This window comes from Pseudochaenichthys georgianus, chromosome 22 (assembly GCF_902827115.2).
Source record: "Pseudochaenichthys georgianus chromosome 22, fPseGeo1.2, whole genome shotgun sequence".
Classification (NCBI taxonomy): Eukaryota; Metazoa; Chordata; class Actinopteri; order Perciformes; family Channichthyidae; genus Pseudochaenichthys; species Pseudochaenichthys georgianus.
The window spans coordinates 5,744,907-6,033,264 of NC_047524.1; the positions used below are offsets into that span (position 1 = coordinate 5,744,907).

Below are 288,358 nucleotides of genomic sequence, written 5' to 3' on the forward strand. Positions count from 1 at the left end.
GTAATATGGTAACTGCTTTATTCCTATCTGTTTTATAGTCCTTTATCCAATGTACCATGGTCTTGTTTGTCACGGCTAGGCAAACCAGTATGAACCCAAAAGCACGACTCGACAAACAAAGTACAAAAGAAAGTCTTTACTGAAAAAAGTGGCACTGTGAGCTCTCCGTAGAGGTAACAGGTTAAGGTAACAAAAAACACTCCTACGAGGAAAAGGTTAACATAGTATCAAAAATGCAAAGGATAAAGTAAATTCCAAAACTCGGTTCTTAGTAGTGATGTTACGTATTGCGCCGAGGCTTCGGAGCGTGTGTCGAGTAATCCCCGAAGCTTTTTGTGAAGCTTGTATCGAGGCTTGTATCGTTTTGGGCCAGTGACGTCATCGATGACAAACGAAGCCTGGCTGCCTGTCGACACCACGTGACTGCTTCAGGAAGCGATTCAGATCGGTTGAACCGTTGAACCACAACGCTCATAATACCTATGGATGTATAATAAGAACCATATTACCGCTCCTACCCGGGCCCGGCGACACGATGGAATCAAGAGAGCTCAGACCCTCACTTATAGAGGTCGAAACATGTCATAAGTATAAATGGATACAAGCATAAATAAATGTAGGAATAAAAACATGAATAAATAAATGAATAAAAACATGAACAAATAAATACAGGAATAAATATGTTGCAGTGTTTTCAGGGAGCTTTAGTGTGTGTGCTGTGGCTCAGCTGGAAAGCAGTTGACTTATGACCGCAGGGTCCCTGGTTCAACGACTGAACAATACGTCTTTGTTGTTGTTTATATAAGCAGCTAAATGAGATAATGTAGTTAATACATGTATTCTTTGATATGGTTTAGCCTTTCTCAGGCTACAACGTGGTTAAGTTTACGAATATTATTAAGGAATACAAATCCCTCTTTGCAATGTTTACCAGCCTCCTTAGGCTTTTCAATCACAATCATTCAACTGGAATAAATACAATATTGTTAACATGAAAATATGATTTAATGTTCGTTGTTTAGAGTTATTATAAGGCTTTACTCATTGGGAACTCGGTATGAGATGGAGCACACTGTTGAGATGTCCAACCTGCCTGTTTTACACACTTTCACCAACAGGGGGTTTGTGTTCAAATGAAGCCCATGATGAAGCCTCGTGAGATGAACCCTTTTGCGAACCAATTGGCTGAAAAAAACATGGACTTCACGCTGGCAGTCAGACACATGGGACGAAACAAACTGGCAACAAGACAAGGGAGACAGAATCTATATACAGACAGGCTAAGGGGGAACAGGTGCAGACAATTAGGGCGGAGTCGACAATCACAGTGGAGGGAAAACACACAAAGGGAGGAAGTGAGGTCATCTGCAACAAGAAGGAAAGGTTACTACAAAATAAAACAGGATACAAGACTGAACTAAAAACATTAACTTAACAGATTTTACGAGACATAACATTGCTGCTGCATTGCATTTCCCCCCCACACATGCTAGAACAGAAGCCTTAGTTTACTGTTGTAATTTTTCAATGTGTAAATATTTTCATACAGTTTTAGTAGGCCGTTAAAACCTTCCGTTAATGAATATTTTAAGACTATTTTGCGAGCCATTTTCATCCGGCACTTCACAATGCACTCAACTGCAGTAACCCCTAAAACTTGTTAGGAATAATTTCTGATGCATAATTCTGTACTCACACACTTTTTAAAGAGCATGGAGGCAAGGCGGCGTTTCCTCTCATACAACATGTAGTGTTTATATTGGAAGACAGCACGACACACAGAAACTCTGCAGAGGTCAGCACTAAGTTAGATTGATAATTAAAGGTTTTTATTATTTTTTTAGTTAGTGATATTGCAATGTGTACTACTAACCAGCATGGCCCCTAGTATATCCCCCCCCCCACACACACACACACACACACACACACACACACACACACACACACACACACACACACACACACACACACACACACACACACACACACACACACACACACACACACACACACCACACTAGGGGTGTAACGGTTCACAGAAGTCACGGTTCGGTTCGTACCTCGGTTTGGGGGTCACGGTTCGGTACAACAAGAAAAAGCAAAAAAAAGTCCCAAATGCATAATTCCAGGTTTGTTGTTATTTATTTTTAACAGTAGTGCAAGTTTCAGTCTCAAAATAAGGAACTCTGACATTTTGAATAATTAACTGTATTAAACAGTTAAAAACAAACCATAAACAGTACCACACACACTCAGATGGCCATATTATCTATAATGGCTGATGTCAAACAAAAAGGTTTCATCAAGCTGTAAAACTAAAAAGAATGTCTTACATCATAAATAATAAGAAAGTGTTTCCAGAGCGCAAAGTCGTTGAAAAACATATGCCAAAAGCTTCCGTTATTTTGGTTTCATGGCTCTCATGTCTATTGGCTTCTTAAAAGCAGCGGGGATCAGCTGTTGAACTGCTGTTGTCTTTTGCTGGGCTCTGGTGATTGGCAAATCTGGGTGATCCCTTCTGATATGATTTAGCATGTTTGGCGTGTGTTTCTATTAGCATACCGCACCGCTATCGAACAACGCTGACACACCGTCCTCGTCCGATCCACCACTCGCACACCTCATCGTTATTGTAGTCCACAGGGAACCCGAAATGTTCCCACACAGCTGATTTAAAAGAAGCAGGTGGGTTCTAGCTCCTGTGTGTTATCTGAAATCGCCATACTAACTTTTCTTCTTCTTGTATTTAGTTCGTTTTGTTGTTGTGTTTCTTCTTGTTCTTCATTTGTTGTTTAAGGGCGGCTGGCAAACAGCTTTTAGGCGCAATACCGCCCCCTGGATTATAAATAGTGTAGTGGATGCTGCCCTGAAGGACAGACTTTTTTCCCACTCGTAAAAAAAAGGCGTATTCGCCGTGTGACTGCATGTGCCGAACCGTGACGTCCGAACCGTGACGGTACGGGACGAATACGGATACCGTTACACCCCTAACACACACACAACAACACAGACTATAACACCCCTTGCTGTTAAATACCAACCAACGTGTGCAATATGTGCTATTTGTGCAATATATATGCCGTTAATAACTGTGCAATATATACCTGGCTGCTGAATCTGAACTGTTACAGGATGTGTATTTTGTAAATTGTGTAACTTTTTATTTTATTCTAACTTTTTTTTAACTTTAATACTTTTTTTATGCATGTAACATATTTAACATTAAAGAGATTTTGAAAGTTTCAGGAACAAAGATTCTCTCTCTTTTTGTCCTGATCCATTTATATAAAAACCTGTCTGAAAATGAGCTGATCAGATTTTGGCCACTTTATGATGTCATAACAATTTTTTGGCTTGTGTCACCATTAGCCAATCACCAACCAAGGTAACCCCCCCTCCCCCCACCTTATCACCTGAATCTCCTCCTAGAGCACCATTGCAACAAGTCCTCCAACTCATACGACCATATAGGCAGATTGTTCATGCCCTTATTACGACCCAGAGACACGTTTTAAAGTGGTGCACTAGAGGTGCTCTAGTGGTCGTGTAAGAAACAACATGCTACCGGCACGTTCATTCACAAATAACCCTCTCTGTAAAATCCTAAATTGTAGGATAGTTTGACCATTAAAACGCTTTTTGATTAGATTTCTGGTGAGAAGTGTATATTGTACTTTTAGAATCCACGTCCAGTCGATATGTAGGATCTATAGTTTGATAGATATTACGAAGATGATTTGAGGTTTCGACAGGAGAACGTGTATATGCGCCAGACTCCATGTAAAGTTACTGGTTGAAAACAGTATTTCCGGTCTCAACGTTTTCATAATAAAACCAATGATCACATGATTTAACAGTGATATCTATAGGTTACTTACGTAACCCCAGCCTTAAGAGTAACATGAAGTGAGATGTCTCACTATGGGATGCGCCTCAACGCGTATGCAAACAGAAGCATCAATCTCATTACGCCAATCCTGATTGGCTGGTGATCTTGACGTCTACGTCAGGGAATCCACCCACCCTTTAAGTAGCTTGCGCTACGTCGCAGCGTCATTCAAAATAAGCACCTCTTTTCGCTTCGCCTTAGCAAGAAGGGCCGTCTGGTGAGACATCTCACTTCATGTTACTCTGAGAACTGGGGTTACGTAAGTAACCTATAGTTCTCATTCATAACACTCCGTTTGATGTCTCACTATGGGAGATTGAAACTCCCGTATTGCTAGACATGCTTATCTCGAAAATCACCAAAACAACCAGAACTTAACAGGTAGAGCTCTGACTCAACACGGGGCCCAGCACTGCGCGGGCCACACTTGGAGCAGAGACAGCTAGCCTGTAAAAGCCGACACTTAAACGAGCACCGGAGCTTGCTGTCGTTGATGTTAAGTGCATTTCCCTCATGGCGCGAACTTGAGGATGACGTTCTGACATCACTCGAGGCGGCGGGAAGATGGGGGCATGGTTGCACCCCGGAAACACATGAGCATCTAACACTGGAACGTGTTCTGGAGCTGGAGAACAGGGAACTTCCAGCTTCTTTATCGAGGAGAGGAGAGGAGGCTGTCAGGCCGCCCTCTTCTTCTTCTTCGCCTGGTGGCTGAAAGTCTGGGCCGGCTGTGCCTGAGCGGCTGCTGCCGGAACCGGAGACTTTCTTGGCCAGCCCGTCTTCGCCTCGTGTCTGGGCTGGAGACCCGGGGGCAGGACGTGAGGCAGCCTGAGCGAAGGACTGCCACCAGCGACTCCATGCGGCATGCGGAGCAGGCCGAACTTCTCCATGCCGCCACAGTCCAAAGAGGAGGCACCCTGGATTGGGGACTTGTTGCTGAAAGGGCGGTCTCTCCACGAGACCGACACCTCGTCCATGTAACATCCCGTCCTGTTTGCTAAATTGTTCATGTCATGTTAATCAGGTTCATGTTATTGTTTCACGTTTAGTTCATAGCCCAGGTTAGATTCTGTGGGTATTGTCCACAGTATCTGACCATTGCATGTATGATATATGTGTAATGTGTGTATATGTAAAAGCGCTTTGAGTCATTGAAAAAGCGCTATAATAAATGTAAGGAATTATTATTATTATTTATGTTTAGTCAAGTCTTTTTGTTCACCTGTCTAGTCCTGTCATTGCACTTCCTGTTTTATTTTGTACTTACCTCTGGTCTCATTTCAGGTCCCCTTACTTCCTCCCTTTGTGTGTTTTCCCGCCATCGTCAGTGATTGTTTTCACCTGTTCCCCCTTACCTCATGTATAAATAGTCCTGTCTCCCTTTGTCCTGTGCCAGTTCGTCTTGTGCCTTGTGCCATTTAGAGAGCCAGCTTGTCTCGCCAAGAGATTATTGTATTTTGTGACCATAGTCAAGTTTATTTAGTTTGTAATTTGCTTTGCTACGTGTTGCCTCTTAGGAGTGATGTTTTGTTTGAACTTTATACTTTTCCAAAGTAAAGACTTTTTTGAACAAACTTTCTTTTGAGTCGTGCATTTGAGTCCAAGTGTCTGTAAGGTTCCTAACAGTCCAGCATCTCTGGAAAGACTGGGAGAAGCTGCTTCCTCATCCTCGCTGCTTGGGGCAAGTTCTTCCCCTCATTGCGAGATCTGGAGGTCTCCATGGCCACTTCAGGCCAGGGGATGTCCAGCCTGGACGCAGCGCGTTGGCACACGGCCTGCAAGTCCATACTGAGGCAGGGCGAAGCTGGTGTGCTTTCGCCCGGGGGAGCGGACATCGCCTCCGGCTTGGCTGCCTGGGCAGATGAAACGAAGATGTTATCTTCGTGCTCATCCGAGTCGGATAAGAGGAACTCAGAGGCATCCTCTTCATCCTCCTCCATATAATCCAGCTGTAGGACATCCTCCGTGGGTGGAACCACGGTGAGGTCCAGTTGGGAGCCCCAGCTTGACACAGCGCGGGGCTCCGCTCTCGCGGCGGTCGCCACCATGTCCCGATTGCCGGCCGGTGAATCAACGGACATGAAGGGGTCTCGGTGCTCGAGATCTTAAACCCGCAGAGCCGAGCCTCCGAGCCTCCGACTCCTCTGGTGTGAGGGAGAGAAGGGTCCATCCTCGTTTGCCGGGGTGTCGGCGCGGAGGAACAAGCTAGTAACAGGTATGTTACAGAGAAAAGAAATCCAACCTTATCGTTATTCCGAAAGGAAAAAACGACGGGGTAGATTTTTCTCCAAAAAATATTAACCGGTGTGTTAATATCTTTCTTATCTCCGTCTCCTCTGGTGTGAGGGAGAGAAGAGTCCGTCCTCGCTCGCCGTGGTGTCGGCGCGGAGGGTAAACTAGCAACAGGTATGTTACTGTTTGAAGAAAAAATCAAACCTTACCTTTATTTCGAAAGAAAAACCGGCGGGGCAGATTACAATATTAACTGGTGTGTTAATATTTGTTCAATTCTTCTTTAAAGCAAAAAAGTAACCGGCAAGCGCCCGGCTGATATTCGAGATGTGCTCTGAAGCGAGAAGAGGTGTTTGAATGACGCTGCGACGTAGCGCAAGCTACTTAAAGGGTGGGTGGATTCCCTGACGTAGACGTCAAGATCACCAGCCAATCAGGATTGGCGTAATGAGATTGATGCTTCTGTTTGCATACGCGTTGAGGCGCATCCCATAGTGAGACATCGAACGGAGTGTTATCAATGAGAACTGCAGTCCACTAAAAAACATCAGTTTATCCCTGAGGTTTCTCCCATTTTTCCCTTTAAACTGGGTTTTCTTTGGAAGTTTTTCCTTGTGCGATGTGAGGGTCTAAGGACAGAGGGTGTCGTATTGTCATACTGATATTCTGTACACACTGTGAAGACCACTGAGACAAATGTAACATTTGTGATATTGGGCTATATAAATAAACATTGATTGATTGATTGATTGATTTATCCTTGTTAATTATACGACATTTATTGGTTTAAATTGTGTACAATGCTTTTGTGTTTTTCTCATAGATTCTTCTCTTTCGATTCTGAGAGACACCTTTCTTTTTTCAGAGGTTTTCATAGGCTAAAACATCGCCGCAATGCATGTCGGGATATGGTGTTTATATGATATGAAATTGGAAAAAAAAAAAATTTAAATAGGATAATACTTTATTCCGAGTGTTCTTGCTTTTCTCTTTGAAAGTCATCACATAACGGCATTGTAATACACGGTTCGGCTGCATTAAATATTACACATCTGCCGTAGATATTTATTTAGAGAGCCCTGATCAGAAGACCTTTTGACAAACTGTAAGAAATGCCGCCAAAACTGAATACGTGACGTGGATCATAAATATATTAGCAATTAAACCACATCTTCCATTTATTTTCACACAATACGTCTCCTTGCAGTATCAACACTAATTCGGCTGACTTTTATATTTGATCCAATTAGTAGATAGTCTGTATTTACACCATAACGGTGCACAGCTGATAGAAAGGGACTTTTTTGTAGTTTTTAAAGATATTACTTACTGAACTACCTTTCCAACTCCTCATGCAGTTGACTGTTACAGGTCTATACAGGTTCATGGTACAATGCATAAGCTTCAAATCGAGAGACTGAAACTGTATTTTCCTTTAACGTTCTGTTTTAAACTCACAATAAAGTGAATAGTCATATTATGTTTGATATTATTATGTTTTATTAACTACACCAGTGTTTTTTTAACCCGCACCGCCTAGTGGTAAAAGCACGTTATTGAATGTTGTTGTCGAATACGTTTTATTTGATGAAAACATTTAAATATTAAGAGTAGCCTACATACAAAATTGGGGGAAAGTAGAAGGCATGATAGAAATATAGAATAGAAAATATCAAGAAGATACTGTAGTGATCTCTACAATAAAACAGTTTAGTGCAGGACGTCCAAAGATATTAATAGGAGGATGTGCAAAACAGACAAACTGATAAGGCTGAATTTAAACATTAAAGAATACTTTAAGTTAAGGTCTTCTTTTGAATAAGAAAAAAACGTTGGGGTTATCCACAGATAAATATGAAGTCTGACAAAGTACTTAACCTCTAATATATTGCATAGTTTATTTTGGCACTTGACAATCACCTTCCCTACATTTGAGTCAGGTGTAACTAAAGTCTGATTTAAGGGTTGTTTATATTTCACATCATTAATCAGAATCTGAAGAGTTACTAAAGTAAATGTAGTGGAGTAAAAATACCAGGTTAACCTCTGAATTGTAGTGGAGTAGAACAAAGTAGTACATGCTGCTGTAACAAAAACATTTCCCAACTTGGGATCAATAAAGTATCTTATCTTATCTTACCTTAAGATGATCGATGGCTACTGCCATATTTGCAAAATCTGCCTCTGAACCTTGACAAGTGCATGTTTCAGGCTTATCAATTAACAACAGGAGGGGTCACAGACATACAGTAAGACCAGCTGTTAAATAAAGCTCATCTGACCTTAGGTGTCATGTGGGTATATTAATTCACCCATTTATTAATTATATGTTTTACATTTGATAACACCACTGTGTTTCGTATCCCCTAAACCTCCAGGGTGTACACAGTTTAATACTGGCAACTTCTAATTGTGGGAGGGAGGGGGGGGGGGGGTTCGACCCGTCCAATTCCAGTTTTGGATAGTCTGGCGTGGCTCCATTCCATTTCAAAGAACTGTTTGACACGCAGCGTAACCTTGTCGCACTGCCACTCCAACATCCAATCACAGAGCTTTATGACTAATCACGGGGTTTGTAAAGCAAGACGGATGTTGTAGTCCCAAACGATAGCTGGGGATTCTGGGTGTAGTGCCTTCGGAAACTGTAGTGTCTAAAACTGTTTGTTTCTCTGAATCGAAGGTTAACAACACAAAAGCATTGTACACAAGTTAAACCAATCAATATTGTGTAATTAACAAGGATAAACTGATGTTTATTTATGGATGAGTAATGGAGATATCACTGTGTAATCATTTGACAGTGTGGGGAATATATCCGGTTTTATTATGAAAACTTCAAGACCGGAAAAACTGTTTTCACCCACGCTAACTTTACATGGAAGCTGCCCCATATACACGTTCTCCTGACGAGACCTCAAATCATCTTCGTAATATCTATCAAACTATAGGTCCTACACATCGACTGACGTGGATTTTAAGAGAACAATATATACTTCTCGCCAGAAATCGAATCAAAAAGCATTTTTATGGCCAAACTATTCCACATTTTAGGATTTTCCAGAGAGGGTTATTAGTGAATAAACGTCCCTCCGGAGCGTTTGCAATGAACGGGCCGGGAGCATGTTGTTTCTTACACGACCACTAGAGCACCTCTAGTGGTCGTGTAAGAAACAACATACACTTTAAAACGTGTCTCTGGGTCGTAATAAGGGCATGAACAATCGGCCTATATGGTCGTTTTTTGTAGGAGGACAGGCTGCACCATTGTGTTCTTTTTAACCAAATATCTCTCAGAGGGGCGTGGGGAGGGGCTCCTTATTTTCATCTAAAGTAACAGACAGAGAATCAGCACTTTGGAAACAGGGCTGAAACAGAGGGGATTATGGGTAATGCTGCAATGATCTGTTTGGTGTTTGGAGCCAAACACTTCAGAGACATGTTTTGTACATATCTGAGAGCTGTAATATATTGATGAAGAACAGTATAATAGGGGACCTCTAAGCTTTCTTTGGCTCTTTTATGCTGTAACAACAATTTCCCCTCTGTGGGACGAATAAAGGTATCCTGATTCTGATTCTGAATAAGAACTTTGAGGAGCGTTTTCAGAAACAGAGAATCGTGACCAGAGAGTGGATGTTTAGAAAGTCTTGCAGCAGCAGGGAACGTGGATATGGGGAGGGAATTGAACGTCTGATTTAACACTAACGTGGACATGCCTCGACCCCACAGTGCTCCTCTGCAGCTGCTCAGCGCCCACCAGTGACTGGTTATACTGGGAGGCTCCCAGCTGTGCATGTGATTGTGTGCATGTGAAGCAGAGAGCTCAATCAACTCTCCTTGGATAAATGCTCGGAGAGAGATTAGTGCCCGCAGAGATTTATTTGGAGTGCATATATTTGAATTTGTCAAACTCACATTAAAGGTGGGGTAGGTCATTTTGGAGAAACCAGCTCGAGTGCGCTAGAATTTGAAAATACACAACCGGAAAAAAACTGCCACTTCCTTACAGAGCCCCTCCTCCAACACACATGAACGCGCACATGACCAATGAGGGCACGAGATAAGTTTGTGCACAGATGGAAGGCTGACAGGCAGGTAGGCCATCCAATAAAATGATTGGTCGTGCTTTTTACAGTACTACGGCTTCCACAGATGCATTTTTTTTATGGATTTTTTGTCAAAGCACTCAAGATATTCATTGCTATCGGATGTTTAAGCTATTTATTTAAAGAATCATGTCGAATAGATAAAAGCAGACATTTAGTTTGAAGAAAAAATCTAATGGTTTTGTCTTAAATCAATATTTATTCTGGGATTTGATTAATATTTGTCTGTACTTGCATTGTAATATTTCAAAATAAATGGAAGAATCTTTTTTTTGTGTTTAAAAAAAATCACTCTTGCATTAAAATAGCGTGTAGAATTGTTATTATATTAAATTCTCATTAGCATAAAGTAAGTCTGAAAATGACACAAGCAGCAAAACTCCATCTGCAAAATTACATTTAGTCAAGTATTATACTTTCGTACAATTTTCAGGCATTTTCCTCTTATTTCTACATATACATATTTTTCACTAAACTGTATTAAATATAAAAGGGCCATTTTGTACTTTTAACCCCACTGTATGTATCTGACAGATCAAGTTGCTAAACTAGTTGGTTTTCAAATCAAGAATCTGTATTAAAATACGAAATTTTTACAGATTTAGAGTGTTTTCCAACCATTTTGACACAAAATCTTACAATAAAGTGTCTGATTGGAACCCCTTGGCATGTTTCAGATGTCACAATATTTATTTTGCTCAAAAAAGCAGATTTACTGTGTAACAACATACTGAAACTGCATTTGGTTTAAAACAATACACAAAACAACATACATTTATGACGGCTTTCCAATACACAAGCCACAAGCCAGCTATTCACTACTTTTTGAAATGAAGGCAAGATACATGCACAATAAAGTTAATGACCATACTGATATCTACCACATTCTTAAATGGTGCTTCACTTCTTGCTCTTCTGTTGAAAAAATAAAGTTGCTTGTATAGGAAAAACTATGTTGCTTAGCGCCTGAACTCACTTCAGACTCTACTTCTTGGCTGCTGTGTCTTCGTGGGCAGAGAGCAAACACGGAAAGCAATAATTGCATTTGGAGGAAACATCAGAGCTTTCTATTGCACCACATCTGCCTCTTTCAGCACTTTAGTCTGCTCTGGGGATATACAGTGCTCCTTTGCATAGCTTAATAAAAATGAGGCCTGGTTTATTCAAACAAGTTCATTTAGAGCCAACTGCTTTTCTTACTTTTGATGTTGGCCATTAGTAATTATTGATATCGGGAGCAGGAGAAGAAAGCTCCACGTCCCCTGGCAGTGTGTTTACTGTTGACTGCTCCTGATGGTTTTAGAGGTGTGGTTTTAAAAATGTTTGTGGTTTGAGGTAAATACTTTGGTGGAACTGTTAGTTTAGCTTGTTCAAATCAAGATTTGTACTTTTTCAGCCTTGTATTATAAAATCAGAACAAGCTAATATATATAGGGGGTAAATACTGTATACTTACCTGAGAGGAACAAGCTAACAGAGTGAGATATCTTTGATTGCAAAACATAGTAGTATATATATATTTAATTTTTTGATCCCAAACTAATAAACTTTAGTTGTCGTATCTTTTTTAAAGTTATAATTTCTTCTCCAGCACTGTCATAAGAAATCAACCTATTGGTTTGTGAGCGAAAAACCCAAGTCCTCGAACAGATTGTCCAAAATTAATATATATATATATATTAATTTCGTATGACAGTGCTGGAGAAGATATTATAACTTTGAAAGAGATACTACAACTAAAGTTTATTAGTTTGGGAGAAAATGATTTGTATTGATTTGTGTTGCATTGATGCATTCCTATTGTGTTATGTGAGACAGAAGATGTGTGTGTGTGTGTGTGTGTGTGTGTGTGTGTGTGTGTGTGTGTGTGTGTGTGTGTGGTGTGTGTGTGTGTGTGTGTGTGTGTGTGTGTGTGTGTGTGTGTGTGTGTGTGTGTGTGTGTGTGTGTGTGTGTGTGTGTGTGTGTGTGTGTGTGTGTGTGTGTGTGTGTGTGTGTGTGGCCTAGCATTACTATACTTGTGGGGACCTAAATCTGTCTACACAGTCACTTGTGGGGACTCGCCTCCCTTATGGGGACAAAATGGAGGTCCCCATAAGGGGAATAATTCATTTTAGGGTGAAGACTTGGTTAGGTTTAGGGTTAGCGTAAGGGTAAGGGTAAGGGTTAGGGTTAGGGTTAGGGTTAGGCATGTGTTGGTTATGGTTAAGGTTAGGATAAGTCTCCAGGAAATGCATGTAAGTCAATGTAATGTCCCCTGAAGTGATGTATACATGGTATGTGTGTGTGTGTGTGTGTGTGTGTGTGTGTGTGTGTGTGTGTGTATGTGTGTGTGTGTGTGTGTGTGTGTGTGTGTGTGTGTGTGTGTGTGTGTGTGTGTGTGTGTATGTGTGTGTGTGTATATGTGTGTGTGTGTGTGTGTGTGTGTGTGTGTGTGTGTGTGTGTGTGTGTGTGTGTGTGTGTGTGTGTGTGTGTGTGTGTGTGTGTGTGTGTGTGTGTGTGTGTGTGTGTGTGTGTGTGTTTGTGTGTGTGTGTGCAAACTGACTCAGCTGGAGAGGACAGACAATGACAATGATGATATTCAGTAATACTCATGGCACCAGAGGCCTTAATTTAGACATGCTGAAGTCACAGAGTACACGGCTATTCAGTTTCACACATTGGCAGTCCGCACTTAACGTTTGTGAAGTTTGCATGAGACTCTCATTTACTTTAACATAAGACATTACCAATATTATTTTTTTATCAAAAAAACTCATCATATTTCAAACAAAACACAAATATGTCAGAAAGGTCTTTGTTGATTGCTCTTTAAGCGGTGGCAAAAAGCACACTTCGTCAAATACTGTATGACCTATAACTTCCTTAAAGACAAATTAAATGTGATGCGTGTCATGAGAATAATAAGGCTCTCTTTTTTGCACCTCCATAATGAATGGAATAATTAGGTCTGTGAGGCAACTGTCGAACGAATGTCAACATTAAACCATTTCTCATCTCGACTTCCTCTCCCCAGATGGCCTCATTGATTTATCCATTTCCACGCATCCTTGCTGTGCATCTGAAATATGCCACTGACAACACATCATGAAAAAAAGCCACGCATTGCCAAGGGCATATGGGTCTTTTCGTTTTTTATTGCTCGCGCTTCTTTCTATCCACATCCGTCTCATCACCTGCCCACTGTGATGGCCATGTTTTATTATAATTACACCAAAGCCCTGTCTTAAAAAAGCCCGACATAGCCTCATTTGGCAGCCTGTCTTATACTCTTTTTTTTTCTTATCTGAAAGTGTCTGGTTACAGCTCGCGCCTGCAATAAGAGCAGGAGCTGATGCTGCAGTACATTGGTACCACTGCAGGGAAGGCTTCTCATATTTATTTCTTCTTCAAACGCTTTTCATTGTTGTGAGAAAGGCGGGATGACAAGCTTCGTGGTGAAATACGCTGCCTGTTGTGATCTCTAATCATTGTTTTTGCCAGCGGTCTCGAGCTCACACAAAAACCATATGCAAGGATGAAGTGGACTACATGTTGACATGCAATGACATGTAAAAGACTTTTGCAGGTATAAGTGCACAGCAAATTGTGCAAAACAAAGTGTGCTGTAGCTGTGCAGGTTTTGCTAAACCTAACCCTGCTTTCAAGCCAAACTCAGCCACATTGTGCCGAGCAAGGCCGTTACTCTCAATGGCGAGTGCAGCTGCTCCAGGCAGCTTTACGAGTCATCATAGCAACACACATTTCTCTGAATTTCTGACTGGCTTAGCAGTGGCAGGTAAACTGAAATAAACTCTGACCAGCGCCTGCACCAGTTTAGGATAAAGTCCTTTCAATGGTCTTGCCAAATAAACAACTCCATCCTTGTTATTCTTTTGTACATACAATACATTCAATTTGTGACTCAATATCAGTATAGTGATGCTTTAAAAATCCTCTAACTACTGGAGGTAGAGGAAGTGAATCATTTAAAGTGTTTGTCTCAAGTCGTACCATTTTAAAAACACTTATTCTGAAATACCATGATCAGCCTTAAAGCTATACTCTTCAAACAAAGGTTATGGTAATAATGGAAAAGTATAAAACCATGTCGTTTATTATGTCTTTTGTCGTACTTAAGTGTTTTGTCTGATCGTTAATGGCTTTCATAACGGCTCTTCACAAGCGATGCAAAACACTTCAAATATCAATGTGTTTTGTCCAAGATTACTGAAATCTTAATAACTTTTAAAAACATATATTTAAAAGCTTTTGGTTCTCCAAAATTATACCTCAGCATATAGGTTGGTGAATTGATAAGAAATGAGTTTTGAGATCTTTGGACGACCACTTAAAGGTCAATATGATGTACTGGACTTTGGATCCCTGGAAGACTATCTGGTGCCATTGGATTCCCTTAAATATATTATAACAAGATGCAAACTGTTAAAATGGTTGTGCAGTGAATATTTACAGTCAGGCCACCTTGTCAGTACACATTTCATTGTTTTGCATCAAATTCCATCAGCTGAGAATCGGGCATCTAATGAGACATGCTGAGTTCCTCTCTGCTCAGATCCCACATCCCTGCTGACAGGCTGCTTCCCAGGCTTTAAGGGTTGTAAGACATGGAGAATGTTTTGTAGCAGTGTGGCTCGGTAATATTTCCCACAGCAGGAACAGAATTTACAAATGGGACAAAATCAGTGTGACGGCCAAGAAAGTGCCATCAGTCCGGGCTTTCAGTGCCGCTCCACAGGCTTTTATTTCTGCTTTAATTCTACCGAAGGGGGGCAAGTTTTTAAAGCGTTATGAATTTAACAGAAGACCACATTGAGCTAATGAAAAGAATACTTAGCTATAGTCCAACACCACCAACATGAAATGCTAGTTGAGTAACAATTAGAGGAGCGGTAAAGCTGGTGTTATTCGTTAAGGGGTTCTGGTGTAGCATTGGACCGTGCACACATAGTTGCCTCAGGCTATTTAGACAATGGACCTCAACAACTGGCCAGCTGTGCCTGGTTGTGTTTTACATACGTGTCAGATACCAATGGATATTGTTGAGATAGAAAAAGGTGATTTCAACATTACAGTAAGACACAGCTCACTGCCATTGGACTTAACTGTCCTTGAGTATTTGTACTGCTACTTATTTCTTTCACCCTACCAAGGGGGTTTTGGACTTTTGACTCCTTTGTTGTACAGCTTTGACAATTTAAATTATCATTACAAAATATAAATCCAAAAGATAAATCACGATTATTTATTTTAGGTTGCCCAGCAGTACATAAGATATAATTAAAACAAACACATCTTTACCAAGTACAACATAGAAATGACGAACACAACAATGCATAGATCATTATAATACAATATTCATTAATAATAAATATATATGATTCTAAAATTGGCCATTCTGCATAATGAGTATATTTATTTGTGGTACTTTAATTGTGATGCTTATACTTTTGTTGTTTTTATTTTTGAATGCAGGAATTGTACTTGTAACAGAATATTCCTACACTGTAGTATTGCTACTTTTGCTTAAGCATATGATTTGAATACTTCTTCTAGCACTTCTGCCTGCACATCTCCATTCCCTCTCTTTCACACGGAATAACCTAAACATGCTGATTTCAGGATGTTAGTTTTATTCAGTAGTTAATGGATTCTCCATGTATCTTCTTGTCAGTATTATACTATAGTGATGTAGTTTAAACGCATGCATCTTCATCGCTTCTGACCTACGACACTGCTTTTATTGGGATGACCACCTCAGCTGAAGTGGTCTGCATTGCATTAAATGTTAGCCTTAATGGTCAAACAGGATACGTATGAAAGGGATATTATACCGCTGTCCTGCCGGTACACTGTGCTGTAACCAGGTCATGAATCATATAATGTTACCTTATTCCAAGAACGTTGCATTGATGAAAAGCATCCGCATTGATGAAATGGCCAAGAGGAGACACACAGGGGTGAAAGAGACAGGTTGAAGATATGCGAAGCACAGAGCTGAGTGATGTACTGCAGCTGGCCTTCTGACATTACCATGTAACCGTACCTCCATTTCCCAGAAGGTCTTTATGTGCCGCAGCCTTGAGAAACGTTTGATTCAGTTCCATTGCCAGTCAATATTGTCTCCTTCTCTCTCCATCTTTTCCTCACTGACTCCCCGTCTGATTTCTCTTGAAGTGTGTTTCAGAGAGACTGCATCAGCAGGCAGACACACAGCAAAAAACAACAGCTCAGGCATTAATTTGAATTCATTAACAGCTCTTAATCAGCCCGTGGTAAGAATGTTCCACCGCTTCATGACCAACGCAGCAGGAGCCTGTCCCACATTCGCTCCTGCATTATGCTGTCACATCGTCAACATGTTAAGGGCAATGCTTTTGTATTGAGAGGGAAGCAGAGCGGAGGCGGACACACAGGAAAAAAGCTCTGGAGGAATTCGATCCAAAACAAGCAGTAGGACATTTGATTCAAAGGAAAGGGTTCAGGAATCAATATGTAATCTTTTCTGGCACACTTCAAGGGTGTTTGGAGAGGGGTAACTAGGTTGTGCTTTCATAACCTTATAGCTAAACATTTTTTGGAGACCTGAATAAAGATTTTTCTGCCTTCCCACTGCAACGGAAGGCAGTTTGCCCTTGAGCAAGGCAGTTAACCACCAGCTGCTGCTGCTGTGGAGCTGCTCTGTGGAGGCGCTGCTGGATCACCGCCAGGGTACACATCCAAACCTCAGACTTATACTCCCCCTCTGGTATCTCTGAGAAAAGAAGATTCTCTCTGCTCTTCTTGTTAAATCTGCACTTGGACAAGAGTGCTATGAATATCTTTGCTTAAACACAACATGAAATATAAAGATATCTGGCTCATTCTTTCTGACAATAACATTATTGACAGTAAGTGTTTTGAATTTAGGAGAGGTTTCTTAACTGTCAGCTAAACATTGCATCTATGCTTTTGTTGATTTTAGGCAGAAAAGGTTAGGCGGCTTGCGTAATATTATAGTTTGCACTTGGTCGTCATAGCTACAATAATAACCAGGGTTAAGGAAAACGTGGGTTCATGGTGGTAAAAAACATCATTGTTTGTTGGTCTCAAACGTGTTTCCAGTGGAGATTAAGATAAAATGGACTTTTATAAATCCCTCGTGGGGAAATTGTTTCTCTGCATTTGACCCATCATCGTGTTAGGAGCAGTGTGCTGCCATTTTGAACGGTGCCCAGGGAGCAGTGTGGGGAACGGTGCCTTGCTCAGGGACACCTCGGTGGCACCCGGGACTTGAACTGGTGACCTTCCAGTTGCCAAGCCAAGTCTCTATCGACTTCGCCACCACCGCCCAATTCTCATTCATGTTTCTCACATGACATCACTCAAAATGCAAAAACAAGTTAATTATGTTAACACACAAAACACAAGTATATTGCATATTTGATCAATCCTATAAACTATTAGATTAAGGTATTGTGTAAACATTTTCGACTCAGTAATGCAATTCACCTGTGGTAAACATTTAGTTGACCAATCCATTGAATCTACTGTAACCTCGTCACTATGCAAACTTTGTGGCTCATGATAACTTCACCAAACTTCCTCCTTTGCTCCTCCTCCAAGTGAGTTATCACTTGAACGTTGTTATTTTAAGCATTTTACTTAACAACTGTTGCTGTCCTTTCTTAGGTGACAACAGACTGGCATGCAGAGAAAATGTCAATATGTGACCAACATTCAGGGTTGGGTTGTAACGGAATACATGTAACGGCGTTACGTAATCAGAATACAAAAATCAAGTAACTGTATTCAGCTCGCGTTACATTTGAAAAACGAGTAATCTGATTACAGTTACTTTCGTAAACCTGAAGTGAATACATTTTGGATTACTTATTGGAATTATTGGTGGAAAGATTTCCTCTCAACATTTAATATTCATTACTAAAGGTACAGCCGAATTATCACAGCCCACAAAACCTATTACCCGCCGCAGATGGACCAAAAAAAGCGTTTGAAAAAAAATCGCGGCTCCGCTCGCGTCAGTGAAACAATAACAACGAAACATGGAGGAACAAAAGTCTGCGTTTAAATCGCGCGTGTGTGTGTATAGGTGTGTGTGTGGTTAAAACACATCAGCCTGCGGGTCGCTCTTTAGCCTTACTAATGATTATTTCTGAAGGTAAACACAGTGAAGGCGGTGCGTGAAAGGCACTGCGCGGCACGCTCGTCTTCTCAGAGGCTGAGTTAACCCTCCCGCTGCCTCCTGGCGCTGCAGAGATCTCATGAAGTAAAGGAGGTTTTCCTTCTAAAACAGCTGTGGGCAGCAAATACTGTGAGTGTCACGGACATGAATTCATAGATCAAGGCAGACTGGTGCACACTCTCCTGTTTTGCCAATCCGGTGCTTAAACAAATATAGCTCTACACCCCTGGCCGAAATGTCCTTAAAATGAAGTCCGAGTTCGACATTTTAATGCATGTCCTGCCAACACTGGCAGGACAGAAGGCGACACGCCCATTCTAAACCGTGTCCCTCACTCACTCCTCACATCCCAAGCTGCATCCCCAAAACGTGTATTATGTTGTTACATCGTTTCAGATGTGATGTTTCAGTGTGCTCTTGATAAGCCATTAAAACAGTAAAAACACGTTCAGTTTCCTTTTGCTTTTTGTGTCTCCTGTTCACCAAAACATACCCAGGAAAAAGAAAGTAATCCAAAAGTAATCTAAAAGTAATCTGATTACGTTACTTTTTTAAGGCACGTAACTGTAACTGTATTCGGATTACTTTCAGAGCCATGTAATCAGTAATCAGTAACTGATTACATTTACAAAGTAACCCTCCCAACCCTGCCAACATTTCAAATCTTTTATTATTTACTCAAATCATTAAAGGTGGGGTAGGTACGTTTCAGAAACCGGCTCAAGATACACTTTTTGTTATATTCCATGGAATGCTCTTAACATCCCGATAGCAATGATATCTGAAGTGCTTTGACAAAAAATCCATAAAAAAATGTCATCTGTAGAAGCCGTAATACTGTAAAAAGTACAAACCAATGCCTACCTGCCTGTCAGCCTTCCATCGGGGCACAAACTTATCTCGTGCCCTCATTGGTCATGTGCGGCGTTCGTGTGTGTTTGGAGGAGGGGCTCTATAAGGAAGTGGCAGATTTTCTCCGGTTGTGTATTTTCAATTCTAGCGATCTCGCCGGTTTCTCAAATGTACCTACCCCACCTTTAAGTTTTAGCAAAGTGAATCACACTTAAAATGCATGGTTCACTGTATTTAGATATTGTGCAATCTCTGGATAGAACATCTAATTATGATACTGTTAGTGTATGTCTCGCCATCAGAGTAATTAATGGGCTTCAGGCTAAAGACGAGTGCCAATATGATAGAAGTTTACAGAAGAGTTAGAACAATGCTGGCAGCTTTTTTACTCTCAACCTTCCACTGCCTTAGTATAAGCAAATCCTGAGAGGAACACACTGCCCACTCTTTCTCTCAGAAAAAAAATAAAAACACTGCAGAGAAGTTTGTAAGTGTTTAAGGTTATTCTTTAGAAACGACTATGATCCTTCCCACGTTTCTGCGTTTCTGTGTCAGCCTTTTTTACATACTGCGCAAACAAGGTTTCGGATGAAAGTGTCCACCCGAGATGCTGTAAAAAATAAATTAAAAAAGCTTGAGGAGGCAAAACAACTCCCAACAGAGATACTGCTCAAACATTAATTCTCATCAAGACTGTGAGTGAAACAACGCTAACATATTTCAGGCTTTGACCCCAAAAAAAAAGCACCCATAACAGCTGTTGGTATGAAGAATGTAAATATTCTCCATGATTTATGGAGCGCTGCTTCTGCAGGCTAAATCCAATTATTTCCTGGTATATGGCAAACACAATTCATACAGATGAAAAGTAGGGTATATGTCTGAAAATAATACAAGTACAGTTTGTGTTGAACGCCAATCAGGCCCGCTCTTCCCAAAACCCAGAAATAGATGATAAGCCTACTTTGTTCCTCTGAAAGGAGACCAGCGTGAACACATTAGACATCAGGGAGCCTCAACACATCATGCTGGCTGCAAGATGGTTTCTTCATTTCTACCATTAAGAGGCAACAGACACTGCGAGTCAGTCTGGCTCTGTCTCATCTCTGCTCGTCATGTGCTGGGCCCCCAAAATATGTTCTCAACTTCCACCAAATCAATGATTCTCATGCAACTCGACTGTGGTGGTTTCTCTTTTTAGGAGGGAATAACCTACTTCCAGAGAAGTGTGGATACCCTACTCTGCACCATTCTGTGCAGTTTTATTGTTTCCCATTTTTATGGCAGTATGAAATAGGCTATCGATTTAACTTGTCCTATTTCAACTTTGGCCAAGATTGGATTTTTAAACGAGCTGGGACCCGCCTGGGAGCATAGGATCAGGGACGCTGTGACTCGCAGGTCGGAGTGCGCAAAGCAACGCGCCCCTGTGATTCATCCGCAGTTTCCAGACGGTGCGCAGGTGGAGGCGAAGTGGAGAGGGAAGCAGCCGCTCAGGACGGAACGATCTCACGGCCAGGGATGTTCAATACGCGCAAGATTTATTCCTCCTAAGGAACAAACTGTTTTCTCTCCACCCCTTGGTGTTGCATTGATTTGGAACCACTGGCTGATTCGGCGCAGCTGTAACCCATTTTTCCTCCATGACAAAAGTTTGACTGTTGAAAAAGGATGCTCTGCTCCACTGCTGCTTTTTCATGCAATGCTTTGGATTCCGATGTAAGTGACCAGTCAGCACTTGAGAAATAGCTGCGATTCTTTCGGTTCTTGATTTCGGTGCCATTTCAACAAACAGAGGGTTTTTATTCTCGCACATCATCGCTGGCCAGGGATTGCATCCATTTGAATTAATGTCGCACTCCATAATGGACTTCCTCGGACTGTACTTCTTGCAGCTGGCTCTTATTGGTAAGTTGAACAACAATTGGAATATAATTCAGTGTAGATGAACTTGTGCAGAATGAATGCGTTGTTCTGCGGGTGGTCGCTGCAACTCCTGTTAGAGCTCGTATCAATGCTCATGGACTGCCACTGTTCCCTGACGAGTCCTTATTCGCTTGATTTGTGTCAAAGTTGCATGATGAGATATTTATTTTCCTGCAAGATAAGCCAGTTCTGTTGATGTGAAGGATACATTACAGAGTCCCGGACAGAGCGGGCAGGCTGCTGCTTTGAAAAGGACCACACAGAAAGACCGCATATGATCTGATGGGGGGCTGAAGGTAATCAAGCGGTGGTGCTCGCCGGATTTTCTCCACTCTGGAGATGCTTCTTTTCTCAGCCTGAAAGAGCAGTTTTGCGGCAGGCAGCAGCCCGTACATTCATCCAGAAGTAGACGGATTTAGGAACAGGTTACGGAGTGTTTTGCCTCCAAAGCTGCTGCTGGTTCCCTTTGTAACTGCGAAAATGCCAATGCAGACAAGTGTGGCATGTCAAAGTGTCTGTGTGCGCGCGTACAAGCCCGTGTCGTTAGTTTTACGCGTGCGTGCAATGTGTGCGCTTGGGCACCTGTCTCTGCAGGTGGATGTTGTGTGTGTGTGTGTGTGTGTGTGTGTGTGTGTGTGTGTGTGTGTGTGTGTGTGTGTGTGTGTGTGTGTGTGTGTGTGTGTGTGTGTGTGTGTGTGTGTGTGTGTGTGTGTGTGTGTGTGTGTGTGTGTGTGTGTGTGTGTTTGTGCATAAGAATCATAAAACTACCCGAAGTGCTGTGCTGGATTGAATCAAACAATGAATTCATGAACAGTGACCACCAACACTGCAAACACACACACACACACACACACGCACACACACACGCGCACAGACACACACAGACAGACACAAACGTATTCTACCCAAATCTATTAATCATTTTACCTGTGCTTTTTATTGTGCCAGCTGCGGTGCAAGTCATTTCTAATGTCAGAGCTGTGTACTGCTGTTCTAATTTAAAATGCCTTTCTGGTACAAACGGTATAGTTTTTTTTTCTATATCTGCTGCACACTCTTCTGCAACATTCCCCCACCATGGAGAGAGAAAAGCCTTCCTACAGAGTGAGTGCAGCCTGGAAAACAGGACGTACTGGCTGTATTTGTGAGATTTATGGCCTCGATGATGACAGCTTCACATCTCAGGCTCAATTTCCCTTTGCTGCAGCTGTGTTTGCAGCCACTCACCAGGCACACTGGGAGCAGTCTTGCATGCTGGAATTACGTTGGCAATTCTTGGGTTCCCAGACGAGAAGTCCCACCACCCTGAACCCTGAACACACACTTGCACACTTCTGTCCGCCACACTTCCCCTGAAGGAGGTTATGCTATATGTCACCCTGACTTTCCTCACATTTCACATTATATGTAAAACGTGTGTCACTGTGACTTGCTGTCACTCAAGACATGAGCTGGGTGAGTAAGTGGAAGCAGGATGTGTAGAGGGGAAGGTGTGGGTGGGCAATCACTCCTAGTCTTTTCTCAGCATATTCTCACCTTGTCAAAGAAATGTGTCAAAACGCCAGAGAGTCTCTCACCCAGGGCTTCATGATCCCGTCCATCAGCCACACAGGGAGGCTACACGGGGAGGGTGGAGGGGGGGGGGGGGGGGGGAATCAAAGGAACTATAGCTCTAGCCTGAAGATTAGAGAGGGGAAGAGGGACATAGTTGGTTTGAATCCACGGGGGGGAATCAAAGTGGGAGGGGCCAAGTACTCTTAAAGGGTTTTTAGCAATGTTTGGACTTGAGTGCACCTGAGAATATGTTTCCGGGGGGAGACACCGGTTAATACAGATGGCATGTGTGACAGGTTAATTAACATAAGAGAGTCATAATTATTTTATGTTTGTGTTTTGCTTGTTTATTACCTATTTAGACATTTCCTTTGCGATGCATTTTCTGCATTGTCTCTTTTTTCTGCAAAGCAGCACCATTAAAAAGTAAAACATTAAACACCATACAGAAACACTTTGAATAATTAGTTGAATACTGTTATCATGTCCCACTAGGAGCACTTGCATGTGTGAACATTCATATTTACAGCTCAGCAATTGGCGCTCTCATGTATCACTTGAGGGCAGCTTCAGTTCCTTCAGCAACTTATGCCAAAGTGCCCTTAATCACATTTCCTAACTGCACCTACTCCCAGGTGTTTGTGTGTACTTGTTTAGCTATGCATGTGAGGACCAACGATTGTCAGCCCACTGTCTTTATGAGGACCTTTCATTATAAGAGGACGCATAGGCTGTTCTGTGTGTGTGTTACATGCAGCTCTCTTCCCCAAGCTCCTGCTGCATATAAAAACGTGCTATTCTACATCTTGCCCGGCCAAACAAGGCTTTAAAATGCCCTTGATGTCTTGGGCTGGAATAAAATCTGTCCAGTCTAATGAATGTCTCTTTCTGATGAAGCGAGGAGTATTAAGTCGATGTACGCTAGATTAGCATGCAGTGTTTTTTGCATTTAGTTAACTGGCATGGAAAACAGTAGGGGAATACAAATAAGCCTCCATTTACTTCAGATTGGAATTAGCATATTTACTGCTCAGTCTTGTGATGCTTCAATGATTATCTGCCCGCACCGCTCTGAACATTTTGAAATCATTACTGTAATTAGTTGACCAGGTTTATCTGCATATTATTCTTCTCTAAGTGGTAGCAGCAAGTGAACCCAGCGTACCTCACAATGTGCGACATGGTGGAGGGTTTGTACTGTTTTAATATTGTGAATAGTGTTATTTCCACGGTGGTAATTGGCTGATGAGAAGCAATGATCATAAACATAAACGACCAGCTACTTGAGGGTGGTATGCATATTTCCCCCAGCTTGACTTTGTGTTGATTGGTTCGTCACAGGGGCTGTGGATACAAGGCAAGGTGTGAGCACTTTCAGGATGCGTTAAACTGCAGGGTTCCTTAAACAAAGGCAAACTGGTGCAGCTGCAGATTAGATTAATCTGGGTGGGGAGCAGGAAGTATGACCTATAAGAGGCCCAGCCAACTGAAAAGGGCATCACTGTTGATTTTTATATCAGCCTGTTTCGGCACGCAGATGATTATGTGTAATTTGTTTCAAAATGTCCTCAGTTACATTCAGTGAGGAAAAAGAACACGATGAACAAATTGTAGATCCCAAAATGAACTACTTGTTGAATTTAAAAAAGACGGTATGAAATAATTGGATGTGATTAGTTAAAGGTGGGGTAGGTAAGTTTGAGAAAACCGGCTCGAGATACACTTTTTGTTATATTCCATGGAATGCTCTTAGCATCCCGATAGCAATGAATATCTGAAGTGCTTTGACAAAAAATCCATAACAAAATTTCATCTGTGGAAGCTGTAATACTGTAAAAAGCACGACCAATCATCTGAGCCGGCCCGGCTAAAGTAACTGGATGGCCTACCTGCCTGTCAGCCTTCCATCTGTGCACAAACTTCTCTCGTTGCCCTCATTGGTCATGTGCGCGTTCGTGTGTTGTTGGAGGAGGGGCTCTGTAAGGAAGTGGCAGATTGTTTCCGGTTGTGTATGTTCAAATTCTAGCGCACTCGAGCTGTTTTTTCCAAAATTACCTACCCCATCTTTTAATGAGTTTCAAGTTAAACTAATAATGTGATGCAAATATCTTGATTATTCCTTCAAAACAAACACAATTTGTTAAAGAAATATACTATTATTGTTATTATTTAGCTGTTACACCATCAGTCATTTGGTCATGGTTTGGATGTTGATTATGTCAGGAAAGCGTTTCGATTTCATTCTTCACTAGGTAATTATTTACCGATTTACTTTCCAGTCCAGTTGAATTGATTTTTTTTTTTTTTTAAAGTCCTTCATACTCTGCTTTATTTAATATGAAAACAAATACATTTCCATCCCGGTTTCTCTCTTGAACACAAAGATATTCACTCAAATAATACAGAATAAAAGCAGTAAAACTGCATATTTGAGGGCATTTTTCTATTTTTAGATGTAAAAATGTCATTAAACGCTTAATAGATTCTCAAAATGGTTGGCAATTGGTTTTTAGTCATACAACTTATCAAACGTTTTTGTGATGGGGGGATGTTGCATGTTTTCTTTCAAGTATACCATACCACAACTTTGTTGCATTGAGAAGTATAATCAAAATGAAGGATTTTTATTTAAGTAAAAGTTCTCGAAGTCCAATATGTGGCTTCATTGCAATCTGGGGAATTCAAGCATTTATCAGTGTAAATAAACTGGTCTGCCTGCCTCCGCTGAGTTGGGTGTTCTGTCTGTATGGTTATTAAACATCAGTCGAGGCTCTGGACTTAAGAATTCAAGCTTTATTCTGATGCCGGGGGACTGGAACTGTTGATTGAAGGGATCCACCCAAATCCTTGTGCCAATACCAACCTGTTTCCAGCAGACCGGTTAACATCCGTTACGTGATTGTCAGTGTTCTTTTAAAGTGCAGTGTTTCACTATAAGAAACAGTCGTTCAGTCAGTAAATTCACAGTCATCCCTCGATGATTCCGATGAGTTAACACACATCAGATAGGTACTTGGTATTGGGATATACCATATTGGAATTGGTATCAGGAAATAAAATGAGATCAAAATTATCTTTTGCAGGTCTTTTGATATTTGTAAAACATTAATTTGACTACTTATGCACAGGAATAGAACAAATACCCAACTATAAAATACAAATGGACACAGTTATACAGGATACTTGCAGGACATTTTTTAAACAAGCTGTAAGAAAACAGCTTTGACACATTATTACCTGGTAAATCCATTGTGGGTCAGGGTTAGCTTGTTTGCTATTAGGCGCGTTCACACCGCAGTACTTTTCCCACTTTAGTTCCGATATAGTTCCGAAATATTGCGTTCACACCAAAAAGAGCCGGAACTAAAATGTGTTTATGAGAACCTTTTCACCCCCTTTTCCGTCCCTGCTAGAGAGCAGGGACTTTCGTGGGAGAAAAAGGTTCCTATGTCTGATTGGCTGGGCGGATTGCAAACCACGCCCCGTAAAACTCCCAAAAAGTTTTGTGAAGCCGCCATTTTATTATCCTCGCATTAGCATTAGCATTAGCCCAGCGCAGAAACGCAGAGAGACTAACTTATGGGAACACACAATAAAACACGGGAGCGGTGGAGATGAGGAGGTGTCGGCGTTCTGGCGATTTACTCGGAAGGCGTCAGTCCCCAACTCCGGGGACTTCCGGCCAGGGACTTCAGGTGGCAGTATACGCTGTGAAGTGGTTTGCGGCCTGCCAGTAAACCCAAAGCAGAAGAAGAAGAAGTGACGTCAGCGGCTTTATTTGGCTAATCCTCCCTCAGGGACTTATTCCGGTGTGAACGCGATCTGTACTTAGTTCATGAGAACTAACGAGTTCTCATGAACTAAGTTCTCATGAACCTTTGTGGGAAAAGTACTGCGGTGTGAATGCGCCTAATATCTTGGTAAATAATTGCACCCTGTAGACACAAAGACAAATTATATTAAATGTATATTAAATTATTGTATGTTTGTGTCCTGGAAAACATGTTCTATATTCATTGTCCTTTTTAGATCTGTTTTGGTTTTCACCATCTCCTTAAACTATCTGCATCTTAGCTGCTATAAGCTCTGGCTTTAAGTTTGCCTGCTTTTTGGCTTCGGACAGATAGCAGTAGATACTGTTGAGATTATCAGGTGTTTGCCAAAAACGTCCCCCTGTGCTGCCGAGAGCTTGTTTTATTATAACACTATGACTTAACTGTACAATAAATCTGCTGGGAAACAAAAATTGAGCTAAGAGAGGCTTAGAAGTTCTGCAGAAAAAAGTTGTGGCTGTTTTCTACTGTAACTTGTCAAAGTAACAGTATTATTATTGTCTTTAAAGTATAGTTTTTAATGTTTGGCGTAGGACATGTATAATTATATATTTGAGAGTTTCACAGATAGTACAGTGCAGAGGCACGGTGACAGACTCTACAGATCATTAGATGAAATGTTCTCTCCACAAAGATAGCTTCCTAATTAACAATCACACACATACACAGAGAGAGGTCTCCCGAGTGTCCAAACCAAACTCCTTCTGTCGCTCTCAGCAATTATTCAGCCTCTTTGCTTTGTATTGGAATGGATAATTATCTCTTTATATGTTTGGTAACCTTGAATTGAGACAGATAATATTATGACAAATCTAAAGCCCAACCCCTTAACACTACATGTATAATTCATACTCACCCTTCTCTCTTACTGGGTCCCCATAGCTTGTGCAATGTTTTATAGTTTCTTCATTTCTCTTATAGTCTCTGTGCCTTTTAAGTTCCTCTGACAGATTGAAGGGAGAGGGTTGTGTCGGAGAATTACAGGAGCAGGAAGAGGAGGATGTGAATGTGAATAAGCCGTGTGTGACAGCGAGAGATGGGATTTATTTTCCATATGGCTGGAGCTGTCGTTTGGGAACCTAACAGAGAGGAGATATGTATCCTCCGTCGAGCGACTCACCAGAACTGAGTTGCTCTTTAGATCCCCGGTGCATCGTCTCAGTTTGAGTCTCACATTTACTCTGCTCTCCTTTTTTTATTTCATTCATGTTTTATTATTTGAACGTAAATGCATCTCTCCTGTTGCATCCCAAAAGGAGAGATGCTAAAGATGGCGTGCCCCAATCTGCACCCAGGATCTTCACATTTTCCATTTTTGACAATCAATCCATCTTGTGTGATATATTTATTGATTTTATTTCTCAACTATTTATTCACTGAGATACTTCTCTTGCTAATTTGTTTTACGAAACACTGCCTTCCTCACTGTCATTATGACTGAACAAAAGACTAATTGTTGTGGGAGTGTTTCATCGGTGACTCGTTGACATTTTTAACCGGCTGGTCTCTGCTGTGGTACCGGTTTTCTCAACGCATTGTCTTTTCCAGGACAAAGAGCAGATGGAAACAATTAGAGCTTGTAGGTAGTGAAGACAAGAGTGCACTGGAGGCCCTAAGATGGAGATACACATGGAAAAGTGGCAATCTAACTGCAGCACCGATGCTGGTGGGAGGATTTTGTTGTGTGAACCCAATATGACAGTGCTCCTCATTATGTTAAAACCCTTGTCATTTCAACTGTCTTTTGTTGAGGATGAATTATACCACGGAGACAATTACCCTGCCCTTGCCTTTCTGAAAGGATATGGCATTTACTGCCACTGTATTCCATAGCCAGACGTTTTACTTTGTAATGAAAAGGCTGCAAAATGCTCCGAGCTGATTTGATGTGAGAAAGTCTAAAATGATGCAATTAATCAAAATAAAAAGTTTTGTGAGTGGGAAGGGAAAGGGTAGCATTGAGTTGGCTTGGCAGTTAGAATGATAAGTGGTAATGAAACAAGCTAGCAAGGCTTCAAGGCCCTTCATCAAGTGTTCACAGTACTTAAAGCCTCTAAGTGTGTCTGTCAGCGCATATTTAAGTGTAAGGAACTTTCAGTGGCGCAAAGCATTATCCCGAACCTTACAATAAAGGCTCTTATTACACCACCATTTTATTCAGAGAGGTGATGGAGGTGACAATCATATTATCATCTCTTCCGGCATGTAGATGAAGCTGATAACCACGAGGCCCTGCTTCAATTCTCATGATCCCATGTGTTAATAATGATGTCCCTGCAAGCTCACACTCAGCCATCTGACTGTCACTGACTGTCTGAGCCACAGTTTGTGCCTCTCCTGTAAGTTGTTTTCATATTTACGACTTTAGCTGGAAGGATTATTTTTTACTCAAAGATCTAACACCGTTTTTATCACAAGTCTTTGAGTAACGCAGTGTATTGTTTAACAAGTGAGACTAATGTCTGTAGTCCCTAATGGCTTTTCTGTCCTTTTGCTATGAGATGTGCCTTCAGGTGTACATTGAAGTGATTTTTTTACAATAATATGTAAGCTTGTTTAAAGTGGCATGTCTTTTTTATAGAGCATACAATATTAAGGTATTAAAATAATAATTAACATACACAAAATATTGCTTTTCTTCTGTAATTTTCTCATGTTTTCTTTGGGAGATTTCACCACCATCTATGATCATTTATTCAGTTGTGCAGCTTTTAGCAGCTCCTACATCTTGTCTATGCATTACAATAATAATAAACTGACTCTTTTAAGTGAACTGAACTTAATTGTGTCCCTTTTCCAGAGTAAATATAGATTCAGAGTATAACTTTGAATTGGGACACACTGCATGTGTTTAGCCTGAACCAGATGGTAACTGGACAGATACAGTATGCGGCTATCATTTGACATCTGCCATCTTCGTTTTCTTAACATAGATTGCGGAAATTGGCATGAGGATATTACATTACATTACGTTGCATTTAGCCGACGCTTTTATCCAAAGCGACTGACAATAAGTGCGTTCGACCAAGAAGATAAGAACTTGAAGAAAACAGAATCATATACAGTAAGTACATTAGGTTTCATAGAGCTAAAACATTTCAAGTGCTACTCAACTGGCTTTAGATTAGCCAGTCCTTTATTAGTATATAAGTGCTTTGATCGTATATAAGTGCTTTTTATTTAGTTTTTTGTTTTGTTTTTTCATTTTATCGCTCGAAGTGGAGTCAAAAGAGATGCGTTTTCAGTCTGCGCCGGAAGGTGTGTAAGCTATCTGCTGTCCTGATGTCAATGGGGAGCTCATTCCACCATTTTGGAGCCAGGATAGCAAACCCACGTGTTTTTGCTGATGGGAACTTCATATGTTCTTGGGAATATAATTCAAGACCTAGAATTGTAGGTAAGTGACAGCAGAGATAAATAAGAATGCAGGATGAGTTACTTTAAAGAATAATGTAACATGCTTATTGTTGCTTGTCTTTTATTGTATTTGTCTACAGTGTGTCTGCTAAAGTTAGTCACCCTTAAGTGTACAGTAAGACAATTTTAACCGGAGTTTTCTGATGGAATATGTTCCATTTTTGTTGGTATAGGGGGCACACATTCATAATGTGGGAAGCTTCTCTCAATGTAATTATTATTCCTTGAATGGTTGGAATCACCTGTCAATTAGCAAAACAGATAGTCAAGGTTTCTCAAATAAAAAAATGGTGAGGCTAAAATATTAATGAAGAGTAGACAAAAAAAAAAGAACTGTCATGAACATTTCCCGTGGAACTGAAACGGACTGCTTCTTAGAACTTGACGGAGAAGCATCTTTGTTTGGGCTCTAAAGCGGCCTTGAAATAAAAAAAGAAAATGCATTTCTCTGTCTTCAAGGATTATAAATGTGTTCATGAACGCTTCGTGTTGTAAACAACTTGTTCTCAAAGTTACTGTTTATTCCGTTGACTCAAAGGAAATCATCAATGCTAAAACCAAATAATAAAAGATAATTACATGAGGGACACAATCTGGGACCAAGGGTTATTCATCACTGCCTCACATTTAGGTCAGGTCCTATTAAAGTAGTACCTCCTCCATATGCCAGCATTCTTTCCCCTGATCTTTCCCAACAATTGGGAACAGACGGTGAGCAGATTCAGGCATTGCCCCCCCTAGTGGCTGAAATATGTTACAGCGTTACCACGTCTAAAGCTGTTCCAATACAAATATTTCGTATGTTAATAGATGTAATATAATGATTGTTACAATACAAATCTGAATAATATCATGTTTTGTTTGAAATAATTTCCTTTTTGAGCAGTCGCATGTTGTGACTGCTCAAAAATGTGTGACGTATGAGGTTAAGGACACAAGTTCCCTCGCTTTTTTTTGCATTCAAGTGATTCAGCTATTGTATTACAATAATTAGCAGTAATGGTTATGCGGCGATTTTTAAAACGTTTAAGGCGTCTACTTCTGCACTAAGTAGCACACTGGTTCATAATATTGTAGCGTGTTCAAGTAACCAAGGGATATAGTAGTTATCACATAAGTATAAGATGTGCACAGTTATAAGTTTTACAGATGTAATGCACTGTTGTTGGAGGGAGAGACCGCCCCTTCCATATGAGTGTGTGTGTGTGTACGGCGGGCATGAGGCGTGCATAACGGTACGAGTTGTGTTCGTATGTGGAAAAGTCATACTCAGTGCGGTGAACGCTGGCTTTATTGCTACTGTATCCGTAGCACCCCACGCAATAGTTGGGACAGTGTACTGTCATCAGTAAAAAAGGTTTGCCCCCCCAAGCGCAAATGTCAAACTCTGCCTATGAGCAAGAGTGTGAAAGCACTATTCAGGAATCAGGTTCAGCGCCAGGCTGTCGACTGACGAAGCCAAAGGGTGGTGGAGGAAAGGGATGGCGTAGAGTGGGCCAAATCGCAGCAGGCGATCCACTAAGCCTGTCTCAGAAATGTGCCAGATATCGTTTATAAAGGCTAATGAAAGAGTTTGCGGCTCAACACACTTACATGGTTTCCAGTCTCTATTCTGGAGTCGTGGGCCGATCAGCTGATTATCTCTTTGTGTCTTGTTCCACGGCGTCTCCCAGCCAGATGGAAAAACAGGCCAACAAGAAAGATTTCATAAAAATAGAGGATGCACAACAAAACCACACTGTTCATTGGCAGTAATGATCTGACAGTTTGTGTCTTGTCTCGTTTCCCAGAATGTTTATCTCACAGTCTGTTTTAACTACTAAGCTACAGTATGCAGTGTTTTGCTTACAAATATTCTAATCAAGTGCCATATGTTGTATGAAATCAGTTTATATTTTCTATGACCTTGTGTTTACTCAAATAAATTGTCATCCTGGTGAAAAAAGCCGCTGAGTGATAGTCGGAACATTTTAAACTATACGGACTCATCTCATGGCATAAGAGTCATGATCTGTAACTGGTTCCATTATTTTAATAATTAACAATTCAAGTCAATGTTTCAGTCATGTCTCCCTACCTTTAAAAATAATAATCCTTCAATCCTTCAATCACTTCCAAGAAATTGGGTTTACAGCTTTTTGATTAAACATTGGCAATGGGTTGGTACTCGGTATTGAACAATTCCCAGAACCCAGGTGTCGGGACAAAACAAGTTGGATTGATGCATCCCTAAATAATTCCAGATATAAAAGTTTTGAAGGTTGTTGGAGTTTTTGCAATATCAGGAAAAGGATTAGAAACTGCAATGAAAATAATTCATGTTCTCTGGTAAAGCCTTAGCACATTAAAACTTAAGTAGCTAAGTAAACTCAGGTCAAGGACTTGCAAGGTATGGTAGAAATGTCCAATTAGCGAAGTGAACATTCAGTTGAACCTCAACCTAAAGCTAGACACTTTGGAGGAACTTCATTTCAAACCGGAGAGACGTGATGTAAGAATTACATATTTATTGTTTACACGTCATATGAATGAAATTATTGCCATGATAATACAACAGGAGAATGTAATGGTGTTTGGCGATTAGGCCCCGTTTTGCAGGATAATCATTCAGGAGGGAAAGCACCGCTCCGATGAAATCCCCAAAATCAGTGAAGTATGAAATACTGAGATGAACTGAGTTGCTTACCTTGTGGGGTGACTGGTGATCTGGGAAGGAAAGATAATAGATTAACACGTATATGAGCGACATAGTGCCGGAATCACTTCCGGAGCTTACGGGTCATGCTGAGACTCTGACTGCCGAAATCAGTGCCGGTCTTACCTGAAAACGACCTGCGGGTCGCATTCCTGGCCAGCAGGGCTTGACTACGCCGAGGAGCGAGCGGTTTCGTTTTGTAACGGTGGCCCAACGTCCACGCCTGACTTCGCAGGCTATATATATGTGTATATATATCTTTTTCTTTACTCTTTTCTCTTTCTTTCGTAACTGACACCGAAGTGTACGGTGGCCTTCCGCCACGCCTGACTTCGCAGGCTATATAATATATTATATATATATATATATCTTTTCTTTTCTTTACTCTTTTCTGTTTTCTTTCCTTTGTTTTGTAACTGCCACGGGGGTGTACGGTGGCCCGAATCCACGCCTGACTGCAGGAAATACATTTTACACTGATACGTTTGAGCAAGGCCTGGGAATGAAATACCTGTGTGCCGGAGATGAAGCCCGTTACATGTAGTTGCAGCGTGAGACGAGACATTATTCCCTATGGGCGGGGCCCGCGGAATTAGGACAGGAATGCAGTTTGAATATCAGGTACCTTAGTGAGACATGTATACTTGTGAATGTGTTTATGAGCCACCACCAGTTATATGCATAGATACCATAGTCAGGGTCTGAGAGATCTTTGGGAAGCCAGTACGGCGCTGATGTCCGGGCGAATGTAGGTTGTGAAGGCGGAGGAGGACCACCGTCCTAGTTGTTATAGGGATGAGGTAGAGAGACCTTGATTAGCAGCAGAGGTGGCTGCACCTATCCTGAAGGAATGTCCCGGGTATGATATAGGTGATAGGCCGGATTTAATGAGAACTTGCTTGAGGTAGAAATTGACAGGGGCCATGACCCTGATAACCACTCTCCCTGGAAGAAACCCCCAAAACCCACGGATGGGGCGGCATCCGTGGAGAACCTCATTGAGTCAGAGGAACGCACGAGGTCATCGTAAAAGAAAGTAACTCCGTTCCAATGGGCGAGCAGGAGGGACCAGAAACGTAGGTCTGAGCGGCAGCCTTCGTCTAAGAAAACGCAGTCATGGAGTTTGTCGACCGCTGATGCTGCGTCCAGGAGGCGGGAGATGAACGAGCGCCCCTGGGGGATGACATGCATGGCGAAGTTGAGGTGTCCGAGAAGGGAGAGCAACTGTTGTTTTGTGATAACGTGTTGCTCGCAGTATGACTTGGTGATGTCCCGGATGCGCTGCAATTTGTCGGAGGGGAGAGACGCCTTCATGTCTATGGAGTCGAGGATGATGCCTAAGAACTCTAAGCGTGTGTCGGGACCTAACATTTTCTCTTTGGAGAGAGGGACACCTAACTCCTGAAGCAGTGTTTAAGCTTGGCCAGTGAGATCCCTGAGCTGTCCTGTGGCGGGACTATGGGGAGGAGTCGTCCGGTAGGTGAAGGACGGAGGGATATTCTGAAATACCATGATCAGCCTTAAAGCTATACTCTTCAAACAAAGGTTATGTAATAATGGAAAAGTATAAAACCATGTCGTTTATTATGTCTTTTGTCGTACTTAAGTGTTTTGTCTGATCGTTAATGGCTTTCATAACGGCTCTTCACAAGCGATGCAAAACACTTCAAATATCAATGTGTTTTGTCCAAGATTACTGAAATCTTAATAACTTTTAAAAACATATATTTAAAAGCTTTTGGTTCTCCAAAATTATACCTCAGCATATAGGTTGGTGAATTGATAAGAAATGAGTTTTGAGATCTTTGGACGACCACTTAAAGGTCAATATGATGTACTGGACTTTGGATCCCTGGAAGACTATCTGGTGCCATTGGATTCCCTTAAATATATTATAACAAGATGCAAACTGTTAAAATGGTTGTGCAGTGAATATTTACAGTCAGGCCACCTTGTCAGTACACATTTCATTGTTTTGCATCAAATTCCATCAGCTGAGAATCGGGCATCTAATGAGACATGCTGAGTTCCTCTCTGCTCAGATCCCACATCCCTGCTGACAGGCTGCTTCCCAGGCTTTAAGGGTTGTAAGACATGGAGAATGTTTTGTAGCAGTGTGGCTCGGTAATATTTCCCACAGCAGGAACAGAATTTACAAATGGGACAAATCAGTGTGACGGCCAAGAAAGTGCCATCAGTCCGGGCTTTCAGTGCCGCTCCACAGGCTTTTATTTCTGCTTTAATTCTACCGAAGGGGGGCAAGTTTTTAAAGCGTTATGAATTTAACAGAAGACCACATTGAGCTAATGAAAAGAATACTTAGCTATAGTCCAACACCACCAACATGAAATGCTAGTTGAGTAACAATTAGAGGAGCGGTAAAGCTGGTGTTATTCGTTAAGGGGTTCTGGTGTAGCATTGGACCGTGCACACATAGTTGCCTCAGGCTATTTAGACAATGGACCTCAACAACTGGCCAGCTGTGCCTGGTTGTGTTTTACATACGTGTCAGATACCAATGGATATTGTTGAGATAGAAAAAGGTGATTTCAACATTACAGTAAGACACAGCTCACTGCCATTGGACTTAACTGTCCTTGAGTATTTGTACTGCTACTTATTTCTTTCACCCTACCAAGGGGGTTTTGGACTTTTGACTCCTTTGTTGTACAGCTTTGACAATTTAAATTATCATTACAAAATATAAATCCAAAAGATAAATCACGATTATTTATTTTAGGTTGCCCAGCAGTACATAAGATATAATTAAAACAAACACATCTTTACCAAGTACAACATAGAAATGACGAACACAACAATGCATAGATCATTATAATACAATATTCATTAATAATAAATATATATGATTCTAAAATTGGCCATTCTGCATAATGAGTATATTTATTTGTGGTACTTTAATTGTGATGCTTATACTTTTGTTGTTTTTATTTTTGAATGCAGGAATTGTACTTGTAACAGAATATTCCTACACTGTAGTATTGCTACTTTTGCTTAAGCATATGATTTGAATACTTCTTCTAGCACTTCTGCCTGCACATCTCCATTCCCTCTCTTTCACACGGAATAACCTAAACATGCTGATTTCAGGATGTTAGTTTTATTCAGTAGTTAATGGATTCTCCATGTATCTTCTTGTCAGTATTATACTATAGTGATGTAGTTTAAACGCATGCATCTTCATCGCTTCTGACCTACGACACTGCTTTTATTGGGATGACCACCTCAGCTGAAGTGGTCTGCATTGCATTAAATGTTAGCCTTAATGGTCAAACAGGATACGTATGAAAGGGATATTATACCGCTGTCCTGCCGGTACACTGTGCTGTAACCAGGTCATGAATCATATAATGTTACCTTATTCCAAGAACGTTGCATTGATGAAAAGCATCCGCATTGATGAAATGGCCAAGAGGAGACACACAGGGGTGAAAGAGACAGGTTGAAGATATGCGAAGCACAGAGCTGAGTGATGTACTGCAGCTGGCCTTCTGACATTACCATGTAACCGTACCTCCATTTCCCAGAAGGTCTTTATGTGCCGCAGCCTTGAGAAACGTTTGATTCAGTTCCATTGCCAGTCAATATTGTCTCCTTCTCTCTCCATCTTTTCCTCACTGACTCCCCGTCTGATTTCTCTTGAAGTGTGTTTCAGAGAGACTGCATCAGCAGGCAGACACACAGCAAAAAACAACAGCTCAGGCATTAATTTGAATTCATTAACAGCTCTTAATCAGCCCGTGGTAAGAATGTTCCACCGCTTCATGACCAACGCAGCAGGAGCCTGTCCCACATTCGCTCCTGCATTATGCTGTCACATCGTCAACATGTTAAGGGCAATGCTTTTGTATTGAGAGGGAAGCAGAGCGGAGGCGGACACACAGGAAAAAAGCTCTGGAGGAATTCGATCCAAAACAAGCAGTAGGACATTTGATTCAAAGGAAAGGGTTCAGGAATCAATATGTAATCTTTTCTGGCACACTTCAAGGGTGTTTGGAGAGGGGTAACTAGGTTGTGCTTTCATAACCTTATAGCTAAACATTTTTTGGAGACCTGAATAAAGATTTTTCTGCCTTCCCACTGCAACGGAAGGCAGTTTGCCCTTGAGCAAGGCAGTTAACCACCAGCTGCTGCTGCTGTGGAGCTGCTCTGTGGAGGCGCTGCTGGATCACCGCCAGGGTACACATCCAAACCTCAGACTTATACTCCCCCTCTGGTATCTCTGAGAAAAGAAGATTCTCTCTGCTCTTCTTGTTAAATCTGCACTTGGACAAGAGTGCTATGAATATCTTTGCTTAAACACAACATGAAATATAAAGATATCTGGCTCATTCTTTCTGACAATAACATTATTGACAGTAAGTGTTTTGAATTAGGAGAGGTTTCTTAACTGTCAGCTAAACATTGCATCTATGCTTTTGTTGATTTTAGGCAGAAAAGGTTAGGCGGCTTGCGTAATATTATAGTTTGCACTTGGTCGTCATAGCTACAATAATAACCAGGGTTAAGGAAAACGTGGGTTCATGGTGGTAAAAAACATCATTGTTTGTTGGTCTCAAACGTGTTTCCAGTGGAGATTAAGATAAAATGGACTTTTATAAATCCCTCGTGGGGAAATTGTTTCTCTGCATTTGACCCATCATCGTGTTAGGAGCAGTGTGCTGCCATTTTGAACGGCGCCCAGGGAGCAGTGTGGGGAACGGTGCCTTGCTCAGGGACACCTCGGTGGCACCCGGGACTTGAACTGGTGACCTTCCAGTTGCCAAGCCAAGTCTCTATCGACTTCGCCACCACCGCCCAATTCTCATTCATGTTTCTCACATGACATCACTCAAAATGCAAAAACAAGTTAATTATGTTAACACACAAAACACAAGTATATTGCATATTTGATCAATCCTATAAACTATTAGATTAAGGTATTGTGTAAACATTTTCGACTCAGTAATGCAATTCACCTGTGGTAAACATTTAGTTGACCAATCCATTGAATCTACTGTAACCTCGTCACTATGCAAACTTTGTGGCTCATGATAACTTCACCAAACTTCCTCCTTTGCTCCTCCTCCAAGTGAGTTATCACTTGAACGTTGTTATTTTAAGCATTTTACTTAACAACTGTTGCTGTCCTTTCTTAGGTGACAACAGACTGGCATGCAGAGAAAAATGTCAATATGTGACCAACATTCAGGGTTGGGTTGTAACGGAATACATGTAACGGCGTTACGTAATCAGAATACAAAAATCAAGTAACTGTATTCAGCTCGCGTTACATTTGAAAAACGAGTAATCTGATTACAGTTACTTTCGTAAACCTGAAGTGAATACATTTTGGATTACTTATTGGAATTATTGGTGGAAAGATTTCCTCTCAACATTTAATATTCATTACTAAAGGTACAGCCGAATTATCACAGCCCACAAAACCTATTACCGCCGCAGATGGACCAAAAAAGCGTTTGAAAAAAAATCGCGGCTCCGCTCGCTCAGTGAAACAATAACAACGAAACATGGAGGAACAAAAGTCTGCGTTTAAATCGCGCGTGTGTGTGTATAGGTGTGTGTGTGGTTAAAACACATCAGCCTGCGGTCGCTCTTTAGCCTTACTAATGATTATTTCTGAAGGTAAACACAGTGAAGGCGGTGCGTGAAAGGCACTGCGCGGCACGCTCGTCTTCTCAGAGGCTGAGTTAACCCTCCCGCTGCCTCCTGGCGCTGCAGAGATCTCATGAAGTAAAGGAGGTTTTCCTTCTAAAACAGCTGTGGGCAGCAAATACTGTGAGTGTCACGGACATGAATTCATAGATCAAGGCAGACTGGTGCACACTCTCCTGTTTTGCCAATCCGGTGCTTAAACAAATATAGCTCTACACCCCTGGCCGAAATGTCCTTAAAATGAAGTCCGAGTTCGACATTTTAATGCATGTCCTGCCAACACTGGCAGGACAGAAGGCGACACGCCCATTCTAAACCGTGTCCCTCACTCACTCCTCACATCCCAAGCTGCATCCCCAAACGTGTATTATGTTGTTACATCGTTTCAGATGTGATGTTTCAGTGTGCTCTTGATAAGCCATTAAAACAGTAAAAACACGTTCAGTTTCCTTTTGCTTTTTGTGTCTCCTGTTCACCAAAACATACCCAGGAAAAAGAAAGTAATCCAAAAGTAATCTAAAAGTAATCTGATTACGTTACTTTTTTAAGGCACGTAACTGTAACTGTATTCGGATTACTTTCAGAGCCATGTAATCAGTAATCAGTAACTGATTACATTTACAAAGTAACCCTCCCAACCCTGCCAACATTTCAAATCTTTTATTATTTACTCAAATCATTAAAGGTGGGGTAGGTACGTTTCAGAAACCGGCTCAAGATACACTTTTTGTTATATTCCATGGAATGCTCTTAACATCCCGATAGCAATGAATATCTGAAGTGCTTTGACAAAAAATCCATAAAAAAATGTCATCTGTAGAAGCCGTAATACTGTAAAAAGTACAACCAATGCCTACCTGCCTGTCAGCCTTCCATCGGGGCACAAACTTATCTCGTGCCCTCATTGGTCATGTGCGCGTTCGTGTGTGTTGGAGGAGGGGCTCTATAAGGAAGTGGCAGATTTTCTCCGGTTGTGTATTTTCAAATTCTAGCGATCTCGCCGGTTTCTCAAATGTACCTACCCCACCTTTAAGTTTTAGCAAAGTGAATCACACTTAAAATGCATGTTTCACTGTATTTAGATATTGTGCAATCTCTGGATAGAACATCTAATTATGATACTGTTAGTGTATGTCTCGCCATCAGAGTAATTAATGGGCTTCAGGCTAAAGACGAGTGCCAATATGATAGAAGTTTACAGAAGAGTTAGAACAATGCTGCAGCTTTTTTACTCTCAACCTTCCCACTGCCTTAGTATAAGCAAATCCTGAGAGGAACACACTGCCCACTCTTTCTCTCAGAAAAAAAATAAAAACACTGCAGAGAAGTTTGTAAGTGTTTAAGGTTATTCTTTAGAAACGACTATGATCCTTCCCACGTTTCTGCGTTTCTGTGTCAGCCTTTTTTTACATACTGCGCAAACAAGGTTTCGGATGAAAGTGTCACCCGAGATGCTGTAAAAAATAAATTAAAAAAAGCTTGAGGAGGCAAAACAACTCCCAACAGAGATACTGCTCAAACATTAATTTCTCATCAAGACTGTGAGTGAAACAACGCTAACATATTTCAGGCTTTGACCCCAAAAAAAGCACCCATAACAGCTGTTGGTATGAAGAATGTAAATATTCTCCATGATTTATGGAGCGCTGCTTCTGCAGGCTAAATCCAATTATTTCCTGGTATATGGCAAACACAATTCATACAGATGAAAAGTAGGGTATATGTCTGAAAATAATACAAGTACAGTTTGTGTTGAACGCCAATCAGGCCCGCTCTTCCCAAAACCCAGAAATAGATGATAAGCCTACTTTGTTCCTCTGAAAGGAGACCAGCGTGAACACATTAGACATCAGGGAGCCTCAAACACATCATGCTGGCTGCAAGATGGTTTCTTCATTTCTACCATTAAGAGGCACAGACACTGCGAGTCAGTCTGGCTCTGTCTCATCTCTGCTCGTCATGTGCTGGGCCCCCAAAATATGTTCTCAACTTCCACCAAATCAATGATTCTCATGCAACTCGACTGTGGTGGTTTCTCTTTTTAGGAGGGAATAACCTACTTCCAGAGAAGTGTGGATACCCTACTCTGCACCATTCTGTGCAGTTTTATTGTTTCCATTTTTATGGCAGTATGAAATAGGCTATCGATTTAACTTGTCCTATTTCAACTTTGGCCAAGATTGGATTTTTAAACGAGCTGGGACCCGCCTGGGAGCAGAGGATCAGGGACGCTGTGACTCGCAGGTCGGAGTGCGCAAAGCAACGCGCCCCTGTGATTCATCCGCAGTTTCCAGACGGTGCGCAGGTGGAGGCGAAGTGGAGAGGGAAGCAGCCGCTCAGGACGGAACGATCTCACGGCCAGGGATGTTCAATACGCGCAAGATTTATTCCTCCTAAGGAACAAACTGTTTTCTCTCCACCCCTTGGTGTTGCATTGATTTGGAACCACTGGCTGATTCGGCGCAGCTGTAACCCATTTTTCCTCCATGACAAAAGTTTGACTGTTGAAAAAGGATGCTCTGCTCCACTGCTGCTTTTTCATGCAATGCTTTGGATTCCGATGTAAGTGACCAGTCAGCACTTGAGAAATAGCTGCGATTCTTTCGGTTCTTGATTTCGGTGCCATTTCAACAAACAGAGGGTTTTTATTCTCGCACATCATCGCTGGCCAGGGATTGCATCCATTTGAATTAATGTCGCACTCCATAATGGACTTCCTCGGACTGTACTTCTTGCAGCTGGCTCTTATTGGTAAGTTGAACAACAATTGGAATATAATTCAGTGTAGATGAACTTGTGCAGAATGAATGCGTTGTTCTGCGGGTGGTCGCTGCAACTCCTGTTAGAGCTCGTATCAATGCTCATGGACTGCCACTGTTCCCTGACGAGTCCTTATTCGCTTGATTTGTGTCAAAGTTGCATGATGAGATATTTATTTTCCTGCAAGATAAGCCAGTTCTGTTGATGTGAAGGATACATTACAGAGTCCCGGACAGAGCGGGCAGGCTGCTGCTTTGAAAAGGACCACACAGAAAGACCGCATATGATCTGATGGGGGGCTGAAGGTAATCAAGCGGTGGTGCTCGCCGGATTTTCTCCACTCTGGAGATGCTTCTTTTCTCAGCCTGAAAGAGCAGTTTTGCGGCAGGCAGCAGCCCGTACATTCATCCAGAAGTAGACGGATTTAGGAACAGGTTACGGAGTGTTTTGCCTCCAAAGCTGCTGCTGGTTCCCTTTGTAACTGCGAAAATGCCAATGCAGACAAGTGTGGCATGTCAAAGTGTCTGTGTGCGCGCGTACAAGCCCGTGTCGTTAGTTTTACGCGTGCGTGCAATGTGTGCGCTTGGGCACCTGTCTCTGCAGGTGGATGTTGTGTGTGTGTGTGTGTGTGTGTGTGTGTGTGTGTGTGTGTGTGTGTGTGTGTGTGTGTGTGTGTGTGTGTGTGTGTGTGTGTGTGTGTGTGTGTGTGTGTGTGTGTGTGTGTGTGTGTGTGTGTGTGTGTGTGTGTTTGTGCATAAGAATCATAAAACTACCCGAAGTGCTGTGCTGGATTGAATCAAACAATGAATTCATGAACAGTGACCACCAACACTGCAAACACACACACACACACACACACACGCACACACACACGCGCACAGACACACACAGACAGACACAAACGTATTCTACCCAAATCTATTAATCATTTTACCTGTGCTTTTTATTGTGCCAGCTGCGGTGCAAGTCATTTCTAATGTCAGAGCTGTGTACTGCTGTTCTAATTTAAAATGCCTTTCTGGTACAAACGGTATAGTTTTTTTTCTATATCTGCTGCACACTCTTCTGCAACATTCCCCCACCATGGAGAGAGAAAAGCCTTCCTACAGAGTGAGTGCAGCCTGGAAACAGGACGTACTGGCTGTATTTGTGAGATTTATGGCCTCGATGATGACAGCTTCACATCTCAGGCTCAATTTCCCTTTGCTGCAGCTGTGTTTGCAGCCACTCACCAGGCACACTGGGAGCAGTCTTGCATGCTGGAATTACGTTGGCAATTCTTGGGTTCCCAGACGAGAAGTCCCACCACCCTGAACCCTGAACACACACTTGCACACTTCTGTCCGCCACACTTCCCCTGAAGGAGGTTATGCTATATGTCACCCTGACTTTCCTCACATTTCACATTATATGTAAAACGTGTGTCACTGTGACTTGCTGTCACTCAAGACATGAGCTGGGTGAGTAAGTGGAAGCAGGATGTGTAGAGGGGAAGGTGTGGGTGGGCAATCACTCCTAGTCTTTTCTCAGCATATTCTCACCTTGTCAAAGAAATGTGTCAAAACGCCAGAGAGTCTCTCACCCAGGGCTTCATGATCCCGTCCATCAGCCACACAGGGAGGCTACACGGGGAGGGTGGAGGGGGGGGGGGGGGGGGGGAATCAAAGGAACTATAGCTCTAGCCTGAAGATTAGAGAGGGGAAGAGGGACATAGTTGGTTTGAATCCACGGGGGGGAATCAAAGTGGGAGGGGCCAAGTACTCTTAAAGGGTTTTTAGCAATGTTTGGACTTGAGTGCACCTGAGAATATGTTTCCGGGGGGAGACACCGGTTAATACAGATGGCATGTGTGACAGGTTAATTAACATAAGAGAGTCATAATTATTTTATGTTTGTGTTTTGCTTGTTTATTACCTATTTAGACATTTCCTTTGCGATGCATTTTCTGCATTGTCTCTTTTTTCTGCAAAGCAGCACCATTAAAAAGTAAAACATTAAACACCATACAGAAACACTTTGAATAATTAGTTGAATACTGTTATCATGTCCCACTAGGAGCACTTGCATGTGTGAAACATTCATATTTACAGCTCAGCAATTGGCGCTCTCATGTATCACTTGAGGGCAGCTTCAGTTCCTTCAGCAACTATGCCAAAGTGCCCTTAATCACATTCCTAACTGCACCTACTCCCAGGTGTTTGTGTGTACTTGTTTAGCTATGCATGTGAGGACCAACGATTGTCAGCCCACTGTCTTTATGAGGACCTTTCATTATAAGAGGACGCATAGGCTGTTCTGTGTGTGTGTTACATGCAGCTCTCTTCCCCAAGCTCCTGCTGCATATAAAAACGTGCTATTCTACATCTTGCCCGGCCAAACAAGGCTTTAAAATGCCCTTGATGTCTTGGGCTGGAATAAAATCTGTCCAGTCTAATGAATGTCTCTTTCTGATGAAGCGAGGAGTATTAAGTCGATGTACGCTAGATTAGCATGCAGTGTTTTTTGCATTTAGTTAACTGGCATGGAAAACAGTAGGGGAATACAAATAAGCCTCCATTTACTTCAGATTGGAATTAGCATATTACTGCTCAGTCTTGTGATGCTTCAATGATTATCTGCCCGCACCGCTCTGAACATTTTGAAATCATTACTGTAATTAGTTGACCAGGTTTATCTGCATATTATTCTCTCTAAGTGGTAGCAGCAAGTGAACCCAGCGTACCTCACCATGTGCGACATGGTGGAGGGTTTGTACTGTTTTAATATTGTGAATAGTGTATTTCCACGGTGGTAATTGGCTGATGAGAAGCAATGATCATAAACATAAACGACCAGCTACTTGAGGGTGGTATGCATATTTCCCCCACGCTTGACTTTGTGTTGATTGGTTCGTCACAGGGGCTGTGGATACAAGGCAAGGTGTGAGCACTTTCAGGATGCGTTAAACTGCAGGGTTCCTTAAACAAAGGCAAACTGGTGCAGCTGCAGATTAGATTAATCTGGGTGGGGAGCAGGAAGTATGACCTATAAGAGGCCCAGCCAACTGAAAAGGGCATCACTGTTGATTTTTATATCAGCCTGTTTCGGCACGCAGATGATTATGTGTAATTTGTTTCAAAATGTCCTCAGTTACATTCAGTGAGGAAAAAGAACACGATGAACAAATTGTAGATCCCAAAATGAACTACTTGTTGAATTTAAAAAAGACGGTATGAAATAATTGGATGTGATTAGTTAAAGGTGGGGTAGGTAAGTTTGAGAAACCGGCTCGAGATACACTTTTTGTTATATTCCATGGAATGCTCTTAGCATCCCGATAGCAATGAATATCTGAAGTGCTTTGACAAAAAATCCATAACAAAATTTCATCTGTGGAAGCTGTAATACTGTAAAAAGCACGACCAATCATCTGAGCCGGCCCGGCTAAAGTAACTGGATGGCCTACCTGCCTGTCAGCCTTCCATCTGTGCACAAACTTCTCTCGTGCCCTCATTGGTCATGTGCGCGTTCGTGTGTGTTGGAGGAGGGGCTCTGTAAGGAAGTGGCAGATTTTTTCCGGTTGTGTATGTTCAAATTCTAGCGCACTCGAGCTGTTTTTTCCAAAATTACCTACCCCATCTTTTAATGAGTTTCAAGTTAAACTAATAATGTGATGCAAATATCTTGATTATTCCTTCAAAACAAACACAATTTGTTAAAGAAATATACTATTATTGTTATTATTTAGCTGTTACACCATCAGTCATTTGGTCATGGTTTGGATGTTGATTATGTCAGGAAAGCGTTTCGATTTCATTCTTCACTAGGTAATTATTTACCGATTTACTTTCCAGTCCAGTTGAATTGATTTTTTTTTTTTTTTAAAGTCCTTCATACTCTGCTTTATTTAATATGAAAACAAATACATTTCCATCCCGGTTTCTCTCTTGAACACAAAGATATTCACTCAAATAATACAGAATAAAAGCAGTAAAACTGCATATTTGAGGGCATTTTTCTATTTTTAGATGTAAAAATGTCATTAAACGCTTAATAGATTCTCAAAATGGTTGGCAATTGGTTTTTAGTCATACAACTTATCAAACGTTTTTGTGATGGGGGGATGTTGCATGTTTTCTTTCAAGTATACCATACCACAACTTTGTTGCATTGAGAAGTATAATCAAAATGAAGGATTTTTATTTAAGGAAGAGTTCTCGAAGTCCAATATGTGGCTTCATTGCAATCTGGGGAATTCAAGCATTTATCAGTGTAAATAAACTGGTCTGCCTGCCTCCGCTGAGTTGGGTGTTCTGTCTGTATGGTTATTAAACATCAGTCGAGGCTCTGGACTTAAGAATTCAAGCTTTATTCTGATGCCGGGGGACTGGAACTGTTGATTGAAGGGATCCACCCAAATCCTTGTGCCAATACCAACCTGTTTCCAGCAGACCGGTTAACATCCGTTACGTGATTGTCAGTGTTCTTTTAAAGTGCAGTGTTTCACTATAAGAAACAGTCGTTCAGTCAGTAAATTCACAGTCATCCCTCGATGATTCCGATGAGTTAACACACATCAGATAGGTACTTGGTATTGGGATATACCATATTGGAATTGGTATCAGGAAATAAAATGAGATCAAAATTATCTTTTGCAGGTCTTTTGATATTTGTAAAACATTAATTTGACTACTTATGCACAGGAATAGAACAAATACCCAACTATAAAATACAAATGGACACAGTTATACAGGATACTTGCAGGACATTTTTTAAACAAGCTGTAAGAAAACAGCTTTGACACATTATTACCTGGTAAATCCATTGTGGGTCAGGGTTAGCTTGTTTGCTATTAGGCGCGTTCACACCGCAGTACTTTTCCCACTTTAGTTCCTATATAGTTCCGAAATATGCGTTCACACACAAAAAGAGCCGGAACTAAAAGTGTTTATGAGAACCTTTTCACCCCCTTTTCCGTCCCTGCTAGAGAGCAGGGACTTTAGTGGGAGAAAAAGGTTCCTATGTCTGATTGGCTGGGCGGATTGCAAACCACGCCCCGTAAAACTCCCAAAAGTTTTGTAAAACCGCCATTTTATTATCCTCGCATTAGCATTAGCATTAGCCCAGCGCAGAAACGCAGAGAGACTAACTTATGGGAAACACACAATAAAACACGGGAGCGGTGGAGATGAGGAGGTGTCGGCGTTCTGGCGATTTACTCGGAAGGCGTCAGTCCCCCAACTCCGGGGACTTCCGGCCAGGGACTTCAGGTGGCAGTATACGCCTGTGAAGTGGTTTGCGGCCTGCCAGTAACCCAAAGCAGAAGAAGAAGAAGTGACGTCAGCGGCTTTATTTGGCTAATCCTCCCTCAGGGACTTATTCCGGTGTGAACGCGATCTGTACTTAGTTCATGAGAACTAACGAGTTCTCATGAACTAAGTTCTCATGAACCTTTGTGGGAAAAGTACTGCGGTGTGAATGCGCCTAATATCTTGGTAAATAATTGCACCCTGTAGACACAAAGACAAATTATATTAAATGTATATTAAATTATTGTATGTTTGTGTCCTGGAAAACATGTTCTATATTCATTGTCCTTTTTAGATCTGTTTGGTTTTCACCATCTCCTTAAACTATCTGCATCTTAGCTGCTATAAGCTCTGGCTTTAAGTTTGCCTGCTTTTTGGCTTCGGACAGATAGCAGTAGATACTGTTGAGATTATCAGGTGTTTGCCAAAAACGTCCCCCTGTGCTGCCGAGAGCTTGTTTTATTATAACACTATGACTTAACTGTACAATAAATCTGCTGGGAAACAAAAATTGAGCTAAGAGAGGCTTAGAAGTTCTGCAGAAAAAAGTTGTGGCTGTTTTCTACTGTAACTTGTCAAAGTAACAGTATTATTATTGTCTTTAAAGTATAGTTTTTAATGTTTGGCGTAGGACATGTATAATTATATATTTGAGAGTTTCACAGATAGTACAGTGCAGAGGCACGGTGACAGACTCTACAGATCATTAGATGAAATGTTCTCTCCACAAAGATAGCTTCCTAATTAACAATCACACACATACACAGAGAGAGGTCTCCCGAGTGTCCAAACCAAACTCCTTCTGTCGCTCTCAGCAGTTATTCAGCCTCTTTGCTTTGTATTGGAATGGATAATTATCTCTTTATATGTTTGGTAACCTTGAATTGAGACAGATAATATTATGACAAATCTAAAGCCCAACCCCTTAACACTACATGTATAATTCATACTCACCCTTCTCTCTTACTGGGTCCCCATAGCTTGTGCAATGTTTTATAGTTTCTTCATTTCTCTTATAGTCTCTGTGCCTTTAAGTTCTCTGACAGATTGAAGGGAGAGGGTTGTGTCGGAGAATTACAGGAGCAGGAAGAGGAGGATGTGAATGTGAATAAGCCGTGTGTGACAGCGAGAGATGGGATTTATTTCCATATGGCTGGAGCTGTCGTTTGGGAACCTAACAGAGAGGAGATATGTATCCTCCGTCGAGCGACTCACCAGAACTGAGTTGCTCTTTAGATCCCCGGTGCATCGTCTCAGTTTGAGTCTCACATTTACTCTGCTCTCCTTTTTTTATTTCATTCATGTTTTATTATTTGAACGTAAATGCATCTCTCCTGTTGCATCCCAAAAGGAGAGATGCTAAAGATGGCGTCCCCCAATCTGCACCCAGGATCTTCACATTTTCCATTTTTGACAATCAATCCATCTTGTGTGATATATTTATTGATTTTATTTCTCAACTATTTATTCACTGAGATACTTCTCTTGCTAATTTGTTTTACGAAACACTGCCTTCCTCACTGTCATTATGACTGAACAAAAGACTAATTGTTGTGGGAGTGTTTCATCGGTGACTCGTTGACATTTTTAACCGGCTGGTCTCTGCTGTGGTACCGGTTTTCTCAACGCATTGTCTTTTCCAGGACAAAGAGCAGATGGAAACAATTAGAGCTTGTAGGTAGTGAAGACAAGAGTGCACTGGAGGCCCTAAGATGGAGATACACATGGAAAAGTGGCAATCTAACTGCAGCACCGATGCTGGTGGGAGGATTTTGTTGTGTGAACCCAATATGACAGTGCTCCTCATTATGTTAAAACCCTTGTCATTTCAACTGTCTTTTGTTGAGGATGAATTATACCACGGAGACAATTACCCTGCCCTTGCCTTTCTGAAAGGATATGGCATTTACTGCCACTGTATTCCATAGCCAGACGTTTTACTTTGTAATGAAAAGGCTGCAAAATGCTCCGAGCTGATTTGATGTGAGAAAGTCTAAAATGATGCAATTAATCAAAATAAAAAGTTTTGTGAGTGGGAAGGGAAAGGGTAGCATTGAGTTGGCTTGGCAGTTAGAATGATAAGTGGTAATGAAACAAGCTAGCAAGGCTTCAAGGCCCTTCATCAAGTGTTCACAGTACTTAAAGCCTCTAAGTGTGTCTGTCAGCGCATATTTAAGTGTAAGGAACTTTCAGTGGCGCAAAGCATTATCCCGAACCTTACAATAAAGGCTCTTATTACACCACCATTTTATTCAGAGAGGTGATGGAGGTGACAATCATATTATCATCTCTTCCGGCATGTAGATGAAGCTGATAACCACGAGGCCCTGCTTCAATTCTCATGATCCCATGTGTTAATAATGATGTCCCTGCAAGCTCACACTCAGCCATCTGACTGTCACTGACTGTCTGAGCCACAGTTTGTGCCTCTCCTGTAATAGTTGTTTTCATATTTACGACTTTAGCTGGAAGGATTATATTTTTACTCAAAGATCTAACACCGTTTTTATCACAAGTCTTTGAGTAACGCAGTGTATTGTTTAACAAGTGAGACTAATGTCTGTAGTCCCTAATGGCTTTTCTGTCCTTTTGCTATGAGATGTGCCTTCAGGTGTACATTGAAGTGATTTTTTTACAATAATATGTAAGCTTGTTTAAAGTGGCATGTCTTTTTTATAGAGCATACAATATTAAGGTATTAAAATAATAATTAACATACACAAAATATTGCTTTTCTTCTGTAATTTTCTCATGTTTTCTTTGGGAGATTTCACCACCATCTATGATCATTTATTCAGTTGTGCAGCTTTTAGCAGCTCCTACATCTTGTCTATGCATTACAATAATAATAAACTGACTCTTTTAAGTGAACTGAACTTAATTGTGTCCCTTTTCCAGAGTAAATATAGATTCAGAGTATAACTTTGAATTGGGACACACTGCATGTGTTTAGCCTGAACCAGATGGCAACTGGACAGATACAGTATGCGGCTATCATTTGACATCTGCCATCTTCGTTTTCTTAACATAGATTGCGGAAATTGGCATGAGGATATTACATTACATTACGTTGCATTTAGCCGACGCTTTTATCCAAAGCGACTGACAATAAGTGCGTTCGACCAAGAAGATAAGAACTTGAAGAAAACAGAATCATATACAGTAAGTACATTAGGTTTCATAGAGCTAAAACATTTCAAGTGCTACTCAACTGGCTTTAGATTAGCCAGTCCTTTATTAGTATATAAGTGCTTTGATCGTATATAAGTGCTTTTTATTTAGTTTTTTGTTTTGTTTTTTCATTTTATCGCTCGAAGTGGAGTCAAAAGAGATGCGTTTTCAGTCTGCGCCGGAAGGTGTGTAAGCTATCTGCTGTCCTGATGTCAATGGGGAGCTCATTCCACCATTTTGGAGCCAGGATAGCAAACCCACGTGTTTTTGCTGATGGGAACTTCATATGTTCTTGGGAATATAAATTCAAGACCTAGAATTGTAGGTAAGTGACAGCAGAGATAAATAAGAATGCAGGATGAGTTACTTTAAAGAATAATGTAACATGCTTATTGTTGCTTGTCTTTTATTGTATTTGTCTACAGTGTGTCTGCTAAAGTTAGTCACCCTTAAGTGTACAGTAAGACAATTTTAACCGGAGTTTTCTGATGGAATATGTTCCATTTTTGTTGGTATAGGGGGCACACATTCATAATGTGGGAAGCTTCTCTCAATGTAATTATTATTCCTTGAATGGTTGGAATCACCTGTCAATTAGCAAAACAGATAGTCAAGGTTTCTCAAATAAAAAAATGGTGAGGCTAAAATATTAATGAAGAGTAGACAAAAAAAAAAGAACTGTCATGAACATTTCCCGTGGAACTGAAACGGACTGCTTCTTAGAACTTGACGGAGAAGCATCTTTGTTTGGGCTCTAAAGCGGCCTTGAAATAAAAAAAGAAAATGCATTTCTCTGTCTTCAAGGATTATAAATGTGTTCATGAACGCTTCGTGTTGTAAACAACTTGTTCTCAAAGTTACTGTTTATTCCGTTGACTCAAAGGAAATCATCAATGCTAAAACCAAATAATAAAAGATAATTACATGAGGGACACAATCTGGGACCAAGGGTTATTCATCACTGCCTCACATTTAGGTCAGGTCCTATTAAAGTAGTACCTCCTCCATATGCCAGCATTCTTTCCCCTGATCTTTCCCAACAATTGGGAACAGACGGTGAGCAGATTCAGGCATTGCCCCCCCTAGTGGCTGAAATATGTTACAGCGTTACCACGTCTAAAGCTGTTCCAATACAAATATTTCGTATGTTAATAGATGTAATATAATGATTGTTACAATACAAATCTGAATAATATCATGTTTTGTTTGAAATAATTTCCTTTTTGAGCAGTCGCATGTTGTGACTGCTCAAAAATGTGTGACGTATGAGGTTAAGGACACAAGTTCCCTCGCTTTTTTTTGCATTCAAGTGATTCAGCTATTGTATTACAATAATTAGCAGTAATGGTTATGCGGCGATTTTTAAAACGTTTAAGGCGTCTACTTCTGCACTAAGTAGCACACTGGTTCATAATATTGTAGCGTGTTCAAGTAACCAAGGGATATAGTAGTTATCACATAAGTATAAGATGTGCACAGTTATAAGTTTTACAGATGTAATGCACTGTTGTTGGAGGGAGAGACCGCCCCTTCCATATGAGTGTGTGTGTGTGTACGGCGGGCATGAGGCGTGCATAACGGTACGAGTTGTGTTCGTATGTGGAAAAGTCATACTCAGTGCGGTGAACGCTGGCTTTATTGCTACTGTATCCGTAGCACCCCACGCAATAGTTGGGACAGTGTACTGTCATCAGTAAAAAAGGTTTGCCCCCCCAAGCGCAAATGTCAAACTCTGCCTATGAGCAAGAGTGTGAAAGCACTATTCAGGAATCAGGTTCAGCGCCAGGCTGTCGACTGACGAAGCCAAAGGGTGGTGGAGGAAAGGGATGGCGTAGAGTGGGCCAAATCGCAGCAGGCGATCCACTAAGCCTGTCTCAGAAATGTGCCAGATATCGTTTATAAAGGCTAATGAAAGAGTTTGCGGCTCAACACACTTACATGGTTTCCAGTCTCTATTCTGGAGTCGTGGGCCGATCAGCTGATTATCTCTTTGTGTCTTGTTCCACGGCGTCTCCCAGCCAGATGGAAAAACAGGCCAACAAGAAAGATTTCATAAAAATAGAGGATGCACAACAAAACCACACTGTTCATTGGCAGTAATGATCTGACAGTTTGTGTCTTGTCTCGTTTCCCAGAATGTTTATCTCACAGTCTGTTTTAACTACTAAGCTACAGTATGCAGTGTTTTGCTTACAAATATTCTAATCAAGTGCCATATGTTGTATGAAATCAGTTTATATTTTCTATGACCTTGTGTTTACTCAAATAAATTGTCATCCTGGTGAAAAAAGCCGCTGAGTGATAGTCGGAACATTTTAAACTATACGGACTCATCTCATGGCATAAGAGTCATGATCTGTAACTGGTTCCATTATTTTAATAATTAACAATTCAAGTCAATGTTTCAGTCATGTCTCCCTACCTTTAAAAATAATAATCCTTCAATCCTTCAATCACTTCCAAGAAATTGGGTTTACAGCTTTTTGATTAAACATTGGCAATGGATTGGTACTCGGTATTGAACAATTCCCAGAACCCAGGTGTCGGGACAAAACAAGTTGGATTGATGCATCCCTAAATAATTCCAGATATAAAAGTTTTGAAGGTTGTTGGAGTTTTTGCAATATCAGGAAAAGGATTAGAAACTGCAATGAAAATAATTCATGTTCTCTGGTAAAGCCTTAGCACATTAAAACTTAAGTAGCTAAGTAAACTCAGGTCAAGGACTTGCAAGGTATGGTAGAAATGTCCAATTAGCGAAGTGAACATTCAGTTGAACCTCAACCTAAAGCTAGACACTTTGGAGGAACTTCATTTCAAACCGGAGAGACGTGATGTAAGAATTACATATTTATTGTTTACACGTCATATGAATGAAATGATTGCCATGATAATACAACAGGAGAATGTAATGGTGTTTGGCGATTAGGCCCCGTTTTGCAGGATAATCATTCAGGAGGGAAAGCACCGCTCCGATGAAATCCCCAAAATCAGTGAAGTATGAAATACTGAGATGAACTGAGTTGCTTACCTTGTGGGGTGACTGGTGATCTGGGAAGGAAAGATAATAGATTAACACGTATATGAGCGACATAGTGCCGGAATCACTTCCGGAGCTTACGGGTCATGCTGAGACTCTGACTGCCGAAATCAGTGCCGGTCTTACCTGAAAACGACCTGCGGGTCGCATTCCTGGCCAGCAGGGCTTGACTACGCCGAGGAGCGAGCGGTTTCGTTTTGTAACGGTGGCCCAACGTCCACGCCTGACTTCGCAGGCTATATATATGTGTATATATATCTTTTTCTTTACTCTTTTCTCTTTCTTTCGTAACTGACACCGAAGTGTACGGTGGCCTTCCGCCACGCCTGACTTCGCAGGCTATATATATATATATATATATATATATATATATATATATATATCTTTTTCTTTACTCTTTTCTGTTTCTTTCTTTCCTTTGTTTTGTAACTGCCACGGGGGTGTACGGTGGCCCGAATCCACGCCTGACTGCAGGAAATACATTTTACACTGATACGTTTGAGCAAGGCCTGGGAATGAAATACCTGTGTGCCGGAGATGAAGCCCGTTACATGTAGTTGCAGCGTGAGACGAGACATTATTCCCTATGGGCGGGGCCCGCGGAATTAGGACAGGAATGCAGTTTGAATATCAGGTACCTTAGTGAGACATGTATACTTGTGAATGTGTTTATGAGCCACCACCAGTTATATGCATAGATACCATAGTCAGGGTCTGAGAGATCTTTGGGAAGCCAGTACGGCGCTGATGTCCGGGCGAATGTAGGTTGTGAAGGCGGAGGAGGACCACCGTCCTAGTTGTTATAGGGATGAGGTAGAGAGACCTTGATTAGCAGCAGAGGTGGCTGCACCTATCCTGAAGGAATGTCCCGGGTATGATATAGGTGATAGGCCGGATTTAATGAGAACTTGCTTGAGGTAGAAATTGACAGGGGCCATGACCCTGCGAACCACTCTCCCTGGAAGAAACCCCCAAAACCCACGGATGGGGCGGCATCCGTGGAGAACCTCATTGAGTCAGAGGAACGCACGAGGTCATCGTAAAAGAAAGTAACTCCGTTCCAATGGGCGAGCAGGAGGGACCAGAAACGTAGGTCTGAGCGGCAGCCTTCGTCTAAGAAAACGCAGTCATGGAGTTTGTCGACCGCTGATGCTGCGTCCAGGAGGCGGGAGATGAACGAGCGCCCCTGGGGGATGACATGCATGGCGAAGTTGAGGTGTCCGAGAAGGGAGAGCAACTGTTGTTTTGTGATAACGTGTTGCTCGCAGTATGACTTGGTGATGTCCCGGATGCGCTGCAATTTGTCGGAGGGGAGAGACGCCTTCATGTCTATGGAGTCGAGGATGATGCCTAAGAACTCTAAGCGTGTGTCGGGACCTAACATTTTCTCTTTGGAGAGAGGGACACCTAACTCCTGAAGCAGTGTTTAAGCTTGGCCAGTGAGATCCCTGAGCTGTCCTGTGGCGGGACTATGGGGAGGAGTCGTCCGGTAGGTGAAGGACGGAGGGGATTCTGACGATGTTCAGCGGGATTCAGCAGGATCCAGCAGAGCGCTTCCGAGAAGGAATTGAAGATGCAGGGGCTGCTTCTGCGAAAATAGAGTTTGAACTCCCACTTAATACCGAACGAATTCCACTGAGACAGATGAATGGGGATGATGTTGAAGGCATCGGTAATGTCCGCTTTGGAGAGCCGAGCTCCGTGCCCTGTGAACTTGATCATCTTTATTGCATTATCCACTGAGGCATGGTGAAGGGAGAACTGATCTGGAGGGATGATGCTATTGACGCTGCTGAATGGCCGGAGCGGGGAGCGGACAGATCGAAAATCAGCCTTTTATTTACGTGTGGCTTATTCCGATGGGATTTGAACGGAACACTGAGAAGGGGGAGGAGCTAAAAGGGCAGATTATATATCCCTGTGAGAAGTTCTTTGTCGATGAGCTGGGAAACTATGTTGGGTTCTTTAGCGGCTGACTGTAAGTTTCTTGCTACGAAAGTCACTGTGGGAGATGGGAGGACACCTACCCTGAAGCCTTGGGAGAGCCCTGACAGAGATAGTCAACGAACACGGAATCTGGGTGAGTAGATAGCGCAGCTGCTAGCTGAGGGATGATAATGGGAGTGGAGGGGTGATATTCCAATTATTATTATTTATTTATTTTATTTATTTTTTCTTCCTCCACAAGGTTTCTGGCGCAGAGCTACTGTGACGGCCCGTCCACACGGTGGCGCGCGTTAAAGCTTCCAACGCTTCTGCCCATTCACTTTGAATAGGGTGACGTCACTTTTAGCAGGACTGTATTTTGGGAAGCGACGTGGAGCGTTGCTGGCGTTGCTCGCTTCAAAAGTTGAGCAATGTTCAATTTTGTTGGCGCCTCGGCAGAAGCGTCAGCCAATGAAATCCCGTTTATGCAAATCTGCCAGTACAAGCGCTAGCCAGTCGAACCGCGTGTATGCTGGGAGAGACTACGCAGGTCATTACCTCATATTCCGAAAAATGGAGGGAAAATTCATTATAGCGGTAGTGAATCAACCGGTGCTGAATGATCGGTCTCTGTTCATCTACCGGGATACAAACCAGAGGAGCGAGGCATGGAGGGAGATGGCAGGGACAGTGGGTGAAACTGGTAGGTTTTCGCCTGTTGGAGTTTTTTTTTTTTTTCCAGTTTACTTCGTTTTAACATTGCTATTGCTTTGTATCTCGGGGGCAAGAGATTCATGTGATTGGTTGTTGGTCACGTTACTCGCAAAAAAAACAGTAGCGTAGGCAGAAATGTACTTTAGGGTGGGCCTGTAAAAATATAGGGTGGGCCAGATTTTTGGCAGATTACTTTTAGAATACTTCCAAGTTCCTTTCCTCTTCTTTCTTCTTTTCTTTCCTTCTTCTTCTTTTCTTTCCTTCTTCTTCTTCTTCTTCTTCTTCTTCTTCTTCTTCTTCTTCTTCTTCTTCTTCTTCTTCTTCTTCTTCTTCTTCTTCTTCTTCTTCTTCTTCTTCTTTTGGAATACTTTCTTTTCCATAACAGATGGGTATGTTTTGGTGAACGGGAGACAAGTATTTTACTGTTTTATCAAGAGCACAACACGACATCTTGGTGTCATTCTGGACAGCTCTCATCTGCACCACACGTAAAACTCACCCATGCTGCATTCTTGTACAGTCTTAAAACCTTTCCTTGGAATATGTTATGCATTGTAAGGTGTCCTTGGGTGCTTTGAAAGGCGCCCCTAAATAGAATGAATTATCATTATTATTTATTATCTGAAACGATGTAATAACTTTTTATTTTCTTTTTCAGTCACTTGCCCTATACATTCGCAGGCCATTCACTTTGATTTGATCCCGTTATAAATGTCATCATTTCGACAATAAATAAATGCTACATAAACGTTATCTTCCACGTTTTATCTAACCATCTCCGTTTCTACCTTTCAATATATTTTGAAAGAGAACTCTCTCTCTCTCTCTCATCTGCGTGCGGGGGCGGGGCCTCACGGACACGCTGCATCTCTCGCTTACAGACGCGCTGCGGCGCTGTGCAGTGTGCACACGGTTCTGCTGGTAATGAATATTACATTTTGTGAGGAAACTTCTCAACCAATAGTTCCAATAAGTATTCACTTCAGGTTTACGAAAGTAACTGACTCAGATTACTCGTTTTTCAAATGTAACGCCCGCTGAATATACATGATTTTTTGTATTTCTGATTACGTAACGCCGTTACATCTATTCCGTTACAACCCGACCCTGTGTGGGTGAGTGCAAACATTTTCGTTAACACTAGTACCTGACCTGAGTGCCACGGAAGTCGAAGCTCCTGTGACGAGTCTTCCAGGGCCTGGAGGCGAGCATCGATAGCTATCATGGAGCTAGTCAGGAATTGCAGGGAGCCGGCCACGCTACTCTCCATGAGGGGTGTGTTAGTGACGCTCCCGGACTGGCGAGCCTGGGAAGGGGTGGATTTTGGAGGTGGACGGGATCCTGGCTGGAGGGCTCGACTTCCTGCCCTTTTTTTTATTACCTCCGCGGCTGCGGCAGCGTCCTCGCCCTGCTTTCTGGGGAGCTGACTGGAGCTGCTGCCCCGGACTGGGGAGCTGTGCTGGAGACCTGATCCGAGAGCTCTCGGAGCTGCGAGAGAGTGAGGCCTGGGGCTGTGGGGATGTCCTGCTGCAGGAGCCGGGCGATGAGGAAGTCTGCCTCTGGTGATAGGCCGCTGTGGGGAGCCAAACCGGGCTCGAATAATTCCATACCAGGTTCGTGATCTGAATTGTCCGAGTTGGACATCTTGAGCTAGTTTTTCTTGTGCTTTTTTTCTTTTCTTTTTTCTCACGAGGAGGAGTATTGTGGTACTGCTACTGTTTGCGGTCATCTGCAAATGACAACTGACAGGGAGGAAGAGCAGGCATTTAAGGAATTTAGCATGTGCAGCTATTGGCTGCTGAAGGGTGACACCCTCATATTTAATGAGGGGGGAAGGGAGCCATCGAGTGACGTGTAAGTGACTCGTGTTAGGTCTTCCTTATTGAACTTGCGCTAAGCTTCATAAAACATTTACCAGTTTTGATCAATTTATTTTTGTATTCTTGGTCCATTTTGTTGGAATGATAGTTGAGTAGTTCTGATTCATACCATTGCCATGGTGTTTTAAATATGGTGCCGGCCACTGATGCTCGTAAGTATTGACGTTGTAAAGTCATTGTCATACCAAATCAACATTGATAAAACTTCTCAGAACTGAACATCTCTTGCACTCAAGATCACACTCCATATATGTTGTGTTCATAATCTGTGCCTGCTTTCATTCCCATATATTGGAGAAAGAAAATATATCTGGGCTGGGGTATAGTTGGTCTATCAAAGCCTTTTCAATATACATGTAGACCTGATCTCTTATTGAAAAGTCCATTATTCTTTATTGGTTCTCAAATATTAGCAACGACTTTTAAATTGCACTTACTCATTTGATCAACCGTTAATATGAAAATATTGATTGACAGCCTTAAGCTTTACGAAATATATGTTTTCTCCTCGTGGATTTACTGTCACCTCAACAGTCGGACCACAAAGATGGGAGTTGAGTCGTTAGGACTGGTGACAGGTGCCTTCACACAAACTCTGATGAGTGACAGGAGTACAACTTTGTATCTTTAAATAGATAGGTAGTGGAGAGTGTTAATAGCTAAACCTGGCAATGACTTTAACCGTGAATGAGTTGTGTGAGGGTTCAACTGGTGTTATTAAAATATCAAAACATTTCTGTCCTACCGGCCCTAGAATGGATTTGATGTGACTATCATACACAGCTCTTTGCATGTCTTAATTTAAGCTCAATATAAGACGGGGCAACCCCTTCCTATCTCCGCTTGGTGGATCATCTCCTTTAACTAAGCAGATCAATCCTGCCTTCAAGGTAGGGCTGCTCGATTATGGCAAAAATCATAATCTCGATTATTTGGGTCAATAATTGTAATTGCGATTATTAAATGCGATTATTCATTGACTTTGAAAACATCCATTTATTGGAGAAGAACTATTTGAACAGTATGTTTTTAACAGTTGATTACCCTGAACTTTAAGTATAACTCAACTGAAAAACCAAAAAAAATATATATATAAAAAAACAAACAAGAAAAAAGTAATAATAATAATAAAAACATAATCGTTTTATTCCGATTACGTTGTTTTCGTAATCGTTGCAAGCCATAATCGTAATCGCGATTAAAATACGATTAATTGAGCAGCCTTACTTCAAGGTCTTCTTTTTTGTTCAGCACATCTAAATAACATTTTTTTTTAAAGAATGTATCTCATAGGGCAGGGGTGTCAAACTCAATTTCATCCCGGGCCACATCAGCATTATGGTTGTTCTCAAAGGGCCGGTTGTGACTTTAAGAATATATAAATATATAATATATATAAAATAATGTATTATAATACATAATTTCCTCTGCATTGGACTATTATCGGATAGGGTAAAAACTTCATAATTAACTACGTCTGAAAGCAGAAGTCGAGGGCAAATAATTGCAAGTCTCTTCAGTGCGCATGTCACAAAACAAGATGCATTGTGGGACATGTAGTTTATGGGCAACGTGCCTCTGTAAAGTGGCATGTAACCATATAATACACGTATTATATTCTTTGCATGCTCTTGCGGGGCCACATTAAATGAAGTTGCGGGCCGGATTTGGCCCCCGGGCCTTGAGTTTGACACCCCTGTCATAGGGGATTCTGGAGGGTCATGATTGACATGCTACACACAATGCATAAGAAATAAGGTATTTTGATTGCTGTTTCATCTGGCTGGTATGTTAGCGTTTCGCCAGTGGGATCACAGATTTTTGTTGCAATATCTCTCTTAGCGGAACAGACATAAAAGATGTCGATGGGGTTTGAAATTCTGACTCTTGCATTTCTTTTTTATGTTATCCATTAAGTCATCCACCCTGCTGCTTTCTATACAATGCATGATGTTAAATTAAACCCTTCTTCAAAACTGACCAATTAAAAAGATAAATCCCTGATCTCATTGATCTGAACATGTCGTATGCAGCCACCGAAGATTAGTGGAGGCAATAAAACCAAGGTAAGGGAGCTTAGTGACACAGGAATGAATGTAAATAGGATTCAGCTGCAATGAAAGGTACAATGTTGTCTAATGAAATCTCTCTCGATGTAAATTCAATTTCCCCAGGCCTCATGGCATCCTGTCAGTGACCACGAGAGCTGCCTTTCTTTGTCTTCTTATGAACAATTCCAATTAGGCAGTGGGTGTTGGTGTGCCAGTCAGTGACAGTCAAAGGCCTGTGTTTAATAGATGATGGCAGTAGCAATATATTGATCACAGCCCTGTCGGGGCTTTTTGTTTGGAACAATAGACAGTTAACTGAGATATTGATTTTCTTTAAATGCTCGTTTAGTAAGAGTGCAGGTTCATTTAGAATCTAGCCACTTGCAAACATACAGCGTTAATTGCACAGAAGGTTTCATGAATGTATTGATAACACTCAAGCAGCCCTTTGTACTGTAGCTGCTTCTCCCGCTAATTAATACTGGCATCCACTGCTAAAGTGATTTTGAACTCTTTTCAAATGCAAACAAATCTCTCCCCCTGGTGTTATGTTTTAGAGATCACTGTGGTATTACAGTCTGCCTGTCCAGAGCATTTTCTCTTTCGTTAGGCATTGTAGAGATGATAAAAGGGAGAAGCAACACTAGTGCGGAGGAGGACATTCAACTCCTACACCTGCCTTAATCCGAATAGGCCTTTGGATCAGAAGTAAGAGAAAGATAGACTGCAGTTACCCACTTGCACCATCTCAAACCACACACACACACACACACACACACACACACACACACACACACACACACACACACACACACACACACACACACACACACACACACACACACACACACACACACTTAGATATTTTTTGGGGAAATCGAATGACTGATGCTGGCTGCGATGGCCAGAGTCGGCAGGACCCCCGTCATCGCCTGCCTTCAGAGAGCCTCGTTTATTTTGAGATGAGTTTTTTCTAAGACACGCTCTCTCATGTGGAACAGTGAATATAAAATACAACACCCGTCTGCCTCGTGACTTTTGGCCACGGCGAGATTAAACGATGTGAGTGAGGGGGAAAGGAACTGAAAGATTGAAGCGAGAAGGGAAAGAAACCAAAGTAGTGAGTGAGTGGACATTTTGGAAGTGTTTCCCGGACGACTGCTGGTCACGCCACTTCTCATCTTTAGGTTTAATTTGCTGCTTTTAACTCCATCCATCTCCCTTTCCATGTGATCCTGGATCCTTGCCCTCCATTGCTTCAGGCGTCCCTACTGAAATGGGAATCAACCCACTGCCATTGATCTAAGGTCACTCACCATCGCGTCGCTGACCTTTAACAGATTACAATTATTTGATAATCCACCGCATCTACCCCCCAGATGGTCAGGTAATACATTTCACACCAGCGCTTGAGTAGCCACATGAAACACTGCTTTTAGGGTTTTCTTGGCATCATACTCTATCAAAGCTATTTTTGAGACATTTTCACTGGTTCTTAATAGCAGTGCTGTTGAGGACATGAAGGATTATGGGTAGATAGCCACTGGAGTCAGAGCAACTTGATACTTCTCGATGGTATCTGAGTAAGATAATGGACATGGTCTCTCAAAAGACAGGAGAGGCAGTAAAGCAGAACTCGTATGTAGTTCTCAAGCGGATTCATCGGCCCATCCTACCAGGCAGCAGATAAAGACAAATCCCCTCCTTCATGTCAGCTGCAGTGACCTCTTATCTGATCAGCAACCTGAAGTAACTCAGGATTACATGTCCATGGCGCGGAACAAGACACCATCCGATCTTGATAACCACTAGATTGGATGAAAGACATTGAAAGACTTGAATGTACCCCAGCCTTCAAGGGGTTCACGAGCTTTCAGCCCCCATCAATATCGTTTAAAGACTTACACAGTGTACCAGTACTCTGGGAGCTGTGTTGTAGTACACTCCCGAGCGGAGGGGGGGTAAGAGCCCAAAACGCATTACACGACCTAAAGGTTGGCCCAGACAGTAAGCCAAGAATCTGCCAGGGCCAGAGCCATGATAGATGATGAGGAGCGGCCAAGGTTTTATTGAAGCTGTAGCGCGGCTTGTCGTGACAACCAGAATGAATGAGATCCTTGGCATCTGTGGGCACCGTCAACCCTCAGGTCTGATTCCCATTATTGCTTAATCACATACAGCAATAATGTCGGTTCAATTTCATCCATAATCAATTTGCAAACTTGGCTGTTAAACAGTGAGTTATGCAACACTCGGACAAGAAAAAGGAAAAAGGGATGGCAGGTAATCAACACGACTATGCCGAGGAGATTTATAACCTTCCCTGGCTCCCTGGAAGACTTTGACACTTGTGGAGGGAGCCTTTGAAAATGTGTGAACACACATCTCGACTGTAGCCTTTCTCAGCTGGTCTTCTTGATTAGCTAATTAACAAAAAAAAAACATCCTTCTTCTATTTACAGTTTTATGATATTTGCATGTAGTGATTAGAGGGTCTTCATTCATTTTGGCGGCTCATTAAAAAAAAAAAAACTGGTTTCAAGATTTGAAAATTGCGTGGCAGAGAATATTTCATTTTGGTGTGGTCTGTTTATGAAAATTAGATGGGAATGGGATTCCTAAGTTTCTATCCATACTACTATACTATTTATACACTACTGCTAATTTACTGTTTCTACTAAGATAAATATGCAAACATGGATCTAATATGCATCACATTAACTACACAGTTTATGTTTTCAAATGGTTTTGTGTGGAACTGTCCACACACACTGAGATGTTGTTGATGTATTGCCCTGTATCTAATGGAGGCAGAGGCTTTCTGCCAGGGCAGGGATAGACAGCAGGAATCAGCTGCTTGACGCTGGGTGTTTAAAACAGCGAATGGAAACACTTTACTGGACTCTCTATCAGCTAAATGTTCTGCCAGTTAGTGATGGCAAAACTTCTCTGACCGATGTAGTTCTCCTTTATTCAGGCACTGCTATGGTTTCTGTGTCCATGTGTGTTCATGCATGTGCAGGTGGACCTTTAGGTGTGAGAGATGTCCTTGTTCATGTCTGACATTTCTATTTTGAAGCCCCAGTGATGCGGCTCAGCGTTCCTCTGTGATCCCCATCGCCCCGCCACATATCCTGAACCATTCCCTTCCTGCTAAATCCTCCAACCCCAGTCATATCACACTAATCCCCAGACCAGTCATTAGGACCCATTGAGATGGGCTCACATGTTCAGCTATGCTTGAATGAATGATTCCCATTTATCCTTAGCCCTCCCTCCCTCGCCGCGCTCTTGGGAGACGGGAGCTGCCAGGTTCATCTGTTTGCCTGTCTCCCGACTTGTTAGAAGCCTCTGTCAGCCTTGTTACGGAGCCTGCTGATCCGTGGCCATAAACCTGTGAAAAGGTGGAGAGGTATTAGCCAACCCTGGCTTTACACAGCTGTCCGACCAGTGGCTGAAAGCCCGACATCTCCCTCAAAACATGGACACATTCATTACTGATGCTGTTAGCAAAAGCTCAGCTGCTATCAGCCTGGAATACATCAGCAAATCCTCACTGTTTGAGTGTGCGGTTTGAATTTCAAAAGCTGACTCCCATATGCAGACAGATGCTCAGTCTATTTAATTGACAACATTGGGTTGTATCTGAATAGTTTTGTGTAATGGCCTATGTCTGCATAGCTCAGTAAACAGCTACCATTTGTCAACCCTCTAATCTCCCACTGTCCTCTATTACCACTTCATTGCACTGTGGTCTGCTGGCTTTAATATCCTGGTTTGTTAAATCAGTGCATTTCCCTGCTGGCTGCGCTGATTTGTTTCCTGCGTTTACTGTAATTACCCCTCATGGAATCAGTTTTGTTGCTGATGTTTACTAGGAAAAAAACATAAAACAATCCACCCGAGGAGATGGAGATGTATCTGACCCTCTGGGAAATCTTTGCAATATCAACACCATGCATTTCTAATGGAGTTGTTCTCATTTGATAGCCAGTGCATGCTAAGCATGTTCTGCACATGTGATTTGATATCTAATGAACCTTTAAAAATGAGGAAAAAACAGGTTTACTCCAATATATTTAGTATGGTATGAGCTTTCCGTTTTGATATTTTGTATTTGTTTCCCCTTTGATGAGGGTGTTGCACTTTTCTTCTCCTTATACATGTTTTGTTTCTTTCCGTTAACCGTCAAGTGGGAAATAAGTATTTTTGTGTGTGTGTTTCTCTTTGTATCCTAAGATACTGTTATGTTTGGCTGTGAAAAAAAAAAAAAAAAAAAAAATTATTATTATGAAGGGCAGACCATCTATTTGTATTTATTTGTTTTTTTAGAAAGGGGCAGGTCACATAAGATGTTATTCTTCTCCCTGCTCCTTTTCGCTCAATGGTGGAGTCATGTTTTATGGCAATTGTTGTACATTTGGTTTTGCGTACCATGAGCAAATAAAAATGAAATGAAATGAAATGATAAACCAGCGTGGTTGTTTCTTTACAACAAACCACGTGTGTGATTTAGTTGCTTCTGCCCACTGCACACTTCATCAAATAGATGTTCCCTGTAGCTTGCAGTGTTTTGTCTCTTTGTTTAGGGACTTTCATTAACAGCAAGCAATGTTTGAGAACACAGCAGCACCTTCCTGTGTCAAGTCCCTTGTCTTGTAAAGCTCTCGCGAATGGAAAGCACACCCCTCGCGACACCTGGTGTGAAAATAGCTGGTGTCAAAACCTCCAGTCCTAAGTCAAGAGACACAGCAGCGGCGGCAGCAGCAGCGGCGGCGGCGGCGGCAGCAGCAGCAGCGGGATTGTTTGGAAACACTGAGAATGTTGGATGGGAAACTGTGAAGAAAGCAGAAAAAATGAAGATGTGTGAGCACCGTGTTGTGTTTCTCGTCTCGCGGCCCCTTGAGGAATTGCCCTGCTGTCCCTCATCCTTAATGTTCTTCTCTGAGACATACGGAGACACAGAAATAGACATGAGGCGACATGAGAGGGAAGGTCTAGCATGGGAGAAGAATGGAGGAAATGAAAGGGTTGACAGTGAGAGGGATTATAAGGTGACCTCGGGGGTGAACAAGAGAGAAGATGAAGAAATGGAGAGTTGAGAGAAAATAGACAAGATGAATGAACTTATTTCCAACAACAGACCCCATTAAAGTTGCTGTCAGCACCACTGAATCACTGACTGACTCACGGGAACCTTAACTGAATACTTTATGGCCTTTGTTTTTAGACTGGGCCGGATGTATACATATATACTGTACATACATTGTATGCTCAAACTCAGCTTTTATGGTTTTCCCTGCAGCAGCCACGGTTCAGATATCTGTTGCTATGCTGTTACAGATAGTAAAATGGCAGGTGGGTCTGTAAACACAGCATCTGAGTGATTCAGTGGAGCAGGCATTTCTCCGGGTCTATAATGGCAAAGAGCAGAGACGGGAGATGGATATGGAGAAGGAAGGTGGGCGGGGGGGGGGGTGAGAGGCTGTCTGCAGGGACGGCGATGGAAGATTGATCAAGGAGTCCAATGCCTTTTCAAGGTGAGATCTCGCTTCTGAGGGAGGGAGGGAACTCATCCTGACCTTCTCACCTCCTCACGTCAGCCTTCGACTTTTTCAACCTTTTTTTTGCGTGCTCTGGGAGGGAGAAAGGATCTCTGAGAAGCTGAGGCAGCAGGAAGTCTCAGATTAGGAGAGAGAACCATTGTCCGTTTGCCCTCCCTGGTGGACAGCACTCACGCTCCAATGCTTCCCCTCTGCAGTTTCTCAAACATTTTGCTCCCTGCGGAATATTTTTGTGAGTAGTTATTCCCCACTTCTTTTCCCCTCGCCTTTTTTTCCGCTCAGAGCGTAGCCGTAGCCCCACTGAGGCTTTTTAAACATTTGTAGAACTCTATTATGTCTGTCAGCAGCATCACACACAACAGAAATAGTGCCTCTGGGCGTTAATCTATTCTACACCTTCTCTCATATTTACCGCAGCTGCATTTGATCTTTTCCATCTTCCTTTATTCCCCACCACGCGGCAGCTCAGTTAAGAACCATGTGAGGTTTAATCCCGCTATGACAACGCCTTTCTGGCACTTAAAAAGGCATTTCCCCACTGGTCTGCTCTCACATGCAGTCTTAACAGTGAGCAGGGTAGTTAGCAGAAGTGCTAATTTCACGTAATTGATTCGTCTCTCAGTTCCATTTAACAGAATGTAAAGTCCTTAATTGGAGCAGTGTTTCAATCTGCACCGTGTTTTCCACTTCCCATTATATCTTCTATAGGCTTTCAAGGGGGGGGGGAAGGATGTGAAACGTAGCAGCAGTATCCTAATGGGTTATAGAAATAGGTTTTCTCCGATTATAAGTTTGCAGGTTCCACTGCATGGGCAGCTCTGGAGGTAGAGCATCAATTAAGAACTCTCTACCTCCCACTTAAGGGCTGTCAAAGTGCCCTTGATCAAATAACTTGTGGAAAATTACCCCCCGACACAATTCATCAGCGATTTTCGGGGATTCCAGGAATTCATTTCTGATAAGCTGTTCCACTTTTTTAGGAATTATTTTGATTTGCCGCATCCACTTTTTCTTAACCTCTAATCTTTTTCCTTCTCTGATTCAAACATGTTCAACATCCTCCATTGAGCTACTCAATTTTCTTTCCAGATGTGCAGTTGGAGATATTGCAGGTAAGTTCCTCCAGGAAGAATTTAAAGTTATACCATTACATTATCATAACATACACTTTGATCTTTGGGATTTTTATTATTGAGGCCACGTTCACAAAGGTATTTCTGTAAACACACACACACACACACACACACACACACACACACACACACACACACACACACACACACACACACACACACACACACACACACACACACACACATACACAGTGGAGGTTGGCTGCGGGGTCTATAGCGTGGGTGTGTTAGATAAAGCAGCCGTGCCCTTCAAAGCGCTTTCTTCCATTACTGTGGAAGAGTAACTATACATTAATGTGAAAACTCTTGGTAGCAAGGCTATTTGGTCCGTTTGTACATGCATGTATTAATCAAATGGATGATACCTGTAACTACCTACTGTATTACTTCAACGAAAAGGTACACGGTTAACCATTTCCCTTGAGAAAGAGCATCTTGTTGACCTGTTCTGAGGCTATGGCTGATACAGGAAATTGCGTAGCATCAAGAAAAAACAGACCTCCCATAACTTCAGTGGGAAAAAAAATATATATCTTTCCCCTACAGCTGTGACATTTGCAGCGATACATTTACATGCTATGTGTGCAGTGAAGATTGGTTATTGTATTGCTTATTTCATGCTACACGCGTTGGTCACACAAGATCATATATAGAGTAAAATTAATTCCAGCAAGCAAACATACATGTACCTGAGTGTGGACATACTAACTCCCCAAAGCTACACACACATTCATAATTACACACAGTTGGACCCACACACACTTGAATATGTGTCCGAGAAACACGAAATACACAGTCACACAGAAACAGCATCCAAAGAGGAACAAGGCTGTGACACTGGCATTCACACCTTAACAGACGCCACATCCACCATGGTGCATAATGTTCACTGGTTGGCTGCATTGTTGATTTTTGTATTTGTGTCACATGAATGGAAAGTTTGCATTGAGACTAATGTGTTGGATGAGCCATTGTGGAAGACGTATTTTGATCCTTAAAGTATTCAAATTGCTAAAACCACACTGTAAATGTATCTATTAGTCCTGCATTGAAGATCGTCCTAAAGTAAAAGGCGCTAAGAATTATAAGCTAAATGTACTGAAAGTATTAACAGTTAAAAGGTTTATTAATGCCAATTATTAAATCTCAATCGACTAGTTGATCATTTAACTAACCTGTTCTTGAATAAATGGTTGGCTAGTTCAATTTAAACAAAGCATTATCCGGACATCTTAATTTGTATAGCAACTACACTTTAAAGCTTTAAGATGAATGTAGTACAGTTAGAAGTAGTAGTGGAGAATAAGTACTACTATAAGTATAAGAAGAGTACAAGTACCTCAAATTTGCACACACAAGTATAGTACCTGAGTAAATGTACTTACATTTCAACAACCAGCTGAGCTATATGCCTCCTTCTACTTTCGGTTGTAAACGAAGGCTTTGCACAGATCCATGTTTTCTTTCTGGTACACAATATTACACATAATGACACATTGTGAAGAATCTGGTTCAGTGCCACATGTACCTTCAGCACATACAATTCAGAACTACAGTTAGGTCTAGCATCCTTAGTGATTACGGTTCCTCTTTGTGCTGCAAAGTGTGGATCCTTTCCAGGGTAGAGAAAGTGTTGTGGTGCTACAGTACCTAAGGAAACATTTCTGTTCCTCTGGAAGACCTCTTTAATCTGAGCATGTTGTTGTGCGAGCGGCACTGTGGGTGGTTGCAGCTACACGCAGGGACAGTGGGGGGTAAACCCTACTCAACTGACTTTACTCGTGTTTGTATCTGATATACATATAAAGATAATAAAGATGCTGGATACACTCACAGGAGAAGATAACATGTATTCTGCAGAGGACACACTGTCATCCTTTCCACATGGAATACATCTAGGCCTCGAGATCAGCTGAAGTCAACATGAAACAGTTCCTCCTTGATTGTCATTCATTGTTTTGCAAGTGTTATTTCATAATTTCTGCAAATAAAATTAATACTTTATAAATGAACAAAGCATGTTCTAGTCAGAGCAATAAGCAAGAGTCAAACTGAATATACTCATTTATGATCATTTGGAATTTTGTAAAAAATAGCCTGAGGCTTTGAGAAATGTTTAATTAAATTATGAACTTCTAATGTAAGATTCACAAATGAACTTTTAAAACATGGTAATTATTTATCAAGTACAATTACTTTCCACCCTGAATGGCAAGGTCTTTCTAGAAGCAAGAAAACAACTCTAAAATACTTCAATGTTATCATTATGCACACGGCAGATTTAATATGGATGCAGTCTGAAAGAAACTCCCAGAAATATGTTCTCCTTTTATTCCCCGATGCAACTGGAGTGCACATTTGATATAATGAATGAAAGTAGAAAAGAGGACACAACAAGCAAAACAAGACAGCCATTGTTCTTTTTAAAACTCATCCTCTTAATCATTTTTGACAAATACTAATTGCGGACGTCAGAGTTAGAGGTTATCAAACTGATTAATGCTGGAATTCAATTCTTAAATATCAGCGTGGTAATGGCCGGCCTGACAGTCAGTCACGGGGGGAAATGTGTAGTTTGGCTTTGTGGAAGACAAACAATACACTCCCACAGCATCCTGGCAACAGTTTATTTTGCTTTCTTTTACCCAGTTTGACAACTTCAGCTGTCAAGTGGAACAACTCCATCCCTGAAAATCACCAATTTACAGGAAGATGTGAAAGACAGGAAGGTGTGATTGGTTGTCCATCCCAAAAGAGGATGGACAACATCTATGACTCAATGATCGCTCAATCTGACACAATAAAACATTTAAAAGGCAAAAATATCATGCAGTCCGATCCCTGCACAAGTAAAACACGATCTGTCTTACGATGGCAATCTCAGCCTTCAGAGTCAAAACCACTTAGTAGGCTACGTGTAGTATCGTGAAAAAGTGACTCAGTCGTCACACGATGTATCATGGAGCCTTTGACGCTTTGTGCTCGTTAGAGGGCTGTGAGTTGAGTCATCTATTCTAAAGGACGAGTGATGATGGCTTTGTGAAACTCAAAGCATGACAGAGGGAGTGTGTAGTATGCAGAGTGTGCTTCATGGTGCGGATTAGGGATGGTATGATATAGCATTTTATAAATAACTATTGAACATAACGAATTTCACACTGAATGTACGCAAAATATCCTCACATAAGCGACACCACTAAGCTGGTTTCTATCTCTTCACTCTCTCTCAATGCTAGTTCCGAGCAAGTCTAACTTCATTGTAAAACAGTTGGAAGTAAACTCTTCTATTGTTGGCGACAAATAACAAATAAAAAAACGTCAATTTATGTGAGTGTGTCTGCAAGTCTGACTGCTTTGTCTCCCTCCTAACAATAGTCTTTAGTGTGTGTTCAAGCTCCTTTAACAAGATCAGCATTGTTGTGTTCATTGTAGACTGATGAAAGCAATACATACCAGATCTTTCAAAGACAACTTGCACTTCCAAGTTTATTGTTACTTAATAACAAGACATCGTTTAGAGTTTTCAGGTTCTGAAAGCTAATATCTTTTTTAGATAAATCCCTTTTCCATTGCGACTTCTTTCTCTGAAAAAGCAGACATCTTTATGTAAGAAAAGATTTCCCCAATGTTGTTTTTGTTAATGTCATATTCCTTTTATTATGCATGGGCCCCAAATATAAGATTTGTGATTACCTTTTTTATTATAGTTTGATTGTTTTTACCATAAAGGAAGTTTACAGAAAAGTATAGTCTATTTCTCCGGTACATTATCGGAATAGAATCATGAGCCGCAGTTATTTTTGTCAGGACAATCTTGACTTGAACGTTTTCTAAAACGTATTACGGTGTACGTTTTATCTATTCTTCTCATGTCTGTTACTCACTCTCTCTTTATGCAGCTGGGTACACAAACCGCATGTATTCATCAGCTTGAAGTTACATCAGTAAATATGAATCAACGCAGACAAAGTGTGCTTATGTCAGGTTCGAGCATAGTTCAAGGTGTTCTTCACTTCGCGTATCTCTCCGGTCTTATATCAAAGATGTGAGCGTGTCAGAGGTAATGTGTTGCACTCATCCTCCATCTCTGTCCCTGAGGTTGTGCTAGCTCACTCTTTTTCTTCCTAGGCTACATTACATGATGTGTCGCTGTCTCTCTTTCCCTGAAGTTATACTATCTCACACTTTCCCCCCTTCTCATACTCTTATACTAATGATCTGTTTCTCTTCAACTTGGATGTAGCATATCCTCCCTCTCTCCCAATACAAGGCTACCAGATATTAGAAGTATTTTTGTCCACCTTTTTCCAAACAATATATTACTCTTATAGTAAAAACAAAAGAACACTAGAATGGATATTAAACTCTTTGCTGCGGTCATTTAAGTTCAAAAGGAAATGGCAATTGTTGTTAGGTGTTCTGACGACACACAATGGGGCAATAAACTGGGTCATTCTCATTTAAGAACTTCTTTATGGCCTACCCTTCAAATTAAGCGTTGTCTTTTGCTCTGTCTCTTGTTGATGCTCATCCTGTGGCCTGGGCCTATAGTAAGTGAATTGACTGCATTTACAAAGAGTTTTTCAAGTCCTTGTCACCTCAAACACCATTCATACAGCGGCAAAGGCTACATTCACACACTGACACTTATGGGCATTGGGAGCAATTGTAGGTTTAGTATCATGCCCATTGGCACTTCGACATGTTGAATGCAGACCCTTTGATTGGTGTAATAAGTCGAGTTAAGGGAAGTTGGTCTGCAATGCAATTACCATCGTAACAGTACACGTACACCTGGCCACAGTGCTGTGCTTCATGCTGTGTTGATTTCCTTAGAAAATGTCCGTCTTTATGCCACTCGATTTCTATGGCTTCCATTTGCAGCCGGGTTAATGTTAAATACAGCCTCTCATGTTGCCTTGAATCTACCAATTAGAGAAGCAACACCTCTCTCAGCCTTCTGTTGGAACGGTGCGTTCAGAATAGCATGTTCTCAGGATTATTATGAAGAAGGAAGAGGAAAGACGCAGTGTTGGTCACAGAGCCTGTGATGTGGAGAGGGTTTTAGAGGTTTTCCAAATGGCACCGTTTTTCTCACCTGGAGGACATGTTTGAAGTTAAGCAAAACAGCATAGCATCAACACATGTCTGAAGGCACCAGAATCTTTTCATATTTTGTTTGTAAAGTAGTTCCTATCAAGCCAGAGACTTCTTGATGAATATGCTTTGCAGTTAAAGCCTAAAATGTGAAGCTCTTCTGAATAAACCAGGCTACTCAGAGAAACCCCACGATGAAGCTTATCTAAGAATGCATGTAATGTACGTGATCTATATAAAACTAGTAACTTTAATTTGAGTACAAATGCAGCAGGTAGTTAATCAGATTTCTACTCTATCCCAACCTTTTTTAGAAGCATAGTTTTGTCATCTAAGGCTGCGGCCACACGAGGACGAAAACGGTCGTTTGCGTTACTGTTTAGTGTCATATAGACCGTTCGGCCACACGAGGACGACCGAATACGGCACTAAACGACTGAGGAAACGATAACGGGTCCCAAGGTGGATAGAACGGCATACGCAACGCTCTGGGGGGTCCAACGGCTCCGTGTGTACGCCCTATACGATCATTTTCTGATAATGATGAGGCAATAGCCCCGCCTCTCCCCACCTCTGCTGCTCACCCCCGCGTCAAAGTAAACTGCACACTGAATTCAGATTATTTATCTTTCTCTCGATATGGACCTACACGCGAGAGAGAGGCTCCATGTATTTTATCATTATATTATATAGAGTCGTTATTCATTTGTTTTAAAGCTCAATAAATAACAAAGAAGACCTTTGACCGGCACTTTTATAATTTTGTCCGGAAGATTTAAACTTTAATACACGTTGACTGGCGAAAAACTCTGCCCGGTTCCCTCGGCCCCCACCGCGGAGAATAAACAGAAGGGCAACCATGACAACCATGCTTCTTCGCTGCTTTTGTGGAGGAAGTTACAGCGCCACGTACAGGCTCCTGCATATGTACTGCAGCTTCTCCAGAGCTGGAGCTAAACGGAGCGGTCTCGTGTGGGCAGACACTATCCGGATGACTATTGCGTGTGGACGGAAGGTTTTTTGCGATTGCGTTTGCGTTAATCCTATGCGTTTAGCCGTTTTCGTCCTCGTGTGGCCGCAGCCTTAGTGACAGAAATCGCTGTCGTAAAGAGTTGATAAGAAACCCAGTAATGCGTATATCTGGTGTATTCCTCAACCAAATTTTGTTGGGGTCATTATCTAATCCCATTCCCCTATCATGAAAAACTGTTTCCACTTTTAAGAAATCTGAAGAGGCCTTGAATAACCGGTTACTTACTGTGCATGTAAGTAGATGTAAGGCTGATATCTAGTTTGAAGCGGAACAGAAGTCCAAACGCTTAAGTCACATAAACTACTGGCTGCAAAAAATCCAGAAAATATTGGCCGCATCACCATTTAGCTGAAATAGTGAAGGGGAAGATGGAGGCTATCATGGCAGGAGGAGACTCTACATGACCCCCTGCTGTGATCAAACCTCAGCTATATGGATGCTCCGGAGAAGGGACTTTTATAACTAATCGAAAATAAAAAAAAAAGTCAGACTCTGGGAAACAGTTATACCCTCTATATCATTTTCTTTCTCTCTGCTTGTAGACATTTTCATTTCTGTTGACCTATGTCTTTTTCTCTCTCCTGCCCTTTCTGTCACTGACCGCTCTCTCCATTTTTATTCCTCCCACCTCTCTCTTCTTTTTTTCAAACCGTCTCTCCATCTGTCCCTCCGCAACTAGGATATTATTTACAGTTTGAGTCCATGTCTTTGACCCTCCTACCAGTGATAAGGTTATGGACTTTCCGTGCAGCTGGCGGCCGCTTGCCCACCCTCTTAACACACACACACACACACACACACACACACACACACACACACACACACACACACACACACACACACACACACACACACACACACACACACACACACACACACACACACACGATTGGCTGTGAATCATGATCTGGCCTGTAATTAAGCCTTAGCACTATCATTCCTTCTCTCACCTTTACTCTCCTCCACCTTAAACTTCTTTCCCACTTTTTCACTTTCTCACTCTCAATGACCTTTCTTTTCGCAACCGCCCTCATTTATTTTCCGATAATTTTCTCTCCTCTCCTTAGTTTCTTCCTAATCCTCTCCTAGATTGGTACAGTATATGAGATGTTTGGATTGTATTGGGCTTGTAACATTGCATTATGTAATAACTGGATTAAATGAGTTACAATCATGTTTATTAAATTAAGGTGATTTTGTCGGATTAAACCACAGTTTAAAAAAGGCTACCTCCTATACCTTGTTGTTTTAATCAGACACAAATATGAGATCCAATCATTAAAAGGAGTGTGATGGTATATGATAATGTACAGCTAGCTTGTCATTATTGCAAAATGAACCCAGACTGCTGAAGCAGGACTTGAGTCCCCCAGAATATTATCCCATTCATTACACAGATACTTCATATTTAAAACTATAATTTGACATAATTTATTGATTTTAAAAATATTGTTTTCTTGAAATTTATTGAAATTGTACTGCTTCAAAACTGTTGTAAATGCTGCATTGTAACTCTGTAGTCTTCTTAAGTTTAGCAGACTACTGCTATACTGAAATAGAAGGCCATACAATAGACCAATCAGAAGCGAGTGTTCAGCTAAACAGTGTGTATTTTTCCATTGTAATCCATGTTTTATAATCACCTGATTGTCAGAATTGTTGTGTTTCTTTTAGCTTAGAATGAATCCTTTATATCTGTAAAAGGAGAGGGTCTTCCTTATCTAGCCCGCCATGTTGCACCACCATGTTTGTGCAGTAGTACAGAGCGGGCAAACCAATGACTGGCTCTAGATAGGGCCTTGTCTATTTTTACATTGAAATGGCAGTTTGGATTATATGGCACGAGTTCACTTGAAGGCCATCGTAGTTTCTTCACGCTTAGGGAGGCAATCTGCAACATCCCCGCTAGAGGCCTCTAAATCCTGCAGACTGCTCGTTTAAAGTCGAGTTGTAATGTTATATGATGTGTTACAGTGTCGCCTGGACCATGTACCTCTCTCCATTGTTCCCTGAAGTTATATCCACTCCCTCCGTGTCAGCGGCCGGTAGATCACAGGACCATGTCAAGGTCCCTCTGACCTCACCTGCCTCACAACCAATCAATACTCACACACTGCCTGCTCCGTTCGTCGCAATCTGAGGCGGTGTGGAGATCAGCAGCGAGTTTTACACCGTGTCTGCTAAGTCTGTTAACAAGACTTACTGCAGTAAAAAGACATTTCAATATAACACAATTGTTCTAACATCGTCTAAATAAGGAGTAAATTAAAGTGGAGAATGGGATCGCGTTAAGTGGTATTGGCTCTTTTGTTCTTTTTGTCTTAAGTGTAGACTTTAATGGGGAAATGCAGAAAACCAATAATGAATGTTTAATACAATTCTGGAGTCTGTATTTCCTCCTTTGCACAGCTCTTGTGTAGCTCCATCTACAAGCAACGGCATAATCTCCACTCTTCATTATTTAAAAAAAAAAAAAAGTGACAGAATTTACATATCAGAATGTCAACAGCGTATTTGCATATTTTTCACGAACACTGCACAATTAATGACTTCTTTGCAAGGCTGTAATGGGAAAGAGCCCCTGCTTAATATTGATAAGTATTAGCCCATTATTCTGCCCAGCACAAGGAGTCAGTCATGCTTTATCATCGAGTCAATTCAAATGTTTACGTTTGCAGGCTGATGATAGGGCAGAGGGCACGCCGAATACTTTCTCAATACGGTTCACTGTGACTGATAGGGCTTTGCATTGGCGACTGTGTGCTGATGGAGAATATTCAACACGTATCAAAGTTGGCAGAGATCAACAGGAAAGGTTCGCATAAGCTTTTCCCCACGGCCCCTGGTGCCGCGCGTCTTAGGTGTGATTTAGACCGAAGGCAGGTTCACGGGTGCCTGCTTTCTTTTTATAGATGGACGGCTTGTGCGGGAGATGGTGTGTGTCTGGGCGGACGGGCCGTCATTAGCATATTCACTTCAAAAATGTAGAACGAAAGCAGGCACCCGTGAACCTGCCTTCGGTCTAAATCACACCTAAGACGCGCGTACACCGATGGGCATGCCAACACAAAGAACACACTCACACATTCACATCTCACATTACAGTCCTCCAGTGTGCTGTTTGATCAATCTTCCCCTTAAGTCTATTATCCATGGAATACTCTGGTGATACAAAAAAGCGGCTTTGAAGTCTTCCCCCCTCTTCCTGCTTTTTCTTCAGCATGAAAACACAGACGACACTCTGCAACTCAGCTGCCTTCTCGCTTCCGGAGCGGAATATCCTGCTGGCAGAGTTCCTTTCCAAATTGCCAGATACGCATTTTGGAAACTGTTCTAAAGCATGTTTTGCATCGTTGTGTGCAAACATTTTTTTTGCCAACAGTCATTTATATGGGTGGGTGTAGGAGCCAAAACGTTGATTTATTATTTTTGATGATTTAATCATTTAACGTATGTAATGGAGTATAATTGATTGGTGTCAGTTGATCGTGGTCCACAGCCACGGTTGGGCAGAGCGGCTGATTGGTGCTGCGATTGCCTCAGCTGGTTAAAAGAGTCCTGCTGATTATACTCTGTGTTCTATTTTGGTTGTGAAGCCACACGTTTTTTTGAACGCTGCATTGCACTATATTTAATTATATAAATACAATTTAATAAAATGTATATAAAATGAATAAATGAGAATCGTATCTGTGTTGTTGATCTGTAATATTACAGTGTTAGGTTGATTTGTTTGTCCTTCTCGGACCATGCACTACGCATTTCAGTGGTTTTGTGTTAGAAGAGAAAGCAACCAATCAGATCTTGTTCTGGGTCTCTGCGTAGAATATCCTTTAACCAAGATATTCTACATCCTTGATCGAATGCCCTGGCCGTTGCACTGAATGAAAGCGTACGTTTGGACTGACAGTTTGATCAACCAATCATATATTGATTTGTAGCAAATGGGCGTATTCTTTCAGAGTTTCCCTCGGTTCCAGGGTATTCTAGAACAGTGGTTCTCAAATACGGTACGCGGACCCCTAGGGGTACGTTGGAGTACTGCAGGGGGTACGTGAGATTTATTTTATGTTAATGAAAAACCAATTTTAGGAAAAGTAACGAAGTTTAAGCAGTGTGGGTTTTATATTAACAGTTACTAGGGGTGTAACGGTATCCGTATTCGTCACGTACCGTCACGGTTCGGACGTCACGGTTCGGCACATGCAGTCACACGGCGAATACGCCTTTTTTTTAACGAGTGGGAAAATAGTCTGTAATTCAGGGCAGTATCCACTACACTATATATAATCCAGGGGGCGGTATTGCGCCTAAAAGCTGTTTTCCAGACGCCCTTAAACAACAAATGAAGAACAAGAAGAAACAACAACAAAACGAACAAAATACAAGAAGAAGAAAAGTTAGTATGGCGATTTCAGATAACACACAGGAGCTAGAACCCACCTGCTTCTTTTAAATCAGCTGTGTGGGAACATTTCGGGTTCCCTGTGGACTACAATAACGATGAAGTGTGCGAGTGGTGGATCGGAAGAGGACGGTGTGTCGGCATTGTTCGATAGCGGTGCGGTATGCTAATGGAGACACACGCCGAACATGCTAAATCATATCAGAAGGCATCACCCAGATTTGCCCTATCACCGGAGCCCGGCAAAAGACAACAGCAGTTCAACAGCTGATCCCCGCTGCTTTTAAGAAGCCAATAGACATGAGCGCCATGAAACCAAAATAAATAACGGAAGCTTTTGGCATAATGTTTTTCAACGACTTTGCGCTCTGGAAACACTTTCTTATTATTTATGATGTAATATTTTCAAGACATTCTTTTTAGTTTTACAGCTTGATGAAACCTTTTAGTTTGACATCAGCCATTATAGATAATCTGGCCATCTGATTGTGTGGTGCTGTTTGTGGTTTGTTTTTAACTGTTTAATACAGTTAATTATTCAAAATGATAGAGTTCCTTATTTTGAAACTGAAACTTGCACTACTGTTCAAAAATAAATAACAACAAACCTGGAATTACGCATTTGGGACTTTTTTTTGCTTTTTCTTGTTGTACCAAACCGAGGTATGAACCGAACCGTGACTTCTGTGAACCGTTACACCCCTAACAGTTACACATATTTCAAAACACGAAGTGTAATAACTGCAGTTGCCTCCCTGTCAGAATGATAAAGCTCCTCAGTGAAGCACAAGCCCATGTTTCACTAAATTGTAAGTACAACTTATTAAAAAGATCAGATCAATGCACTAATGTCGTCTCTGTGTTATTGCATGATACTAAAATTGGTTTGCCATGAATTTAGTGATGGATTGTAAACATTTGAAATGTAGCATTTAAGTGTTTCTCAGTTACAAGGTTATTGTTTTAATAAATCAGACACTGATGGTGCAGCGCTGTGCTGTTCCTCTTTTTATAGGCATTTTGTCCCTAACAAATAGTGTTTGCACTGATCAGGGGGTACTTGGCTGAATCTTTTTTTCAAAGGGGGTACATTATTGCTCTAGAAGGCCCGCTAGTTAACTGGCTCGAGACAGAGGATCTAGAACGAATGCGACGAAGCAATTCCTGCCATTTTATTGTTGTTAACGTTGAAAGGACAAGTGCAACAGGTGAAGATGAAGTTGTTGCGGAATTGTTGTGAGTACTCTTTTCAAGACGACAATTCTGTGAAAAGACGGACATTATAATGCCGCGGGGGGGGGGGGGGGGCGTCGGCGGGGGGTGTTGTCCAGTTGTGATAGACATGGTTCGCCACTGTCTCTGAGTGATGTGTGAGCGTGTCGGCCAGGCGCTAAAACCAAACAACAGAAAAGAGCTTAAGAAAGGTGGAAAGATGGCTCTTTTAGTGGGTGATATATTCTTTGTTTATTTGACTATAAACCTTATTTTGGTCTGTAAGAAAACAGTTCAAGTGACAACAAGAAAGCTTAAAAGGAGCAAAATACTATATTGATATAGTAGTGAAGCTCATTATGGACAACAACGTTTTTGTTATCATTAAGCCTTTACAGAGCAAAGTGACCAACTTTCTAGTTATGACTCCAAATTAGGGGTGGGCGATATGACGATATATATCGTCGTGACGATATTAGGTCTCCACAATATGCTTTTTCAGAGATATCGTATTTATCGTGATAAAATAAATAAATAAATAAACTATAAATGTGAAAGACATGCTCTAAAGCTGTCTAGTCAGGATTCAGACAGTATTGCACTTTATTGTCTTGGTTGATTCTGTTGGCTTATATTTTTATTTTATTTGCGTGCATATGAAACGCTAACCATTCCCATTGAGATCATTAAAACGGCGATCAAGCCTGAAGCCACAGAGACGGACACGATCCCCTGTCCGGCTAGGGTTAGGGTTAGCCAACACACTCTCACTCCCTAAGCGTCCAGGAGCGACGTTTGGCCAGGGTCCGTGGCGTGCAGTTGTGACGCTCCTAGGCTCCTTCAGCGTCATAAAGGGACGCACATAGCTTTCAACTGATTGCAATGTATTCCCATCTGAGGCGGGATTTGACGCTCATGGAAGCACGGCATTCGTTTGTGTCGGCTGCCCTTAAAGGCAACGTGAGCGTCCATTCCCATTGGATAACGGAGAATTGTACACCCGGAAGTAAGTATTCCCCTTACTGTCGATTGATTTTACAGTGATATCTGCACTACTCATCGACTAAAAAACACCAGACTATCCTTGTTAATTACACAACATTGATTGGTTTAAATTGTGTGCAATGCTTTTTTTGATGTTTATTGATGTTCACTGCTAGTGCTACCTAAAGTTATTTTTATACTGAGAAACTGTGCCTGAAGCCATATCAAAATGTTGAATTGTTCATTCAGGGATTCATTTCAGAAATAAAACCAGCTTGAAATGCTATTCTGGTCTGTTACTCCTTTTTGTTTTAGTTTCTGTTACCTTGTAGGTGCTTGTACTGTTAAGTAACTTGAAAAATAACCATAATAACCGACATGAAAAAATATCGTGATATATATCGTCTATCGTGATACTGCTTGAAAAATATCGTGATAATATATTTTTCAATATCGCCCACCCCTACTCCAAATATGATCATCTTATCGCTCAGCAATAAAATGACTTTCTGTTGAGCTTAAACACAAAGTTGTAAGTGATGCCTTCACTCGCTGTAGAGTTGCACAGCGGACAGAGAACAACACACAAATAGAAACCCATTTCACTCTCTTTTGTTAGAAGCCAGCATGATCCCTGGCTCCTCTGTTTAATGGAGGCTAACAGACTCTTGGACGGAAACAGAGACACTGATATGATGAAAGGTTGTATGACACCCGGCACAGCACGATTTTAAATCTAACAGTTTAATGATATCTTCCTGATGTCTTTTGTGCAGAATGCAGAGATGGTGGGCACCAACGAATACTTATTTGTCATTTTCTGAAAATCTAAAGACACCCTCTTGTTAGGAAAAGCTTTTGTTGTCTTGTAACTGAATCTGAATCAATCGAAGGCACCAGACCTCTCTGAGTGCATTTCACTGTTGAAATTAAGCAAGTCACTCAAGCATGTTGATGCCTTCATGCATAATTGGATGCGTTATCCTATGGAGCAGAATGGTAAAAAATAAAACACTTACCTGGAACAAAACCATTTGGAAAGCCCGTAAGTCTCAAATGGAGTGAAATCTTTCTATTGTTTGTTTTTCCTCCCTGACATTTAGACGACCCTGAAAGTTAGTAAAGCTGGTGCGTGCTGCGTATGAATTGGTATTGTTACAACACGCCAGACACTTAGTATTTATCTTCATTAACGTTCATACTGACAATGTGTTCAATAGCACAGTTCAATGCTACTGTTGGCTGAGCAGAATCTCTCAACTAAGTGTTTTTTGCTAAAGGTTGGGGTACTTTTTAAACAAGCTATTTTGTCTGAGGTATCAACGCAACTAACGGAAAACGTTTTAATCTGTTCCCGATAGCCACAACTGAAGGTGGGGTACAGTTGCTGTTTTCCCGAAAGGCAAGATCTCCAAATATTAAGTACAATGACTGATGCGTTTTTTACACCTCTGATTTGTCCTCGATTAATTTAATAAGCAAATGGGAAACCTATTTTGCTTAACTTTACTGGCATACAGCCAATAGATGGTATCTCTAATTTAAACTGATGGAAGTATTTCAATAATTAAAAAGTAGCTGAGATTACTCCATCACCCACTGCCTTTTCAGGAAGAACATAATCGGTGAAATGTGCTCAAGTTTCAAAAGTGAAGATTTTTGAGGAATTACCTGTTCCTGAGTACATTACTTTATTTAATTTGCTGAGTTACTGTCTACCTCCACCATGACACAAATGAGAGAAGTGGAACATTTGTGGTATAATTTGTTCAGTTAGTTTAAAGGGGACCTATCATGCAAAATGCACTTTTTATGTCTTTTATCGTCAGAAAATGAAGCCCTCTCTCTTTTCCTCCGTACCCAAATCTCTAAAAACGGGGGTGCAACGGAGCTGATCCAGATTTGCGTCCGATATGAAGTACTATCGGAAATGTGGCCCCACGGCACTATCAGAAAGTTGCTATCAGAAATAATGCCCGACTGTTTTGGACGTAATATGGTCAGTGTTTACATTAGCATCGCTAACCTGTACTGGAGAGCATGTGTGTGAAGAAGCAGGAAATACAAAGGAACTCAGCTTGTGGTGTAACCGGCAAGAGAGAAAGCCTTTGAGCTCCAGACTGTTTCAGAAAGAATCCTTGATAATCTATGATATGGCGTTTCATCACGGCAGTATTTAGTTTATACAGTAACTGCATGAGCTCAGCCCCCTCCTTCTTTTTAAATATTTTTAATCATTTTTTTAAAGCTTTATACCCAAAATCAGCACTTTTGAAACAGGAAGTGAAATAGAGGGATATGAGGCATGGCTAGAATGGGTGATCTGTTTGGTATTTTGAGCAAAACACTTCATAGACATGTTTTTTATATATTTTTATATATCCGAGGCCTATGCTATTGCCTAAAAATAGCATGATAGGTGCACTTTAAACTTTCTAACAGATTTCTAGAGAGTTGTTTTAGATCAGACATTACTGGTGCATTTTTTTGAAGATGCTTAACCATTGGCTCAAAACTTCAGCTATGGTTTCCCCCATAAGCTGAGACATTTTCTCAAAAGGGCTTTGAATATTCTGCACTATTTATAGTTTAATAGGAGGTAAAAGAAGAACACTGATTGGATTTCTCCACTTGTCTTTGTTCTGACACAGCACCCTGCAGCGTCCCCATCAACCTTATTAACCCCCTGCAGATAATATACAGTAGCTCCATATAGTAGAGACATTTTGGTCTATGAGGCAGTACAAATAGTACCCAATATTCCTTTAAAAAGACTTGGAGTCACATTTCATAACTGTCAGTGATCTCTTTTTGCAGTAAAACTGGTCGAGTGAAACCCAGTTAACTGGAGATACTTTGGAAACCTAATCTGTTCTGTTCAGCCAGGGCTGCTTGATCACCTTTTGCCTCACCCACAGCGTCAACCCCACCCCCCCCCCCCCCCAACCTTCCCAAGTGCTGCTTTTGTGGTACATTTCCTCCTTGAGCCCCCAGTACATCAAGATCAGGAGTGTGAGGACGGGTTGGTACCACCGCTCCATCCGAGGACTTAGTCTGAGCCCTGGAAATCATGCAACTTTGAATAGAAGTCACTATCAAAGCTCAGGCTCCCTGTCACATTGAGATAGTGCACACCAGATGAATGTAAGGATTTACAGTAAGAGCATTGAAGGTCACTCGCACCCAGAGGCATCAACTCGCAGGAACACTGTCCCCGGGCTGCTGCATTTCCTGCCTTGTCATGCCAATGCTCAATGATGAGATGTGCATGATGTGGAGCTAATTCTCTGGGGTAAACCTGGGGGAAAGTATTTTGTCCCCCTGCAGATTTGAGCACTGTCTGCCTTGGCTTCTTTTCCCAAAACTATGCCACACACAGAGAGATGACATGCTGGCAAGTAAACAAATAAGAAACTCATCGACATTGTATTGACAGACTATGCAAACAGATGAACTAGCAGGGAGATGATAGGAAGTCAAGTAGAGGACACGTCAGAGATGTTTCAGTTGACAGTTTTATCTTCAATGACTTTGGTGAGTTTATAAGGATATCCTTAAATTCCTCAGATCAACGACATGAAAACCCATCAAAAGTATGGACCTCAAGGGTCAGAGCAACAGTGCAGAGAATATGGATGTCATAAATATTCCCGTGTCCCTCAAAAAGTGCTGCGTAATAAAGTGGGAGAGAAGTGAGGGCAAAGTTATCAGAGGGACTTTTCCTTTTTCTCTCTCTCCACCGCACAAAGGAAATCAGATATGCAGATAACATGGCAGTTATTCAAATATACATATCAATGAGGCTGGACAAATATATGGGACGCGTGCTCATAGTGTATTCAGATAGACATCTAGACAGGCAGATAAACCTCGGGGCAGAGAAGGGAAAAAACAGGTTGGCAGCTTTATGGACATGCAAACAGACAGACTGGGAGATGGACATGCAGGAAGACAGGCAGAGGGGACAGACGGATGGACAGAGGAGTACAAAGACGAGATACACAACCAACTGAAAGACAGAGAGTGACAGGGCTCTGAGACACACACACGCACAAAAAGACAGAGACGAGCTGGTCTTTTCATGGCTCATTCTGCAGGGGAACAGGGAGGGAAACAGCCTCTCAGCAGATGGAATATTTATCACGTCTGGCTCTGGATTCGCTACCCAGTCACAGCTGAGAAGCAGTGAGACGGCTGGGACAGATTTAGGCTGCTCAACACACGGAGCGCACTGGGACGTGCTGCGACTCGTATGCCCACGATGGTGATGAAGGCCCTGTCACCAACCTGTCAGCCGCCAGCAGGCCGTCCCCCAGCCAGAGAATACACCAAAACCATCCACTAATGAATACAAGACAGCGCTTAGTGGTTTACTGGCTGCTGGGGACAAGTCTCAGGCATAGCTAGTGGCGTTTTTTTCAGATATACATGGCCCATCCAGGAACCTGTGGACATTGTTGCCTGTCAGCTATTTGAATTTCCCTGTGTATTCTGTTGACAGCCAAAATATCCGCGTCTGGATGTTTGATATCAAAACTTCAAAATTGACCCACTAAAGTGAATCAACACAAACAAAACATCCCACTTACGGCACGTCAAGAAAGTTTTAAAGTGTATTTAACAAGTGCATACTCAGTACTGCCTGCCAGCCACAGCTCAGGGAAAAAATTTTTGCAAAGCATTGAAAAACATATTCAACTATGTTTTTAGTGATTTGTTGACTCGGTAGCCATTGAAGAGCCTGAGGAAGATGGACGTTTTGTAGCCTCATGGCCAGCCCACGCTGACATTGCTCTCTGAAGCATTAGTCGTCTTTCTCGTAAAATTGACAAGGCTTCATTTGAATAAATGTGTCTTGCACACTCACTCTCAGAGACATCTGTTATATGCAGCCCTCTATTTTACAACCTAAAATATGAATATGTCATGTTTCAACCCTGGAATCACACAAATCCCCTTCTCTCTGTAAATGATGTGCAACTCAAGACTTATGTTTAACCATGAGTGTGTAAAGCTTTGATAGTGGGATTTATAGAACAAAGGATTGTTCACTGATGTCATATATCTACTTATAAACTTCTCTAAACTGTTTTTGTACAAACAACTTTGCAATTTAGCTGATTTCTTTTGTCAGGAAGACTTCACCTTTCTTTGTGGTCCCCTGATTTTGTTGTTGGGCTCCACAATGACATATAAATATCTCACAACCATTGGATGGTTTTCAATGCTCTGACAACCAGACAATGTATCCTAATGAGGCGGTGATTAGACCCTGAAAATGTTCAGTTGCACAATTTCCCAAATAAATAATCTATTTAATTCGAAACCCGCTCTCGCCCCACTGCGTCAGGCCGTTGTGTCCTTGGGCAAGACACTTCACCCGAATTTGCTCCTGTGGGTATTGTCCACAGTATGACCATTACATGTATGTATGATCTGTATGTGTAATGTGTATTTGTAAAGCGCTTTGAGAGTCATTGATAAAGCGTTATAATAAATATAAGGATTATTATTATTATTTAATTCCTGTATTTTAAATGCTGTATATGTTGTTGAAACTGATTCAGCACGACAATAATGACTACAACTGCGAGGCTGATCCACATTTCAGGCATGTTTCTGTGCTGGAAGCGATCCAGAGTAAACTTTGTTGAACAAACTCGGTGCTTCGGTTTTTAACGAGGCTTGCATTGCTTCAGGAGCCATTTGCATGAAGTCGAGTCTTTCTCAACTCTTCCTTAGCTCAGTCGGTTCCTCTGGGATGCATCTCTACATCCCATTCAGACCACCAGTGTGTTGTTTACTTACTGCATCGTATCACTTTCCCTGTAATCTGAACGTTTGTTACCGAGACCAATGCATATTTGCGTGGTTTTCTGACAGCCTGGTGTCAATTCAAGGCAGATTTGCTGTGCATAATGCTCATCCAGAGATGTGTCGGCCTCTGAGTAACAATGTAGTGTCTGCTGATGTCTGGCAGTTCTACACTTATTAGTTATTTTCATTTTACCATCTGCTGGCAGGAGAGAATGCAGGAATATAAAACTTGACTCAGCTACAATCTCAATGGAATAACAAAAATACAAAATGTGCTCAGAATCAAACTGAGAATGAATATTAAACTATTCAAAATCATTGCTTCGGACAAAATGTACTAAAAGTATTGATAAAAATAGGTTAATTGAAACATCACTGTGCTGTTTGATGCTAATGACTCAGACTTTGACTATTGCCACAATGAAACAAGATGCAATATCTCTCATCAAAACTGAATATTTATCTTTTTACACCTTGGCCCCCTCAATATGAACTTTTACCTTTGCTAAAAATGTAAATGTATTGTTAAGAAAGCTGTACCAAAGAGTCACAAATCGATCTTTCTCTTCCCATGCCGCTCAGCTATTCGATGTAAGAAAACAGTACGTTTGCAGATAAATTCCACACCATGTTAGGACTTAAGTATAGAGCAGAAGCCTTCTTGAGACCCATTTGTCATGTAACGATTTCCTCCTCCACAATCCGATTCAAACAAAGGACTTCAGTGATCCATTTCCTAGTGTTAAGATAAGAAGAGCAGTTTAACTGGGTGGCTAACAGCTCTTGTAACTACAGATCATCTGCAGCCAGACAGCATCTCCTGCAGCCACCTCCCTCCATGTTCTGCACCTCCTACTTCCTTTTCTGCCTTAATTCCTCTCCTCTCATTCCTCCAGGCTGGCAGAGGCTGCGCTGGTCAGCCAATAAGCCCAATTAGAGGGGCTCATTTGGGGATGTTGCAGGGGCTCAGGTGCTCCACTGGGATGGTAAATCTCTGTCAAAACCCAGAGCTTACTGTTCTCCTTTTTACATTAATATCCCACACTGTTATCGCGGTGATAACATCCAAGGCTTTCCTTTTTGTGTTTCTCTCTCCTCCTCATTTCCAACAGAAATAGGGCATCCTTGTGCTGGCAGTCTCCTAATTCAGAGCAGTGCATACGCCTTTAAGGGGACTTGACCTGAATAAGTTGTTGTTTGTATTTTGATGTAAAGGTTAGTCCATGTACTAATGATGCATTGAGGATCTATGATTGGTGCTAGCCTTGTTGTCCCGGGGTTCAGAGGGCAGGGGCTCCAGCAGGGCGCCCTGCTCTCAGACGGCCGGGTTTATCCAAACAGAGCAGTGACCTGAGAACATGTGTATCTGTTTGGTGTAGAGACCACAGGGGCCTGAGAGCAACTCCCCACAGCTACTACAACAGTTCAAAATCCATACTTTAATCGAAACAAAAGATCCAGCAGCTGTTCTGACCACTAGTTGAAAAATAATGAGCAAAATACAATACCTTAAAGTGTGTCTGCTATACGGAGCTACTCTATTGGGTCTATGGTGCATCCCATAGTGGGAACAAAGTATTAAAATCCTTCCAAGTTCAAAGAACGTCCAAGTTCTGTATTGAAAATATTACTGTTTGTAAATGTCAGGAACGTATTGCATGTACACATTTTTAATTAATAAAAAAAAGAACAAAAAGTCTCAAAATACTTACAAATATATACTTACAAATCTTTCAAAAAGTTGTTTTTGTTTTAACTGTTGGCTACTTCAATATGACATATAATCATATATCATACAATCTTATGTTTCTTTCATACAAAAAGGTTCATTTGTAAAGTAAACGGTAACTAAAGCTTTAAAACCTCCTATCCATCCCCACCCGCATCAATCACCGGACCTGGGGGGACAGAGCCTTCTCCGTCGCTGCCCCCTCCCTCTGGAACTCACTCCCACAACCCATCAGAGACTGCACTGACCTCACCACCTTCAAAACACTCACAAAAACTCACCTCTTCAATCTGGCTTTTAATGTGTGATTGTTTTTGTATTATTTGACTTTAACTTTAACTATATATTTATTTGTTGTTCCTTCCTTTTCTTTTCCCTTCACTATATCTGTAAAGCGTCTTTGAGCACCTGTAAAAACGCTAACAAATTAAATATTTTATTATTATTATTCAAATGAATGTAGTGAATTAAAGATTATAATATTTCACCTTGTAGTAGCAATAAAGAAAGTACTCAAGTAAGGTACAAACACCATAACATCGCACTTAACTACATTATTTGAGTAAACCTTGTTATTTCCACCACTGGTGCATCCCTATGCTTGATGCATATTATATGCGTGTGTTAATTGAGTGTTTGATGTTGCTTGTGCAGTACGCATACAATTTGCAGCATTGGAGAGATCTTATATGCTTGGCTCGTCACATACAGAAATATTTTATTGAATATTTTATTGAATATTTTATCCAATATGTTTGATCATATATGAAGATGCAATGATTCCTATTGTCTCACCGTGTAATCACAGACGAGATGAGCTGATCTGATGTGAGGGGTCGGGGGGGTACAATAGAGGCGCAGAGGCATCAGGCAGCTAAGACTAGCGCTGCCAGCCACACAGAGCAGCAGCTCGCCCCCCGCAGGGAAACAGCCTCGCCACAAGACAACAACCGCAGCAGCAAACAGTCCATTATATCAGTGACAGACATCTATCAGCAGCTCACATGGCTGTATGTAGCTCAGGACTCAGTGTAATGCCAACATTAGGGATTGCAAGGTGCTCTGGTTGCACCATGAATATTAAATAGGTGGATTTATGTTTTGTACAAGCAAGTCTCATTATTTTTTATTTTGAACCTTTTTCACTGAATGATTTTCTTTTAAATTGAGAAATTGATATGCACAACTTGAGATCTCACTAAGATGAACCGTCTGAGCTGAAGATAGTAATTATACAGACTTTCCCCTGAAACCTTCCATTTCTTTCTATTGCTTCATTTGATTTTGAACTATTCAATGTCACTACTGATAGAACCATGCATGTTACCCAGGCTAGCTCTATAGGATGGCAATTTTGGTCAGGCAGTACACCACTTTGGTTCATTCTTGCACTTCTGATAACATACAAATGCTTCCCTTAAATGGGAGTGAGAAAAGAGAAACAAAAGTGCCTAAAATATAGCCAGAAACATTGATTTATTTGTTGGTATATTTAGAAAAATATTGAACAGTTTTTCTGTACATTGTTTTATCTCCAAGATCTATACAGAATTCTCATGTTTTCCACTCAGTAGGTTCATTCACATTCACCAGAGTGGCCTTGACCAATCCAACCACAGGCTGAAATCTCTTCAGTCTTATCTCAACACCTTCTGTACACTCCAAGATACATACTGTAAATATCAGATGCTCAGCCCTCTGAGAAATCTTTATCAAATGGGAATCTAAATGTATTCTATCTCTGATATCTTCTGGGTAGACATGTCGTTCTGGTACAGGAACATGCAGGGTACAGAAAAGTAAAGATGGCCAGGGTTGTATCCTGTAGGAAACTATACTGAATATATATATGTCCTATTACAGTTTAAGGCAGGGCCGGACTGGGACAATAAGTCAGGCCGGCAATTATACACCCAGCCAGGCCACTACCAGTTTTTTGTGCCCTTTTGCTGGATTTATTTGTCAATATTTACAGCGTTGCTGCCCATAGTGATAGCCCTCTAGTTTAAATCTACTACCCAAAAATAAACATATGGAGATGGGTTACTATTTAAAAAAATGTGCAAATCTATTTAGGAACCTATGTGAACATATTTTAATTGGGGGTGGACCTCAAATCCTATACGGGGACCGGGGGCATGCTCTCCCGGTAAGATTTTTTTTTAAATGTTGGACTTAAATGCATCAATCTGTTGCACTTTGAAGGGGGAAAGAGACTACACCCATATGAAACAGAACTGTACTTTAAATAATCATAAGAACATGGCCATAACCAATAACATACCATATCCAATATGAAAAAACATTGAAACTTGTATATTTATTTGTTTTTGGTTCATTTATATGTGTGAGTGTGTCCGGGCTCCTGAATCAGCCTCTCCTGTCTCCCTCCTCTCCCCCTGCTCCTCTTTGAGGCAGCAGCAAAGACTAGTTTTAGCTCTCAACACGTTTTAAATGTGTATCTTACCTTTTTTCACCTATTAACATTTTATTTGTTTTATTCATGCAGATTTTACTAATCACTCCCCCCTCAAATGGAAATATGTGTTTACATAATGGTGACCAAACCGTTTGAGACACACTGAGATAACTTAGACTAAGTTAACTATCTAAACACTCAGAGTCCTTTACCTCACCTGAGCTGTAGTCATCAGCCTCTCAGTCTGACAGGAGAGGACTCTCCCCCCACCTTGTTGTTGAAACAGCTCCTTATATCCGTTAGCGCAGCGAGCTAGCATCAGATGCTAACAACAACAATACACAACCGGTGCGCACGCTTTCTCTCTTGCTCGCTCGCTCGCGCCACACATACACACACACCCTCCCGAGCTTGAATGACACACAGAGGCCAATCGAGGGAATTAGTGTATGATCTGTATGAAAGTGGCCATGTCGGCAGGCCACATCATACACAGCCAGTCACCCTCTGTGAGGCAGAGTCAGACCCACATTTGCGCAGCGTTGCATTCACAATACCTACATACAAAAAAAAAAACTCCCGGTCCTCCCGATGGCCAGTCCGGGCCTGGTTTAAGGCTACGGGAGATAGGATCTCTCACTAAAACACCCTGACAATGCATCACTGTGTCAATGCTAAAATCAACCTTTTGGAAGCAGAAATGTGAAGCAGGACACAGGAAACATAGGGAGGATGTACCAAATGCTCTTGTGAAAACATAACATACCACAAAACTCTTACACCTGCTTCTGTCAAGCCTTTATTTCCATGTGATGAGTACAACTCACTAATCCATGTTGAGCAAAGCTAGCTCGGAGAAATGAAACTGTTCTTGTTGGTGAACATAATGTTGAAGATTTCCCTTTGGTCCTTCTAAAGTTTTCCCAAAATGTTGTTAATATATTCTGGTCTTCTCAGTGCAATTTATAATAAATCAATAAAAAGAAGCAACATTGGGTTCTGCTTTACTTGGCAAGCATCGCTGCAAGAAGACATGTATTCACAACTGCATTTGAAACAGCTCACAGCAATTGAAAACAACGTATTATTTTCCAAGCACAGCCCTATTGACAGCATTGATTGACATGCTGTGAGAAAAACTGAAAACACAAACTCTCACGTCAAAAATAGGCTCACAACTTCCTTTAAGTGGAGCATATGCTTGTCAATTATAGTTGACGACCCCAGCAATCATGCATACTACAATCAACAACATATCTGTCTCTGTCTGCATACAGTACATGGATGACTCAGAATGAAAAACACATAAATGGAGCACAGTTTTATTGATGGAATGTTGGAACATTAAGATTGCAGCTTTCATGCTGACAAGAAGCCCCAGTTTGAGGTAATTATTGCTTCTGTAGCACAAGAGCCAATCAACTGACTACTGCTATTTATGTTTGAAAGCTTAAGTAGCTGTAGGAAAGGGACCATATTTTGTATTATATATTCTAGCTGCATGGTATCAGGGATGGTTATTTTCTCAGTCAGTCTACGATTTTAACAGACATTGATATTTTCTACTGACATTCATGGTACCCAGAAGCTTAATCCCCTGAGTTTAGGACGACGATTTTAGTTTTTGTTTTGTTGTATTGAAAATGTTTGGGTGTATATCAATGGTATTTGGTGCAGATTGCCAAGATCAAGAATTATAATGACCTCACTGATAAACTGACTTTTCATTTACTGCCAGCAACTACTACAATAGCTCAAGATCTATCTAGTACAAAATAGTTTTAGACAAAGTTCCCAGACAATGAATCCCTTTCCAATGTATACTTTATCCTTTACCTACAGTATAGGGTTAGGGTTATGGTTAGGATAGTTGTTCCTGTAGCACCCACTATAAGGTTGACATTCATGTTTTTAAGTGAAATATCTTGACAATTATTAGCATTGCCATGACCTTTGTTACATAGCTTAATGTCCCCCCTCAGAATGAATAGGAATCACTTTGTTAATGCCAATACTTTTTTATCCGATATTATCAAAGTAAGATAATGAGCATTGTAAACAGTGTGCCCTTGTGAGCATGTTGGCATGGAGATTCTAGAACTTAGCTTTAAGCACTGCTGTGTCCTTGAACTGGCTCATAGAATCATCGCATGGCTGTACTCGTATGGAAAAGAAAAAAACATGACATGAATTTAATGTAGTGGATTTGTATTTTAGATTAGGTCACTTGTGAATTATGGCTGTATTTTGTAGATAATACAGTGTTTTGTAATTCCATGAACTCCTTCTAAGAGGTATGAGTGTATACTGCTCTAGAAACATACTCTACACTGTAAGAAAGTGTTCATGGTCCAACATTCAGAAAATCAATTACAAGCTTTTGGCCTCTTATGGCCAAGCATCGGTCTCTGCGGGGTAAATCCATGTTTTTATGGGTTTTTTTTATGCAATTCCAGTTTATTTGGGATTATCATGATACTGTTGAAATAGCAAGGTCAATTAATACGGTCATAAAAAAAGGATGAGTGATTCAATGTGTTTTTATTTTTTCATCCCACCGCAGCACTTAGGCACACTGGAGAGGATTAGCGCACTGCAAGCCTTATTTTACATTTTCAAGGGCGAAAATCGCATTATGAGAAGTGACTCAGGGAAAAGCCTCGTCCCCGAAGTACGAGGAAAGGGTGCAACGTAACTCTTTGAATATTTCTGAGGGCTTTGGCTGTGTTGAGATTTGTAAAGTTGTGTCAGGAAAGTGTTTATCGACAACGAAACACCCGGGCGATCACACATCTCCTTGCCCGCTGGAATTGTGTTTTTACCTCTTCCTGAAATCCTGCAGTGTAAATCCTCTGTTATGTAAAGTGCAACCGCCCAAATATATCCGTGCCCACACACCATCCATCTAGTGTCCACACACCTACCCAGCCAGACCCATTAATCTATCCATCTATCCATCCATTTGACTTTCTTCTCGCTCCTCTGATCTGCTGCCCAGTCATAATCAGCCAGCCCTCAAAGCGAGGCAGACTCTTTTATCTAAATCAACCATTCCCCACTTCACTATCACCAATACCATCTCCGCTCCTCTTTGGTGAAATAGGATCCCATTTATTTTTCTGCACCCGGCGACCCGCGCTCAGACCCATGGGCTTTGGACCGCAGTGCTTTGATGGTGAGAGATACCTGTCTTTGAAAACAACGTGTCATTTCCTGCTTAGTCAAGGCAGAAGATGTTTCTGAGCGACTTGCTGTGTGAGTATTTATGAACAATCAGTTCAAGACAAATTCCCGAATTCCCGAAGTGGGAGGAAACAGTTCAGGTTAAATAAGTACCTGTTTGGTTTTTCTTGCTCTGTCTGCGTCTTTCTCGCAAGTTACTTATCAAATCAAATCAAGTTTTATTTATATAGCACATTTATAAACGATTTTTGGTCGAGCCAAAGTGCTGTACATATAATAAAAATAGCCTACAGTACGACTATGGTGATACCATTTATAGATTTGCCTGTCCCACTGTTTTGGCCAAACTTGACCCACTCTACCATGCTGCACTGCGTTATATATCAAATGCACCCTATAGGACTCATCATTGCAAACTGTAAAGCCAAACTGGATGGTCCTCACTTACTATGCGTAGGATGCAGCATTGGTTTTTATTAATGTATAAAGCCATTTTAGGAAAGCTTCCACTGTACATATGTGCCAGATTTGCTCCAGTTTGTGACTCTTACAACCTCAGATCCAGTGCCTGGATACGGTTCCAGGTTCCTTCCTGACTGAGGCTGGGAAAAGGAGTCTTTTTTATTATGGTCCTTGGTCTTGGAATGACCTTCAATCACGCCTCAAACTGAGGGCACTTGTCTCAATAGCATGTTTTAGATTGAAGTTGTCTGAAGTCCTTGCAGTAATAAGTACCTTTCTTACCGTCCTTGTGTGCACAATGTAGTGACTGCTTTTTTGTCTTTTGTTTTCTTAGTTATGTTCTCTGTATTTTATATGTTTGTGTTATGTGTAACGTTGCTGCCTTCTTGGCCAGGTCAGCATTGCAAATGAGATTCTATCTCAATGCTTTTATCTGGTTAAATAAAGGTTAAATAAAAAAATAAAAAAACCGTAGAGACACTTTACAGCAAATACAACAGCACAGATTGTTCAGAATATCAGTATGAGAAAAACGACACCCTCTGTCCTTAGACCCTCACATCGTACAAGGAAAAACATCTGGAGAAAACCCAGTTTAAAGGGAAAAATGGGAGAAACCTCAGGGAGAGCAACAGAGGAGGGATCCCTCTCCCAGGACGGACAGACGTGCAATAGATGCCGTGTGTAAATCGAAGAGATAATACATTTTACAGCATACAGACCGAATGTTAGGAAATGCATGTGTCTGTAATAAGAAGATGAATCCATGAGGATGTCAGCTACAATCCTGTGGAAGCCATCAGGGAAGCAGCATGACGAGACCCAAGGCAGGACCGCAGAGACAGGTTCAGCCACGACCCGAAGTCCACGACTTAATCCAGAACTCAGGATAGAGGATCCAAGACACAGGACTACAGCAAGAGGATCAGCCTCGACTCCGGATCCCGGCGTAGATATAGATACAAAACAAGAAAAAAGATTTGGCTGGGTTAATCGGAACAAGAGAAGACACAGACACAGACAGAGAGGGACAAGGTCATTGGATAAAAGTTATTCTTGATAACCCTCTAGAAGGATCTCATGAACTTCCCCACTCAATCTATCAAGACCCGAGCAGTTCTATTAGACTTAGTAGGTTTAGGGTAAGGTAATTGTATACATGTAGCGTTTCCTCAGTGGATGTGTCTGAATTTCTCAGCGGGCATGCATGTTTTTCTGTGTGTACTCTTCTTTGACCATCTTGTGAAATGAGGCATGTCTAAAACCTTCCAAATGAGTTCATACATCTTTAGTTGGAGATTTCTTTTTAACCTAGGTCTCTTCAAATTGTTTCAATGTACATTGCAAAGTAAAAACACTGATGAGAAAAAACATGCGCCTACATTTTGAAATTCCCATGGCAAGTACACTTTAAAAATAAAGGCTTTGAGGTCATTAAAAGCGTTATACATCACTTTTTGCAACAGGTGTTACATATGAAGCTAAGTGAAAATAAAACAACATCTTAAACCTGTGAGTTTCTTTATAAGGCAGCATCTGATTTCAGGCTTCTGATTTCACCTCACAGAGAGTGATTTGCAGCCGTCTAGCAGAGTAAAATGTCATGAAGATGGTTACTTGAATGCAAATATGCAATTTTATAGATACTCGGCTTGGAAAGGACAAACCTCAAACCGAAATACATCAAATGACTTAGACAGAGAGAATTCAGGAATGAATTAATAGAAAATGTAGGAGTCTGGGAATGATGAGTCGATGTCATTTTAGCATTGTGTGAAGGTGCTACATATATAAAGTATGTAAGTGTCTGCGCCTGGCTGCATCTGTGTGTCTGTGTCTAATCCCAGTATGGCAGAGCGACGGGGACACTGTACCTCTGAGAATTTCAGGGAGATAATTGGGACCTTTTCCCAGGTGATTACCATTCAGAGGGAGTTAGGATCAAAGCGAGGGCGCCCTGGCAGCCGAGCAGAGAAGCAACGGCTGCCTTCAGTAATCTCTCCAGATAACACCGCTCCCCCTGCCCGCCTCCCCGGAGGCCCCCACCGCCCCATTCTCTACCTGACTGTTCCTGGATGTCGCACTTGGCTATTCGATCTTCGAATTTCATGATTTGGGAAGAAATGTAGGCTTGCATCAGAATCAATGAATTTATTGACCAACTGCTGCAGGAAAGACAAAACATCGACTGATTACATGCACACAAATTGCACTTTTATTCCAAATAAAACAATATCGTGGATTTCATACAGGTCATGTAAACGGCATATATCCCCCTTTCGGACATTCCAAATTAGACTGTATTGTAAATTCAGCAATTGAGATGCATATCCAAAAGTAATGCCCATATTTACGGTTTGAAGGAGAGACACACCTACTTATCGAGGATTTGGATATCAACAGGTATTTAAAAATGCTCGAAAATTGCAACACCAACCTTTTAAAAAAAGGGGTTAAAGAGTCGAAATAAGGACAATGTGTTCACATGGTCCAACATATCTCCCCAAGGTTGATACACTTTGAAAACAAAGTCATGTATGCATGGCTACCTATACATGAGAATATTAGCCATGGACAAAGTTGAGCTGGAATATTGTCTTTTTTTTTTTAAACAACTGAATATCTTGTGCATGTCAATGTAGCCACCCTCATGAAATAAGGACTGTAACTCAAGTACTGTGCAACATAAATAATGTTTGTTTTCTCAGTTCTTCCAACTCGCTCACAATTCATGTAGGACTCCAAATATATTCACATCTGTGGAAAGGCGGAGTAACACACTCAAGTGTATCACTTCCCTGTAGGTGAGATCCAGTTGTGAACGTGTTGCTGATGACTGAGAGGAAGCGTGAACCTGCTAACCTGCTAAGTTAACCTGCTAAGAAGTTAATATTATTAGAAGTGTTTTCATAGGATAACCTAAGTGCTAAACCAACTCATCATAATACAGAAATGTGATTTTATTTTTAATAATTGACCTTTCTGAATAACAGAACCGGGAAGTAAAGGCGAGAAAGTGCAAGGAGATGTTGTAGGATGTCCAACAGTAGCTTGTTGTTATATTTCTAGATGCTGCAGTGTTTTAAACAGGAATGCCTGGCCGATGGATTTTTACAGAAAGCCACTGCTGTTTTAAAGAGGGCCAATGCACGATTCTGTGAAAAACCTACATTCATTTGGTCTTAAAATATAGAATGTATATGATATAGTGCAGTAAATATGTTTTAGATAATCATGACAAAGTACATTATAATATATATGTTTATATCTTCAATTTGGGTGAGAAAGCTGAAAGCTGGCACAAATGAATGACTAAAACGTACCCAACAGACAGATATATTGATTATATTATTATATTCATAGCAATGACCCAGAATGTAATCACAACTTTAACTTCAACAAGGACGAGCATTTTCCAGCCTTTGCATTGATGCTGAATAATAGAATTAACAGAAAAATGCAAAGCCTCAAAGGCATTTTCCCTTTTAAATTAAAATGACGAGTTATGAGTGTTTTTTTGATGGTTACACATAAGATAACAAAGAAGCAGAAACATATCACCACTCGGAGGCCACCGGGACACTTCCAGCCTTCCTGTCTTTGTCATTCTTATACTCCTGCAGCGCGTCTGATCACGTACAATAAGCAGGCGGCGGTTTGAATGTAAATATCTGTAGACCCTACATCTCAAGGCTCCTTCCATGGACCTCAGGCAGAACAAGGGAACCAGGCTGCATTATTCACACCCGCAAACCAAACTGTGCCCCCGAGACAGAGGCAACCCCAGAAGAGAACACACATATTTGACCTGGCCTTCTGTTCATGCTGTTTCTGCCCCCTATAAATCCCCACTTACTGAGGTGCATACTGAACAACTTGCCACATCCCCATGGAACGGCTCCAATCAGCTCAGATTAGCATTGAGAACAGTTAGCACGAGCAGTTCCTTAAATGTGTCCTTGACGTGTTATACAAGCAGATAGTGTGGCAGAACACACATTCCCCTCTATAGATCCTATCTAGAGCCTCATCCCAATACCCCTCCTCGACTCCTCTCTTCCCCTCCTCCGGGACTTGACCCGGAAATCGATCAAGACACGCCATTTTGAAGGACGTCCCAATAGCTGAAATGCACACGGAGGAGACGTTTTTCTTCGAGGCGCTGTTGAGCTTTCCAAACACATGTTTACATACTTTAATTCACTTCTATTAATATTGGCAGATGTTTTTACTTTGGGAAAATAAAATGCACCATTTAAAATGGAACCTAGCCGATAACATGCTTATATCTCTGCTGGGGCACATTGCCAGTTCAAGCAGGTCCGGTAGTGAGCATGCCACCAAGTGACGTCCTGAATGTGGGTTTATGGGTTTAAGTGACCAAAAAAGTAAGTGAGCAAGTCTGTGAGTAAGGGAATGAATCCGAAAGTGTGTACATAACCGTCAGTCAGCAAGCGTCTGAATGGGGGAGAAAATGATCAAGCAGAACAAATATCTACAGGGTTGTAATAAAAGTTTCCTCTTCATTGCTACCAACACGGAGCCTCCAGGTTCTCGCCCTGCTGCAGCACTGCATTCTGGGAGCAGCAGCTTGATATGAATGCAGAGCCAGAGCTTTAGTCAATAAATCACCGGCCGTGACTGATGTCCTTGAACATTGGACCTAAGTGTTTGAAAACGTGGCACATTTTCTATAGTCCCATTCAGACAGTTCTGTCAGCGCTGATGGACTCAGAGGCACACAGAGGCTGGGATAAGACAGACTGCACACTCTGCTCAATCAGACTCACTCTTTCCGATTCTCATTGAACCTCTCCCTTACAGACGTGTTCCCTGTGGCAAATATATGGACATATATAGTATAGAAACATTGTAAAGTGATTATATGTGCTGCCACGTTGGGTTAGATCTATCAATTGGACAGTACATTGGTTCCAGCTGAAAGTCACTAGAAATGTCACTTTCCAATCTGTAAAATCTATACAATATCCTATTTTAGGGGGAAATGTCCATCCTACTTTCTCAGAGCGCGAGAGCATTTCTTAAATATCTTAATTTTGTTGTCCTAAATCCAAGATCTTCACTTTCAAAAGAACACAAAGAAAAAGGAATTGACCGTGTTTGAAAGGCGAACAAACAAAATAATCTGCAATTTCTCATGGAAATGTTCCTTTTTCAATCATTTTCAAGTCAACTATTAATTAAGAACTTGGTTGTTGTAGTGGCCTTAGTATAATACATGTATAATACATGTCAAGGGCAGGGTAGGTTCTGCTCATTCAAGGAATTGCTACTATGCTGTAAAATAGTTTCTTGGTGTCAAAGGAGATGTTGTGTGCTGTGCTGTTTTTCCATCCCCTCATCTTGAAAAATATTTATTTCGCATAAATATCTGCTCATAATATAACTCGATATGTTTGGAAGAGTCACTAATGTAATACTACAGTTCCATATGTGTCTGCAATCTTTCTGTGTAACATGTGAATCTCCTTATGTGTCCATGTATGAGTATCAACTCCACACCACACCAAATATGATCACTCCAACTGAAGAATATTAAATGTGGAATGTCATATTTAGGGGAGAATTTGAATTGCAAAGAGGCTGGGATTATGTTAGCGACAGTGGAACGGACTGGGACTGGCCTGCATGTTGAAGCATTTGGATTTGTAATTAAATCCTCTTTCTCTTGCACAGTCTGTGACTTTGTGCAACCTTTTCAGCGCGGAGACCCATTCATGTCTGTTTCTGGACTGTTTCTTTGGGCTGTTTGCACCAGCTTGAGTCCTGATGGGTGAAGTTGTATATTCTTCAACACTTTGAAGCCAGGCTGAGAAAGTAATGATTAAAAAACGACTAGCAACACATTGAAACAGACTTAGCACTTAGAAGTAATGATGTTTTTAAATATTATGATGAACAATTTTTAGCACATTATTTTGGACCAAAAATTTAACATTTCGACTTAATTAGTCTGAATAAAGGCTTTGTGCTGCCTACAGTACAACACAAACACTGAATGAATAGTTGAGATTCAATTAAAGCACCTATCATGCTTAACACCAGATTATTTTTGATTGTCGGAGCTTTACAAAGCTCTTAAAGGTCGTTGTTCTGGTTTTATCTCAGCCGCTCTGTTTCCAGTTGCAGCAGGCAGTTTAAGCAACACAAGAAGAGAGTTAAACTGCCTTAACTTCGCCAGTCGGCAGACCCACACCATTAGCATCTAGGTGGTGAACAACGTGGAGCATTCAGCTGCTTAAGAGTTATACTGTTCACCAAGGGGGTTAGTGGAGGCCAAAAGAGAGCAAAATGAAAGCAAATGTAGCCAAGCAAGCACAATTCCAAATGAAGGCTAACGTTGCTTCCTGTCTGATGTATGTCTCAACAGATAAGAGTGTGCTATCCCATAACTATACAGTATGTTAATAATATATCAGAATTGTGTTTAAAGCACGTTATCTTTTAAGCCCCAGAGTGTCATACCAACATTGATAAATGGGGCGAAGCCTGCGAGCTAGTTCAGGCAGTCAACTCGAGCACTTATGCTGCATTCATACATAACGCCCCTTGCCACTCTACAACCAACCAAACAGAGTCTCCTTAATATGCCGCTCTATTTAACCTGCCAGATCTCTCTCCATGCATTGCTTGCTGCTGCTATCGCTGCAGCTACCTCTACGTCGCTGCTGCTTGCCTGCCCCACCACCACCCCAGCTTCCACCTGTAGGCTCGGGGGTTAGTTATTTAATCATCACTCATCGTGCTATGTATATACAGTATATGGAGTGATGATGCCCGAGCCTAGTCGCCAAATTCAACTATATGCTGCTTCTAATAAACATGTTAAAGGAACACGTGAGTTGTCTCGCTGACTGAAATGCTGCTTTAAAGCATGAAAAGCTGGAAAAAAACCTTTTTAAAATTAGATAATTTAGTCTTCTAAATGCTCGGAACGCTAAGAAATGCTAATCAATATTAAATGGACAGAGTATCTGTCTGTCTTTTCTATTTGTATGTCTTTTGATTTTCTCGATAGCCCTTGATCAGAGTGATGCAACCTCAGGAAGTTTCTCATGGGAGAACTGCTCAGGGACCAAGGTGTCGGCGAGAGGTTCTCCAGAAAGCTTCGAGCAGCAAATACCAGATTACAAAAAGGCATGTTTTAAATGGGCAACGCACTATTGCTGCTCAATTATGAACTGCTTTGAAAGCCGAGATGTGCTCAGAAAATCTGCTTGTGTAAAATGAATGAGCTGTGCCCTCAATCAAAGGGAGTTGCTCCCTGTTGCAGGCGTTGGGATGTGCTGAGCACAGGCTGCAGCTGTGTAAACATGCAGCAGGCAGTTGTTGCAAATTAACGCTCAGAAAACTCGCCCTGGAAGAAAAAACATTGTTTTTAGGAAAAACAAATGGTTTACCCAGTTTCAGACAGAAACTGAGGATAATGTACGAGGGCTCATGATAGCATTTATCATTGTTTACAAGACATGTCCTCCCTCCAAATCAAGATCTGATAAGTCGGTCCTGACCTGCAGGATACTTAATCACCGCCACTCGGGCTGCTTGATGTTTATGATGATACATGCCTGTGGGTATTTCTTATCCCTCATCATTACACTGGCCCTACAGGCCATCATTTATGAGGCATTACCCTATTTAAGCTGTAGGAAGCTGCCTGTACGTTATGAGCTGGTGAAAACTAACTTCCTGTGCATGCAGTTAGATAACGCTCACACAGGCAGGACACTATTCAGGGGACAGCTTAATAAATGTCTTTATTGATCACCCAATTCAACAATTTTAATGATGACTTAATAGTTCACCTTCACTCTTAGTTGGACAAATAATGCAATTTGCCATCACTTTACGCATCTGGAAATGTGAATACATTTTTTAACATTTCATTTAGCTGACGCTTTTATCCAAAGCGACTTACAATTACAGGGACATTCTCCCTAGAGTAACTAAGGGCAAAGTGCCTTACTCAAGGGCACACTAGAGGTGGTGTTCCTGGCGGGGTTTGAAGTCACATCCTTCTGATCTTCAGCCCACCTCACTATCCATTAGACCACCACTACCCTTTATATAGGTATACCGTTTCCTAACATTGTAGAACAAATAAATTATGGTCAAGGTCAAATAAATCATGGTCAAGGTCAAATAAACCATGGTCAAGGTCAAATAAATCATGGTCATGAAAAGTATTGTATACTAATTATCAGCACAATTTACTCCAGTATCCAAAATAAAAGTACGGATAATATCAACAATAGTTTCTATGTCGGTAGAAAATGTTTTTTTTAAAGTATGGTGAACTTTGATGCTTTCTAGTTTTTGGAAGATTACTAAAACACATTTTGAAGCAAAGGGGAAGAGACTGAAAAAAATGAAGAAAGAAACGGAACTAATACATTTATGTTTTAACTTTGAGGAATTCATAAAGGAATACAGGTAAGAAGTCCCTCAGTAGTAGCAGCAGCAGCGTGTATGGTATTGCAGCACTTGGTGTTTGTTATTCTCCACCTTGGACAGAAATGCATACCCACATAAACAAAATCAACAAAAACACATGATTTCCTCCTACAGACATTCCCCTTCCCCATTATCATTATAACACAGTCATCGCTGCGGTCCATGACAGGCCGCTCGGCTGCATGATGTAAATCCTGCATTAGCACACGTCCTCACGCTGTGTCACTCCTCATCAGATCCTCTGAACCGACAGCTCACGGCTTTTCCTCATCCCACTGCCCATCACCGACCCCTGGCTGCTCCACTCTGACCTCCCTGTGTCAGAGTGCGAGGATACTGGGGAGTAACTCGCTGTAATAACTCCACTGGCATCACTTGTGTTAACTCCCTACAAATCGCCAGTCTCTTCTCTCTTTCGCTCCGTCTAGTGATATTGGATTAACACCTTGGCATTGCTTGTGAGTGAGTATTCACACCCATCAGAGTCGATTCAATACTCTTAGATCATTTAGAACATGTACCCCTAGCACATCTCTCCAATCAACACCTGTCTAAACAGTTCTTCTTGCTAATACAGGAAAGTTTGCTCTTTATCAGTGATACACTTTAGGCACTGACTGCAAGTAATGATACACGACAACAAGCTGTATTGTGATACATTAGAAAACATGTCACTCCTGTTTTTTAAAGCTTCGAGATATATTCTTTATACTCTTTACGGAAATAATGTGATGAGATTGGACAGCTGTTTTTGAGGCGTGGATAAAGGGATGGCAAATCAGTGACCAACAGCTTTTGGAAAGATTACCATGCATGTTTTTAAAGATAACAATATCGCCCACAGCATGAAGCCATACACACAGTTCCCATTCCCTGTATCCAGATCACTTCCCATTACTTTCTTCAGGGTGGAATTTGGGATTTTTTAATAAATATCTCAACAACTACTACATGGATTGTCATCAAATTTGGATCAGAGATTCATGTCGCATTCAGAATGATTTGTATTGACTTTGATTTCCCGTTGAGTTAGCTTTTCTTTATCAACTTCTATGGTGGCAAAGTGATACAAGGTTGTGGGTTTAAGCCCCTGGCTAGCTGTGGTCTTTCTGTGAAGCATGTTGCATGAGCTCCACACACTAATATAGAAGGATAAACCATCATTCTGTTGACATGTCATGTTAGCATGCTGACACAGCATTTAGCTCAAAACATGACTGTCTGTCAAAGGCTTTTAGCCCTCGGCTTGTTGTTCTTTCATATCTCAAATGTTGTCGTGTTTCCTTGTAGCAGTAGTGATTCCGTTTACCATAGTTGTTTTTTTTTATTCTTGAAATGGAAAATTGTATCATTTACATTTGACTGCAGGTTGTTATTTTGTTGTTTTTCACAGTTAAGGAAATAAGAGTCAGGAAAATCCAGAGATATTTGATCCAAGAACGATTTTATTAGACCTGAATGCAAAACTAATATCCACAATTGGCAACTATAGTCAGTGTTGGGAAAGTTCACTTTCTACATGAACTAGTTCAGTTCACAGTTCACACATTTTAAAATGAACTAGTTCAGTTCATAGTTCATAATTCAAAATGTTGAACTAAAGTTCATGGTTTCAAAAATGAACTAATTTATAGTTCATAGTTATTTTTTCAATACGTTGCTGCGAGCTATTATTTGTCTCCTGGATGTTAATGGGCCATTTCAATTTTTACAATATCCTCAGAGGGACGTACAAGTTATTAACCTCTGCTTAAAAAAACTAAAATCACAGCCCATTCATTTCATTCTGTGCAAAGAAAAAGCAACCTCTTAATCCAGATATCTCACCATGACTCGCGTATGCATGCACGTGCAGGGTGTGGCGTGACCACCAAAACAGAAAGATAATTTATGGACACAAGATGTGTGGACATGTATTTAGTTTCCTATCCATGTGATGTGAACATGATTTAAGTGGGGGGGACCTAACCTCCTCTAGAGGGGTCCGGGGGGCATGCTCCCCTGGCAAGATTTGTTGCACTTTGAGAGCAACATTAGGAGATCTATGGACACATCTCTCAACACCCAAACACAACTGTAAGCAGATTTTCTTTTAATGTATGGATATTTGACAAATCACTCCCCTTTGAAACTGTATTCTTCTTTATTAATAACTGTCATATAGTATTTTATACCCGTTTACTTTATTCTCTTATTTTTTTTATAACTATAATGATCATATAAAGATGTGCCTTTACCTCATTGGTTGTAGACAAAGCTTCTTATATTCGTTAGCATAGCTAGCTAACCAGATGCTAATGATAACAACACAGTTATTGACTGTCTGATCAGTATGACAGATGAGCAGATCGCCACTGGGCTTTCAACTAAAGACACAGACACGCAGAAACTGCGGCATGTGTATGGACTTATCGGTACTGCAATTTCTGAAGTGCTGGAGTGGCGTTCTGGTGCTCTCCGTCAGAACTGCACCCCTGTCAGTCGAGACATATACCACGTGATGACACGTTAGTCTCGTGTTGTGTTCAAGGACCCTGACCTTGGCCAGGAAAAACAGGTACTCGCTTGTTTAATTTTGTTGCGGTCTAGATTTCTTTCATTTTTTTATTTTTTGCGTGTGTTTATAAATTACCTCGAGGGCCGTACCAAATTGTCTCGCGGGCCGTATACGGCCGGAGGCCGGACTCGGAGGTTCCCCACCCCTGCCGTAGAGTCTCACTCTGAGCGAGTGCTGCTGCAGCTGCTCTCGGCTTCGTCCATACTAATTCATTCATTCATTCAATGCTCGCCGGTTCCGCGGTTCCACATTGTTTGTTGTGAGAAGTCTGATATATTTAGTATATTTATATTTTAGTGCGACAGCCAGGGGTGACAGGCGCGTACGCGTCACAGGCAGCTTGCTGTTGCCAGATTGGGTGGTTTTCCGCATTATTTTGAAGCCTGTTTACGGTGTGTTTTAACTGGGTTTTCGGCTGAAAGGCATATGAAATCTGGCACACGTTTGAACGCCGTTATAATACAGTGCTGAGAATGAACGCACTTTTGAACGCCGTTATACAGCGCTGAGAATGAACGCGTTCTCAATTACGTTCAATGAGCGGAAATACAGTACGTTCAGTTCACGTTCGCCCAAAATATGAACGCGTTCATGAACGATCGTTCATTGAACGCGTTCAGGTACATCACTGACTATAGTATGTTTATCTTATCTTCAATGCTCTTTTTGTTTACTTGTACTTCTGTCTGAGTACCTTCCCAGCTTCTTTGGTGCTTTGAATTTTCCAAAGAGTCTGTGACTATTGAGGCATCAATACTGAGATGTTTAATGGAAACCAGGTTGCTGAGTTCTCTTTGGAACAAGCATAGTTGGGTTGAGTCTGATTTAGTGGAAAACCATGGAGCACATATTTTTAGTTGAGGTCAGTTATTGGCACCTAATCTGGAGTGGTAGTGCCGAGGAGCCGCTGCCATATCTGACTGTACAGAAGGATTCCTTCATCATCATCATTTCAAACAGCTTTCAAAAGGTAAACAATAAGAAACCATCTGTTACTGATCACTGGGGTCAGTGGTAATAGACTGTAACCCACTTTTACGAGGTTTGTAATCTCAAATCAAACACAAATAAACTATAAAAGGTATTAACCACGTTTACATTGAGTTTTTAGTCACAGTTTCCCTGTGCGTGAATGTCACATTACCTACCCTTTATGACATATGGTTTTCTTAGGAGCGATATGTGACTTCACTTTTTAAGGATGCCATTATGTTTACAGCCACATGCAGTATTGATTGCGCATGTGGTGACACTTTGGCCACTGTACAGTATGTGTATGATGATTATATAAGTTACCACAGCTCAGGTGTGATCGTCTGAAAGTCGGATAGTGTGTCATGTGGTCGAGGGACCTACACGATTCGGGTGTGTTTCAGTCCAAAATCTTCGACGTCTCTGTGTTTTTTTAAATGTATCCTCTGTTTTAGTTTTTTATCCAAATTGGGGCCTTTTTGTGTGTGTTATGTCCTTCCTCTGTGTGTGGGCTTCCTGCTGGTGCTCCATGTTCCTCCCAAATCCCAAACTAATGTAGGTCAGATGCAGAGGAAGCTGCACATTACCCTTAGGCAACAGTGGTTGTGTGCTTGCTGAGTTTTTATACTCTCGGCATGTGTGTCGATAATCCATCCATGCGGAAATATTAATGGGATATTTTGCCAATTTTCAACCAGCTCCGTATCACTGCATTGTGTGGGATGAACGTCCCCCCCCCCCACTGTAGTAAACAGCTGGAGCTCGTAGTCATTTGCCTGTGACAGGTGTCACAAGTTGCCCTTAACCCTTTTACAATAAAGGTTGTAGACAGGGGTTCAATGGACAAAACTGTAATGTTGGCTAGAATACAATACAATTTAACAGGAGACACATCAACAACAAAATAGTTTTTGAGTGTGTGTTGTCAAAGATGACCAAAAAGATCTTTAGAACTAGGACCCTCTGCACCTGAGAGCAAAGAGTAATTGAGTAATTACCTTTGATCAATGGCCCTCTCAGCTGCTCGAAGATATATTATAGTCGTTTTTTAGTACCATTAAAGTTAGCATAAGAAACTCCTCTTTCATTTACCCTCCAAGGTAATATTCTCTCTTAAGGCAACTAATGATGGGGCCCTCACATGCTGGAATAAGCAGTTAATCATCTAGGGAGGAAATGTCATTAAGAAAATGTGCTGTTAATGGAAGAATAACTCTTATCACATTACATGTAATTCTGCCATTTCATTTGATCCTTTACCCTCGAACCACACAACACAAGCAGCACATTTCACCGGCTCCTTATCACCCCATTGACCCACCTCTTTTAAATGCTAAATCCCATTGATATGTACAAGGAAGCATTGATTACATTTTCCTTTTAATCCCGCCGAGTACATGAGGCGTTAATGCTTAAATCAAAATCAATACATAACTTAATCATTCAAACTCGTCTCTAATTTGTTTGTCACAATCGATTGCCGAGGCCTGAGCGTGCTGTCTGCATCTCTTTCCCTCACTTAGGGTGTGATGTGAGCAGACTGTAGCTGCCAGAGGAGAGGGCGGTAGGGCGCTTATGACCAGCCCTACTGACATTACGATCCATCAAATGTTATGACCTTCGGGATATTAAGTAGAACTAATATGGAGGCAATCGTTGAAATGAAAGGACAGGAAGGATTTCTCGTTCCACACACATGTTCAAAGGAATGTAATTATGATGTGGATATGTCTCATTCACACCGTTACATCTATATACCCAGAGAGTTTTAACATATTATTCCACAGGCGGCACCGGCGCTGCTATGAAATCAGAATCTCATAGTACATCCATTCTGAATGAAGCTGTGAATAGTCTAATCTGGGTGAACGTAAAACGTGAGTGCCAATTGCTGAAGCCCTTGAAAGCGATGTAGGTGTGATATCAGAGAAATTGTTCAATAGCTCTGCAGAGAGTGTGAGTCAGATTCTAGTCAACATCGTTTACATTAAGTGTTATTTCGTAGTAACATTGAAATATGTAGTTGAAGAACTTGTTTTCCAGCTTTTAAGTCACCCGTAAATAGAAAGCAGCTTACAGCTCACATAGTTACAGTAAGCATCAATTCTTGGATCAGCTCTTAAAGCAGCATATGTTAAAACTCATCGCCATGGCAATTCATCAAAAGATGAAACAAATATTATACAATAACGGCACAACTCCCTATACAATAGTCCATCTTTATGTAGTCAGCCTATATCCTTTTATCTTTGCCGTTCCCACATGAACATCCTGTGTCAGCAGTGTGGAGGCGATGATACCCTCAGGCGGTAATTATGGTTCATATAAAGCTATGCTATGTAGCATGTAAACTGTATACATTGTCGAAATGCTGCACTGAGAACTCAGCCGAAGATGATCTCATGCAGCACACTTGTCAAATCTAGGAAAGGTCCTCCCTCGAGCCCCAACTCATTTCATGTTCATCTCTTATTAGTCTCTTTGAATCAAATTAAATGGAAACCTTTCTATTCCAAGTAACAAGGCACTCTTTGAACAGAATGTGTATTAAGAAGCCAAATGCAGTGTCAATGTTTTAAATGCTTTCTTCGATTTGAGTGGTTCTTGGACGCAGTGGCAGAAACAAAGGGCCATTTGTCAATGAGTGTTTACTATGGCTATATGTTTCCAATATGATAAGCTGTCATGCTAAACAGCGTCACTTTGCAACTCCAATGTTTTTTTAAGTGTTTCATTGATGTATTACATATTCTGCCATTTAAGGAGGACATATTATGTTAATCTTCAGGTTCATATGGAGAACAAATGGAGACCAATGGATGCTCTACATTCTCAAAAACCTATATAACCCACCACAGGAAAACAACCCCCCCCCAAAAGGCATAATAGGGTCTCTTAAGGTAAAGTCTACCAACCATTAGGGTTGATTCCATGTCAAATCACAGCGGATGAACATAATGCATACATTGCATTGGAGTTAACCTGAAAACAACGTTAATAAGATTCAAGGATATCACCCGACAGTGATGACATACACTACCCACTGAACTCTGACCCCATAGCCCCCAACTGTATTCACCCTTCTACCAAAATTCAAAGGCATGTAAAGGTCCTTCAAACAACATGACTGGAAGTCATTTGCTTGAAATGTGGTCTTAAATCCAGCCAAGTGCTGAAGCTTTGCAAGGTTTTTAGGTTTCATTGTCAAAGTCAGGAGTGATCTCTGTCTGCTATGTAAACTTCGTCCAGACACACACTGCACTGTGATGAGGCGCACTGTGTACTCACGGCAGGTATAGGAGTGATAAAGGCAGCATCAGTGTGAAACCAGTGAGGAAGTACTTACCCACATTTCTACCCACTGAGATCTGAGTGAGCCCATGTGAACTTTTAGGCCCCACACTTTATTTAACCTGATTAAAATGCATGTTCCTTAAGCGTCTTTGATATATCTGTCTCTACAGTATTAGGTAGGAAGGAGACACATCTTCTTACAGTACTGTATCAACTCCACACTTTGGCAGTAAAAGTACGTTTGGGTGTATACAATCCTGAGAATCATGTTCTATGCCAAATAGTTTTCTCCAAGCCCACATGAAGAGTCTGTTTCCAACTTGTAATATCGTTTCGTAGTATATGTTTGAGTTTCCTAAAAAGCAGAGATAAAACTTTCCTGCCTCTATAGTCCGCCATCTCCACAATCTAATCTCAATGTCAATCTCAATTTCTTTACATGTTGCATCCACTTTGAAAAGATTTTGATGGACAAAAGTCACACAGTAAGTCAAGGTAAAAGGGACTTGACAAAACACAATTTTAACTCGCAAATTCAATCCCTAATCAATCTCCCACAGATAAATGACTACATTATTACACCTGGAAACGTATAATGTTTGGATTCCAAATGTGGTTCTTGTACCATCTCGGTGACATTGAGTCTTTGGTACCCAATAAAGAGCCATTTGTGACCTAATATTAAATAGCTGCGTTCAAGATTTGATTCTGTGTTTTTACTACTTATAAGGCAGAAACAAAGATGTTTTATACATTTAAAAAGAGGCCTAGTTTTAAATATGTAAGTGTAGGAAGGTCATTTTGCTCATTGGTTATGCATTCAACGATGCTCTGACATCTGAATATCAATTGTATGATTCCATTGCTCATTACATTTCTTAGTGTTAAATCTATACACTATTTGGGTGACTTTCGTTGTTTCTTGTTATAGAAAGGTTGCTGTATAGCTGTGCAATTCAACTATCAAGTGTCCTTGAATGCACCTCCACACAAATCAGCAGTTTCCAAAAACAATCCCAACTTGCAACTGCATTACCGAGCAGCGGCTCACTATAGGTCAGCATTAATGACGTGCAGTTAATGGACTGAAACTGGTAGCCAACAGTTTGGCCTTTTAATGTATTTATAGTGCATCAGCTCTTCTTTATGATGCAGAACTCAAACGGTTGAATCTAACAAAAAGAAATCGACTCACAAGGCGACATCTCTTGCGGCATGTTTCTTAATTGTAGACAAAACTTCTCGGGGGCTTGCACTGTGTTCCTGGAACCTTCACAGATAAAACATTTCGTCTCTCTCCTTCCACTTCTAACAATCCCCAAAACCCATCTGCATTCAGAAGGAGATGGAGAGATATGGCGAGTGAAGTTAGGTGCGGGCTGGGAGTGGGAATGAGCCGCAGCCTTCGTCTTTGAGTGGTATCGATTGCTTGTACAAGTCGAGGGAAATGAGAGAGATCTGACCACCCTCTGATAGGCTGGAATCAGTCACGGACAGAATCATAACAAGGGAGAGCTTACGGCTTGGGTGTGTGATTGATTGGTAGAGGAGCGGGTGTACGTGCATAATGGGAATAGTTTGATAGTCTTTTTTTAATATGTTTACAGAGATGGTGTTTGAGCATCAAAGCCCTTTTCCAAACTTTCTCATAGAGGTGAAAATGACAGAGCACTTTGCTGATTTCGATGAACTTATTTGAAGAGGTTTAGCCTGTGCAGTTTAAGATGAATATTTCTTGCACCACTCAAACTCCAATCAGCAAACGATTGCATCCCCATTTCTTATGCCGTGACATCAAAGAATATATTTGAACCGAAGCTCCTTTGGTGAGAAACCTATTGAAGAGCAGGTCAATTGATTGGCGAACAAAACGTTCTGGCTTTGGCAGATTATAGCTTTCATTATTCGGTCACCAAGAGTCAGTGTTAGTTTCTTTTAGCCACGACCGAGATATCATAACCAAGTTGTTTTAGTTGGCTGAACTGAACCAAACTTAAAACCGGCCAAGTGAGTTGGCCGATCAATAATCACTTTATACTGTGTATATATATATATCGTTTTTCTAACAATCAAATGAGCCATTTTGGACGCCTTTACATTTGGTTTACTGGTTCACTGTTTGATGGCCATGATCTTTTCCTATACTAAACATTTTAGTACCTCAACTGAACCAATCTTATTACTCATCAACAGTCATATCCTTTTGGAAAACAAAGATGAAGGAGGACTTCTCGGACTTTCTTCATCTTTGATTCAGTCCATTACAGTGCAGTCTATATCTTAAACTGCACTGTAACTTTTATCCATGTATTTTTCCTTTTAATGTTTATTTTATTAGCTTTTCTTTTTTAATGCTTAATGTCTTTCATTTTTTGTAAAGCACTTTGAATTGCTTTGCGTTGAAAAGTGCTATATAAATAAACTTGCCTTGATCCTAAGTGTAGTTTGATGCTGCTTTGAACTGTTTGCTCAGTTATTGACCAAGCCTATATGCATTGTTCAAAGATGAAATCCTCAGCAGCCAGGTCTCTCTACCATGTTCCCTCTTGATAGCGGTTATCACATTATGATGGTTGCTATGGCTTTTACGGACTTTCAGTACCCTTTAATCAGTGAGTAACTTGCAGTCCGTCGTAATTAAACTCTTGAAGGCCAAGGACTTTGTGTAAAAGACGGCTTTGTTCATGCTCTACACTTTATTTCAATCTTGCATGTACAAACCATTGTATATTGTGGATGAATAGATGGGCACAGCTCTGTGGAAGAGGTTTGAAAACATCTCTATTATTCGACATGATCAAAGATGGAAAGGGAGCTGTGAATGCCAGCTAAAATAAAGTATAATCTTCACCGAGGGCAAAGCAATCGACTTGCGCCTCTCCAGGTATTAAATCACTACCTGTAAAAGTGCTATTTACTTTATAAAAATACATTTTTGCTTTCTCATTTTCAATTACAAGAGTGGAAAACTTCGCACTGATAGTATGTACCATTCAAACACAGCTGATGCTTGAGGAGCTCAATTTAAGGAACTATTCGAGCCGAAAGGACTTCCATCCCTGACCGGGTTAGTAAAGGGGCATAGATTAAACAGGAGGAGACGGAGGGGGGGCCGGAGGTGGCTCCTCTGGAAATGAAGGCCATAGATCTGTTTGTTTGGGGATTAGGCCGGGATTAGGCCTCTAATTCCCTTCTCTCATGTGCATAATTGAAAAATGTGTCTGCCCATCGCAGTAGGATAAGAGGCCGGGCGCCTGAGCCCCTCGCAGCACTTGATTTTTTTAGGCTGACAAGCTCCGAGGTAGAGAGAAGAGTAGGAACTTTTAACAATGAGTTTCAGTCGAACTACAGTCCACAATTGGATTCCAGAGATGCTCTGTCGCTCCGTCTATAAAGCATGGTCTCTCTCACTGCAGCAACAAAGTGACAGACAGCTGCATTCAACTTATTTTTTGTTTCTCTGCGGTGAGGATAGAGTCTGCGTCTCTTTGGACTCTTTTTTTTTTTTTTACCTTCAATCCTGTGTCCTCCACGCCCCGCTGGCCAGTGCTGCAACATATCCTATATGTTTTTCGAAGCACGACACCATGGTATTACTGTGTGATTGTATGGCTATAGCACAGATCAACCCGAATCCGAGAACCTGAGTCCAATCGGGATGTCGAAAATCAATTGTAATTGTGTTTTATTTCCCTCAGCTCTTTGGATACATCTGTTACTGAATGATGGCATAGCAGGGTGGATGATGGAGCGACCAGAGATCTATAACGATAAATCACATCAGATGCCGTTGAGCTGCATGAGATTTGAGCAAAAAGGGTATATTTTATTTGTCTTATTAACGCACATGTGAAGAGCCTACTAGATGGGGGTAATATGTTTGAAATGTGCCCATAAATCTTACCAGGCTGTCGAGGTTTTTGTGAAAAATTGTGGGTTTATCCACAAATCTCTCTTTTATGTCGGTCTGAGTCAAATTCATCCTGGAATAATTTCTGTCTTTTGTCTCGACTCTTGACAAGACACTCTCTCTGATGAGGGCGCTGGTGTCGGGCTCAGATTGAGTCGTCGCTGTAGTCTGACACGATTACACTCTGACATTCAGATGCGTCTCCTCTTAGGGCCAAATAGACTCACTCATCTCTCGTCTGAGAACTGAGGACGAGCAATAACCCACAAATGATTTCTTGACAAATCGCTAGTTTTAAGAGTTATATTCATGAAATCAGACTTCATGGGGAAAATGGGTTTTATTTTGAAAACAGCGAAGTTGAATGATCAGCATTATTTAAAACACCAAAACAAGACACTTTCCTCCAACAACTGTTCTCATTGTGCCTGTGAGCCAATAGCAAGGCAAGGCAAGTGTATATAGCACCTTTCAACACAAGGCAATTCAAAGTGCTTTACAAAAAATGAAAGACATTAAGAAAATGGCATTAAAAAGCAAAGATAATAAAATAAACATTAAAAGAAATACATGGATAAAAGTTACAGTGCAGTTTAAGATGTGAATAGTTCAATTAAAAGCAGCGGCAAAAAGAAAAGTCTTCAGCCTAGTAAAAACCTCTCTCTGTTACGAATGTATGGCAAGTTACTGTATGGATATAAAGTAGTTTTTTGTGATTAAGAGTAAGTCTGTCTAGTGAAATCTCCCATGATGATAAAGGTTAAAAAACACTCTTAAACTGAATTAAAATGATCCTTTATACTTTTGGGAATCCCAGACAAGAAGCCGTATCGATCCTATCGGTCCTCTAGCTGAGATAAGGGAGGTATCGGGAAGACATTTGATCCCTTCTACAGTTAATTATGCGTGAGGCCATTAAATGCTGCGTTTATATTCGCTTGGCCCTAATTCATTAAATGCATTTTTCCACTGAACCGCGGACGTTTAGTTTGCAATGCTGATTTTAGTGAGTTAGTCAGAATGGCAGCGAGGTTTTCACCTTTTGAAAGAGCCTGAAAGGCGTGAGATTAGATGAGAGCGAGTGATGACCTTTTTGAGTTTCCCTGTGCACATTAATTAAAATTCATCCTCCGAGGCCAAAAGACTGCTCTCATTTGGGTGATCACTGATGAATTCCCTTAAATGGGAAACAGATTAAATGTGACTATTCGGCATTAAGCAAATGAACATTCAATGCTGTTTTACTGGTCTGGGACTGACGGAAAGTAGCAGTGTTAGTCAGTAGAGAGTTATCAGTGGTCCTTGATATAAACTCAAACTGCTGAGATCAGCCAACAAGAAAAAAACTGAGCTGAGAGGCTTTTCGAGGTTAGTGCAAATTAAGTATTTAGTATTATCATTTGAAAGGATAACTTGCACCTGCCATAACACTATCTATACTTGACTTACTTGTGTATAACCACAAAACAGCAGGTTTAATCATGTCATTTCATACAAATAGGGAACGATCAAAGATATGTATACATACAAGGTAAAACAAATCAAATAAAGCTAACTAGAACAAACCTCAAACAACATGAAGCCAAGATGCTTTTTCATATGTAGACAGGTATTAATTGATTAGCCACTTGGGTTTTATAGAGTGTTTTACAGAGACGTTGTCAACTTTCTACCAGCATTGTATCATTGCAGTGTGGGAGGTATTTGCAAACAATGATGATTATGCACCGACAGCAGATGAGTATTCATTTTGAGTAAACCGTATGCCCACTTTGCCTATGTGTACGTGCATTATTGACTCTACGTTTTGGTCTGTTTTGGTCTCCACCGCCTTCTTTTCAATAGCCACTTGCTAACGTTGTGTGTTGTGTGCTGGCCTGTTGGCATATCGTTCGTTTGAAACGTTTTCACTAAAAACAGCTGTTTGCATGCATGTGTAAAGTGTCACCAAGTGTTGGCCTGGCCACATTAAAGGAACAAAATAACAAAAACCTGTAGACTCAGAAATGTATAATATTTCTTGTACACCTACCCTGGTGAATTTAAACACCTGTAATGATTCAAGCACCTGATCATTTAACATTTAAACTCCTGCTGACTACATAATCCCCATATAAAACGTTTTAATGATTCAAAATCTTCTCCTATTGGCTGTTTTTTGTTGTGTAACATGTGTCGTCATCATCTTATGTTGTATAAACCTTAAGTGAGGTTGAAGTCTATTTCCAACCTTATTTAAATGTCTTAGCAGTATGTGAAGGATCACCTGTAGATGTGTAAGACGTTTTCCTGCAGTCTGCCTGCTGTTAATAAAATTGTATATAAGCGTTCCTAAGAACAGTGGGTTCTCTGATCAATTGTAGCACCTTAAACCATAAAAAAGGCAATTAACCCAGACTTCCTGCAGTGTACTCCGGCTCGGGGCTTCGTCCATCATTACTGCCATTCCCTCCGGCCCGCTATACCTCTTGGTTGCCGCCATGATAGTGAGATAGATAGTGTGACAGAGAGATTTTCTCCAGCTTCAACTGTTCTGGTCCTTAATGTTGTTTGAACAACATGTTGTTGAAGGGCTTCAATTCTACAGTTATTTACACATGTTTTAGGCTTTTTTAATTTGGAAAGGAGAACGTAGAGATTGCACATTGTAGATTTGATCTCTTAACATTGAAACCTTGGCCACAAACATGCCCAGTTTCCAAAAATGTTGAGAACATGCACAAACAATTTTGACTGTCTTTTCTCCATTTGGGTCATTTTCGGTTTTTACCTCAACGGGTAAACAAGGACAAATCTTCCTTAGCACAGACATTTTGATTTCTCTACGCACATAAGTACATTTTTTAAACACAGTACTCAAACTGATTTACATTCATGGATAACTCTAACTAATGTAATGTAAATCTTCAACTGACCTCAGCATATTTAATTAACTGGAATGAATAATATTCTCATGTTTTTTGAGAATAACAAATGTAATCCACTGAATTGAAAAACCCTTAGGGCCTTAAGTGCCAAATGTAGTTCTCCTTCTTAAGAAGCAGCTTCTCTAAATCCCTCCTCTTTGAGAGACACCATTTCATTTCCTATACAGCATGCTTAAGACAATATACTAAATGATTCATTTCTATACAAAAGAAAACAAAGTGACGTGCATTGTGCAGTATAGATGTGTGTTTGACTGTCTGACCACCCTGCAGGTTTACACTGGGCACTTTATTGTGCTATCAGGCCAATGACAATGGACACGATGCATGATTGTTGCTGCAGGGCTGCTGTAATTGGACTGGACAAGGTCAAGTGCACCACTCCCAGTTTTGAAGAGAGCAGAGTGTGCTTTTTTCTCCAAGCCTAACTATGATTCATACACAATCTGACATCTGTTGATAAAACACTGCGGCCATGCTGCAAGGCAAGTATCGGCGTTAACGGGGCGGTGTGTATCCATCTTCCCTCACCCATAACTGAACCCAACGTAGCCGGGGAACTGAGAACTGTGAAGTGTCTTAGGTGAGAAAACATGTTTACCAGTAGTGGGAAATTGGGCTAGCATATTTCATCAGAGATAACAACTTTGTAAACATGTTTACTCGACAGAAGTGTTTGTTCTAGACTGATAAGGGGTTTGTCCTCAAACGTAATGGAAGGCATCAGGGACCCTTGGCAACCTGGCACATTGGCATTGTGGGCCCTTTAGAGCAGCATTTTGTTACGCTATGGGTGCTGTAAAATTCTCATAAACAGCTACTTTGTGTTTACAGGAGTATGGTGTGCTGGGGTTAAGATAAGAGTTCACACGAGGTACACAAGGATCAAATATGTGGCTGTCAGGGTGATTACTATTCAAAGAAAAGGTGGTGTGACGCATGGGCTTAATGAATTTGCATTATTCATCAGGTTTCTGCAAACTTGCTGTGAGAAGCTCCTCTGTTTGTTTGGAGCCATGGGAGAGGCTTCTCGAGGAGTTCCTGTTGAGTAGAAACTTTTTTGCTTGCAACTCCAAAAAAAACGAAAGTGCTGTCTCTTCAAAAACGCCCAAAATGAAGGCTCTTGTCTAAAATTGTGGATTGAGGTGACGGCCGGTAGATCAAAGAGACTGTCACATTGTGGAAAGGTCAAAGACTTTCTTAAGCCAAATACCCAGGACAGGACAGTATGGGTTATAGCCTCACCTGAAATGAATTTCAATGTACCCCTTCAAGCTATTTCACTATAAATTACAGCAGGATAATATCATACAGTGTTTAAAGTACCAAAGGAGGAGCTTTTATTTTTAAACCGCTGGCACCAATTTGTTATCATTATTTAAATTCATTAAGAATATTAGGATTGCAGTTTTTGTTTCCTGTTAACATATTTCTGCAAAGATGATGGAGTATGAGTTTTTGGCAACTGAGTAAAAATACCGCAGCAACCCAGATTGGTATTTCTCGTGAGCGGGAGACTGGACAAAACCGATTATGACTTTCAATTGTGATGACTAATACAAATAGTTGAGTCATATTTTATTTGCAGTTGGCAAATTAACCGTAGGGACCAAAAGGATTTGGTCAATAAATACATTGGTTTGAACTCCCCACTGTGGGAGGAAAGTAGCTTTTGGGATTCAGTCATAATTAATTGTGTGTGTGCATAGTAACATGGAGGAACATGTCAGTGGCTTTTCTTTGGATTCTATGACATTATATTACATTACATTACATTGCATTTAGCTGACGCTTTTATCCAAAGCGACTTACAGTAAGTGCGTTCGACCAACAAAATACAAACTTATATATTTTGTTGTTGTTGTTATTGGTACAATGCCAGTAGAAGTAGCCATTTGTTGTTTGCCTTTTTGCTGCATTTATTGACATTGAAAAAGTAAATTGTTAGCTTTATCCTTACATTTTTGGTATTGACAGATTTTCGCTTTAAAACATTGCTAACAATGCTGACTTCAGCCCTTGGGGTCTTATCCTAAGGCAGACAAACACAGTGAAACAATTGTTCAGATAAAAACACCCCAGTGGTTGGTATACACAACATGAACATTAAACAGATAACACAAGGGTTTCATTTTTATTAATTTAACCAGAAACAGACAATCAAAGGGTACAAATCATACTTTTTCAACACATGTCTGCCAACCTCCCCAGCCACTATGGTGTTTGTGGTGCAGTGAATCTTTAATGTTACTCTATCTCCAGCAAGTAACAAAACTATTCCCCCTAATCACAAAACCCCTCTGCTGTGTGTCTGCTGATGCATTAAATCTGTACTTTTCTGGAGGGTAAGATTTGGACTGTTTTTGTCAGATTCTCCTGGATTGAGACTCAGTGGAGCATGATGTGTCGAATACGATGGCTGAACAAAGTCGGCCTTATTGTCATATTGTAAACAGATGGAAAGAGGGGAATGAAACATGACAAAGCATCAATAAGCACAAAACAGCCTATTTTAGTCTCGTGTCTCAGGCTCTCAACATGGTTGCTGCATTTTTGGACGGCATTGTGATACAGATGGGAAGCAATAAACAAGCAGGACCACAGCTTTTCTCTCAGGAGATTATAAATGGAGACTCTGCTGTGATGTTAAGAAAAGCTTTTATGTTTCGGAAGTGGATTTTTTCGCATTTATTTCCTTTTTTTAACCAAAAGGTATTAAATATAATTATACCAGCCAGAAAAAAACATAATAAGCACAGCATGAAACACCATTCAATTTCCTGAGAATGTTCTGCAATTCATTATCTTGATATGTTTCAACAGTTTGTTGACTTGTATTCAATAAGGATGCATGCCCTTGTGGTTAATGTCTATGTACAGTATCTATTTAAAATAAGTAGATAAATATCTACTCGAAGGAGGTTCAACTTGATCATTTATTCATCAGTGTGCATCGAAGTTTACCAAAAGTGACAGACTCTTTGGCCCTGAATCTTTGCCTTAATTTCCTTTTCTGCGGTGACCCTGGCTGCTGCAGGGATTCAAAGTAGCAGCGCACTTGAAAATGTTTTGTTCCTGCCTCTTAGACTTTGCACACTTGCTGAAAGTACGTGGCTGGTTTCCAAACTTTGCTCTCTGGCTCCTAGTAGTGGGTAGTGACAGCCAACTGTGTTCCTGCATGTCGGTGACTCCCTTAGAGTCAAGTCGAGTCAAATCTATTTATAAAGTGCTTTTAACAACCAGGTTTGTCACAAAGTGCATCACAGAGGGAGGAATAAATGACAAGATAGAAGAAAAAGTGCGTCACAAAGAGGATGATGGGAAGGGGGAGATGGTGGGACTTTGAGGGCGGTGCGTTGGATCAACAAGCTTTATAAGGGTGTGTATCTGTGTGTGTTTGTGTATGTGGTAGAGTTCAAGTTAGAGTGTTGCATGCAGAGTGTTTTCAGGTATGTCACAAACCGTTGTTACATTGGTAAACAAATCGACATTTCCCTCACCTGCAGCTCTGGTTGACTCCTGTTTTTTTCATCTTTTATTTATTTAATGCAAGCTGTAAACTGCATGATTTATACGTGCATTATTCTTATTGTGAAGATGCCATACATCACAATGACAAGTCTGTTGTATCTCAGCCGCATTAAACACAATTGATTAGAATGTGGATAAAACATATTTACTAAAACCATACTGCAGTATAGCACAACCGTAGAGACATGTTATCGTTTTTTTTATAGCTTTTATAAGTTATGTTAGCTTATATTGTTGACAGTGGGATAAAAGAGATTCAACACTTTACTATGAAAACACTTGTTATGTTAATAATTTTCCCTCAATATCACCATTTTAATTTTAGTAGTATAAATTGATATCAGAAAAAAATTGATTCATCGGATCTTTTCAATTAGTCTGGGGAATCAAACCAGCAACCAGTCCAAATACTTGAGACATATCATTTTCGGGGCTTTTTTTTTACAAGATCTGCTTTTGGTTACACTACACGTCACAATATTGTGTTATTTAGTAACACATAGTGTCTTTGTAATGATGACTAAGCTAATGCGTCTCCATGGACTTCAGTAGCAGACTCGGTTTTAAAAATGTGATGTTGGGCAGGAGAATGGAGCACTGCAGCATGAAGACTAGACGTTTTAGCTAAATTTAGTCCACTTTTCTGGACATCCCTAAACAGCAGCTTTCCCCCTTACTATAAACTGCATCTGCTGCACCCAAATCTCAAGTGTGAAAAAAGATGAGAGAAGATTAAAAAAGCTGCTTTATTTGCCTTTTTCAAATGTTAAAAAACTGTGCAGGCTGTCAAAAGCTCATGGTCCTAGCAAAAGCTGAAAACTCTGTGCATCAGGGTTTTGTGAATAGCCTCTGACGAAAATAAATGTGCTGAGGGACTCTGGAGAATGAGCAGCGGGGGAACCAGGAGGGAACGATAGAAGGGGGTGGGCAGGAGTTGTGCAGTATGCCAAATGCTGGCGTCACCCACTTCGTCATTCCTTGAGAGTTTAGACAGGGGTAAAGAAGAAGAAAAGGTGTTGGTAGTGGCATCCCGGTGCTGCGGTGCTGCCTCAGCGCCCCGTCAGTATGAGGTTCAGCTTGATTAATGAGCCCCCCCCCTCCCATGAGTCCCTCTCACAGGGACAACACAGATCAATACACAATGAGGGATCGCTCAGGAGAAGCCTGTCCATGACCGCTGCCGGCTCGTTGGAGGCGCCAGGTGATTGAAACGTTCAAACCATGTGTGTTATTACACCGCCTCAAACCTACTGTACGCATCCTGAAACTAAAGATGAAACATCGAGATTCTGAAGCTCAGAACACAGAGGGCTTAATGCTGTTTGATATGAAACACGGTACACTGCCTTTTAAACTGAAGAGCCCTACGGCACAATGTTGGCAAATTTTGAAGAAACAATAGTGAGCCGAAGCATATCAGGGTGTGATTTAGCCGCTTTACTCTCACTGACTCGGTGTGTCTTTTAAATTAACATTTTCACTCTCTGCTGTTTGTATTGATACCCTTCGCTGTGAAGACAAACCATAAAAGGCCTCGTCTGAGTTTTAATTGCTTTGGCAGGGGCACAAGTCTGTCTCCTTCTGAGATTTGGGACCAGTCGGGGTCGATAGCTCACGGTCGATATTTTTTTGAGTCAAGGAGAGGATGGGGGGGGGACCGTCGGTATTTACGAACCCGTAGTGGAAAAGGATTTTAAACGGAAGAATGATTGTTGATATTGAACATCCGCGCATTCATAATGGGGACATTTTATTCCAGCTCTTTCAGGGACATAAAGTGATGCCGGCTGACTTCCTGTTTCGCTGCAGGCTACGGTCAATGACATCTCCTCGCATCACATCTCACTAAAAGCCCACAGGGGTGGAACCGATCACATTTTCTGCACTGAGTAACGCTCACTGTGCCATGTTCACACAAATTCAGGTGGATTTACTTCTCCCCCCTGAAATTTGCAAAAACGACATGAATGATTTAAGTTCCTGAACTGTGACACTCAGGTGTTTGAAATCATTATGAAACTCAAGCAGGCTGAAAATGTTTGTGCTCAAAACATCCCCCTCGTATTAGTTATTGCCTTGAACAAATCCATAGCTCATATTTTGATTTCTTCCCCCAGCTTTTCTCTCTTTAGAGGATCATTCTCTGCTTGGAACTTTTTTTGAAGTTGTTTTTTCCTCAACAGTGTTATATCAGCCAGGCAACAGCTATATATTCCAGCCTGTCCTCCGACAAAAAACGACCAAATAGGTCGATTGTTCAGCAGCTAAATACGACCCAGAGTCACGTTTTAAAGTGTAGCACCTCTAGTGGTCGTGTAAGAAACAACATGCTCCTGTCGATTGCAAAGGCTCCGGAGGGTCGTTTATTCACAAATAACCCTCTGTGGAAAATCCCAAATTGTGGAATAGTTTGGCCATTAAAATGCTTTTTTATTAGATTTCTAGCGAGAAGTGTATATTGTACTTTTATAATCTACGTCCAGTGGATGTGTAGGATCAACAGTTTGATAGATACACGAAGATGATTTGAGGTCTCGCCAGGAGAACGTGTACTGTATATGGGGCAGCTTCCATGTAAAGTTAGCGTGGGTGAAAACAGTATTTCCGGTCTCGAAGTTTTCATAATAAAACCGGAAGTATTCCCCACACTGTCAAATGATTACACAGTGATATCTCCATTACTCATCCACTAAAAAACATCAGTGTATCCTTGTTAATTACACAATATTGATTGGTTTAAATTGTGTACAATGCTTTTGTGTTTTTAACCTTCGATTCGGAGAAACAAATTGTTTTTTCGGAGTTTAGACACTACAGAGTTTCCGAAGACACTACCCAGAATCCCCAGCTATCGTTTGGGACTACAACATCCGCCTTGCTTTACAAACCCCGTGATTAGCCCTCATGCTCTGTGATTGGATGTTGGAGTGGCAGTGCGACAAGGTTATGCCGAGTGTCAAACAGCTCTTTGAAATGGAATGGAACCACGCCAGACTATCCAAAACTGGACTTGGCCGGGTCCAGCCCAGCCCTCCCCCCCCCCCCCCCCCCCCCCCCAGAATTACACATGCTGGCTATTGTGTGTTTCGCAACATGTTCTATGGCACGTCTCTACTGGGAATTGTAGTTTTAAAAAGATGTTTTCGTATTTCCCACAATTAAAAGTTGCCAGTATTAAACTGTATACATCCCTGGAGGTTTAGGGGATACGAAACACATTGGTGTTATCACATTTAAAACATATAATTAATACATGGGTGAAAATTGCTTGCGTCCATAATGGGCAGCATTAATATACCCACATGACAGCTAAGGTCAGAAGAGCTTTATTTAACAGCTGGTCTTATGTCTGTGACCCCTCCTGTTGTTAATTGATAAGCCTGAAACATGCACTTGTCAAGGTTCAGATGCACATTTAGCAAATATGGCAGTAGCCATCGATCATCTTAAGATAAGATACTTTATTGATCCCAAGTTGGGAAATGTTTTTGTTACAGCAGCATGTACTTTGTTCTACTCCACTACAATTCAGAGGTTAACCTGGTATTTTTACTCTACTACATTTATTTTTGTTACTTTGCAGATTCTGATTAATGATGTGAAATATAAACAACCCTTAAATCAGACTTTAGTTACACCTGAGTAAAATTCAGCCTTATCAGTTTGTCTGTTTTGCACATCCTCCTGTTAATATCTTTGGACGTCCTGCACTAAACTGTTTTATTGTAGAGATCACTACAGTATCTTCTTGATATTTTATATTTTATATTTCTATCATTGACCACTATTTTGTATGTAGGCTACTCTTAATATTTAAATGTTTTCATCAAATATAACTTATTCAACAACTAAATTCAATAACGTGCTTTAACCACTAGGAGGTGCGGTTTAGACCAGTGGTCTAGTTAATAAAACATAATAATATCAAACATAATATGACTATTCACTTTATTATGAAATTAAAACGGAACGGTAAAGGAAAATACAGTTTCAGTCTCTCGATGTGAAGCTTATGCATTGTACCATGAACTTGTATAGACCTGTAACAGTCAACTGCATGAGGAGTTGGAAAGGTAGTTCAGAAAATCAGTAATATCTTTAAAAACTACAAAAAAGTCCCTTTCTATCAGCTGTGCACCGTTATGGTGTAAATACAGACTATCTACTAATTGGATCAAATATAAAAGTCAGCCGAATTAGTGTTGATACTGCAAGGAGACGTATTGTGTGAAAAGAAATGGAAGATGTTGTTTAATTGTTGATATATTTATGGTCCACGTCACGTATTCAGTTTTGGCGGCATCTCTTCCAGTTTGTCAAAAGGTCTTCTGATCAGGGCTCTATAAATACATATCTAGGGCAGATATGTAATATTGAATGCAGCCGAACCGTGTATTACAATGCCGTTATGTGATTACTTTCAAAGAGAAAAGCAAGAACACTCGGAATAAAGTTTTTTTTTTAAAAATGTTTTCCGATTTCATATCACATAAACACCATATCCCGACGTGCATTGCGGCGTGATTTTAGCCTATCAAAACCTCTGAAAAAAGAAATGTGTCTCTCAGAATCGAAAGAGAAAAACCTATGGGAAAAACACAAAAGCATTGTACACAATTTAAACCAATTAATGTCGTATAATTAACTAGGATAAACTGATGTTTTTTAGTGGATGAGTACTGCAGATATCACTGTTAAATCATTTGATCATTGGTTTTATTATGAAAACGTCGAGACCGGAAATACTGTTTTCAACCCGTAACTTTACATGGAAGCTTGCCGCATATACACTTTCTCCTGACGAAACCTCAAATCATCTTCGTAATATCTATCAAATTATAGATCCTACATATCGACTGGACATGGATTCTAAAAGTACAATATATACTTCTCGCTAGAAATCTAATCATAAAGCGTTTTAATGGCTAAACTATCCTATAATTTAGGATTTTACAGAGAGGGTTATCTGTGAATAAACAACGCTCTGTAACGTTTGCATTCAACGGGAGCACTAGAGGCCGACAATTTTAAAACGTAATTATAGGTCGTATTAAGCGCTTGAACAAACGACATATTTGGTCGTAATAAGGGCTTAAACAATCGACCCATTTGGTCGTATGAGTTGGAGGACTTGTTGATATATTCACAGTCCTTAATGAAGAGAAAAGATGTATGAGACTATTTTCAGCAATGCCACAGGATGTATAATTTATTAACACGACTACAGTGACATGTTGACATGTGCCACATTAGCTCAAAAGTGCAGGCTTTATTTCTTCATTATTCATTCCTTTTTAATTGCAGTTACCAGGGATTGAAGTGTGCTACATTATATTGAGACAGGCTGCCTCTTCTGATGGATTTACATAGAAAGACCTGAAACTAATGATGAATACAGGTTAGTTGCAAAGGGTCAGAACTATTGGTTGTTTTTTATAAATAAAACGGTTTATGGTCATGAAACATTCAAGGTTCAATTTTTTTTTTTTTTTGTCATACGAACATAGCTACAGTTTGGTTATGAACGATGAAAATCTTAGGTCACTTGAATATATATGCTTTAAGTACACAAAATACTTAATGCTATCTATCTATTACATTACATTTCATTTAGCTGATGCTTTTATCCAAAGCGACTTACAATAAGTGCATTCGACCAAGAAGATACAAACTTGAAGAAAACAGAATCATATAAGTACATTAGGTTTCATAGAGCCGAACCATTTTAAGTGCTACTCAACTGGCTTTAGATAAGCCAGTCCTTTGTTAGTATATAAGTGCTTTGATAGTATGTAAGTACTTAGTTAGTATATAAGTGCTTTTTATTTTGTTTTGTTTTTTTTGTTTTGTTTTATTGCTCGACGTGGAGTCGAAAGAGATGAGTTTTTAGTCTGCGCAGGATGATGTGTAAGCTATCTGCTGTCCTGATGTCAATGGGGAGCTCATTCTACCATTTTGGAGCCAGGATAGCAAACCGACGTGTTTTTGCTGATGGGAACTTGGGTCCCCCTCGCAGTGAGGGTGCAGCGAGCCATTTGGCTGATGCAGAGCGGAGCGCACGTGCTGGGGTATATGGTTTAACCATGTCCTGGATGTAGGAAGGGCCAGATCCATTCGCAGCATGGTACGCAAGTACCAGTGTCTTGAAGTGGATTCTAGTAGTTACTGGAAACCAGTGAAGGGAGCGGAGGAGCGGTGTGGTGTGCGAACATTTATGAAGGTTGAAGACCAGACGAGCCGCTGCATTCTGGATGAGCTGCAGAGGTCGGATGGCACATGCAGGTAGACCAGCCAGGAGGGAGTTGCAGTAGTCTACGTGTGAGATGACGAGAGCCTGGACCAGAAGCTGCTTCGCTTTCTGGGTCAGGAGGGGATGTATCCTCCTGATGTTGTAAAGAGTGTATCTGCAGCAGCGGGTTGTTGCAGCGGTGTTTGCAGTGAAGGACAGTTCGTTATCTAGGATCACTCCCAGATTTCTTGCAGTCTGAGTCGGGGAAACAACAGAGGGGCCGATGTTGATTTTTAGGTCAAGAGTGGGACAATCTTTTCCCGGAAGAAAAAGCAGTTCAGTCTTGTCAAGGTTGAGCTTGAAGTGGTGAGCAGACATCCACTGAGAGATGTCTGCTAGAGAAGCAGAGATGCGTGCGACGACCTGGGTCTCTGAGCGGGGAAAGACTAAATTAATTGAGTGTCGTCACCGTAACAGTGGTATGAAAAATTATGCGGGCTAAAGACAGATTCAGTTTGTGTATAGAGAGAAGAGGAGGGGACCGAGGAGAGAGCCCTGAGGGACCCCTGTAGATAGTAGGTCTTTGAGGTATGAGGTGAGGAGGGAAAGTTCAGAGCTTGAAACTCCAAGTTCTTAGAGAGTGTGAAGGAGGATCTGATGGTTCACCGTATCGAATGCAGCAGACAGGTCCAGAAGGATGATGACAGAGGAGAGAGAGGCTGCTTTAGCAGTTCCTCAGAGACAGCGAGGAGAGCAGTTTCTGTAGAGGGACCTGCCTTGAAACCAGACTGGTGCGGATCAAGAAGGTTGTTCTGATGGAGATAACAGGTGAGTTGTTTAAAGACAGCGCGTTCAAGTGTTTAAACAGGAATGGGAGGAGAGAAACAGGCCTGTAGGTTATAACATCGGACTGGTTGAGAGTGGGTTTCTTTAGGAGAGGGTTTACTCTTGCCTCCTTGAAACTGTTTGGAAAGTGACCAGAAGTTAGAGAAGTGTTGATGAGATGGACGAGAAATGGTACAATATCAGGAGAGATAGTCTGAAGGAGGTTTGAGGGGATAGGGTCCAGAGCAGTGGCGGCGCTAGGGGGCGGCTACTTGGGCTCAAGCCCCGGATGTTTTCTGAAAAGCCCCGGATGTTTTACTTAAAAAAATAAAATATATATATTTTTTTTAAACGTCTCGGGAGTAATGTGCAGTACCGGAGTCCACCAGAGAGGCATCCGCTGCGGGACATTAGCCTGCGTACTGCGTAGCCTGCCCTGAAGTAGAAGTGATCCTTCCTAGTGCCTGACAAGTTTTAAGCTAATAGCCTATACAGTTATGGATATTAGAAAGTTATTGTCATCGAAGCAGGCGCCACAAGCTGCAGCAGCAGCAGTATCAGCAGCTGACAACAATGTCATCACCAGCAGTGAAGAAATGGATGATGTTTCAGGTTTGTGAATCTAATGGTGATATCTGCCCTCTGGCTGACTGAGTAAGAAGTGAAAAAGAGTGATGTGACGTTCAGAGTTGGGTGTAACGCGTTACAAAGTAACACGTTACTGTAATTATATTACTTTGTCGGTAACGGAGTAGTGTAACGCGCTACTTTTATAATTCAGTAATCACACTACAGTTACTAACATTGCCCCGACACTTCGTTACTTTCTAAAATCAGTCATAATCAAACCTCAACAAACACCTGCAAAGAACACATGCTAAGGTGAAGCTAACGCACATAGCTGTTGTTTATTTATTACACACACGTAGTCTGTTCTTCTTCTCTGTTTTCCGGTTGTTGCCTGTTTTGAATGATGAATACACACTACCGCCGCCTGCTGGTAAGGAGAGTTATTGCCACTCACGCATGCGCAGTTCGTACGTGCTCGGCTGAAGTCTTTGCGGTGTCTGGCTCCAGTGCAACACATGGCCAACACGCAGGAGAACACGCTGATGCAACAGCGTGAGCAGAGATAGACTGCGCAAAATATACAGATAGCAGGAGACAGAGGACAGCCATGGTCAGATAGGAAAACATTCAGGAGCTATCTGGATCAGTCTTATGCGACAATGGAAACTGAACTAAAGAGAACATTTGAAACTTTAGCAGTCTGCGTGATCTGCATGCAGGGAGGGGCGGGCCAGCCCTGCGAGTAAAGTAACGAGTAAAGTAACGAGTCAAGTAACGAATTACTTTATGTAGAGAGTAACGAAGTAGTGTAATATATTACTTTTTTTTTTAAAGTAATATGTAATATATTACTTTTTTTTAGTAACGACCCCATCTCTGGTGACGTTAATGTTATAGCTAGTAAATGGAGTAACCACACTAAGTATACCCTTATATGTTAGTATGTATACAGAACATGACTAAAAATTATCCTAAGATGTAACTTCATACCTCAGTCTACTTTTAAGACACTAAAATAACGTATTCCATTTTTTATTTTGTTTTCGTGCGTGGAATCATACCGGCTCTCGTTTCAGTACACATACCAACGGAACTGACAGGCAACCCTCTGAATCAGACTCCGATTGGCTGTGACTGCATCCACTCAGTGTCCGATTCAGAAACGTGACTCTTACACATTTTTTACGTCACAAACAAAGATGGTGGATGAGAATAGATCTATAAAACGATAAGCAATGCACCAGAATCAAGGTGAGACTATCCGCATCCTTTAAAACTCTACGCACATTTGTTTCACCTTAATAAGTAAACGACTGTTTGAGTGAGTTAAGGCATTAGTTTGCTTCATTAAAGGGTGTTAATGAGTCTTCTCCAGTGCCTTTTGTCCGCTTTAAGGTGTTATTAAGGTAGGGTTAATGTTGCTCTCAAAGTGCACCAGATTGATGCTTTCAACTTCAATATTGAAAAACAAATCTTCCCGGGGGAGCATGCCCCCGGACCCCCCTAGAGTAGGCTACGACCCCCCCTAAAGGATGTTCGGTCCACCCCCCTACAATCCTAAATCCGCCACTGGTCCAGAGGACAGGTGGTAGGACGGGCAGAGGTAATGAGAACCTCACTTGGAGAGAGAGAGAGGAAAAGGAGGTGTGTGTGGGTGAACGGTGGGACTGGTGACCCAGTGGTGACTAATGGTGAGTCGGAAAATGAAGAGCGAATATCATCAACCTTTTTTTCGATGTAGTTAACAAAGTTGCTTGGAAGAAGGGAGGAGGGGGGAGGGGCTCGAGGAGCATCTATATTAAAATAGATTTTTAAATAAATGCACAGAGCTTAGGGAAACTGCAATTGGATGAACTGCAGTTTCCCTAAGCTCTGTGCATTTATTTAAAAATATTTCAGTGTATTGTTTTTGCTTTACATCCCCAAATGTTATTGTTATTTGTCAATCCAAGCAATATCATTGACATCCTTTAATTATGCGAGGGGACCATATGCTTTATGTTAACTTTATTTAAGATTGTTCAGTTTTTAGCAAAAAAGGATGTTCACTAAACAAAGAGTGTGAATATATGCAGTGAAATTAATAGTTTATGAACAGAATGTGAGTTAAAGTGATTCCAGTATGTTCTGGTGCCATTCTATGAGTTTGAATCATATTTAGATCATGAATCAGAATTGTATTTACTAGGATCATTCTGACGTTTTTGTTTAATGCCATGCCTATTCCCAGTTACAACAATTACGTTTTTCAACTATCTGCACAGCACAACATGGCAAACAGACCATGTTGTTGAACATTTAGTAGTTTAGCATTACCAGATATTTCCCTTAAGAGTTGTTGGAGACCAAAAAGAAGCTATAAGGGCGGTGAATATGGGACTTATAAGCACACCAGAAAAACAGCTCCAAATAAACGCATATGTGGCATTGTGTCTCCTAGATCTGTAAAAGGTTGGATGTCTACTAACATGGCAGCCATAACAACTTTACAGGGGTATTGAGACTAGTATAGTGGAAGCACAAAATAACTTTAATTTGGAACAATCCAATACAGACAAACAAAGACAAATTAACCGAGAGCATTGCGTTTTGCATATAAACAGGAGACGAGTTGACGGTTAGGACAATCAGTGGGAAAAAAATTAGGGGAAGCCATCAAGCCAATAATACGTCCTTTCTTTTGGGTCGGGGGTGTGGTGGTCAATGCAATAACGTAACCAGATGAGTGATTACAGCACCCGGTATCATTTTACATACAGATGCAGGACTTACACACACCTGTTATCTAACCGACAGGTCCGCACGCACTCTCCAGACAAAACTCTAATAAGCATTCATTCACAAACTAAATCAAGAGACCTTTCACGTCTTATGTCCGACTCGCTCCTTTTTTCCTCTCTGTACACAGCTCCAGTTTGGGCATTGGCCTGTCATCAGATTGTATTTGTTATTGCTGCTGCAGCGGAAGTTTAGTACAATTATTTTTGATTAAATACTCCAAATCTCCACCCTCCATAATTGCACTTGCTTCAGTTGCTTGCTACTTTCTAACGGCGGTGAGAGTGGTGCAGTGACGCTATCTATCTTATATCGATTAGATTTATTATTCGAAAATTATAAAAGTAGGGTAGACATGTGGATATTATCCGACTGAAAAAAACGTGCATTTATCAAACAGGTTTGTTTTCCACTGACCTTATTTCGAGCTATTTTCCAAAATCCTATGGAGAAATCCCATTGCTTTTTTGATGAGGGAAACCGAGCGCAGCTTACTTCCGTGTTTTAGGACGCGTCACTGCAACACTAAATTGATGCGATTGGATTGTGAGGTACGCCAGCCGCCTCTGGCTTCCCTTGGCATGGCCCTGACCAGCGCCATATAGATAGCGATAGATGATGATGATGTTAAATGTGTTGTTTTAGGAACATCCATTGCAAATACATGGAATTCAATAAACATTGGATAGCATATCATGCAGTTTGTCTGTGCCTTTTCCTCCGTGTTGTCCTGGTTTGCTGTGCTGCCTCCTAGTCACCTCCATGGTTTGCTGTGGGATGCTCCAATCGCTCAGAGAAAGGAGTACGAATGTATGGCTTCCCCACTGACACAGAGCGGAGGAAGCAGGAGCAATTTCACGACCAACAACAAACAAATATGTGATTTATATACAAACACTGCATTTGCACTTTTTCACAAAACGAAAACCACACCATTGGGAAAGCTTAATGTTTTGTTTAATACAAAAAAACAGGGAAAGGCTTGAAAAACACAGAGTTGAGACTCAGGGTGCAGGGTGAGGGTCTCAGTGCAGGTATTCAGGCTCCATTGATGGTTCTTGTGCTGAAAGAGGGAGTAACAGACAGGAGAAAGGGTTATACACACCTATATAGCACACCTATTGGATGGGAAATTGTCTTGGGGAGATAAGGTGTTTACTTATATAAAACAGTAGTATTAAACTTACCTTGTGTTTTCACTCTCACTTAAGTCCCTCTCCCTTTGCCATCAATCCAGAATCAGCTGAGCTGCAACATTATACAGACAGGTAATAATCAACATAATCACAAGGACACAATATGGCTCTGCTAAAAACACTCACTCTTACACGCACAAAAGTGATATTTATCTAATATTTAACTCCCTCCACCCCCGCATACAATCCCGTTTAGAAGCCCCTCTTCTCTAATTCAACAACGTTGGACGAAATGACATTAAGAGAACGGAATTTACAATTAAAAGGCTGTTCAACGTGTGTTGCTAACTTGCTTCGGTATCCTAGCTTGATCTGTTATCTGTAAACGTTCCCTAAATCTACTAATTTAGGGATAATCCACTGACATCCTTTAATACACATGTTATTTTGAATCAGATGTACTGATAATATCCGCAATATAAATCTTTAAACTTCTTCTTACCTTTAAAAGTCCGTCACGAACGGTCTATTATGCTGCAACTCCACAGCTCTGCCAGCCTTGGCGCTAACTTCCGGGGAACGATTGAGAGGCTCCACGATCCGCCATTGCTGTAAAAAAGTGGTCCATCGGAGTGAACGGAGATGACGTAACTCTCAGTCAATATGGCGCTGGCCCTGACTAATCACAGGTTGGCAGGGGCATGACGTGAGCCTTGTCTGATTGGTCAATCCCTCCATTTTTTTTCACCAAGGGAAGCCAATTTCAGCTGGCCTCCTCTCGCAACAGTGAGTGCAATCTACTGTTTCACCATAACATCTAGATGAGCGCTGTTTCACTCTTTGTAAAATACTCAATGAGAATGGGGCATGGAATGGGGGAGAGACGGGCCGGCAGCAACACACAACAAAGAATTTCCGAAACTAAACTAAGTGTTTTTATTTATTTATTAAAATTAAAACTACAATCCGAAAAAACAGGGGAAGCCTGGCTTCCCTTGGCCTCCAGGAGAAAACGCCACTGAGGACAATGTCTTCACTCTGAATAATGAAAATTACCTGGGGTGTTTTTCACGTCTTGAGGATAATTTGCAGGAGTAAGGGATGAATCCAGAACGTCTTGCTCTACTTTTGCCCACATAATAATAGCTTATAAAAATGTCTCTCTCTATTACAAATTGCACACGCAGTAAACAGTCAAGCAAAAGCGTGCTGACAGAGAGTCTCTGGCGGCGCAGAGTACACATGCCCAATCATCCAGAACGCTAGCCGCCATGAGACCTGACATTCCCCGAGCTCGTCAATATTTCAGCGCCAGATTATAACAATACCAACTACTTTTTAGCCTCTCCTCAGAGTACTGCTCCCCCTTAATGCAGACACAATACGTCATATATAAAAGTATATTCGTTTCTCACTTTAACACACACACTCTTTTTTGCTGTGCCCCATCTGACCACAAAGTGTTCCTCTACTGACATCAAAGTTATAGTTACAGAGTTATATAATGATGTGTACCTACCCATGAGACTCTTTTGAATAAGCCTATGGCAAGGCCTCCTAGTAAAAATATAAACTTTTGGCTTTATCCAGGTCAACAGCAAAAAACATGCTTTTTTTTGGCTGGGTTAGAAATAAATAAATAAGTAAGCACGGAGCACATTTAATAGCTTATTTCGGAGAAGTCTTTTGGGAGCATTTTATCAGACTTCCCTACTCACTCTTCTAAATTGAGTGCATTAAATCAGTTATTTCTTTCAAAGCTAAAAGTGCAAAGGTTCTCATATCCTTAGCAAGATTGGGGGGAAAAGCATTATGTGGGGATGCAAAGTCTTTTGTCTCTTTTTTTTCCTGAAGTTTGCCTCGATTACTACAGAAATTGTTTTTGCCGGCCTCAAAGATAAACTCTTATGAAGAACCACCGTTGTTCAAATATTTCTTGCAAGAAATGGAAAACATTTGTCACAGTGAACGGTTTCCCTTTCTCTGGAAACAAACCCTTATCCTGCAGCTAATTTGAGCCTCAGTGTGGCCGCCTCTGCAAACCTTCTCAGTATGTATAAATAAGTATTAGGGATGTTACTGAATACAGACTAGGCTTGTGTTTTCGTTTGTCTGTCAATCAGAAGGATTATTTCCTAATTTGATTCTCAGTAGCAACATTCTTCTTGTGTGCAGTGAGATTAAGAACCTTGGTCATTATATTTCTGATGATCTCACAGATGACAAAGACATCCATAGACAACGCTGCAAACTGTATGCCCAGGCAAACATATTAATGCGGAAGTTTCACAAGTGCTCTGTAGATGTCAAGGTATCACTTTGTAAAGCTTTCTGTTGTACACGGCTCGCCTGTGGAGTAACTACACGGCTCGCCTGTGGAGTAACTACAAGGCTAGAAGCATGCAAAAATTAAAAGTTGCATACAACGATGCTTTACGGTTGCTGCTGAGGGTACCGAGATGGCACAGTGCCAGCCAGCTGTTTGTTAACTTGGGGGTCCCTACCTGTGAAGCACTTTTAAGAAAGTTAATGTACAGATTCATGTGTCGCCTAGAAGACTCGGGCAATTATGTTATCTCGATTTTAATTAACCCTCTGAAGAGTTCTACCCGGTTCTCTTCCATGATTTGGAGACATGTGCGCAACAGCCTCTACAGACAGTGAGCATGTGTGGCTAGCTGTGATTGGACTGATTTTATGTTTTTATCTGTTTGTTTTTATCTGTTTTGTGTTTAGTTTTTTATCTTATTTATTGATGAGTGTTTTGTCTTTTTGTGATATGGACCTTGAGTCTGAAATAAAGATTGGAATGGATTGCAGAAGCAGTACTGATTTTCTTTAAACAAGGTGAAGGGGTGTACAATGGGCCAAAACACACCTATACAACTTTGGAGTGAATCCAAATCATGAGAGGCACACACATTACGTTTATTAACATTGTTAGATAGGGCATCATTCACGCGTTCATGTGGTGTCTGAATAATCGGAATTGTTGCTACTGGATATCTCGCTTACTTAATACACACATGTTCATTGCAGTGTCCATGTTGTTTTTATACTTGATTCCCGGTGGTCTAATCTGGACAGATGATAATAATAATAATAATAATAATCCTTATATTTATTATAGCGCTTTATCAAAGACTCTCAAAGCGCTTTACAAATACACATTACACATACAGATCATACATGTAATGGTCATCTACTGTGGACAATACCCAATGCATGTGGAAGTTGAACAGTCTTTTTTTTAGGATATGGACCTGTTAGTGTTACCCAATCAACATAGTTTCCACAGTTATCATACTCTTTTAAAGTATAGATTGGGAACACATCTCACACATCTCACATCCAATAATAAAAAGTTCATAAATATTTGTTATTTCTCATAATCACATTCAGAATATGTCTTATAAGTAAGTAAAGTAATCCAGGTTCAAAGAATTACAAGTTTTAAGTGACTGTAGATTTTCTGAAATGTAAACAAATCTCTCTGTGCTACAAAACAAATCTAAAGCTTTGGGTAGTTTAATATTCTAAGTTAATCATTCATAACTGTATTTTTATCTTCAAGATCTTGAAAGTGTCACAGTAGACGCTGAAACAAGAGACCTCCTTTAAAGTGCATGCAATGTTTTTTTCGCCTGTATTAATCCACAAAAAGACGTAGGCGAAGATTCAGATTTTATTTTTGTATGTATGGATACAGATATTTATATGGTTTAATGGATAGATACAGATTAGATCTTTGAGTTCCGACCCTAGTATGTGTTTTTTCTACCGACTGGCTTTATGCTGAGTAAATGCAGATTATGAATGACAGATAAAGTTGTTAAATATTAATGTTCAAACAGAGCAGGCAAAGCCAACACAAAAACATGCCCAACACCACAATCATGCAATCACAGTTTGTCTCTCTGGGATCTGTCTCTGCTCACATCAGTTCCGCAGGAGAGGGTGCCCAGGGTCCAATTTTCTCACTTCGTTTCACAACCGGTGCTCGATCCAATCTGTGATCCCACGGGGGTTCGGTGTTATAGTATGAGGCTCCAGCTGACATTTCAGCCAAAATGGTTATGCTTGATATCCTTTGGCTCTAAAATACAGGCTTGAATTCAAAAGGTTTAATTTTCTTTGTGTTTAATTCCAATCTGGGTCTAATTTGTGCTTGGATTTGCCTTCTTGAAATAATTAAATGAAAAGGCGGGGTATATTATATTTTGGGGTTGAGTTTTGGCCACCTGTGTCTTTTGGCAAAACATTATTTATGATAAAAACATGTCCATGCAAAATATAATTGTTTGCCCACCCTTGATAATGGCAAAACTGCTCAGCATGCAGATGGGATCTGATCATTTGGAGCTCGTGAATTGGTTCCACGAGGCATCTGCATACATAAACCAAAGCTGCATCCACAATGGGAAAGATAATCAAAGTGTTATCTCTCTGTGGCACACAGAAGGCTATATCTGCTGTTTAAACAGGAGGACATCTGATTCTAGGAGGATTTTCACTGCCGAAAGCTTTGCACAGGATGGGGTTTCACAGTTAAAGAAAGACGGATGTCGTTTCTGCTTCTTTACTTTTCCATTAGAGGATCTGATCGGAAATCACACCTTGTTCTCCCGCATGAATCTAATGCAAATGAGTTGCTTTATTGCAAACTTTTCTTCCAGTTACCCTCATTAAACGAGCAACAGGTATTTTTAGATTTTTAGATTTTTCCAATTGCTCCCAAGCTCTTAGCTCCAGTGCAAAAACAATGGCATGGAGTTAAGTTCCAAAACTTTATATTTCAGCCAGAAGGTGTCTTATTAAATATTGAAACCTGTAATCAATTATTAAACGTAAGCATTAAAAGCTTAGGTTGGATTCCTTGTCTTGTTTATTCGTGTTCTGAGACTTCATGGCCAACATGAAGGACTTACGACTTGCATTCAAAATCTGACATTTTTCAGCTGCTGCATAATATATAGTTACCTGCTTGATTTTTAGTGCAAAACTCAAGCCCCCCTAACTTTAACCTAAGCCCACATATAATCAGCCAGAAAGTAAAAACACCGAATTGGGCGGGGAGTTTATGTAAAAGCATAAATATGGAAAAAGAGACTTTGTAATGTGTAATCAAAGGCCCAGGGGTAATGGCTTGATGCAAAGTGCTTCTGGGAAAGAAACACTTTGCTTCAAGTGGGTCTGTGAGTCAACCCGCCAAACTTCAGCGGTGCTGTTGCTCATTAAAACACGCTTGAGCTGAAAGACGGCCACGTCATTTAAAGGTAGAGCGTTCTGCAGTAATGCTTTTATTCATTGAGTGTGAAATGCAATGTGTTAGATCAGGCGTCTCCAACCTTTTTTAGGATGAGAGCTACTTTCAAAAAATAAAACAAGTGGTGAGCTACTTTTACTTCTCTTTTTTTTGTTTTTTGAAGTGTTTATATTTAGCACATTTTAACATTATACTTTGTGTGCTGTTTGGGTCTGTGGGACCCATTTTCAGTGTTTACTAAAAGAACATGTATGCAATTTAATTATTTTAACCTGCTAAATTATGAACCATCCAGATCTCTCAGGTCTTCAGGGACTGGTCAGCTTTCTGTCCCCAGAGTCAGAACTAAACATGGAGAAGCAGCGTTCAGTTATTATGCTCCAAATATCTGGAACAAACTCCCAGAAACCTGCAGGTCCGCTGCAACTCTTACTACTTTTAAATCCAGGCTGAAGATTTTTCTTTTTGTCGCTGCTTTTAATTGAACTATTCATATCTTAGACTGCACTGTAACTTTTATCCATGTATTTTTCCTTTTAATGTTTATTTTATTAGCTTTTCTTTTTTCTTTCATTTTTTGTAAAGCACTTTGAATTGCCTTGTGTTGAAAAGTGCTATATAAATAAACTTGCCTTGCCTTGCCTTGCCTTGCCTTGCCTTGCCTTGCCTTGCCTTGCCTTGCCTTGCCTTGCCTTGCCTTGCCTTGCCTTGCTTTATTTGGGGGTGGACCTCACATCCTCTCGGGAAGATTTTTTTTAAATGTTGAAGTTAAATGCATCAATCTGGTGCACTTTGAGCACAAAATGAATTTATGGATACAGCTCTCAACACTCAGGTGAAAGGGCAACACACTCTCACTCCCTAAGCGTCCAGGAGCGACATTTGGTTAGGGTCCCGTGGCGTGCAGTTGTGACGCTCCTAGGCTCCTTCAGCTTCATAAAGGGACGCAAATAGCTTTCAACTGATTGCAATGTATTCCCATCTGCGGCGGGATTTGACGCTCATGGAAGCACGGCATTCGTTTGTGTCGGCTGCCCTTATAGGCAATGTGAGCGTCCATTCCCATTGGATAACGGAGAATTGTACACCCGAAAGTAAGCATTCCCCTTACTGTCGATTGATTTTACAGTGATATCTGCACTACTCATCGACTAAAAAACACCAGATTATCCTTGTTAATTACACAACATTGATTGGTTTAAATTGTGTGCAATGCTTTTGTATTTTTCCCCTTCGATTCGGAGAAACAAATATTTTTTCGGAGTAAAGGATGGCAGAATACCCAGAATCCCCAGCTATCGTTTAGGACTACACCATGTGCTCTGTTCTCTGCTCTGTAGAAGCTGCTGGGACTCCCAGCAGCTTCTACTGAAGCCTTCCGAGTAAATCGCCAGAACGCCGACACCTCCTCATCTCCATCGCTCCCATGTTTTATTTTGTGTTGCCATAAGTTAGTCTCTCTGCGTTTCTGCGCTGGGCTAATGCTAATAATGCTAATGCAAGGATAATAAAAGGGCGGCTTCACAAAACTTTTTGGGAGTTTTACGGGGCGTGGTTTGCAATTCGCCCAGCCAATCAGGAATATAGCTCTTTTCTCAAAAAAGAGCCGCTCGAAAGTCCCCGCTCTCTAGCAGGGACTTTCGAGGGGGTAAAAAGGTTCGCATGAACTACTTTTAGTACCGGCTCTTTTTGGTGTGAACGCGATCATGAACTAAGTTCGCATGAACCTTTGTGGGAAAAGTACCGCAGTGTAAACGCGGCTATAGTTACCAAGGTGGTTGCTAGGGACGCTGCTATCGATATTATTTCTGTTATGTTGTGTAACTGTTTAATGGTGTTACCTTTATTGCTACCCCCTTCCCCGTCAATGTATAGTGTTGGTCCACAGCGCAAACGTATTAGTTTAACAAAATCTGCATCTAAAGATACGTTATTTTCCCCTGTGCAATTCCAGTCTCACATCTCACAGCACATCGTCATTAACAAATACCGGAAACAGACCGAAAACATTATATAAAATAATACTTTATTCCGAGTGTGCTTGCTTTTCTCTTTGAAAGTCATCACATAACGGCATTGTAATACACGGTTCGGCTGCATTACATATTACATATCTGCCGTAGTTCTGTATTTATAGAGCCCTGATGAGAAGACTTCTAGACAAACATGAGGAACTGAAAACGTGACGTGGATCATAAATATATCAGCCATTAAACAACATCTTACATTTCTTTTCACACAATACGTCTCCTTGCAGTATCAACACTAATTCGGCTCACTTTTATATTTGATCCAATTGGTAGATAGGCTGTATTTACACAATAAAGGTGCACAGCTGATATAAAGGGACACCTAGTGGTTAAAGCATGTTATTGAATTTCATTATTTTTATTATTAGATATTAATACGATCCCTATAAAGTATATTCATTACTCATTATTCTCTACTAATAGATAATTAAAGACTGTATATAATGACTATTTTGCACATCCCTTTCAAGATTTCAAGATTTTCTAAGGTTTATTGACATATCATATTCACAAACGGTGTAGTTATGCATTGAATGAAAAACTTGGGTCGCAGGTTCCTCAATAGTGCATTACAAGACATCTATCAATATGTGTGCATACCTCCAGCAATGTTAACTATGTTGAAGCACTTATTTTAACTGATAGTATACGTATTATACTCTTATAAGATGTATGCAGATATTTCATCTCCGGCCTTGTCAGGTATTGAACAATCAATAAATAAAGAACACAGAATTGTTGAATATAAAACACAGAATTTGTGTGATTATACTAAATGATTTACAAATAAACACCACTGCATATTTACAACTGTTACACATGCTGATGTAACGCAAATGTTCCAACTTGGGATCAATAAAGTATATCTTATCTTAAGCTGATCGATGGCTACTGCCATATTTGCAAAATGTGCCTCTGAACCTTGACAAGTGCATGTTTCAGGCTTATCAATTAATGTAATATAATGTAATGTTATCACAGGGGTCACAAACATAAGACCAGCTGTTAAATAAAGCTCTTCTGACCTTAGCTGTCGTGTGGGTATATATATTAATGCTGCCCATTATGGGCACAAGCAATTTTCACCCATTTATTAATTATATGTTTTAAATGTGAGTGTTTCCTATCCCCTAAACCTCCAGGGATGTACACAGTTTAATACTGGCAACTTCTTATTATGGGAAATATGAAAACGTCTTTTAAAACTACAACTCCCAGTAGAGACGTGCCATAGATAGAGAACATGTTGCGAAACACAATAGCCAGCATGTGTAGTTCTGGGGACGGGGTGGGGGAGGGGGGGACGCGGTGGACCCGTTCAAATCCAGTTTTGGACAGTCTGCCGTGGTTCCATCCCATTTCAAGTGCTGTTCGACGCTCGGCGTAACCCTCAGAGCACACTCTCCAATCACAGAGCTTGAGGACTATCACGGGGTTTGTCAAGCGAAGCGGAGAGAATACTTACTTCCCGGTGTAATATTCTGACTGACTCCAACTTGTGTTTGTTTATTAATCAAACAAATAAATAAACACAAGGATAATTATGTGTTATTGTTGAGTAAATGGAGAATTGCACAGGGGGAAATAACGTAGGCTATCTACAGTATGCCACAATTTTAGATGCGGATTTTGTTAAACTAATACGTTTGTGCTGTGGACCAACACATTGACGGGGAAGGGGGTAGCAATAAAGATAACACCATTAAATAGTTACACAACATAACAGAAATAATATCGATAGCAGCGTCCCTAGCAACAAGTAACAAGTAGTTAATAATAATAAAAGACATTAAGAAAAAGGCATTTTAAACAGTCATTAAAAAGCAACACAATCTACCTGCATTGCATTACTCTAAACGTGTAATAACGTGCTTTAACCAGTAGGTGGTTTGGGTTAAAAAGCTGTCAAGTTTACAGTGTTAACAAAATAAAATATACTGCTTTTTCTGGTTTCGTTTACGACGGATATATTTAGTTATTGTTTTGATATTTGTAACACAAAAGCGATGGAAAAAACCCATAGCAACCAAGAAAAGATGGTCTTAACATGACCCAGCGGTCTAGTAGTTAATAAAAAACAATAATAGCAAAACAAAATATTACTACTAACTTTATTGTGAAATTCAAACTGAACGGTAAAAGAATAGTTTCCGGTCTATTCTGAGCCCGATTTCTGTAGATAAATAAAAAATAAAGAACTACGACAGATGTGTAATATATTTAATGCAGCCGAACCATTTATTACAATGCATTCATGTGATGACTTTCAAAGAGTAAAGCAACAACTGCTGAATAAAGTAGGATTTTATCTTTTACGAAACGTTTTTTTTTTCATATGGAATGCAGTTGGAGGTCAACCAATCACAGAGCTTGAGAACTAATCACGGGGTTTGTCAAACAGAGCACATGGTGTAGTCCTAAACGATAGCTGGGGATTCTGGGTAGTGTAGTGTCTTCTGCCATCCTTTACTCCGAAAAAAGATTTGTTTCTCCGAATCGAAGGGGAAAAATACAAAAGCATTGCACACAATTTAAACCAATCAATGTTGTGTAATTAACAAGGATAATCTGGTGTTTTTTAGTCGATGAGTAGTGCAGATATCACTGTAAAATCAATCGACAGTAAGAGGAATACTTACTTCCGGGTGTACAATTCTCCGTTATCCAATGGGAATGGACACATTGCCTTTAAGGGCAGCCGACACAAACGAATGCCGTGCTTCCATGAGCGTCAAATCCCGCCGCAGATGGGAATACATTGCAATCAGTTGAAAGCTATTTGCGTCCCTTTATGAAGCTGAAGGAGCCTAGGAGCGTCACAACTGCACGCCACGGGACCCTGACCAAACGACGTGTGTTGGAAAGGGAGCTGTATACTTTTCAATAATCCAAACATCTTTAGAATATGATCACAACCAATAACAAATCATTTAAACTGGTTTATTCTTATTTTATGTTACCTATAGTTAGCATTCTTTCTTTTTATTTATGCATATTTTACTAATCACTCCCCTTTTAAACTGTTGCAAGAACGTGATTGGTTGGTATTCATTGTGGGGGGTGGGGGGAGGAGGGGTGTTGGATAGATATAGAGTTGTAGTAAGTATATACTGTAGAGTTCGCTAAGATTGAGGTTTCGTTTATGCATAGGGTAGATTCTTTTAATTACATTTCCTTTTTTTTGTGTGTATTTTTTACATTTTGGATTTGCTTGGCGAGCTACTTATTGAGGGCTTGCGAGCTACCGGTAGCTCGCGGTCGATGTGTTGGAGAGACCCCTGTGTTAGATAGTAAAGAAATGGACTGAAGACCGGATGGATGTGATGTGGAGCGGGGCTTCTGATGATGATCTGAGGGAAGTCCGGGAATTGAATGTGATGAGAACTGAGTGAATGGGGCGAAGGAGGATCACATCGATTTCACACTGAAATGACAACTGACAGCAGCAGAGGGACAGTTTGAAAAGTTAATAGCAATACTACAATTGGCTCCCAGAGATTTTGTGGGAAAGAAACTCCCTCCGGGGGGAACATTTGGATTTTAGCCTCTGCAAACCATTTTGAACACACTACAGGAAAGAGAATACCCCTAAAAGCATAAAAGGGGGTCTTTAAACTGTTGTTATTCTTTAAGAGTTTATATTTAATCTGGGAACTTCTCTCAGTGGCAGCAGCAGTGAGGTGGCTCTGCATGCTGCACCGCCTACACACTCTCACCAAGAGCTTCCACTTCCTCTCCTGCATCAGTCCAGGGGAGCTGTCACCCCGCCTGACAGAGCTTCATTATTACTGGATCCATAGGAGACGCTGCTTCAATCGTTAGCACTGCTTCACTTGAGTGCTACTGTCTCATACCTTCACAGCTGCTTTACAGGATCCTGTTTGTTATTGCTCCACATGTAAGGTGTCATCACACTGATATGCTTTCAGCTTACTGTTCTCAAACTTGGCACAACTATTGACTTTGTTACATGTTTTTAAACAAGGTTCATATAAAGTCACACACAGCAGGCGAATAAGAAGTCCAAGTTAGCTTGAAATTGGACATGACCGACTTCTTGTAATATCGCAGCTCTGTAGAGTTGACATTTTGGGTAAAGGTGTCAAAGTAAATCCGATGTTCACACCATGTAGGAACATAAGATCAAAGTAATGATCAACCCCCGGTCAGTCTTGTCACGCTAATTACGTGACAAACTTATGATATTATAGCATGTTGACATTTTTGTTCACTAGTGTGGAAATATTGTTGTGTGTTGTTGATGTTGATTATACATAAATTATTCTGAATCTTTGGATTATTTTCAAATGTTTCACATTTCCAAATGTAATATAAACGTTCTGTAAGAATGAATAGCTCTTTGTAATTGTGTATTATGCTATTATATTAGCAGAAATCATTGGGAACATGTTCTTAAAAGGACTATTACATAATTGTTATCTAAATTATTTCAAAACTAGTTGTCATGACAGCCCTATAACTGGTTGTTCTTTATACTATACAAACATGGGATTGCTTGATGGGATCATTCTGTCCTTGATGGATCCAAAACGCCTGTTAACGCTATAAATCTCAATACAAAAGACACTGCCTGATACATTTAATGACAGACGTTGTCAAAAAATACTTGTCTATTCATAGTTGTGTTTATAAATAGCTCCGTCGCGATTTTATTCAATTTTATATAAGGTTGTTTCTTTAAAAATCACGTAAATATATAAAAAACTGTGGACAATCATGAGGTCCTAGAGAAGCACCCTACTGAGTACTTTCACTATTATGAATACTCTCATGTAATGTGCATTATTTATGTCAGGGATTTAGTCTCACACACTTCTTTCTGTTGTTTCATAAAATCCCGTTAGACTTTTCATGTCTCACTCGGTCAATGCCATTTTAAGGTCAAGATTTGCGGGTGTATCGCTGGTGCAGACGGAGGCTCTCGGTATGTCAGTGAACATGGAGAAGCTTCTCTGTGAATTTCAGCCTTGGCAGTCTACAGTATGCACTTCAAATTCTTTCTGACACAGAGAGAGCCTAGATAGTCATTTGTGTCCGACCTGATCTGTCTCTGCAGGACGTATTACTTGTGAATGTGGGTTTCAGTGTCCATGAGTGTACACACAGAGCAGGAGGCCAGTAGGACGACTGGCTTATATCAGGTCAGGGGGAGCTGTCCCTCTCCCTCATTAAAACATGCCACTGGCTCCAAACTCGTGACCATGGAGCTAAACTCGGAAAGCTTCCCTCCAAGTGACAAGGACCATATTCCCACTGAGCTGCCCTCTGCTCACTAGGCCACACGAGCAGGGGACGTACGCAGCACCAGCAGTGGCAAAGGAATAGAGTCGAACATGGCCAAAATTCAATTTCAAACCCACTCTTGCACAGCGACATCAAACCCAGCCAAAGCACAAATGTATTCCATCCGATGTAGCCAAGAGATTCAAAATGATAATTTGCTCATGCTGAATGATATTGCTGTGAAAGCTTGACAGAGCATAAGGTAGCATGGGAGAGAAATGGAAGGAGACGGGTGCAAATCTGTCAATACGCATTATCATTTCATCCTGATCTCACATGGAGCTCACCAAACGCAGATAACAGGGCGCCGAAACCCAATGGTGCGTCTTCTAATCTGCCGCCTTACATAATGAAACATCAACTCACCTCCTCGCTCATCACGGGTCATCTCCCAAGGAGTGTACGACCGCAGAGCTCTGCCAAACACTAGCATCAAAGCTCTGTCTATTTTTATCTTTTTAAACGACACTGTTAATTAGCATTCATTCACAATCAGTAATTAATGCGGAGTAGATCCTTTGCCAGTGAGGGCATCTACAGCAGAGAAAGAAAACGATAACATAACTCAGTGATGATGGCGCCGTCACCGAAACAAAGACTTCAACAGTTTCAAGGTTAGCGTTTCATTCTCTGAAATCTAATTGTCTGCCGACATGTGCCCTCCGGGTTAAAACACACATTTGGAGAGCACGTTGTAAAAGTTATAATTGGGGGTCAGTGATGCATTCGCTGCCCAGGTTTGCAATCAGCATGTCCTCGGCGCGTCACCTTGTCCGACCTGGGGACTCGCTCGAGTAGAGGCACACACACACTTTACAAAACACACAGAGAGCTTAGGCGGTACAGGAGGTTACATGGACACACACTTCAGCAGTCACACACACAAAGCAGACGGATGCTGACTCGTTGTAATGCACCTGGCAGATTGGAGAGGGGAAGAGGTTTATTTACTGATGTTTTATGGAACACTAATGCAAAAAAGCCAGTCTGAAAACCAGAGCTTAACGATACTATCGTGCATAAGATCCAGCAACAGGCAATCTAGTACCAATGTTTATATGCACAGAATTGTAAATTATAAGAATGTAAAGTAGTTCATAATAAATTTTAAAAAAAAATATAAAAAAAACGTGATCAATTGGGGAACACTCCTAGTAATAGGTAATAAAGTATTGCATTAACTCTTTCTATGAAATGCTAAATACTGTTTATGTGCAGTCGACACACTTCTAGGGAGAGTCTCTGTAGCCTGGAGGTTCAGCTCCACGGACAGAGCACAGCGACAACTGCTAATAGACCACATATCACCTCCCAATAATCAAATTCTCAACTTTTCTGTGATTGTTATTCTTTTTTTGAATCCCATAAGTTCTGCTCTGACAGCACTTATTACCTGCAAAGCACTTAATTGTCAGGTAGGGTTAAATAGAAAGTCTGCAGCCACTATCTCTAGTGTAACAACGTCCTCATATGTAACACATTAGATCCTAAACACTCTGCCAGATGTTGTGGGTCATGGTATTAAAACGCTGCCCCCTGAGTCTAGGGGGGGGGTCTTTCTGGTACGACTTCAAACTGTGTCTCTGACCATTGAAAATATAGCGGGAATCAGGGCCATGATGTAATACCACCTCACACCTGAAGGCCATTATTGTTTCATCAACTTCTCATACTCTTTCATTCATTTTTTTTATTTTTTTATTTGACTTTAACTTTAACTATATATTTATTTGTTGTTCCTCTATTTTATTTTATCTTCACTAGATATGTAAAGCGTCTTTAAGCACCTGTAAAAGCGCTAACAAATTAAATCTATTATTATTATTGTGCAAAAGAAGACTATCAGACTCACTTGCTTTTATATTTCCCCTTTGCCCAGCGTCGTGTTTAGGCTGATATTCTGTTGGGATGAAGGTCATTTGATTTGTTCTTGTATTTCCTTGACTATGGAAAGATGTGATTGGTTGCTAGGAGCAGTTTGTATTCAAAATGTTTCTATTCAAGACTTTCTTATGAAGTTTTTCAAGGGGGGTAGTGGTGGTCTAATGGATAGTGAGGTGAGTTCAAATCCTGCCTGGAACACTACCACTAGTGTGCCCTTGAGTAAGGCACTTAGCCCTTAGTTACTCCAGGAAGAATGTCCCTGTAATTGGTAAGTATGAAGGTAGATATGGTGCAAAATGCGAGAGCGTGAAAACCTGATGTGAGCACTTGCAGAAAAAAAATCTGAGTTTGTGTGCTTACATTTACACTTGTATAAAATATCCACGTAACTGTGAACTAAATGTACACTTGTATAAAATAACCACGTAACTGTGAACCAAATGTACACTTGTAAAAAATATCCACGTAACTGTGAACTAAATTTGAAGTCACAGAAGAAAAAAAAAAATGGTGTAGCTTGTAGAAAAAAAATGAACTTAGAGATGAAATGTTCACTTGCAGAAAAATACATATTTTTTAAATATATTTTCCATTACAACTGCAACTTTATTTATTACAACCTCTCAAATCAGTCATTACAACTTGACGAATCTGCTCTGTGGCAGTATAAATCGACGGATCTGCGGTCTTGACTTTTGCTACACTTCTTGCGATAAATGTGTCGCAAAAGTAATTTTCACCTGTAGATGTGGGGGGAGGGAGGGGGGTTGGAGCGAAGGGGCGGAGCTATCAGAACAACGAGGCTTGGGTCAGTCACAGTCACAGTCAGGTCGAACCGGATGACTGCGGGGCTACTGTTCGTGTCGCTACCAGTCCGCTGACATGGCGCGTCAATCAACGGTAAGTTTCACCCAGTACTTGCCCAGTATTACTTTGAATATTATTATTGTGATTGAGGATTAAATCCGCTTTGAAGACCACCGTTTTATATCGTGCAGTTTAGCGGCGAAATAACGTCAGTCAGCCAGCTAACGCTAGCTTTGTTGAGTGTATGCTAGCTAAACAAGTAGTGGCTGTAGTCTATACAGCAGTAATTCATATATTATAGCCTACTGCTTTGGCACTAACGGTTGATAAGCGTTTATGAAAATAAAACCAATTGAACTGTACTGAAATAATGACAAGTTTTATAATTGTCTTGGGCTCCTGCTGTGTTTTTAAAGCCTTTGTAAATTATCCATGCTATTTTCTATTTAGCTAACGTCGAAGTAGTGTATGTGAAATAAACCTCACAATAAGATGTGTGTATATTACAATTATTAATGTTATATTTCAAGATGATTACTTAGATATTACAATATGGTTGGTTGAGCTGGAGTTCATTATTGAGCTTACAAGTTAACGTCACAGTCATCTGAATAACAAACCCAAACCTTGTTGTTTTTATTAATTGTATTACAAATTGATATCAAATAAACAGTAAGCATTGGTAACACAATTTCCAAAGTTACAGTAAAATAAAAAGGACCCTGACTCTACACAATCCAACATGTTCAACAGAAGAGAATGGTTATATTGTTTGTACACATGGTTACTTTACATATATATCTGTTTGTTTAAGCTTAAGGTGTCCAGGTGATGCAGACAGGCTGGACCAGAGAGTGAGAGACAGAACTGGACTCCAGCACAGGTACTAAGACTCTTTTTTCATACTGTACAAAGAATCAAGAAAGATATTGGTTTAAATGAATGAAGTATTGACTTGAATACACTGATATACATTCCATTAAACAATACTAGATCACCTACACATCAGTTAAGTTGAGGAGTTTTTCCATGCACAAAGTCACATTTAGATGTTAACAAGCAATATGACTTTGTCAGTTTTCTAATTTAATGTATTGAAGGCAAAGATATTTAACACATAGTGAGAACTGCTACTATTTATCTCTCAATATTGTCTGTAAAAAACGTGGTAAGTTATTCTTTCAGTGAGACAACAGAGCAAGCTTCTACAGTTGCACTATGTTTTGATAACAGTTCAATATTATTTTGATAATAACATATATTTCAATGTTGATGAATTTCATACTGTTCATTCATAATCTGATTACAATTAAAAAATAATTATATCAACAGCCCCATAACACACAAACACACCTCTTTCATAAATAACACACTTGTTCTGCAATAATGTTTTATGTTTCCTGTAATTTTTGTTAGGAAAGGACATGCCTGAAAGACACGACATCTTCTCCTTCTCTGAGGGTCAAGAAGAACATCCAAGAGGAACATTAAAAGCTGATGTTATGAGATTTTAAGACCAGTACAAGACATTCACTAAGAAACTACTTTTATTGTGAAAACAAAGATCTGCACACCGAATATTTTTGTAGTCTATCAGGACCATCATTTGTTTGTGACACTGCCTGCACCTTAGAGAAGGGGTGGTTATAGTCAGGCTTATAAAGTGTGGCGAAAAACATAGTCAGCTGATCGAATGCACCTATTTCCACATCTACACTCCATCAGCTGATTAATTCTATGTGCCTCACTTTATGAGCTTCACATCACTTGTGCCTTGTACCGCAGAGTTTGCAACGTCACAAATAAATGGGGCCAATCTTCAGTCAGATGTGAATGTGTAATCTAACATTTTCAGTAAGAATAATGGACAAAACGAGTGCAAATACAATTTCTTGAAATGTGAACCAAAAGTTAATCAAGTGTTTTAAATAAAAAGCACATATGGACAGAAGGTGTAAACCTAATAAATGTATAAGTAAACACATTTAGTCAAATAACGTGACAGACTAGGCCTGTGCAGTTGGTATCAGCTTTGCCCAGCATGGGCTCCTCCATCAGGCCTGGTCTTCCTCGCTGAGGAAAGACCCTCAGTCCTCTCCACACCAACAGACAGGACGTCCATCACACGGAGGTTTCTCCCTGAAGTCTCTGCAGCCCTCTGGACACCACGCTGTCTCAATCCGTCCACACTGAATATGAGAGGGGAAAAATGAAAATAATAAATGCTTTAGAGACAATAAAAAACATAAAGTTGACTGTTGAGTTGCTCAGTTTTTTTAGATTGTCAATACTATTACTGTATAACTAATATCTCAGGTTAAGAGGCACCTTCAAATAAAGATTGGTCTTTAAATACATGTTGTCTTTTGAATTGTTTGTCTAAAGTCAAGGATCTAGAACTGGTACTTAGTTTTAATGATACAGTCTGGTTATTATGCTGTTTGGAGGAGGCATCGGTAAGAGCACTAACTAGCTGTACACATGTAACACATGTACCTTAGCTTGACTTAAATGTATTAAACGTATAGTTCAGTGATGGCAAAATATAAATAACTAATGTCATGCAAACATATTAATATTTGCTTGATTCCAGAGTTGAATTTAGCACAATTGCATACAAACGTTAAGGGATTTTAAGATTCTGAAGTTCAATTGGTTTTATTTTCATAAACGGTTATCAACCGTTAGTGCCAAAGCAGTAGGCTATAATATATGAATTACTGCTGTATAGACGACAACCACTACTTGTTTAGCTAGAATAAACTCAACAAAGCTATCGTTAGCTGGCTAACTGACGTTATTTTGCCGCTAAACTGCACGATATAAAACGGTGGTCTTCAAAGCGGATGTAATCCTCAATCACAATAATAATATTCAAAGTAATACTGGGCAAGTAATGGGCCAAAATGTACCGTTCATTGATGCGCCATGTCAGCGGACTGGTAGCGACACGAACCGTTAGCCCCGCAGTCTCCAGTCACCCGAGCCTCGTCCTTCTGATAGCTCCGCCCCTTCGCTCCAACCCCCCTCCCTCCCCCACATCTACAGGTGAAAATTACTTTTGCGACACATTTATCGCAAGAAGTGTAGCAAAAGTCAAGACCGCAGATTCGTCGATTTATACTGCCACAGAGCAGATTCGTCAAGTTGTAATGACTGATTTGAGAGGTTGTAATAAATAAAGTTGCAGTTGTAATGGAAAATATATTTTAAAAATGTGTATTTTTCTGCAAGTGAACATTTCATCTCTAAGTTCATTTTGTTCCTACAAGCTACAAAACATTTTTTTTTCTTCTGTGACTTCAAATTTGGTTCACAGTTACGTAGATATTTTTTACAAGTGTAAATTTGATTCACAGTTACGTGGATATTTTATACAAGTGTACATTTGGTTCACAGTTACGTGGATATTTTATACAAGTGTAAATGTATGCACACAAGCACAGATTTTTTTTCTGCAAGTGCTCACATCAGGTTTTCACGCTCTCGCATTTTGCACCATATCTACCTTCATAGTAAGTCGCTTTGGATAAAAGCGTCAGCTAAATGAAATGTAAAAAAAGAAGAAGAATTTTTCTATTGATTTCCATCTTTCACCGCTCTGGCAATTTCAGTCATTTTCATTGCCACCATTGTTTGGAATATAGCGAGAAGGCTATATTTCTACAGTTCTTTTGTAAGAGACTTGAAGGAAGACATCGACCCAAACAACCTCATTTTTATGATATTGGCCTGTGCTGTCTATCTTAGCTTTTTCAGCCTACCTGGTGACCTTACAAGATAATAGTTATAAGGCTATGATGAATAAAGACACATTGGGTAAAGTTACCTCTTCCTCACTCACTCTTCAAAGTGTTTGTGTTGGGAGGGGTGTTGTCTTCCTGTCATCGTTGTGTTCGTATATTTACAGTCCTTGCAGTTGCAAACATTTGTGGACACGCATTTTTTACTAAATCCAGAAATAATCTTATTGTTTGTGTTAATCCCAACTGAGCAGAGCTACAGACACATACTGTACGAACACAACGCTGACAGGAAGACACACACATTTCAGGATAGACAATGTAATTCTCAGGCAACACTAATCTATACGGACATGACTAGGCCTACACAGCTGCACTGTTATTTCTCCCTTCCTCTCACAGGACACACAAACGATGATTTCATTCATACTTGCCACCATTTTAGAGTAACATGATGTGAATATAGCCGGATAGCAATCTTTCGCTGGGATTTTCAAATACCTTGATTAGATGATTATGGATAGAGCCATTCGATGGTGAAACAGACGTGGAACAGTCATGCAAATAAATGTCTGCACCTTTCCCCTCGCAGCGAGCTGTGCAGGCAGTGTGGGAGGAAGATGAATCGCTGAACAAATGTGAGATGTGGGCCGGCATGTACAGGTCTGAACCCAGGCTAACAGGAATTAGAGCAACTCTCATAATATTTTGACCACACTTCACAAACACATGTAGAACAGTGGTCGCTCAATGCAGTGTGTATTGCAAGCGGGAAAAACGTTGCCTGTTTATCCGGACCTCATTGTGTTCTTTTAATGGAGAGAAATAGTAGATGATGCAGGCGACAGAGGGATGTGTAGCTATTTTACTATTTGTATTTAGACATAGAGAAATAAGGAGCCCACATTTTAGAAACAGCCTCCAACTGCTCTCCAAACAGACTGTGTGGCGCTGAGTCTTCGAAGGAGAATATGATGCAACAAAATCAAAATATTATTACAGTAAGTTGCCAAAACTGCATTCCAGAAAATAACAACATACACAAGTGTAAATGTGCCAAATATCAGTAGAGACAGTTCAAACCGGAGAGACGTGATGTAAGAATTACATATTTATTGTTTACACGTCATATGAATGAAATGATTGCCATGATAATACAACAGGAGAATGGAATGGTGTTTGGCGATTAGGCCCCGGTTTGCAGGATAATCATTCAGGAGGGAAAGCACCGCTCCGATGAAATCCCCGGGGTCTAGACACTGGTGGTGGTGATGAGTAGGTGGGACCGGTCTGAAGGAGGAAGGGGGGAAGGGAGCCATAGAGTGACGTGTAAGTGACTCGTGTTAGGTCTTCCTTATTGAACTTGCGCTAAAGCTTTCATTTGTTACAATAGGGAACATACTGAGGGAGACTCAGGGAGGAAAACAACAGCAGCAAGGGTGTTTTATGACTCGTATGAATGCCCATGCACATTCAGGCTGTTTTTTTCAATGGGATGTTTTTCTCTGGGGAATTGGTTTCAGACTGAACATGTTTTGGTGCCACTTGGATTTCTTTAATCCAAAGAAATGTTTGGTATTTTGTGGATCTAAAAAGTGTCTCACCGTGCTCACCAAGGTACCCTTATAAATAGTTCTTCTGTCAGCCATTTGTTTCCATAGATTTTTTTTTATTCAACCATCTCATGCCACAGGAAGTACGGCTTCGTGCTACCCTCAATATTTTAAGATTCTTGTCAACAAATGTGCAGATCATGTCTATTTCATTCGGTTCAAACAAACCACAATCTTACATGCGTACTAGGGTAGGGTGTAGTTTGATGTGTGAACGTTTCTTTATAACTACGCACCACGCATGACCCACTGGGAGGGGACATCATGACCCACTGGTGTGACTTTATCTCCCAGCATGCCCTAGAGAGCACATGTGTCAAACTCAAGGCCCAGGGGACCACATCAGGCCCTTTGGTGGATTTAATCTCGGCCGAGCACACACACCTTCACTCCATCCTGAGGGTCTCCTCTGCTCAGAGCCTGACCCCAAACATTGATGAACTTGCACCCGAGATGAGATCTGGCTTGAACTAGCATCTCAGAGCAGCACAATGAGTTTCAATGTTTCCTTCTGCACTTTGTTTCTTGCGACAACAGGGCATGTTTGGTTTTTTCTTTGAGGGAAATTGTTTTGTTGAAGCTGTTGTTGGCCTGTGGAGAAATGTAATCATAAGAAATGACTGAGGAAAAGCTGCGGATAGAGCCATAAGAAATTAATGCAACTGATTATTTATTGTTTAATGTTGTTTTTATAGGCAATAATTGAAGCTTTGTTAGTTCCTGGTTTAATATGTGCAATAAGTTCATTTCAATACGTTTTGCAATAAACATTGAACCAGTCCGGCCCTCGACTAGAACCCATTTTTTTATTTTGGCCCACTGTGTATTTGAGTTTGACACCCCTAGAGAAATACCACAATGAAAGCTGAAGCATGAAACTGGAAATGAACGGTTCCATTGACTGTCTGCTGGTTGTTGAATTCTTTTAAAAATATTTTACAGAAAAAGCACTCGAATTAATAATTATTCCTGAACAGTATTGTCTCAAACCAGTGATCATAAATGTCAGCTCACTGTTAAATGGCGTCCCTGTTGCATTTTTTATATTTTTCAATTGAAGCCGCCACTTATCCCCCGGCTAGCCGTGGGAATAAGATTCTGTTCCTACAGCCGAAACATTACAAGCAATCAACAATAAAGACAAGTGTCAAACCGTTTTCTTCTGAAACACAGGTAAGGATTTTAAAGGTCAGAAAGACAGCGCCCAGACAATTGCTGATACTAATGGCCTTGTTTCTCTAACTGAGAAAATTGGTGACAATTACAGAGACTGACATTGGGCTCCCTGGATTTACAGGCACAACAGCAACCATATCAAATTCAGGAAACATGGTTTTCATAGTCCCTCTCCTCCCAACAGCACTTGTGCTCACAAGCTGATGATATTTCAAGTTGATTTCTCCACCAACACTGTGGTCTGCAACGGTTCGAACCCCCTCTTTTGTACCATCTCAACATTGACAAAATACGTCATGTAAACATCTGTTCTGCTTTGTGCGCCTTGGCTTCACATTAAGACAGGAATAACATACTGAGAGCAGGGGATAATGGGATGTCTTGTTGACAACCAGTCGTTCTGTGGTCAGGATCATTGTCATCTCGCAGGACGCCCCGCTCCGGCTGCCTGGCACGGAGCAGCGTGTGCAGCTGGCAGGGTGGACGATGTTCAGCATGCTGTCAGATATGCCCTCTAATGGGCTCGTGCTTCAGGATAGAAGACATTTTTAAGGGCTGCTTCAATTATGGGAATGAGCCTTGATTAATTCCTCAGTACTCAGTTATATCATTCTGTACATTTATGTTCTCACTCCTCCCGTAGCAGGACGGCTTTGTATGGCAATTTCAGATGGTGTATTCGGATTCAAGTGTGTAAACTAAAAAATAAGTAACTTTACGATTTGTACTACTGTTACAACAAAAACACACACCAGGTGATAAACCCTGATACTACAAACACTTTTAAGCCAACACACATATTTCTGAATTAAAATGTAACATGTGTGTGGTAATCATGTGATGTTGCTGCTGAAATAAATACATTTAGTAGCATACATGTAAAGCATTCAGGCTCATGTATTTGTATCCATGGTGCTCAGAGGATACATCCTGATTATTGTGTTCATCCCCTGACATTTCCTCTGATTTAAAAATGTGTCAAATGCTTTGATTTCTGCCCAAATGCCTGCAAAACAAGTGACATTCCTTTAGGTCCAACCTGTGATTTTTGTTTAGTGCTAATTAAGATCCTCTTACCTGCCTGATGTATCAGAATGACATCTCTGTCATTGTGGGAATACTCACATTAACATTTAACTCAAAAACACTGCTGTAACTCTCGACTATAATTACTGTTTGTTTTTATGGAAACACATTTTGGTGACGAGAAGAAAATACATCACATGAAACATCACACAGAAACGCATCGAACCCTCCATCCGCATAGAACCAAGCGATATGTGCAGACTCAGAGCGTTTCATCTTTGTACCAACATTGCTGCTGCTGTCACCTTGCCGTGTGTGTTTGTGTGTGTGTGTGTGTGTGTGTGTGTGTGTGTGTGTGTGTGTGTGTGTGTGTGTGTGTGTGTGTGTGTGTGTGTGTGTGTGTGTGTGTGTGTGTGTGTGTGTGTGTGTGTGTGTGTGTACTGTAACCAAATTAAAACGCACATCTAAATGCCTAAAGAATTGGGAACAGAACAGTTCTTGAAATTGTTCTGTTTACAGTTTAAGAGCCTACACTACCTTCCTGATATAAGTTGGGGTTGTCATGGGGATGAGGGGTGTACTTTGCCATCAGAGCTCTTTAGAAAAGGGCTTCACCTTAGTAGCCTGAGTCCAGCTCCACAGAGGGAACGCTCCCACACTGTGCAGCCATACATCCGCATACTTTGAATGACTGTGGCAAAAGGAAGGTGAATTATTTCCTACAATGACCTCAGTCTGCTTGAAGGTGGATTCTTTGTTGGACCAGACTGAGTCCTCCACACTCAAACCTATCACCTCTTGTTATGATCATTTTCAGTTTGGAGAGGCCCTCCACAAAGCAATAAAATAACGTGGTGAATCCTCTCTCTGCCGCCACTCTGGAGACGGGGGTCCTGCTGGTAACCTTGGCCCGTGTGGCCCACTGGAGATGGATTTCTCTGAACTCACTGGTGAAGACTGCAGACCGTTGAGAGATTCAAGCCTCCATAACCTTGGAGCTCTGTCATCACAGCCAGGCATCTCGTTGCTGCTAACTCATCAGCCACTTTTTGATGAATTCATTCGGCTTACCTGACATTGTCACTGGACATATTTGAATTTGTTGGCTTTCTACTTTGGTGGTATTAGATAAGATTAGATTACATTGTAATTGATCCCGATTTCTGAAATGTTTTCGTCACAGCAGCATGTAAACAAGGCATTGCACATTAAATAAAAACGTGTTAAAATAAAGAAGAAACAATGACACAAGAGTAACAATATATCAACAGTAGAACATGAAGAACAAAACAGTTAAATATATACATATTGACAGTAAGAGATATATATGTATAGAGTGTCTCCCAAATATACAGAATAAATATACAGAATTATTCATAACTAACATTGTTGGTGTGGCTGTTGCAAACAACACCAAATGTCTTTCTGCTAACCTCAGAGCTACATAATAACATATTATCTGTACGTAGTTTTTGCTTTAAGAATCTCAAAGTACTAGAAACCGCGTTCTCAGTGCTAAAACCACCAGTGGCTCAGAAGAAATACACATTTGTATTCCTCTCTTCGTCTGCTTGTCCTCCTCCCTCAACACGTCTAGGAACAGTTTCCACAGTTAACATTACTCCGGTTGTTCTGGGGATAGTTTCCTCTTCCCAAAATGCCCTCTGGAAGGCAATGATGCAGGATATGTGGTTTGTGCTTTAATAGTTGTTTTAATGGGGTTGTTTTGGGGCATCGTTAGAGTTCTCATAGATGCATACGGAGAAAGGAAAGTGGTTGAAGAAGTGCTCATATACATTTATTTAACTAGAGATAAAAGATAATAGTCTATAGAACATATTGGTTATTTCTACCTTCAATGAAGATGTGGAATTTCCAGCAAATGGCAACTAGTCTTCTACTCGTGTTGAATTGTATTATAATGTCACGTGTTGCCTTAGTCTTCATTATCATAATATCCAATTTAGATTTCTTTTCCAGCTGCTGATTGAAGTCTTGAGCCTCTCTTTTATTTCTATTCAAATACTGATATGATATGGTAATCTAAATTCAGTTCAATAATCATTTCATCCCTTATCTTACAGTATCATTCACTCCACTAAGGAGCTCCATCTACAATCAATTTATGATTATCTTCAAAAACATAAATGTGCCTGCAGAAAGTACTTCAAAAGAATACAATTATATATCTTAGTGAGAAAGAGGTTAAAACTAATTGTAAATATAGTTTTCATCACGCTTTAAGGTCTGGTGATGTTCATGTTCACACTTATTTTTAATTATACGACAAGAGCAGTTTTTTCTGGAACAGCTGCAGAAAGATATTGACTTTCTTCAGGGTGAATTAGTCACTGAGGAATCTGGGATGGAAATTAGTATTCTGCATCGCGGCCGAGTGGTCTCTTTGTTCTCTTCTAAATTTCATCATGTGTTGCTGAATCGATGATAAACACAAAAGGACCCGATCAGGGCACATTTTAAGGTCGAAGTCTTGCTGCAAACTAAATTCCTTGTAAAGTGTCTCAAATAATTTTTCCCGGTTGGATGACTTTGGATTTAGATAAGTGTTCTTTGTTGATGTGTACTGTATGTTTGCATCCTAGAGTGGTGCACAAACGAGTCCTAAAACCCAGAAATGACTTTTTATAAAATCATTTTACCAAGTCCGGTTCCCTCGTCTCAAACTCAAACTCTAACTTTTTGGTTAGAAGCCTGAATATAAATTCTGTGGTTTAAACTCTGACATAAAAGACACCATGGTGAATGTCTGAAGCTTCAGAAAATTGGAGGTGGCTAACAATCGACTAAAAGAGACAACAAAACGTTATCTCCTTTAGATTAGCAGTGGTGATGCGCCTTTACTTCTGCCGATTGAATTTACGCTTAAAAAAGTGGCATTCATATGTGGAGATTATCCTGCAGAACAAAACGTGTGAAGTATCATGAATGTGTGTTTGCCATGCAGCGAAACCCATTGGGAAAATCACAATGATTTTGTCCAGGGAGCCCATTGCAATGCTTACCTCCGGGTCGGCCATCAAATGTCATCAATGCACAACCTTAATATGGGGGAATATAGCTTATGTTGCGACACTGCTGGAGAGGAAAGAGGGTCTATTAGTGGCTGCTAAAAACAAAGAGGACAAAAACCCCGGCGGAGACTGTGAGTCATCTTTCCTAAAAAGCGTTTGGAGAGCCACAGTTAGCTAATAAGGACTTGCAGTGTACACTAACAAAAGCATGTTCCCTTGGCGTCAAGCATTTAACAAACAATCCAAAAGCCTGTTATCTCTAATAGGATACATCATAAGTCTATAGCAAGTACCTCAGCCATGCAGGGAACCGATGGAGGGAACACCGTTTTAAACTAAGATCTAGTCAACAAATCACAAACAGAAAAGTGCCTCAGCTCAAACCAATTTCATTCATTAAATATGAGCTCAGATCTCGTGTTCTGTCTGCGTTGTTAACTCAGAGCTGGAGCTAAAAGTCTAAGCATCAACTTGGAGAGATGACTGAAAGTGTTTTGCTGAATGTTGCATTGCCATGGGGGATAGTCTATTTGAAGTCTTTGTGAAGTAGTTTGTTCCACTGAAAAATAAATAAATAAGGTTATTACCATATAAATGTCACGATTAATCAATCAGTGAAATCTTTGTTACTGAACATATATACAACACATATTGAATGACATTTCATCCCCAAAGATGATGTTACATGTTTTTGCCACACTACGAAATCTGCTTGAAGCTACTCAATCATGATTAATGTAATATATGGTCATGTTAACACACATCAAACTTGATATTGGATACATTTAGGACATTTGAATACTTGTGTGATTGCCTACATACCCTAACCCTATTTAGTTTTCTCTCGAAATGTAATCAGATATTCAAGTAGCCGTGGTTGTTCTTATTTGAGAAAGAAGAGGCAAATATTCCTCCTTTTTACTTATAAATACTTGATTTAGTTCAAATAAACCCATATCTGTCAGTGTCAGCTTGATTTATGGCATGTGCATGTGTACCTTGAAAGAAAACGTTGTTGCTCTTGGAAAAATACTCCCAATGTTCAAATTATGTAAGAGAACATGTATCTCCCCTCCCCAGACAGTGGTGAACATCTGTATAAATATACATTTACAGGTAATTAACAGAAAGTTAGAACAATTCATAATCCAACAATGTATTTAAAATCAACACGGCGATAAAGACGAAGACGAAGGAGCAGCACAAATGTAATTGTTGTTTCTGGAATATATACCCACAAAAAAGGCTGAGTCAAGCTGCAAACACATAATCCATCATGTCTTATAAAACATATCATCAATGTCTCTGTCCTCCTCCCAGTCCAACCATCATCATTCATTTTATGAACTCTTCACACATCAGTTATCGAGAATCAGATCGTATTGAGCTTCCTTCATGTGGAGCAGCTCTTATAGATTTAAAGAAAGCTTTCTCTCGTTGGATGATGGCTCCGGACGGATGGCAGTGACGGATGCCTGCTGGCTGTGGAGCAGCCTGGGGTTTAGTTTGGAGGCAGAGAGACGTGAGGAGACACCTGATGAGTTCTCCCCCCGTCCTACACCTGTTCCCTTTGTGTGGAGACAGACAGAGGAGGATAGGAAGGTTATTTGTGTTTTTTCTGCGGTGGAAGAAGTACTCTGATTTACTTACATACATTATGGTCTTAAAATACTCCATTACAGGTAAAAGTTCTGAATTGAAATTCTTACTTAAGTACAAATGTATTATCAAGTAAATGTATTTCAAGTATCAAAAGTAAAAGTACTCATTATGCAAAAGGTATTTTTCCACAATATTAGTTAATATAAGTTTTTAATAATTCAGATATTATTACCAAAATAAATGTCGTATTGTTTTAATGTTGTATTTTGCCAATGTGGAGCCAATTAAAGTAATAGCCCTATTGTGCCTTGTGGGGTTTTCCCTTTTCTGTAGTGTATCATAATGAGTTGTATATAGGTTTTTCTATTGGCTAGCGCTCCAACACATTGTACGTGATAGGCGGGACATCTCTATGCGGTTGACCAATCACAACAGAGCCGGCCAGCTAACCAATCAGAGCAGACTGGGCTCTGGTTTCAGACAGAGGGTGAAAAGAGGCAGGCAGTATGAGAAAAGTGAAGAGCTGTAAACATGTCACGGTAGAGGCACAAAATAAAAGTACAAAGCTGGAAATAAATATATTAGGGCCCCTTTTAAATAATTAATAGATTACCATCACAGTACTGCATAAGGTTGGTATAGGGTTTATTCAATGTATTATTACAAAAATATTACAAAATATTATTATAATATAATTTTTCAGTTAATGCTCACTGTGACAATCCAACCCCATCGGTTTGCAAATGTATCTTTGTTGTTTTTGTGTTCAGCTGCAAGAATTAAGCACTTGGATCACAGGACGGAAAAGTAGTTTTAGCTTATTTTGGGGGGGTGACCTATTTCCTTGAAAATACTTCCTGAAGGTGTGTTTGCGCTGGAGTGAAAGATCAAAAGAGAAAAGGAGGAAGATAATAGAGAGATAGGTAAAGGATTAAATCAGAGAGAGACTGAAACAAAAAGAGAGCTCAAACGGATTATTTACCTGAGTGGGATAAGGAGGAAGGCGCATATATGGAACGAATTTGAATGACAAGGCAGCTGATTTGGCCTAATTGGTTTAGAGTCGACTGTCTCTTTGAACTGCCGGTGAGTTTCCAGGCAAACATTTATCTCCCGCAATCTGGAGGGCTGCTTAATTTCTCAGACAAATATCTAACCTCTCTCCACAGTGGATTAGTATGTAATAACATTTGCCGTGTTGCTGCTCACCATGGGCTTTGTATTCGTGCCTTGAAGCAGAGGGGCCAAAACGGGGCTTTTAGGTTTCTGTGTGCTCCACCTCTCCCAGCAGAACACCCACACACATGTGCTCAAACCTGCTCCTGCATAAGAGAAGCAGAAAGACAGAAACAAAAGATGTTTAAAGATTGTTTCTCCTGAAAGTAATGATGCCAACTACCTCGGATATTATAATGTATTTCCAATGCAAATGAGTTTTCTCACAGTGAGTTGAGAATCTTGACATGCTGAATCCTCCGTTTATTTCAAGGAACCATCACATGGTACGAGAAGTGGAGCTGATTAGCATCGGAAACGAGTGACATTATCTCACCCTGCAGTTTTTCTGTCTCTCCTTTTGCTTTACATAGACTTCATCACATTTGAAGCCACTGCAGAAGAGTGAATGACTTGTTGAGACAATATTTCTTTGGGCACACTTTGTGCTGCCTGTCAAGCCCTCTGCAGAGATGAGGTCTTCACTTGAGTGGCAGATTATTTCTCTCAATAGCATTCACTAACACTCCGAACCCACAACAACACGCTTCCTGCCTCGCTGTCTGTCTAGATCTTTATTGACAGTTTGCCTCAGATTAGCTGTCTCCTGGGAAAGGTTGAGAAGCCTCCTGCTGGCCGTTTTTGCAGTTAACCCCTTTTTACACAAACACAGCAGGCTTTAGCTGAGGATGCAGACTTCATTCAGATCCTCTTCAGTTTTATCTGATCATCTCTAGAGTCTCGTAGCCCACGGGGAGTTTCTCTGAGCAGTTTGAGCCAAACAAAGATGTTGAAATCTGACAGTTGTGTCTGCCGGTGGAAAATGAGCAAGCTCCTGCCTTTTATTGAGAAACCGCTTTCGTTACTTATCGCTTGATTTAGCCGTGAGTGAATCAAATTTGATTACGATTCAATTACTGAACCGACCTGCTGCACAGAACATCTCTCCAAGTAGTCCGTGACACAAAATGCTTTTTGACATGAATTCTGGGAATCTGTCAAGCAGCGAATAACCCATTCTGCTCACTTGTTCAAAACAAATAGCTTTCACGTTGGATTGTTTCATATGCTTTCCAAAATACCAATCAAGCTAAACTATTATATTGGATGTTAACCCTTAACATACCCTGTTCACTTTTTAAGATTACAGTTGAGGTATCTACTGTGTCAGGTTGTTCCAAGCTATTTGCTGACACTGGGAAATATTCAAACCGGTCAGACTCCATATTTTCACGGTAGCGTCCTTCCCTCAATATTCTTGCTCTTCACTTTTGCACATTCACTAACACCTAGCCTGACATTTTTGGTGTTTGGAAACTTTGGGATTTCATCGGTGCAGAAAACTAAGTTTGGCTTCTCCGGCATTAAGTTAGCACACTATCACTTTTGGAGTGGATGTCGGTCAATCAATTAAATTGCCATGGATTGCTGTGAGATTTGGTAGATTTATTATAGGCGCCTAGACGATGAAACGGGATGACGTTTGTGATCCCCTGACCTTTCCTCTAGCACCAACAGGTTGACATTTGTGGTTTTGAGTGAATGTCACAACAATGGATTGCCATGACATGTTATGCATACATTACTTATTGTTCACCTCAGGATACAATTCAATCAAGCATCATCATCATCAGGCTGAAATGTTTATATATCCAGTACCTGTAAAATATATCATATTCCAGCCTCAGCTGTACTGTGTTTTGTGCAAATTAGCAAATGTTAGTAGCCATTTTGAACAAAGGTAAACATTCTTAAATGTCTGTTTCCTTGTATCTTGGCTTTGAGTTGTGTCCTTGTCCATGTTGCAAATGGAGAGGCTGTGATGCAAGAACATTTTCAGACTTGATGAAATTAAAGTATTATCCTATCCTATCCTATTTTGAGCATCGTTAGCATACTGATGTTAGCATACTGATGTTAGCATACTGATGTTAGCATACTGATGTTAGCATTAGCTCAAATCAATGGTATGTCTTAGTACAGCCTCACAGAGATGATAACATGGCTTTAGACTCTTAGTTCTGCCAATTTGTAGTTTAAAAACAATGCATTTTTGGACTCAGTCATCTCTCAGATGTTGTACCTGTTGTTTACTTCTATAACAGTAAACTTTATGTGTGTGTTATTTATTCCTAACCAGACTCACAGATGGATTGAGCACATATTGAGCAACACTACATCATTTTTAAGAGTGCCACGATCTGTTATGCAGCTGGGAATAAACAAGTAGTAACTGTCCTCAGGGGAATAAAGCCTGCGTGTTGTTAGTGCCACATTAACAAGACAACGGAAAACAAGTTGTTCTCCTGCAAATGATGGAGCGCCTCTCTGGGCCAATCTGTAAAAAATCTGACATTGTATTTTGACTGGAGATGAAACACCTCAGTGTAATTTTTAACGTGTCAGGATGTATTGGTGAGATGCACCGCCCCCCCAGCGCTTCATCACAATCCAGTCAGTGGTGTCCGATGAATTCTATGTGACAACTGTATGCATTCATGAATAAGATAGCAGCCCCCCTCGGGTTTATGAATGTAATTTAAAAATATTGTATTACAGTAGTGAGACGGGTCGTTGACCGCTTCTGACAAGGGATGTGAATTTGTAATCCAATTATTTAATTCAATACAATTTACATTTCGGCAATGATTCACTGGGTCATAAAATATCACATTAATTCACCAATTTGATTTGCTGAAAGAACAATCCGCCAATTATACACATCAGTTTCAGTTCACAATGCAATATGGACTGATACTGTCTCTCACAAGTCCTACAGCTTTATGAAACATTCTTGAAGAGCAATACTTTGTTGTTTAAATACAACGATAAACTGTAAAACACTTTCATAAAGTTGGAGAAGAAGCAGTTTAGTAAAAAACTGATTGAGTAAATTACAATTGAACACATGTAGACATAACACCACTATACTTCCTCAGTAGGACAACACTTGAACTGTGACAGGAGGGAACATGGTGAAAAATATGCATTGTAATAAAAAAAAATTAATTGAAAGAGATATGTTGTTGTTATATTACGTTACCATCCATGCCCGAAGCACTGCATCACTCTTCTTTGGGGGGCACTTAATTGGTTATTGGAGCAAGATTTGCAACATTAAGTAGGACTAATAACAGAAACAAAAATCACATTCTCTCGTTCATTCGTGCAAATGGATTTATTTTCGGCTCTGTTCTCACGTCACTATTTGTGTCTTGCACTTCATAATCCCTCTAATTTCTACCTTTTTTCTTCAAGTTTTTTGCATCTTGAAGTCTCAAGGAATGTGTGCATTAAGATGTCTCCTACATTTAAAAGCCATTAGTCCTTCATCAGGGGGTTCCCTTCAAACAACAATGTTTTTGTGATGGTTTATTATCAATCAATCAACAACTTTATTAATCCTGCAAGGGGCAATTGGTTATGAGCAGCAGCTTATGTCATGTACGCAGGCAGGAACATACAGGAAGAAAACACACAGATACACCCGGGAGCACAGATGTGGATCATTCCAATTGACATGATAAATAGTTCATAGCATCACAATAATAAATAAATAAATAATCAAGTTAAAAGCCTTTCAAAAATTGAAAAGTTTGAGTGCAGAAGGGATGAATGATTTTGCAAAGCGATTAGTCTTAAGAGCAGGTAGAGCATATTATCTTCGCCCTGATGGCAACAGATGAAATTCATCTGCAAGAACGTGACGTGGAGAGGCCAGAATGCTCTCTGCTTTCCGCAGAATCTGTTGGTTACAAAAGGAGTTTAAGTCTCTCTGTTTCACGCCGATGATCTTAGAGCAGGTTTTAACAAGCTGTTCAGGCTGTCTTTCAGTGAGGCTATGGAACCAGCAGATACAAAACATTACAAAAAAGATTATTCGGTTTTCAGAGAGATTACATGTCTTGAAATGATTTATTACCAGTTGGTGTATTCCACAAATTGATCATAGGAAAGAAATGTGAAAAAAGGCATATTTTATGTTTTCATTAGTTTCCTTTGTGTCATTGTTATTGGGCTTTTCTTTGACTTGCTGTCTGAATAATTGCTTTTTTTTGTTAGTAGATTTATTTTGGGCTTCAGTCTGATGGACTAATTCTTAACAAATGGTATTATTTATGTATCCAAAGCAGCCTCTGAAATGTTATGTTACGCGTGCCGAATCAGAAATCACAGTCTCCCGCTCAGACTCATCATGGAATACAAAACATGACACTAACCCGTGCTCCTTTCTCTTCCTGCAGGAGTCCCTGGGATGGCTTTCTCTGCAGAGGGGGAGGACTGCCTGCGGGCCGGAGACACCTGCTCCAGCGACGACACCTGCAGCCCGCGACTGCGCACCCTCAGGCAGTGTGTGGCGGGGGACGGCAGCGTGAAGCTGGGCCCCGGGGCCAGGAACCAGTGTGAGACGGCCATGACGGCGCTGCTGTCCACGCCTCTGCACGGCTGCCAGTGTAAACGAGGGATGAAGAAGGAGAAGAACTGCCTGAGTATCTACTGGAGTCTGCATCAGTCTGTGCTGCACGGTGAGACCATAACACACACAATCAGATGGTGCCGTTCCAAAGGGGAGCGGGTATGTTTTGGGGATTATTAAGTGTTTGCCGCCCATTACTCACGAATTAGGATTCCGCCTCCAGAGAGCTCAACAGTCAAATCGAGGCGTAAACATAAAAAAGAGAGATCATTGTGTCATAAATTGTGGATTTGTTCCTTTTGTTCCTCCCACACTAACTGATGTTATCACTGTAGTGATCATTCCAAATGGTTAGCACTAACATTGTCATTCCCTACATTGGAGCACATTATTTGTGGTACATTAACATTCAAATGTAGGCCTTTAGGATATGTTTTACACTTAGACAACTGAAATGACTGCAACAGTACAATAAGGTTGACAACATTGTGAGTTTCCTGCAGGTCAAGTAAGAAAAGTCATAATATGGAAATAACAAACAACAAATCAATCAAGTTAAGCTGAAGCATCGATATTAGCCCATTTTATTTATTTTTATACTGGCGTGAGTTTGAAACTATAAAATATAAACGCCTCATTAAAAGTCTGGGGTTTTTCTTACCACGAGGGCCCAGGTTCAAATTGAATTCATGGCCCTTCACTGCACCCCCCCCCCCCCCCTCACTCCTTCTTTCCTTTCTATCTTCAGCAATATTTATTAAGGCTGAAATAGACTGCATAATGACCACCTGTCCCATCACCTCTGCTCTCCTTTTCTCTTTTATGGTTCTCCATTTCTGAGCACCTGGATTTTGACGACTGGCCATTTTCAAAGTTGACTGGCCAGATGTTAAACTTATGATCTGATAATGGTGTGAGAAGCAGAGCATTATACGACATACAGGCTCTCTTTAAGGCCCTCACCTGACCCAGGACCTGCCGCTGGCCCCCTGCAGTCAGTGACCCTGATATCAAGTTTCAGGCAGCTTAGCATTCACCTGGTACTCTAATGTGTGTCATATTTCTTTCTTCTTAGATGTAGCAGCTGTTCCACAACAGTAAAAATGTATGGGATTAATTGCAGCCTGAAAGACCTCTTAATGTGGAGATTGGTTACAAAAGTGTTTTTAGCAGCATTTCAACCTTATTTTCACATGTACTAAGACTGGAATAGATATTGTTATGCTCTATCAAAAAAAGGTTATACTGTAAATTACCCACATAAAAACATGATTAAATCGTATCTTTAAATTATGCGTCATATGTCTAGTAGGTTTTTGTGTTATGTGCTTTTTGACACAATTCTCAAATACATTCACTTGCATTTTAATGTATTATTGTATTTATGTTCTGATGCATGCGGCAGGTAATGATTATGTGCCTCTTTACAGCTCCTTCAATCAATTCCTTTTGTTTTGACTAACTAAGAATTAAAGTCCTGATTGCTGAGAGAGCGCTTTTATAATTAAAAAGGCAGATCATTGTTTTTTTGTCCTCATGTGAGCTATAATATAGTTGTTGTTTTTTTCATGTTATTTAAAGGAGACCTTGTACAGTTGTTTTATTTCCAAAGTACTGGTTTTCTCTCTTTTCTTCTGGGCTCTCATCTCATACTTTACAGGGAACATACAGAATCCACAGAGGGCGATTGTAAAAGAGGCTCTATTTAGCTTTTTGGGTTTTCCCTTTCCTGTAGTGTGTTCTACTGTATAGGTTTTTGGAGAGAAAAAGCCCAAATCCTGACTTAGTAGAGGCACGAAATACAAATATCAAACTGGAAATGAGCGTAATCTTTCCTCTTTAAGGGTGCAGGATGTCAATATGGTGCTTCAACAGCAGATTTAGGTCCCAAGATCCCCTAAAATCAGGCAAAGCATATTTCATTTTGTCAATGCCATGTGACTTTGTATGTCACCTTTATGATATATAGTAAGTATGTTAATCACTGTTTGCAGGAAGCTAAGGCGGCAGATTTTGCTCTTAAAAAGAAAAGAGCATCCTTAGTTTGGGTTGTCATGACAACTGTCCTCTCTGCTTTGTGTCTGCAGGACTCAGCCTGGTGGAGGATTACCCGTATGAGCCGGAGGAGAGGGGCTCCGACTACGTTCGTCTGGCCTCAATTGCTGCGGGTGAGTAGGAGAGCTCCATCCCATACAACGGTCTCCCCTCTAAATAAACAGACAATAAAAGCATCCATTTTTCACCTAAAACAATATCTGGGTCCAAACATTACATTACATTGTATTTAGCTGACGCTTTTATTACAGTGCCAGTATTACCTGGTCGAAGTGCATTCGACCAGGAAGATACAAACTTGAAGAAAACAGAATCATATAAGTACATCAGGTTTCATAGAGCCAAACATTTCAAGTGCTACTCAACTGGCTTTAGATAAGCCAGTCCTTTGTTAGTATATAAGTGCTTTGTTAGTAATTATTTGTTAGTAGTTCTATCGCTCGAAGTGGAGTCGAAAGAGATGAGTTTTCAGTCTGCGCCGGAAGGTGTGCAGGCTTTCTGCTGTCCTGATTTCAATGGGGAGCTCATTCCACCATTTTGGAGCCAGGATAGCAAACCGACCAAGTTATGTGTCCAAAAAAATCCACTTGTTATCCTACGTCATTTCGACTGAATAGACGGAGGTATATGCTTGTGGGTTTGTAAAGCGTTTGATGAGTAACGCCGCACACTTAGCTGCTTTCTTGCATCCAAGCCTGTGGGAAGGCCGCGGGGCGGGTATGGGCTGCTGTTAGCCCTCGAGGCACAGATTAATTACCCATTTACTTTAATGCACGTGGAAGCAGTAAAGCTGGCGGAGGAGAAAGATAAAGAGAGACACAGCGAGTGTGAAACGAAAATGAAGAAAAGGGAAAGAAGTGAGATGGAGAAAGTGAGAAAGGAAAATGGATGACAGGCAGAGCTGGTTTGTTTACTCAAAAACCACTTCTTCCTCTTGGAGGTTAGAAAAAGAGATAGGCTGCACACAATGAGAAATGAAAAGTTCCTTTATTTTCACTGGGGAGGACCATAGACTGTAAAGTGAAGTGTTTTGTTTTCCCCGACAGCAATTATACTCTGCTTGAGTGAGGCAGAGATGGAGAGTCTGCTAAACTTAAATAATGACTAAAATGAAGTGATTAGTATGGAAAGCATTCATGCATATGCCATACAGTATAAAGATAAATGTTCCAGTGCAGAAACAAAGTTTAAATTAGGCTGTGTCCGCCCTCCCTTTGAGATGTCATTATCCACTTGTTTAAACACTTGAATTTGGTGTCTCCTAAAACTAAACATAAAAGAGAAAAACAAATGTCGAAAGTTTGTTAAAAATGAGACTTCATTAAGTAAGGACACATAAGCAAATACAAGTGCATGGTACAGTTTTTAAAAGCTATTAGAATGTTATATTTGAAATAATTTCCTTATTAAATTCATTATTTTTTAAAAACTGGGTATTGAATTACGATTAAGGGTTTATCTAAAATATACCATGTTGTTTTGAGTGAACTGCTCAGGAGATTACGAGTGGAAACTCACTGCAATGGGTATCCCTGCGACATTAAAGTTGGAAAAGGTATGTTATCAACTCCTAATGGCAATAAGGGATCAGTGTCAATAAAACATTTATGACTTCAAATGTGAAATGCAAGCTGACATTAGCAAACGCCACATACCACAGCAGATGATTTAACAGTGGAACGAGGCCAGTTCAGGACACGGTTTGCATAAAAGCCAAATGTTCGGATTGAGTAACATCTAAAGTTACTAGTTTCATTGCAGAGATCAGGAGACATGCACACTAAACACAGCGTGTCCACTTTTATGTGCACATCTAAAATGTTTGCACAGTTTTTACAGTGCTGATAAATCATGTGAGAAGAAGTGTTGATTTTCTCATTAACTTCTATACAATCAGACTTCTTATGGCCTCCAGTGAGTGGAGTCACACCCTGCTGAATACTAAGAGAATGTAAGTTTAAGGCATTTCCATATTAGTTCAATTTTTCAGAGCCAGATTTAGCCTGCAGCTGCAGAAGCTCAGAGTGGAACCAGGATGCAGCTCTGAAAACATAATGAATGTTTCCCACAGACATTACCTGTAGTCATGTTCAAACCTGATGAAAAAATGTGTTACTGTAACAGACAGGTGTTATTGCAAAAACCATAACAAATAAAACATTATTTAAATAATTTTCACGGTTGATTTGACCTGCTGTTGTAGGATACTCTTTAACTTCTCTCTATGATAACTGTAAGGTCTTAAAGGAGACCTCTTATGCAAAATGCACTTTTGTATGTCTTTTATACATAACTATGTGTCCCTGGTGCGTCAGGGAACTCACGCAGCGTCAGAAAATAAAACCCTCTCTCTTTTCCTCCGTACCCAAATCTCTAAAAACGGGGGTACAACGGAGCTGATCCAGATTTGCGTCCGATATGATGTACTATCGACAATGCGGACCCGCGGCACTATCAGAAAGTTGGTATCAGAAACAATGCCCGACTGTTTTGGACGTAATATGGTATTTGTTTACTTTAGCAAGCATGCTAACACTCAGAGCTAACGCAGTAGGCTACTGGAGAGAGCACATGTGTAAAACAGCAGGATATAAAAAGGAACTCACCTTGTGGTAAACCCGCAAGAGAAAAAGCCTTTGAGCTCCATGCTGTTTCAGAAATAATCCTCGATGTGGTTTGGAACATGATGGCGTTTAGTCACGGCAGCATTGAGCTGAATCTGCCGTGTAATTCTGAGCAGGCATTAGCTCCACCTCCTCTCTTTTTTTTTTAAAGCTAAGGACCCCGAACCTGCAGTTTCTTTAACAGGCCTGAAATAAGAGGGATATGAGGGATGTCTAAAATGCATGATCTGTTTGGTATTTTGAGTGCAGAAGGGTGTTTTTTTATACTTTTTTATATATCTGAGACCCATAATATCTGAGACCCACTATATATGGGGTCTAAAAATAGCATAATAGGAGACCTTTAATCAATAAAGACGGTACTCACTTTTGTATCGAGTGGATGTTGAGAAGGTATCCTCAACAGGTTTTTGGGGGTTTATATAGATTCGTTTTTTTCCAGCAATCTTTTATAATTAAAGTGGACCTATCATGCTATATTTGAAACATATGTCTGTGAAGTTTTTTTTTTCAAATTACCAAACAGATCATGCATTTTAACCATGCCTCATTTCGCTCTAATTGCTCTTTTCCAGCCCTGTCTTTGCAAGGGCTGATTCTGTGGCAAATGAGCTGCAGCTGACCACGCCCCCCTGCAAAGGAGGGGGGCGAGGCACAAGCGTCATGTTACCATCCTGTTACCATGCTGTTACCATGCTGTTACCATGCTGTTACCATGCCACGCAACCTCTCATTCCCCTGATAGGTGGAGAGTTGCCCATAGAGGCTTAGCTCCTCGTTTTTGACATCAGAACAATTTAAATCTGGATCAATCTGGATCAGCTCCGTTGCAGCCCCGTTTTTAGAGATTTGGGTATGGATGAAAAGAGAGAGGGTTGTGTTGTATGCACTTGGTGAGTTCCCTGACACACCGGGGACACATATTCATGTATAAAAGACGTACAAAAGTGCATTTTGCATGATAGGTCCCCTTTAAGTGAATGGGAGAAATCCTTAAATCCTCTTGAAACCTTCCACACTTTGTAGATCTAGTACTTCAGCATTCCTCCAGCCACAGACTTCATTCATACTTTAAACAGACCGTAACACTTTGAACTATTAAACTTCAACTGTTTTACAATATCATGACCTGTGGAGTGTGGGGTCACCCAATTATCTCTCCTGATGTATTTTTTTCTCAGCCCTTGTTCTTTTTTCCTTCCATGGCAAGTATCTTCTCCCATACATACTTACATAGAAATATACGCAGTATTTCTTCCAGATGAATGCATGTATTTAGCTTTTTTGATACCTGCTAAAGTTAAGTTAATAAATGAGCAGCAGCAGCAGGGTTCCACAATCACACACATTTACATTCCAGTTTCTATGGGGTTCATGAGGATAATTAAGTGAGATCACAGGTACACTTTCCTCACCTGTATGTGTGAGACAGTACTTGTTTGAGCATAAGAATTTATACAAAAGTGTTAAGTAGATGATAATAAGGTGAAGGAGACACATGCAGATTGATGAATTAAATTAAGCAACAGCAGACACATACAGGAAGTTCAGGTTTGTCATCTGGTCCTTCTTATTCCTCTCTCTTTTAAGGTCTGTTTCTGGGGGCGTGTTTTCATGAAGCACACCTGCTGATAATCATTACCTCATTAGGCTGAATCAAGTAGTCAAGGAAGAGAGGGAAGGGTAGATGGTTTTCTTTTAGAGTTGGTCTTTGTTTGGTATTTTTTAACTTTTATTGCATTTTATTTTATAATTATTGAGCAAAAGTTACTTGTATTTCGCATATGGAAAGGTAAAGTTGTAATATATAATGTTGCTCTATTGTGTGAGTGCTTATGTACCCTTTAGTGTATAATGGTGCTGGTAGGAAATGATATTTATATGCCAGGTGGGGCCTTGCGTCAGCTTCTGCACCTGTGAAACTGAATGTGTTGGTCCATCAGCCTTCTACACATTGGTGAGAGTTGTTGTGTATATCCACTTAACAATCCAACCAGCTTTAATCCTGTTTATAAGGCTTCAACTCCATCAAAACAATAACTATCATATTCACATTCAGTGGGTGTCACCTTAAATATTATAATACCTTTTTGTGGCCTCATACATAAGCTGCTTGTTAAAATGACAGTGCTTGTTGTTAGCTGCTTTGAATAACAGCAGCAGCAGCAGCAGCAGACCTGCACTGTACAGCCTCCTCGTAAATCTCACTCAAGCAACTTCACGGGAGGTCAAAGTTCACATCCATGCCATGCATCTCGACAAGTCGCCTGCCAAAACAACAAAGAGGTGATTAATGGATGTTTTTACGCCCTTATAGCACCTCTCCCTCAAACAGAGTAATGACCCTTTTCAAAGACACAAGCCGGAGCCACAGCTCATCATATTGTGAGGAGTTTTTAAACAACTGAGAACTTCACCAATTAATCAGTTAACTAAGTGAAGTCAGTGGTACCAAGAAAAGGCCTCAGTTCAAACAGTAGATGTTCTGCATCCAGAAATAAGCTTTTTATTGAATCTCTGGCCTCTAAGGGTGGCAGAAATAGTTTTTCCGCTGTAGGATTTTCTGCTTCATGCTTCTTGGTTACAAGACAAATACCTTCATTCTTAGTTTTCTTTTCCTAATGCTTAAAGTAACTGAGGGGTGAATTGCATTGAGCTTTAATTTGAGGGTATCGACGTTAACCCTAAATGTAATACTATGTATGGAATCATACTTAAATTATCCATCTCCATCATAAATGATGATCCACTCGAAGTGTCTAGTCTGTATATGTAGTCCTCTGATGAGGATGTGTCTGAATACTCACAGACTGCACTATAGAATTCAGATTTGGATATGCTCTGATGAATATTACAGAACCAGGCCTGCGACTGGAAGCTAGAGATCCTGAGTGCATCCGGCCTCTGGTGGTCCAATGAGGATCAGCGCTGGACTGCGGTTGTTCTGAGGTGTACATTTGTGTAAAGCAAGTGAATCAGGATGTTCCTGGATACGAGCATGCTCAGCAAGTCTCATCTTAATAAATAATGGCTTAAAATAAACACAATAACAAGGATTTCACATGGAAGCGTACATATTTTTTTCCGCTCGGTGTAATTTCTCATCACAACGTGGACTTCCATCGGGTCCTCCCTTAGCAGTTAAGCTGGAAATAACCCTTGCTTTGTGATGGGTTGTTAGCTTGCTCTCCAAGGCCATTCATATTTTATATGACAGCCTGGTGAGAGCTGAACTAGCCAGGAGACACAACTACAGGCAGTTTACAAACTAATGAGCGGCACTATCTGCCAGAGGAGGGAGGACGCTAGGGAAAAAAAAAACACACACATGATAATAGATTGGGAAATGAAGCGGCCAAAAAAAAGATGGATGTGAAGGGGCTTTCCACAGAGGAGGCTCATTACTGCAGACGTCAGAGGGAGGATAGGGCACTGAGGGAGAGATGGACAGAGTGGAGGAAGTGGGGTTGGAGGAGAAGGGAGAGACAGATGGAAGGAGGGCAGCACTGAGACACACAGCGAGGGAGGAAGATGGCGAGGTAAGGAGGGAGTCAGGTGAGTGAGGGAAGGAGGCAGCTGTAGGGAGGGGGAGTGTGAGAAACATAGATGGATGGAGGCGAAGGAGCAGTAATTGCAGGCCTTGTTGTGCGGTTGCAGAGATGGAGGAGCCGCTTTTTCAGCACTGCCACTCTGCATTAACCCAGCAGAATGAAATATTCAGCCAATAGGCCTCGGCTGAAACACATCCAGTGCCCGGGCTCATGCAACATTTAAACACCATTCATGTTCTATTCATCGCAAGAAGACCTATTACATATAATCATCATTTTGGTTTACTTTGTACTTCAAGACATCTTTTTTTCCAACTGTGAATGCAACACTGCATATGAGTCTGTGGGTGGGAGAAGCACATCGATAATGACTGCAATTAGGCCAGGAAATCATTGGCAAACATGTCCTGGGATTTGATTTCCTAAAACCACACAGAAGGATGAAATGCTTTGTGCTTTGTATCTCATTCTAGAGTCTGAAGTAACAACGGTGAACCGCTGCCTGGATGCTGCCAAGGCGTGTAACATAGACGAGACGTGTCAGAAGCTTCGTACGGAATATGTCTCGTCCTGTATCCAGCCGTCCGCCCGCTCGGGGCCGTGTAACCGGCCGAAGTGCAACAAGGCGCTGAGGAAGTTCTTTGACCGTGTTCCCCCTGACTACACCAACGAGCTGCTGTTCTGCCCCTGCACCGACACGGCCTGCTCAGAGCGCCGCCGACAGACCATCGTGCCGACCTGCTCCTACGAGGAGAAGGAAAAGCCCAACTGCCTGGCCCAGCAGCGGATCTGCAAAGCCGACTACGTGTGCAGGTAGACTTTCTAAATGTTGTCTTACATGCTGCCTGCTGCAAAGAACACGTGTCACCTCATTCCCTGAGTCGGCATCCCTCGACTCACTGAAGCGAGCATTTGCCGCAATTCTGTTGAAGGATCAGCTGAAAAAACCCTAGCTTTTAAACACACGTTTTATTAAAAAACATTCAACAAAGCCACTCAAACAGAGAAGCCTATTAAAACAAAGTATGCTCAGCAAATGAACTCTAGCAGTCAAGCAGTAAGATCCCTTCAGAAGTCAGAATGAACACTGTTTGAGCTGAGTCACTGCAATCATGCAAAAGTACATATTACATTTATGCTAAACCATCAAACCATTTAAAGATATTGGTTACATTTTGTAAAGTGTCCTTGTTTTGCATTACACACGTCTATAAAATGGAATTTGTAGTTTCTTTAGAGGTCGGTCAGGAAAGAAAATAAGTAATCCATGACAGCAAACACTGATTGATTTAGAAAGTTGTGCTGTGTTCAAGGGCCGCTCTGGTGCTCTGATATCAAAGATTTAAAGCTGAAATCGATTTTATTTCGTGAAGGTTAGAGGGAGAAAGCGTACATAAATGGAGAAACAAGCTTTGATACACTATATCAGCTTATCAGGGTTCTTTATGTTTCACTTGTCAGCACACACCTGCCTGAGGTTACTGACACATCCAACATCTTGTTTGATCTGCCAACTCCTGAGAAAATGATCTCGGCCTCTTTGTCTTAGATGTTTGACCAGCTTCGCCAGACGCTTATTTACTTTGGCTCTCTGCTGTTGCACACTGGACAGCTCTTCTGCAATGAGTCAGAGAGAGGCGGGGAACTCAACGAAAGGGACTGGAAAACGCTTCCCTGAATCGTCAGTAATTACGCTACATTAAAAAGGACATATTGCCACTGATAGTTTCCTATATTGAAGCTGCATGAGTTGATTATGTTGTGTGTTGCAAACTGTTGCCTGAGCAGGTGAGATTCACATAAACGACCTTACTGGCGCTGAAAACAAAGTAAACGACAGAACTAAAACTTTAAAGTACAGTCAAAACAAAACAAAGCGCTAAAAGAGGCAAACAAGTTAGCTGTTTGTCATTCTTTGAGACACCCCTTTCAATTAATGTATCTTTAATAAGACGTTTGCTCTGCCACCTATGGGTCAATCACACTTCTAAAATGTCAAGTCAAACCAGGTTATTTCAGTCCAAACACCATCATTTGTGTTCAAAGTGAGACCCTTGAGAACCATCAGTCTTGACAGTACTGACCTTTTGAAAGAAAGGTACAAGACAAAATAAGCTATTTGGGCTAAACCCTCGAGCAAATCCACTTTTTATTTATACCTCTGCACAAAAGAGGCATTGTTTGTAGACTTTTTGGAGAAAGGAGTTAATGGTACACGTCTTTTGAATAAACTCTGTGGGCTAACTATTACAATAGCAACCAAGCTAGCTAGCCAATAGCTAATACCTCACTTGAGCCACAGTCCTGGTTAGCTAGCTTGTTAGCAGTGAACTTGCAAGCTGCAGTCTTTCACAAACAAGTCGTAGTCACAGTGCAGCAAAGCTTCTAACACCTCTTTCCTGCAACCATGCAGCTGAACTCTGTGATGTGACTTTCTCGTGTTGTCAGGTCTTTATTGTGAGCCGGCAATATGAGTTGCAACCTCTACAAAGTTAGGTGTCGACAGAAAATAACCTTTGAACACAAGTTGCTCAAGTTTATTTTCATGGCCTAATGCGGCGGTAGTTTCTCCACTTTTGTGTTCTCTATGAAGTGCTTTGTTGATGTGGCAGCCAGGCAGCCAATGACTTTCTCTCAGGACAATACATGGCATTGTGTGTTTTGGAAGATAGGTCTGGTATGATATGTTCATTTAGATTTAATTAGTCAGCTGTGTTTAATTAATTCAATTGTTACACTCATTAACTGTGTTTAATTAGCTCAATTCAACTCCACATCTTCTGAAAGCAGAATTGAACAGCCGCCAGGCAATAAGCCACTGTGTGAAATAGTCATGATTAGAGCGCCAATAATCAATCGGGAATCACATACACTCTCCTTCCAAGGTGCTCAGAAAATATTTGTCAATTTACTAACGAGACATCATCACGATCAGCAAACTGCCTGACCCTCTGTACAAGACAAGTTATCTGTATTTACTCTGCTTTAAATCCCTGTGTAGTCCATGTGAGACACTGATGAAAACAAAGATTGCATTACAATTGTAATTGGGTGTCAAAATCCAATCAGAAAACAAGCAATGTCTTTATCAAAGTCATTACAATTCAGAGTGTGCATTTCTCTCAATCACTGGGCAGTGAAAACATGGAGTTCTCACACACACCCTGTCCTCCTCCGCTCTCCGACAGCAAATGGTGGCCAGCGTTTAATCTAGTTCTTCTTCAAATGTCAGAAAGGCAAAGGGCTTCATCTGTCACGGCTATCGATCAGGCATTATTCTGCACCGCCGCTCCAATGGATGGAGCATCTCAAGGCCCCTGCGCAGCCCCCCAATCCCCCACCAGTCAGCTGGCATTAACCTGATGGTAGCCTGCAAAGGATGCCTTCACTTAGCACACAGCCTATGAGTTCTACGTGCATCATTACGATGACATGACAGACGAGGGGACAGCGGGGAGTTGTGTTGCCCCGAGGGGATCCCGTTACAAATGCCAGGCGACCGGGCCGCTGATGTGATATGATGGCCGCGATAGCCTTGTGTGATGATGATGATGATGATGAGGCTAGATGTCTTGCCGACTGGCAGGAAAGGTGAATGACTGAAGGCAGAGCGGCTGTGGGAGGAAATATTTCTGTGTGAGATCCATATTTGTCTAATCGACTCGCAGCAGCCAGGCCTGCCAGACAGCACCCACGGTAGTTAGAGAGCAGAGTCAAGGCCTATCTTTGCCCCTCATTGACTCCTTGCAGACTGGCAGCCTTCCAGGAGGGCTGGGGAAAAGTGGGGAGGAAAGAAACAGGGGGATGAATGTCGCCAGAGGTGACAGGAGTCAGGGTTAAAGTGCTTCAGAGCGGGAGATCTTGACGAGTGGAGGGAGTTCATGTAGGAGTACAGGTGGGTAGATTAGCGTAGTGGGTTTCAGATCGTCATGCTGTCATTGAGAGAAAACCCCAGCGCCGGGCACCCCCCAGTAACACAATGTGTGCAGCAGCCAAGCACGAGTAAATGATGGATGGCATGTTATTGCTCCCACAGGTCTCGCTGGGCACAGTTCCAGTATGATTGCCAACCGTCGGAGCAGGGCGCCAGCGGCTGCAAGCAGGAGAACTACGGAGCGTGTCTGCTTGCGTACACCGGCCTGATTGGTAAGAACTAAATCTTTCTGTGCCAGCTCCGGCTCTCCCACCTTCTGTGATGGATCGGCAACAAAAAGGTTTTCGAGGGAGGAAAGCGGAGAGCAGACAAGTGCACTGAACAGGACTCAAAAGAATGAATCAACGATTGTGATGAGAAGTGGCGTTCAACAATCGATAGAGCGCTGATTAATGTGGCTGCAGCATGCTCGGCCAAGTCGTTGGCATTATAAGTAGTGCAATTACAACTATTGACCGATGTTTTGAGGGAAGTATCCCTGACGTGACTATGAGTAGGAGCAGGCAGAGGTGTAGAACACAGCTTATTGCGCTTTAGATAACAACTTGACAAAAGATCACATAATGCACAAAAGCTTGTTAAAATCAACTCAGTATAAACATGTCATTATAGGACAACAATACCACACTGAACTGCTGCAAAACGAGGAGGACAAAAAGGTGGTTTAGTTTGCAACGTGACAGAGGGCCACAGATAAAGAGTCAGAGTCAGGAAGGAAGGTGGGCAGCAGTGATTGGCCATTCTCATCTAACGTAGAAGTGAGACTCATAAGGTGTTGTTGTTTGGAAGTCTGGGACACAGAAAATCAATGGAGGTCAATCAAAACTTTTTCGCCACACTGCCTCAAAGTGTAGCAATTCTATTTCCCACCTCTTTTAAAAAGAATACAAGCTGCACGGCTATATTACCCTTTCTGCAGAATGGCTTCCTGCTGAAAAGCTCCAAAGGCAGAAAGGAATACAAAGAATACATCTGAGGGAACTCTGTGATCAAAGTCCTCTAAACCGGCGCCTGCTGCCGGGGATATGAACGTTGGGAAACTAAAAGACAAGCTAAGAATGACCAGTGCTGTAATCACAGTTTGAACTTGGTCTGTTTCAGCATCGGATAAGATAGATCAGGAGGGCGATGCTGTACAACATGCAGCTCTGTGATCTTTATGTATTCTTATGATGAATACCTCCCTGAAGAAAATCACATGAAAAATAATTGCCTGTCATGAAAAATGAGAAGCAGATAACCTTATTCCTAACTATTCCCATCAAGATGTATACTGTATACCAGGGGTGTCAAACTCAAGGCCCGGGGGCCAAATCCGGCCCACGACTTCATTTTATGTGGCCCGCAAGAGCTTGCAAAGAATATAATACGTTTATTATACGGTTACATGCTACTTTACAGTATATCTATATATGTTCATTTTAATTAATTTCTTATTTTATAGTTAGTTATCTTTTTTTATCTTTGATTTATCCTTAATTGTATTAATCTGTGTGAATCTGTGCTCTCCTGTTTTTCAATCTTACCCTGTTGCTGTTAAAGCACTGAATTTCCCCACGGGGATTAATAAAGTTCCATCTTATCTTATTTTACAGAAGCAGGTTGCCCTTAAACTATATGTCCCACAATGCATCTCATTTTGTGACATGCACACTGAAGAGACTTGCAATTATTTGCCCTAGACTTCTGCTTTCAGACGTAGTTATTACCCTATCCAATAATAATCCAATGCAGAGGCAATAATATATAATACATTATTTCATGTATATTATGCATTTATATATTTATATAGTTACAACCGGCCCTTTGAGTGCAACTATAATGCTAATGTGGCCCACGATGAAATTGAGTTTAACACCCCTGCTGTATACAGTATTTATTTTGGGTTAAGCCTAGGCCCAACAGACGTATCTAACCTGCCTGTCTCTGTTCCCTCTACTTTCATCTATTCCTCTTTTTCAATCGCCACAGTTTCTCTCACAGCTGATACATTTACATGCACACCAATTAATCAATTAACCTGCTTTTAGCAACACTACGATTATAGAAATTACCATTCAAACACCTTTTATTTGATTATTGTAATCAGCGTAAGATTTAATCAAGCCTAACCAGATTAAAAAAGTCAGTTCTGCTTGTTAGGACATTTCACTTCTCAGTCTTTCTGACAAAACTGCTCTTTTTAGGAGGTTCAAAAGCTTGAATAAACGTAAAAGATAGGTAATTTCAGTTAAATAAAATAAGAGATTGCTTCCTATTCCTGTGATCTCATTGCTGGATTCATTCCTTTTGTAAACCTAGTATATGGGAAGTTGTGTTACGTTGCCATGCCTCTGAACTGACAGATGTGTGTTATTTCCTCCTCTCTACAGGAAGCACAATAACTCCTAACTATCTTGACAACTCCACCTCCAACGTGGGGCCGTGGTGCTCCTGCGCAGCGAGCGGGAACCACAGGGAGCAGTGCAGCCTCTTCCTCACCGCCTTCCACGACAACATCTGCCTGAGTGAGTAGCAGCTGACCTCTGGTAGTGGGGAACACAACCATCATTGACACTTTGATACTTCAGGTCCTTTTGATGTAGCTTAACACTGAAGCCTCCTCTGAAGAACACTGTATCTATGATTGCACTTGCTTTCATCTCATCAATTTCACTTTGAACTGTGAAAACCGGGTTCGCAGTTTGGCCCTTTTGCCTGTTATTTTTCATTGTTTCGTGAAACCTCACATTGGGCAATCATTTCATTTTCAGCTAGTTCATTTTGTTCATCTCAAATGACATCGTTTCTAGAAATTACAGCATGAAGAATTTATATTATCATTTATTATTAAATTCAGTTTTTTAACTTTCGCTATTCCTTCTGCTAACTCTAAAAACAAATGCCTTGGCTCAACAAAGAAACTCAACGCAACCGATTGCATCAATATTTCTTAGGCGCATTCACACTGCGGTACTTTTCCCACAAAGGTTCATGCAAACTTAGTTCATGATCGCGTTCACACCAAAAAGAGCCGGTACTAAAATTAGTTCATGTGAACCTTTTTACCCCCACGAAAGTCCCTGCTAGAGAGCAGGGACTTTCGAGCGGCTCTTTTGTGAGAAAAGAGCTATATTTCTGATTGGCTGGGCGGATTGCAAACCACGCCCCGTAAAACTCCCAAAAAGTTTTATGAAGCCGCCATTTTATTATCCTCGCATTAGCATTATTAGCACAAACGGAGAGAGACTAGCTTATGGCAACACAAAATAAAACATGGGAGCGGTGGAGATGAGGAAGTGTCGGCGTTCTGGCGACTTACTCGGAAGGCTTCAGTAGAAGCTGCTGGGACTCCCAGCAGCTTCTACTGAAGCCTTCCCCAACTCCGGGGACTTTGGGCGGCAGTATACGCCGTGAAGTGGTTTGCGGCCTGCCAGTAAGCCCAAAGCAGAAGAAGAAGAAGTGACGTCAGCGGCTTCATTTGCCTAATCTACCCCCAGGGACTTTTTCCGGTGTGAACGCGATCTGTACTTAGTTCATGCGAACTAAAGAGTTTGCATGAACCTTTGTGGGAAAAGTACCGCAGTGTGAATGCGCCTCTTGAGTTAAGACAACTTCTAATGAAATTGTCTTAAAGCAACAAAGTTATTTGAGTTAAGGGAGAAGGTTTTTCCTCTTCAATCAGAGATGTTTTTAATTACCACTTACTTAAAGGTGGGGTAGGTAAGTTTGAGAAACCAGCTCGAGATCGCTAGAATTTGAAAATACACAACCGGAGAAAATCTGCCACTTCCTTACAGAGCCCCTCCTCCAACATACACGAATGCGCACATTCCTCAATAACCCTTTAATTAGTGCTTATTTATTGCAAGTACGGAAGTTGTTGTACATGAGTTTTGTTCTTAATATGCTCTGCTCAATAAGGGCCTAATAAGGCAGCAGTAACACAAGAATAGTTATTCTCCCATAATAACACTTAAAGGTGGGGTAGGTAAGTTTGAGAAACCGGCTCGAGATCGCTAGAATTTGAAAATACACAACCGGAGAAAATCTGCCACTTCCTTATAGAGCCCCTCCTCCAACACACACGAACGCGCACATGACCAATGAGGGCACGAGATAAGTTTGTGCCCCGATGGAAGGCTGACAGGCAGGTAGGCCATCCAGTTACTTTAGCCGGGCCGGCTCAGATGATTGGTCGTGCTTTTTACAGTACCACGGCTTCCACAGATGATATTATTTTATGGATTTTTTGTCAAAGCACTTCAGATATTCATTGCTATCGGGATGTTAAGAGCATTCCATGGAATATAACAACAAGTGTATCTCGAGCCGGTTTCTCAAACTTACCTACCCCACCTTTAATAATTGGTTACATAAACACAAGTTTTGAAGTTGATTACTCAAAAGATTAAGATTTTCCGACTAGTTTTACCATATGATTCAAAAGGGATTTTAAATTGTATGTACTTAATTACCGTCATTGTGAACACACGTTTTTAAGTTGACAACCATTTATAAATTAAGTTGCTCCAAATATATTGTATTCAATCGTTTTTTTTCTTAGCTTTTTCATGTTTTTGCCTTTAAAGAAAGAAATTAATTGATTCCACAACAAAAATATTAGGCAATTCACTTTTTATTTTGAACTGCAGTTCAATCAGGAGAGACGGTTTTGATGTGATGATACATATTTAATGCGCAGATACACAAATGAATGTGACAGTAGTTTTGGCCAACAAGTCCTCCAACTCATACGACCAAATGGGTCGATTGTTTAAGCCCTTAATACGACCTATAATTACGTTTGAAAATTGTCGGCCTCGAGTGCTCCCGTTGAATGCAAACGTTACAGAGGGTTGTTTATTCACAAATAACCCTCTCTGTAAAATCCTAAATTGTAGGATAGTTTGGCCATTAAAACGCTTTATGATTAGATTTCTAGCGAGAAGTATATATTGTACTTTTAGAATCCACGTCCAGTCGATATGTAGGATCTATAGTTTGATAGATATTACGAAGATGATTTGAGATTTCGTCAGGAGAACGTGTATATGCGGCAAGCTTCCATGTAAAGTTACGGGTTGAAAACAGTATTTCCGGTCTCGCCGTTTTCATAATAAAACCAATGATCAAATGATTTAACAGTGATATCTGCACTACTCATCCACTAAAAAAACATCAGTTTATCCTAGTTAATTATACGACATTAATTGGTTTAAATTATGTACAATGCTTTTGTGTTTTTCCCATAGGTTTTTCTCTTTCGATTCTGAGAGACACCTTTATTTTTTCAGAGGTTTTGATAGGCTAAAATCACGCCGCAATGCACGTCGGGATATGGTGTTTATGTGATATGAAATCGGAAAACATTAAAAAAAATTATAATAATACTTTATTCCGAGTGTTCTTGCTTTTCTCTTTGAAAGTCATCACATAACAGCATTGTAATACACGGTTCGGCTGCATTAAATATTACATATCTGCCCTAGATATGTATTTATAGAGCCCTGATCAGAAGACCTTTTGACAAACTGGAAGAGATGCCGCCAAAACTGAATACGTGACGTGGACCATAAATATATCAACAATTAAACAACATCTTCCATTTCTTTTCACACAATACGTCTCCTTGCAGTATCAACACTAATTCGGCTGACTTTTATATTTGATCCAATTAGTAGATAGTCTGTATTTACACCATAACGGTGCACAGCTGATAGAAAGGGACTTTTTTGTAGTTTTTAAAGATATTACTGATTTTCTGAACTACCTTTCCAACTCCTCATGCAGTTGACTGTTACAGGTCTATACAGGTTCATGGTACAATGCATAAGCTTCACATCGAGAGACTGAAACTGTATTTTCCTTTACCGTTCTGTTTTAAACTCACAATAAAGTGAATAGTCATATTATGTACGATATTATTATGTTTTATTAACTAGACCACTGGTCTAAACCGCACCTCCTAGTGGTTAAAGCACGTTATTGAATGTAGTTGTTGAATAAGTTATATTTATTTAGTTATTGATGAAAACATTTAAATATTAAGAGTAGCCTACATACAAAATAGGGGTCAATGATAGAAATATAGAATGGAAAATATCTAGAAGATACTGTAGTGATCTCTACAATAAAACAATTTAGTGCAGGACGTCCAAAGATATTAACAGGAGGATGTGCAAAACAGACAAACTGATAAGGCTGAATTTTACTCAGGTGTAACTAAAGTCTGATTTAAGGGTTGTTTATATTTCACATCATTAATCAGAATCTGCAAAGTAACAAAAATAAATGTAGTAGAGTAAAAATACCAGGTTAACCTCTGAATTGTAGTGAACAAAGTAGTACATGCTGCTGTAACAAAAACATTTCCCAACTTGGGATCAATAAAGTATCTTATCTTATCTTAAGATGATCGATGGCTACTGCCATATTTGCTAAATGTGCATCTGAACCTTGACAAGTGAATGTTTCAGGCTTATCAATTAACAACAGGAGGGGTCACAGACATAAGACCAGCTGTCATGTGGTATTAATGCTGCCCATTATGGACACAAGCAATTTTCACCCATGTATTAATTATATGTTTTAAATTTGATAACACCAATGTGTTTCGTGTCCCCTAAACCTCCAGGGATGTATACAGTTTAATACTGGCAACTTCTAATTGTGGGAAATACGAAAACGTCTTTTAAAACTACATTTCCCAGTAGAGACGTGCCATAGAACATGTTGCGAAACACACAATAGCCAGCATGTGTAATTCTGGGGGGGGGGGGGGGGGGGGGGGGAAGGGCTGGGCTGGACCCGTCCAAGTCCAGTTTTGGATAGTCTGGCGTGGTTCCATTCCATTTCAAAGAGCTTTGACGCTCAGCGTAACCTTGTCGCACTGCCACTCCAATATCCAATCACAGAGCTTGAGGGCTAATCACGGGGTTTGTAAAGCAAGGTGGATGTTGTTGTCCCAAAAGATAGCTGGGGATTCTGGGTAGTGTCTTCGGAAACTCTGTAGTGTCTAAACTCCGAAAAAACAATTTGTTTCTCCGAATCGAAGGTTAAAAACACAAAAGCATTGTACACAATTTAAACCAATCAATATTGTGTAATTAACAAGGATAAACTGATGTTTTTTAGTGGATGAGTAATGGAGATATCACTGCGTAATCATTTGACAGTGTGGGGAATATATCCGGTTTTATTATGAAAACTTCGAGACCCGAAATACTGTTTTCACCCACGCTAACTTTACATGGAAGTTGCCCATATACACGTTCTCCTGGCGAGACCTCAAATCATCTTCGTATATCTATCAAACTGTAGATCCTACACATCCACTGGACGTAGATTATAAAAGTACAATATACACTTCTCGTTAGAAATCTAATAAAAAAGCATTTTAATGGCCAAACTATTCCACAATTTAGGATTTTCCAGAGAGGGTTATTTGTGAATAAACGACCCTCCGGAGCGTTTGCAATCGACAGGAGCATGTTGTTTCTTACACGACCACTAGAGGGGCTACACTTTAAAACGTGTCTCTGGGTCGTATTTAGCTGCTGAACAATCGACCTAGATGGTCGTTTTTTGTAGGAGGACAGGCTGGTTTTGGCGATTAGGCCCCGTTGTGCAGGGAGTATCATTCGGGAGGGTAGAATCGATCCGATGAAACCCCCCGGGGTCTAGACCCTGGTGGTGGTGAATGGATAGTTGGTTCGGTCTGAGGAGGAGTGGTTTAGCTTGACCCTGGACTCGGAGGGACGGGAGGTGAAAAGGGGTGGAGGGGGGTTGCGTTGAGTCACCTGAAATGACAGCTGTCAGAGGGGAAAGAGCAGAGTTTAAAGGGTTTGACGGCACGCTATGATAGGCTCTTGGGAATAGAGCGAAGTGATTGGCTAAGCTGAAGAGTGACGCCCCCGGTCACTTATTGAGAGGAGAGAGAGTAGAAACATGGAGATAGAAATACATGAATGAGTAAAGACGGTCTTCCTGGTTGAACTTGCGCTAAGCTTCATTTGTTTATTTCAACACATCATGTTTCAATCAGGAGACAATTCATTTAGTTTGAACATTTATGGACACATGCCATATGATAAGGTGCACGAACACCTGAAATCACAGCTGACTGCAGGAGAGAGGAGAACCATTTTATAGTTTGGCTGCAGCACGTTGATTGGCTGCTGGAGAATGAGGTGAAATGTAATCTGTTAAAGAGAACGCCTGTGATGATTATATGCAGCTGCGGAGTGAATGTGTATACACCCAGTCTTCCTGAAAGAACTTGCGCTGAGCTTGAAAAAAAGATAAATAACACGAATTTAAATTGCCCCACAAATAATAAATAAACACATTAGCCATATTACCAAGGGAAATGGGGACACAGCAAATAAATGTTGCCATCACAACGAAGTTAGAGGCCTTTGCATGTTTAAAACCAGTGCCAAATATGTCAAATCTGTAAAGTTTTTGTAAAACTACAGAAACAAACTCTCAATGGCCACCAACCTGCAGATCACACACATCAATTTGACAAAAGATGTAACAAAGATGTTTGCACTGCCGACAGTCATTATTTCAAACAGCATGAACACATTTACAGTTTTTCTCGATTGCTAACACACTACAATTCTACATAAAGCACAATTATTTTAACTGACACTCAAAGAGCAAAACATCGGCTCAAATCTCCACAACTCGAAACACGTTTTCAGCTTTTCACACAATTTGCAAATCAACATGGCACTTTCTGCAAACCACTGCACACGTCTCTCCACGTAAGACACAGGAATCTGACATAAAGTCACGTGTGAGCAGGTTTAGAACACTGATATTCAAAGTGAAGGAGTTCAAGTATCTCGGGGTCTTGTTCTCGAGTGAGGGAACAATGGAGCGTGAGATGGGCCGGCGAATCGGAGCAGCGGGAGCGGTACTGCAGTCGCTTTACCGCACCGTTGTGACGAAAAGGGAGCTGAGCCAAAAGGCAAAGCTCTCTGTCTACCGGGCCATTTTCGTTCCTACCTCACCTATGGTCATGAAGGATGGGTCATGACCGAAAGAACGAGATCGCGGATACAAGCGGCCGAGATGGGTTTTCTCCGCCGGGTGGCTGGTGTCTCCCTTAGGGATAAGGTGAGAAGTTCAGTCATCCGGGAGGGACTCGGAGTTGAACCGCTCCTCCTTCGCGTCGAAAGGAGCCAGTTGAGGTGGTTCGGGCACCTAGTAAGGATACCACCTGGGCGCCTCCCTAGGGAGGTGTTCCAGGCACGTCCAGCTGGGAAGAGACCAAGGGGTAGACCTAGGACCAGGTGGAGGGATTATATCTCTTCGCTGGCCTGGGAGCGCCTTGGGATCCCCCAGTCAGAGCTGGTTGATGTCGCCAGGGAAAAGAAAGTTTGGGGCTCTCTGCTGGAACAGATGAAAGTGCTTTAGAGTATGCTCAGCAGTCAGTGTGTAGTTGGGTGGTCAAACAATCTAGTATTATGAATGAAGTGTGTTATATTTGGTGCTAAAGTTTGCATTTGGTAAGTGTGTATGTAGTTTTGAGGGCAGTTCTTCACTTAGCAGGAGAAATGAGGTGTTTTGCACTGTGGGTGTGTGGTTTTGTGAATTGTGTTTAGTGTTCTGAGAAACTGAGCAATTTAAAAAAAAAAAAGTGTGTTAGCAATCGAGAAAAACTGTAACGCAGAATGCTTGCTCATTCATTTGTTTCCCTCGACCACGATGGTTGCCACCGTATGGTCAGATCCTGAGGTGGACCGGTCACTGATGAAGGCGATATTCATGTCCTTTTGAAGTACATTAAATAATAGGTTAGCGCATAAGAGATAATGAATGAGGTAATTGCATACTTTTTAAACTGTCACTCTCAGCTAATTCAGAGCCATTATTACCAGCTGCTAAAGCAACGCTGGTATTGTGTTCCCCTATTGAGTCTGCATGTGTGTGTCGTCATGGCAATGTGGTCCTGAAGACACACAGAGGTGCTTTTGAGTACTTTGCCTAGTGTTTAAATGTATGTGGACAGATTTTGTCAATCACAACCGTGCAAGTTTTAGTGTATCTTCTCATATTTTTAGCAGGTTCCATACAATATGTGAACTGGGTAAGTGAAGAGCAGAAGCCACTTTTCAAATGTTACACAATCCTTTTCCCATGCCATTGCTGTCAACACCTATCCATGCTGAACGTTGCTAAGATATTATCGATTGGGGTGTGGCCAAAAGTGCAATATGCTTCGAAATGTAGCTGACAGAGAGCAGTGCTTTTGTCCTGTGCCCATGGATTTTATTTTATTTCAAGATGTTTAATTACGTCGCTAAACTCCTTGAAAAGGTCCTCTTCCTTTTCTCCGAGGCACACGACAAGGCAGCGGATGGCTATAGTTCTCTGCGTACTTCAATTGTATTGTGCTATTTTTGAAAAAGGAAAAAAAGAGAAATGACCTTAATGAATATATTCTGAATGGGTGACTGCCAACAACTTGCATTTCAATGACAACTCTAAATAAGGATCCTACCTCAAGAAGCATGTCCTTGATTTGCTTCACAAGATTCATTTTGAATAAAAAGCGATATCACAATAGTAACCAAAGTATTTTTACTCTCACAGTAGCCTCTACTACTTTGTATCCTCTCACAGAACTATTCACAGTTCAAAGGCTGCTAATTTTGGTCAAACAGCAGTTTGCCTATACAGTGCAACGACAAGGCCATCTACTGTATTTGAATGACAACAGACGACACTCACCTTAAAATGTCCTTTGTATATTTCTATTTGTCTTAACTGTGGGAAGTTGTCCAGGCAGGTTAAGTGGGAGTGGACTTGAAATCCTTAACTCAAGGTGTAGAACAATTAAGTTATCAAGCCAATTGCATTACTTACTACAACTTGAATTTAGTTTTAAGTAAATTAACGCAGAAATCAGACTTCAAATTACACACAATATTAAGTTGATGTAATTACCAACATTATTACGTCAACACAACTTATAACTTAATGTTTGCAACTTAAAATGTTTATCTAAATCAATTAACTCACATTTTTATCCTGCAACCATGCATTTCATTAAGTGGAGGTGAAAGGTCGCCTGAATTCCTTTTTAGAGTGTCGGAGTAGAAGATTCCTACAGTATATCCAAATTGAAAAAAACAAGCATGGATTTGAATCCTATGACTATCTACTATCTGGGAAAGACCGCATTCTGCAGAAGAATAAACGTTTAGTTCCTCCGCCGCCTTAGGTGTTTCGAGGCGAGCAGAACAATTATTCTTTAGTGTTTTACTTATGCTCTGAGTGCTCGACAGTTAGCAGTGGATGATGTTTGTCCACCGCTTTTAAATTAAAAACTGCCTCATCAAATGAAACTCTGCTCAAAGACTGAAGATTGCAGGTCAGTTCTTTGGTAAATAAGCTTTCATAGGAATATAATAAGGCCTGCTAGCAACAACATATATAAGCCCAACCATATCCTAAAGTAGATTTCATGAGATGTTAGTTCATCCTAAAAATAAATGTGGTGCTTAATCTCAGATCAATTTATGTCGAAGGGTCTCAAATCTTTTGTCTTTGGGGACATGTTAAATGTATGTTTTTCACTTTTCTTCGTTGGTGTTGCAAATAGAGCTGCTGTGATGATAGAAAAACTTGATCAGACAAAAAGCATTATCATGAAACTGCTAAACTAAACTGACTTTGCTTACCGACTCCAGCTCTATATTTAACACACGACACAAGAGTGATATTTACTTTTTCATATTCCTTCTAAAACTTAAAGGTGGGGTAGGTAAGTTTGAGAAACCGGCTCGAGATCGCTAGAATTTGAATATACACAACCGGAGAAAATCTGCCACTTCCTCACAGAGCCCCTCCTCCAACACACAAACGCGCACATGACCAATGAGGGCACGAGATAAGTTTGTGCCCCGATGGAAGGCTGACAGGCAGGTAGGCCATCCGGCCCGGCTAAACGGATTGGTTGTACTTTCTACAGTATTACGGCTTCTACAGATGACATTTTCTAGTACATTTTTTATGGATTTGTTGTCAAAGCACTTAAGATATTCATTGCTATCGGGATGTTAAGAGCATTCCATGGAATATAACAAAAAGTGTATCTCGAGCCGGTTTCTGAAACTTACCTACCCCACCTTTAACAATTATAGAGACAATATTTGGAATCTTAGCCTAAAAAAAAAATCCATCTATCGTTAAAAACCAGAAAGCTAACAGCAAAGTGCTGCTGACACTTACCAACAATTCATCTCTAGACCTCCACTTTCACTCTTTAAATATCCTCAGGGAGTGCTGCAGTGTGACACATGAGTGCAGAGTAAAGACTCCGTGTGTTTACTTCAGTCTGTATTAATTTATTTGGTCACATAAATAAGACTCGCAGACAACACCCCCCTGAGTGATGGCAGTAGTGGCAAAGCGCTGTTATTAATAGCTGGCACACAGTAATGGGTATAATATCTGCTTGTTTAGATTATGATGAGACATGTATCACTGCATAAAGAAACATGGCTATTTATGATATTAGGTCCCTGTTTATGAGTGGCTGAACAAATGATAACATAAAGACATCATTGTCATAAGGATTATCCACCAATCCTCTGTAATCTTTTACCTTTTCCGGAAGCTTTTTTGGAAAAATCCAACAACACAAACAACAACAAACGGAGCTGATGATAGCAGATGATCCCTCTGAATGAGTGATAGCTGCAGTGAAAGAAGAATGATGGCTGTGACAAAGTAACACAAGCTGTGGCTGCTGGAGTCACCGCACACACTGGAGTTTATTCTGGGTTATTATTTTTCTAACAACAGAAGAAGACAGGTTCCTACAAAAGCCGTCGGCATGAATAATAACAGCAGTGACAGACCGATGACAACACAAAGAAAACGGCAGCCGCTGTCATGCGGTGACAACAGATTGGCGATGTTTGTCAAGTGGATACAAGTCTTGGTTCAATTATTACAAAAAGTACCAACTTCCCATCAGACATCAGACGATATCCTTCTACTGGACACGGCTGCATTGAGCGATGGGTTTATTTTAGAGACCAGCTTGCTTTTCAAGTGTGAAACTTAAGACACCTCTGGAGATTTCTACCCACAAATTATGTTTTTCCTTTGAGAATGAACAGCTTGCCACATTGTTTCTTTATGCACTTTGTTGTCCAATAAAGTTTGACGGAAAGTATACACATACTAAAATGATATGACCACAAAAAAAACTGCTAATTTCTTGTCCAATATCAGTTTCCAATGTCAGATATATTCTACTGTACAATGGACCCCAATACAACTTTGTGTTACCGAGCTGGTGCATTGAATGAAATGTATCCGTAGCCTGCGTCTGACACGCTGGTAGCCTAGATAAGAAGTATTTTCCTGATGTGTAAATCTGGAACAATTCGTAATCCCTATATTCCAAACTGAAGATGTTGATAACTTGTGGCTGGTAGGAGTAATCGAGCAGTCAATGACGGTAGGAATAGTCAAATAAAATATATACTTTGAAATCAGGGATCACAGAACATTTTGAGCAAACTGTCATAAATAGTATGCGAGATTAGACACATATATGCATGCGCACACACACTAATGATATGTAATCACAATCATTTAAATCTCTAGCAAACACAAGTTATTCCCCAACCCTTTCTCTTCTTTACTTACGGCTCAATAAATCATTAATTCAGCAATTCAATAATTGTCATTTGCAGGCTGTAATCTTAAACAGAATCAAATGTGCTTGTGTTTTAATTTGAGTGTTCATATGTATCGTTATTCAACACAAGTTTAATTATTTACAAGCAGGAGCTGTGACGCAGGAGACCGGATCGTTCCTTCTCCTGGTCTACTCTCTTCAGGAAATACAGGTGCAAAATAAACCGAAGCATAAGGAAATAATCAAATTGAAAAATAACAGTGTACCGGATCGTCCTTAAAGGTGGGGTAGGTAAGTTTCAGAAACCGGCTCGAGATACACTTTTTGTTATATTCCATGGAATGCTCTTAACATCCCGATAGCAATGAATATCTTAAGTGCTTTGACAACAAATCCATAAAAAAACGTCATCTGTAGAAGCCGTAATACTGTACAAAGTACAACCAATCGATTGGATGGCCTACCTGCCTGTCAGCCTTCCATCGGGGCACAAACTTATCTCGTGCCCTCATTGGTCATGTGCACGTTCGTGTGTGTTGGAGGAGGGGCTCTGTAAGGAAGTGGCAGATTTTCTCCGGTTGTGTATTTTCAAATTCTAGCGATCTCGAGCCGGTTTCTCAAACTTACCTACCCCACCTTTAAATACAAAATAAACGTGTATTTGATCTGATTGCAAACTCAAGAAGAAGATAAGCTTCCAAGGTAAAGCTTAAAGTCTTTTTTGAATGGATGTCGAGAAGCAGGTGAAATTCACCATCTTGGGGTTAATCCAGTTCTCAGCGTAATGACCAAGTGAGAGGCAGCGAGGCCTCGTTATCAAAGATGGAGAAACACAGCATAACATCATATGGAGGAGTAGCAGCAGTTAAACAGAATATGTACATGAGAAGATTCATGAAGAACAAAGAGAATACAAACTCAATAATACTCATTAAAAGCATTATCTTCTTCTCCAGTGACAAAACTCTCCGTACAGTAAATCCCTTTTATTAATTGAGCCCCACAAAGGGATCGCCACTTGACTTCCTCTAATGGGTTTTAATGAGTGTGATTTAAACGCGCAGCTGCACAATCCCAAACAGAGCAACAATTTCCCACCCAAAAATAATTCTGGTGTGCAAAACAAACTTTTCTTTAAAACGGAAAATAATCCAAATGAATTGATAGCCCTAGAGCGTATTTCCCTGGAGGGGAGAATGTGTTTTTGCAGAAAACAGAACCTCAGATTAGGTTTACTTAAGCATTAGATCACTTAATTCAGAGGTGTCAAACTTAAGGCCCGGGGGCCAAATCCGGCCCGCGACCTAATTTTATGTAGCCCGCTTGCAAAGAATATAATATACAATACAATTGGTGTAATTGTTGAATATTTACTTTCAATTATTTGCCCTAGACTTCTGCTTTCAGACGTAGTTATTTAGGAAGAAGTTACCAGATCTGATAATAATCCAATGCAGGGACAACAATGTAATATAATACATTATGTACTATATATTATATATTTACATATGTGTATTTATATAAATTACAACCGGCCCTTTGAGCAACCATAATGCTGATGTGATGAAATTGAGTTTGACACCCCTGACTTAGTTGCACAGAATAGGGGATTTTAGGTACCTTTACAGATCTGAACTGGGAAGGAAAGCAGTATAGCGTATTATAACAGCACATCATTTCACGATGTAGCCAGTTTCGTGTTTCATTACTGTACCCTATAAGTAACCAGCACTGTAAGCATTTCATTTATTTTTACTTTCGCCTAGTCGTACTCCCTTGTTTCCCATGGTCTTGTTTTAAGTACTTTATTGGTTCCTTATTCAGACCACAAAATGACACTCGCTATAATATAATATAATATGAAGTGTTACCGTTAAATGTATAAACACAACATTGCCCCCCTTGTAAAATATAAATTAAAGTAAACCGACCAAATCAAAGACCTTAAAGCAACAGACAAAAATATTTGGCAATTTTAGAATCTTTGTTTCAAAAAGTTCATTGCAGGACAAAGCCATTTCAAAAAGTGCCTCTGGGCGAGCATTACTCAATCAGACAGTGACAATGCTTCTGTTCTTAAGGTAACAAACCACTCACAACGTACATTATCCTGCAGTGAGTCAAAGCTCCCAGGGTTTTTTCACCTCGGTTGATGGATGTCTTGTTTTCTGATGAAACTCCTCGTGTGCATCCTGCAGCCGGGACTCTGCAGGCTTTCAGCTCCACTGTGCTGTGTACTGTAAGCTCCTTAGAACCTCAGACTGACTGGCCTCATTTCAGTCTGAGCAAAGAAACACCGCTCGCCTCCTGTCTCAGCAAATGGCTGAGCCCAAACAGCGCAGACGTGATAATAAGGATGAACACGTTTCTAATGGCAAAGGCGGTGCAAAGACCAGCGGTGCACGTCACGCTCGCGTCTCATTTGGAATCTAGTCTCATTTTTCCGGCAAAGCCACAGTCCTATTTTTGGGAGAAAGTGTGCATAATGATTTGGCAAGGAGGGTTTGGATTGGAGTCAATCTGTTACGATGTGTGAAGCAGGTAGGACCCAAATGCAGATTAACGTAAACATAATTCCTTTATTCCAAGGCTATACTGACAAATACAGAACAGAACACTCACCGAGGACAAGCCAATACACAAGACAACCCGACAAAGAGAGACAGAAAACCCAGAACTTAAATACGGTAAGGCGGAGTCCAAAAAGGGGGACTCGGGCGGACGGCCCGGGGGCAAGACAGAGTCCAAGATGGGGACCATGGAGGGGCGAAGGCAGCGGCAGGAAGAGTCAGGGGGCCGGGCCCGAGGGCGAAGGCAACGGCAGGAAGAGTCAGGGGACCGGGCCCGAGGGCGAGGACCGCTGCACTCAGGGAGCCGGGCTCGAGGGCGAAGACCAGACACCTCCACAGGCCGGGCAGGAAGGCGCTGACGGGACAGCGCCGGAGGCCGGGCAGGACCCGGTGTCGGAGCTGGTGGGACAGGCCTCGGCAGGATCCCCCACAGAAGAGGACCAGGGATTGGCAGGACCCCCGGCAGGAGAGCAGTCGGCGGGGCCTCCAACGGCACAGGACAAAGGGTTGGCAGGACCCCCGGCAGGAGAGTAGTCGGCGGGACGTCCAACGAGACAGGACAAGGAGCTGGCAGGACCCCCGGCAGGAGAGTAGACGGCGGGACCACCAACGGGACAGGACAAAGGGTTGGCAGGACCCCCGGCAGGAGAGTAGTCGGCGGGACCTCCACCGAGACAGGACAAGGAGCTGGCAGGACCGCTGCACTCAGGGGGCCGGGCTCGCGGGCGAAGACCAGACAGCTCCGCAGGCCGGGCAGGAAGGCCCTGACGGGACAGCGCCGGAGGCCGGGCAGGACCCGGTGTCGGAGCTGGTGGGACAGGCCTCGGCAGGATCCCCCACGGAAGAGGACCAGGACACGGGATTGGCAGGACCCCCGGCAGGAGAGTAGACGGCGGGACCCCCAACGGGACAGGACAAAGGGTTGGCAGGACCCCCGGCAGGAGAGTAGTCGGCGGGGCCTCCAACGGCACAGGACTAAGAGTTGGCAGGACCCCCGGCAGGAGAGCAGTCGGCGGGACCTCCAACGAGACAGGACAAGGAGCTGGCAGGCCCCCTGGCAGGAGAGTAGGCGGCGGGACCTCCAACGGGACAGGACACAGGGTTGGCAGGACCCCCGGCAGGAGAGCAGTCGGCGGGACCCCCAACGGGACAGGACATGGAGTTGGCAGGACCCCCGGCAGGAGAGCAGTCTGTGGGACCTCGAACAGCACTTCAGTAGGGACTTGAGATGGGACTAGAGAAGGGACTAGGAAAGTGACCCGAGGAGGGACTAGGGAAGTGACTACAGAGGGGACTAGAGGAGAGACTAGAGGAGGAACTAGAGAAGGGAACTAGAGAAGGGAACTCGAGAGGGGACTCGAGAGGGGAACTAGAGAGGGGAACTCGAGGAGGGACTAGAGGAGGGACTAAAGGAGGGACTGTGGCAGCTGGGGCCACATCTGGGTCTGGAACCAAGGCTGCTGGGACCGGGACTGTGGCCGGAATTGAAGCCAGAATCCTGGCTGAAAGGTCCGGTTCTGGAGCCGGAAACATGGCTGTAAAGTCCGGTTGCGGAGCAGGGACCATGGCTGCTGGGACCGGCACTGGAGCCGGAACCATGGCTGCTGGGCAGGGAACCGGAACACGGATCCATGGCTGTGTGGGGTGGTACTGGAGCACGGTACCATGGCTATGTGGGATGGTACTGGGGCACGGAACCATGGCTGCTGGGGCCAGAACTGGGTCCGTAACCATGGCTGCTGGGGGCTGAACTGGTTCTGGAACCCTGGCCCTTTGGGCTCGTGCTGCCAACCTGGCCTTGCGACCCCTTCATTTAGGAGCCGTTTGGAGGCTCCGTGGACCTCCAAAGGCCAGACGAGTACCAGCGAATGGCTCCTGGACAGTAGCAAACACTGGGTGAGAAGCAGGGGCTGACGCCAGACGGACCACACCGATGCGTGTGGTGTCAAAACAGGAGTTGGGAGACCTGGGTCTGTCAGGACCGAGAAAACAAATTGTGAGGTAATCCAAAAGCCTGGCAGGTAAGAATTTCACCAAACTTTGATTCCTCAGTGTAAGGTGGACTGCTTCTGCCAGAGCAGCATCTCGCTGCTGAACCCTGACCGCTCCTATCCATTGATCAGAGCAGGTAGCCAAAGAAAAAGTAAAATCCAATAATTCCTGCTCAAAAGGATCTGCTGGGCCCATACTTGAGGTCAGGTTGTAATGTTACGATGTGTGAAGCAGGTAGGACCCAAATGCTAGTGATGTTACGTATTGCGCCGAGGCTTCGGAGCGTGTGTCGAGTAATCCCCGAAGCTTTTTTTGAAGCATGTATCGAGGCTTGTATCGTTTTGGGCCAGTGACGTCATCGATGACAAACGAAGCCTCGCTGCCTGTCGACACCACGTGACTGCTTCAGGAAGCGATTCAGATCGGTTGAACCCATACAGTCTATGGTTGAACCACGACGCTCATAATACCCATGGATGTATAACAAGAACCATATTACCCCTCCTGTACCCGGGCCCGTGACACGATGGAATTAAGAGAGCTCAGACCCTCACTTATATAGAGGTCAGAACATGTCATAAGTATAAATGGATGCAAGCATAAATAAATGTAGGAATAAAAACATCAATAAAAACATCAATAAATACAGGAATACATATCTTACAGTGTTTTCAAGGAGATTCAGTGTGTGTGCTGTGGCTCAGATGGAAAGCAGTTGACTCATGACCGTAGGGTCCCTGGTTCAACGACTGAACAATACGTATTTTTTTGTTGTTTATAAAAGCTACAGCTAAATGAGATAATGTAGTTAATAAATGTATTCTTTGATATGGTTTAGCCTTTCTCAGGCTACAACAAGTTTATGAATATTATTAAGGAATACAAATCCCTCTTTGCAATGTGTACCAGCCTCCTTAGGCTTTTCAATCACAATCATTCAACTGGAATAAAAACAATATTGTTAACATGAAAATATGATTTAATGTTCGTTCTTATGAAGCTTCAAAGCTTCATAAGGCTTCATCTCGCCATCACTACCAAATGCAGATTAACATAAACATAATTCCTTTATTCCAAGGCTATACTGACAAATACAGAACAGAACACTCACCGAGGACAAGCCAATACACAAGACAACCCGACAAAGAGAGACAGAAAACCCAGAACTTAAATACACCCAGGACTAATCACATAAACACGAGACAGGTGAGGAGGGAGGAGAAAACACATAGGTACCAGGTACCAACACAATTGGGTAATCAGAGAGGGAAACCGACAGAAAGCAAACAGGCAGGAAACGGGGGTGAACACTTTACAAAATAAAACAGGAAACCCAAAGATAGAAAAGGACAAGAAAAATATCAACACAGACAAATCCTAACACAATCATTTGGAAAATGAATCCGCCCTAGGAGACATACCTAATGTTTAATTTCCCTCATGTTCCTCCTGTAATCACAATATACAGAGTAAAGAGTTTTTCATTCTGCCAAAAGATTCTGCAGACCTTCGCTGGCACTGGGATGATTCTGTTACACAAGCGAACGGCACCATCGTCAATTAAATAAATCCTCCTGGTGCCTTTTACCTCAAACTGCGCCTGAATTCTTTGTTTTGCGTGCAGAGGCCCCCCCCGTGCCGTGGTGGCCGGGTGTGCTTGCAGAGACAGGACTTCAGATGGCCTTTGATGACTTTGTAATTTAACGTAATTTGGTTTCCTGCCTCCCAACTAATGAGGTGGACAGAGAGAATAGTGGCAGGAGAGGAATGCAGCCGTATGCTGAAAGGGGAGGAGGAAAAGTGCTGAAAGAGTAGAGTGAGCTCAGGTTTAAAACAGCTGTCACCCTGCATTACCTCCTCATCGCAGGGATAATAACCGCATCACTATGCACAACAACAGCTCCGGACTTCTCTGAAAGCTGAGTGTAAAAAATAAGAGGACACATGGAGGTGAAGCTCATTTATTTCTGCAATTATTCCGTTTTTTTATGGAAGTTGAATTGCTATTATAACATGAGAAAGTGAGGGTAACCAGGGATACGGCAGGACGATGGAGCAGGAAGGGGGTGTGCACAGGATGTCCTTTACAGTTGAGATTCAGGGTAACTATGAGGACGGGAAAAAAAGCCCTTAGGGAGAAAGTCAAAGAGATGCAAGATGGTGGAGCTTAAACATATATGTCCACACATTTACAAAGGAACTGTCACACCAGTTTACCACTGAAGGTATCAATTGGCGCTTCATCTCTGTGTGACGCGGCTCTGAGGCATGGTGGAGCAGCTGGAGATGAACCCTGCGCTTCTCATCCGTCAGCCTGCCCTCCACAGCGCTAACTGCACACTGTCCCACCTGTCCTGCAGCACTAATGGCCCACAGCATCATTAGCACGCCGGTCCACAGCCCCTGTCTGCAAGGTGGGCTCAATCTGTTTTCCTCACTATTGACTCGTTGCTGTAACTTGCACATTCCCTAATTAGCTGCAGAGCTGGCAACAAGCGAGCGGGTCGCCCCCCCCCCCCCCCCCCCCCATTTCCTCCATCTCTGCCTAGCTGATGCTCAGTGCTGCTCCAGTGGAGGGAGGCCAGGCGAAGCCCTGCATTGCTGCAGAAATGTTTTTTGCAAAGGCAATGGATGGATCAATGTGTTATGATCCTGTGAGAAATCAATGTTTGTGTGTCACACCCCGATACTCGAGCGAAGGCTTTGAAATCCCATCACTAATAACCAGTGAGTCGCTTCTGACATTGGGGGGGTTTTTACTTGGCTGGGAAAAGATAGAATAATGGTGTGATTTTCCCTTCTAAGCACCCACATCCATCTTACAGTATAAGCTGTGGATATTAATTGATGAATCCCTCATTCATGTCTTCATTTGAGCATATTTTAATTGAAGTGACTTTCATGCAAACGTAATTGCGGCAGAGTAACCCATTAGCCGCATGAGAATGAGTGCTTTATAGAATATTAATTCATCATGTGGTCATAATTCAGGCTGGTTGTCGCAAATCCAAGAACTGATGTCCTATGGGGGGTGTGACACTTCAGAAGACTGTACATTAGACATAGTACAGAATGTACACACTGTAATATTCCCTGCGGTCACAGCCGACTTACTGTAGTGGCCCATTTAGGTATTCACCATGATCATTATATCACACCATAACAGCTGGAAGAGGAGACTCTGATGACTGTCATTAGAATCCACTTTGAAAGAAAACCAAGGCAAAGTCCAGTGTGACTTTTCTTCTTTTTGGAAATTGGGGTTGAAAGGAAATAAGTGTTTTTCCATCCAGAGAATCGAGGCCTTGTTGCTTGCATCTCACACTCGGAATCATGTTTTTGATACACGTGTTTTCAGTGCTGACAGCAGAGGAGTAGTTTCAGTCAGGTGAGGATTCACACCCGAAGCTTCGAGAGCATTTGTTTATTTATTAGAATGACTTCCAAAGTTGAACATCTGCTCCCTTTTTCCACCTGGGACAGAGGGAAAACATTCCTCCAGTCATGATTGCCAAAACAACCGTTTCAACAGTGCATTTTGTTCTACCGAGTGCATGTTTCAACACTACAGTAGTTTGTGTAAATACAGATGCTAACATCCTAGCAAGTCATGGCAGCAGGAGAGTGCACCCTTGTTGTTGTGAGTCATGTTGACTTAAGATATATACTTTCAATAAACAAACATTTTTGGCGACTCAGCGAAGAGCCTAAAAACGCAACATTATTGTTTTGTATCTGGCTCTTTAGCTTCCAAATATGTCCACCATGTGAAGAAGCTTGTCGTTAACTTGTCACTTGTTGCTGTGCAGGTAGTGTTTGTTTACCAGAGGAAAACCAGCTAATGAAGAATTGGAAAACAAAACCATTTCCTTTTCAAGCGATTGCAATTCATATTGGATGTGATGACTGTTTTCAGTGTGAATGAAGATCCCCAGATAAACCTAGTAGCCCTATCATGCTAAGCGGTTGACCAATCAGAGCAGATCATATGTTTAATCTGACTGAAACAAGGTGTATTAGAAAGATGAAAGTACACTGCTTGACTTAATGAAATGTACTATTTTTTAAACTAAACCCCTATACATGAGTTTAACGGTACTTTAAGAAGTAAAAAGAAGACATCTTCTTGAAAAGACACCTTTGAAAACGTTTCCTTTTACAGTATCAACGCCACGTATTTCTCTCCTGGTGCAGTGAATTAATAATTGGTGAGACGTATACGCGGTGGATCCCCCCTGCTGTACTGCATGCACATTTCCTTTGAGCCTAACCACCTCCCTGACACCAGCATCCGTCACACGCTCGGATAGTTTCAAAGTGTAACGTGACAGTAGAGTTTGAATTAAATCCGCTCTAGGAAATGTTTTGATCTGCCAGCAGAAAGACGGGTTGTGATTGCCTGGAAAGTTGCAGGTAGCAGCAGCCGAAGATGACGCCACTTTTATTTTTGGAGCTTTTGTTCAACATAATCGTTCACTGGTGTTTGCTGAATGGAAAATCAAAATATATTCCGCATCGCTTTTCCTTGATAACGAGATGTTTTGACTCAGCTGCAGCTCGTGGAGTTTGTGTTTGTCGATAATGATTTCCTAGGCTGGACGATACTTTCAACACCCATAACCCGGAGTGACAGCCATAGAGCGTCTAACTTTATTCCTACTGCTGCATACATGGGTTTTATGCTGTCAATCATAGAGGAGCAGTGCCAGTGTCAGCTCTTCTCAAGTGTCTTCTTCTCAAGTGTTACAGCTAGAGTGGCTTGCTCTGAGATGAAATGTATGTTAAAATCCATAATGGGACCCATACTGTTCAATGAATTAGCAAAGTGCACTAGGAAATAATTCCCTTTGTACTTTATTAAATGTGAAGCTGAATACGGGCCATCTACGGGCACCTAAACCCAGGACCCCACATCTTCTGTGACTTATAGAGCTATAAAGGAATGGAACTCATTGCCAAACTACCTTGCTGTAGAACAGGGGTGTCAAACTCAATAATATATTGAGTAATAATATAATACATTATTTCATGTATATTATGCATTTATATATGTATATTTATATAGTTACAACCGGCCCTTTGAGTGCAACTATAATGCTAATGTGGCCCACGATGAAATTGAGTTTGACCCCCCTACTGTAGTAGGTATTGAAGGGCCATCTACTAATGACCATGTACCCTTGTGAGCTGTGAACCCCCATGTCATCTCATGCTTTGTACTGGTGGGTGTCTCGTGCACTCATCCTTGGCTGAGATTGATATTGAAAGTGGATGAGATTGTTAATGATGTTGTTAATGATGTCAGGACTTATGTCTTGAATGTTGTTGTATTATTGTTGTATTGTTTTAAGTGTCGGACCCCAGGAAGAGTAGCTTTTGTCAAGAGCAAAAGCTAATGGGGATCCTTATTATACATAAACATACGGATGCAGCCTCAGTGTTGAAAACTGGCAGGAATATCAGTTCAGTCAGACAACTCACGTGTTCTTAATATGTTTATTAGAAGCAGCATATAGTTTGAGTTTGGCGTCTCGGCTCGGGCCTCATCACTCCACAGATAACAAAGAACATTGAGTGATGATTAGATAACTACCCCGAGCCTACAGGTGGAGCTGGGGGGGGGGGGGGGGCAGGCGAGCAGCAGCAACATGAAACACAGCAGCAGGAACATGAACGCAGCAGTAGCAAGTGAACACGGCAGCGGCAGCATGAGCGAGGGGGCAGAGGCAGGAAGACCTGGCAGCTTCAATAGAGCAGCATGCTTAGGAGGATAGCAAGTGAACATGGCAGCGGCAGCATGAGCGAGGGGGCAGAGGCAGGAAGACCTGGCAGCTTCAATAGAGCAGCATGCTTAGGAGGATGTGTTTGGTTGGTTGTCAGAGGGACGAGGCGCGTCACGTGGTAATGTATCATTGATGCTCGAGCTGACTGCCTGGACTAGCTCGCAGGCTTCGCCCCATATATAAATGATAGCGGCCTGTGGTGTTCGTGCTACCCTTCAGATATGTAGGTGAGCCAACCAGCAAATCGCTCACTGCTCTTCTTTTATATTATGACCAGAGACTCCCTTGTCATTAATTGAATTAGCATTATGTCTGATTGCAGCAGTTCATACCTCTGAGATTTCTGTAATTAAAACCAAAGCTGCCACCGACTAAAGCACTCTTCTCTTTGGCTAAACAGACTTTCCCATCGTACATTTTATACATCTGAAACTGAATTACCTTTCTAACAACACCCTTGTGTAATTAATGGCAGGGGTTGACAGTATTACTTAAGTTAGAATTTAAACTTATTCCCCAGGCATATGAATAACGGTAACACTTTATATTAAGGTACACACATTAACCATCAACTAGTTGCTAATTAACATGCATATTAGCAGTATATTGGCTCTTTATTCGTCATAATAAAACACTTACTAATGCCTTATTCTACATGACCACAAGTAATAAGCCATTAGTTGAGAGTTTTTCCTCAATAACCCTCTAATTAGTGCTTATTCGTTGCAAGTAAGGAAGTTGTTGGACATGAGTTGTGTTCTTAATATGCTCTGCTCAATAAGGTCAATAAGGCAGCGGTAACACAAGAATAGTAATTCTCCCGTAATAACACTTAACAAATATGATCTATTCTTATGTAACAAGACATGAAACTACGAGTGTTAATTGTGTTTAATTAACTCAAAATGAGGTATTTCTATCTACATGTAAGAATATGTTCCCTAATCTAAAGTGAAGTCTTGTTCATAACCAATTAACTAGTAGTTTGACTCTAATTAGGCTGCTCATATTTGTTAAGTGTTATTATGGGAGAATTACTATTCTTGTGTTACTGCTGCCTTATTGACCTTATTGAGCAGAGCATATTAAGAACAAAACTCATGTCCAACAACTTCCTTACTTGCAATAAATAAGCACTAATTAGAGGGTTATTGAGGAAAAACTCTCAACTAATGGCTTATTACTTGTAGAATATGTAGAATAAGGCATAAGTAAGTGTTTTATTATGATAAATAAAGAGCCAATATACTGATAATATGCATGTTAATTAGCAACTAGTTGATGGTTAATTTGTGTACCTTAATATAAAGTGTTACCTGAATAACATATATCTCCTACGTAAGTTTGGTGCATGTACAGATGGAGTGAAGATGTCTCTGTTCAGAGCATATTGCACACCGCTCTATACGGCACATTTGTGGTCAAACTACAGAAAAGCAAGTTTACGGAAACTTCAAGTAGCTTATAATGATGCCATGAGAATATTGCTGAAGAGACCTCGATGGTCTAGTGCAAGTGAAATGTGTGTGGCTGCAGGAGTCAATACTCTACAAGCAGTTTTAAGAAATCTTATGTATAAATGTATTTGCCGGCTTAATGACTCTGATAATGAAATCCTCTTGGCCTTATCGAACATAAGGTTTAGTACTACACGCTACTGATCGCAGCTGTGGAGACATTGGTGTAGTTGTCTCTTTGCAGGACACTGATTTAAATTATTCTTAAACTATGAATTCTTTTTATGCTATGTATGTAATTTATTATATCTAATGCCTTGTCTTTTATCTATGTAATGTCTTGTCTTTTATCTGGACCCTGAGTCTGTAATAAAGTTTTCATTCATATGTTACACATTTTCCTACACTGTCGACCCATAAAGCCAAGATGTATACATTCGACTAATGTGATCTTCCATTATCCAGAAGGCTGCTCCACTCCTGTTTCAGGGACAGTTGTATTTTTCTTGGAATCTGATGCATCGCTTATTAGGAGAAGAAAAAGTACACAGTTAAATGTTAGTGTTGGGTAAGGCTTCTTGTCTGTTTCTGTTCCACTTGGTGACATTGGCAACAGTTATTATATGTAAAATAAAATAAATTAATTTATTCAGCAGCCTGGTGACTCACCCTGAGAGGTTGAGTTGCTCTCACACGCCATGACCACTTTATGATTACAGTCCTGCAGTACATAATTATATAGTGACCAATCACATTGCAAAGAGACGTGTCGAATACAAAATAATGAGGAAACGATGTGGGAGCTGCTGTGAAAATGGGCACAGATGTTCCCATTCGGCCCCTTTCCACTCAACGTCTCCGCTTCTCTTGTGTTTCAGAAAACTCCATCGTGGCCTTTGGGAACCTATCTGATGAGAGAACGGGCGCCGCTCGGCCCGCGATGCCGAGTCCCGCGACGGACAGCCACAGCCCCAACATGGCCACCACCGCCCAGGGCGTCTCCATGGAAACAGAGCAGAACATCCTGAAAGCACAGATACCGACTCAGGTGAGACGAGATGGAAATGTGATGTAAAAACTTTCCCAAACACAGCGATGGAGACGGACTCAGAAGTGGGTCACACCGCTGCAGATGACTTGGGGCGTTTGTTTTAGTCGGCAGGGAGCAGCAGACGGGTGGGATTCACACACTGCGGCTGGGAAAAAGTCATGACAATCTGAGTAAAGAGAACTGAGGGTATTTTAAGATAATTATCTGTAGGATGCTTGCATTATGTAATTCACATCTGTAAGCCAGGTTAAATAAGATTAATTAATTTCACAAAAACAACCTCAAAGTGGATAAGGGATAGCCTGCAGAATAACTCACAGCATCAAACGTTTTAATGATGCATTTTGGTCCAATTTAGATCATCGTTAGGTCTTAATGTTTGAAAAGTGACAAGCACACCTATGGCTACTCATAAGGCTCACTATAAGGCAAACAAGCCACCTTGGTCGGATCAGGATAGTAAGACATATTTTATATCTATTGGTTTTATCTGGTTCAATTCAATATTCTAGAAAACCCCAGGTGATAACACATCTTGAAACCGTTGAAAGATCAGATACAAAACTATAAAAAAACTATGTTGGCCTGGAGTGAGTGTGCAGGCGTTTCCTTTTTCCTCATTTACAATCCAAACCGCATTACATCATAGAGGCCATTAAAAAGAAGTGCGCTACAATGAACTACTTTTTTATGAGAAAAAATTCCCAGGATGCAATGTGTTGTCTTTTCTGCCAATATGACAGGCCTACAAATGATAATTAAGTGACTCCACACTTGTTAGTCACGACAGAAAATAATGATCCATGAGTTTCCTAAATGTCAATTGTTCCCTAATTAGGATTCAAGTAATTAAGATTTTGAGGACCAAATTGATTCTTGGAGAGTTAAACAAAAAACAAGACAATACATTATTAGATGGTTGTTCTCTTGTACAAAAACACTCACTTATATTGTGACAAGACAAACTAAATAGTATTTTCTCAACAGCAAAAGTCACTAGAAGCAATGTATGAGTCCAAATGTAAATAAGAGAGAAACATGTTGGTGCAGCTGTTTCTATGTGTGTATGTGCTGACTCAGTGCATCCTGTCTTCTCTGATAGAGTCAATAGGTTGGTCCGGCTCCACTGCTTACCAACACTCGCCTATTGCGTGTTTATCAGCAGAGGTTTTCAGATGAAGGAAGCGTTGAAGATTGGATGTAACTTTATTGATCCCAGCGCGGTCATTACATCTCTGCGGCAGTACAATAATTCAGCGAGAAGCAGAAAAACAAACAACATAATGAGAATAAAAGACAATTTAAACAAGATGAGAAACGGGATGTAAACAAACGTGTTATATAAGCTGGTAATATTGATGGTTTAATCACGTCGGCTAGACTTTACTGAAGAGGAAAATACTGAATAAACACTGTACCGTCTCAAATTCAAAACAGGTTCTGTAAACATAAATAATACGATGAAGTTATACAGTAAACGATTAAACTCTGTTTCACATTCATTTTAAAGTGGACAGCTTGTATTGCATCAAGCACACACACAGTTTCAAATTTCAATAATTAGGAGACATTTATAAATAATACAATTTACTTGAGGCTAAGGAAATGTGCTCCACGCATTTGGCTCCTAATGTGATCTCCTCCCTCTTAAAAAGGCTGTAGAAAACATAATTGACAGTCCGCCAACCGATATTAATACACTTCACAAGCTAAATGTATAACTAGGCCATTTACTTATTTCCAGAGGGAAAGCTGAAGAAAAAGGGCCAACAATTAAAATGATATATTCTCGCCTCGGGTGCTTTGAACTACTCGTCCCACGCTTTATTGTTGATCTTCCTCTGATTGCATTAGACTTAATATTACGCTACAGAGATGGAGCGGGGAGGGAAACTCTGTTGAACACGGACGTTTTGTCACCTGACGTGTGTCAAGTCCGGATCAAGTGAAGTGTCGACACCAGTCAGAGTTAATTTAACCGCTAAATGATGTCTGGACTGATGCCTTGGGGGCATATCATCACCCATACAACTCTTTAACCAACATCCTGTCACATTGAAATGTCTGTCTCTGATAAATCACCATTTGATTCAACACAGGAAATGCTGATTTTATTCAAATCTGGCTCGTCGACAGAAGCAGAATTCAAAGGAAAGGCAAGATAACTTCAGTGTTACGGCCCGTCCACACAGCGGCGTGCGTTGAAGCTTCCAACGCTTCTGCCCATTCACTTTGAATGGGGTGACGTCACTTTTAGCCGAACTGCATCGTGGGAAGCGACGCGGTTGAGCAATGTTCAACTTTTGACACCTCGGCAGAAGCGTCAGCCAATCAAACCGCTGCTTGTGTGTCAGGGGCGGGAGATTCATGTGATTGGTTGTTGGTCGAGTGTCAGACACGCCCGCCGGCAAGCGTCAACGCACGCCGCTGTGTGGACGAGCCGTTAGTGATAGACTTCAGGTTTAAACTTTATTTCTTTATTATCTTATTCATCAGTGTTTTAAATTGACATTTTCAGTCTTTCATAATACTATACTTTATATTTACATGTTTGTAAGTAGTGGTATTTTAAAATGATATTTTCATGGTAATGTATCACAGGCTTTTCAAACCCTTTAGTATGTCAAAGGAAAATAAATCCTAAAATTTCCTAAAAAAAAAAAAAGTCATAGTACGTTATAAAAAGTCAGAATAATAGTGTTGAAAAAGTAATAGTATAAAAAAGTGATAGTACGTTTTGTCATGAAAAAAAACATCTTATAGTATTTTGCAAAAGTGTCATATTATAATAAAAAAATGTAAAAAGCTAGTATAGTATGTTGTAAAAAAACATAGTATGTCTTTGACGAGTATCCCCTTAAAAGTGTTTTACAGTATGTCATAAATGTTGTCTAAATCTAGATGGAGCTGACCTGGCACTCCTCATTGTAGGCCATCTTTTAAATGACTCTCGTATCATGTCATAACAAATCTTTAAAAAAAAGTGATGGTAAAACCTGACAAACTATGTCAACACGTTCAAAAAGGTAAAGTATATGAATTATTCCTTAAGAAGGACGACAAAAACATTGTAATTGATACCTGTGTGTTTTCTTCCAGGTAAACGGGAACGACAGATTGTGGGGTGACGAGGGGGACTCCACCCTCCCCTCCCCCGGCCTGCTGGACCGCGGAGCCGAGCCTGCCCGCCTCTCCCTGCTGCTGGGCCTCGGCTGGCTGCTCACGCTGCTGCTCTCCGACCAATAGGAGGCCTCGCTCACCTGGCCTCCACGGACAAAACTCCAGACCTGGGGGGGGGGGGGGAGGGTGGTGTGAGAGAGAGAAAGAGCCATTTCTATGTGTCAAACGATGATGATGGGGGGAGGGTCGACTCACCCGCCCCTCACTAAAATCACACTTAATCCCTTTTTGTGAATCATGACTCAGCAGATGTGTTGTGCAGCCTACCTCCCTCAGAAGACAACCCGAAAAAAGGGGAGGGACCAGGAAGTACACGCCTCATTTCCTGCTTCATGCCTGCCCAAAAGCAAACTGTACCACATGACTTCACACATCCAGACTCTGTGAGGGGGGGGGGGGGGGGGGGGGGGGGGGGGCTCAGGAGGTGTACAGAGAAGAGACACTGAAGATGCAGTGCTGGAAAACTCTTAAAATATAAAAAAAAATTCTATTCAATTTCTTTGTCCCTGAACATTCCTTGATGTAAAAGAAAAATATTAAATGTTGAGACTTTTGTCTCAGATGAACTGTGATGAAGTGTTACACGGGATGTTAAGGTGGCTGTGTGTCATGCAGCAGTCTGCTCTTTATTTTAATGTCACGTTTTTCTTCTAATCCTTTTGTTACCCAGATTGTTGGATGGAAGCACAAAGTATGTATCGATATAAATCGCGACAAGAAAGTCTTTGACTGTTGTGGTTTGAGTTTCAGGATGAAGTCTCCAAATAAAGATATATACATATATACAGATACATTTAAATTGAACACAAATAAGGACCTACATTACATATTAGCCTTTAACTTGTATTGTAATTTTATTTGAGAAAGCTATAAATCATTTTGTATGAATAGATGTCACGTTTCGCATTCAGTGGTCCCTCACTTTGGACGGGGACTCTTCATATATTCATACATGCAGCTTTAAGTGTGACGCCCTGACAAACATTTGGGGTTGTTTATCATTCAGAAATGTAAAAAGAAAAAAATGTGGTTTTGGTGTTGCAACAAGAGATGGAAACAAGTTTATATTTTTTAACTGTACGTGGACTTTGCCGCAGAGAAAACAGATATCTATCAACAACTTTGTGACCAATCATGCTTTGGCGTTGTGAGAGGGGCTGCCGGGGAAACCGACACTGTGGATCGTGATGCATGAACGGATGCATCTGTCTTTGGAGAGACTTGTGAGATGCGAGCGCTGACCCGCGTTGTCTCGCTACTTCCCGGGACTCTCAGCTCAACGTGGGACGCCGGAGCATTTACAATATGTGCTGTTGAAGTTCTGCTTTGTAGAGCGGACATGTCTAGGAAAAAGTGTTGAGACCGAGAGAGACAGAGGATGGTTTACGCTCTTAACAAGGAATGTGTCATCTCGAATACTGCCATTGAATTGAGTTATCTGAAGATACAGCCATTTGTTTCACTGCGTTATTAAAAGACACAAACATATGCTGATTTTAACACCCAGTTCCTCCGAGCTATAAGCGGACTTGATGAAAATGACACATTCTAGTTCCAGTTCACAAAAGAAGCTTGTGATATTGTCATAACAGCACAACACATGTTGGATTTTGCCGGGCAAGTTCTACAGGAAGAGGAGAAACTGTTAAATCCTCCTCACCATATCCATGCTATTTTGAAATTAGCCCCCAAATGTGATTTAACAGCCTGGCCTAAAGGGGCCGTTTGGTAGCACAAGCACCTTCTCTCCCCTCAGGAGTAGGACATGGTGATATTTCTGGTTTGATCTGCCCAGGTTTTGAGATATTGCTCTCTGATTTTGCTGCTGCCATCAAAAATACAATAAAGATGTAATAGTGATGTTTTAATACCAAGCTCTGATGCATCTACACATGACCTTTTTCTTCTTTCTCTTCTTTTGCATCTAAACTCAACAAGTTTCCTATTTTTCTGAAATGATTAAATAAAAAATATTTGTAAATAGTTCTACTATTAACAAATGTACTAGCCAGTTCAAAACACTACACTGTATTGTGGCTTCTTAGAAACACATAACTGCCACATTATCACCTTAAAGTTGTTAAATGACTGTAAAAAGTGGTCAATTTCCAAATCTAAGATCAATGTTAACTTTACACTTACTCTTAAGGGAAATATCAGCTAAATGGTCCACTCTGTTCACCAGCTGGTGGCTAACATGGAGTTGGTAATTTTATCAGAGGGAAAAGACACTAATGAGAGTGTTGAGGGTGAATAACAGCGAATTTGATGCTGGTAAAGAAAAACAACAGTTTAAAAGACACTTAAAGCGCCCTATAGCTGAGGGGGAACTACAGAATCAGGTTGGTTCCTTAGTGGCTTAGGCCTTTAGACACGACCTGGTAGCAGTCTTAGACATGCTGCAAAATCTTGTTTGAAAAGCTAACTTATTATATTTGCAATTCATTAGCTAGCACAGGGGTTTCCAAAGTGGGGGTCTCCGAGGGGGGGTCACGAGATGATAAAACATTTTTTAAAGTTTTAATTTTTTTTAAATTATTATTATTTGTATTATTATTATTAATAATAATAACGTGTGCATAGACATTTTTCAGGGGCGGACTGGCCATCTGTAGTATGTCCCCGCAGCGAGGCTCCCCCCATTGACGATTCAATAACACCCCCCCACCCTACCTGTCACTGGTGAGCACTGTTAAATGCGCCCTCAAGTGTGGAATCAATATGTGACAATCGTGTCAGGAAAGAATCCTTTTCTTTACTTCAAATCATTTCAAACCACAGAAGTAGACTACGGGTGGCAGCATACAAAAGAAGAAGCCAGATATCTCCAAACCTGAGCACATAAACAAACACACAAATATCCATAAATGCAGTTCTTGGCTTTCTGTCGATAAGAAGTGTGTGAGCGATACCTGTAGTTTCACAAGGCTTCTGTCTCTTATCATGATGTGACACCAGCCGAGCTCTGTCGCCTCGCCTCGGTTTATCAGTCCTCCGGCGTCCTGTCCTCTGGAGCCGTGACTGACCAATCAGCTGCTCTGCACCCAACAATCCCTGATGACACGTGTCACTTCCTGCAAATAAAGAAGACACTGTAAACGGAGATGCATTTTGACCAGTTCTCTAGCGCACAGGGGATATACTTTTTCACCCTCCTTTAAACCTTTGGTCTCCTGAGATGATGCGACTCTTGACCCCCTCCAGGTTTATCTCAGTCAGCATCACCTCTCTGTACTTCAGAGGAACTACCTGCCCTTTTCCTCCCTCTGGCAGCGCCCCTGGCATCGAGTCAAATATCCATGACACACAGGGCAGGATTTGTAAAGATGTTATAGTATAGTGTATATACTACACAGTGTATACCATATATATGATGTCAATAACATTGAAACCTTGGGTAATAATAAAAGGGATTATATCCAAAGTTTTGCTTTTGATATGTCAGAAAGAAAATCACTGAGAGGCTGATTCTGACAACTTTACGAAGCACAACTTTGAGCATCAGAAACTTTAATAAATGAGACCCCTGGTGTCAACAAACGCGGACCAAGTGTGTGTTTCTTTAACTTACTGTATACCTCGCGGCTATGGCACGAGGGTAAACAGTGAGGCAGTCGAGGAAGACCTAGATGCGGGAAAATAGCTTGAAGAGGAGCACAATAAAGTGCCGAATATGAACCACAACAACATTTTTATTGTAGTAATTTACAGGCACAAATATTTGTCTAAAGCAAAGGAGAAAAAAGCATTCAGATCCTCCTTCTTAAGTAAAAGTACAAATGCTACACTCTTAAAGTAGGCTACTGCATTGAGAGACATACTCAAGTAAGAATAATGATCAGAAAGAGAAAATGCAGAACAAAATCTGAAATTATTACTATTCAATTATTACAATATTTTAAAGGAGCAGCAGAAGATCTTCACTTTTTTGAAGCCAGAACTGTGAATTGTTTTAGAAAGAAACACTTAAACAATGAGCAAAATGACTCTTATTAATCTTCTGTCAAGCCACTTATTGATTCAAGAACTTAAATATAATGTGTGTTGGCTGACTCTACATCAAGGCATCATGTTTTGAAGTTCTTCCAAAGTGTTGTGTTAAATCTTAATTTACAAGAAAAATGTACACTCCTCTTCGGTGTGTAGTTATGCTAAAACAATGTCGGACACCGTAATCTTCTCTGGTCCCCTCCCCAATCTGATCAATGATGACATGTATAGCCGCATGTCATCATTTCAGTGCTGGTTGTCTTGGTGGTGCCCAGCAAACAATGTGGGCTTCGTAAATAATTGGACAGCCTTCTGGGGAAAACCTGGTCTGATTAAGAGAGACGGCATTCATCCTACTTTGGAAGGTGCCGATCTCATTTCGGCAAACATTTCAGGGCTTTGTGGACTTAATCCATGACAAACTGGAGTTGAGACCAGGAGGCGGAGTCGCAGTCTTTCACGCTTCTCTGCGCTCTCTCCTAGGCAGTCATCCATAGGAATCCCGAACCCAATAAAATACCCAATATTAGCGGTGTGTGTGTCTGCCCAAGGACAATTTAAGGTAAAACCTAATAGAGGTGTCATACATAATAACCTAATAAAAGTAAATGTAACAACTACTACAGTGCAACAAAACAGGAAGATTAAATGTGGTCTCTTAAACACAAGATCTCTAGCATCTAAAGCAATATTGGTAAATGATTTAATATCAGATTATAATATTGATATATGCTGTCTCACTGAAACTTGGTTGAGACATGAAGAATATGTCAGCATAAATGAGGCCACTCCACCCAGCCATATCAACACTCATATTGCTCGAGGCACGGGCCGAGGAGGTGGAGTTGCAGCAATCTTTGACTCAAGTTTACTTATCAATACTAAACCAAAATTAAATTATACCTCCTTTGAAAGCCTCGTTTTTAGTCTTACGCATCCGACCTGGAAAACTTTGCAGCTAATCTTATTTGTTACAGTGTATCGTGCACCAGGTCCTTATTCAGAATTCTTATCAGAATTCTCTGAGTTTTTATCAACTTTGGTTCTTAAAACAGACAAAGTAATTATCGTTGGTGTCTTTAATATTCATGTTGACGATGATAAAAATAGCCTTACTGTTGCATGTAAATAAACCAACCCACTGCTATAATCACACTCTCGACCTTGTTCTGACTTGTGGTATTGAAATTGAGCAACTATTAGTCGAACCGCATAATCCTGCTTTATCCGACCATTTCTTAGTAACTTTTGAAGTACTATTACGAGACTACAAAGCATTAGTCAAAAGCTCCTGCAGCAGAAACCTATCTGTTAGTGCTATAGCCACATTTAAAGAAGAGATTCCACCAATGCTTAACTCGATAGCATGTCTGCATGTAGGGGAGGAAACTTATACAAAATGTACACCACCCCAAATTGATCATGTTGTTGATAGTGCTATAGATGCGCTGCGAATAAAATTAGAATCTATTGCTCCTTTGAAAAAGAAGAAAATAAAACAACATAGATTAGCTCCATGGCATAATGCCGAAACCCGCAAAATAAAGCAAAAGTCTAGACAACTTGAAAGGATATGGCGTTCCACTAAACTTGAACAATCTCGTTTAATTTGGCATATTAGTCTCAATGAATATAAGAAAGCACTGCGTAAAGCGAGAGCAGCCTACTACTCTTCATTAATAGATGAGAATAAGAATAATGCAAGATTTCTTTTCAGCACTGTAGCCAGGCTGACAGAGAGCCACAGCTCCATTGAGCCTTCTATTCCCATAGCACTCAGTAGTAATGATTTTATGTGCTTTTTTAACGATACAATTGTTACTCTTAGAAACAAAATTAATGACCTCCTGCCTTTGACCAGTATAGTGTTATCAACAGCTCCCGGAAACGTAAGTTCTAAAATTACACTAGATAGTAAACTAGAATGCTTTTCAGCCATAAACCTTGAACAATTACATTCAATGATTCTCTCTTCTAAACCATCAACGTGCATGTTAGTCCCAATTCCAACTAAGCTGTTGAAGGAAGTTTTTCCATTAATTAGCACTTCTTTATTAAATATTATGAATATGTCTTTATTATCAGGCTATGTTCCACAATCATTCAAAGTAGCAGTGATAAAACCGCTTCTTAAAAAGCACAACCTCGATCCAGAGGTTTTAGCCAACTATAGACCTATTTCTAATCTTCCGTAACTCTCAATAAATCTTGAGAAAGCGGTCGCAAAACAGTTGTGTGATTACTTAAAAAACAATGATTTATTTGAAGATTTTCAGTCTGGCTTTAGAACACATCATAGCACAGAGACAGCTCTGGTTAAAGTCACAAATGACATTCTAATAGCCTCAGACAAGGGACTTGTCTCTATTCTTGTTTTGCTCGATCTCAGTGCTGCATTTGATACTATCGACCATGATATCCTATTGCAAAGACTAGAGCACTTAGTTGGCATACAGGGAACTGCTTTAGGCTGATTTAGGTCCTATCTATCTGAACGCTCTCAGTTTGTACGTGTTAACGATGAATCTTCCACGCAAACCAAAGTTAGCCATGGAGTGCCACAGGGCTCAGTGCTCGGACCTATTTTGTTCACATTATATATGCTTCCGTTAGGCAATATTATAAGGAATCATTCTGTAAACTTTCATTGTTATGCGGATGATACTCAACTATATTTATCAATCAAGCCTGATGAAATTAATCATCTAAATAAAATTCAAGACTGCCTTAAGGACTTAAAAACGTGGATGACCTTAAACTTTTTGATGTTAAACACGACCAAAACTGAAGTTATTGTACTTGGCCCGAAGAATCTACGAAACAAATTATCTAAAGATATACTAACTATGGATGGCATTAATTTGGCCTCCAGTGAGACTATAAGGAATCTTGGTGTTATATTTGATCAGGATTTATCCTTTAACGCCCACATAAAATCAATTTCAAGGACCGTCTACTTCCATCTACGTAACATTGCAAAAATCAGGCATATCTTGCCTCAAAACGATGCAGAGAAACTAGTCCATGCATTTGTTACTTCTAGGCTGGATTATTGTAACTCTTTATTATCAGGGAGTACCAAGAAGTCAGTCAAGTCGCTTCAGCTGATTCAAAATGCTGCAGCTCGTGTACTAACCAGAGTTAGGAAAAGGGACCACATTACTCCTGTTCTGGCTGCCTTACACTGGCTCCCTATAGAACACAGGATAGAATTTAAAATTATTCTTCTCGCCTACAAAGTCCTTAATGGGCAGGCGCCATCTTACCTTAAAGAACTCATTATACCCTACTGTCCTACTAGGGCATTGCGTTCCAAGAATGCAGGGTTGTTGGTTGTTCCTAGAATCTCTAAAAGTACAATGGGAGCCAGAGCCTTTTCTTATCAAGCTCCACATTTGTGGAATCAGCTTCCAGTTTGTGTTCGGGTGGCAGACACCCTATTCGTTTTTAAGAGTGCACTTAAGACCTTCCTTTTTGATAAAGCTTATAGTTAGGGCTGATTAGATTCAGCCCCTAGTTTTGCTGATATAGGCTTAGTTTGTCGGGGGACATCTTACTTCTTCCTTCTCTCTGTCTATACCTGTGTACTCTCATGTTCCGATTAACCCAGCTTCCCCAAATCTCTTTCTTTTTGGTGTCTATATACGCCGGGATCCGGAGTCATGGATGATCCTGCGGTCCTGTGTCCTGGATCACGAGCCCTGGATCGCGAGTCGTGGCTGTGGTCCTGGATCATCGGTCCTGGATGGATATCCTCGAGGATTCATCTTCCTATTATACACACATGCATTTCCAAACATTTGGACTACCTATGTTGCAAATGTATTATCTTTTCAATTTACACACGGCATCTATTGCACGTCTGTCCGTCCTGGGAGAGGGATCCCTCCTCTGTTGCTCTCCCTGAGGTTTCTCCCATTTTTCCCTTTAAACTGTGGGTTTTCTTCGGAAGTTTTTCCTTGTACGATGTGAGGGTCTAAGGACAGAGGGTGTCGTATTGTCATACTGATATTCTGTACACACTGTGAAGACCACTGAGACAAATGTAACATTTGTGATATTGGGCTATATAAATAAACATTGATTGATTGATTGATTGATTGATTGATTGATTAATTGATTGATTGATTGATTGATTGATTGATTGATTGATTGATTGATTGACAAGGTGACCAAAAACTAAAGGTGTTTGAAATAAAAAGTACAATATTTCCATGGGAACTTAAGTAGAGTGGAGTAAAGTCTGAAGTGACACAGAAACAAAATACTCCAATTACAAGTATCTGAAAAAATAAATGTACTTAAACACTGTCCAGCACTGTTTAAAAGTACCTTAAAGTGAAATTTAAAGACTGCATAATCATCCCCCCACTGCGCTGTGTGTCCCGGCCGTCACGCTGCCCCTCAGAGCGGCTCCAGCTGTGCCAGATGTGCGTTTCATATGTGGCTGTAATGGATGCCAGTCTCCATGTTTTGGGTCAACAGCTACAGTAAGTGGGACAGATTCCTGCTGTCCCACTTACTGTAGCTGCTGCAGGATGATGAACGGCCAGAACCCTGACCAGCGACAGGAAGCTGGGAACAGTGTGACATGTGAAACTTTTATATATCTATAACAGGGTTCCTTAATTGGCCTGTGGCATTTTTAGATCCCCAAATTATTCCCTCCATTATTTACATTTAAAAAATCAGGGCAGATGCAGCACCAAATGAACAATATACATACTAAAAATATATTTTAATCAGACTAAACTAAATGAAGAAGTACTTTAAAAATGACCTCTTGCATCTTTAAACAGTGTCACTCTCATTTACATTTAAATGTTAGGAATAAATTACTCGAGTGATTTTGTGCTTCTATGTTGTTTGGGTGCATTCAGGTCAATAATGTGTGTAAAACAGCTCTATATTTGAGGTTATGGATGATAGGGAAACAACATGCTTTTTTTAATCTTGTATGAACGGTATTATATGAATGGATATTCTTGTAACAGATATGAGCAAACCCGATCTAACTAGAGAAGTATCTGAGATCAAGAGATGCTACGTTTTCTTTACTTAACAAGAAATTGAAGTAGACATGAAAGATGCTCACTAATAATATATGAGATCATCAGTACAATTATTTGTGGTTCTGCAGGGTCCTTTAAGGCCTCCTCTACCTTAGACTACATTATTAAAGGTAAATATATCATATCAAACAAACAAGACCTTGACTGCAGTACATGTCCTGCTACAATCCTAAAGACAACACAATCTGTTTTATAAATTCTTGCATTTTAGTTGTATTGTTTTTGGGTGGTTTTATCTTACCTTATTATCAGAATATGATCAGGGTCTGGACTTCTTCAGTGAAGCTGCCTAGACATGGAAAAACAAGGAATCTGTATTTTTTTAAGGAAAACACGTAATGAATGTTCAGCCTTAACTACAAAATGCTTGAAAATATACTACATATTGTCAGTTATAAATGCTGAAAAAGCGATGGAAATACTCAGCATATGTCTCATAACAGGTGACACTCTAGCACAAGTGGAAGCAGCTGTCACCATCATTTTAGCATTTACAGTGGAGAAGGAAAAAGGCAGAAAGCCAAGAGAGATGGGTGAAACGGAATAAATAAACTTCTGTTGCAGGAATGTCACAAAGGTGGAATAAGTTTGGAGCTGCAGTGAAGTGAGAAACTTCCTCGAGATAACACAGGAAAGCTGCAAAGCATTACTGGTCACTCAACATCTCAAGCCAAGTGGTGGAAGGAATTAAGTACATTTCCCCAAGTACTGCATAAAAGTACAATTTAAACGTCCTTTTGAATCAAACAAACAAACAAAGTAGATTAAAATATGACAGAATTTGACAAGCAGTTCTTTTAAGGCAGGTTTATGAGTTAATGAATGAATATTAATTAGTGAATCGCCACATTGAGCTATCTTCTCTGAGCAGCAATGTGGAAAAATAATACTCATAACATGTTTTACAAACTGCAGTCTGGGGGGAACTTTTACTTCTGCAACAATAAAGCAGATGATTAGGTTAGGCTTTAATAAAGGCCAATATGAAACCAAAAATATGGTCGGAGTTACAATTTTATCGGTGTTATATAATGCACCTATTATAGGACGATGATCTTAGTAATACAAAGGTGTTTTAAAACTCTTTAGCAGGGGTGGGGAATGGGAGGCGGTTATTTCTATCCTTGGTTGGCAGCTAGTTTTTTTCTCTAAACTGTGGTGATAATATTTTATACTTTTACTCGTTTTGGTCTTCTATCTAGTGGGTCACGGGGTTTAAGTCTGACATGCTTGTGCTTCATATAAGGATTCATTATGATGCATAGATTGTGTTTTAATATAGTTTTTGTGATTCATGGGGGGGAGTATTTTCACAAACTTTTCAAAGACACATCGTACTATAATTAGCCTTATTATCTAAACTGTCACTCAGTGTTTTTGTACCTATTATTATACTCTTTTTCATCAGTATAAATAGGTCTCAGGTATATACAGAACATGTCTCTGAAGTGTTGTAGCATGCCATAAACCCCTCTGTTTCAGTCCCGTCTCTAAAGTGCTGAGAGGGGACACGTGGAAAAGACACGAACAAGTGGATTTTGCACAATACAGTAGGCCTTTTAACATATAACAGCTCATAACTTATAACATAAGACACTTATAGAACTTTCTGTTAATCAAATATGTCGGTGAAATATAGGATGTACAGGCTAGCCCAAACCCAACACCAGCTACCAGTGTTTCCATGGCTACATGCACCACTATTTCAGTAAGCATTGCAATGCTAATGTAGCGTAATCGTCTTCAGGTAATTAACCTAATTGCCTGTTTCCACAAGTTCAAACTGAACACATAATAACCAACAAAGCGGTACATGTTTACACTTGTAGCCACTCTTACCTAAATAGCGGAGTATTTGTAGGAAAAGTGCACAGACTAACTTTCCTCAGGTGTGTAGTGTGTTATAGGCCTACTAATGACCGGAAGCCGGAAGAAAAACTAATAGGAAATAATAAAATAAAGCCAAAGCCAACTTTGTTTGAATACAAAACAAATCAATTCTGTTACCTTTTAACTCAGGAACAGTCGTCTTCAGTCGGAAAACGTTAATTCTGTGCATTTTATTATAAAGTTGTGTTGGCTATATTTGCAGGGACAATATGCCTTTCCAGCTCGTAATAGGCTTGCAGTAGTGTCATGAAACTCAGAGCATATACTGCATCTAAGTACAGTATGCCTACTATTTTGTAATATGCCTACTAGTATTATTTTTGAGTAATTCCATTTTATACTAATTTATACTTGTACTCCAGCACATTTTAGAGGAAAATGATGTACATTTGACTGCACTACATTTAAATACATTTTTACATATAGCCATTCCGAAAGAATTACACTTTTGATCTACATTTGTAAGCCAAAATGAGCAAATCATGTCCTACTGTACGTCAAATTAAGCATCACAAATGTTCACTGTAATACTGTAGCCATTGTGTGCTGTTAAAACATCTTAGAAGACACCTGCAAACAGACAGATGTAGATTCATTTTGAGAGAAACCCTTCAACGTAACAAGTAGTGAGGAGGTAAACATAATCACATCAACAGCTCAGTACAGTATATATGATGAAGCGGGGGTGGATGGATGCGAAACAACTCCTCTGAGAAAAGTTGACTAATTGTGATAATGTGTCTAATGCTGTCAGCCAGACATGAGAGACAGAGGGAAAAACAAACGTCTGCAACAAGGAAACACAAATGCAGCATTTCGGAGAATTACATTTCACCGTGTAACCTTTGTTCAGCAAATTTTAAATACGATGGGGGAGATTTTTTTCTAGACGTTATTGCCCATGACAGATTTGCTGAAAACCCGGCTGAATCAGAGCCGAGGAGAGAAAATTAGATTAGACTGTTTGGTGAAAGCAATAAAGACAAGATGACCTGAAAATGTATAGACGAATGTAAAGTCTGCAAACAATCTTAGCCTAGCCAAAAATAAACTCGAGGGGGCGGGTATAGTTTCATAATGTAAGCACCATCACCATAATGTGAAGGAGGGAAACAAATAAGAGGCTCATTATCAGCCAACTGCTTCAGAGCAGCAGTGTGCAGCTTGTCAAAATGATCAGGATGGATTTAGTCAAAGAGTTGAAATCAAAGGGCAGCGCCAGCACCTAATCATCTGTTTACACCGTAGTGGAGTTCCTGAGGCGGGGAGGGGTAAACAGGGTCAGCGGAGGAAAAGAGGAGAAGAAGAAGGGGGTAGGTGAGATAGAGAGAAGAAGAGAAGTTGATGGTGAAGTGTGAAAAACAGAAGTGGGAATCAGGGAGGAAGGAGAGAGTTATGAGAAGACAGAAGAAGAGAGTAGCTGGAGAGAGCAGTAATGAAAAGAGACAGCAGTGAGAGAATAAGAAGGAAGAAAGCTGGAGGGATGAAGCGATAAAAGAAGTGTCAGGTGAGGAAGTGCAGTAACAGGATTAACACGAAAAAGTGCGGACAAGGGAGAGGATAAAGGACTGAAAGAAAGAGAAGCAGGGGTGATAGGCAAGGTGGTAGATGGAGACAGAGGAACAAAGAGAGGAGAAATAAGTCAGCAAATTGAAGAGGAGAAGAGATGAGAAAGAAACACTGGATGAGAATGATGAAAGGAGAAATAGGAGAATACATGTTAAGAAACAATGAACACAGTTTGGGATGGAAAGAAGAAAGGAAAGATGAGTATTGGAGAGATGATGTGGAAGGAAGATAAGGAAATAGTGTATAAGACAGAAGAATAACTCCACCAACCAGTCAATTTGAATGAAGCTGTCCTATAAGCTTATTAATTATTGAGCTATGGTCACCGTGAACTTGACTTTTGAACCCCACAGTCTAATCAGTTCATCCTTGAGTTGACTTGAGCCCAAGTGGATGTTTTTGTCAAATATTTTGTTAAATTGTTATGATGGATTTTATATTAACGAGGCGGCCGTTAGCAGCTAGCTGCTAGGTAGTAATTATGCTAATTTACACATCAATCATTATGTACTTTTATATTATGCTGATGTAACAGGATCTAGTGATATCCAAGCAACAGAGCTTAATTTAGCAATAAAATGCATGTTTTCTGAATGGAGATCGGATCGATTCAGTGCTTTTCAAACTGTGGGGCTCGACCCCTGGTGGGTCGCGGAGGTACTGCAGGGGGGTCGCGGGAAGATTTTTTTATTTTATTATTTTCTCCTTTTAGCTTTGTGATGCACCTTGAGATGACGTTGATTTTAAAGTGCACCTATATAAATCAAATGTATTATTATTATTATAAACACTGCTCGAAAATATCTCATTGGTCAGAGAGCTGTGGGCATAATGCTGCCTTTTGAAAGCTGTCATCATACCAGTTGCAAAAAAACCATGCCCACATGACAACAACGACTTCAGACCAGTGGCTTTGACCTCAATAGTTATGAAGTCACTGGAACGGATTATTGTAGGGAACTTGCGAACTGAGGTGCAACACCTCTTGGACCCCTACCAGTTTGCGTACAGCGATGGTAGAGGTACAGATGATGCTCTGACCTCTACAACTCACTTTATTCTAAAACACCTGGAAAACCCTTTAGCTTATGCTAGATTAATGTTCATGGACTTTAGCTCAGCTTTTAATACTATTCTTCCCCAAATCATGTTAAAAAAGCTCAAACAGATGGATGTGAACCCTTACTTGATCAGATGGTACCACTCCTTCCTAACTGAAAGACAGCAGCAGGTGAAAGTGAACTCGACCCTCTCTGACACACAGGTCATAAGCACAGGGGCACCGCAAGGCTGCGTTAGCTCGCCTCTTCTCTTCACACTCTACACAAATGAGTATAGGAGTCAGCACACACACAACCACATTATAAAGTTCTCTGATGACACAGCCATACTTAGTTTACTGACTAGAGACTCAGACATTTCTCTTTATAAACTTGAGATTGAAGAGGTCGTGAAGTGGTGTGAGGCGCACAACCTGGTGTTAAATGTTAAAAAAACAAAGGAAATTATCTTTGACCCCAGGTCAGCAGGCGATCACAGCCCCGTCCTTATCAACAGGGAGGGAGTTGAGCAGGTTACACGTTTTAAATATTTGGGGATTTATTTTGATGCTCAGTTAGGCTGGGCCCATCAGGTGGATCAGGTATGCTCAAAGATAAGCCAGCGCCTGTATTTTCTGCGTCGGCTCAGGGTTCATGGAGTGGATAAATGCATCATGTTAATGTTCTACAGGGCAGCAATTGAGTCTATTATTCGTTATGGCATCACAACATGGTTTGGTAACTTGTCAGTTAAATCTAAATCACAACTCCAGAGCTTGATAAAAAGGGCTGGAAAAATAATTGGCATGCTTCCACCATCCTCTCTTCAGGAGATATTTGAGGAGATGGTGAGAAAGCAAGGCCGTAAAATCACATGCGACCCCAAACACATCCTGTATAGAGAGTTTGAGTTGCTGCCCTCGGGCAGAAGGTATAGATTACCAAACTGTAAACTGAACAGGTATAAGTCTTCCTTTGTTCTGCTGTCAATCAAGCTGCTGAACAGTCAGAAATAACTGTGATTATGCTGTTAGGAGTTGTTGGGAGGTGCAATGTTTACAGTGTAGTTTGTGCAATCGAGAAGGTTAAATAGGGAAAGTGCATTGTGTGTAAATATGGACACAATAGGGATATGTGCAATTTGACGGACACTATGCATAGGTGAAATAGGGAAAGTGCAATATTGATTTGTGTATGAATACAGTAGGGGAAAGTGCAATATTTGATTTATGTATAAATACAATAGGGAAAAGTGCAATATTTGATTATGTACAGTATGAATGCAATAGGGAAAGTGCAATTTGATTATGTATGTGCAATAGGGAAAGTTCGGTACCTGTATGTTTCTTGTTGTTTCTTTGCCATGTGATATGTGATCTCTGCTCTGTATCTATGACTGATTGACCTGAATGTTTTTTATGTGTATTATCTCGATGCCCAAGACAAATTTCTCCTAAGGGAGACAATAAAACTCTATCTAATCTTTTGCAACATCCTACTTGTGTGAGATAGGCTTTTTCTGCTGTTGCTGCCATCAAAACGAAATACAGATCAAAGCTGAACATTGAGAATGAACTGAGAGGGGCAGTCTCAAAACAACAGCCCCGGTTTTGAGAAGATCTGCAAGGGAAATCAAGCACACACAAGTAATTGATAAGCTAGTGTGGAATAGGAGTGGTAAAGTGATGTGATCGTTTGCAACCTGCAGTAGAAATAGTAGTTAATTAATATATTTTCCTTAAAGACATTTTTATTTAAAAATCTACTACTCAGGGAAGAAGGCCAACCAGTTTTAATTAGGCCAAATTAATTCACAGTATCTATTACAAGCACTTTTGTTCATGTATAATCCAAAATAAAATATAAAATTATTGTTGGATCTTTGTATCTTCCTATTATTAGCAGAGAAAATGCAATGTTTTTACAACAATATACAGTACAATTAATCCTACCAATATAGATGGGAAGCAATCACAAACAAGAAGTGTTCTCCCTAAAGGAATACCCTTTCCGTATACTATAAGTTGAAATGCTGTGGTGTTTCCTGAAATGCTGTGGTGTTTCCTGAACAACAAGTCCTCCAACTCATACGACCAAATGGGTCGATTGTTCAAGCCCTTATTACGACCAAATATGTTGTTTGTTCAAGCGCTTAATACGACCTATAATTACGTTTTAAAGTTTTCGGCCTCTAGTGCTCCCGTTGAATGCAAACGTTACAGAGGGTTGTTTATTCACAAATAACCCTCTCTGTAAAATCCTAAATTGTAGGATAGTTTGGCCATTACAACGCTTTTTGATTAGATTTCTAGCGAGAAGTATATATGTGACCTGCTCCATCGAAATCAGTCGCATTGACCCGAAGACACATTTTGAGTTGTATACACGGTTGGAAAGAGGATATTCCTAGCTTTCTAATGATATCAGGATTGTTTTTGTACTCCAAATATTAAGCGAAATATGTCACATTATATAATGACTGTCACAGAGTCCTCATTTTGAGAAAAAGGCCTTTAAAGTTTCCTCTTCTCTGGAATCCATCGATCTGATTGATTATTAGTGGAGCAAATGATCAAAATACTACGGAGGGAAGATATTTTCGTTTGGAGGGGAAGCTCGCGAGTGTGTGTATAGGTGTGTGCGCGTGTGTGTTTGTGTATTTTTGCGTTTGTGTGTATTGTGTTTGTTTCCCGGGGAAAACCCTCACGAGAAACACCGGCTGTTGTTGTGCCTGCTGTGGCGTTAAATTACTCCGTTCTCCGCTTGTAATTATGCCGTTACAAGCTTCAAAGTTATATTTATCATCTGAATTTGCCGAAACAAGTTTAATATTCTGAAAGCCAAGACTCTGTTTAATTTAAATCAGATGAAAACAAACTGTAACGGATCCTGCCGTGTTATCTATGATTACTTTACTCTTACGTTCATAATGTCAGCCGGAGGGAGGGGGGCGGCGCTGCTGGAAGAGCAGAGTGCGAGTGAGAGGTGCCTGTCTTCGTCCCTTCACAAGCTTCAAAAATGTACTTATCGTGTGATTTTGGAAATAAAAGTTTCATATTCTGAAAGCCAAGACTTGGTTTGTTTAAAATCAAACAAAACACCCGAACCCTGAAAAAATAGTTTTTTACGTAAATCCACGTTTATTCTGAAATGAGCCGTTGCGACTTCCGACTGATTTCGATAGAGCGGGTCACATATTGTACTTTTAGAATCCACGTCCAGTCGATATGTAGGATCTATAGTTTGATAGATATTATGAAGATGATTTGAGGTTTCGTCAGGAGAACGTGTATATGCGGCAAGCTTCCATGTAAAGTTACGGGTTGAAAACAGTATTTCCGGTCTCAACGTTTTCATAATAAAACCAATGATCAAATGATTTAACAGTGATATCTGCACTACTCATCCACTAAAAAACATCAGTTTATCCTAGTTAATTATACGACATTTATTGGTTTAAATTATGTACAATTCTTTTGTGTTTTTCCCATAGGTTTTAATCTCTTTCGATTCTGAGAGACACCTTTATTTTTTCAGAGGTTTTGATAGGCTAAAATCATGCCGCAATGCACGGCGGGATTTGGTGTTTATGTGATATGAAATCGGAAACATTTAAAAAAAAAAAAAAAAAATACTTTATTCCGAGTGTTCTTGCTTTTCTCTTTGAAAGTCATCACATAACGGCATTGTAATACACGGTTCAGCTGCATTAAATATTACACATCTGCCGTAGATATTTATTTATAGAGCCCTGATCAGAAGACCTTTTGACAAACTGTAAGAAATGCCGCCAAAACTGAATACGTGAAGTGGACCATAAATATATCAACAATTAAACAACATCTTCCATTTCTTTTCACACAATACGTCTCCTTGCAGTATCAACACTAATTCGGCTGACTTTTACATTTGATCCAATTAGTAGATAGTCTGTATTTACACCATAACGGTGCACAGCTGATAGAAAGGGACTTTTTTGTAGTTTTTAAAGATATTACTGATTTTCTGAACTACCTTTCCAACTCCTCATGCAGTTGACTGTTACAGGTCTATACAGGTTCATGGTACAATGCATAAGCTTCACATCGAGAGACTGAAACTGTATTTTCCTTTACCGTTCTGTTTTAATCTCACAATAAAGTGAATAGTCATATTATGTTTGATATTATTATTATGTTTTATTAACTACACCACTGTTTTTTTAACCCACACCGCCTAGTGGTTAAAGCACGTTATTACATTTAGTTGTTGAATAAGTTATATTTGATGAAAACATTTAAATATTAAGAGTAGCCTACATACTGTACAAAATAGGGGTAAATGATAGAAATATAGAATGGAAAATATCAAGAAGATACTGTAGTGATCTCTACAATAAAACAGTTTAGTGCAGGACGTCCAAAGATATTAACAGGAGGATGTGCAAAACAGACAAACTGATAAGGCGGAATTTTACTCAGGTGTAACTAAAGTCTGATTTAAGGGTTGTTTATATTTCACATCATTAATCAGAATCTGCAAAGTAACTAAAATAAATGTAGTAGAGTAAAAATACCAGGTTACCTCTGAATTGTAGTGGGGTAGAACAAAGTTGCTGCTGTAATAAAAACATTTCCCAACTTGGGATCAATAAAGTATCTTATCTTATCTTAAGATGATCGATGGCTACTGCCATATTTGCTAAATGTGCATCTGAACCTATACAAGTGCATGTTTCAGGCTTATCAATTAACAACAGGAGGGGTCACAGACATAAGACCAGCTGTTAAATAAAGCTCTTCTGACCTTAGCTGTCATATTAATGCTGCCCATTATGGACACAAGCAATTTTCACCATGTATTAATTATATGTTTTAAATTTGATAACACCAATGTGTTTCGTATCCCCTAAACCTCCAGGGATGTATACAGTTTAATACTGGCAACTTCTAATTGTGGGAAATACGAAAACGTCTTCCCAGTAGAGACGTGCCATAGAACATGTTGCGAAACACACAATAGCCATCATGTGTAATTCTGGGGGGGGGGGGGAGGGCTGGGCTGGGCTGGACCCGTCCAAGTCCAGTTTTGGAAAGTCTGCCGTGGTTCCTTTCCATTTCATAGAGCTGTTTGACACTCGGCGTAACCTTGTCGCACTGCCACTCCAACATCCAATCACAGGGCTTGAGGGCTAATCACTGGGTTTGTAAAGCAAGGCGGATGTTGTAGTCCCAAAAGATAGCTGGGGATTCTGGGTAGTGTCTTCGGAAACTCTGTAGTGTCTAAACTCCGAAAAAACTATTTGTTTCTCCGAATCGAAGGTTAAAAACACAAAAGCATTGTACACAATTTAAACCAATCAATATTGTGTAATTAACAAGGATAAACTGATGTTTTTTTGTGGATGAGTAATGGAGATATCACTGTGTAATCATTTGACAGTGTGGGGAATATATCCGTTTTTATTATGAAAACTTCGAGACCGGAAATACTGTTTTTACCCACGCTAACTTTACATGGAAGCTGCCCCATATACACGTTCTCCTGGCGAGACCTCAAATCATCTTCGTATATCTATCAAACTGTAGATCCTACACATCCACTGGACGTAGATGATAAAAGTACAATATACACATCTCGCTAGAAATCTAATAAAAAAGCATTTTAATGGCCAAACTATTCCACAATTTAGGATTTTCCAGAGAGGGTTATTTGTGAATAAAGTAATGGCCCGTTTGGCCTTTTCGGCTGACCTGCCCCTCTGGAGAGAGCGAGAGTTTGTTTTTCTTTGTTCTGTTGTGACCGAATCAACATGATGAGCCCACAATTAGTATTGTAGCGTCTTGCTGCGGGAAACACACTTTGTCAGCGCTGTCATCTGCTGGTGTTTAAGACCACCTCAGTGTCGGATTTTGGAAACTTGATTTTGAGTTGTCTCATGGCAGTCAGGGTATAAGGGACAAACCAGGGGACTTTACTTCCTCTTGATACCAGCGGTTATTTACAAAAAAACACCTAAATATAGCCTACTTGTTGTTATTGTGCTTCTGTCTTTCTGTGTCTTCTCATCTGTAAAGTCCCTCAACGCGCCACTCGCTCTCTTTTCTTGATCGCCCTCTCACGGTGAACAGTTCAATGTCCCGCTTCAGTGTAGGATTTCTGCCAGGTCTCTACCACTTTAGTTTGACCATCTCTGTTACTAAGTTATGGAATACTAAATGAATAAGTAATTAGATACCTTACTGTTACTGCGCTCATAAAGAATGATAAGAATAAGAATAATGAGTCTTGAACTGGTTTCATTAATTAGTGAGTTTATTTAAGGTAATTAGCTAAAGCCATATTTTATCAGTATGTCTGCACAGCAGTTACAATGGTCAAACTACATTAGAACAGTCCCCATGATGTCTTTAATCGTTACTAACAATATATATTTTAATGAGCTTTGGACCATAAAACAAAAAATTTCCCTGGTTTTCATTTTTAACGCCTCAGGTTATTTTGTTATGAGATGTGAATTACTGTTCAAATTAGTTGATGTAATAATCGTTTGGTTTCTTTCACATTACAAACAAGTTACAATTTTCAAAAGGTCTGTTTTTTTATCGGGGGGAGGCCCTTTTTCCAGTTTAGAGCAATAGCCCCTCCAAATGTCTGTGCACGTCCCTGCTTCAGAGCCACCGTAAGAAAGAGTGATGATGAAGAGAGGGAGCAATGGGGTTAGGGATGGAGATAATGGAAGATAAGGAGACATATTAAGGAATGAGGGAGTAGCAAAGCAACAAACTAAAGGCAGGAGGAATGAGGGGTGAAAGCAACAGAAACACATTTAGAATAAAGGAAGAAGAGGAGACGAAATAGGGAAAGAAAGGTGGAAGTATAAAAGAAAACATTGAAAAAAGAAAAACATAAGAGATATGAATAAGATAAATAAAGGGATATGTGTGAAAGAGATTATACAATTGCATGATTGGGGAGATGGGGAGATTAGATAATTTGGAGGCAAGAACAGAGGAGAAAAAAAGGCAAGGAAGGAAGAGGAAAGGATGTCATAAACCGCGAGGAAGATGAGGGGAGAGGAAGAGAGAGGAGATGAAACGAGCTAAGAGGCAAACGAAGAAGATCGGGAGTGAAAGGATGAGAAGAGTGGGAGAGAGAGGAACAAAAAGAGACATGGAGTGAGGAAAGAAAAAGGTGGGAGACATGGAGATTAAAGGGAGAGAAAGAAAGAAGGAGCGATGCAGGATAACTGGTGATGAATAATTGCTGGTGAGAACACAGACGCTCGCCGACACTCAGCTGCCGCCGCTTAGCTCGAGGGCTCGGAAACATCAACAGCAGCATTAAAAATAGCAGCGATTATTTGAAAACAGGCCTGGGGAAAAGTGTATTTACAAATAATAACTCAACATTTGTTTCATCCGACTGCGAGCTGCAGACGAGTGTGCTGGTGTGTCACAATGTGGCAATAATACAACGTGGAAAACAGTCACTTTTGATCCAAAGTGAGACATCATGACTCCCATTGAGCAGATATATGATTTCTAGACAATGTCCACTAGTATCGCAACCATTTTATTTGACTGAACAGAGTTGAATGTCTCTCAAACTTACGGTCCTTAGACGTTGAACCCATATTGCTTTTAGTAACCTCCCGATATATGGAGATGGGTCCAGATGTGAACTCATACCACATATCAAATGGAGAGTATTACTGAAATCCAACATGCTGTGGATATCTTTACGTTTATGACCGTCAGATGATTGAAGTCATGTTATTGTGGTGGCCCTGACTATCTATCCTAACTATGACAGAAGGTTATTTGAAACTAGAACCAGCCCAGTTTTAGATTGTCGGTCTTCTGTTAAACTGTCCACAGCTGCACTGAATGTGCGGATGAAGTCAAGTTTTCTTCTTGTTCCCGAGAGGACAAGAATGTGTAGTTTTACCGTTTTTTTTTGTAAACCAAACATTTCACATTATTTTTAATTTAATTAAAAACCTACACTGCCATTCCTCAGACCTTAAATAGTCAAACTTATAAGTACAACAATTATACAAATGTGGTAGATATTCAGGGTCCCCAGAGGATTGATGTGTTTGGTGTTAATGTATTTATGCATTAACCAGATCACATAACAAATCTGATATTTTCTGTTCACTTAACATTTTGGACACCCCATTACATTTTAATCTGCTGCCAAACTCAAACCAAATAATAACGTTTTATTGAAACAGATTGCTATGAAATGTTACGAGGATAATGATGCTCCTCAGTGGATTTATGCAGTGGATTTTTAAGACTCCCTGAACTCCGTCCAATGTTACACATCATTGCATAGCAGCCTCCAGGATCTGCTAACAGGCTGGTTTTTGTCGTGCCACCATCAAAGAAAAGCTTTCAGATGCTACTGTAATTACTTTAAAGACATCAAACCAAAAACATTTGCATATTTTGAGGAACCCACTCCTCTTGCGATGCAGGGAAATCCAAAGAAGCACAACAAGAAATGTTTACAATTGGGTACAACGTAGTTATCAAGAAAAACAGCCATGGGTGGATTTTCACATTTAATAAGACAAAAATGTTCTGTCATTCTTTTATGTACATCAGTAATTACAAGTTCAGTATGCTATTATCCTCAAGTTTGACATGTAGTTTAATCAGCTCCTAATGCTTGTTCATCTTTACACTGCTGCATGTCTTACATACCGAATATGCTATGTACTGCAGTCACATTTATAAAAGCCTATAGGTTTGCCATAAATGATTTTTCCAAAACCATTCAACAAATTTCATTCACAATACTTTCTCATTATTTACAAAAAAACAGCTAAATTATACATATTAACAAACTACTTCCTCAGTATATATAATGCCGCTATACAAAGAGACAGAAAGAAAGAGAGGGCAATGCCACATTTTACAGTGACCTTATTCCAATGTTTTAACCTGTGCATTAAAGCATTTCAAATACATATAAATGCTGCCAGTGTTTGGGGAAACAAACTCTACTTGTATTGTAAATATTAGGAAGATTTCCAGTAAGTAATCACACTTTATAAATATGTATTTTCTGTACATCTATCAGTTCATACACTGATTAATAAGCTGGAATAAGGCCACTGTAAAGTCACCCGATAAAGCTTGAGGCTTGGAAAGCGGGGAACAACTCAAAACTCATTTGAATAGTTGTGGGGACCTTGGCTCGATGGCAGGCGGGCTTCTTTCACTCGCTCTTAGATATTTTGAGCAGAGCTTCACAGTTGGGCAGCTCTAATGGGGGCAATAAGCAATCATCTGGAAAATGTGAACTTTAGGACCCAGGAATCCTCTGGAATGCAACATCAAGTTCATTTTTACCAACAGGGCTTTGGAGCGTTAAACCAAACGGAGAAAGTAAGAAAATGTAACCTAATTGAGCCTGAAAAAAAGGTTTGTATTGTGCTCTTAGCTTTTAAATCACTTCTATGGAGTATCAGAAGGAAAGGCCTCGACATTGCAGCTGCAGTTGAGGAAAAGTAATGCATGTTTAGATAAAAACGTGGCATCCAAACACCGGACACACCCACACAGGGATTTTCAGTTATGCCGTTTCTCTGATGACCTGAACAGAGCTGAACCGCGATCATTCAAAGTCATCCTGCCCACGCAGTTTTCCAGACCCCAACATTGCAAATTAAAAGCCATTGATCATGTGTTGAAGATAGGGCTGGGCTATTACTCTCATGCAGCCTCTAAACTAGGGAAAGACACTTGCGATGTTGCGAAATGGCGAGAAACTAAAGCTTTACGAGAAAGGAAATGAGACCTAAAGGATACATACAATGCATTGCATGAGCAGTGAACAGTCAAATAAACCAAACTAACGACAAAGATGTAGTGAAAAGCAACACAAATATAAAGGGCCACACAACTTGATTTCTGTCTCGTCACCAGGACGAAAAGGCAGGCTGAGAGGGCTTTGCAAAAGTCTGGATTTGAGGGAGAAAATAGGACAGAATATTCATCATTATCAAGGTAGATGTTCTCATTCAGTCCCGCCGGAGCAGGTGCAGCAAAACTCACAACGAGGGAGCTGTCAATCAAGCAGATGCCCCCATATCTGACGTGCAATCAGCCCAACATAAACGACAGCGCATGTGTGGGAGGACCAGGGGTCAGAGGTCTTACATTACTGATGCAACGGCAACTTCTTTAATATTCTTACTCACTTTGAATGCTGTGAGGCTCGGCAGACATGTCAAAGAACTCAGTGTGGGGCTGCCGACAGAACACTTGGGTCAAATAGTATTTACAGACAATATAGTTTGTTTTTCATCATTCTGGGAAATAATCTGGAATTAAAGGGACAAACAAAGAGGAATGTGTCGACACCATCAGACCCAGAATCTGTTTGTCTGAACCATCAAGCAGAAAGACATCCTGGAGTGTGACCGCCATCTTTCTTTCTGACATCTTTAACAAGGCAAACCAGCTCTAATGAGTTCTGACCTTTGACCTCTGGGCTCCTGGGGCTGACAAAGCGAGCTTACCTTCGTTGCACACATATTTCCATACAGTATACATTCATTCAAGGTAAGAACAAAAAAAGGAGGGGAAAAGAAACACAATCTTCTTTCTTTGTGAAATTATTATTGCAGCACATTTGAATCCGCTGTAAAACAGAAGAGGTTCTTTGCAAAATGAAATGTCAGTGTGTGAAACTAAATACAACTTGCAACAGGAGAGGACAGCAGTGTCGCAGTTACCGGTGAATGCACTAATGGGATTTTTTAAATGGAAAGAGAACATGAGCGTATTAAATATATATTCCTACAGAAAACAAATATGAGATGTCGTCTGATATCCGCTCCTGTTAAAGTAAGAGTGAAACATGTACACGTCAGGTCCGTGGGTTATGTTCCCTTGGCTCTGCTCAGTCAGATTTCTACTCCAAATTAATTATTGCTCGTTTTAAAGCTGCTTGGAGCCCCACATTATTGTTTTCTAAATCTGGGCATCCCCCCTAAATAAAGCCCAGCTAATTTGCCGAGCAAGGTAACATTACAAATAAGGAAGAAATAAGAATAACTGAATCAAATTGGGATTATGTCGATGAATGTGGCACCAGTCTGCCCAGGCTGAAGTATTCTGTCGCCTTCTTTGAGCCACAGATCTTTGAACATGCTAAAATTGTCCCTCCCAAGAAGATTTTTAGAATTAAATAGCACCTCCAAACTATAGTTGGTTACCTGCCAAACACATTGGTTGTCTAAAAGCTGCAAATTGAGAGGTAGAAGAGAGAAGAAGACTCCTGACTGAACTAATATTCTTAATTAATGAAGCTTTTGTCTTGTGACCACATGGACACACAGCGGATGGTTGATTGTTCTTTCCCTACATTGAGTCTCTGCAGAAGCAACTGTTAAGCGTGAACCAAGCATCAGGGCCAGGCGAGGATTCTCCAGTGGAGATACGAGCGGAAAACGCCCTGATTGATAATGAAGAGTAGAAGTGAAGTGCTCTGCCTGCAGTATGAACAGAGTGGGCTCCTAAGCCCTCGCCGGGGTCTCTGAGAGGAGCTGTGAGCACACCCAGCTCTCTATAATTACAGAATGTCAACTTTGTTCATGTTTCCTGCTCTGACCTTTTCCCAGTGCTAAAAGTGTGCCCTTTAAGCAGGCGCGGAGGAGTTCTAGTATGCTGAACACCTGTGAGGGCCGGGATCTAAATACAACGCTATTATTTAGGGCGAATGCAAGTTATTAAAATTGTTCTATTACTGTACTTCTCTGAGGGCGGGAAGTTAATAACTTTGTGAGGCAGCAGGAAACACATTCTCTAAATCAGTAAATGCCTCTGCCTTCAGTCAAAGACCTGCAGGTGTTATAGTATATATTGTAATTTATATTTTGCGAAGATTACCATAACAAACCAATTAAAGTCTGCTCTCATATTCAGCGCTGAAGGAGAAATGGTAGAAAGGCAATAAAGGCAGATCTGACACCCCGATGCCCTTACCAAACAGAACATACTCGTGACATTTCAAAAAAGCTCTATTTTAAACTTGAGTTTCTTGTTCTTTTTGTGTCTCTCTTGTCTTGTTTTTCTTTATGTTTTTCTTTATGATTTTCCCAAGTTAACAAAAGAAGTAATGCTTCTCTAAAAATGGACCAGTGGTTTCAGATAAAGACTGTTGAAAGAGCAGAAATAAAAAGGAAAGACAATTGTAAAAACGGGGCCTGCTTCACATAAGAGGAATACATCCAAAGGACCGGGCGACACTTTCAAGATGCAATTGTTAGAAAAATCATTGAATGCTATTATTTCCCGTCTTGTTTTTTAAAATCACAAATGTCTTCCTTGAGATGTGGCCAATTTGAAGGTAGCATTGAACAAAGGTGCCCATATATAGCTCTGCTAGTATGTGTGTGTGCTTAACGTTCAGAGTGTACATGTTGGCATTCAAAGCTCCAATATGAACACAGACCCCAGTGAGTCGGGGGCTAATTGGGCAGCTGTAGATAGCTCAGCGCCAGGGGACAATCGCTATCGAACGGCAGGGGAAGAGCAGCAGGATTCCTGGCATAGGGGAGCGGGGGGGGGGGACATGTACTGTATCTGGATTCAAGGAAGCAGCAATTAGATGCTATGGATTTATTAGGCAACGATCACAGAGGATGCTGAACCGTCGCCAGGCTCCCTTCACGCAGATCAGCCTAATCACTGCAGTCCATCGGAGCCAGAGGATCTATGGGAAGCCTGTTTCACATGAGCTCCAGCCGCTGCACTGCCAAAGGGACAATGGCTACCCACCGGGAGGGGGGATTTCTCACCACCAACTATTTGGTTGGGTGTGTTAGAGCCCTGCGCGTGCACCTGTGTGTGCAGGGCCATTGGCTTTCACTGCAACCGGTCGAGTAATTAGCTGGAACGGTTTCAATCGGTGCTGGCTTACGATGCAGCCAGCCAGCGTGGAAGAGATGTAGCTGTGGTCTTGTTCTGTACCCGGCCTCGCTGCCGGAGCGCTGGGAAGGTGGTTGGTTGGTTGCAGCCAGATGGCCACAGACTGGGAGAGAGACGGAGCCCGAGACAGGCCACCGAGAAGAGAGCAGGCAGAAGACACAGAGGCTCATTAGAAATGTCACAGACTCTTTAGATGGGCTTCGGCTGGACGGCCATGCTGAGCTGCAACATGACAGCAGGCGACAATGGGCTACAAATGGGTACAAGGGCCTGTTAAGTTGTTTTCTATAGTGTGTGTGTTTGTGTGTGTGTGTGTGTGTGTGTGTGTGTGTGTGTGTGTGTGTGCATGCGCAGCTAGAAGGGTCCAGTTTGTTCCTGAATTAAAAATCAAACAATACAAAACAACAAATAATAAGTTAAGGAAAACAAAAATAAAGAGGGATGCAAAGTCTCTGGGTTTTTCAGAAACTACGAGACGAGGATCTCTTCTAGCAGCAAGCCGCGGCCGCCTCGAGTCCGACGACGAGGCGGTGTCGACAAATGTGAAATCTTTTCATTTTGAGGGGCGGGGTAAAGTCAGCACCCGCTCTGTCCCTCCCTCCCTCCCTCCTGCTCCAGTTTCTGTCTTTTAGTCCACAGGGACCCATAGTTCCTGTAGGAGGAGAGGGAGGGGAAGCCCGCTGAGGCTCCAGTCCGCCAAACCACTCGGCCCCTCACCAAAATGTCCTGCGTCCCAGCATGCACCTCTGAGTCTCTAAAGAGGGAGCCGAAGCGGGGGCTAATGGGAGAGCTGTGGGTGGTGGGGGGTAGAGGAGTGACAGCGGGGTCAGATGCAGGTGGAGGGCTGGGCGGTGGGCTGCTGCTTGCGGTTCCTCAGACCTCCAGACTTCTCCTTGAAGCCCACACACATCTGCTGAGAGACGTCCACCAGCGCACTCGCCACCGCCAGACCTGCACAGAAACATCACAACACGAGTGTTAGGAAAACATCACTCGTCACCGGCTCCAGCTTCAATATCAGGATACATGCATTTATTATCCTTGCAAGAATGGAAGTAGTCATCACACACAGAGCTGCGTGGGACAAATAGTTCCCTGAATAGTGTCCTTGACATGCTGATATACAAGAGTGTTACAGTCACAACATGCAGAATACCGGTTCAAAGCAGTATTCAATGTTTAGTTCAGATTAGCTAAGGCGTCAGAAATAAACATGACAGCCTATCTCCATAGAGGCTGAATCCTCATGTTAATCACATAGTTCTCACATGCCTAAAACAGTCCTGACGCTCTTCCAGCTAAGCATACATCCCGTTACGTACACAGCCACGTCGGGCCTTTATCAGCTGCTACTCTGATATTAGAAGAGTACATTCAGTATTTTGCCAACAATGAGCTAAAGATCATGCAACACATGTTTAACTCTGATCAAACCGAGCTGAGGGGCGGTCACTGTTTCAAACTTTGTGCGAGTTCGAATGAATGGCTCGTCGATAACAAGCTGTTTAATTAATGTGGGTGAAACCGAGTCAATCCTGTTGGGGAGTTCGGTGAAATCTCAAGTGACTCAAATGTAGGATTAATATTGGAAGAGTCACACTCTAGTGAATATATTGCTGGTAAAATGTTATCTAAGGGTGCCATGAAAATGAAGTTCCTCTTTGACCTTTCTGTCAAACTTCCCTGGTACACACTGGGCCATTGTCTTTCCCATTATGCATGTTCTGTTTGGTACAGGGGTTTGCCAGGTAAACAAGCGGCAAGGGATGCAATAATATGACTCATTATCTAATAAACACAACCATTTTAACTGCTGTTAGTAATGATGAATTACTAAAAAATATCAATATTGGTAGAACAAGTACAAATTAAATTCAGATTTATTTTTTCAATATAGGTTAACTTAAAGGTGGGGTAGGTAAGTTTCAGAAACCGGCTCGAGTGCACTAAAATTTGAAAGTACGCAGCCGAAAAGAATCCGCCCCTTCCTTCATACTTCCTTACAGAGCACCTCCTCCAACACAAATGAACGCGCACATGACGTCAGCAGACTGGTGAAAGTGGCCGCCTGTTGCTGGCGAGTCATTGAAGTACTGCTGCAATGCATGCCCAATGACGGCACGAGATACATTTGTGCGTGCACGAGATGTTAAGAGCATTCCATGGAATATAACAAAAAGTGTATCTTGAGCCGGTTTCTGAAACTTACCTACCCCACCTTTAAGTCTGCAATAATGGCACTGAAACTGTATTTATTTAATTCTTGACTTTTTAATTATTTTTAAAATTGTGCTTTATTTTCCTTCTTATGAACTTCAAATTGCTTTTTTTTTTGTTGTTTAAAAGATACTTAATAAATATACAGTACTTGCCTCGTCTACAGTAATACCACTTCCCCTACTTTCTTTATGCAAGGCAACAGTAGAGAAATACAAAAGTTAAATTGTAGCATGAATACTCTGTCACTTTTCCAATACACACACTGATATACTTTTTCGAATCAGTGTGTAGTGGAAAATTGGGACACACACACACACACACACACACACACACACACACACACACACACACACACACACACACACACACACACACACACACACACACACACACACACACACACACACACACACACACACACACACACACACACACACACACACACACACACACACACACACACACACACACACACACACACACACACACACACACACACACACACACACACACACACACACACACACACACACACACACACACACACACACACACACACACACACACACACACCTCTCATTACCACATACAAAGCTGGTGAGATCATATACTGGCAGTGGAGGCAATCAGTTACTTACAGCACATTTCATTAGCATGTATTAATATTCTCTGAGCCATGAAATTCCAATAAACTCTATTTATCTTCAATAATGGATGCATTTCCCCCCGATCAACAACACATGGCCTACAGCGAAATATATAAATTCCCCAGGGAGGAGTGGCACTTTTCCTCTGAAATCACACGTCAGAGTCTTCAGTGAAACAGGCTGCAACTATTATTTAGTTTACATCTGAAAGTAAGACGGTTCAAAGCACTTAAATGACGCTCCGATGCCAATCAGAGATAATCTACAGCGCTGACCTCCTCTGGGCTGTTTGGAGAGTCAGGAAGGCGGCCATTTTGGAAGTGCTCAACTGTAAACAGATGTGCTGTGAGGTTGTGACAGACGAGGATTCAAGAGAGACACGGCCAGAAGGGAAACAAGTAAAAAGCATTATAACAGGAGACCCCCGCGAGCATGAGGAGGTGGTACTGTAGGAACACGACTAACATGATCTCGACAAAAAGATGCCGGAGGGAAAGCTCCGCGGAGAGACAAAAGGTGGTAATTAATAAGAGCCCGGGGCACGCCGATGGTCGGGGGACTGCAACTGTGGGAGGCAAAGAGGCTATAAAACACAGAAGGGGGGACAATTACAAAAGGAATCAATTTGAGTTCTTGTTTTGGGTCCTTGAAGAAAAAATAAGTTGTAAGAAAAGGCAAGTGAAGTGCTTAATCATGGGTCCTATCAGACTGTCAGATATGTGAAACAGATGAAGGACGGATGGGAATGTAAAGAGAGGAAGTGACACGGCAAAGGATGAAAGGGGCTCAATACTCAGTGTTATCAGACAGGAGGAGGAAGAGAAATAAGGGGGAGAGCACAGGGAAATGCAAGAAAAGACACGTGAATGCACTTTACAACCAGACTTCACAGACAAGGAGAAGAGGAGAAACAAAATCAAGAAGAGAGGGAAAGAGTGCTTCGAAGCATAGAGACAGAAGACAAGATGCAGCAGACAAAGGGATGATGATGGGAGGAAAGAGGGGACGACAACAAACAGGCTGCGGACGTCATTTTATCACAAAGCACTGAAGGACCAGAGCGACGAGGAGAGATGTGAAGGAGTCTTTAAAGTCAATACATCCATGTCACAGTAATCGTGCAACCATGGCATTGTTACTTTAAACATATAAGACCATGGTCAACAGATTGTGTCACTGTCTCCAAACATATTCCATAATCCCCAACATTTCCTTGTTTTACCGAGTTATTTTTAACGCTTATTGTTTATGTAAAAGGGTTTCACAGTCTGCGAAATAAAAATGACATTTTGTTCCACTGGAAATAACAAATGTTGTTTGCTTTTAATGAGGAATATGTGTGTCGGACAGCAATGCAGAGATACATTCTGCGACATGAACGCCGTGTCTGAATTGAATATACAGTGGAGAGACGAATACTTATTCTCAGATATTATATGCAAGACCATGTGCCTGCTTTCTGCATGGCTGAATTAATCGGTTGGCCCTGGGGCAGAAATGGGCGATGGGGCCCTCTGACCTCCACCACTCCCGAGTGGATGGAGCACGCAGCCTTCAAGCTCCCATTAAGTACAGACTGCAGTACTCCTGTACTCCCTGGGCCCAGGTTTACTGTGTGTCAATTAGTTCACTTTCTTTAAGAATATGTGCAACGTGAGCTCAAAATATATAATATAACACATGTCTTAGGACTGGATTTTGACACAGAGACCCACAGAGATTTGCTCATTCGTTTATTGGAAATAAAATGTATTGATGAAATGGCTCATTCGTTAAAGGGGCCCTGTTTCAGGTTTCACATGTCTCCATGATTTATTGTTCAAAAAGCTCTTTATTCCCCTCATTCTGCCTGTGCTGCAGCACCTCTTTTCACCCTCTGTCTGAAACCAGAGCCCAGTCTGCTCTGATTGGTTAGCTGGTCGGCTCTGTTGTGATTGGTCAACTGCTTAGAGATGTCCCGCCCGTTAGCCTATCACGTACAATGTGTTGGAGCGCTAGCAAATAAAATGCTTGTGTTACATAGTGATGTTACTTGGTTACGGAAGTAAATGAAGGAGTCCAAATTAAGGAAAGGGCAATATATATTGTCTTAGATTTTGTTAAGTCTTAAGTGTTGTTTTTTCCTGGTTTAAACGGTTGAATTACAGTAAAGTGATGTACTTTTCTGAATATAATAGACTGTTACATTATCTCCTTTAGCTGCTTAGTTTATATCCATATTACTGATGATGATTTATCAAAATTCTCTTTGTGTTAATATTTTGTGAAAACATCAACTTCACAATATGTCAATATGTCAAAATGTGATTGATGATTTCCTTCACATTGCCCTGTCCGACTGCAAATATCATAAATGTAGATCTGTTGGCAAGTGGCTCACTTCGCATGGCTTACAGACGAGCATGAGCTCAGTTGTCTTTATCTGAAAACCATGTTTTTGTTACTGGCTTGCCCCTTAAGTTAGTTCTTAGGGATGTAACGATACAAAAAACTCACGGTACGATAATATAGCGATAAAAAGTCCACGGTACGATATTTATCGCGATATTGAAAAATAAAGGGAAACAAAATGTCTTTATTAAATAATACATCTGATTTGTACAGCGTTTTAGTAGGATAGTAGTATTTTAAAGTGTCAACAATATAATAATCAGACCCTGCAATAGAATAAATAAAGTTTCACTTTAGTTTTTCAAGTAACTCAACTCTAACTCACTCACTCAGCATCACCAAGGTTATTACATTACATTGCATTTAGCTGACGCTTTTATCCAAAGCGACTTACAATAAGTGCGTTCGACCAACAAAATACAAACTTGAAGAAAACAGAATCATATAAGTACATCAGGCTTCATAGAGCAAAAATATTTCAAGTGCTACTCAACTGGCTTTAGGTAAGCCAGCCCTTTATTAGTATATAAGTGCTATATAAGGTTATCTTTTAGGAATATGAGCATGTCCGCATTTCCAGGTAGAAGCTGGGATGTTTGGGCGTTTACAATGTCCCCTGCTGTGGAAAGAACTCTCTTGCTTGGTACTGATGTTGCTGGGACGGAGAGATATGCTTTGGCCATGGGTGACAGCAGTGGGTCAAACTGTGCATTGTCTCTCCACCACTTCAAAAATAATAGTTGTTGCCAAGAAGGTGAGGCTTATTGACAGGGCTAGATATAAATATACTGTTGGTACTTGTCAATGTCTCTACAGTAGGTATGTACATGTAGCCCTGTAAATACCATGTCCTTTTGTGTTCTGTTGTTTTATGTTCATGTTGTAACCTACTTGCTGCCATGTTGGACAGGTCTCCCTTGAAAAAGGGATCCATGATCTCAATGGGACCATCTGGTTAAATAAAGTTTAAAAAAAATGAAAAATGTTTTTTTTTTTTTTTTTAAATCGCAGTAGATTTTGTCAGTCTCACGACGGTATTGCGACATTTATTTACCGCGATATTCGATATATCGTTACATCCCTATTAGTTTTGCAGTACACACTTTTTTCCCCTACTCTCCAGATAATATAAATCTTACAATTCTGCTCTCACAAGGTAACTGCGATGAAAAGAAAATGAAGCTTCTCCGAAACAATGAATACGCCCCCTGCAATAACAAGAACAAGAAACAGAGACAAGTTCCTGTCACCTTCAACTCTCTCTGAGATCCCTCATTGTTAAGCCACAATATGTGATGACACAACACAGGTTGATATTGTTTATGTCTCTTTTTTCAGGTGTGAAAAAGTGATTTGATTGATGGACTGCAGCAAGAAATGATTGTTTACCTGGCTAAGAGGTGTCGCTTAAAAGCCACGAGTATAATCACATTGAATTATATTTCTAGACGTTTGTCAGACAGCATAAACAGATTAATCTGTCAACAACTTCTCACCAGGTGATGTCTGCAACACATAATTTTGCTGTTCAGGAGGAAGAAAAATATTGAGCATTGCTGTTGTTCGGGTGTTTTAGTGAAGACTTTACGGAAAGGACCTGAAATCTCTAATATGGACAGAAATCATGTGAATATGTGTTTTCAGTTTTATCACGAAGCTTTGGACACGTTGAACACTTCTGTAGGAAGGATAACATTAAATAAATAAAGCAGAATAAAAACCGGGTAAAAGTGCTTCATCAGATGGAGGAAGGAAGGTGGATGACAGAACAACAGTCAAACAAAGATGGATGACGTGAAGGAAAGAAACATAAGCCAAGTATTACCAGACTGTCCTGGAGGAGGGATGCCGCCGGTGCCTCTGGGTAACCGCACAAAGATGGAGAGCACAGCAGCTTTGTTTCCAAAGCAAGGCTCGAGGGCGATGGGCTTTGGGACGGACTGCGGAAAGATAAAGAAGAACGAAATTACACATCACAAGCCTCCCTAACCCTGGTGAACACACACCATTTGCAGAGGCACGGATAGCCGAGGCTTTGCTGGTACTGTTCTTGTTTGTGTCAGCAACATGCAGAGCAACCAGAAAAACACAACGGGAGAAACGGAGACTGATCTGCAGCCATACATTGGATTCTCCCCTCCCGAAATCCCCCTACTGTGCAGAAATTCATGACAATGGCGCCTGTGAGCAGCGTGGGCCGTGGCTGGATATCAAGTGGCTGCCTTGGGAGCGCAGATTTGTGTCGGCGGTGCCGTCGCTGCAGGCTGCCCGACTCCTGGCGCTCTGATACCAAGGCCTCCTGTTTACCAGCAACTCATCCGTATGTGGGGATGAGTTTCCCTGTAAACACTGCTGCTGCTCGCCTGCTACAACATTCATGGAGATACCGCGATACAGGATATGGATATGAAGGGCACCGACACCTCAACTGCATACAGATAGCTCGGCATCTATCTATATCATATATTATCTGCAGATCTATCTGTCTGTCTGTCTGTTTGTCCATCTAACTAGCTATAGATCTGTCTGATGTTGGCTTGTCTCTCTATCTATCTACCTACATATTTGTCTATCTAAAGATTTATATATCTATTTATTTACAGGTCTACCCTTCATTACATTACATTGCATTTAGCTGACGCTTTTATCCAAAGCGACTTACAAAATACAAACTTGAAGAAAACAGAATCATATAAGTACATCAGGCTTCATAGAGCACAAACATTTCAAGTGCTACTCAACTGGCTTTAGGTAAGCCAGTCCTTTATTAGTATATAAGTGCTCTGTTAATAGTTCTATCGCTCGAGGTGGAGTCGAAAGAGATGAGTTTTCAGTCTGCGCCGGAAGGTGTGTAAGCTATCTGCTGTCCTGATGTCAATGGGGAGCTCATTCCACCATTTTGGTCTTCATGTCTATCTGCTCATTTGTCCATCCATCGATATATCTATCCATCCATCCATCGATATATCTATCTGTTTTGAAATCTGAGCCGGACAGGAAACTGGGCCATGGCCCGATTTCAGACAAACACAACAAGTGCAATCCCTTCCTTTGCCGGACTTTATTCTCTGGAGAGTCGAGCTTAAAGCCACACGAGGCAATGCCGCAGGAGTGTGACACACACACACACACACACACACACACACACACACACACACACACACACATTACTCACACCGCAACACACAGCTATTCACACTCTGACGCAACTGTATAGACACACATCTTTCACCTTTTCACACACACTGCTGTTCTCCTTCTCTTCACCCTTCATTAATAGGTGATCACACACACACACACACACACGCACACGCACACGCACACGCACACGCACACGCACACGCACACGCACACGCACACACACACACAGTGTAATCGTACACATGGGAAGCGGGGCAGTAATGATATTCAGGCATTGACCCATTTTACTCAATTATTCTCTGCTCCGTCTCTCTGAGGCGTACCTTTCATACCAGCAGGATGCGCAGGCTGACACAGGTAGCTGGGGAAGTGGCACAAAGTCCGGATGGGTGTGTGTGTGTGTGTGTGTGTGTGTGTGTGTGTGTGTGTGTGTGTGTGTGTGTGTGTGTGTTCAGTGTGATTTTGTAGAACAGGGGGAATTCGGTATTTGTGAATGCCTCTGCAGACGTGTGTTTTATAGTGTGTAACTGTGATGTGTTCAGGGACGATCTGACACTTTATCCTCTGTTATTTGCACTGTAAATAATAAACCCTTTCAGACATGCTCTTCACTCGGTAAATGTGCAGGTAATGTCTGCCTTACGTATGAATAAGCCCTAGAATCATTTTTCCTGTAAAAGCCACCAGTGCAATCTTAATGGGGTTTGGACATTTTCACATTTCTATAGCACTCCCTGTCTTATAGAAATGTCTAGCTGTGCTTTCAAAGGCTGGAATTATGGTTCTCAGAACACTAACGTCTTTGTACACCGAAAGTAAACATGTTTAAAGAGACATTCATGAAAAGGCCTATGAAAGGGAAAGTATCTCTAAATGCAACCTGGAGGACTTTGTACTGGCCTTTAAGAACATTGCAATTGATTTACACAAAAACGACTTTAATTAAGCAATTTATTTAACTTTTTTAAGCTATTTCTCTTATGTCAGATGAGTCTTAAAAACTGTTTATTTATTTTATACCTATTCTGCTGCATGTAATTGGAAAGTAAAGAGAGAGAAGATGTCAAACCTAGGAAAGGAGGATATGTAAAAGCGCTTTGAGTCATTGAAAAAGCGCTATAATAAATGTAAGGAATTATTATTATTATTAGGAAAGAAACACAAGTAATCATCCGTTTGCCTTCATTTTCTCATTTCATCAACGGCTAAACGTGTGTACGTATATCCATCATAAAGCTTTAAGCCCCTGTCACACTGTCCCGAAATGTACACCCGATGGACACACGAATATTGAATTGTGAATTTCGCACGAAGATGGCCCCGAACCACACACGAAGGCAACATTTACATTACATTTAAGACATACAACTGCAACGAAAGTAACACAAACAATTATGTTAAAGTACTTTGATACTGTACTGATATCTTCAGACTGCCGGAGCTTGAGAAACTCTACCGGCGGTCATACGATGGCTTAAGATGCCCTCACGAATGGCCCGCTGTTGCTACGATCACAGCCGAATTTGAACATTTCGTTTATCGTGTGTCCATCGGGTGTCAATTTCGGGACAGTGTGACGCGGGCTTTACATACAGCATGTGAGGATTTAAAGAGATATCTGAGTCATAAGCTAACCTCATCATTGCTGAAACTGCTTGGACTTTGTTGAACTAAATACAGTGAACAGAATTGTGTGTCTGATAGGAACATGTATTAGGTATAATTACACTTGGAAAGCTGCGGCTCCACTTTTTTCTTTGTAATTGTCAAATAAAAGCTGTTAAAGTTACAATTCTGTCAATAATTAAGTGTTTTTATGAAATCCCAGAAGCCAATTATTGTAAAAGATGACAAAAGAACACATTTTCTCTGTCTGAAGGGCGCTTACAGGATGTGTGTGTATTGTCTGAATGTGTGGATATTTTTCTATGCAGCTGAATAATTACCATGTCCGAGTATGTTTGGACATAAAAGGTTATTAGGAGGTTGTGTTGTTGTGTGCATGCCTCTGAGCTTGCTGCAATGTTCATCTGCGTTGAACCTGCACTCACACGCATGCAGCGTTACAGCCCCCCCCCCCCCCCCCCCCCCCCCCCCCCGGTAACTGACAGGGGGAAGAGTTGAGCAGCAGACAAATCGCCTGCTGGAAACACTGCAGTCTAACCAGCAGCATCATCCACAACACGCAGACAATAACAATACTCAGACATGTTTGGATACCAGCGCTATGTGCAGATCCTCAACTCTGACACGCTGTATTACTGACAATAAATCATTACAACAATGCCATGATGACTTTGAGGAACGATCGTGAATAATGTCAACAGACAAAGAAAAGGGGTCACTGCTTTGTTTTACAACCTCTCCATCTTCAGCTCGCTCTTTCTTTATTTAAACACCTCAAAATGAAGACAATGTTGTCCCAAAGTGCTTTACAATCTGTAAAGCACTTTGGAAACCTTATCAAAGAAAAACAGAGCTCCTTCTGTTACATATGTTTCATAAAATAAATGTACTTCCACTTTCTTTACTCAGCTTCATTTGTGCTTCAAAAATGGCTTTCTTGAGCCTTCCTCGTTTTTCGGAGGTGCAACTTCTATAATTCAATCATCGACTTTAATTCTAACATGAATTTAAATGACATTTAATTGTATATTCAAAATATAATAATAAGTGTAAGGGAAACTTCTGCAGCAATGGAGAGTCAGGACTCAGAGAGACACGAGGAGAGTTGGAGCTTTGATGTCAAACACTGGTAGTGTATTACAAGTCAAACGGCCGGAGAATTCACATCACAAGTCACAGCAGCAAAAGTTTCTGACTGCACGGGTGGGTTGCCATGTCAACTCTGATCAGCCTATCACTCGATAGACCTTTTAACTAGTTTACAGAGAGTTAATCAGCATATTGAGGGAGGCGTAAACATCTGTGGAGCTAGAGGAGATATCCCCCAACTAGAAATACTCAATCACTTGTCAGTGGTGTTTAGAAGCCAGCATTATCATGGTCGTAAACCCCCCTATCAGGCCATAAAACTGACACTTAAGTGCTGGAGCACATTCCTTAAAGGAGATAACAGAATATTGGTTGGTTATTAACGTCAACAGGCAATAAGGTTAAATATCTAGGAGTAAAGACACAATTATTCCCTCACAATAAGTCTTTGGCATGAACAAAGGTCCATAGCTGAAAAGATTGGCAGCTTTTTTAACAACCAGCCATTACACACCGAGCAAAGCAAAGGCAACATGAAAACAGAATGTCGACATCGCAAACGAGAAGCAACAATCTCCTGGAAAATGAAGGAACATATTTAAAAAGTGCTTTTAATTAGGAGGTGCAATTCGTCGCACCTTGGGGTGCATCTGCTCGTAGAAATAAACAGCATGAAGGTGTCGGGAGTAATTTGATTGTGACATTCATAAATGCTTCGCACAGCACTTATGTCTCATCATGTGTGCTTTGCAGCAACTTCTTTGTCTCACATGAACTGCTTGAATGAATGAAATGTGTTAACAATGACACACACGTTTCCAACCATCACATTAAGTGACGCTGAGTTACAATCTGGAAGACCTGCGTTAGGATCGGTTTGGCACCAAGCTTTAAACACAGGTGGATTCTTTCTTTCCAGGGATCAACGCTAGTGATTTTTCTAAGGAGTCACGCCAAACACACCCAGTGAGTAAAACTAGAAAAATGACAGCTTTCATTGTACGACCTCCGCCTTAATCTACAGGCATGAAAACGGGTCAGGGGTGAAAAAGGTGAGAAGGATATTATCCCTCTAGGGGCGTCCGGGGGCATGCTCCCCCGGAAGAACATTTTGAATATTCCATATTTTAAAGCATCAATCTGATGCATTTTGAGATGCATTTTTTTGCCAACCTGGGGAGAGCTGGAGAAACTTAACTTCAGCCATGAGTCAAACATATTATGACCTCCTTACTAAGTATTATCAGGGATGCAAACTCATCAGGTATGGAAAAGGTGACAAGGACCCGAGCCCCCCGACCCCACAGAATATCGGCTTTAAAATGAGAAATATATAAAAGCATTTATTTTAATTGTGTAGCAGAGCATTGAGCATTTTGAAAATCTATTGTCATGCCTCTGTGCAAGGCTGAGTCTTTCTATCTTTATGGCATCTGGTATAAAGTATAAACTAAATTCATAAACTCAAGTACTATACTTGGGTACAATTTTGAGATACTTGTACTTTATTTAAGTATTTCAATGTTTTGCTACTTTGTTCTTCTTCTCCTCTACAGTTCATAGGTAAATGGTTTACTTTTACTCCACTACATGTATTTAATACCTTTAGTTACTTCACAGATCTGGATGAATGATGTGAAATCTAATCAAGTGTTGAATCAGACTTTAGTTCCACCTGGAATAAATCCACCAGCTACCCTGCAGTCTACAAAGTACTTCAAACTAGCTGCACCTTTACCAGCATTGAGAACACTTTCATGATCAATCATTATAAAACATATCATATATATTATTCTGAAATGGACCAATCTGCACAACGACTACTTTTACTGTTGCTACTTTCACTATATTTTGATGAGAATACTTTTCTACTTTTACTTGAGGAACATTTTGAATGCAGTACTTTTACTAACATAGTATTCCTATTCCTACACTCTGGTACTTCTACTTTTACTCAAGTACAAGATCTGAGTATTTCTGCTTTTAATCAAGTACAAGATCTGAGTACTTCTACTTTTACTCAAGTACAAGATCTGAGTACTTCTACTTTTACTCAAGTACAAGATCTGAGTATTTCTGCTTTTAATCAAGTACAAGATCTGAGTACTTCTACTTTTAATCAAGTACAAGATCTGAGTATTTCTGCTTTTAATGAAGTACAAGATCTGAGTACTTTTACTCTAGTACAATATCTGAGTGCTTCTACTTTTACTCAAGTACAAGATATATACTTATACCACCTCCGTTTATATCGCCTATGAAAAAAAAAAAATTAGAAAACGAAGGCTAAAGCTAACGTTAGCAGATAGTGACATGCTAGTTAGCCAGCTCAACGATAATATTGCGACAGAAACACTTTTCAGTGCACATCACGCTCTGCGCTCCGACAGGGAGCTCTGCTCTAAACACTTGAACGGCCCGTTCTAACAGCTGTTCACCAGCGGTCCAGTCTGTACCACAGTGACTCCGGACCGCACAGTTAATATTAACGAATGCACCCGTAGCTAATGTGGCTGCTGAAGCTAGACCATCGGAGCAGCAGAGCCGACAGGCAGGAAGACTCGAGCACACAGCTCGCGCTGCATTATAATATATAAAAAAAGAACACCATGCGTGTCATGATGGCACATAACAGCTCGCGGCCGCAGATTACTCCGGGTCCCAGACCCCCCCCATACCCCAAAAATATTTGTATTGCAGATCTACATGAATCACACAAATGACCTATTTTGGATTCAAAACGGCGAATTTCGCCGAAAGGTGAGTGATTCTCATTCCTGAATCTACCTTGTGTTACTTTCTTCTGCAACAGCTAGAGACAGAAAGACAGCAAACTAAATGACAGTTTAATGAGTTTAAAGGCCCTGACACACCAAACTGACACCAAAGAACACGTCGGACGGACCCGACTGTTGTTTCACCTCACGTCTTCGCCAAAAAGTCGCACTGGAACACACCGCAAAGACTTCAGCCGACGGCCAAGTAGCACGTACTGCGCATGCGTGAGTGGCAATAAGTGTCCTCACCAGGGAGGGTGTCGGCTGAAAAGACACAACGGTGCTGGACACACCAATCTGAGTAGGGCGAGAGGACGCTCATCGACGGCCAGAGATCTATCAACGGCCGAAATCGTCTTGGTGTGTCAGGGCCTTAAGGTCGTTCCTAGCATTATTATAATTAGCATTTAAAGGAGAGAAAGACTACCACGTTAGGTTCAACTTCTTTTATACAACGAAAAGTGGATGTGGAATGGTAATAGTGCAAGTGTGGAAAGCCAGACGCATGCAATTCCTAAATGATTGTGTACATCGAAGCGCAGACACACCTACTTAACGGCAGCCGTGTACAGATGTGCAACTTCTTTAAAAAGGAGCACTTTGGCTATATAGTTATATAACGAGAGGCTATTCAAGAATGTAAATAGTACATCGGTTGGTTAATACTAAAACATCTTGTCCAAATAACGTCGCACAAACAAAGGAGTTTTATTGTGCACAAAGACCTATTGTCTTTTATCTTAATTGTTATTCATGTCAAGATCATTCTGGAAAGAAAAAGCAGCGAGAAGAAGCACTAGAATGAGACAAGACATATCTTCAATTAAGTCAACATTTCAAATCTAAGTGCAATCATATTAATTACAGTTTGAAAGACTTGTATCCCGCTATGGAAGCACTTTGGAGACGCTTCTGTAAAAACTCACGAGAGAGGTGGGAGTATCCTAATTCAATACTGAAAGGGAGCAAAAGGCACTTTTGATTTCCAGTTGACTCCAGTCAAAGCTTGCATTGTCCCTCAAGGAGATTCATTCCCATCACTTCCAGCTTTGTGAGATAAATGAGTGATGACTCCATAACGAGAATCATTCATTTCCAAAATGATGATCATTAATACACGGATTGATAATAAATGGGAATACAAACTACTGATAACTATTCCAATAGAACATTAGCTGGTGCAATATCGCACTTGGGTAATTTCACTTCCCAATCTCTTGGTACCATCATTTTTCCAATTGTAAACACACTGGATGAGGAAAACATTTTGCCCGAGGCACAAACAGACGTGCGGACCGGAGAAAACCAAGCCTGGCTCCATCGCTTCTGGCAAGGCCAAAATAATTGTTTCATCTATTCTCTGCTCATCATAACCTGAAAACATCTATACTCTATAAGTACAACACAAAAAAAGGAGAGGAAGACTGACAGCTTTTAATTTCACAGCTCAGGGCTGTCTTTAGACATTCTGCCAAGTCCAATTTCCACTGCGGCAGCTGCAGGGCGCTCTTAGGTTCGCGCTTGTTTACGTGGGTCTCTTATTTTCCAACACCAGCCTCTCATATTCAAACCGGAGAGGGAATATGCACTTCAGATACATTTTCAATAGGAAGAGACTTGCCGTCAGACTGAAATAGAAATTGACAGCCGGATCATTTTGATTTAAATAATCAGTTCTGTTGAGTGTTCATCAGCGGCTATAGTATCCAGTGTCCCACCTCGATTTCAACTTCACAAGCAACGTGCTTCACTTTACCTTTTTGGAGAAAAACAAAAACAGTACACACCATTTATCTCCGTCAACACACACCTTAACTGTATGTTGTCCTGAGTGGACAATAAGGGGGGGGGGGAACAAAAACAACACGCATTGGAAATTAAATTGTGCATTATTGTAAGCTCTTTATGCATTCTGCGTTTTTGGGTTGTTGTTTTTATGAAGATTTCCCCAGGAAAGGTAGAGTCTCTGTGGTGTTCTTCAGAAGCTGTGTGTTAATAACATTGCCCAGCAGATGCCTTTGTCTTTATAGCGTTGAAGTCTTCTCCCTTCACTCCCCCCAGCCCAACCTCCCCCTCAGCACCTCGGAGAGTTATCTGGACCGGCCAGGCAGAGCGGCAAAGGTTTTGTTAAATTACCTCCAGTAATTAGCCCAGCACGTAGGATAGCTGCTGAGCCCACACAGACACACACAGGTGATGTGGGCTACGCTTTCATCCGTTGCATTCATCTCCACTCTCACAGCAGCTGGGGATGACTCTTACCCTCCCCCCCCCAGCGACAGAACGAGTCACACCCCCCCGTCGCTGTGACTCACGAGGTACAGCCAACTTCCACTAGGCCCACTTTGATGAGTTTTTATCCAGTTGGCTTCTGTTTAGCTAAGGACATGTTTTGCCAGCCTGTGATAATAACGCCATATTGCAAAGTATTTAAACAAAACACTGCAGAGAAATTAAGATAAACAAGATAAGTTTAGGTGAATTAAAATGTTGGTTATCAATCTGAAACACAACCGGGAAACTCAACACAAAGTGGAGCTACAGTATCAGTGCAAGTTAAAATGTTATTTAGTGCCATTCGCTGCTCGGACCAGAAACTAGGAGTTGAACTCAGGCATTTATTTGTGAAAGAAGAATATTTTCGTGAAATATTCGATTTTTTTTAAACCTTTTGCCTCAATGGGTGTCATATTTGGCACTGCCCCGTCTTTCTCTTACCTAACTCCAGGTTAAACTTTAAGTAAAAACTTCATACCTTCTGACCTGACGCTTGAGAACATTTCTGCGTTCCTTAGGGCGGGTTCACACCTAAAGGCTCGATTCCTGAATCTTCCCAACGCTACGTGACTGCAGACCGCTCGCCTCACGTTAGCTGGCTAATTATTGTCTCATTTGTGGTTTAATGAACAGTAAATTCATCGGATCCAGAAGTAGCAAATGCACAAATGGGCAACTAGTTCACTTAGTGTTTACACCAGAGATGAACCCCACACGACGAGGGGCCCTTCAACACCCTACCAGTGTTCACACGCCCTAAAACAGTTCAGCACTATCCTCCCTCCAGGTAACCAGTAGACAATACCACAATATACTGTATAGTGTTTGGCCTGTTCTCTTTTCCACATCAGATGGAATTTATCCGTCTGCTTTCTTCATGCCTCCTCACCTGTTTGAATCTGAATGTATGAAAGTCTTTAAACGCATTTATCTATTCGAAACAATCATAAATCCGTGTCTCTTTGGTGTTTTTATCCTTACCTTTTCTAACACCGGCCATCATAGAATTTAAGATTATCAGCTGAATGCTGATGATTTAATACAATATAGGAGTGGAGGTAGATAGCTGCAGATAACGGTGCACACAATCATGTTAGATAAACCAGAACTGTGTCTTTGCTGCGCCCATTTTCTTTTCATTTTTTTTGCATTAAATGTCCCGATGTCCTCCCGTCCCGCGGTATCTATAAATAAAAGCAGAGCAGAAGGCGTCAGCAAGGTAATCATCTGCCCGTGATGCCGCGCCGCAAGCTCCATTTGGCAGAAGCCGAGTGAATATATCTCATCGGCGGAGCAAGTTTGGACTTCCCACCGAGGCTATAAACAACTTTAATGATCCTCAGCTCACTGTGCGACGCCCCGGCCCCCCGTATACTCCAATCGCAGGGTCTTAATACACTACTGTAGCATCCTGATAAAACAGCATGGAAACAAGGAGGAACCTATTCCGAGTCGCACAATCTGAGCCGGGAGGAGATAGGATAGTGCGCTCACAGCTGGTAAAGGTGAGGAGGAAGATCTAAATTGAATCTCTGCTTTTGGGATGCTCCTACTCTGATGGAGAGGAGGAGAGCAGGCCGGGAAGACTGGAAGAAAAGAGTCAAGGTGGGGGGGGGGAGCAAGGCACACACACACACACACACACACACACACACACACACACACACACACACACACACACACACACACACACACACACACACACACACACACACACACACACACACACACACACACACACACACACACACACACACACACACACACACACACACACACACACACACACACACACAATAAGGCCAACAGAAAGCTCCAGATAGGATCGGTGAAGGAAATGAAAGAACACGATCCTAAAGTAAGGGTAACAGACAGGTGGCCAGAGAGAGAGCAGAAATACAAAGAGGGGAAGCCGTTAACATAATAGGAAGGTTTAACAAAGCAGGTAAAAAAAAAAGGACAAGATTTTTACATTTAAGAAAAGAAAAGACATAGAAATGGAAACAGATTTTGTTTAGAGAAGGAGAAAAATATATGAAAAAGGAAAATGGGTTAACAAACGAAAAGGAAGACAAATCAGGAACACACTGAGAACATGATGCTAAAGAAAGTAAAGTGCGGAGAATGGCAGATGGAAAAGGCGAGAAGGATAAAAGAAGAAGAAAAAGGATGATAATACAAAGAAAAGCAATATGTGACAAATATGAGAAGGTAAAACTGGAGAGGAGAAAAAGAAAGGGAGAGAGAAAGGAGAGGGCATGTTAGGAAAAAGGAAGGGCGTGAGATGAATTGCAAAGAACATGGGAGGAAAAGAACAGAGCTTAGAACAAGACAAGGAAAGAAGAATTGAAAAGAGAAAAAATAAAAAGGACCAAATAGCAGGAAAGAGAAAGAGTCAAGGACATGAACAAAAAGGACAACTCAAAAACAGAAGAAGTAAGAATTGAGAATTGAGAATTGAGAAGGAGGAGGAAGCGGGTAGTTTGGGCTGGATTTGATTAGCTCTGATCTTCCCTTGGGGCCTCTGGGAGTGTGCTGCAGCTGAGCCCCTGAGATGCATGGCCCCTGTCAGAGCCAGGCCTCCCTGCTGAAACAGCCCTATAATTCTGCCCTACATCTGCATTCAGAGGTCATTCATCACAAAGTGCTCAGTCACAGGTACACCGGCCTGCAGCTACGCACCCGCCGAATACTCTGCAGATCCTATAACTCTGCACTCTTGCTGCTCAATGTCTGCATTTGAAATCTGCCTCAGCCTGCTTTAATTCTGCGAGTGCATCAAACTCTTCTCTACAGATTAGATTAGATTAGAATCTTTAATGACCACACAGCCAGGCTGGTGGGATTCGTGTTCAGTGCAGAGTATTACAGCTTGTTCCATACAATTCAACATACAATAACAAGTACAACACACAGCACGGGGCAAAGACATATCATTCATAAAGTTCAAGGTGTGGACAAAGACTTCTCAACTACTTTCTCCAACTCAGCTTAATCTTGATGTTGTTAATCTACTACTTCAACAGGCTGGAGGTCTTCTTTTAATCTGGTATTCTGTTCAGTCTGTTTTAATTTACTTCAACACCACTGAGCTTGAACTCTTTTAAAATCCACTTGATGATTTTGAGACTAAATCTGCTTAAGCTCTTAGACCCCACGGACCCTTTGGCGGGTCCGAAACCACAACATCTGCAAGCAACAGTGTCTGAGGGCTTCTTAAGATTTAATAAACTATGAATGTTTCATATCCATGTAACGGGAAGAAAGTCAGCGAACTGATGATTCCTGCCCTTGGCTAAATCGAAAGAGTTAGATCAGCATATTCTCACAGCTAAATCATTTGTCATGTTATGAACTCTGCCAGATTCACACATCAAAGTCTGCTTACAGGTCTTAAGGAGTACAACTGCGTAGGTACAAGTGTGTAGGGTCCAAGGAGAGGGCTACATGAAGTCTGATAAGTTGCACTGAGTTATGTCACCTGAGTCAGTGTCATGTGGGGTTTCATAGGAACAAGTTATCTAAAGCGTGGCGTGTCTCAATGTAACTAATGGGGATGTTAATGTATGGACAATGACTTATTATTCCTCAGCAAAGAAGCACAAGACCATCTAGCAGTGCAAACCAAACAACAGTATGACACAAGAGCAACCAAATGTAATCCATTGATTCAACACATTATTTGGCCCAATTAAATATTAAAACAAATGGTAAATGGACTTCATTTATATAATAATAATAATAATAATACATGAGACTTGTATAGCGCTTTTCAGGAAACTCAAAGACGCTTATAGTGCATTTAGTGCTTAATCCAGTCTTTACAACTCCTCAAAGCGCTTTCTATATCTACACAAATCATTCACACATTCAGTCCCATTGTTCCAGAGGCAGACCCCCTGCAAGGTGTCCCCTGCTCACACACACTCACCTCTTCAGCCATTCAGAGCAACTGGGGACTAAGATCGAAGCTAAACCCTTCAGATTGGAAGAAGACCGCACAACCTCACAGTAGGGCTGCACGATTTTGGGAACAAATCTAATTGCGATTTTTCTGACAAATATTGCGATTGCGATATCTGTTTTTAAGCGACCCAACGGAAGTGTATTGTAAAATGCGGCCATATCTCCGGCTAGGAAGGTCGTATCAACGTGCTCCCGTCTCTAGCGCCCCCGCAGCCCGAGCTACGAGTGAAAGAACTAAACTTACATGAAACTTCCGTTGGGTTGCTTTAAAGTCGCGCATCAGTTTAAGATTCACCCTGTAATAGAAACATGTGATGGAGCATTACTAACCTCACTCAGATGGTTTCACCAAACCATCTAGGAAAGCTCCATTGGAAGCCATTTGGAAAAGTATTTCAAAGATACTTGGCAGGTGATTGGATCAATCTATCCATCACCTTCTATCATGGGCCACTTCTGATTGGTTAACAATGGCTGGTACATGTGGAACACAGCACTTGTGATTGGTGTGGATGAGTGACACACAAGAAGAAGAAAAAAAAAAATGGCAGGCTTTGCGATTTGTTAATCGCGTCATTTAAAATCGCGATTTCGATTTAAAATCGATTAATCGTTCAGCCCTACCTCACTGCCACAGAGACATTTGTTGTAGTCAAGCTAACACATCGGAAAGTGAGGGGTTGTGCCAGGTCTGACGGGTTAAATAAAATTCCCACTAAATCTTCACTACATTAAGAACGAAACAATGCACGCCCAACAGCAGGACCAAGATATATTCTATATTTAGAGATTTAATGAAGACCGTCTTTCACTCTCTGTGTTGCACTCCCACCTTGAAATGGCTTTGCTCCAACACATCCATATTGACAGAAGTTGCTACCTTCAATTTCTCTATCAGAGTTTGAAACACACAGATGGTCCTCTGCACCGACACAAGGCTGCTTCCTAAGATGTATCGTGACTTTAATAGGCTCCCTTCATTTTTCCTGCCAGCAACCATTTCCTGTGAGTAGGTGTTGAATAAGTACTTATTTTTCCAAATGAAAAGTACACTGTAGGCTGGATCTACAATATGCAAGTCTTATCTGCATGTGTTTAGCTCCAGGGTTAACTGAATTCATTCTCATTAGAATTCACAGTCTACCCGCAATAACTGGCTGTAACGCAGTGTGTTCCTCGTCATCAGAAAGCTTCTGTCACCAGCTAACGTGCACTGCATTGACCCTCATCATGTGTGTTACGCCTGCACTGCATTTCAAACTCTTCCCCACAGCCAAGCTCAATTTAGCCTTCTTGGCTTTTTGAAATCTAATGAACACCTTGAAGAAGACTCGAGATGATTAAGAGAAAACCAGGAGTGGACAGTGACTAAGTACATTTGAGCGACCTTGAGGTTATAGAACAGAATAGAATTGTTTAATGTCATTATACATGTACAATGAGATAATAATATATGCCTAAAATACCATGTTATTTATTTGTATTTTTATTAAGTATCAACTGATATTTTTTAGTAACTATTTATATTTAAACATTGTAGCTTTATATATTTTAACATTCTGGTAAAGTGCATATGATGACCCTGATTATTATTGCTACTATCTCTGCTTTATCACTGTTTTTATGGATGTGTTCTTATTTATGTTATGTATTGCATTGAGAGATGCCAACTGAATTTCGTTGCACTGATGTGTGATGACAATAAAGATATATTATATTCTCCCTTTCAAGGGTGCCATCAAAACAAAAACAAAACATCACAACATAAGACAACAAAATACACGCAGCATACTGTACATACTTAGGAATAAGGAATAAAGTGCAGTAATTATGTCCAGGAGTATACAAATTAAATCTGTAATGTAATAAATAATAATAGTAGGTATTTATAATAGTAATGAATATGATATATGTGTATATATGTACAGAGTCACATTGATTCACATGATTTCAGGTGTTAAGAGCAATGATGGCTCTTGGGAAAGTTTGTTTTGGATGTGATACACCTGCAGCGCCGGCCGGAGGGCAGCAGGTTGAACAGGTGAACGCCGGGGTGTGAGCTGTCCTTGATAATGTCGTTGGCTCTACTATGAAAGGCGCTATATCAATTCAAGATATTATTATTACATTTATTTAGTTCTGTATTTCAGTACAATTTGGAGGTACTTAGTATTCTCAAATCCTCTCAACGTATATTTCTACTCCACCGCATTTCAGAGGAAAGTATTTAACTTTTTTCTTCCACTACATTTATCTCAGTGTGTTAGTCGTGTTAGAGAATCAGGTTAACCCTCAGAGGTCGCATCCCGTTGTTCATACGTTTGGTTTTCCTGCTCTTTTTTGTAAAAATGCCTGGATAACTTCAACCGTGAAAGACATCAAGTATACTTTGTCTTTACGGAACAGACCAAGGTATCAGCAGTTGTAGGCTATAAGGGTGTCACTTTAATAATACAAAAGATAATCAACTAAATTAAGTTATAATGTATTGCTATAGCCCAAGGTAAACATTTATTGATTTCTGCTGAAATTGACAAGCTACCTGGCAGAATATAGAATAAAATACATCAACCATTATAATCTCTGAAACCCATTTCTGAAATGGGTTGTTGAGTTATTTTACTTTGGGTACTTTAAGTACATTTTGATTCAAATATCTTTCTACTTTTAGTCAAACTTTGAATGCAGGTCCTTTACTTATAGCACTACTTCTACTGAAGTTAACGATAACAATTCTTCATCCAACCAGGTGTAAAACAATTAGTGTAAGGAATAATGCTGAGTGATTTGGAAAAGAATATCTTGACTGATATTGCACTAATATGATCCTGGTTGGACTTTTGCAAAAATATTTATACAGAACAAAGATGGTTTTGAGTTTTGTAGTATATCATTTGTGGGCTGTAACATCTCTGCAGTACAATACTAACCCATTTTGTCTTTGGGTTGAATGTTGTTCTCGTTCATATTGCAATTTTGTAAAAAATCTGAGGAATATCTATCACCATAAGGAACTGTATCACACACTGCTGTCAGCCGACACAAGACTGAGCTCCAGCTGAAGGGAGGACGAGCAATCAGTCCTCAAGGGTTTTCACGGTGATCACTCAAAAATGAAAAAATAAAAAGGTTGTGCTCACCTTGACGTTTCCTCCTATCAGGTCAGGTGGCTCCTCGTCTGTCTCCAAGGCAACGTTGATGGTGGCGAAAGGCCGGCTAGCCATCTGTTGCATCTCCCTCAGCAATTGCTAGGGAGGAGAAGAAGAGGAGGGTGAAGGTCAGTGACAGCTGAACACAGACCGTCTATCCTCCAGTCAAGGCAAGGAGGGGAAAAGTATTCAGATCGTCCACTCGAGGAAAGTAAACAATATACAGTAAAGAAAAAACGTATATAGTGTTGTAAGTGCAGGTCATCACGTACATATGTGACCTACAATTGTCATCGTCATAACTACACTGCAGCTATGTACGTATGACTAATAAAAAAGCCTTGAGAGCCTTGGGATGCATTGTTAATATAGATATTGGTAGAAGTACAAATTGTCAAGAATGGTGCTTTTAATGCTTTATAAATCAGTAGCGATTGTTAGTAATCTATAACAACTAATAGAACTACAACAATAGATCGAATGACAACAAATAAATCAACAACAGTTTGATAAACAACACATCTTTAAAGTACAATTCATGCAAAACATGGTCAGAGTGTTTTTTCGACCTCTCAAGTGTGGCCATGTCCTACTTTTCTCTGTGTTAGTTAGAACAGGCTGCAAGTCAAACGTGTTGGGAAAACACACAACTAATTGATCATTTGAAATACCTGCCCTTTCAAGGAAGTCAAATGGCTACCAAGTGATGTGATGCGTTCATTGTGTGGAGAGTTCTTCTATAATAAAAAAAAAAGAGCTTGGCCTGTTGGCCTGTCTCATTAAAGTGAGTCGTTGGCAGAGAAAAGGGGCAAGTAAAGGGCAGCGCTGCGATTCAACATGAAAGCACACAGTGAGATCCCACACGCCATTACTGTGGGGCGTGTGTTCGGGGGGGGGGGGGTCAGAGCGTACGCACGGAGGGGTCAGAGCGTACGTACGCACGGAGGGGTCAGAGCGTACGTACGCACGCGGGCGACGACCTCTCGACAGTCTCCTCCACAGCTTGTAATTAATCTGCTGAGCGTTTTCACCCCCCTGTGACGCTGTCAATTGTATTGACATGTTAGCCCTTCCTCTGGAAATGTAATTCCTTATAATTATATCCTTACCAAGTGTTATAAAAATAGCTGGAGGCAAAGTCTCTTTCTGTCCACGGTAGAGCCTGACAATTTAATGTCCCGGATTCTCTTTGTGAAGCAAGCCAGCTCATTAAATTCCTGTGTGTGTGTGTGTGTGTTGTATCCACATCTCCATACACTGGTGTAACAGCTGGGAGAGGAGAGGCTGAACCTTTATTTTCCTGGAGTCACTACTTTTAAAAAGGAATTGTTTAACATTTTAAGGAATATTCTGAATAAAAAAAATGAGGTCGATGTCACTTTCATCTCTATTCTGATTCTGATATAATAAAAGCATTCTATCAGCACTGCTAAAACTCAGTACACCTCATTCACACAAATCTGAGCATTAATAACGTTTTATAAACAAAATATTCAATCAATAAATGTTTATTTATAGCCCAATATCACAAATGTTACATTTGTCTCAGTGGTCTTCACAGTGTGTTCAGAATATCAGTATGACAATACGACACCCTCTGTCCTTAGACCCTCTGTCCTTAGACCCTCTGTCCTTAGACCCTCTGTCCTTAGACCCTCACATCGTACAAGGAGAAACTTCCGGAGAAAACCCACAGCTTAAAGGGGACATGGGAGAAACCTCAGGGAGAGCAACAGAGGAGGGATCCCTCTCCCAGGACGGACAGACGTGCAATAGATGCCGTGTGTAAATTGAAAAGATATATAAAAAAATATTCCATTGCCAGTAGAGAAGTATTTTTTTGTGATTTTGTGTCTCTTGTCTGTCAGGAAATAGGGTTATTAAACACTAGTTTGTTATTAAACAGAGTTACTATTCATTATTTCTTTCAAACTCTCAAGCCAGACTTGGTGATTGTTTAAAAGTGGGATGACTTACAAGGACTTTTATGAAAGAGTTTTATTCAGTTTCTGTGGAGTAAGATTCATCAATCAATCGATGAAGTCTGGTGGTTTTAAAGAGGCACACATTTCCATAAGGTTAAGCATCTTTTCCTTTAGCATGTTAAAGTTAAATAATTTAAATAAGTCATTTATTTAGGGATGACAGCTTATAGCTCTTCTTTGAGAGTTTACAAGAGAAAGAGAGCAATTTTCCAAACATAACCTTTCCTAGTAATTGGGATGGCAATCATTATTCCTGACATTTTTATATTCCAAAGGATACATCAATTAATCACATCGCAGATTAATCTGTAAATTATTCTTATATGCAGCGCTAAACCACTCATGTCTTGCAAATTATTAAGGTTAACATTACACTTAATTATCACACACACACACACACACACACACACACACACACACACACACACACACACACACACACACACACACACACACACACACACACACACACACACACACACACACACACACACACACACACACACACACACACACACACACAACTAATGCAGCTTTGAAAGTAGTGTCTAACCTACCTAGATACACTCTAAGTCACATGGCATTTATTCATAAGTTAATTATCAATTTTGCAAGTTTATAAAACATTAAAGTGCTTAATTAAGCTAGAGATTAAGCATAATTACATATTTTTGTGTGGAGCAGATCCAGTAGAGGGGATTCTTTTGTACATTGGAATTGCAAAACAAACCTATTATCACCTTATTACCTTTAATTGATACGTGTCGGGTACTTACAATTACATCTTCTTATCATCCTGCTCTTTACAACTGTTGAATATCCCTACAGGGATTTATAAAAGTGTATATTATCTTACGAAAATATAGAAGGCAAATCAGTCACAACAAACTACAACCAGACACTATAACTAGAAGCGATGTGATGAATAACGGTGGAACAATAGCACTCCAATGCCAGAGTTGCTTCATTAGCAGACACACTCAGGCCTAAGCATCAGACATGCCCCGGTGTAACGTCTTGTTTACTCGCTGCAGGAACTAATGAAAACACACATGAGGAACTCTTTGTCATGATTAGACAACCCACTGTGGGAAGTGTCTGGGAGCCAAAATATGGAGCTGTGAGATGACTGCTGGGCGCGTAGAAACACAGAACCCACAGGACTCTGCCGTCTCAAACTGGAGTCAGTTTGTCTCCGACAGAAAATACAATCTATTAATCATAGCTCTTAATAAGTACTTATACAATATGGGACTTTCTTTCCAACCAACTAAAGCCAGAACTCTTTAAAGCCAGGTGTCACTCTGAGGTAAAGTAATGCATTTCAAGTGAACATGGACTGCATGTTTAATGGAATTCAGTGTTTTGGCTTCAAGCCTGTTTTGGTTTCCCACAATTAAAAGAACAAGATGGTCTGCGATATTGATGTAGAGCTGACACATATATAAATATAAGATTGAATATCATCTTATATTTTGGATATTGTTGTCTTTTTTGGGTTTTAAAAGCTGAATTTCAGGAGAATGGTTGTGAGGCCAGAGCGTCAGAACTAAAATGAATGAATTCAGTAAAGCAGAAATCGGTTGATTCAGTTTTTGATAAAAAAGTCTTGGTGCCAATGTATTTATATTTTTCTAATAGAAGATGAACTATTAAAACGTCTAACTTTTATGCACATAAAGTATTCCTGCACTAGGAATGCAGCACAATATGGATGTGAAAAGGAAGTGATTTGATAATGACTCTACAGGCCGAGCAGCATGTGGTTCTGGGAGGCTAACGGCATGCAGGAGAAGCATAGATCAGATACATCCTTTCTCAACTTGAACAGCACAACGCAACAGAATTGATTTAGTGGATACAAAGCAGATGGAGCAGCGTCTGAATGATGCAGTAAACACAATTTATAGATTCATTCCACCTCCTTGCCTCTTTGCAAACAGCTAGCCTTCGTTTGAACAGGGACACTATATAGGCTGAACTGGATCCCATATTCACAATACAATATCATCTGAAGAAATGTAAACTGTCCAAAATAGATATCTATATATATATATATATATATATTAATGCTGTCAAAATTATCGCGTTAACGGCGGTAATACATTTTTTGAATTAATTGCGTTAAAATATTGATATATATAGATATATAGCTTGTGCAATAAAAAGGTGCTCCAATATGGTTTCTTCCTCAAGTCAGCTTCTTTACATACCATTTAGGATTTAACTTTAAACACAGAAAAGTACACTTCTTATAAGTAAATGGAACGTTTGAATGTATTTCATTGGTTTAATTACTGGGTAGATACCATGTATACCATGTTACAAATTGCATTTTTCAGAATTTTAACCATTTTCTCAACTTTGGGTGAGCACAAAAAGCATTTAACAGGCATTGTATTTATGATTACCATATACAGTTGATAGGAAACATGTTATCTAATAGATCACTCACACTTCTTACAGGTCAAAGTAGCATTAGCATTTATTTAGTCGGGTTTCTCTTCCTGATCAATATTTACGCTTTTAGCTTTGTTTGGCTCTCCACCGGTCCCCACAGAGAATTGTTCGCTAGTATGAAATGAAGTGTCGTCACTAACTTTATTAGTCTGCAAGATGGATAAGCAGCAAAGCCATTTTGCTTAAAATAACCAGGTACCTGCTGCCACTGAAAATTGGTTTGAGAGTCTTAACTTAAGACGACATTTGAAAGGTTGACTTCAAAGTGGGTGCTTTAACCACAGAGTACAAGCTTTTCCACATCAATAAAAAGGTAAAAAGTGCAAAAAATATATAATGTTTTGAAAAACTTGGGACTTTTTTCTTGCTGCAACTAAAAAAGGATCCTGCTGAGAGCAAGGCCCTCTTTCCATGTTGACCTCAAAGTCAACTTCTGAGGCTTTTTCAGTCCAATGGAGTCCAAGAGGTCAACAAACACAAGCCGTCAGACAATCAAAACGTGTAGTAAACATACTTGTTGTAACATCCCCCAAACCTCCGGACTCAGGTTGGTGATAAGCATTTACATTTGACCGCAGAAATAAGACAAAGATTTTCTGAAGTAGCTGTAACTGATGTTTTTCTTCCAAAATTGAGTTTTTAAATCCACAATCCAGTAATTCCCCATGAACGCACATCACCACCCGAAGAGAAGCGCTAGATATCGAAGGAAACTGGACTGCAATCATCAAGTTAAGGAGGCGTGAGACTTCTGAGCACAACCGTCGTGGACTACAGAAAAAAACTATTTGCACAAATCGCATTACGGTGTAGGCAGCTGCTGAACAGAAAACACTCAGCGCTCCAAAGATAACCAGAAGCCAGAGGAGTTACAGTGCAAGTCACCTACTTCTTACATTGGCTCTTAGTTTTCTGCAGGGTGGTCACACACACACACACACACACACACACACACACACACACACACACACACACACACACACACACACACACACACACACACACACACACACACACACACACACACACACACACACACACACACACACACACACACACACACACACACACACACACACACACACACACACACACACACACACACACACACACACACACACACACACACACACACACACACACACACACACACACACACACACACACACACAAAAGCTGTTGACTTATTGATGCAACTGTTAAAAAATCCTGTCGATGGTAGAGCTCTCAATCATTCTTCAGTATCACTGAGTGAAAGCTGGGCGGGAGAGGAAATCTTCGTCTGTGAAGCGACGTTAGTTGCTTCATCTTTCCATCTCTCTGGCGGTGAGGTGTACTCGGTGAATACTGACAAGGGAGAAGGCTTTGATCCCTCTCTCTCTCTCCCAGCATCTTTGTGTCCCTCTTCCTCTACCCCTGCTCTCTCCCCTTTTCTCACCCCCTGCCATGGCATGTTCCTCTGTGTCCATGTCTCTGTGTAATTAAGTTATTCTCTCTCATGTATATACCGTGTAAATTCAGTGAGTTCACCACCTCACCCTCAACGATCAAAATAGAAGAGTTGGGAAACTTCAGAAAGCTCTGGATGGCATGAAAGTGGAAGGAGATACCGTTATAAGCTTTAAAAAAAGGAAATAACTAAACAATTTCACTGAGGGACCATTTAACTGTTTTACTGTCTCAATTATTCTTTTTGATATGGATGATTTGGAAAAGCCAAGACGCCTAAAAATGCGAGTCCTTCCTCCTTTTCTGAATAATCGGTAGAATTCCTTGAGCGAGCATCGGGGGTATGATGAATAAAAGAAGAAAGAATCACAAAAAAAACATCTGATAGCGAGCAGTCACTGGACCAAAGCCCAGCATGAGTAGCCGAGCAAAACTAACATGGCAGGAAAACAAGTTTATTTATAAGAAAACAAGTCGGTAAGGTGTTTTTTCTCAAAAAAAACAAACAACGTTGTTTAAACATTGTGTCTCTTGATATTTCTCTCAATAACGGCTGAATAACTCCTGGCACCGCTCCAATTTGTCCTGTCAGATATGAAACATCTCAATCGATGCTGCCCACCATGCTTTTTTATAATCATGACTATGTTAACTTAATCGCTCTATTTTAAACCCTTTCCACTATGCTTGAATTAATAATCTGGGTTAGTGCCAGTGGAACAACTTTTAAAAATGTATTTAGCCCTTGATTCTACATTGTGTTTAATTCTTCAGATGACAAAACTAGTGCAAGGATCTAATCCTAATGTTTTCTCAGGCGTTTCTCAACGGCACCAAAAACACCAACGCTTGGCAAACACAGTACTCGTATTATAATCCAATGGTGTGTGTGTGTGCGCACTTTTAAAATGCTAATTAGGATGAGCATTTTAGGATTTTTTGTGAACTGAGGTGGTGGAGAGGCTACAACAAAAAGTGAACAATGGTGGAGGACATAAGACCGCTGCAGGAAGAAGAAATGAATAAAAGTAACAAAAGTGATGACAGTGAGATGTAACCGAATGAATAAGTACGGGTTTACAATAAGCCATGCACTGGCACCATGATGGATGGGTGGAGGTGTCGAGGGCCAAAATGGGGTCACCCGCAGTGCAATGGGGTTAGTACAATAAGCCAACATGTATATAGTGAGCAATAAGACACTGGCGCTGATCCAAAGTCTAATTATACGCACCGTCTCTGTGGAATTAAGATTAGCAGGGTTTAGAAGCATCTAGGGAACTATGAGAGACAAAAAGCCATGTGTTCACACACACCATGAGATCTCTCACACACACACACACAGAGAGAAAAATGTGCAATGGCACCAGCACAAACACTGCACTGAAACGATGTGTGGGAAGCAGCTGGAAAACAATCCAACCAACCCACACGGAGAAGCATTCACTGCTGCACCTGAATGCTGCATACGTTTGGCTGTTAAGTGCCTCCAGAATGGGCTGCAAAAACACTTTATTATTCCATTGGTGCACACGTTTATGTAAGAGACCGTCTATTATTTGCAATCTTGTTTGTTTCCGTATTGAACCAAAGCTTATATTTGTGAGGAGTTGGCAGGGAATGCGTGTCAGCCCGTCTCCTCACACTGCGGCAGGGTAGAGGAAGCAGGCAGTGCTGCAGAGCCTCCCGATTACTTCAGATCACATGTTGATGAATCCGCATCCTGTCAGGTCCGAGGAGACTCTTGTTCGCTCCACTGTGCGGAAGATAGAATTAACAAGGCCTTCTCCGTCCTCGCGGACATGTGCTCCCAAAGCCTCTCAGCTTCCTCTGTGAGTGACCTTCACTGCCGTCCACTGCTCTCTCTCCCTCTCGTCATCTTAACTCCTCTCTCCTTACCTTTCACTTCAGGATTGATCACCTCAGAAGTAAGCCTTTTGTTCTTTGCAGCAGTGCAGTGAGCGTTGACCTCAGGGGAGAGGCAGCTCTTATATAATCTTAAAGCATCGCTCTGGCTAATCTACAGGGGCCTTGACGCGATATATAATAAAACATCGCTGCTTTTCCAGGAAACATGTTTCAGCTTCCCTGTAGGAAATGTGATCACGTGAAACTCCAACTGACTCCTCTCCAATTTAAATCAGTGGTTATTAGACCTTTTTATTGACTGAAGTCCTTAAAATGTATAATTTCAAATCCAATTAGTTGTGTTGCAACTTTAACAAGTTGCTTTATACTTGAAATAGTCAGAATTTCACATGATTAGAATGTGTTTCTTTGGAGAGTTTAACAGGTCAAACCATCATGAGGAAAGGTGGCACGAGGAAACATTGAAAAAGGAAAAGTTGCACGAGGAATGTGACACTAGCGAAAGTGGCATGAGTACAAACACTTCCATGAGGAAAGGTGCCATGAGGGCCAGCCAGGGTCACCTTGACCGTCCCATCTCCGACCTCCAACAAAGGACAGACTGAAGTGGTAGGGGGAGAGAGAGAGAGAGAGAGAGAGAGAGAGAGAGAGAATGGTTTTCCTCCCACTTAATAGCACTCTCTAGACTAGAGGATGAAATAAGGCGAGGACTCTCCCTCGAGATCTCCTGAGGTGTGTGTGCAGCCACAGCTGGATTTGTGGGAGAGGAGAAGTCTTGACATCCCTGACAGCTGTGACAAATAACACACAAATAACAAATAACACACAAATAACAAATAACACACAAATAACAAATAACTAGGCAGAGAAAGGTGGGGTTCTTTTGTCAAAAAGGAAGGTGGAGAGTCTTTGATACCTTTCTTCTTTTTCAGTAGACTGTGAGAGGACAAAAGAACAACCATAATAGTAGAATAAGCTATTACATCAAAGTAAATTCATCATCTGCACATTTCCTAATGTCTCAGAGGCACCACTCTCCCTGGAGAGCAGCGGGGCTTTCTGCTGTGCAGCCAACCGTGAGGAAGAGTACCATTTACATGCGTTTGTGTTCGAAAACAAGGCAGATACACAGGGATTGATGATTTCTGCATTCTGTTCACACTGCAGAGAAAGAAAACTGACATCTTAAACCACAATTGTTCCAAAGGCGTGCTGGCGATGTCTCCAAAAGAAGAACGTTCTTTATATTTCATAAAGGGATGTAGCACTTCTGCAGTCCCAGCACAGAGCCACAACAATGACCATGTCTTCAACAGTCTGCCTCCAAGGGCACCATTATTCTCACTGAGTGAGGCTTGGTTGAATCCATTTCAAGGCTGCACAATGGCAACAATTATCCATCTCTATCTTCAATCTATCTTGTTGTGATTTATTGTGATGTAATGTGTTTTTATGTGTTTAAATTACATGTACAGCACTTTGGCTCATCCAAAATCGTTTTTAAATGTGCTCTATAAATACATTTGATTTGATTTGATTTCAAACATTTCAAAGTTTCTCTCCAGACTTCAAGAATACCATGTTTCATGGATCCTCGAGGAGGTCTTTCACTTTGTATTTTAGTCATGTAGCTGATGCTCTTTTATTAGGTGACCTTAAAGGTAGAACAGATTCATAAGCCCGTACTGCACTTCCACTGAAAAAGACTAAGTGGGTAAAGTATTTGCCAAGGTCTAATAGTGGGTTACTGCCACAGACTCTGCAGTTAGGGAATGTATTTAAAAGCAACATTACCAACATTTAATTAATGTATGACCTAGAAGCAACTATCAAGAGATCCTTAATTTTTGTAATGGCAATTTTAAGAATCCGAGAAATGTGGATCTAAAAACATTTTTCTTTTAGGTCCCTTATGGCTTTCATTTAATTTAAACCTTTATTTAACCAGATTGGTCCCATTGAGATCATAGATCTCTTTTTCAAGGGAGACCTGCAGCATATAGGTTCCACATGAAACATAAAACAATAAAGGACATTATACATTATATTTACAGGATACATAGTTATAGACATTTACAAGTGCCCATTGTATCAGCAAGCATTTCATTTAGCCTAGCTTTAAAAACATGCAGAGGAATCAGATTGCTCAGTTTCAATTCTTGCTGAAGATTGTTCCAAGCAAGTGGAGCTGCGCACATAAAAGCTGTCTTACCTAAGACAGTCCTTGCTCTTGGCACATCTAACAAGACTACATCATGTGATCTCAAATAGCTGCTTGCAACTCTCTGTGTTATCAGAGAGCAGATGTAATACGGGAGTTTACCCAACAAAGCTTTATAAATAAACGTGTACCAATGACTAAGCCTCCGTACAGTACGTGATGGCAAACCTGCCTTGGCATACAGGGTACAGTGATGAGTAAGTGCTTTACAATTTGTGACAAATCTCAGTGAGCTGTGATAGGTGGCATCTAACTTGTTCAGGCAATAGGCAGGTGCATTCATATACAACAAATCACCATAGTCCAGCACAGGTAAAAAGGTCACGGAGCCTTTTCCTGGCCTCAAGCGAGAAACAGGACTTGTTTCTGAAAAAGAAACCTAGTCTAACCCTCAGCTTTTTAAGCAGGTTATTGACATGAAGTTTAAAAGTAAGACAATCATCAAGCCAGATACCAAGGTATTTATAACAGGTAACCACTTCAAGTACTTGTCCTTGCATAGTAACAATATCCAAAACAGGCTCTGGTGTCTTTTTGAAAATAACATTACCTTGGTTTTATCAACATTTAAAAGAAGCTTAAGCTCAGCGAGCCGAGTCTCAATAATGTTAAAAACAGCCTGTAATTTAACACCAGCCTCTTTAATGGAGGGACCTGCACAGTACATCACGGTACCATCCGCATAGAAATGTAAAGTAGCTTCATCCACATTATCACCTACGCTGTTAATATATATGGAGAATAAAAGTGGACCTAAAACAGAACCTTGAGGAACACCATTAGCAATGTTTAACCACTCAGAAGACAGCCCATCAAAGTGAACACATTGGGACCTTTCAGAGAGGTAGTTTACAAACCACCCCACTGCAAGGCTGGATAGGCCAATACTGAGTAGCCTCTGCTTTAAGATGCGATGATCGACGGTGTCAAACGCTTTGGAAAGGTCAATAAACAGAGCTGCACAACTCTGCTTATTATCTAAAATACTCGTAATATCATTCACCACTTTCATTGTGGCAGTGATGGTGCTGTGTTGCTTTCTGTATCCTGACTGATGTTTAGACAGGATATCATTTGTACATAAAAACTCCTTTACCTGTTCACTCACAAGGCGTTCGAGCACCTTCGCCAGAACTGACAATTTAGAGATTGGCCTATAATTATTTAAAATAGTTGCCTCCCCTCCTTTTAGCAAAGGCAAGACATAAGCTGACTTCCATACTTTTGGAATTGTGTTTGAGCTGAGGGAGAGGTTAAAAAGAGTAGTGAGAGGAAGAGCAATAAAATCTGCAGCTATCTTTAAAAAGAAAGGCTCTACGTTGTCTGGGCCAGCCGGTTTCTTAGGATATAGCTTAGATAATGCTTCATGAACAACATTGACAGTACAAGGAGTAAAACTAAAAGGGTTTTCCAGACCACATTGTTCAGAGTCACGGATTGGGGTGTTCACAGAAGCAGAGTAAGAAACAGAATCAAACATAGAACCGCAGGACACAAAATGCTCATTAAAGCAATTTAGCATTGTGGCCCTGTCCGATATAGAGCCAGATGCTGTGGTAAGGCACGGAGGTAGCTCATTACGGATCTCACTGGTGGATATCGATTTTATGGCTTTCCAACATTTCCTAGGATTATTTAGGTTTTCTGTGGTAACTGACAAATAGTACTTCGACTTTGCACTTTTGACATTTGAAGTGAAGCTATTCCTTAGCTGCCTAAAACGCAGCCATTCTATTTCTGCGCCTGATTGGCTAGCCTTTGCCCAGGCCTTGTTTCTCTCATGAAGGAGACTGGACAGTTCAGCAGAAAACCAAGGATTGTCTCGTCCCTTTACTCTAAATGTACGCAGGGGTGCATGTCTATCAATGATCTCCATAAAACCAAGATAAAAATAAGACCATGCGGTTTCTACATCAGCACACAGATCGATTTTACCCCAATCAAAATCAAACAGATCATGCACAAAACCCTGCTCCACAAAATGTTTTATGTCTCTCTTGATGATAATGCGAGGTTTAACCTTTTGGACCTTAGTGTCCCTAATTGTGGCTACAACACAGTGATCGCTCAGATCATTTGCAAAAACTCCCACAGATGAATATGTATGGGGAACATTAGTTAAAATGAGATCAATTAGGGAGGATTTATTAGGGGACTTAATGTTCGGACGAGTAGGACTGTCCACAATCTGAGTAACATTCAATGAGATACAAAGGTTTTTAAAATCCTCTGACACTGCAGTTAACCAGTCCCAGTTAAAATCTCCAAGTAGCACTATTTCCTTGTAGTCTAGTTGTGATAAAAGATTTGCTAGTGAAGACAAGGAGTCTTTGACAGCTGAGGGGGGTCTGTAACAGCCCACGACCATGACCTGTTGACCCTTTGCCACTTCTATATTTATGGCTAAAAATTCAAATTGCTTACTGATAGATTTGGAAACTAATGTGGTTACACTGAACTTATTCTTAACATAAATGGCAACGCCACCACCTTTATTAGGCCGGTCGGTACGATACACATTAAAACCATTTAAGGCAATGTCAGAGGCCAAAATAGACTTATTTAGCCATGTTTCAGATAAGACAATGACGTCAGCGTCAGTCGAGCTCGCCCAGATACGGACAAAATCTAGTTTACCTAACAGACTGCGCATATTAAAGGTGGGGTAGGTCATTTTGGATAAACCAGCTCGAGATCGCTAGAATTTGAAAATACACAACCGGAACAAATCTGTCACTTCCTTACAGAGCCCCTCCTCCAACACACACGAACGTGCACATGACCAATGAGGGCACGAGATAAGTTTGTGCACAGATGGAAGGCTGACAGGCAGGTAGGCCATCTAGTTATTTTAACCGGGCCGGCTCAAATGATTGGTCGTGCTTTTTACAATATTACGGCTTCCACAGATGACATTTTTGTATGGATTTTGTCAAAGCACTCAAGATATTCATTGCTATCGGGATGTTAAGAGCATTCCATGGAATATAACAAGTGTATCTCGAGCCGGTTTCTCAAACTTACCTACCCCACCTTTAATTTATCATAAGAATAGGGATACAAATTAACACAGAAAAATAAGCTGCAGCTGAAACTGCTTTGGATTAGTATTACATTAACAAACTAACTTTAAGTGAATCAAAACACAGTGGGCAGCCTGGAGTGTATTGTCCCCTTTTAAAATACTGACCAGGCAGATTCCGTCACCAATCAAACACATACATGCCTCAAACCATCTTATCGACCATCCCATTGAGATTATAGGGGTGAAGCAGATCAAGCCAGTGAGGAGTGTGATGAAGTGGCTCAGTGTAAAGCTCCTCAAGACAGTAACCATCCACACAATAAACGTCTCCAGCTCACCTCCCGTATCTCTTCCTGTCTGCTTAAAAAAAGAAGCTCCCTTTAGCAATGTCATCGAAAACCTAAACTGATTTTTCAGTGTACGTGTACGTGTACAAGTGGGTTGGATTTTAAAGCTCTGTTACTTTTTTGTGTAGACTGTTCTATTTTTTGACAAAGTGTCTGGTCTGATGATAACAACTGGGCGGATTATTAAAAATTAGTGGATGTCCCCAGGCTGTTTTAGTACTCGGCAAACAAGGGTAAAGATAAGATTTAGCTGGATCAAACAGCCAGCTGCCTGGTGTGATGCTGAAGTCTAATCATGTCTCAGGATTGTGATGTAAAAACGCTCTGCCGTTACAACTTGGGATCAAAATACACAATATTCGAAAATTAGATAAATCGACATAAGCTTGTTAGATTATATATAGCAAGTTAAATGCCATAACCCTTCTATTCATACCATACTCTGATGCCTTCTATTGACCTCCTTCAGAAAGAAATACAATGCTGACCTCCTGGAGTATCATGAACTATCTAAATGCTCATTGCAAATGGTTAATGCACAGCCCCAGATGTATTCTTAATTATGCTGATGACAGATAATTAAAGGGGTCAGATGCAGTATAATATTCTGCTTCATATTTCCACAACCACAATTTTTCTCAGGTGAACTCTCGTTTACATTTCTCTGCACACATATGAGAAGCAACACTCTGAAATATTGACCACATCATTCAAGAAACCACGCAGATAGAGACTGCTCTGTCAAAACAAGGTGAGACAGAGTACAGATTTATGCAGCCTTCTTCGAAAGTATCCACACTTTAGCTATGAAATTAGCGTAAAGTGTAACTCCTATTGCCGTTGTAAGGGAAACTTCTGTTGCAATGGAAATCAGGACTCGGAGAGACACGGGAGGAGCAGGAATTCTGAATGTCAAACACTGGGATTTATTGAGAGATCCAACGGCCGGGAGAGATTACACAGCATAGTCACACTTTCATGTGGGCAACCTAGCAATCTCTGCCCACATAAGACAAAATACATGGTCTGTATATCCATAAGGCGTGGCCTATTTTTTTCCGCCTCTGGTAATCAATACCAGACCCTGGAACAAAACTGTTTGTATGGCAACTTCTCATGTGCCTATACCCCTCCCCCCACAGGAAAGGCAAAGGACCTTTTGACCTGTGTCTTCCTGAGAAATTACTTGGAGACAAAGAGAGAAATCACTAAAAGTCTTCCATGCACAGATCTCATTAAATATTTCCTTCACAGCCGTGATATCACTATTGTTATTTATTCTGCAATGTTCGTCCCCTATGGTTTGATTGCTTTTGTATCTTATTGTCATCACACATTTTGTTATGGTTCCCAATCTTGTTTAGTTATGCATTTTGGGCTGCATCTTTGCATGAGACAAGCGACACAACTAAAGTTGTTGTTTTATGCTGTGCTGCTGGCACGGTGTATTGAGCATTTTTTACCATGTTGTACCAAAAACGAATCCCATTGACTCCGGGTGTTTGGCTGTTTCAGTGAAGTTCAGGGATGCAGCGAGGTTTTAAATAGCTGCAATGATTGTATCACTGCTGTTATTGGATTTGATTTAGACCTTACTACAGGGAGTGTGCAGCTTTAGGCAGCAGTTTGTTGACTGTCCTTTTTAGTAAGCAGGAGAAATTGTAGCTGGCAGACATTCTCTATTACTCCTTCTTGTAAATTAGGATTATCATGGGTTGTTTTTTACACTCTGCAGAGTTCAGTTGGGTTATCTTGGTCATTTTGGACCACAGATTGTAAACATGTGGCAAATCCAGTTTAATTTCTGTGTATTAAATAGCCACCAGGGGATGCATCGAGACACTCTTTGGACTGTGTACTATAAAACGCCTGGCAAGCAGAAATGGAGAGGCACGGAGCCATGTACTGTAGTACTGCTATGATTCTAAAATTATAATGTATTACAGATCATCATCGAGAAGTGCTTCGTAAGGGGGTAACAGCTGCAACGTAAAGGTGGAAAGATTGTTTTTTCCTTTCTTCACCGCTCATGTGTGAACTGCATTCACATCCAGCCATCTGCTGCTGGGACTGGAGTGTGTGGGGCAGGAGCCGCCTCGCAGTGAGAGGATCCTCCTTATCGTTGCGGACGATTCTGGAAACTAATTTGATGCGGGCCTCTACGTGGTCATTGATATCTTCATTGTATTCCAGGACTGTGCTTATTCAGAGGAATCCGGTGCCAATCTCTCCCACTCCACTGCGCTTTCACACTGAACCATCTGCTGTGGATCTCGTTGCACTGTGTGTGTGTGTGTGTGTGTGTGTGTGTGTGTGTGTGTGTGTGTGTGTGTGTGTGTGTGTGTGTGTGTGTGTGTGTGTGTGTGTGTGTGTGTGTGGCAAGCATACTTGCTTATGTTTGCAGGTGCGGAGGTTTTAAACGGAAAACAAATATGTGAGGATCAAAAATACATATGTAAAACTTTTTTCTGTATTTGGATTTTATTTACATGTATATGAAACGGAACACATTTGTGTGTGCATTGAAAAACACAAGTGTGGATCCGGAAATACAAGTGTGAATCCTTTTGCGGATCATGAAATACAAGTGTGAATCCTTCTGTGTGCACGTGTGTATTATGAGACTGTTCTGAGCCCATACAAGTGGAGAGTGTGAGGGAAGTTGGTGAATAGTTAATGCGTGTTTCCAGAGGTTGGGACTCGAGTCACATGACTTGATTCGCATATTTTTGGACTTGAGACTTGCTTGACTAACATTGATAAAAGACTTGACTTTTTAAAATTAAATATTTGCGTTTGTTTTTGTATTGAGATATTACATTTAGTTTTTTCGAAACGTGATTGGGTGATGATAGCGCCGTGCGCGCAAACCTGGCAACCCACTAGACGGCAGGAGTCTCAGGCTGCGGCCCCACGAGGACGAAAACGGCTAAACGCATAGGATTAACGCAAACGCAATCGCAAACGGCTTCCGTCCACATGCAATAATTATCCGGATAGTGTCTGCCCACACGAGACCGCTCCGTTTAGCTCCAACCGCTGGAGAAGCTGCAGTACATATGCAGGAGCCTCTACGTGGCGCTGTAACTTCCTCCACAAAAGCAGCAAAGAAGCATGGTTGTCATGGTTGCCCTTCTGTTTATTCTCCGCGGTGGGGGCCGAGGGAACCGGGCAGAGTTTTTCGCCAGTCAGTGTGTATTAAAGTTGAAATCTTCCGGACAAAATTATAAAAGTGCCGGTCAAAGGTCTTCTTTGTTATTTATTGAGCTTTAAAACAAATGAATAACGACTCTATATAATATAATGATAAAATACACGGAGCCTCTCTTTTTCCTCCCTCTCTTCGGACAGCGTCAGTGTCTGTCTCATGCAGCAGCTGATCCAGTAATGAGTGACCCGGCCGACTGTAAAAATAAACATATTTATAACTAGTTTAGGGAGTTTGAGAGGTAATTAAAATAGCTAAGGGTGATGATCTGACTTGGTGTGTGTTTTGCTGCAGCGGGAGGAGCTGCAGGTGAGCAGAGCTGCGTGTCTCCGTCCTGTCAGATTAGACTTCACTCGCGAGAGAAAGATAAATAATCTGAATTCAGGGTGCAGTTTACTTTGACGTGGGGGTGAGCAGCAGAGGTGGGGAGAGGCGGGGCTATTGCCTCATCATTATTGCTGTAGATGTTGCACAAACAACTGTAGCATGGTCAATAGCGTCCGGAGCACGATAGCAACTCTGCGATCCGCCATTGTTGTTGTTGTTGGTGGCGAAACACTTCAGCACTGGCGCGGGGTAAGCGGAGGTGAGCAGAAGAGGTGGGGAGAGGCGGGCTATTGCGCAATCACTATCAGTGATCTGAAAATGTCCGTATAGGGCGCACACACGGAGCCGTTTGACCCCCCAGAGAGTGGTGTATGCATTTCTATCCACCTTGGGACCCGTTGTCGTTTCCTCAGTCGTTTAGTGCCGTATGCGGTCGTCCTCGTGTGGCCAACGGTCTATATGACACTAAACAGTAACGCAAACGACCAAATTCGTCCTCGTGGGGCCGCAGCCTCAGTTAACATGGCAGCGGCTAGCGTTACTCCAAAAATAGTCAAGTTTGGATTCAAGGATTATTTTGTCGATGACGGTAAGAAGAAGAGAACAGCGGTATGCAGGGTCTGCAGCATAAAGATCAGTGACACGACCACCACAACATCCAACTTAATTCGTCACTACAAAAAACCCCACAGAGAAAGGTGCGTGAATGTGTTGTGTTAGCTAGAAAGCTAACGTTAAGTTTAAGCTACGTTAGACTTGGTTTCAAATCGATTAAGCAAAGAGAAGACAAAACGGTAAATTAACACTAGTCAGGAGAGGGAGAGAGAGAGAGAGAGGAAAAGAGATGCCTCGTTTATTTCCCCTGTGTTATTATCAGAAGTGACCGTAAACTGTTGAATAATGTAGTTCATCTACTTCATGTTTTAATTATGTTGTTTTTGTTTGTAGAAGTGCATCATTCCTTGATTTATTGTAAAAATTAATCTGAACTTTTTTATCTGTTATGATGATAAACTGAAGCAATTTCAAAATTAACCCATTTAAGTGAGTTTTAAATCGTCCTACTTAGTTTATAAGGAAATTATGAAGAGGAACAAATTAAATGATTTGAAAATGATATCTATGTAGGCGCTGACGCTGTTGGCGGTTCTAGTGTTAACAGAAATTTTAATTAAATATGTGTAATGGCAAAAGCCATATATGATTTTCTTACCTGGAGTTCTGCCTTTTTGAGCAGACTTTTTGAGTCCTAGCTATACTGTCTGCAGTTATAGGGTTAATATGAATCTAATATGATTGTCATTGGTCTAAATTAGATTTCAAATGATTAACTGTGTATGTAATGAAGATCATAGTGTGGGTTGAATCCATTTTCATAACCACTGTCTTTTAACTGATGCGGAAACTGGGCAAATTCATCAGAATGTTGTATGACTTGACTTGACTTGCTTGACCTGAGCAATGACTTGACTTGCTTGACTCCCACCACAGTGACTTGGGACTTGCTTGATACTTGTAGATCAAGACTTGAGACGTGCTCATGACTTGCACATGTAGGACTTACTCCCACCTCTGCGTGTTTCAGAGTGCTAGATTGTGTGACTGTGTGTTTATGAGAGCAAGTCATCGGGGACGCTTCTGAGAAGGACTGTGACTGATTGTGATGATATCAGTACTGATGAGGTTCATTACTGACTCCACCGCCCAGTCCTATCATTGTGTTCTGTATTATTGGGGAGGCTGGGTTTGGATACCCACTTTCAGATAGGTAGAAACCCAATCTGTAAAGGCTTGTCCCGAATATGCATAATATTACACGTCTAGGGCTTTCATTGTGAAAGACAGAACAGAAGGAGTGGATCTGGCATTTGCTCTCTTTGTGAAGGTTAAAATGAGTAATAAAGTGTTATGTCTTGAACAAAAGAGACTCCATTTTGTTCGATATAATTATCTTCATACAGTACGGTAAGTATAGTTATTCAACCTTCACAACGTGATTTTTTCCGAATGTGAAAGCTCATAAAATTAGAAAAAATGATATTGTAATTTGCAGAGTAATGTCATCGCGTTGTGTGTGAAAGTATCGATCGTATTTCTTCTAATTATTGAGGATATGTTTGTTCTTTGTAATTTATTTAAGTTATATGGTCAATGTGCTGCCACATTTTGGTCTGTGCATTTAAAGGAAATGGCAGAGGTCACACAGTTCTCTCCATCAACGGAGATGTGTTGGACAGAAGAAGAGGGCGGGAGGTGAGGCGTTCAGTGACACTGCCATCGCCCAACATTTTGTAGGGTCAGCAGTTTGCGGCGACAGAGGGCACGAGCACAAGGACGAAGCCCTTTAACGATTTGATTGCCCCGCCCCTTTGCCATCTTTACTCTCTGACATCATATGGCCCAAGAGAGTCTGTTTTAACTTCACTACTAGTGTTACGTTTAGCTTAACCATCTGTATATCAGCCAATGAAAGACTAATGTATGTTAACAATTAAAATAATATGTCAGCATTTTAAGGAACACAAAGTGTGGCTCACATAAACTAAGATGAGACACGCAAGAGTTATTAAAACAAATCAAACTTTTATCGAAGGTTAAAACATTGACATTTGACTTGTTTTTAAATGAGCTCCAAGGTGTATTTCCTTACAATCAAATACTTGTATTCAGTAGGAGATCTATGTATTTATCTAGCTATGTATTTAACTCAAGTACAGTTTATTTTAAAAAGAGCTTTATTTACAGTAAGTGTAGCTTACTGGATATTAAAACACAGAAATATGTTGTAGGTAGTTTGTGGATATCCTCAAATGCATAAAGGAGGTTCGAGCATACTTAGCTGGTGCACGAGATCCAAAACCCTTCAGAGAGAACGGGCATAAGGTAAGAAACTTCTGGCATAGATTGTTTTCATACTTTGATACACGATGCACTTTCCAGAGAAGAAGTCAACACTACATGTGGTGCTTTTTCACAGCTGAACTCACAGGTTAATACAATAAAATAAATGTAGTGTGAGTCTTACTTCAGAGAGCGGAGCATTTCTCAGAAACCTGGCTTGTTATAGCCTCAGATCTCTCCTCTGATCTTCTCCCTTTCTTTAGAAACTTTAACGTGTGGACCGTGTACTTTCCCTCGCAGAAGCATCAAAGAGACGTGCAACGGTGGCAGTTGGCTCCTGGGGAATATGTGTGTTTAGAGAGAGGACTTTTCATGGAGCTGTATCTTTTCACATCACTTCATTAACACCCCACAACCTGAGCCGTATAACTAGGGGAAGAAAAAAAAAAAGTTTACACATCACAGGCCATTGAGCAGCTTTCCGCTCGTTTTATGACATAATAGAAGGTATTTCCAACGGCGGCCTGGGCCATGACACTTTAGTTGACATTCATATTTATAGCAATGAGAAGGTGGGGTGTTAGTGAGGGGAGGGCAGCTTAATGGTGTAATAAATACGTGACGGTATCTGGAGACTTTTATGCCGCTTCCTCCCCCTACCTGCTCCCGGCAGGCTGCCTCTGCTGGGTGTAAAGAATCTACAACGCAGTTAATCATGCGGGACGCGCGGCAACGATCAGGGACGGTATCACATTCTGCATTTCTGTCAATACCTCAGGGTGCAATACATGTCTAATATACGCCAGGTTATGCGTGATGTATGTCTGTGTTAGGGCGACGATGGATGTGGGGTAAATACACAGGCTGTCACCATGAGTTACAGTAGGAGAGCAGGGGCGTAACAGTGAGAGACGCAACATAAGAAAAGGAATATTTTGAAAAATAACAATGAACATCAAATTCGTACAGTATGGTGCAAAGCAAACTCGGGCAATTTCATCGTTATGAATCAATACACATTACTCAACTCTTACGTGGCCAGGTACATACTTGAAAACTCGCATTCTGACCAGAAATCTATTCTGAAGCTACAATCAAGTGGAGCGAGTTTATGTCCTCAGGCAAAGAAAGTGAATGTTTAAGCGGCGCCATTATTACAGCATTTTGCATCATGATGTATAATAGTGCCACAGGATGCGGCTGCTGGATCTTTGCTCTAATTAGCTGGCTTCCTCGTCTCTTTTCAAAGAATTGCATTTTGCGTGTGTTTGTGTGTCTGTTGCAGGCTGTAGGTGCTGCTGGACTTACGAACCTGAACCTATGATGCAGGCTCTCTTTAAAGAGGCCCTAGTTGACTCATTTTCAAGATCATGTTTGGATGTTGTGCCTCCACTGCGATATGTTTAAATGTTCAAAAAGCTCTTTATCTTTCTCATACCGCCTGTGCAGTCCTGTTACTCGAGCCAAGTCTGCTCTGATTGGTGGCCGGCTCTGTTCTGATCAACCGCTTAGAGACGGCCCGCCCTTTAGCCTACTAAATGTACAATGTGTCGGAGCGCTGACCAACAGAAGCGTAAGGGTGTGAGGAAGTAAACAAAGGAGTCCAATGGAGGCGTTTCAGGCAGGAAACCTGTATTACACAGTACAGCAAGGGGAAAGCCACAACAAAGGATACAAGGGGCTCTTTAAACATTAATTACATATAGGTAAATACAAAGGACAGAGTTTCGCACTGGACTTTATACAGAATAAAAGGCCGGTGCTTTTCCTAAGGCACAAAATGGCTGCTGTGGTACAGTGTCTTTTGGCAGATGGCAACTCGTGCTCCTTCAAAGGAACCGTCAGGACTCAAAGGAAGGCTTTGATTAAGAATCAGACAGTATGGAATTGCACACATCCAAGCACCTCTGTGCAAACACGCGCAGTGCAAACATGTGAAGGAAAACATGCTCCCGAACACTTTGAAATGCCCACGCACCCCAACAGGTGGGCTCTGGGTTGTTGCAGAAACCTTCTCCGGTGCCAGCAGGTGTTAGCCGCTGCCACAGTGCGAAGAACACCATATTAAATCCTGAACCTGTTTCTACTCAGCGCCTGAAATTAACACCTGAAAACCTGCCGGTGAACAGAAACAGATGAACTGCGGCACAGAGCATCATTAAGATTCACCACTACACAGGTGTAAACAGAGCACCAACTCAAACAGCATGGTCAGGTGAACAAGGCAGTATATTCATGTATGTGCAATACACTCTGAACAAAGGTATCTAGTAGGGGTGTAACGGTACACGTACCCGTACCGAAATGATTCGGTACGGGCCCTTCGGTTCGGTACACGTGTGTACCGAAGTGTACCGAACGAATATAACGTTAAATGTAAAAAATTGAGAACGTGAACAACTTCTTGGAAGTAATCTCAGGTGCTGCGTCGCAGCATTCAGAGTAATATCCTCACATTGGGCTCATCGCGTCATAGAGCGAGCAAGTCATTTCATTGGATGAGAGGGCATGCTATGAGAGCTGGTCAGAGGGATGCGTTCAAATTTAGTCAGTACTTTGAGGAACTGTCGGCGAACGCAGATAAAGTTGAGCTCGAAAATCCTCCAGCATCATTGAAGTCTCCGGTTTGGGAACATTTTGGTTTCGCAGTTACGTACAAGGATGACGGACAAAGACAGGTGGACCGAACCAAAGCTGTTTGTCGGCATTGTTCAACTAAAATTGGTTACGCGGCTGGCAATACATCAAACTTGCACACTCTTGAAAAGGCATCACCCGAACGTGAATATAACCGGTACCAAAAGACTGAAGTGCAAACCCAACTCCCACTAGCATTTAAGCCTCCACCACTCGCTAAAACTTCAGACCGAGCCAAACGCCAAATATCCTTATGTTGCCATGTTAGCAAAGCGCTACCTGGCTGTATCTGCTACCTCTGTCCCTAGCGAGAGGGTGTTCTCCACAGCAGGAGACATTGTTAGTGCCAGCATGTCTGCCCTTTCAGCAAGCAATGTGGAAAAGTTCATTTTTCTTTAAACAACATGAAAATACAATGACAAGCAAGTCCTAATGTCAAGCTGGCTGCTTAGGTACTAGTACAGTACAGTTCTAATACAGATAATTTCAGTTCATCGAAATGCTGCACCTTAATGTTCATTTGATTATATTTTGTATTTATTTGAGTGAATATTCAGTTTAATAATAATTAAAAACCCAAAACTAATAGTTTATGTTTTGTGAGTACTTGTACAGTAAAGTTCAAATACAGATTATTTCAGTTCATCGAAATGCTGCACCTTAATGTTTATTTTATTATATTTTGTATTTATTTGAGTGAATACATTATTTACAGTTTAATAATAATAAAAATATATATATATGTTTTGTTTTGTGAAAAAAAATTCTGCTGTACCGAAAACGTACCGAACCGTGACCAAAAAACCGAGGTACGTACCGAACCGAAATGTTTGTGAACCGTTACACCCCTAGTATCTAGAGATGATAGAGTTGGTGCTCGTCTCATAACCCCTCACACACCCTCCCTCTGGGCTGGTCCATCTTAACTGTATTGGATATTGTTGATGGACTTTGCACTGAATTTGGACATATGGTTTTATAGGATTTATTACGACCTAGGAAGATCAAAATACATTAAAAGTTAAGAACAAGAAATATCTTCTTTCTTTCAGTTTTACACTACAATATATCACCACTTGTACACTAGTGTGGATTGTACAGAGAGCGTTTTCGGGCATTATCTTTTTTAGAAATACACCTATATTCTTTGTAAATGCAAACTGAAAGTTGCTTATTGAAGATATGGGGGAGATACCTTTTGGGGGAGTTTAGCATATACAAATTAAATTAAGGTGACTACATTTAATATGATGGCTACACTTGTATTTGTTTACATTTGTGAAGTTCAATAATCCAGAAATCCTTCATACCTACAGTGAAATTATCATGGCGAAAAATGCTGTTGTTATCTTAATATATATTAGAGTAACATTTCATAAAGTTCATTCGTGTTTTTACTCAAGTATATGGCATGTAAAAAACAAGTCAAAAAGTGTAGTTTTAGCTAGTGTTTCTACTGTCTTTCTTAAGAAGAGCTCACAGGGACATATACATGTACATGTCAGGGCTTAACCTAGCGCTGTTATTGACAGCACAATAAGCTTAACGTCCTTACAGTCAGGTGACATGCACCCCGGAGTGAGAAGTCTAAGGATCACGGCCACTGCTTTAAATCCCTGTGACCCTGTAATGATTACATCAAATTAAATGGCCACCATTTCTCACTGCACCGGGCCTAAGTGAGGTGAATGTGGGCACAATTACTTCCAAATATGTGTCACCGTGCGGCTGATGCAAGTGCAGAGTAACAAGCAGGAAGCTGGGGAATGTGGGCTGGGAGCCTGGAGGGACAGCAGTGAAAGAACAGAACAGCCCCTGTGTCAGAAACCAAAGTCGGCTTCATGCAAGAACATGATTAGCTTTCCGTTTGCCGAAAATTATGTGTCACGATGTATTTATTCAGTACATGTGTGCAGGCATGAAGGTATGTCTGCTGTGAGAAACTGTGTGCCTCTCTGCATGAGTAGAACAGGGTGATTACAGTTAAAAACTGAAACTAGAAATGAGGTTATTTCACAGTGTCACTGGCGCAAATCAAGATTTTAAAACATTGTTTGGTTGGTGTTTTATTCTGTGCATAAAGAGGCTCTTTTATGCTTTTTCTGGGTTTTCCTTTTTCCTGTAGTGTGTTACAGGTTTTTGTGCATGTAAATTAGGGCTGCTCGATTATGGCAACAATCATAATCTCCATTATTTGGGTCAATAATTGAAATTTCGATTTGAACAGTATGTTTTTAACAGTTGATTACTCTGAACTTAAAGTATAACTCAACTGAAAAACCAAAAAAAAAAAAAAATGGAAAAAAAAGTAATAATAATAATAAAAACATAATCGTTTTATTCCGATTACGTTGTTTTCGTAATCGTTGCAAGCCATAATCGCGATCAAAATGTAAATGATGAATCCCTGGGTTCCCTCCAGATGGAGTTTCTGACCCAATCTCAAAACAGATCTAAATCACTGTCCTTTTTTATTATTTAAAAAAGACTCGGTAATCATATTATTTGAGAACAGTACAGGACATAGCTACTAGTTTCTTCAGAGAACTGAATAATGACAGAAATAATGTTGACTCCCAGAAAAGCTAAATAACCACGACTACCACTATAAAGTACAAAGACGTCCTGAGGAGCATCATCGCCGCCGGGGTCTCACTCACAATGAATTTAAGGGCAGCCTCCACTAAGAAACAAATACAAATCTTACGAGAAAGGGTGGGTCATTATGTGTTCCACCTGCTGTTTGCACTGCAGGTACTTAAATGTTCCTGTTATGGATGAATTGGCAGGTTTGAATACTTCCTATGCAACTGATCTTTACCTCAGTGTTGCAGAGCTTCAAATACGAAAGGGTGCAACATATTCATTAAAAAGCCTGCTGCTTTCATCAGAAAACACTATAAATGTCTGAATATGCCATTGTGTGTGTGATGTGCAATCTTCAGACTTTAAAAAGGTCAAATCGTGAATACTAAAAACTCTATTTCCATATTTCCACGCTTAGGATTTGCCAGAATACTAGAAAAGTATACTTTAGATTCTTTAATATCCATTAGTAGACAAGTATATATATTTAGACTACTGCAACTCCCTCCTGGCTGGTCTACCTGCATGTGCCATCCGACCTCTGCAGCTCATCCAGAATGCAGCGGCTCGTCTGGTCTTCAACCTTCCTAAATTCTCCCACACCACGCAGCTCCTCCGCTCCCTTCATTGGCTTCCGGTAACTGCTAGAATCCACTTCAAGACAATAGTACTTGCGTACCATGCTGCGAATGGATCTGGCCCTTCCTACATCCAGGACATGGTTATACCGTACACCCCAGCACGTGCACTCCGCTCTGCATCAAGAAGACGGCTCGCTGCACCCTCGCTGTGAGGGGGACCCAAGTTCCCATCAGCAAAAACACGTGGGTTTGCTATCCTGGCTCCAAAATGGTGGAATGAGCTCCCCATTGACATCAGGACAGCAGATAGCTTACACACCTTCCGGCGCAGACTGAAAACTCATCTCTTTCGACTCCACTTCGAGCGATAGAACTATTAACAAAGCACTTATATACTAATAAAGGGCTGGCTTACCTAAAGCCAGTTGAGTAGCACTTGAAATGTTTTTGCTCTATGAAACCTGATGTACTTATATGATTCTGTTTTCTTCAAGTTTGTATTTTGTTGGTCGAATGCACTTATTGTAAGTCGCTTTGGATAAAAGCGTCAGCTAAATGCAATGTAATGTAATGTCATTTAAGATCTGTGCTTATGTGCACTTTTAATGAATGAGGTACTTTATTCGAGTACTGAATATTCCCTTTTTCTACACACCACTAAATTGGACTTTTTACTCCACTACATGTATTGACAGCACGAGTTACTTTGAAGCTGATTTAGATTACAAATACAACGTTTAAACATCTCACATTAAAGGCATACAATAATATTATGTCCACTACTTGTACATCTACTTAAATCAATGTAGGTCATTATTTCCCTAATCCTTTGAGTGAATTTAAGGAGTTTAACATTGGCCCCATCATTTTGTGTAGCCCCCCATCCTCTTAACAAAAGGTCAAGTGGTAATATGTTTAAATTAGGGCTGTCAAACGATTACACATTTTAATCAGATTAATCACAGCTTAAAAATTCATTAATCATGATTAATAATCACCATTCGAACTATGTCCAAAATATGCCGTTTATGTATGTATATTGTTGTGGGAATGGAAAGATAAATGAAAGAAGGCGTATATACAGTACATACAGTATGTATGTTTATTATAAAACATTTCTGTGTGTCAAAATGAAAGACAGCCCACACACCTATCAATCATCAAACGGTGGGGTCTTAATTCATTACGTGTTGATTTCTATCAACGGGGGAGTACTTCAGGAAAGTCGACGGGGGGGCGGCTAGTGGAGTACTTCGTGACCACAGAGTGTGAACGTTGTGATCAGCTGTTTTAGCGCAGTTCTCCTTCACTGGAGAACTGCGCTAAAACAGCTGATCACAACGTTCACACATGTCTCCTTCATTCTAAGCCAATCACATGAGCGCGCCCCCACGAGGGTATGATTTCTTGCGTTCATGACGTAGCGCTTCATATACGCATTTTGCGCAGTCCGGTCAGCTCGCTAAACAGAGGGCGGAGCTTCAGGTGATCAAGCAGAGCTGCTTGTCTCCGTCAGACTCAGCAGCTGATCTGATCTCTCTCTCACGTCCGGTTACACTTCACTCGCGGTTATGTCCATATCGATCAGATCCAGCTCTCCTGATCGGCCTTTATAGAGAGCACCGATCAAACTATTAAGAGTGAATATCGGCCGATAATGACCGGCGGGGCTCCCCCCGTTGACAGTTCACTGTCTAGCACTGGCTTCGTAGTGCACTGATCGATTAGGCTAAGCTAACCTGTAGCTGCTCCCTCCACACTCACAACAACTTCATACAGACATAAATAAAGCAGCTGTATTCGCCATACAGGAAACACACATTTAAAACGGTTTTGCCTGCCGTTTTTGTGTACACAAGCATTCATCAATGGTTCGGAAAGTGGCGCTGTACCTTAATAATATAAAGGCTTGTATTTGCGTGCATTTCCTGTTCGGAAAGTGGCAACGTACTGAGAGTGGAGGCGTCCTGAGATTAGCGCCTGCAGGCAGGCTCCATGGACCCGTCAGCTCCGAACTGCGCAGAATGCGTACATGAAACGCTACGTCATGAACGCAATAAATCTACCCTCGTGGGGGCGCGCTCATGTGATTGGCTTAGAATTGAGGAGACATCTGATTGGCTAAAATAGTAAAAATTACAAGTACGAATCGGCTGACCGTCAGGGGAGTCTCAAAAAACCCACACACGAATGCACAGCGATCCATGCACAGGAAGCGGTTTGTGTTTGCAGGTGCAGAGGTTTTAAACGGAAAACAAATGTGTGGATAAAAAATACATATGTAAAACTTTTTTCTGTATTTGGATTGTATTTACATGTATATGAAACGGAACACATTTGTGTGTGCATTGAAAAACACAAGTGTGGATCCGGAAATACATGTGTGAATCCTTTTGTGTGCATGTGTGTATTATGAGACTGTTCTGAGCCCATAGTCTGTGCACACGGAGACCGACTCTGTCGTCCGGTGATCTAACCGCCTTCTGGAAAAGTGACACAAGTGACGGTACGCATTTCAGATTATGCACATAACCCGTACCCGTTATGTGCACCCCTGTACTACAGCAAAAGTATTCTCCGTCGGGACTTCCTGCAACAACACCACACCGTTATCTTGATTCTGATTGGCCAGAAGACATTGTCAAAGATGTTCTATTGAGAAGACGATCACTACGTGACAAACGTTTTCAAAACCGTTTCTGGTCTTCGGTATTTCCAGGCAAGTGGTTACTGAAATCAATCTTACTAACTGCCGTCTGTGCAATTCTCGGCGCGAGTTGGCGGACTTTATTTTGCTTACTTTAACATCATTTTCCAAGCCATTTCTTGGTATGGGTGTAGCCTACCCCAGCCATACCCTGGCGCTGCCACTGGTGGGATGTATGGGGCGGGCCATTCTGCACATGCGGTAAATGCGTTAAATATTTTAACGCAATTAATTCAAAAAATGTATTACCGCCGTTAACGCGATAATTTTGACAGCACTAGTTTAAAGGCTATGCTGTAGAGAGCTGGACAGTGGTGTTTTAATGGAGAGAGGGTGGAGAAGGGGCAGAGGGGTGGAGAAGGGGCAGAGGGATGTTAAGAGGAATTCAGAGGTGAGAGTGATGATGGCATTTTTGGGCGATGGGTGCAGCCGAAAGCCACTTCATCTGGCGCGCCGAGTGTGAAAAGCACAAACCAAAATGTCAAATCAAACACAACAACAGCTAGGATGCCCTCAGAAACAGAGTCACACACACACTCCCACATGCACACAACCTTTCAGGCACTTATGCAAAAGGTGGTTCAAACCCCTCCAGAAACTAACTAGGAAAATGTATTTTGTAATTTTAGGGAGAGTCTATTCTAGATGTAAAACTGCACTCACAATATCTGCTTCTACATCATTTAAATGAGCAGACCAGCTGCAACATGCTAGCCTAGTTATAATCAGATCAAAGTGTCAATTATGAATGCCTTTTCAAAACTTATTTTGCTGTGTTTTTAATTGAGCCTGAGGTAATATTACTATATTTTTTTCACTATACTATAGCACTGTGTAATGTATATTATTTAGCTGGACACTTCAGATAAGCTTGCATGTCTCTTTCTGCACTGTGTAATAGTTGTTATCCATTTGTTTAATTCAAATGTTGCAAACAATATTATACAGACAAGATGTGTCCACCAGCTTAACATCAATATAATGATAGCTTGTCCTACTTTCTTTACAAAGTGAAATGCCATCGAGACAATGACAGACATACAATCATAAACTGAGCAAATCTGTTGTGGCTGCTGTCACCATAGGAGGAATACACCAATCACACGGGAGCTTTGTCAGGACGCCTGCTTCCTGTCCGTCAGCAATTTGAATGTGTGTGCCTTTAAAAAGTAGGTAAACACCACAGCTTAAATCCTCCAGTGCATCCAAACATCTCACAAGCTAGTTTCCTGTTGTTTCTTATGATACAGACAACTTGATGTAAGACTTTTCCTCAATTTACTTTTGTCCTTTTGAATCTTTTGTGCACCCCCGCAGTTCTCCCCACAGTTTGGCCTCTTGTCTTCAGTCCTTTTTCTAACTTGTTTTCAGTTTACTCCATGCGGTTTGAAAGACACCTTGTGCTGAGCAACAGCTCAAAAGGAAATGCTGTCATCTAATAGAGTTTTTTATCCATAAACACATCCTAAGGTTTTGAATTAAATTGCTCTTCCTCTGCATTTATTGAAAGGTTGCAATGTCTAAAAAAGTACATATTTTCTTTTTAAAACGAGTGCATTAAAGGACAATTCTGCTAAATGGTTTGGCAAGCCAATTAACTAAATCTTAACAATTTCATTAAAACAGACAATAATTTCAGGTGCGCCTGCATCCTGCTCAGGATGTATGCTGTTCTATGATGAATGGACTGCAGTTTATGTCATTTAAGATTTGTTGTCTTTCTTCTCTGAAAAACATCAGAGCGAGTCCCTCAGTACCCGTCTGTCAGAAAATGGCTGCACTTCAAATAAAGGAAAAAAAGGACTAAAGTGAATACATTAAAGGTTTATGCTCTGTTCCCACAATGCATTGGGTCTTTGCTCCAGAAATTAAAACATTGACTCATCTCTCGTTCAATTGGAGTTAATTGTGTGACGTACAAAAAGCAATTGATGCAATTAACTATTTATCAATCGGACCCAGAAATCTAAATGTACTATTCTTTCTTCACAGTTACAGAAATTGACCCAGCCTAACCAGACTATTTCATCGCATAAATAAAAAGATAATAGTCAAGCATTTTGGAAAATCCGACATTTAACAGCCTAGCTTAGCATAGATAGGGAACAGCTATCTCTGTTCAGATAAAGAGACTACATCTGAATATTTTAGCACTGTTTTTTGGGCCATTTACAACTCATAACATCAAGAGCTTTTTTAAATACAGAAGGTAGACCACTAATGTAATATCATTTTTCGATGGTTTTGAATTTAACAAATGACATTTTGAATGGCACAACATTTTTAAAGTGTCAATTTATTTTCAGCACTGGAGTGGAGACGCATTCAGCAGGGGATGATTTATAATAACAAGCACCTCTGTGGAATACACATATTCACTTTAATTCAGAACATAGAGATGTGTGAAATGAAATCACACTTTCTGCATCCATGTAATGCATGAAACACATTCAGAAGAAGACGAAGTGACAATGCATCTTGCAGCGTCACGACAAAAGGGGTCTCTAAGAAAAAAGCGAACTGAAACAGTTTTCTGAAAATGTGCCTTGGTTATTAAAGTTCATGGGTTTCCAATTCAGTTCAAGCTAAAGTCATCGCAGTGATTACGCTTCTATCACTGTCTTAGTAACTACTATTGTAACATTATTGCAGGAATACATGTTGTGAAGTTGTGTGATGTGATGCAGGGCCCTCTGAGTTCTGGAGTATTTTTATACTGCCAGGAGTGAAACCTGTGCCAATTATTCTTTAAGCGACATTGACTAAAAACGTCAAGCTTCAACACATCTGAACACCAACTGTGGTTGTCCATTTACCTCAGGGTGTCAAACTCAATTTCATCTCGGGCCACATTAACATCATGGTTGCACTCAAGGGCCAGTTTTATATATAAGACTATATAAAAATACATATATAAATATTAAACGTATATAAAATAATGTATTTATATTACATTATTGCCCCTGCATTGGATGATTATTGGATAGGGTAATAACTTCATAATTAACTACGTCTGAAAGCAGAAGTCTAGAGCCAATAATTGCAAGTCTCTTCAGTGTCAATGTCACAAAATGATTAAAAAAGAAAAGCCAAATTCTGGAGAAAAACAAGCAAGAAAAACAAAAAACAACTATACATATTTTGAAGTAAAAAAAGTCACATTTGAGATGCATTGTGGGACAGTTTATGGGCAACGTGCTTCTGTAAATCGGCATGTAACCGTATTACAAACATTATATTCTTTGCAAGCTCTTGTGGGGTCACATAAAATGAAGTCACGGGCAGGATTTGGCCCCCGGGCCTTGAGTTTGACACCCTGACCTAGAGTATCCAAAATCAATATTTATTTTTACGTAGGTTGAGTCTGACTTACCTCTCGTCGCCGTGACGCCCAGCAGCTCTGTTTGATCTTCCAAACCACAGCGGCCACGAGGAGCAGCGACAGGAAGCAGCTGTGGACAGAAGGGAGGAAGAGACCATCACAAAGAGAAAACACACTGATGAAGAGAGAAGAGAGGAGGGAAAACTGGGAGAACGTGGAGCATTTGAAGTCCTGTGCTGTCCATCCAGGTGCTCTTTTGCAAACTTCAAACGTGCAGCAATGTTTTTTCTGGACAGCAGTGGCTTCCTCCGTGGTGTCCTCCCATGAACTCCATACTTGTTCAGTGTTTTACGTATCGTAGATTCGTCAACAGAGATGTTGGCATGTGCCAGAGATTTCTTTAAGTCTCCAGCTGACACTCTAGGATTCTTCTTCACCTCATTGAGCATTCTGCGCTGTGCTCTTGCAGTCCTCTTTACAGGACGGCCACTCCTAGGGAGAGTAGCAACAGTGCTGAACTTTCTCCATGTATAGACAACTTGTCTTACCGTGGACTGATGAACATCAAGGCTTCAGAGATACTTTTGTAACCCTTTCCAGCTTTATGCAAGTCAACCATTCTTAATGGTAGGTCTTCTGAGAGCTCTTCTGTGCGAGGCATGATTCACATCTGGCAATGCTTTTTAAGAATAGCAAATTCAAAACGGGTGTGTATTTTGTATAGGGCAGGGCAGCTTTAACCAACACCTCCAATCTCATCTCATTGATTGGACTCCAGGTTGGCTGACTCCTGACTCCAAGTAGCTCTTGAAGAAGTCTTTAGCATAGGGGTTCACATACTTCTTCCACCCTGCACTGTGAATGTTTACATGGTGTGTTCGATAAAAACATATAATTGTTTGTGTGGTATTAGTTTAAGCAGACTGTGTGTCTGTTGTTGTGACTTAGATGAAGATCAGAACACATTTTATGACCAGCTTATGCAGAAATCCAGGTCATTCCAAAGGGTTCATTTTTTCTTGCAACTGTACTTCCAACAGCTTGATATAACGAGACAATTATAAACTAAAATTCCTCCTACAAGTAAAACAGTCTAGTTTCTCCTGCAACTGAAAACAAAATGTTAAAGATCCAGCATTCTGTACTTTAAAACAAGCCATAGGATTAATAATAAGAGGGATCTTATCACTGGTTCACAAGGAACAAGGTGCAAAAAGAAAAAAGCCAGACGGACGCAGCTGTGAAGAGGCGGACTACATTATGCACTTTCAACAAGACTGCCCAGAGGATCAGGTGAGTGTTAAACCAGACACCTCTATTCCCTTACATGTACATACTTCAACTTACTTTAAAAAAAAATCTATAACCTTTGGCTGAAAATGATTTTTTTTTTATTGTTTCTGCCTGAGAACTTAAAAAGGCCCCATTATGGTCATTTTCAGGTCCATATTTGTATGTCGTGCCTCGACAGTGACATGTCTCCATGCTTTAATGTTCCGTCTGTGCTGCAGCACCTCTTTTCACCCGCTGTCTGAAACCAGAGCCGGTCTGCTCTGAATGGCAAGACAACTAATTGAACATTGCCGTCATTATTCTGCGGATGTTACATTACATAACAAATGCACTTTGCACTTTAGAATATACACCTTGAGGTGATGAAAGTAGAGGTGATACAGAATGTGTTGAAGAGGTGGTGGCGTTCTTAGCAGTGAGTGAGTGTGTGTGTGTGTGTGTGTGTGTGTGTGTGTGTGTGTGTGTGTGTGTGTGTGTGTGTGTGTGTGTGTGTGTGTGTCATCATAACAGACTTTCGTAACTTTGCTCCTTGACTGGCACCTTGAGCTGATTTCCTGTGATTCTGTGGCTCAGACTTCCTTTATTTCAGCTCAGGTTAGTGTTACTGTAGCAACACGCTGCTGTTAACATAGTATCAGCAATGTGACGATAAAACACTTTTAGGTGGTATATGTCCTTGAGGATGGCTACATGTTGATATGTGAACACAAAGTCTTTCCGAAAAGCAAAAGTGAGCAGTAGGATTTACTTCTGCTTTAATATTTTCAGGAATACTATTTAACGTATTCCTGAAAATATGATGTTATTATTAGTTTAGGGTACACAGAGCTACATTTTACTGTATATTATTCAATACAATCTAGAATGGCAGTTTAGATTTAGATTAGACTTTTCATTTTGTCGCTGCTTTTAATTGAATTATTCATATCTTAAACTGCACTGTAACTTTTATCCATGTACTTTTTCTTGTAATGTTTAATTGAACTATTCATATTTTAGACTGCACTGTAACTTTTATCCATGTATTTTTCCTTAATGTTTATTTTATTAGCTTTTCTTTTTTAATGCTTAATGTCTTTCATTTTTTTTGTAAAGCACTTTGAATTGCCTTGTGTTGAAAAGTGCTATATAAATAAACTTGCCTTGCCTTGCCTAGATCACAATGAAGCACAAACATTCGCTAAAGTCGATGGTGCATTCAAGTGCTCCTCAAATGGTCCCATTTGTGCAGATTAAAGTCGTTCTTCCGATCTTAGCGTGTAAGAGTTAAATCGTTGTACAAATGTGGAAAGAGCACAGATCCGCTGAGCCCTGAAATGTGTATTAACATC

General features: G+C 40.9%; 2 protein-coding genes and 2 long non-coding RNA genes across 5 annotated transcripts in view; 2 read left to right on the plus strand and 2 right to left on the minus strand.

The window, feature by feature from the left end:
- Window positions 1-40,644: 40,644 nt before the first annotated feature.
- On the plus strand, window positions 40,645-204,502 carry gfra4a (GDNF family receptor alpha 4a). The gene is made up of 8 exons (XM_034112251.1): window positions 40,645-41,112; window positions 162,376-162,657; window positions 164,636-164,716; window positions 171,252-171,591; window positions 174,815-174,924; window positions 177,085-177,219; window positions 201,044-201,213; window positions 204,316-204,502. Exons 1-8 carry the CDS (start codon window positions 41,055-41,057, stop codon window positions 204,460-204,462), a joined length of 1,323 nt encoding a protein of 440 aa, XP_033968142.1. The 5' UTR covers window positions 40,645-41,054; the 3' UTR covers window positions 204,463-204,502.
- LOC139436045 (uncharacterized) lies at window positions 144,705-146,238 on the plus strand. The gene is made up of 3 exons (XR_011645249.1): window positions 144,705-144,817; window positions 145,539-145,607; window positions 146,141-146,238. It is a non-coding gene; the product is annotated as an uncharacterized lncRNA (long non-coding RNA).
- LOC139436088 (uncharacterized) lies at window positions 155,942-162,436 on the minus strand. The gene is made up of 3 exons (XR_011645301.1): window positions 162,352-162,436; window positions 158,126-158,238; window positions 155,942-156,882 (listed from the first exon to the last, which is right to left on the minus strand). It is a non-coding gene; the product is annotated as an uncharacterized lncRNA (long non-coding RNA).
- A 21,647-nt stretch (window positions 204,503-226,149) lies between the features above and the next one.
- The window catches only part of atrn (attractin), a 153,948-nt gene continuing 91,739 nt past the window's right edge, over window positions 226,150-288,358 (minus strand). For both annotated transcript variants that reach the window (XM_034111168.2, XM_034111169.2), the window contains exons 26-29: window positions 285,786-285,864; window positions 254,161-254,268; window positions 237,970-238,084; window positions 226,150-231,837 (exon numbers count right to left, since the gene is read on the minus strand). In XM_034111168.2, coding sequence (XP_033967059.1) covers window positions 231,713-231,837; window positions 237,970-238,084; window positions 254,161-254,268; window positions 285,786-285,864 — 427 coding nt within the window. In that variant the 3' untranslated portion in view covers window positions 226,150-231,712. The remainder of the gene's footprint in view (window positions 231,838-237,969; window positions 238,085-254,160; window positions 254,269-285,785; window positions 285,865-288,358) is intronic.

Excerpts from the sequence above, each read along its gene's own strand:
- gfra4a (XM_034112251.1), top strand. The coding sequence starts at position 41,055 with ATGTCGCACTCCATAATGGACTTCCTCGGACTGTACTTCTTGCAGCTG. Across the intron at positions 164,717-171,251 it reads TCTGGCCTCAATTGCTGCGG|AGTCTGAAGTAACAACGGTG; the intron begins GTGAGTAGGAGA and ends ATCTCATTCTAG. Across the intron at positions 171,592-174,814 it reads AAAGCCGACTACGTGTGCAG|GTCTCGCTGGGCACAGTTCC; the intron begins GTAGACTTTCTA and ends TTGCTCCCACAG.